This window comes from Muntiacus reevesi, chromosome 1, assembly GCF_963930625.1.
Source record: "Muntiacus reevesi chromosome 1, mMunRee1.1, whole genome shotgun sequence".
NCBI classification, from domain to species: domain Eukaryota; kingdom Metazoa; phylum Chordata; class Mammalia; order Artiodactyla; family Cervidae; genus Muntiacus; species Muntiacus reevesi.
Genome location: NC_089249.1, coordinates 185218159 through 185424252, shown reverse-complemented (window position 1 = coordinate 185424252; position 206094 = coordinate 185218159). Strand labels below are relative to the sequence as shown.

Below are 206094 nucleotides of genomic sequence, written 5' to 3'. Positions count from 1 at the left end.
AAGCTGATGCTCCAGTACTTTGGCCACCTGATGCAAAGACTCTGATGGAAAAGACCCTGATGCTGGGAAGACTGAAGGCAAAGAAGGAGAAGGGGGTGGCAGAGGATGGCATCACCGACTCAGTGGACATGAATTTGAGCAAATTCCAGGAGACAGTAGAGGGCAGGGAAGCCTGGGGTGCTGCAGTCCATGGGGTCAAAAAGAGTTGGACACGACTCAGCGATTGAACAACAACAAACAAATCCCCAGGAGGTACTGAAGCTGCTGGTCTCAGGCCACCCCCGTGCCCCCACCATTGTGAGAACCACAAGTCTAGAAGGGAAAAAAAAATCCAAAAGAAAAAAAAATCACATGAGGAAATAGATAAGTAGACACAGTGATAAGTGCTACAGAGTAGCCCAAGGGTGTGACCCTTGAAGACTGAGGGTACATTCAGTGATGGCGGGGGGCTTGGAACCACCACAAGCAAAAAGGAGCTGAAGAGCAAAGAAATATATTGAGACTGAGACGCTGGAGCTCAGAGAGCAAGACAGAGGGTCTTGAAAGTGAGAGCAAAAGTCGATTAGTTGTATCCGACTCTTTGCAACCCCATGGACTATACAGTCCATGGAATTCTCCAGGCCAAAATACTGGAGTGGGTAGCCTTTCCCTTCTCCAGGGGATCTTCCCAACCCGGGGATCAAACCCAGGTCTCCCGCATTGCAGGCAGATTCTTTATCAGCTGAGCCCAAGAAGGTCTTGAGACAAGGCCAGATCACATAATAGTCTGATGGGGCAGCACTGTGTGAAGAGCAGTGAAACAAGACCATGTGTGACTCAGCCTCGTTTTGAGACCATCTTGCTCTCCGAGCTCCAAGCTCTCGGTCTCACGTGCTCCTTCACCCCCTGTGCACAGAGAAAGGGGAGGCCACCAGACTGTTTTGCACATGATCAGCTCTGCATTCTAGAACAGTGGCTCTGGATAAGGCGGGCAAAGAGGATGGAGAGGGGATGGGTAGAAGCAAGTGGAACACCTGGAAAGATGCAGCAGTGGTCCAGGCGGGAGTGACAGAGGCTTTTAGCTGCCTTGGGTGCTTTATCAGTTCACGTTCCATAAGGAAAAGAGAAGTCGGCAGTATCTGTATTTCAAACAGAAGGCAATTTGATACAGGAGATTGAGTACAAAATTGGAAAAGCAGAGGGGAAGGCAAGGTTACCGAAGATTAGTAACAGGAGGAAACTGCTAGCCTCTTTAGGGAAAGGGTGTTATGCCAAAACCCACCACCACTGGACGCTGAGCAGGAACCCGGATGCTGGTCCTCACTAGCCACCGCTGTTTCTGCCATTATTGCTTTCTGCTGGTTTTGGCCATGCCACATTGTGGGATATTAGTTCCCATATCAGGGATCAAACCCATACCCCCTGCATGGGAAGCTCAGAATCTTAACCCTCGGACCACCAGGTAAGTCCCTCTGCTGTTGTTGCTAAAGTCATTGCTATTGTCTCCACTGACTAAGGGGCAGCCAGGAGCCTGGGAAAAAAATGGCTTCTCCTCTCCACCTGTCTTCTGATGTCCTTCTCACAGAACATGACGGGACACTAGTGGGCAGGGGTGTCTGGGAAACGTGTGCAGGCTTCCAGCCTCACTGTCAAGAGTCTACAGGGGCGACAACCACATAGAAACTCTCTGGCCTGGTCTTGACTGGAATCAGAGGCTCCAGGATAAGAGTTCCAGCAGGTCACTCCCTCCACTGCTGTGGCGGCCATCCTGGGCAGGGATCAACCATCCTGGGGTCTCTCTCACCAGAGTCCAGAGCTGTACCATCCAACACAGTGGCCACTCCACATATGGCGATGTGCGTGCATGCTCAGTTGTGTCCGACTCTTTGTGACCCCATGGACTATAGCAGTCCGGGCTTCTCTGTCCTCCACTATCTCCCGGAGTTTGTTCAAATTCATGTCCAGTGAGTTAGTGATGCTCTCTAACATCCCATCCTCTGCCTCCCCCTTCTCCTTTTGCCTTAAATCTTATCAGGGTCTTTTCCAATGAGTAGGCTCTTTGCATCAGATAGCCAAAGTACTGGAGCTTCAGTGTCAGTCCTTCCAATGAATGTTCAGGGTTGATTTCTTTTAGGATTGACAGGTTTGATCTTGCTGTCCAAGGGACTCTCAAGAGTCTTCTCTAGCACTGCAGTTTGAAGGCATCAGTTCTTCAGTGCTCAGTCTTCTTTATGGTCCAAATCTCACATCTGTACATGACTACTGGAAAAACGATAGCTCTGATTACACAGACCTTTGTCGACAAAGTGATATCTCTGCTTTTTAATGTGCTATCAGGGTTTGTCTTGGGGCTTCTCTGGTGGTTCAGACAGTAAGGAATCTGCCTGCAATGCAGGAGACCCAGGTTTGATCCCTGAGTCAAGAAGATCCCCTGGAGAAGGGAATGGCTACTCACTCCAGTAGTCTTGCCTGGAGAATTCCATGGACTGAGGAGCCTGGCGGGCTAGTCCATGGGGTCGAATGAGTCAGACATGACTGAGTGACTAACACTTTCAATTTCACTTCACTAGGTTTGTCATAGCTTTTGTTAACCATAATGATGTAATTTTAACTTGATTGCCTCTATAAAGACTTTATATTTTTAAAAAAATTTTATTTATGTATTTTTGGCCACAAAGTATATGGGATCTTGATTCCCCAACCAGGGACTGAACTATGTCCCCCCTGCATTGGAAGCTCAGAGTCTTAACCACTGGACAACCAGGGAAGTCCCAAGACTTTATTTCTCATTTTAAAATGTATAGAAATACTCAATCACTACATTATGGAATAGTAATTAACATAGTGTTGTAGGACAATTATACTTCAAAAATAAGCTCAGAGAAAAAGAGATCACATTTGTGGTTACCAGAAGGCAGGGGGCTGGGGGAAGGGAATTGGATGAAGGCAGTCAAAAGGTACAAACTTCCAGTTATAAGAAAAATAAGTACTAGGAATATAATGTACCACAGGATAAATATAATTAACACTGCTGTATGTTATATATAAAAGGTGTTGGGAGTAAATCTTGTGTTCTCAGCACAAAGAAAACATATATTCTTTCCTATTTCTTTAATTTTATATCTATATGAGATGATGGACATTCACTGAGTTTATTGCGGTCATCCTTTCATGATGTATGTAAATCAAATCATTATGCTATACACCTGAAATATACACAGTGCTGTATGTCAATTATGTATCAATAAAACTGGAAGAAAAAATTAATTACAATTAAGTGAGATTAAAAATTCACACCTCCTGAGAAGGTACAGCACCAAGTGCAAACCCTAATGCACAATACGAACTCTGGATGATAATGATGTATCCGTGTAGGTTCATCAATTGTCAGAAACGAACCACGGTGGTGTGGGATGTCATAGGTAGGGCAGGGTATACGAATGTGGGGACAGACAGTATGTGGAAACTCTCTCACTTCTGCTCAGTTTTGCTGTGGATTTAAAACTTCTCTAGAAAATGAAGTTTATTTATTTTTATTTTTTTGGTTGCACCTTGAGGCAACCAACCTTGAGGTGGGATCTTAGTTCCCTGAACAGGGATTGAACTCATGCCCCCTGCAGTGGAAGCATGTTTTCTTAAACCACTGAATCACCAGCAAAGACCCAATGAAGTTTATTAATTAAAAAAAATTCATTTCTCAGTCCCACCAGGCACATTTTAGGGGTTCACATGTGACTAGTGGCTACTGTATTAGCCACAAAGATGAAGAAAGTTCTCCAGGATTGTGCCGCTGCAGAAAATGAGTCCTGCCGGGTCTGAGCTGGTCTGACCCATCTTTGTTCAGCTGTTTCTGGCATTTTCCCTCGAGTTCTAGCACTGCTTCTTTCCTCATTAACTTTCTCCTTGTTTAGAGATTTAAAAGGTGGGTAGTGTTTGAATCCCACCCTGCGCTTCCAGGGAGTCAGTCTTTAGCTTTTGAGACTAGTTTGTTGTTGTTCAGTTGCCATTAAGTGCCCAACTCTTTGTAACCCCATGGACTGTAGCTCGCCAGACTCGTCTGTCCATGAGATTTCCCAGGCAAGAATACTGGAGTGGGTTGCCATTTCCTCCTCCAGGAGAACCTCCCAACCCACAGATTGAACCTGGGACTCCTACATTAGCAGGCAGACTCTTCACCACTGAGGCACCAGAGAAGACTTCTGAGACTGATAACCCCTGATTACCTGGGAAGACCAAAATGATCCGGCAGCCAAGAAAGTTCAAGGTCGCAAGTCTGCCAACTTCGACAAAAGCCAGAACAAAAACTTGCCCAACCTTCACTTCCTGGTCAGACTTTTCACACCAATCATTTATCCACATGCTCAGTATCATTTCCAATTTTATTTGGCTTCCTTGTAACATGATCGAATTCCAAATTCCAAAATTGGTGTCCTTGATTTGATTATTCCCAACACAAATTTCTGTGTGAAAACAGAGCTCTTCAAAACAGAAGCCTCAAAAAAAAAAAAAAAAAACCAGAAGCCTCTATGTGTGACTTTTTCAAAGCAAGTCATTTGATTTAAGGGGAAAAAAACTAAACTGCAGAGTAATCACTATTTTCCCTTGAGAGAATGGATTTCATTGCTCTGTTTTACAGAGCACCAAGGGCCATAGAAGTGGGCCACAGAGTTGGTGGGAAAGCATCACCTTCTTCATGGAATGGTAAACATCTGTGCATAAAGCCTGGGTTCTCTGGAATAACCAGGGTGCAAGGGAGGCATGCAAAACCTTTCCAGACCAAGGGTGCTGCATAAAGATTCCATACTGAAAAAGTTTCCCATATGTTATTAGGATTTTCCCAACCCAGGGATCAAACCCAGGTCTCCCGCATTGCAGGTAGATTCTTTACCAATTGAGCCACAGGAAGTCCAAGAATACTGGAGTGGATAGCCTACCCCTTCTCCAGGGGATCTTCCCAACCCAGGAATCAAACGGGGGTCTCCTGCACTGCAGGCAGGAGAGCAACTGATTTCTTTACCAACTGAGCTATCAGGGAAGCCCCAGTCATTTACAACCCAAAGCAATGAAGCATCGTTTCTCCTTTCTCAAAGTAAGTTTTACTACCTTTTTTCTATAAAACATTTGGTGGGGGGATTAAGAAGAGAGTGTGGTGTTTTTGGCCAGAGTCTCACTGGCCTCGGGCTTCCTCCAGCACTTGGGTTTGTCCAGAGGAAATGTTTCTGGGTATGAGGATGGGGGGAGGTTGGAACAAGGCGGACCTGGGAGGAGGGGAGGGGAGGGGAGGGGAGAGGAGATTCTCAGGGAGAACCATACCCACCCCACTGAAAAGAATAAGAACATTTTCAAAGAAAACTAGACAAATGACCACGCATGTGGACATTTGTGCTTTTAAAGGTAGAATAAAGTAAAGAAACAAGGTTTTACCAGTCATCTTTATCTGGGGTGGGGATGACTAAAACTCGTTCCTTCTGTGGAATGCTCTGAAGCTATTTTCTCGCCCAGTAAACCTGCCCATGAACATGTCGTCTTCATCTTCCTCTTGGGCCTTCTTCACTTCTTCCTTGGCCTGTATGGCATCCATCTCCTTTTCTGGGCCCTGGGGGAAAAAACAAAGAGCCCGGTGGCCAGGGATTATGCTTTCTGAGGGCTGACTGGGTATCAGCATACAGCCTGCTCCTGCCTCCATACCAGCTGGGGTCAACTGAAAAAGAACCCCCCTAGGATATTCAGGTCCCTATTCCTGAAACCTGGAAATGTAACCTTATATGGAGTAGGAGAGCACTTCCCAGGTGGCGCTAGTGGTAAAGAACCCACCTGCCAGTCCAGGGGATGAAAGAGATGTGGGTTTGATCCCTGAATGGGGAAGATCTCCTGGAGGAGGGCATGGCAACTCACTCCAGTATTCTTGCCTGGAGAATCCCATGGACAGAAGAGCCTGGTGGGCTACAGTTCACGGGGTTGCAAAGAGTTGGACACGATTGAAACGATTTAGCACGCACACACACAATGTAGGGGGAAAGAGCTATGCAGATGTGACTAAATTAAGCATGTTGAGATGAGGAAATTCTACTGGCTTACCAGGTGGGCCCTAAATTCTATCACAGTGTTCTCATAGGAGAGGGGCAGAGGGAGATTTGACACAAACAGAAGAGGAGATGGCCATGTGAAGACAGAAGCAAAAACTGGAAGGATGTGGCCACAAACCAAGGAGCACCAGGATCCTTCAGATGCTGCAAGAGGTGAAGTAAGGGTTCTCCTCTAGAACCTTTGGAGGGAGCAAAACCCTGCTGATGCCCTGATTTCAGCCCACTGATACTGATTTTGGACTTTTGGCCTCCAGAAATTAAGAGAATACATTTGCCATGGGCTTTTTTGTTTTTGACCAGCTTCATGGCATGAGGGATCTTAGTTCCTTGACCAGGGATCCAACCCACCTCCCTTACCGTGGAAGCTCAGAGTCTTAACCACTGGACTGCCAGGGAAGTTCCCATCTGTGATGTTTTAAGCCAGCAAGTTTGTGGTGATATTGCTATGGCAGCCCCAGGAAACAAATACCCTCTCCTTCTTTCATTCCCAGAGTACCTGGGCCTGTCTTTCAACCAGCTAACCAGTAAGGGAGAGATGAGAAGAGGCCTCAGAGCCTAAATGAGAAAATCCAAACTTGTGTAATTAAAAGAAAGGCCAGGACTGAGTGCAGACATGTCATGTCAAGGAGGTTCCCGAAGTCATTGCCGAAAGGAGTTTAGTAAGCCTTTGTGGCAGAAATCAGATTCAAGAAGAAGCGGCTCATAAGAAAAATCTCTTAGTGATAACCACCTTTCATCAGTGGAGGGGAACTTTCCCCCCGAAATGTGATGAAATGTTCAAAGTTTAAGCAGCTACTTTGCAGCTGGTCCAGGATGACGGACATGACATGCTTCTATTGCTCTGATGTGTGGGCCCTGCTGACCCAGGGATGGATGGCCCCTCCAAGGGGACTGAGTCTTAGAGACAGTCAATGACCGAAAGAACTCCTTTCATAAGCAAGCTACATCCAGAGCTCACATCCCTAACCACCTCCACTACTGGGCTTTTTATATTCAGGGCTGAGACCTCATCTGAATTATCCCATTGCCAGGTGCTACAGAACTAGTGCCCCAGGGCCCACTGAAATTCTTAAAACTAGCCAATCCTAAGCCTGTTTATCCTGCTTCATCTACTCCTTCCTGTGGAGACTAAACCACAGTTTTTTGATCATATTTTCCACCCTTTCCCTCTGCCTCCTGACCAACCCTGGTGCTTCCCCATGTGGCCCTGCATGGCATGGCCTGGCCTGGCCGCTCCTCTCAGGATCTGTTAGTAAAACAAATTATCTTTTTGATGGTGGCCACTTCCTGGTCTGAAAGTCTTGCCATACCTGATTAACAACAAAACTTACATCTTAACACACAAGTGTTACATCTTAACACACAGGTATTTTGGACTTCCCCGGTGGTGAAGACTCTGTGCTGCCAATGCAGGGGGGCTGGGTTTGATCCCTGGTTGGGGAAATAAGATTCCTCATGCCATGCAGTGGGGCCAAAAGATTTTTTTTTTTAATTTAAGAACACAGGTATTTCACAAATGAGGCTATCCAAATGGCCACAAAAGCCATGTAACAGTGCCCACCTCCATTCCTCATCAGAGAAATACACACAAAACTAGAGAGAGATACCACTACACACCTATAGAAACCCACAATCCCCAGTGCTGGGGAGACTGGAGGAAGTGCGGAACAGTGCGGCCCCTCGGGAAGCAGTCTGGCAATTTCTCATAGAGTTAAAGGCACACCATGCAACTCAGCAAACCCCACCCCGGGTTTTAACCAAAAGAAATAAAAGCGCTCATCCACACACACACAAAAAACTATATACGAAATTGTTTGCAGCTTTGATCATACGGTTAAAAGTTGGAAAGAACCCAAATGTCCATTAGTTGGTGAGCAGATAAACTACTCAGTAAGATGGAGGAACAAAGCTCTGATGAAACCCCAGTAACATGGAGAAAGCTTGCAGACTCCGCGCTTGGTGAGAGAAGCAGACTCAGAAAGACTCCATGCCTCCAGTGGTTAGGACCTCACGCTCCCAGTGCAGGGGGCACAGGTTCGATCCCTGGTCAGGGAACTAAGATTCCACGTGCCTCACAGTGAGGCCAAAAAAGAAAAAGACAAAAAAAGAAGACCCTACACTACATGATTCAATTTATATGACATTCTGGAAAAGGCAAAACTATAGGGGCATGAAAACAAGGGCCTACTGTACAGAACAGGGAACCACCATATTCAACATCTTGTAATAACCTATAAGGAAAAAAGAATCTGAAAAAAATACAGAAACACACACACATATAGAGAGAGCACTTTGCTGGATACCTGAAACTAATACAACATTGTCAATAAATTATACTTCAAAAAAAATCGAATAGGGACGATATCAGCCCATCAGTAGTTGCTGGAGTAGGGGAGGGCTTGGCTACAAGGAGACTTCTGGGGGTGGGGAAATTGTTCTGGGCTTGCCAGGTGGCACAGTGGTAAAGAATCCGCCTGCCAATCCAGAAGATCCAAGAAAATCAGGCTCGATCCCTGGGTTGAGAAGATCCCAGGAGAAGGAAATGGCAACCCACTCCAGTATTCTTGCCTGGGACATCCCATGGATGGAAGAGCCTGGCGGGCTACAGTCCATGGAGTTGTATAGAGTCAGACACGACTGAACACGCAAGCATGAAATTGTTCTACATCTTGATTTTTAGTGGTGTTTTCATAACTATAAGTGTTTGTCAGCATTCACAGAACTGTACATTTCACAGCACATAAGTCAGACTTCAATAAATCCTACTCATCAGCAATTGACAGTAATGCCTAGCATGGCCAAAGATTTACATTCCCTTCTGCATTGAAATTCTCATCCATGCAGAAGGGAATGTAAATAGGATGACACGCTGCAAACTGTTTGAGTATGAACTGGTAACTGTTCTGTCTACTCCTGGCCATGTGGCCACTGAAAGACAGGTACAGGAATGACAGGAACCAGCTTATCCCTGAGGCCACAGGTTGCAAGCATCCCAAAGCTGCATCCACGCAGAACAGACACATAGCTTCTAGAATATTCACAAAGGAAGGACAAGCTACTGCTCTATGGGAAAACACAAATGAGCCTCACAACACGGCCTGAATGAATAAATAATGGGTAGCTACATTGATATGAATTTCAAAAGGAGGTCAAATCCATCTGCAGTGATGCAATAGTGGAACTGCCATTCCTCTGAGGGTGAGTGCCGGCTGGGAGGGGACATGAGGAGGCTCCTAGAGCTTTGGTGATGTTTTATATCTTGATCTGGGTGGGGTGTTTATTATAGAAAAAGTAAAACACCTTTTTCTATATGTGAGACTCAAGTGTGGAAGTAAATGAATAACAGAAGCAAAGTTCATTGTGTTCATGGGCTTCCCTGGTGGTCCAGTGGTTAAGAATCCACCTCCCAATGCAGGGGACACAGGTTCAATCCCTGGTCCGGGAAGATCCCACGTGCCACGGGGCAAATAAGCCCGTGCACCACAGCTACTGAGCCTGCGCTCTGGAACCCGTGCTCTGCAACAAGAGAAGCCACTGCAATGAGAAGCCCTCGCACTGCAACAAAGAGCAGCCCCCACTAACCGAAAGTAGAGAAAACAAATGTACAACAGTGAAGACCCAGCACAGCCAAATAAATACATAAATAAATAAACGGCTGGCTTCTTAAAAATAAGAAAGAAAAAACAAAAAAAGGTTCATTGTGTTCATCGTACCTTGGTTTCACCCCAGGTGGCCTTGCCAAAATTCTCAGCATACTCTTCGTCATCTGTGATCAGGAAGTTATCAAAGATGGTTCCGGATCTCACCTGTGGATGAAAATAAGACCTTTGTTACTGGTGTGGAAAATGAAACTGTCCACAAAATAAAAACTGCTGCGATTTATTCAGTACTGTCACAGTGACTAGCTGTCGATATCAGCACATGCTGAAACCCTCTTCTAGAACGTCAGTTCCCTCCAGGGCACTGTCCTCAAACTTGGCTGTGTGTGGGGACCACTGAGAACACTGACAAGACTGCTGATGCCTGGCCTCACTCCCGGGGATGCTGGTTTAGCGGGTCTGGGGTATGACCTGACATAGAGGCTTTGAACATCTCCCCAGGGGCTCGAGCATCCAGTGATGTTGGAGAACTGCGGATTGAGAACCTCCCTGTGCAAAGTGTGAGCCAAGGATGTGCAGCATCAACATCGCGAGGGATTCAGACCTCAGGCTCCACCCTGGACCCACTACGTCAGAACCTGCAGTCTTATCCTAGAACTGACAGGCACCACAAGGCCAGCTCCAGGCAGAATTCCAGGCCGCGTGGAGGGCAGACAAGAAGTGACCAGAGGGCAGGAAGGATGTCTGTTTTATCTAGGGCTGTAAGTTTTGGGTCTGGGAAGGGGTACCAGGTGCACAATAGGAGCAGAAGTTCAGGCTGAAGTTCAGAGTTATTAAACTAGAGCAAGTTTAAAACCCGGTGACTTGCACGTCCCTCGCAGTCCAGTGATTAAGAAGCCACCTGCCAAGGCAGGGGACACGGGCCTGATCCCTGGTCCTGGAAGACTCCATATTCCTCAGGGCTACTAAGCCCATGTGCCACGACTACTGAGCCCTTGCTCTGGAGCCCGAAAGCCACAACAAGAGACGCCACCACCACAAGAAATCCACACTCCACAGCTAGAGAGTAGCCTCTACTCGCTGCAACCAGAGAGAGTCCACACACGGCAATAGAGACCCTGTGCAGAAACAAACAAGACAAAACAAGCGACCTGCCAAAGCTCCAGTCCAATGGCACCAATGTTCTCAAATTCTGAGAGATCATATTCGGTCAAATAGTTGTTTTTCATCTTCTGATGGAGCCACACATCTTTGTCTATGCCCTCAGGTTTCAGGCCATCCTGCAAGACAAACCATAAGCGGTGGTCCCCGGGGACATGGGAGGGAGGGGCTGGCAGGAAGACGATGCCACCCACACACCTGGTACGGAGGCTTCTGCAGCATGGCCGCCTGCCAGTCCCCATCCAGCTCGCTGTTCCAGTCACTCGGCTTGCTGGCGCTGGCGTCCAGAAAATGCTTCTCCCAGTCCTTCAAATGTGTGCAGGGGGAGAGAGTTAGATTTTCAGCTTTGAGAAAGGAGATCTGCCAAGAGGCAGAGGCAGGCCTGTGACCCCGGGTGCACTTTTCTCTTCCTCAACTTGATGGTGGAAGAGCTGAGTGCTGGGGTTCCTAACCTCACTAGGGGTTTCGATCACAGCCTGCAGTTTGCGGTCCTTTTGGTTAGACAGCATCACTGACTCAATGGAAATGAATCTGAGCAAACTCCGGAAGGTAATGAAGGACAGAGGAGCCTGGCATGTTGCAGTTCATGGGGTCGCAAAGAGGGGGACAAGACTTATTGACTGAACAACAATAGGAAACTAATACACAGCTGTTACAGTCATGGATGCTTGGTTGTCAGTCACAAGTATGATGCTCAAAATACTATGTTCAAATGCAGAATGAAAAGAAAATCATTTTAATAAAGGTTGCTGATGCATTTTCCTTTTTCAGAAAAAGACATTGGTTTGTGACTTCCCTGGTGGCCTAGTGGTTAAGACTCCATGCTCCCATTGCAGGGGTCATGGGTTTGATCCCTGGTCAGGGAACTAAGATCCCACATGCCACAACTAAGGCCTGGCACAGGTGCAAGCATGCTCAGTTGTGTCCAACTCTTTGCAACCCCATTGACTGTGGCCCACCAGGCTCTGCTGTCCATGGGATTTTCCCGGCAGCAATACTGGAGTGGGTTGCCATGCTCCCCTCCAGAGGATCTTCCCAACCCAGAGATTGAACTCAAGTCTCCTGCAGTGACCGGCAGATTATTCTTTACCACTTGAGCCACCTGGGAAGTCCAAGACCTGGTGCAGCCAAATAAATAAAAATAAATAAAGATTTAAAAAATATCGGTTAAGAAAACAAACGCTTCTTGCTTTCATCTCAAATACTCTTACCTCTTTCACAATACCCTGAAGCTGTGTGGCTGGTTTCAGCGCATATGCTCCAGAGAGGGCTCCTTGTTTTACTGTCGTCATCATCCCTACCAGGCGCGCAGCAGTTGTACGGCCCCTGGGTACTTACAAACTACGCTTCACACTTTCTAGCAGCTGTGCGGGGAGAATCCACACCTGGGATTTGTCCTTGGCAGCCTGGTCCCAACCCTCAGCCTCTGCTGATGCCTTCTCCATCTTCTTCAGCGATGTTAACTGCCAGTCATACTCGATGCTTCCGGATTCAATCGACTGACCATCAATTTTCACTTCATAAGTGAGGTCTGGTCTTAAAATCAGAGTGTAAAGGTGTGTAAAGCTATCAACCTGCGTGTTTTAGGGGGGGAGAAGAAGAAAAGAATGAGACTCTTGATGTTTCAAGGCAGGTCGAGGTAAGCAGTGCACGTTGTCACGGCTCAAAGCCTTACCGTAAACACAAGCAGAGGCACTCTAGAAAGGGGGCTGACCTGACCATGAACGGGTGTCCTACAGAAGAGTCACCCCTCCGTAGAGTACTTCCTCACTGCTGGCGGCCCACCCTGTGTGGCTGATCCCTTTTCTATGCAAAGGCAATTGCTCTCACCTCTAACCTCCCAGGCAATCATGATGGGGAAAGTCAGTGCGAACCAGGGGACCATTGCATTGTTTGACTTAGGAAAAGTTGTACGGAAAACAACTTCCTGTTCAGTATTCCAAAAGATACCAACACGGGCGAGAACTTCTTAACACTCTCCTGATGAGCTGTCCAATAATTGAAGCTTGGCTGGGGCAGGCCTGGTTTCTTTCTTGGGCATAGTTAAAAGCCCAGACTGGACATAAGGAAAGCATTTAACATTCAATAAAGGAGGTCTGGAGACTTCCCTGGTGGTCCAGTGGTTAAGAATCTGCCTTGCAATGCTGGGGATGAGGGTTGATCCCTGGTCGGGGAACTACATAAGGGGGAGTGACTAAGCCCGCGTGGGCCGCAGCTCCTGATCCCGGGTACAACTAGAGATCGTGTGCCGCAACGAAAGATCCCAAGGATGCAACTAAGACCTATGCAGTCAAATAAATATATTTAAAAAAAAGACTGCGCTTCCACTGCAGGGGGCATGGGTTCAATCCCTGCTTGGGGAACTAAGATCCCTCAAGCCACACAGTGCAGCCAAAAATAAAAAAAATAAAGGAAGATTGGAAGGCAGGTGGGAGGGTGCCTAGGGAAGCTGGGGGTTCCCAGGATGTGCCAGTCACCAGCAGAGGGGACCCAAGCACCATACCCCGGCAGCAACAGTGTCTGGGGGTACATGGGCACTGCTCGTTCCCAGGTCAGCCCTGATCTGCTGCATTGGAACTCAGCGGACCTCTGGTCACTTTCACAGGCCCTCCAGGGTCCCTGACACCACTCAGGTTTGAGAACCACCACCCCAGCATAAAGGCCCTGAGAGGAGGAGTCTGTCTCTGCTAAAGGCCAAATCAAAACACTTTCAGGGGCTTCCCTGGTGGCTCAGTGGTAAAGAATCCGCCTGCCAATGCTAGAGAAATGGGTTCAGTCCCTGGTCCGGGAAGATCCCACATGCTGTGGAACAACTAAGCCCGTGCACCACAATTATTGAGCCTGTACTCTAGAACCCAGGAGCCGCAACCACTGAAGCCCAAGGGCTCCAGAACCTGTGCTCTACAACAAGAGAAGCCACTGCAATGAGAAGCCCACGAACCCCAGTAAGAGAGTAGCCCTCCCTCGCTGCAACTAGAGAAAACTCTACACAGCAATGAAGACCCAGCACGGACAAAAGTAAATAAATAAAATTAAAAAAAAATTTTCAGTACCCCTTTGGTCTGCCATACTGTGTGGCCAATAACTCTATCCAGACTCAGCACTACAGTCTATTCCATGTCCCCTTCAGCCTTTGGAGTCCGCTCTGACAACTGAATGCACGACTCTTCCAATGCTCCCCCCTTGCTCTCTGCCTGCCTTTGTCTCCACTCACCTTTCTCAGCTTAGAGTTTGAACTTGCTAGCCCCATGGCTGGCACCCTCTGAGATTTGGCCACAGGCTCAGAGCCTCCTGAGGGATAACAGCTACACCCACACATATGCAAACAGCTTCAAACCAACATCCTTAATCCCATGTGTCAGCCAAGCTTCAGGTTCCAAGTTTCCAGCAATTTACTCTTCACCCATGTCACAGGAGACTCGGGTTCAATCCCTGGGTTGGGAAGACCTCCTGGAGGAGGAAATGGCAGCCCACTCCAGTAATCTTGCCTGGGAAACCCCATGGACAGCAGAGCCTGGCTGGCTCTGGGGTCGCAAAGAGTCAGACATGACTGAGCGACTGGGCACACACACACGCATGTTTCCTCAGCGTTAACCCAGGTTTCACAACCAGCTGCTCTACACATGACCCCTGAGTCGGCCCTGACCCCTTTCTTGGCCTTTATCTCCCCTCCTATTTAACAGCAATGCTGCTGAGGGTCATCATCCACCCTCAAAATCCACATTCCAAACATCACCAAGTCTTTCAGACCCACACAAGAATCATCTGTCAAAATGTTCCCAGGTTCCAGGCTTCCCTGGTGGCTCAGTGGTAAATAATCTGCCTGCTGATACAGGACACACAGGTTCCACACCCGGTCGGAGAAGATCCCACATGCCGCTGAGCAACTAAGCCGGTGCACAACTATTGAGCCTGTGCTCTAGAGCCTGCGAATTGTGACTGCTAAAGACTCTGACCCTAGACCTGTGCTTTGCAACAAGAGACGCTACCACAGTGAGAAGGCCACAGACCGCAACTGGAAAGCAGCCCTCGCTCGCTGCAACTAGAGAAAAGTCTGCACAGCAGTGGAGACCCAGCACAGTCAAAAGTGAAATGAAATAGAATGCTCCTGGTTCTGCACCCTGCTGAAGCCTTGATCTAACAGTCTCATCCATCTCTCTACCTGTTGTGTTCTCCTTCCCTCCCCAGAACATCCAAGGTATTTTTTCTAACAATGCAGACCAGACCTCCTCCATGAAAACCCCGGAGGGCTGACCAGTACATTTCTTTTACAGCATCTTTTACAGCATCACAAAGAAAATCGGAGCCCCGTGAAGACAACCGTACTCCTCACCCAGGAGGTCTTAATGCCGATTAGCTGTTACGATCCGAGGCTCCAAAGCTCCCTCAACAGACTCATCTTTTATTTTTCTAGCAGGCTGCAGAAATAGCAGCACCCATCTGAGGCGTCATCGGCCTGCCGGTGCCACCCAAGGCCCTGTAGGCTTGCTGTCTCCAGGTGACCCAGTTCTGGCCTCCCAGGCACCGTCCAGGCCAGAACTCACAGCCTCTGTCTGGTAGAGTCACCCCCTTTCATTCTCCCACACCTGAGCTGCCGTTGAACAGAGTCACAAAGACGTGCCCGCTGGTCCAACACTAAGGCAGAGGAGGAAAACGTGGAATTTGAGCTCCTCCTCACTCCCCCAAGGGAGGGTGTCAGGTCTTCATATACAGGGGTATCTGCTGACCCTTTCAAACCCCCAGGTCGGCAGGTGGGACCCCGAGAGAAACCACTCTGCAGACAGAGACTCACGGGCTTTGCGAGGAAGCCACACCCTGCTCAGGGCTGAGTAAGACACAAGTATGGATGCTCCCTGACTTCACGGGTGGCACAGTTGGTAAGGGATCCACCTGCAATGCAGGAGACCTGGGTTTGAACCCTGGGTCAGGAAGATCCCTTGGAGAAGGGGATGGCAACCCACTCCAGTACTGTTGCCTAGAGAATCCCAAGGACAGAGGAGCCTGGCGGGCTACAGGGCACAGGTTGCAGAGAGTTGGACGTGCAGGGAGCACGCACGCATGTATGCTTCCTCTCCTTGCTCTCAATAATCTTGCAACACACTGGCGTCCTGCCCAGATTCCCAGAGGCTATGGGTGCTGGGGATTCCTCAGGGGACAAGTTCCTACTTCCTGGTGCTTACCTTCAAAGTGGGGGCTGCACATTGGGGAGGGTACTTCTTCCCAGGCCCAGACACCAGGGACTTAATGCAAGTTGCCTCTTTGGAGAAGCCTGGGGCAGGGTTATTGAGTATAAACAGGCCCTAAGACCTAAAAGGTCATTTTCACAGGATCCTCTGGGTATAAAGGTAAAGGATATATGCGTTCATTTTAGAACTATTCCCATTTTAAAATGTTTTGGGGGGCTTCCCTGGTGGTCCAGTGGCTGAGACCCTTTGCTCCCAATGCAGGGGGCCTGGGTTCGATCCCTAGTCAGGGAACTAGATCCCACATGCTGCAACTAAGATCCCACATGCTGCAATTAAGACCCAGTTCAGTCAAACAAATAAATATTTAGAAAAAAAAAACTGTTTTGGTATTTGGAAGATTAATTCCTCCAGAGTGATTTTTCATCCTGAATGTTTCATTCCTTAATGACGATGGATGTGCATGCGTGCTAAGTTGCTCAGTCGTGTCCAACTCTTTGCGACCCCATGGACTGTAGCCCTCCAGGCTCCTCTGTCCATGGGATTCTCCAGGCAAGAATACTGGAGTGGGTTGCCATGCCCTCCTCCAGAGGATCTTCCCGACCCAGGGATCGAACCTGAGTCTCTTGCATCTCCTGCACTGGCAGGTGGGTTCTTTACCACTAGCGCCACCTAAGAAGCCCAACGATGATGGGGCCTGAAATGCCACCATTCTGCTATAACCCTTATGAAGCAAATTATAAATGGATGTCACAGCTCAGGATGAGAAGTAAGTGTGCCCTTCTGGTGGGAGGGGAGTTTGGGGGAGCATGGATACACGTCTATACACACACACACACACACACACACACACACACACACACACATATATGTCTGAATCTCTTTTCTGTCCACCAGAAACCATCACAACATTGTTAATCATTATCAAACTATATCCCAACATAAAATAAAAAGTTTAAAAAAACTGTAAATTTAAATTTAAAATACAATAATTTTTCATTCAAAAAAAAACCCAAAAGACTTCAGAACCCAATCCAATCCAAGTTGTGGATAATGGGCCTGCTAAACTGGAAAGTGGGGACAGGACAGACAAGGCTCACCCCCAAGGTTCCCTTAAATATTTTAAGGTAAAAACTATTTTCTACAAACTTCCATTATCATCTTTTCAAGAATTAACATGATCACCAATTTAACAGGAAAGCATTTACCTTACACCTGATTGATTTCTTGTTTGCATGATACTGATTCTTGAAATGTAAAATAACATGAACTGTCTTGATGTCAAATCCACAAATATCAGGTCCTACAAAACAAACAAACAAAAATTAACCGCTGTCAAATTCCTTCCGTAATACATCACCACAGCAATATCCCCACCATTCTCCTGAAACAGTAAATAAGACGCAGGGAGCGTACATGTCTGGGAATAATCAGATGCCCGCAGGGAGATTTTTTAAATGGACAGTGACACTCAGGTCAGGTCACAGTCACCACAGCCACTCTGAACTCAAGGCTAAGCCAGCAGGTGAGGAAGAAAAGGAAGGTCTAACAACAGTCTGGTAAGCGTCCCCGCCACATGCAGTCTGAACCTCAGACCCTCCCTCAGAAGCTCTGACCAGGGTCCTGCGCCCACAGGAGGGCTCCAGAGCTGGACTGACTGGCTCCGATCCCAACCACCTCTCATGTTGAGACATATTTGCAAATAACATATTTGCCTCTCCCTCCTCAGTGTCCCAGTCTATAAAATGGGGGTGTTAATCTTCACTCCACAAAGCTATTTTGCCAATTCAAGGGGCTAATGTATGTAAAGCTTTTAGTATGGCAATGCTCAATATTTATTGTTATTATTGTTATGCTCCAAGAAAAAATATACACATATATAGATATTCTTTCTTAACGATATCCCCACATCATAAGCAAAAGAGAGGTTACGATCAATATGTAGATTCTGATGCATGGTGAAGTCTGTAAGAAGTTCTGTTCAATGATTTTGGGGATTTCCCTGGTGGTCAAGTGGTTAAGACTTTGCAGGAGGTGCTGCATCAGGGAGATAAGATCACACACACCTCATGGCCAAAAAACAAAGAAACATAAAATGGAAGCAATATTGTAACAAATTCAATAAAGGTTTTAAAAGTGGTCCACAACAACAACAACAAAAAAGCCTTAAAAAAAAAAACACAACAAAGTTAATGATTTTTAAATTGGTATGAGATCAAGTTTCAGTCACTAAGGAAATGGAATTCTGTAGGATACTTTATTCCTTGCTCAGAGACTAAGAAGTTCTGAATATTCTAAGCAAGGTTTACTGGAGGAATCTAGAGAATCTGTCAAGCCTTCCGAGAATGTTTCGAATTACCACCCAGCTGTGCCTTCACTGACTTGGAGTATCTGCGTGTCTTTCTGTCTCAAATCAAGTCCACCATATCTGCTGACCCAAGCCTGTACCCACCCTCGTGAACAAACTCTGTAAACACAAGCAGGGGACTTCGATTTCTTCTAGAACCTGTAGTGATGAACCTCCAGATTAAATAAGAGAGAACTAGGCTGCACATAATTACTTAAAGAATATTAACAATTTATCAGAGTAGATGCGCCATTGAACTTAGAAATAGCATCCTATGGGAGGAGAAAAAACACCACATATATCTCCCAGTGGAGTTCCCTGAAGATGTGTCGTTTATGAATTTTTTTTTTGTTTTTTGGTTATTGCTGGAAAAGAGTTTAATTTTTTAAAAAAACCAAAAGCTATGTGAACTATTTGTATGAAAGTCTATTACCTTGGATGACCTCAAATATGCAGATGACACCATCCTTATGGCATAAAGTGAAGAAGAATTAAAGAGCCTCTTGAAGAAAGTGAAAGAGGAGAGTGAAAAAGTTGACTTAAAGCTCAACATTCAGAAAAATAAGATCATGGCATCTGGTCCCATCACTTCATGGCAAATAGATGGGAAAACAGTGGCAACAGTGACTGACTTTATTTTTTGGGGCGCCAAAATCGCTGCAGATGGTGATTGCAGCCATGAAATTAGAAGACATTTACTCCTTGAAAGGAAAGTTATGACCAACCTAGAGAGCATATTAAAAAGCAGAGACACTACTTTGTCAACAAAGGTCCATCTAGTCAAGGCTATGGTTTTTCCAGTGCTCATGTATGGATGTGACAGTTGGACTATAAAGAAAGCTGAGCACCGAAGAATTGATGCTTTTGAACTGTAGTGTTGGAGAAGACTCTTGAGAGTCCCTTGGACTGCAAAGAGATCCAACCAGTTCATCCTAAAGGACATCAGTCCTGGGTGTTCATTGGAAGGACTGATGTTGAAGCTGAAACTCCAATACTTTGGTCACCTCATGCGAAGAACTGACTCATTGGAAAAGACTCTGATGTTGGGAAAGACTGAAGGCAGGATGATAAGGGGATGACAGAGGATGAGATGGTTGGATGACATCACCAACTCAATGGACATGAGTTTGAGTAGGCTCGGGGAGTTGGTAATGGACAGGGAGGCCTGGTGTGTTGCGGTTCATGGGGTCACAAAGAGTAGGACATGACTGAGCAACTGAACTAAACAGAACTATTACCTTGGGATTGGAACATGAAATTTATTTTTCCCTTGAAATTGGTCAGAAATTTCTTCTCTATCTCTAAGCACCTACACGCTTTTACTATTAAACTCAGCTTCAGAATGTGCCCAGATCTGACCAGAAAAATCTGTTTTTCTGGTTTTTCCATTAACAGCATTCATAAAATAGCTATGCAGGAATGGATTTTTCTGAAGAATGGAAGCATATGGGCTCTGAAGTGGGGCTCACCCGACTTTTGGGCAAGTATTTTAATCTTGCTGAGCCTCAGTTTCCTTATTTGCAAAATGGGGGCCACGTTACCCGTTTCCAAGGTCTTAAACATAATCTAAGATCGCATAGTTAAGGTCCCTGGAAGGGCCCAATGAAACATATTCCTCTCTCTCTCTTCAATACCTGCAAACTGCTCTCAAACCAAAAACTGCAGCTAAGAAATCGCAGGAAGTGTTCTAAGAGTGACACAATGGGTTTGAGTGAAATGTAACTGATTGTGAGTTAAAAACAAAATAATACAGAAAACTTTAAATATCTTTTTTACTCCAAAATATGCTGCTTTGCAATTTACATGTAGCAGACATGTTGAATGTATTTAAAGGTAGTATTTAGGTGGGTATTTGCAGTTATTTTGTTTACCAAATCTAACTAAATCAAATATTTGTGAAATCATCTCTAATTTGACAAGTGGTAATGTTTTTTTTTTTTTTTTTTTTTTGCCAGATATCTCTGTCATCCTGTTTTGAGGGAATAATCACCATAACTCAAATTGAGCCACTTAAAATCCTTTTTTAATCTAAAGAAAGACCTTTTTCATTTCAGATTTTAAATTCAAGAGTAAATGTGAGACATGGCAGCATGCCAGGCCTCCCTGTCCATCGCCAACTCCCGAGTGTATTCAATTGAGAGAGTGATGCCATCCAACCATCTCATCCTACGTCGTCCCCTTCACCTGCCTTCAATCTTTCCCAGCATCAGGGTCTTTTCCAATGAGTCAGTTCTTCCCATCAGGTGACCAAAGTATTGGAGTTTCAGCTTCAACATCAGTCCTTCCAAAGAATATTCAGGACTGATGTCCTTTAGGATGAACTGGTTGGATCTCTTTGCAGTCCAAGGGACTCTCAAGAGTCTTCTCCAACACTACAGTTCAAAAGCATCAATTCTTCGGTGCTCAGCTTTCTTTATAGTCCAACTGTCACATCCATACATGAGCACTGGAAAAACCATAGCCTTGACTAGATGGACCTTTGTTGACAAAGTAGTGTCTCTGCTTTTTAATATGCTCTCTAGGTTGGTCATAACTTTCCTTTCAAGGAGTAAGCGTCTTTTAATTTCATGGCTGCAGTCACCATCTGCAGCCATTTTGGAACCCCAAAAAATAAAGTCAGTCACTGTTGCCACTGTTTTCCCATCTATTTGCCATGAAGTGATGGGACCAGATGCCATGATCTTATTTTTCTGAATGCTGAGCTTTAAGTCAACTTTTTCACTCTCCTCTTTCACTTTCATCAAGAGGCTCTTTAATTCTTTTTAGCTTTCTGCCGTAGGGGTGGTGTCATCTGCGTATCTGAAGTTATTGATATTTCTCCCAGCAATCTTGATTTCAGCTTGAGCTTCCTCCAGCCCAGCATTTCTCATGATGTACTCTGCATATAAGTTAAATAAGTAGGGTGATAATATACAGCCTTGACATATTCCTTTTCCTACTTGGAACCAGTCTGTTGTTCCATGTCCAGTTCTAACTGTTGCTTCCTGACCTGCATACAGATTTCTCAAGAGGCAGGTAAGGTGGTCCGGTATTCCCATCTCTTTAAGAATTTTCCATAGTCTGTGGTGATCCACCCAGTCGAAGGCTTTGGCATAATCAACAAAGCAGAAATAGATGTTTTTCTGGAACTCTCTTGCTTTTTTGATGATCCTACATGTTGGCAATTTGATCTCTGGTTCCTCTGCCTTTTCTAAATCCAGTATGAATGTCTGGAAGTTCTTGGTTCATGTACTGTTGAAGCCTGGCTTGGAGAATTTTGAGCATTACTTTAATAGCATGTGAGATGAGTGCAATTGTGCGGTAGTCTGAGCATTCTTTGGGATTGCCTTTCTTTGGGATTGGAATGAAAACTGACCTTTCAAGTCCTATGGCCACTGCTGAGTTTTCCAAATTTGCTGGCATACTGAATGCAGCACTTTCACAGCATCATCTTTTAGGATTTGAAATAGCTCAACTGGAATTCCATCACATACACTAGCTTTGTTTATAGTGATGTCTCCTAAGGCCCACTTGACTTCGCATTCCAGGATGTCTGGCTCTAGATGAGTGATCATACTATCGTGATTATCTGGGTTGTAAAGATCTTTTTTGTATAGTTCTTCTGTGTATTCTTGCCACCTCTTCTTAATATCTTCTGCTTCCATTAGGTCCATACCAATTCTGTCCTTTACTGTGCCTATCTTTGCATGAAATGTTCCCTTGGTATCTCTAATTTTCTTGAAGAGATCTCTAGTCTTTCCCATTCTATTGTTTTCCTCTATTTCTTTGCACTGATCACTGAGGAAGGCTTTCTTATCTCTCCTTGTTATTCTTTGGAACTCTGCATTCAAATAGGTGTATCTTTCCTTTCCTCCTTTGCTTTTCGCTTCTCTTCTTTTCACAGCTATCTGTAAGGCCATTGTTTTATTTTTTTCAAATATTCTCTCTGCTCCGTTTTCTCTCTCTTCTCCTACGCAGTCCCCACAGTGCATATGCTGGATTGTTTGATGGTGTCCTATAGGTCCTTAGGCTCTGCTTGCTTTCCTTCCGTCTTGTTTCTTTCTGCTTCTCAGCCTTGATCATTTCCACTAACCTATCTTCAAGTTCTTGGATCCTTTCTTCTCTCTGCTCAAATCTGCCTTTGACTCTTCTAGTGAACTTTTCATGTCAGTTGTACTTTCCAACTCCAGAATTTGATTTTGGGTTCTTGTTAAGTTTACTATATCCTTGGCTTTCTTTCTTTCTTTCTTTTTTTGCTCTTTTCCAATCTCCTTATTGTATTTCCATTTTCCCATATTTTTCTTGACTTTCACTACATCTTCATTTAGTTCTTTTAGAATCATTCAGACAGATATTTAAGTCTAATAGGGCTGTCATTAGGTCTTTTTACCAGGGACAGTTTATATTGATTTTTTTTTTCCATTTGAATGGGCCATACTTTCTGGCTTCTTTGTATACTTTGTGATTATTTGGTAGACACTGGACATTTGAGTCTAATGTTAACTCTGGAAATTGGATTCTCCTCCTTCTGTAGGCTTTGCTTTGTTGTTTTTGGTTTTTTGCTTCATTTGTTGAAGGTTCACTCTGTACCACGGGTCAGCCTGTGACATAAACAGGGTTTTCTCAGTTTTTTTCTGAGTGTTCTTCTGGGTATGTGCAGTCACTTTTTAGTTTCCCTTGCATATGCATTTGTTTTTTTAATGTCCTAGTCTTTAAAGCCTAGTTTCCTAAAGGGGGAAAGGTGAAAAATGAAGGGTGGGAGGGAGGGTTCCAGCCCTTTTAGTCTCCTGGGAACCATTTCAGCTGGAAGAGGAGAGGCTTACGACAATGTATGGAGGTGTAACAACAATGGCTAGCCATCTGTTTTTCCGTGCCTCTACCATCAGAAGCAGGAGTCAGCCGCCAGATCTCAGAGCTTTGATATCTGGAGGACAGGATGCTTTCTGCCTACCCTGGTTCCAGCAGAAGCTGCTCCTGAAACAGAAGCTGCTCCAGGACAGACAGGAACAGCTGTCTGTCAGTCACGTGGCTACAGGTGGGAGACGGGCAGGCACTGCCATGCAAAGAGCTGAAACTCACCGACAGTGACCTCCCCAGTCTTCTGCTGGAAGATGCGACACCTCCACTGACTCCAGAGTTCCACAATAGTTACATCAGAAAGATTCTGCCAGTGCAACTGGTGTCTAGGTGGGGAGACAGATTCCTGGTACTTCCCATTCCCCCATCTTCCCAGACTCCTCATTCCTAAAGGTTTTTGAATCCACACACTTCAGTTATGTCTAGTTCCTATAGCCAAATGTCGTCCCTTCCCAATTCCAGCACAGATGTTAATTACTCCTGGTGTTAAGAGACATTTAATGTATTCTAGCAGTCAACAAGCTTTTTCTGTAAGGACCAGACAGTAAATAGTTTTGGTATTGTGAACTGCATATTCTCTGTCATGACCACTCAATTCTGCCACTGCTGCTTGAAAGCCGCCATAGACAAGATGTGAATGAACAGAGTGAGGCTGCATTCCAATTAAGACTTCACTTGTGGACACTGAAATCTGAGTGTCTATTATTTTTATGGATCAAAAGTACTGTCCTTTTTTTAATCATTCAAAAATGTTGAAAACCTGAGAGTTCCTTGGTAACCTAGTGGTTAGGATTCTGGGCTTTCACTGCCATGGCCAAGGTTCAGTCCCTGGTTGGAGAACTGAGACCCCCACAAGCCATGTAGTGTAGCCAAAAAAAAAAAACAGTTAAAAATCCATCATTGGTTCACCAGCCAGAATACATAAGGCTTTGGGCTGACATGGCTCATGGTCAAGGTATACATTCCTGAGGTATTCAAAATACCTGGGCTATATAAATATTGGATAAATAACTTTCTCCCTCGAACAAGAGAACGGTACAGTTGCCTTTCTGCTATATTAATTAAAACTGTGTGCTGGCATGCTAAGGCGTTTCAGTCGTGTCCGACTCTTTGTGACCCCAAGACTCAGGCTCCTCTGTCCATGGAGTTCTCCAGGCAAGAATACTGGAGTGGGTTGCCATGCCCTCCTCCAAATTAATTAGGTTTAACAGTACTGAAAACTTTTAGTTAGATATTCTCAACACAACTTGAGCAAAGTCAATCTAAGGATCCTATAGGTGGAAGGGTTTTCAAAAATCATCAGAAATGGTTGTCAGCACTATCAAAACTCACCAAACATAATATAGTACTGGGACTTCCCATTCAGGTTCTTCTGATCCACGTCTTCAGGGAACAGCTTAATGTAGCCACCTCCACAGTCCATCTTCTGCTCGTGTTTCACTGTGTATTGAATGATCAGAGTCTTCCCCTTATTGCTAAATGGTTTGAACCGTGCAGAGATGGCGTAGAATCGGCTGTTTTGTGTGGTTTGCAGACCTTTAAATAAAAAGTACTCATGAAGGAATAGGAATGACACCACTCAGCAAGGCAGGAATTAAATGGCTATCCTCCCCTACCCCTGATAAACCTCCCAACCGTTTATGTTGGTCCTGCACCTAGGGCACATCTGTACGATAATATGCGATGCATGTGTCACTAACGGGCTCTCTGCTGCCACAGAACTTCCATCTCACATACCCATGTTTGTGTTTTTGTATTTAATATACCAGTTAAGTCTTAAGTTATAAAAACGCTTCAGTTCTAATGGACAGATACGTGGTCTAATTAAGGATAAAGGATTCATTTTGTTTCCCTTCATTTTCCAAGGGGTGGGAATATACAAGGAAGCTTTGTAGCAACTGGGTTTAAAAATGGAGCATTCTGGGACTTCTCTGGTGGTCTAGTGGTTAAGAATCTGCCTGCCAGTGCAGGGGAAATGGGTGTGACCCCGATCCAGGGAGAGTCCTCATGCCGTGGAGCAACCAAGCCTGTGCACCACGACTACTAAAGACCATGGGCTCACACTGCAGGAAGAGAAGCCGCAACGAGAAGCCTGCACACACACAAGTAAAGAGTAGCCCCCACTCGCCACAACTAGAGAAAGCCTGAGCACAGCAACGGAGACCCGGTGCGGTCAAAGCTAATTAACTACATAATTTTTAAAAAATGAAATATTGCTATCCACAGCAACAGGGATGGATCTAGAGACTGTCATACTGAGTGAATAAGTCTGACAGAGAAGGGGGGATATTCTATAACAGTTCTTATATGTGGAATCCATATTCAAAAAATGATACAAATGAACCAACAAAACAGAAGGAGACTCAGACTGAAGAGAATGAATTTATGGCTGCAGGGGAAAGGATGTGGGGAAGGGATGGTTAGGGAGTTTGGGATGGACATGTACACACTGCTACATTTAAAAGGATAACCAACAAGGGCCTATTGTAGAGAGCATGGAATTCTGCTCAGTGCTATATGCCAGCCTGGATGCCAGGGGAGTCTGGGGAGAAACAGATACTTGGGTATGTATGGCTGAGTCCCTTCGCTACATCATTTGTTAACTGGCTATATCCCAATACAAAATACAAAGTTGAATAAATAAATACATGGAGCAGTCTACTTCTTTAGCTTAATTCTCATCACAAAACAGCTACTTTAGAGACACAATGGTTAAAGGAGAACAGAATGCTGATCTGGAAAAAAAAAAAGGTGCTTCACTGCATGGGGTGAGTTGGTTCATAGGTGTCATCTATGTAGTGGCTATTTTTACGAAGAAAATCATCCTTTTGTCACGTGAGTCATCTTATACAAGCTTAGTCATTTACTTTAAGACCAAACTCCCTTTTTCAGCAGCCACACAGCTCTGAACCAATTCCTTACCTTACACTGGACCATAAGACAAACCTGACAACAAGGATCTACTGTAACAGCACAGGGAACTACACTCAGTATTTTGTAATAACCTATAAAGGAAAAGAACCTGGAAAAAAAATGTATACAACTGAATCACTGTGGTGTACACCTGAGACTAATATGCTATTATAAATCAACTATCAACTATGCTTAAATTAATAAAAGAAAGACGAACCTGAAAACAGCCAGTCTTCTTATAACTTACCCTTCTGTGCAACATACTCCTGTCCCCATAGCTGCCTATGCTGAGAACCATCATTAATGAACCTGGCATTCTATATCAGTATGTCTAAGCCTGAATTCACAGTTGACTTCCCACTCCCACACCTATCTCTCTCTTCTCCATTCTCCCCCAACACATCCCTCTCTCAGGTGATCTGCAGTCCCTCCCACTACCATCCAGGCAATTATAAGTCCATCTGGTCATTAGCAAACACCCTTTTCCAACAGCACAAGAGAAGACTCTACACATGGACATCACCAGATGGTCAATACCGGAATCAGATTGATTATATTCTTTGCAATTGAAAATGGAGAAGTTCTATACGGTCAGCAAAAACAAGACCGGGCGCTGACTGTGGCTCAGATCATGAACTCCTTATTGCCAAATTCAGACTTAAATTGAAGAAAGCAGGGAAAACCACTAGACCATTCAGGTATGACCGAAATCAAATCCCTTACAATCATACAATGGAAGTGACAAATGGAGTCAAAGGGTTAGATGTAACTGACAGAGTGCCTGAAGAACTATGGATGGAAGTTTGTGACATTGTACAGGAGGCAGTGATTAAGACCATCCCCAAGAAAAAGAAATGCAAAAAGGCAAAATGGTTGTATGAGGAGGCATTACAAATAGCTGAGAAAAGAAGGGAAGCGAAAGACAAAGGAGAAAAGGAAAGATATACCCATCTGAATGCAGTTTCAAAGAATAGCAAAGAGAGATAAGGAAGCCTTCCTCAGTGATCAATGCAAAGAAATAGAGGAAAACAATAGAATGGGAAAGACTAGAGATCTTCCCTGGTAGCTCAGTTGGTAAAGAATCCATCTGCAATGCAGAAGACCCCGGTTTGATTTCTGGGTTGGGAAGATCCGCTGGAGAAGGGATAGGCTGTCCATGGACTGTATAGTCAAGAGTTGGACACGATTCAGCGACTTTCACTTTCAGAGATCTCTTCAAGAAAATTAGAGATACCAAGGAACATTTCATGCAAAGATGGCCACAAAAAAAGGACAAAAATGGTATGGACCTAACAGAAGCAGAAGATATTAGGAAGAGGTGGCAAGAATACATAGAACTATACAAAAAAGATTTTCATGAACCAGATAATCACAATGATATGATCACTCACCTAGAGCCAGACATCCTGAAGTGTGAAGTCAAGGGGGCCTTAGAAAGCATCACTATGAACAAAGCTAGTGGAGGTGATGGAATTCCAGTTGGAGCTATTTCAAATCCTAAAAGATGATGCAGTTAAAGTGCTGCACTCAATATACCAGCAAATGTGGAAAACTCAGCAGTGGCCACAGGATTGGAAAAGGTCAGTTTTCATTCCAATTCCAAAGAAAGGCAGTGCCAAAGAATGTTCAAACTACCGCTCAATTGCACTCATCTCACATGCTAGCAAAGTAATGCTCAAAATTCTCCAAGTAAGACTTCAACAGTACATGAACCAAGAACTTCCAGATGTCCAAGTTGGATTTAGGAAAGGCAGAGGAACCAGAGATCAAATTGTCAACATCCATAGGATCATTGAAAAAGCAAGAGTTCCAAGAAAACATCTACTTCTGCTTCATTGACTAAGCCAAAGACTTTGACTGTGTGGATCATGATAAACTGTGGAAAATTCTTAAAGAGATGGGAATACCAGACAACCTCACCTGCCTTCTGAGAAATCTGTATGTAGGTCAAGAAGCAATAGTTAGAATCGGACATGGAATAACAGAGAGGTTCCAAATTGGGAAAGGAATATGTCAAGGCTATGTATTGTCACTCTGCTTATTTAACTTACATGCAGAGTACATCATGAGAAATGCTGGGCTGGAGGAAGCACAAGCTGGAATCAAGATTGCTGGGAGAAATATCAACAACCTCAGGTACACAGATGACACCACCCTTATGGCAGAAAGAGAAGAACTAAAGAGCCTCTTGATGAAAGTGAAAGAGGAGAGTGAAAAAGTTGGCTTAAAGCTCAACATTTAGAAAACTAAGATCATGGCACCTGATCCCATCACTTCATGGCAAATAGATGGGAAACAATGGAAACAGTGACAGACTTAATTTTCTTGGGCTCCAAAATCACTGCAGATGGTGACTGCATCCATGAAATTAAAAGACACTTGCTCCTTGGAAGAAAAGCCATGACCAACCTAGACAGAATATTAAAAAACGAGACACTACTTTGCCGAAAAAGGTCAGTATGCAGAGTACATCATGAAAAACCCTGGGCTGGATGAACAAGTTGGAATCAAGATTGCTGGGAGAAATATCAATAACCTCAGATATGCAGATGACACTACCCTTATGGCAGAAAGCTAAGAAGAACTAAAGAACCTCTTGATGAAAGTGAAAGAGGAGAGTGAAAAAGTTGACTTAAAGCTCAATATTCAGAAAACTAAGATCATGACATCTGGTCCCATCACTTCATGGCAAATAGATGGGGAAACCATGGAAACAGTGAGAGACTTCATTTTGGAGGGCTCCAAAATCACTGCAGATGGTGACTGCAGCCATGAAATTAAAAGACACTTACTCCTTAGGAGGAAAGTTATATTAAAAAGCAGAGACGTTATTTTACCAACAAAGGTCCATCTATCAAGCCTATGGTTTTTCCAGTAGTCATGTATGGATGTGAGAGTTGGACTACAAAGAAAGCTTAGCACCGAAGAATTGATGCTTTTGAACTGCGGTGTTAGAGAAGACTTTTGAAAGTCCCTTGGACTGCAAGGAGATGCAACAAATCTATCCCAAATGAGATCAGTCCTGAGTGTTCACTGCAAGGACTGATGTTGAAACTGAAACTCCAATACTTTGGCCAACTGATGCGAAAAACTGACTCATTCGAAAAGACCCTGATGCTGGGAAAGTCTGAAGGCAGGAGGAGAAGGGGACAACAGAGAATGAAATGGTTGGATGGCATCACCGACTCAATGGATATGAGTTTGAGCAAGCTTCAGAAGTTGGTGATGGACAGGGAAGCCTACAGTGCTGTAGTCCATGGGGTCACAAAGAGCTGGACACGACTGAACCACTGAACTGAACTGAAGGCCATCTGACTCTGACTCACCCCACTCTTCAGCTATCACCATCACCTCTCAGCACCTCCCTTCTCTGTCTAGTTAACTTCTATTGATCTTTCCATCCATGACTTCTATGTCCTGATCCTGGGAGACCACAGTGAGGGGTCGAATTAACCAGTATACTCAGCGCCTTGCCTGTATCTGCTCTCAGTAGACATGTGCTGGAGTGAATGAAATGTAGAGTCTAGAGTCTCAGCATTTCAGGTTGGAGGAAGGAAAACTATTGTGGGGGAGAAAACAAATGACAACCCCACTCCTTAGACAAGCTTCATAGAACTGATTATTTTCACTCCGTTTTTTCCATTACAGCCTGACAATTTGGAGCAATGTGTATGTATGAAAGAATGCAAATACATTCCAAAACCAGAGTTTGCCGGGTGTTAGGGCAAGATGGTGTAACACGGCCAAGATGGAAGATGAACGGAAAGTGAATGGAAGGTGGTGAAGAGGGGAACTTTTCATCTAAATCAAGGGTTGGTAAACTTTTTTTCTGTTAAAAGCCAGGGAATAAACATTTTACACTTTTGCACGTCTGAACTACACAATTCTACCTTGAGAATTGTAGCCTGAAAGCAGCCACAGACTGTATGCAAATAAGTGAGCATAGCTGTGTCCCACTAACCCTTTATTTATGGACTGTGAAATTTCAGACACTGCATGGAACGTTGTATAACTTTAATGCATCACAAAATACTATTTCCCTTCCTTTTTTTCCCCAACAACTAAACAATGAAGAGGGGACTCCCTGGTGGTCCAGTGGTTAAGAATTCGCCTTGCAATGGAGGAGATAGAGGTTCAAGCTCTGTTCTGGGAAATAAGACCCCACATACTGCAGAGCAACTAAGCCAGAGTGACAAAACTAGAGAGCTCATGTGTGGCAAGAAAAAGATCTTCTTGCCAGGGAACAGAAGCTCCCACATGCTGTGACTAAGCCCTGAGGTGGCTTAAAGAAAAAAACTTAGAAATCTAGCTGGGTGTATAAAAAAACAGGCAGTAGTTTGTCTACTTTTGATCATTAGGAATGAGAAGCCAGAATGGAGGTTATTCTTGGTACCAGAAGGCTACAGACTTGGGGCAGGGTGGGGGTGAGGGACTTGCCTCTGGGGGTGGAAGTGGGGCCTGAAAGTTCCTATCTTGATCTGGGTGTGCAGTCGTAAACTATATTCATTCTATTGGACCCCCTAAGATCCATCCACTTGACAGCATATAACCTTAATTTTCTTTTTTTAAACTTGAAAATAAAAATGAGAAGTATCTTCTAATCTTTTTCCTTCTGGAGCCTAAGGCCCTAGGGTCTCCAAACCCATCTGACTAGTGCTTGTAAAGAGACATCATCTTGGTCTCTTCTAAAGAGAGAAAAGACAAAAAGACCCTGCCCAGGCCTGTTTCCCGAATTGTGAAATGGGTGTTGGGGTGTGCCACACCTACCTTGAAAGGTTGCTATGAGGCGTTTAATATTCATTTAATTAATCTCACGATTCCTACACTAACCTTTGTCTTTCTCTTTATGACCATAAAAATTCCCGGAGGAGAGTCTAAAATGCCCAAATCGGGAGTCATTAGTGGAAGGCACCCATCGGTTCCGCCAGCGCTCTGTAGGGGGTAAATAACACAGGTTAGGGCTGAAAACTTAATTTGTGTCGTGGGCTTCAGGGTTTTGATACCACCGATCCTTCGTCTAAAGGCCGGTGCCAAATGGCAACTCAGGCCATCCGATGGGCAACGGGGTATGCGGGAGCTTACACCCCCGCCACCATCGGCGTCGCCCCTTCACCTCCATCGAGAAATTCCTCTTGGAAGTAGACGGTGGCCAGCGCCACCCGCAGCACACAGATTGCCCAGAGCGGAACTCGAGCCGCGGCCATGGACCGTGCAGCACCACTTCTCACAACAGCCTCTTGCGCGTCCAGCGGTCTCCGCGGCACATCGGGCCCGTCCCGGAACTACAGCTCCCGTCACGCCTCGCGATTATGACCCGAGACTCCATTGGGCTCTGACGCGCGGTGCACGCCAGGCCCGCCCCAAAACTACCACTCCCACGATGCCTTGCAATTGTAACCTGGAGTGCTATTGGTCTTCAGGGCGCGGGGTGACCCGGGAGATGTAGTCTCTTTTGCCCTGGCGCCGTTGCCGAGGGCAACGGTCCCCTCTTGGCACGAGTGTTCCACCGTGAGCGGCGGCAGCCTCCGCGGAAGGACTTCGCGGGAGGAGGTTGGCGGGGTTGACTGGGCGGTGGCCGGGCTTTGATGCCTGGGGTCGGGAGAGGATTTGAGGGAAACGGGCCGCGCTCCGGAGCTGAGTAGGTTGGGCAGCAGGAGGGCGGTTCAGGGGCCTCAAGCCTCAGTTTCGCCGTCTGAGGGGCACTGGAGAGATGGTCCAATGTGGGTCGCTCCAGGCCTTGGGGAACAACCCGCTGGTCTGAGGGGCGCCCTTATTTTCAAAAATTGGTTTATTTTTTAACAGCTTTATTGATAACTCATCTGCATACGGTACAATTCACCCCTTTTAGGCTTACAATTCCGTTATTTTACTAAAAATTTACCAAATGGTGCAAACATCACCGCCATCCAGCTTTCGAATTTGTGGGTCACCCCAAGTGTATCTCTCCATCCCTGCTACCACCCGCAGTCCCAGGCAACCACCGATGGGCTTTGTGAGTTTATGGACTTGCCTTTTCCGGGCAGTCCTTGTAACTGGAATAATAGGGTGTGTGGTTTTTTGCATCATATGGTATTTTCACTTAGTGTGGTGTGTTTGACACGTGTGCATGTTGTGTGTATCATTATTTGTTCTTTTTTATTACTGAATAGTTCTCATCCATTCACTAGTTAATGGCTGTTTGGGTTGTTGCCACTTTTTGTGTATTATGAATAAGAACTGTTACATTTCGGTTATCTTGGGCTGAACGGGATTGAAATTGCTGGGTCCTATGGTAACTATGTTTAACTTTTTGAGGACCTACCAGACTGTTTTCCAAGTTGGCAGTTGCATCGTTTTACAGTCTCCTCCAAGGGGTATGAAGGTTCTAATATCTTCACATCCTCACCAACCACGTGTTCTTTGCTGTACTTTTGTTTACAGGTCTCTCTAGTGGGTGTGAAGTGGGATCTCATAGTGGCTTTGATTTGAATTCCCCTCATGGATGATGTTGAGTATCTTATTACATGCTTATTGGCCATTTGTGTATTTTTTTTGTGAAATATCAGTTCATATATTTTGCCTATTGGTTTATTTTTAACTGTGAGTTTACAATGTGTTTTTACAAAAAAAATACATTTCTTTTTTTTTTTTTTTTTTTTTTTTTTTAAATATTATTTTATTAGTTGGAGGCCAATCACTTTACAAAAAAATACATTTCTGAAGCTAACACAATATTGTAAATCAACTATACTTCAATAAAAAAAATTTTAATTAAAAATACATATCTATTTTAGTTGTGGTAAAGTGTACATAACATGAAATTTTAACATTAATTTTTTTTTTAAATTCTTTTTTTTGGCTGATCTATGGGGCTTGCAGGATATCACTTCCCGGATCGGGGACTGAAACCCACCCCCTGGAATCCTAACCACTATGCCACCAGAGAAATTCCCCCCTCCTTAAAAAAACAGTTTTTTCTTAATAGTTTATTTATTTTAAACCTTTCAGAAGAACTAGATGCCAGAAAACCTGCCCTGGGGGTCAGGCTTGCCCTCTGACCAGCATGGAATGGCCTGGAGCCTTAACTACAAAAATATTCACAGAGATAGCTGTTGATGTTGTTCCAGTGCTTTCCACTTCCCCTTCACCATGTCCCTGCAGCTAAAAGTTAGCCCGTTATGCAGGTAGTCCAAATACTGTCATTGTTATTGTTTTGTTTAGTTACTAAATCGTGTCCGACTCTTTCCCGACCCCACGGACTGTAGCCTGTCAGGCTCCTTTGTCCGTAGGACTTCCCAGGCAGAATACTGGAGTGGGATGCCGTTTCCTTCTCCAAAGGATCTTCCCCACCCAGGGGTTGAAGTCGCATCTCCTGCATTGGTAGGCAGATTCTTACCACTGAGCCACTTGGGAAGCCCTCCCAATACCATCATGACAGCTATCTAAATTTTCTTGTGTGCTTATTCTGTGCCCCATACTGAACACGGGATTCCTATGAGGAACACAGAAATCCTGTTATTCCCTTTTTACAGATGAGCAAACTGAGGCACAGAGTGGTTAAGTAACCTGACCAGGGTCACTCCCACTAGGAATTCTGTGTGGTTTTCCATTCACTGACCCCTGTGGTCAGGCCTATGTTGGGTACTCTTAGTATATGAATTGTTAAAATGGGAATAAGAAAGCAAGCACACTCATCAGAGAAACAGACAGTGAGATAATAAAAATAATTCATTCTTGTCCAGAATCTTCGGGACTGGGTTAAATGCTTTGCCTTGCACAAAATATTTGAACTCAGCTTTAAAAGGTGTATAAGATGTAGAGTTGCCAAGTTTAACAACTCAGAATACTGGACACCCAGTTGAATTTCAATTGCAGATAAACATAATTTTTTAATATAAAGATATTTGGAACAATGCTTTTTAGTATAAAATGTTCAGAACATTTTACCTTAAAATATTTGGGTCATACTTAATTTTTAAAAATTATTTGCTGTTTATCTGAAATTCAAATAACTGACTGTCCTCTATTTATTCTGATAATCCTAATAAAGTAGTTTTCCAAGTGGATAGAGAGGGGGGAAAAGGCTTTTTTGGGTCTCACATTACTTTTTTGTTTTTTAATAAAAGTAACAGATACAGTCTTGATAGAACATTCAAACAGTATTTTTCTTTTTTTTTGGCTGCACTGTTCAGGATGTGGGATTTTAGTTCTCTAATCAGGGGTTGAACCTGTGCCCTCTGCGTTAGAAGCACAAAGTCTTAACCAGTGGACCACCAGGCAAGTCCCACCATTCAAACAATATGGAGCTGAGGCATGGTTCTACAGCTCGTCTTTTCTGCCTCACAGACCATTATGCTGGAGATGTTATGCACACAGATTTTTCTCCCTTCCTTTAATGGCTGCCTAATATTCCATTGTGTGCCTGTGGTTGTCTGGACCTCACTGGGCCTGTGTTTCTGATCAGTACAAATAATGCTGCCAAGACATTCCTTGGACATCTCTATGTGACTTTGAGAATATAATTGTAGGTAAATTCCCAGATGTGGAATTGTGGGGTCATGGTTCTGTGCATTTCACATTTTCATGGCCATTGCCACGTTCTTCACTAAAGGGCCTGCAGCAGACACCCACCCATGCCATTTTTTCCCCAAGTCTTTAAAATCTTTTGAAACCTTGGTAAATCTTTCAATGGATTGTTCATATTCTTTCAGGGGTACACAAGAACTCTGAGAATATGATGAAAACTCAGGCCCTTCTCCCCAGAAAAATGTACACTAGCACACACGCACAACACACGGCTGACATATTGTGCAGGATGGGAGGAGAGGGCGGCCTGTCTGTCCAAAGTCCCTAGTCCTGCTCCCAGGGCACTGGTTCTTATACTAAGTAAAATAAGACTTCTTGGGAGCTCATTAAACATATAGACTGAATTTCAAAAACAACTTAAAAAAATAGTACAGCCAATTTTTAAAACTATTTTTATTTACTTAGCCTCACTGTGTGGCATGCAGGATCTTAGTTCCTTGACCAGGGGTTGAACCCGGGCCTCCTGCATTGGGAGTGTCGAGTCTTAACCACTGGACTACCAGGGCAGGCTCTCAGCAGCTCTTTTTTCTTTTTTTGGTTGTCAAATAATCCTTTTTCTTTTTCCTTTGCCATTCTTAACTAGCTTGGCACTCCACCACACCACTGTTAATATCATTTATGATGTCATAAGGGTGGCGGCCATCAACATCGCAGCCCACAGACTGGGCTGTCCCCAGGATCACTTTAATGGTTCCAGAAAGTTCTCTAGCTAGAGACCGATGCCACATCTGCCGGGCAATGTCAACGATCTCATCAAAAGTGATGTTTCCACTGTGCTTAATGTTTTTCTGCTTCTTTCTGTCCTTCGGTGGTTCCTTGAGGGCTTTGATGATCAGGGCAAAAGCAGAAGGTGCCGCCTCAATCTGGGCTTGTCTGTTCTGAATGGTCAGTTTCACTATAGTCCTCAGACCCTTCCAATCACCAGTTGCCTTGGTGATGTCATCACTGACCTTTTTTGGAGACAGACCCAGGGGGCCGATCTTGGGGGCCAGGGCCGACGTGGCACCGACCTCCCCACTGGTGCACCTCAGGTACGCAATTTTGATCTCGTTGGGGTCGAACTTAGGCAGCATGGTGGAGGCGGCTGGTGTCGGATGAACCTGGATTCGGGATGACCGAAGAAAGTTGCAACTTGGCCTCCTCTGAGCTGAAAGCCAAAAGCTCAACAGCTCTTTTTTTTTGAGAGAACTGAGGACAATTGGATAAAGGAGGAGACTGGACTTGGGGTGCCACTGGGGAGTAGGACTGACTCGGAGTTGAAGTGGGGCAGCTGGAGAGACAGTAAAGAACTCTGGGGGTGAGTGAGATCTTTGGAATCAGCCTAAGCTCTGAATTTGGCTCTACTACTCACTGGCCATAGAGCCAAAGCTATGGTTTTTCCAGTAGTCACATACAGATGTGAGAGTTGGACCATAAAGAAGGCTGAGTGCCAAAGAGGTGATGCTTTTGAACTGTGGTGCTAGAGAAGACTCTTGAGAGTCCCTTGGACTGCAAGGAGATCAAATCAGTCAATCTTAAAGGAAATCAACCCTGAGTATTCATTGGAAGAACTGATGGTGAAACTCTAATACTTTTGCCACCTGATGCGAAGAGATGACTCACTGGAAAAGACCCTGATGCTGGGAAAGATTGAGGGCAGGAGAAGGGGGCGACAGAGGATGAGGTGGTTGGATGGCATCACTGACTCAGTGGACATGAGTTTGAGTAAACTGGGTAACAATGAAGAACAGGGAAGCCTGGCGTGCTGCAGTCCATGGGGTCTCAAAGAAACAGAAACGACTTAGCAACTGAACAACAATAACAACTCACTGATCAGGACCTAACCTGCTGGAGCCTTCATTTCCTTTCTCTCCTCTGTGAGAGAGGGATGACAATAACCCACTCACAGAGTTGAGTGAGGGTTCAATGAGATACTGCAGTTCTGAGTGGAGTACCGGGCATCCTGCTGGGGCCTGAGAATCGCCGGCTTTTGTCTTTAATATGTAACATGTGCCACTTAATACCTGGCCTGAAGGGTAATTCAGCGGTAACATACCAGGTGTCTTATTTATATATTTTTAATTTATTTTTTGGCTGCCCTGGATCTTAGTTGCTGCTCCAGGGCTTTCTCTAGTTGCGGCAAGCGGGGCCTACTCTTTGTTGCGGTGTATGGGCTTCTCACTGGGGTGGCTTCTCTTGTGGAGCACACACTCTAAGGCACACAGGCTTCAGAACTTGTGGTGCTCGGGCTTAGTTACTCTGTGGCATCTGGAATCTTCCTGGACCAGGGATCGAACCTGTGTCCCCTGCACTGGCAGGCGGATTCTTATCCACTGTACCACCAGGGAAGTCCCAGGTGTCTTATTTTCATGGTGGTCATCAGGCTTGGAGGGGCAGCTCTGGCCAGATGGTAAAAGGGGATGTAGTCTCTCCCAAGTGTCGGGAGGTGTTGAGAGATCTTAACTGGCAGTATGAACATCAGATGTTCTGATTCTTAAGTTTTCTGTCTTTACTCCCTAGAATGGCTTTGATAAGAAAACCCAGCCGTCCTGTGCATGACATCTTTGGCGACCTCAGTGATATTTCCTTAGAAGACTCAAAGATGGAGGACATGCGGAACTCTGGTATCAGTAGAAGTCTTACCAAAATAGCACCCGGTTCCAGCAGATTTTTAAAAAGAAACCAGACTCTGGGTGGAAAACACTTCCTGCCGAAAGACAACGCTGTCCTGGGAACTGAGCCCTGGCGCTCTTCAAGTAGACCGTCAACCACTGCCTCCAAGGTCAGGGCCAACGCGGCGCTCACGAAGCTGGCTCAGATAGAGAGCAAGATCAGGAATCGAAAGGTGCGGATGGGTCCGTCAGATGCGGAACCCGAGGACTGGCTCCCTAGCAGAGCAGAGGGAACTCGCCCCAGGAGGACGGCTGACCTTTCTTCACAGAACTCAGGACGACCCTCCCCGGAACAGGCCCTTGAAATTCCTGTCCCTGAGACAGGCATGCCAAGTGGGAAGGCCAGTAGGTTTCTAAAGAAGAGAGAAGCAGGGGTGGAAAAGATACCTGTGGAAGCCCAGGCTGGGAAGGAGAGGGATGCTGAAAGACCCAAGGAGAGACAACCCCCTAGAACACTGGATTCTCCAGACAGTGATGAAGAGGAAATGAAAGAGTTGCTAGGGAGCTTGATAGAATCTTCCAGGGAAAAAGAAACACCCACCAATCAGGGTTTCACCAGCACCAAAGCCAGTGGAAAAGAACAAACAAAACTAGCCTTGGTAAGGTTTGCCTGTACTTATCCATTTTAATTTTTTATTTATTTATTTGGCTGCATCAGGTCTTAGTTGTGGCATGTGGGATCTTCCCTTGTGGTGCGGGGACTCTAGTTCCAGCACACGGCTCCGTAGCTCTTGGGCTCAGTAGTTGGCAACACAAGTTACTCTGTGGCATGTGGGATCTTAATTCCCCAACCAGGAATCGAACCTGCATCCATACCCTGCATTGCAAGGTGGATTCTTAACCACTGGACCACCAGGGACATCCCTGCATTTTGCACTTATATATTTTGTGCTTGTGTTAAAACTTTGCATTTGTACCTTTATGTCATAGCACTAGAGTCTTTTGATGAGCGCCATCACCCATAAGCTACTTGAGAGAGTGTTGGATGAGGAAGGGTTGGGTTTCAGCCAATCACGGGGACCCACTCCTGGTCTGCTCTGTAAGGGACTGGATTTCGGACACGTCAGGTAGTTTTGCATTATGTGGAGCTGGTAACTGTCTACCCCACAGGATGGCACTTTGTATGACTGATCCAACCCCAGCCGTGATCACTGCCCGCTTGCTGGTTGTACCATATGGGAATCACTAACTTGGGAAGGCTCCATTTCCATTTTTTTTTTAACTTGAGGTGCAATTCCTATAACCTAAAATTAACCTATTATAAATGAACAATTCAGTGGCATTTAGTACATTCAACAATGTTGTATAACTGCCACCTGTTTCATTCCAAAACATTTCCATCCTCCCCAAAAGTAAACCGTTACTGATTACTATCAGTCTTCCCTGTTGGCTCAGTGGTAAAGAATCTGCCTACAATGCAGGAGTCACAGGAGATGCAGGTTTGATCCCTGGGTCGGGAAGATACCCTGGAGGAGGGCAGGGCAGCCCACTCCAGTATTCCTGCCTGGAGAATGTTGTGGACAGAGGAGCCTGGTGGGCTACAGTCCATAGGGTCACAAAGAGTTGACATGACTGAAGTGATTTAGCATGGACACGTGCACCAAGTAATCACTCCCTGTTTCCCTGTCTTCCAGACCCTAATAACCACTAATCTGCTTTCTGTCTCCGTGGGTTTGCCTGTTCTGGACATTTCTCTAGTGGAATCATACAACCTGTGACCTTTTGTGTCCAGTTTCTTTCCCTTAGCATGATGCTTTTGGGGTTCACTCACGTTGTAGCATGCGTCAATGCTTCATTCCTTTTTATGGCTGAGTAATATTCCATTGTGTGGATGGACCACATTGTGTTTATCCACTCATCCACTGATGGACATCTGGGATGTTTCTACCTTTTGGCAATTGTGAATAGTGTTACAAGTATCTGTTTGAGTCCAAGTTTTCTATTCTTTGGGTTTTTCCTAGGAGCAGAGCTGTTGTGTCCTATAGTAAGTCTGTGTGTACCTAATTGAGGAAGAGACAAACTGTCTCCCACAGTGGCTGCACTGTTTTACATACCCATCAGCAGTGTATGAGGGTCCCAATTTCTCCACATCTTCACCAACACTTGTTATTAAGGGAAATTACAAAAGAGGTACTTTGGCCAATTTTGCTTAGTTACTCTTGTGACTAAGTTTGTCTGACTCTTTGCAACCCCTGTGGACTGTCGCTCACCAAGCCACTCTGTCTATGGGATTTCCCAGGCAAGAATACTGGAGTGGGTCACCACTTCTTTCTCCAGTCAAGCAGGCATCGTGGGTTCAATCCCTGGGTCAGGAAGATCCCCTGGAGAAGGAAGTGGCAGCCCACTCCAGCATTCTTGCCTGGGAAATCCCATGAACTGAGGAGGCCGGTAGGCTACAGTCCCTGGGCTTGCAAAGAGTCAGACACGATTTGAAAGCCAAGCAACACTTCTGAGTATTTCTAATCCCAGGATTCTCTTGCCTAAATGTTGTCTATGGAAGCTGAGGGGAGAAGAGAGAAAGGGGCAGAGAGCAGTTAACGGTCATCCTGAGGTCTCACACTGTCCACCAACCCCAATGTCGCTTGATCAGGACTTAGCATATGTTTGGTTAATTTCCCTTCTTTTGTTTCCGCCCACGTAGGATGAAATCCCAACTCCACCCAGGGCCCTTTCACAGCCCATCAAGGATCTTCCCAGCTCAAAGCCCTTCCCCACTTCATGGCTGTCAACCTCACGGTCAGCAGATGGGACCCTTCGCGGTGCTGGCTTGAGAACTCGCTCCCCACAGATGCACACATCTGCCTCCCACACGGTGTCGCTTTCCATCCCTGGTGCCTTTCCGGAGTCAGCACCTTCGACTGCGGGGGACGACGAGCTCTCATCCTCCCTGAGAAGGAGCGAGCCTGGGCCCCAGGAGGAGCCTCCCTCAGAAGCCACCAATGACAGTCTGAACGGTAGCCCTCATCCCTGTGCAGAGTTGTCACCCTGGGCAGGGAGGGCGAGACCACCTTTAGGGTCCCCAGCGTGTTGGTCACAGGGTATTATCACGAGGGGTACAAGGCACTCTCAGCTTTTCCACACCCTCTTTCTTAGGTTGAGGGGCCAAGTCAGATTTCTTTCTCCCCTTGGGGCATGGGGGCTCTTAGTTCCTGACCCCCTGCATCCATGTGTCTGAAACGCAGTCTTAACCACTGGACCACCAGGGAAGTCCCCGTTCTATCTTTAAAGTCTTCATTTAGTGACCCTGCCCAGTGACAGAGCGAAAGCAAATCCTCCTAGAGCCTCATATGAGAGAAAGTTTTCCTTGTTGTAAAAGAGCAGTGTGCTTCCTTTCCTTTTTAAATGCAGAAAACGAAACCAACCTCTAAGCAGTCACAGACATTTTTGTTGTTTCACCATCATTCAACATGATTTTTTATGTACTTGTTTACTTTTTATTTTTGGCTGTGCTGGGTCATCGTAGCGGTGGCCAGGGTCTTCGTTCCCTGACCAGGGATCGAACCCGCATCCCCTGCACTGGAAGCCAGGGTGGATTCTTTTTTTTTTTTTTTTTCTTCTTCTCCTTAATGAACTCCCCAGATCTTTTCTTTTTAAAAAAGAAAAAATTTTTATGTTGTATTGGGGTATAGCCGAGAAGGCGGATTCTTAACCACTGGACCATCAGGGAAGTCCCCAACATGAGTTTTAATACTGTATGTTTTTAAGAAAAGAGCAGAAAGAAAAGATGGGCAGCCAACATGAATTTCTCCCCTCTGTGGTTTCCTTACCATCAAAACCCAGTTAAATAACTGGATTGAGTGCCTGCTGTTTGCCAGCAGGTGCCAGACGTGATGGTGTCAGGAGCATGATGACAAACATGCAAACTTGCCCGTCCCCTGCCCCCAGGTCCCAGGTGCTAGAATGATCTTTAGCCTGTGAATCAGTGGTAGGGGAGGAAAATTAGCTTTTCCCCTGTGTCCTTTTAAGTTCTTGGCTGGTGCTCTGTAACCAAAGACAGGTTAACAGGAGAAAAGCATTCTGAGATTCAGTAAGTATTTCATATAAGTTTTATGTGACCCAGGAGACTTCATAAGGAAATGAAAATGTAAAGAAATGGTGATGCCTCCTGCTAGGTGTGATAAGCAGTGGAGAGTCCTGGGAGAATGTGATAGAAGGATAGCAATAGATGAGGGAAGATGTAACAAAACCTGCTAGTGGGGGTGGTTCAGCTCCCCCCATCTAGGACATAAGCATGCTCCTATCCCCCAGGTAAAGGGAAGGTGAGTCTTACCTGAGGGTCTTACGACCTGCTTTGTAGGAGGTCAGGGAGTCCTTCTGCAGCCCCTTCTGTGTCTCAGATTCCTGCAACTGAAGATATTCAAGATGCGGGACTTCCTTGGGGTCCAGTCGTTAAGACTCTGCACTTTCACTGCAGGGTCACAGGTTCAGTCCCTGGTCAGGGAACTAAGATCCCACAGGCTGCATGGTGTGTCCCTGCGCCCCCCCCCCCAAAAAAAATCCGAGATGCTAAGGCACCATGATGTAGGGGCAGGGAGGAGAGGCACAGCCAGCCAAAGACCCCTCCCTGTGCAGGGGGATGGGCTTGAGGGTGCGAGAAAGCCCCCTTGGAGCCCCCTCGGGGGCCACCCTCTGCCGGATGCCATGTGGCACCTCACTGCGGTTGGCCCAGGTCTTCAGCCCCGAGGAGGTGGTGATGGGTGTCCTGGCTAGCCCTGTGGTGTGGGTGAGAAGGCGGGCGTACCTGCACAGGAAGCCTGTGAGAGTCAGGCTTGGCCGACGTGGCAGCCGACAGGAAGGCCAGGCCTGGGTTCTGGCCCTCCCTGACCCCCCTCCAGGCTGCCCCTCACCCCCGCTGCTGGCTGGGAGGGGCCCCCTCCGTGTCCAGACCCCACCTTCCCCTCCAGATGCAGCTTCGAGAGAGGGAGGCAGCAAGGAGTGGTGAGGACAAGTCTGAGTTTGGGGGTCCAGCCCACCTGGGGTGGGGGCTTCCCTGGTGTCTCAGACCATAAAGAACCTGCCTGTGATGTGGGAGACCCATGTTTGATCCCTGGGTCGGGAAGATCCCCTGGAGAAGGGAATGGCAACCTGCTCTAGTATTCTTGCCAGAATTCCATGGACAGAGGAGCCTGGCGGGCTGCAGTCCTTGGGGTCGCCAAGAGTCGGATAAGACTGAGTGACTAGCACACACTCTGTGGGGTGGCACCCCTGCTCTGCTGCCTTCTGGCCACACGACCTCAGGCTCTCGGTGTCTCAGTTTCCTCGTCTGTAATGTGGCGGAGCTACGACAGTGAGCTAGTGCACTGGAGTGCCTCCTGCGTGGGAAGAAGGGCCTCCCGCACAGGAAGCCTGTGAGAGGTGGGGTTGTCCGACATGACAGTGACGTTGCCAGTCCACGGTGTCCTGCGGTGCCTTGGCCCAAGCCGGCCACGATGGCTTAGTTCAGAGGCTTGTCTGTGAACACAGACATGCTGGCAACTGGCAGTGTTGGAGGAGCTCAAAGGCGGGCTGAGCCCTCAGCACTGATGTGATGAGCTGGGCTTTCATTTCGGTCTTACGTTGCTGGGGCGGCCTGGCGTTTGGGATTGCACTCAGCTGACCTTTCCAGAAAGAGTGAGCCGCTCAGTCTTCCATCTCCCGTTCACCCCCAGCTCTGTGCCTCCTGTGTGGTGGGCGCTGCTCCAGCTGCTTCCGCTGACTGTCCCCTGTCTGTTCCTGGAATTGCGGGTCACATCCTGCCTCCTCCGGGAGACTCATCCCTCCAGCCCAGCCAGGCTGCTCCATGGAAGCCCCTTCCATGGTGCTCTCCGTAGAAGCCCCTTCCTAAGACACCTTGGAGGCCCCACCAAGTGTCCACCCAACTCAGCCGGGGTTGGATCATGTACCTGCTTGGGTTTTGAGGCCCCACAGAGGGGACATCCCCGTCCCCCTTGCATCACACACACACAGCCTCTGTGCTTCAGTCATGAAATGAGCCATGTGGTGGAGTTGCTCCTGACCCTGACTGCCCATCAGCCTTCCTCCTCCCAGGGAAGAGCAGGCCCACTTGTTGATGGGGCACTGGAACTACGTGAAGCCTTCCTCTTCTAGTAACCTGCACCCATGGCTTTCAGGCGTTGGCAGCTGGCTAGCTGGCACCACAAAGGGGCAGTTCTCCTGAGCTTGAAACGAAAGTGAAAGTGTGAGTCACTCAGTCCTGTCCAATTCTTTGCGACCCCAATTCTTTTTTTTTTTTTTCCCATTTATTTTTATTAGTTGGAGGCTAATTACTTTACAATATTGTAGTGGGTTTTGTCATATATTGACATGAATCAGCCATGGATTTACATGTGTTCCCCATCCCGATCCCCCCTCCCACCTCCCTCTCTATCCGATCCCTCTGGGTCTTCCCAGTGCACCAGGCCCGAGCACTTGTCTCATTCATCCAACCTGGGCTGGTGATCTGTTTCACCCTAGATAATATACATGTTTCGATGCTGTTCTCTCGAAACATCCCACCCTCGCCTTCTCCCACAGAGTCCAAAAGTCTGTTCTGTACATCTGTGTCTCTTTCTGTTTTGCATATAGGGTTATTGTTACCATCTTTCTAAATTCCATATATATGTGTTAGTATGCTGTAATGTTCTTTATCTTTCTGGCTCACCTCACTCTGTATAATGGGCTCCAGTTTCATCCATCTCATTAGAACTGATTCAAATTAATTCTTTTTAATGGCTGAGTAGTATTCCATGGTGTATATGTACCATAGCTTCCTTATCCATTCGTCTGCTGATGGGCATCTAGGTTGCTTCCATGTCCTGGCTATTATAAACAGTGCTGCGATGAACATTGGGGTGCACGTGTCTCTTTCAGATCTGGTTTCCTCAGTGTGTATGCCCAGAAGTGGGATTGCTGGGTCATATGGCAGTTCTATTTCCAGTTTTTAAAGAAATCTCCACACTGTTCTCCATAGCGGCTGTACTAGTTTGCATTCCTACCAACAGTGTAAGAGGGTTCCCTTTTCTCCACACCCTCTCCAGCATTTATTGCTTGTAGACTTTTGGATAGCAGCCATCCTGACTGGCGTGTAATGGTACCTCATTGTGGTTTTGATTTGCATTTCTCTGATAATGAGTGATGTTGAGCATCTTTTCATGTGTTTGTTAGCCATCTGTATGTCTTCTTTGGAGAAATGTCTGTTTAGTTCTTTGGCCCATTTTTTGATTGGGTCATTTATTTTTCTGGAATTGAGCTGCAGGAGTTGCTTGTGTATTTTTGAGATTAATCCTTTGTCTGTTGCTTCATTTGCTATTATTTTCTCCCAATCTGAGGGCTGTCTTTTCATCTTATAGTTTCCTTTGTTTCCTTTGCAAAAGCTTTTAAGTTTAATTAGGTCCCATTTGTTTTATTTTTGCTTTTATTTCCAATATTCTGGGAGGTGGGCGACCCCAATCCTTTGTAGCCCGCCAGGCTCCTCTGTCCATGTAATTCTCTAGACAAGAATACCGGAGTGGGTTGCCATGCCCTCCTCCAGGGGATCTTCCCGACCCAGGGATTGAACCTGGGTCTCCTGCACTGCAGACAGATTGTTTATCATCTGAGCCCCCAGGAAAGACCCCCACCCCGTGCCCTTAACTTGCTTTAAATGAGAACCTAGGATGCGGTGCCACTCTCCCAGCAGAGGGCCCACCCCTCCTACCTCAAGCACACTTACCACGGTGCTTCCCTCTTTGCATTGTGAGCCGCTCTGTGTAGGCCAGGGGCTGGGAAGCTTCTGGCCTGTTTTTCTTTTTTTCCTTGCTTCTCTATTTTTCAGATCTTCCCGAAGAAGGAAGTGGCAACCCACTCCAGTATTCTTGCCTGGAGAATCCCATGGCTAGAGGAGCCTGATGGGCTATAGTCCTTGGGGGTCAAAAGAGTCAGACACAACTGGGCGACTAAACCACCACAACCATTACTTTTTGGATCTTAGCTCCCTGGCCAGGGATCGAACCTGCATCCCCTGCATTGCAAGGTGTATTCTTAACCACTGGACCACCAGGGAAGCTCTTCCTGTTTCTATAAGTAAAGTTTTATTGGGACCCAGCCACACTCACTTGTTTACACACGGTCCTTGGTGGCTTTCTCATCACAAGGGCAGAGCTGAACAATGGTGAGAGAGACAGACTAGCCTGAAAAAGCCCAGACTATTAATACTTACTACCTCGTCCTTTAAAGAAAAAGTGCTCAGATGCCCCGGCTAGCTTTCTGAGGGCAAGGACTGCATGCTTTTGCATCTTCCCATCCCTAGCTCTTAGCCCGGTTCCTTCAACAGGATGGTCAATACCTGTGGAGTGAATGAGTAAATATTGCCATGTTACATTTTTAATTACAGATTTTAGAATAAACATTTTATCCCTGGATGATCTGGCTCCAGCTGTCAGTGAGAAATCAGACTTGGAATGGAAAGTAAGTACAGTGAACCAATTTTTTGTTTCTTTAAAAAAAAAGATTTATTTATTTATCTTACTACTCTGGCAGGGCCGGGTCTTAGTAGCGGCATGCAGGATGTTCTGTCTTCACGGTGGGACTCTTTAGTTGTAGCATGTGGGATCTTAGTTTCCCAACCAGGGATTGAACCCGGGCCCCCTGAATTGGGAGCTTGGAGTCTTAGTCACTGGGCCACCAGGGGAGTCTCTCAGTTGATTTTTCACTTTAGATCTTTACGTGGAACGGTTTGCAACAGTGATGCTTCATTTAGGTCAGCAGTTCTCACCTGGGAACACTTGGCGATGTCTGGCGACACTGTGGTCATAACTGTGGTGCTGGGTGCTGCTGGCCTCAAGTAGGCGGTGGCCAGAGATGCTGCTCAGTGTCCCAGAGAGCACAGCGTGGCCCCCAGTGCAGAGAGTATTTGTGTTTTGAATGTCAGTGTCGATGTGCAGAGATCCCGATTTCAGGTGATAAGAGAGGAGTTATTTAACGTATCAGATGATTAGAGCAGGTCCCACTTCAGCCTCCCCACAGCACTTCCTGCACTGACCTGTATTTGTTCCAGCGCCCCATGGTGATTCTTGCTGTATTGGTAACCACTTCACCATCAGCGCCATGCAGCATTCAGGAGTGACATGCGGGATCCACCAGGGTTACCGCACCAGGGTTCCCCCACCAGGGTTCCCCAACCAGGGTTCGAATCAGTGCCCCTTCCAATGGAAATGCAGATTCTTAACCACTGGAACACCAGGGAAGTCCCAGCACAGGTTTTAATAAAACATAATTATGACACAACACATTTCACCCACCTGCTGCTAACACATGCTCACACTGTCAGTGTTAAGTGAAGCAGCTTCGTGCTGAAGGGTTTCAAGAATCCTGCTCGCAATACTTCTCCTGCCCAAATCTAGAAAGGACTGTGTAGATCCTCACCTGCTGGGTCCCCGGGGTGCCTTCACTTCTAATGCAGTGGTATTTTGATTGTGTTGCTCATTCGAAAATACTTTCCAGTGACCTCTGCCATCCTTCATTTTAGGAAGAAGGTCAGGGGGGCAAGGCAGCCAGTGGAAGGCCCTGGGCAGGAGATCCCCGCTCTGAGAGCGAGATCTCTGAGCACCTGAGTGAGCCGTCGGCCTCGTCCCCTGGGCCCCAGGGCATTTGTTGCCCGGGGCCGACGTCTCTGGAACCTGTGGCCAGCGCGGGGAGCTTGACTTACTCAGAAGATTTTGAAAAATCCCCCAGTCCCACAGCATCTGAGTCAATGGCCTGTTCAGAGGAGTCTCCCAACGGGACACTGGCCACTCAGTCTGAATTTTCTGCAAGTCTGAAGTCAGACCTCCCTCCCTCAAGTCCCAAGTCACGGAAGAAGCGGGCCAGGGGTGTCCCAAGAGTCGTGGTGAAGGAGACTGCCGTGCAGACACCCGACCCCGCCTTCACCTACCAGTGGGCTGAGGGTAAGGACGTGGCCTGAGGGTTGGAGGAGGGAGGGGCAGGCCCGAGGCAGTGATCGGCAGGAGCCCCCGGACCAGGAGGTCTGGGCTGTCATCAGCCAGCTGGTGGGACCTCAGCCCCCTGTTTCCTCTTCCACAGAAAAGGGGAGCTCCCTGGGTATTACCCACTGTCTCCCAAGCTTCAAAACACTGAAATGTTTCAAACCAAAGACTAAAGCAGTGGTTGTCAGTGGAGCCGATCCTGGCCCCAGGGGACATCGCAAGGGTGGGTGACTGACTGTCTCCGGGTGGAGGCTGGGCCGCTGCTCACACCCTGCAGTGGCCAGGAAGGCCCCACCAGAGAGCGTCCCCACCCGAAACATCAGGTGTGACAGGGACCGCCTTCCAGGACAGCACATCCTCAGATGCTCTGGGATCGCAACTTTGCATGCATACACGTGCTGCTCCTTTTTCTCGTCAAGACCAGGGGTCCCCAGCCTCCAGGCCACAGACCACTACAGGTCTGTGGTCTGTTAGGAACCTGGTTGTACAGCAGGAGGGGAGCGGGTGAGCGGTGGGTGAGCGAAGCATCTTCTGTATTTACAGCTGCTCCCCATCACTTGCATTACCGCCTGAGCTCTGCCTCCCGTTCGATCAGCGGCAGCATAACAAATGTAATGCGCCTGAGTCATCCCCAAACTGTCCCCTGCATCACCACCCCCACCCTAGTTGGTGGAAAAATTGTCTTCTACAAAACCAGTCCCTGATGCCAGAAAGGTTGGGGACCCCTGGTCTAGACAACACCCACGATGCAGACAGAGCTTCTTCCCGGACTGTGCACTGGGGTGCGATTCCTGCTTTTCAAAGTTTATTTATTTATTTTGGCTGTGCTGGGTCCTTGTTGCAGTGCATGGGCTCTTCATTGAGGCAGGTGGGTTCTTCTCTAGTTGTAGCACTCAGGCTTAGTTGCCCCATGGCACATGGGAACAGTTCCTGGACCAGGGACTGAACCTGCCTTGGAAGGTGGATTCTTAACCACTGGACCATCAGGGAAATCCCTGCATGTTCTTGCTTGATCTGCTCATTTGAATCTGGGGGCTTCATGATATTTCTGTCCAGACCTTGCACCTGGCCAAGGGGTGTGAGTGTTCTGTTTCTCAGGAAGGCAGGTCAGTCAGATGGGCCCAGTAGAATCACTGGAAGGTGTTCAAGAGGATTTTAAACCCTGGCTCTGTGACTCAGAAACCTCCGAGTCCCTCCCCATGTCGTCCTGCTGCCTTTCTGACAACAGAGCCTTTGGGCAGCAAATGGGCGCACGTCTGTTTCTTTCTTGGCAATTTAGACATGCTTTCGTGGTGCTGATTTCCTAGATTAGGCCTGACATCAAAAGGAAGGAGAAAAAAGGCAGCGTAAATAAATCAGCCTGTTAAGAGCCCAGGGAACATCTGAAGCTCACAAATGGCTGTCAGAGGAGGGCCCATCCAGGGAAGGGCAGCTGCCCTGAGCTGAGTGACTGCTTCAGCCAGCTCACCTGACCTGTGTATTGAACAAGGAGAACTTACCAGAAAGATGGAGGCAGGTTTGGGGAAACTTTAAGAAGCGGAATGATTAAAAAAAGCAAGGAGAGTGGCCATCACATTCAGAAAGAGAAGAAGACAGACTCACATAGCCTATTTCAGCATCTTACCTGTTTATGAGAAAGTCATTGCTCTGGACCCTGCCCACTCACCTCTCCTCCTGTGTCTGGAGCAGCGGCCGGCGTGGCAGCCATCGGACCAGCCTTAGGAGGTGCCTACGTGGACCCAGCACCCATCGCCAGCCATGTCATCAGCGCAGATGCCATAGAAGGTAACAGCCCAGCTCACCTTGTGGGTCCCTTTAGGTGAAGCGGACACATTTTACCTGCAGTTTCACGTCCACCCTTGGAGGTGTACGGCCACTCCTAGGGTGCTGGGTTTGGAGAATCTGTTGGTGGGGATGGTCACAGCCACAGGTAACTGCCACAGTTTCTGGGCTCCCAGACGACAGACTGAGTGTCCCAGAACCTTGTCTGTCTTGCAGTAGGACCCCCGTGTTGGAGAAAACAGGAGGGTTAGCAGGGACACTCGCGAGCCTTCCGCCCCGACAGGGCCATCTCTGTGTGTTCCCTCTGAGCCTTTCTCTCCAGATTCCATAGCTGGTTTCCTCCAGAAGGCACTCAGCCAGTACTGAGGGGCCCAGTCCCGTGGACACGGCCCCTGCCTCCTTGCTGAGTGTGGAGGAGTCACGGGGCCTTGGGGAGGCCCCCGCCAAGCCTGGGGTGAGAGGAAGGCGCCAGTGAAGAGGTGACAGTCACTGTAGGAGACCCAGTCTGTGCCAGTCCCCATGGGGCCACTGATGCTCACATGAGAGAGGCCAGGGGTCCTCTGGAGCCTGTTCTTTTTCTTACCATTTTTAGAAGATGAAGATGCTAAAATATATTCGTCATAAGTGAAATGTTTATATCTTTAAAAAAACCCTCATCCTTTTTTTAAACATAATATTGACCTCAGTGACTTTTCCATGAGTATAGTCTTAGTAATGATCATTTTTTAGTAATGATCATTTTTAACCATTGCAGTTATTTTTAATTGAACTTTTATTTTGTTAAAATTTTATATAAATATTAAAAAAAATTTTTTTGGCCATGCCATGTGGCATGTGGGATCTTAGTTTCCTCACCAGGGATCAAACCCGTGCCCTCTGCAGTGGAAGCTTGGAGCCCTAACCACTGGACCATTAGAGAAGTCCCTAGGAATTTTATTTTAATTGCATTTTAAATTATTTTAATTACGTGTCTAAACATGCATGGGTGCCTGCTCAGTTGCTTCACTCGTGTCTGACTCTGCAGCCCTGTGGACTGCAGCCCGCCAGGCTCCTCTGTCCATGGAGTTCTCCAGGCAAGAATACTGGAGTGGGTTGCTGTGCCTCCTTCAGGGGATCTTGGCAACCCAGGGATAGAACCCGTCTCCTGCATTGCAGGTGGATTCTTTACTGCTGGGCCACCAGGAAGCCCCACATGTTTAAACAGACGTAGTGTAAAATTTCCCCTCTTCCTTATTTTGAAGTGTACAATTCAGGAGAGTTAGAGCCACACCATGAGGCTGCACTGCCTGGAGAGCCACGTCCTGGCCTTCCTCCCTCGTGTTGGACACCGAGGTTGAGGCTTCCGGTGGTGCCTGGGGGCCGAGTGTGTGAGACGCACACACAGGTCAGAGACCGCAGTTCATCTACCACTGAGTAGAAAGGCACATAACGAGGCGAGGCCGCTGCTGCTTCTGGAGGGAGCAGTACCTGCAGAGGGCATCCTGCCACAGCCGAGGGGTGGGGGTACAGGGCTGCCCAGGGGGTGCGGTGAGGGCTGGGGGCTGGGGCCAACAACTGACCCGAAGCCGGGGTGGCAGCCCTGACTGCATATAGCCCAGCCGTGTTCGCACTCAACGATATGCTGAAGCAGCAGCTGAGCCTGACGCAGCAGTTCATCGAGGCCAGCCGGCACCTGCACGCGTCCCTCCTGCGCTCCCTGGATGGAGACTCATTCCACTACCACACCCTGGAGGAAACCAAAGAGGTGACCACGGCGCTGCTCCCACTTCCATGGCGAAGAGAGGGCAGGGGGCTTTCGGGGCTCCCACTTCCATGGGGGAGAGGGCAGGGGGCCTCCGGGGCTCAAACTGGGATGCTGGGAATGCTGGGGCCCCAGCCCCCTTCGGTCCTGGCCGAAGGAGCCCCTTTCTGTCCTTGGCCGTGACCAGGGCTGGGGCAGGGGTGCTGTGTGACATCAGACCAAGGTGCCCTTCTCCTGGGTGAGGGCCCTGCCCCTCCACAGACCCTTCCTGAGGGCCGCCAGTCTGGGGGCTGGTGCTCCGGGGATATCACACTCATCACGTTATTTTCTCCTCCAAAATTCATTTTTTGTCCGATGACAAAAACATTATTTTATAAAAATTCTGTTGGAGATCTGTTACTTACAAAGTTCTCCATAATTTCAGAGATAATTATTACCAACTTGATATATATTCTTTAGATTTCTCCTATGTAAAATATAAACTGTTAAGCATGTGTACAATATTATGTCACATATTCTATACAATATATAAAATATATAGAATAGGTGTAGTATTAAATATAATGTGATAGGTGTTTCTTTATAGAAATGGCATCGTACTATATGAATTGTTATGCGTGGTGATTTTTAGCATTTCAGTTACAAATATTTTAGTATGTATTTCTTAAGAAGGACTTAAAAATAATAATCACAATGCCACTGTAATATCAAAACCAAACTGACTTTCCAGTTATCATTATTAGATGTCCAGTGTTCAGATTTCCACTCATCTCATAAAAGGTGTATGTTTCCTATTTTTTTCACATGTATCCAGAGTCCTACATTAAGTTTGCTCAGTATTTTTTTAGACTCCTAACCTATATAGCAGGGGTTTGCAGCCCTGAGCAGTGTGAGTCCCCTGAAGGCCTGACCACCGGCTTTGCCTTGGTGCTAGGGTGGGCCTGGGAGTGGGTGTTCCTCCCATGGACCCACTGGGGACCCACTCTGAGAACCGCTGCTCACAGGCCAGCCCCCTTCCCCACCTCTTGTTCCTTAAAGTTTACCGGTTGGAAGAAAACAGGCTGTCGACACTTTCCCGTGTTCTGGACTTGGCTGATGGCATCCCCGAGGGGTCCTTGCACTTGTTCTGCTGTTGGACGTGTGCGAGCTGAATGCAAGCTGAAGCGATCTGATTCCTTCTGCCTGTCGCCCCCGAGTGGCTGGTGGCCTGCTGTGCTCCAGCCCCACACCCTGAGGAGGGGGTACCCCAGCCCTTCTCCCCGGCCTGTATCCTCTGAGGGCAGCCGGGTAGCCCTGCCCCTCTCCCCTTCCAGTCGGGGCTCGCCCCTTGCAGGGTGCCTGCCTGTGTTCAGCCCTCCTCTTGTTTCCACGACATTGCCCCCGGCATGCCATCACTCTTCCTCTTAGCCCCTGGAGACAGGTGCCATCCGCAGGACCCAGAGCCTCCGCGCACGGAGGCAGCAGTGGTGACGGCTTCCGTGTGTGTCCTCTGCCCCGCAGTACATCAGACGACACAGGCCCGCCCTGCTGACCATGGAGGAGGCCCTGGAGGAGGTGAAGAAGGAGCTATGAATGCCAGGAGGGGAGATGGACCCGAGGATCTCAGAAGCTGGTCCCATACGCCGGTCGTGACACTCACCCCTGAGACCCCGGGGGCATTCGGTGGGTGGGGGCGCTCCAGTCATTTCCAGCCGAGTAGCCCCCGTTTCGTCGGCATGCCTGTCGTTGGAGAGGACAGCACAGGCCAGTGAAGTGGAACCCAGGTGGAGCCTGTCACCACACGCGCAGGACGGGGAGATGCCAGCGTGCCATGTGATGCCACGTGGAGTGGCTCCACTGGGGCAGGTGCTGGCTTCTCAGGGGCTCAGTAGACGGTGGGGGTGAGGAGCCCCCCTGACTAACAAGGGAGCAGGGCCATGCATCCACGCTGGGGACCCCCGTGAAATACCCAGGCAGAGCTCCAACCCAACTCCACGATTCAGACAGTCTGCACTCAGGATGCGCCTCCCAGCCCTCTTCAGCCTGAGCACGCTTCTGATTTAAATGTGCAGAGAAAAAGTTCTTTAAAAAAAGGTCTTTATTTGAAGGCAAAACAGTGAAATCCACAATAAATTGTTAACAACACATGTTTACATTTTATCCTGAATCAGACAGGTTTGAACAATTCACAGCTACAGGAAATCTAGAACAAAAATCAAAGAGTTTATCCTATCAGGTTGAAAAGTTGGAGAGAATTTTGCATCTTATTGAAAAGAATTTTCCAAAAAAGTTTCTGTACAAATGAACGGCACCGCACCAAGCTGCCCGTGGATGCCGAGGAGGGCGGCTCCCTCTGGCCTTCCCACCTCTGGGGGCGGGCGGGGACCGGTGAAGGAGGTGGTGAGAGAGTAGGAGGCAGGGCCGGGCTCGCGCCCCACACTCTGGATGAGAACGGGCCGTCTCACACGTGCTGGTGTGGGGTTCCTCTCAGTGAAAAACACAAGTAGAGACGCTAAGAGTACAAGTTCTCCAAGGGCGTCATCGTTCGGTGACCTGAAGATGCCTCAGGTGAGTTTCCTCAGAACTTTTTGTTTCTGCAGGTAACAGCAAATGGCTAATGTTCAAAGAAAAGAAGAAAAAAAAAAATCCTCAACTTATGCAGCTAAAGTAACTGAATTAAGGGCTGGTATGTCTCAGAGGAAATAGGTTTCAAATTATCTCACTGGGGATCAGCCTAGATCAGTATTCTTTTTTTCTAAAACTAAACCGCTTGGAATAAAAATGAAAACCTCGTTTAACTGCAAATCAGGTTTTGCTTTTTTCCATTTTTAACGAGTGAGCAGTGCCAGCGCCTGGCCTGGTGTGCGTGCGCAGGGCCCCTGCACACACACCCCCTGGTTTCAGAGGCGCGGGCTGAGGGGAGAGTGAGACTGCCGTGCCTTCAGACGGTGCGAGTTTTTATCCAGGGATCTTGTGTCTCTTGCTTCACTGTCTGGGGAAATAAGCTTGTGGCCGTGTGGGCTGGGCACCTCCTCGTGATGCCTGCTGCTACGTTAGAGCTGGTTTGCGGCTGGGGCCTGGGCCTTCGGCACCATCCAGCGTGGCACTGGTCACAAGACCCGCGTCTGTCTTCCTCCTCTGTCGCTCCCCAAGGCAGAGCCGGGGCAGGAGCTGGGCTGCCCCTGCCATCCTCCCGCAGTGAGCCCAGCAGGGTGGCTCTGCGCGCCGCCTACTTGCACTCCTCCCGGGCCTTCATGCGGGCGATGAAGGAGTAGCTCTTGTTCCTGCGGTAGTTCTCGTAGGGGTCGTCCAGGGCCACGCCCACGCCCTTGTACTGGTCCCACTTGTCCCGCACGTCCCCACCCTTGATGGGGTCCTGGATCCCTTGCTCTTTCACGCCGAGGCCGCCGGATCCACTCCAGCCTGAAGGAGAGAGGGATGAGTGGTTACGACCCAGGGGAAGCCCGAAGCGTGGTGCCCTTACCCTGATGAGAAGCTCAGTGGAAATGCCTACAGGGAGTTCCAGGACATGCAGCTCACAAACCTAACACTACCGCTCTCAGAAAGCACCGCTGAAACCCCGCAGGCTCCCCTTCCTGTTTCTGCTTCCAGGTGGGAACGTCCTCTGCCTGCCTCAGCCCCCCACGCCCCAAGTGCCCGGAGCAGACTCTAGCCTCCCCGGAAGCTCACCCATTTTCACCAGCATCTGATGTCCTTTGTTCTCTTCCCCAAGCCTTGAGTCCGGAATAGGAGGTGCTGAATTAGAACCCAGACCAGCCGAGGAACTAAAATTAAGACAGGTAACGTCTTTTACAAAAGAGCGGACACATTTATTGGAATGAAAACTTAGAATATTACAGCATGTGGCTTCTATGGAGGGTCACCAGCGTGAAACGGACACACAGACACACGTTTCGGTCTCTAGCCGCCTTCTTTATCCTCTTCGCCGGCCAGTTAAGGGGTCCCCTAAGATGCCAGTCCCTGCCCCACACTTGGCGGCAACGGCCGGCCTCACTGAACCCGTCAAACGGTTAGAGAACAGAGCACAGTCCTGGCCTTGGGCTTTAGTGTGACCGCAGAGGTAAAAGCGAGAAGTGAGACGCGATGCCACCGTCACTGCGCTAGCGAGCGCCCGGGGCCCCCAGGTGCCGCCTTGGCGCGGGCCACCTAGGGTGGGTCTTCTAATGACACGTGTCAACATTCACAGCAAAGCATCAGAGGGTTCCAGCGCTACCAGAGGTCATTGGACAGTTAAGACAGAAATCTTACGGCGGGGTGGGGCTCCTGGACCGCGACCGGTGCCTCCTTCCTGGGGAGTAGGACTTTGACCTCGAGCGGGAGCGAGAGCGGGAGCGGCTTCGGGAGGAGCGGGAGCGGCTGCGGCTCCTGCGGGGCAGGGAGAGGGAAGGGTCAGCACGAGCAGCGAGGAGCCCGGGCATTGCACCCTGAGCAGCAGAGCCCTGCTCACCTGGATCTGGAGCGGGAGTAAGAGCGGGAGCAGGAGCGGGACCGTGACCTGGAGTAGGAGCCGGACGACTTGGAGGACCGTGAGTTGGAGCGCGAGGAGGAGCGCCCTCTGCTTTTGGATCTGCTCCGAGACCGTGAAGGTCCACTGCGGGGAGAGGCCTGGTGAGCCGCAGACACCCCCAGCCCGGCCCTAGAGGACCCAGAGGCGCCCAGTGCGGGGGCGGATGCACCCTCTCCCGTCAGGCTTACAGACAACAGCAGTGCTGGTGCGTCCCACGTTACCTTGGCCATGGGGGCAGTGGCTCCCGGCACCCTTACTGTAGGGTGATTCACCCAAGACCCAGGCAAAGACCAGAACTGACCCCCATCCCCGCCCCTCGCCTCGGGCGTGACACCACTGCGAGCCTGCAGGCCAAGGGGAGCTGGCTGCAGGCTGCCCCAGGACAAGACCGTGGATACCGGCTCCCCACGGGGTACGCGGCTCTCACCTGTTCCTCTTCTCCTGGCCTTTCCTCCGCCGGGCCCGCATCTTTGCTCGGAAGAACTCGTAGAGACCGTTCTGCTCCCAGCCTTCGCTGTAAGACACAGGTGTCCCAGGGCTGAGCCCGTCTCCCCACTCAGGGACCTTCTCCTGCCTGACAGGCCCGCCCCTCTCGCTCGTGATCCTGGGCGAGGGCCCAGCAGGGAAAGCCCTTGGGGGCTCGCCTCAACGGCTGCCCCTTGGAGAAGGAGCCAGGCCGAGGGCCCCAGGATGCTCCCCGAGCCCTGCCTGGCTTCCTTGCCTTTCCAGGCTGGGGTTTCTCTGAACAGCTGAGCAGGGCCTGCGGGTTACCGTAACGGGGGCTGAGGCACCCTGACGTCAGCAGCCAGGCCTGTGCCCTGCCACACGGCAGGGTTTCCGCCGAAGCGAGATCACCGGGGGGAGGTCCAGGGCGGCAGCTGGCTGTCTCTGAAACACCCTCCCCAGGGAAGGTCTTGTCTAGTGTGGTAAAAGCTTTTTATCAAGGGCACCACACGTGTGACACTCGAGCTGGGGGAGAAGTGGGCCCGCCTAGTCACGATTCCTCACACCACCCCAGGGAAGAAGGTGTGACTGCTATGAGTTTCTGGTGAAGTAAGACTCGGGAGGATAGGCCGGGAGGGGACAGCAGCCTTCCCTCCTGTGGCCAGCGCCCCGGCTGGACTCCGGGCGCACCATACCTGTTCCGGGGCCTGTCGTGGGAGGGCGGGCTGTAGAAGGCCTCCACGGCCGCCAGCAGCCTCTCACTGGGCGGCATGGGGGGTGGGAGGCGGATGTCCTTCGGATCCAGAGGCTTGTACTCGTGGTCTTCCAGCTGCAGCAAAAACACGCTGTCACTGCCCCCTGCCTCAGCCGCCCCAGGCCCATCCCACCCGGGGAGCCGTGGGGCAGCAGACAGCTGTCCTGGGCATCAGAGTGCCTCAGGCAGCCCTTCTTGGGAAACCCCATCCTCTTGTGGGGGCTCAGCCACACCAATGATTCAGTTCCTGAGTGGGGTGGTCAAGGGCTCCATGGGAGCCAGAAAAAGCTACAGGATTCTCTCTACCAAAAATGCGCAGGCCCTGTTTATCCAGACACTCCACGGGCCCAGATGCCCACCGCAGGGGCCCGGCTCTGTGCCCCTCTCCTGCTCCAGCTCCCACCCCAAGGGCAGCCCCGCTGGCCCTCAGCCTCTAGCTCTCCACGCTGCCCCTGTGTGCCCTGTCTCCACTCTCAGGGAGGGGCCGTGACCAGAGCGCCCTGAGCCCTGGCTCCCTTCGACACCCTCTGCTGCCTTGCTTGATTGGTGCCCGCTCCTTTTCGAGAAACCCCTGTCCTCAGTCCCTGGACAAGGCAGCTTCCAAGGCCGGGCCCAAGAGCACCGCCCCCACTACGCCCAGCCTTCTCTTATCAGTTACCAAATCTGCAGCCCTGGACAGACGCTCAGAGGAGCAGAGGGACACGGGCCTTGCCCACGGCCGCGTGTGAGGTGGGGTCAATAACTTAGGCACACCCTTAATGACAAACTGGTCAAGTTCACTGAAGTGCAGGAAACGAGGGGGAAAGGAGCCTGGGAAACAACGTCTTGTAGCCAAGGGGGAAATGGATCCTACCCACGAACTTCCCACCTGGAGACCAAGCATATGTGGCAAAGCCTGGGGCTCAGCTCGGCATCGTTACCTTCACGAGGGGGGCCATCAGTCCAGCAGGGAGGTCGAAGTACGGCACGTTGGGGACCAGGCTGGGGTCGTCATGGTTGATGTGCGGAGGGCCCTGTCGCCGCATGTGAGGGGGCTGCCCGTTGAATCCATGGGGCGGAGGGCCGAAGTCAGGGTGCTGGGGCCCACCCCAAGGCGGGTGCTCGTTGATCCCAGGGTGAGGCATGCGGTGGCCGGGGTGGTGGTGCGGGGGTCCCATTTCTGCAAAACAGAAACTGCACTCAGGCCTGCTGGCAAGTCAAGAGCTGGGCAGTGCCAGCAGACCTGCCCAGCACCTTCGCTCTAACTGCTTTCTTCTCAGCCCTGAGGAATAGCTGGGGCTGGCAGTGGCCTGTCCTACACACAGCCGCACCTAACAGACCTCAAAGGTGAAAGAAGGAACCACAGGAAAATCACATACCCTTCAGAGAGCCATGTTATGACCCAAACTGTGCAAATTCCCCTGCAAATTCACTCCTAATCCTGAGGAACCGAGGTCCTGTGAGTGGGCCCTGATCCAATACTGACTGGTATCTTTATGAGGAGAAGATTAACACACAAAGAAGACACAAGGAGAGGTCTGCCATCTATGGGCCACCAGGAGAGGTCTCAAGAGACACCAACCCAGCTGACACCCTGATCTCAGAGCTCCAGCCTCCAGAACTAACTGTGGATAATTCCTTGCTGTGGGAGGCACCCAGCCTGTGGCCCTGTTACAGCAGCCCTAGAACACTTCACATAAGCAATAAACCTACTGGTCTCTCAGCTCAATTTCCAGTCAAGAATGGATTTGAAAATCCAGGCAGAAGCAGAGTAGAAACGAAATTTCTTAGAAGACACAGAACCAGCCAGCCCACGTGTGGCAGGTGCCCTCACCTTCCCCCTTCCTCAGGGCCTGGGCTGGGCTTCTCTGTCACTCCACGACCCCTCTGCCTGCCACCCTGGCTGGGGGCACGCCAGGTCACAGGGCAGGCCGGCGAGTGAGCCGACCTCAGGGATCTCGGGACAGGTGAGGATGTGTTCACTGGCCCCAGGACGGACCTCGCTCCCCAAGGGTGATCTCACACTCACCAGCCTGAAAGTCCCCCTGGGGGTAGTCGAAGCGGTGAGGGTAGGGTGGCCGCTCGAAGGGGTGTCGTGGGGGGAAGTCGTCCTGCATGAAGCGGGGCGGGAAGCGGTTGAAGTTGTGGGGGTGTGGTGGCTGGTTGAACTGCGGGTGCTGCTGGTGGGGAGGGAAGGGCCCGCGGAAGTGCGGCGGCCGCTGCATGCGGAAGGGCGGCTCGCGCTGGCCCCCGCCCCAGGGCGGCTGCTCGTGCTGGCTGTTCCAGGGGCCCTCGAACTGGCTGTTCCAGTTGGGGTCAGGTTGGCTGTTCCAGGGGGCGTCGCGCTGGCCGTTCCAGCCAGGGTCGCCGCGCTGCTCGCCCCACATGCCCTCGTGGCTGTTGTTCCAGGGCGGGCAGTGGGGTGGCCCGCCCTGGTGGTGTGGGTAGGGCGGCTGCTCAGGAGGCTGCAAGGCAAAGAGCGGAGGTGAGTCCCGGCCCGTGCCGGGCGCCCAGGGTGCGCGGTAGCCACCTGCCGACACTGGTGTCCGGCTGCAAGGCGGGCGGCCGCAAGCCCAGCACCGGGAGCTGCAGGCCTCCAGCCCACTGGGCGCGGCCGCGCTGCCTGCACCCCGGGCCCAGAATCTCAAATGCTGCACCCACATCGGGGCCGGGGCGCACCCCCACCTCACACCTGACAGGAGCGGGGGAACGCCCGCCTGTCTGGGAGCCCCTCAGCAGCACGGGGCAGGGGTGCCTCCCCAGTGCTCCCTGGGTGCACAGGTTGAGCCACCGGGCCCAAGGCCAACCCCTGCCCTGACCACACCCCTGCCTGCCTGTTCCTCCTCCCGTCACTTCTCTCCCCAACATGGTTCTCTCATCCCGTCTCAGCGACTGGTCTGCCACCAGGACCTGTCTTACCGTGAGCTGAAGACAGTAAGTTCCAGAGCCTGCCCAGCTGCTGCTTTCAACACTCAATGAGCCGGGATTGCAACCCAGACTCAGGGCCAGTGTGAGGCTGCCCAGAGGGTCACCTCCAGGAGCAGAGCTGGGAGGCCGGCCCAGACCACCGCACCCTCAGCTCTTTTGAGAGAAGCCCAAGAGCCAGATTTTCAACATAACAACCATTTCAAAACGTGTAAGACGCCACGTGGGCAGGCCAGGCCATGGTGTCCCACCGTGGACGGCAGGCACACTGCTGGCCTCCAGTGAGGGAGCCCCACTGTTGTGAGCCTAACCTGCTGGTCCCCAGGAAGACTGGGCCAGGAGACCCGAGGCACATCCGTTTCCACAGCAACAGAATGGGCAGAAGCGCCCCACGTCAGAGGGTGCCCACGACCTGCCTGTCAGCACAGGCACCCATGGGTGGGAGCCGTTTTGTACGGATGCCTAATCCTCTGTGAAGCTGAGGTGGGCTGGGGGGAGGGGGGCAAATCACAGCCACGATCCCTTACTCGTCAGCCAGAGCCATCCCCTTATGCAACCCCCTCCATACAGGGTCACGAGGGAGGGCCACACCCAGCATGTCCAACCCACAGGCGAGTGGGCGCCCAGAGCTGGACCCGGATGCTCTGACCAGGCCCAGGCCTGGACAGCAAACTGCTTTCCAGTCACGCTCTGCTGAATGAGGTGTACCCGCCCTGGCCTATGAGTCTGACCCCAAGGAACCTGGAGGGAGGGATGGACCAGCGTCCCAGCCCCAGAAATCACTGCCGGCTGAACGCTCTTCACATCCCTTTCCGTTCTAAGCACCACGTGCTTTCTAAGGTGATGAGATGTGGACACTGCTGGTCGAACCAGTTAGAAAAGGAAGGAAACACGTCACTGTGCTACCCTCCACACTGTGAACCTCCTGAGCATTCGCGTGAACGTGCGGCAACCCAAGCGCCCAGGAAGGATCCAAAGGCCCAACGTTCCTCCCCAGCTCTGTCCCCACCCTCTGGCTGCCCCCACCACCCCGTGCCCTGCTGAGTCAGTTAGAGGCCCATGAACCTACACAGGGCCAGCACGCACCTGCCTGCCATCCACCTACCCCAGTGGCAAGTTCTAAGGGATACCTGCTGTTGGCCCCAAGGAGCAACAGGGTGAGGCTGGTCAAACCACGGGGGCTTGTTAGGTGGGATCTGGTCATGGGGCCCAGGGCCACGGGGGCCGCTGGCAGCTGGGTCCTGAACCCCTCCTGAGGCGTCGTACTCGGAAGACCCCGGCATCTGGATGGGAGGCTTGCTGTCATCTAGAACCAGACAAAAGAGCAGTCAGAGAAGGGGGCGGCAGGAAGCAGACCCTGAAATGATCTTCAGCAAGCACCCAGGGCCTAGCAAGGCTGGGCTTTACTGCCCAACAAACCCTTGGTTTCTGATCCCACGGAAAACTGCCACTGCCTCAGGGAAGGCAGCACGGATAGAAGACTTGTTCGGGATATATATCTCTCTTCTTTGAAAGCTTGACAGTAAGTTTCCTACTTACTGACTGCTATACCATGCTGGTTGTAGTCTGCTCAAAAATTCCTATCATTGTTTTATTAAATACACTTTCTGCATCTAGCTAAAAGGTCATTTCTTTCCAATTATTATTTTGTTAAGATTTTCTAGTATTTAAAAAAGATTTTGTATTTATTTGGGTGTGCCGGGTTTTAGTTGTGGCATGTGGGATCTAGTTCCCTGACCAGGGATGGAACCCAAGCCCCCACATTGGGAACGCATAGTCTTACTCACCGGACCATCAGGAACGTCTCAGATTTTCTAATATTAAATTGTCCTTACATATTCCTGAGACATACCCTATTTGATCATGATGTACCTTTTAAATCCTTTGCTAGATTTCACTTGCTAAAACTTTATTTACTATTTCTTCATCTCTGCTCAGAAGTGACAATGGATTAACATTTTTCAAAATTATCATCGTGACAGATCCAGATCTTCCTAGACTTAAATAATCTCACTTCATCGGCTCTCTTAAGTACTTGACATCTTTTTTAAAAACTTCTTTCCCTGCTCATGTGCATCTCATGTAAGTTACCCTGACCTAGAAAATGACTTGGAGAGCCTTCCTTTTCATTCTCTGGGATGGTTTGTATACAGCTGTCTCAGGTGTAAGGGCTGGGTTACATTTACCTGTGAAATCACCTGCCTGGTGCTTTTAAGTAGATTAGAACCTGATCCCAGGACTGGGCCTGAGATGACAGAACCCGAGCCCTTCCTGGGGGAGAAGACTGCTTTCTGGAGGCTGCCTCCTGGGGATGGGTGCTGAGGGAGCCACGTACCAGGCTGGGTGGTGGGCGGGATGGCTGGGGCGGGTGTGGGGGCTGGGGGTGGGGCGGGCGGCGGCGGTGTGGCCTTGACGTCAGCGTCCATTTGCGGCATCTGGATCTGCTGCTGCTGCTGCTGCTGCTGCTGCTGCTGCTGCTGCTGGGTCAGGCTGCTGACAAACTCCTCGTGCTGGGTCTTCAGGGTCTGGATCTGCTGCTGGAAGGCCAGCTGCACTGGCTGGACCACCGAGGAGTACTCAGTGATGAGGGTCGCCTGGGGGAGAGCATGGGAGCCAGCGCTCAGCACGTGGGATGCAAGGCCCGGGACCCTCTGGGGCAGCACAGGGACAGACGCCTGGGGAGCACCCAGAAGGCTGCGGCGATGTTGTGGGCAGCAAGGCCCAGGGACCCAAGGCTTGCGTGGGATCGTCGTGTAAAATAACCAACTCGGGCTTGACAACCACAGAGCATCTCAATCTAGCCAGACGTGGTAATGGTCAGTGCTGCAGTAGCTCAGAATCCCCTCACAAAGGGGATACACAAGGACATCCATGCCCTAGACTGACCCACACACATTAAAACCCCATCACTGACAACATCCTAGGACAGGCTCACAGGCCATACGGCTCTGAGCAAGTCACTACCTCCCTGGGGCCTCAATTTCTTCATCTGTAAAATGGGACAATAATGGCACCTACCTCTGAGGATTAGGAGACATAATACAGTGAACGGGACCAGGATGGCTCAGTAACCATGAGCTAATACCACCAACTCAAGAAAAGAAAAGCAGGGAGTATCACTGTGGTATGGTGATGTGAGCCCGTTCTTATTTAGCAACAAAAAAAGTGGGAATTTTAAAAAAGCCTGAGAGGCACTTTCCTCGTTTGCCTCTCTGAGCACGAAAGCTTCTCCCCTGTCGGGAGGGTGGTGGTCAGGAGCATTACAGGGGGAATGGTCAACATGTGGCTTCTGACACTTCTTGATGTGCAGGAAGATGACACCTCACAGCCTGACAAACAGGGGTGTGAACTGTGCCTTTTATCTGGACAGCTGTCGCTGGGGTACAGTGCCGGAGCCACGGCAGAGGGAACCAAGGAGATCCGGCCCTCCTCTCCCTGTCCTGCAACCCTGTCCTCTGAGCAGATGCCCCTCTGAGGGAAGCACTCAGGCACACAGGGGACCTTGTGCTCGACACAATGACCACGGCAGCCTAGATTACTCAAGGTTTTCCGCACGATCCTATCATGCCTGGAGGACCAGGGCAGACGGGCCGAAGACATCCCTGAGAGCAGGGCCTACACCAGGTAACCTGGTCATGGCACGCCAGGAGACACGCTGTCGTGGAGGGGGTGGGCCCCAATGCTGCTCCTCAGACCCTGCCTCCTGCTCACCACCACACCAGGGCAGCCCTGGGAACCTGGTCTGGAAGATGCCACCAGGGCCCTGAGGGCACCACCCAGCCCCCAGCCTCAGGGAGCGGGGCCCACCTGGTACTGGCCGAGCCCCAGCGCTGGGCTCTGTAGCTGCTGGATGATGGCGTCGTCGAAGTAGCCGTTCTTCTCCCAGAGCTGTAGGAGCTGGGCATGCAGAAGGGAGAGGCTTGTCAGGGGAAGACGAGTGCACACGCCCCCAGCCCCTGCCCTGCCCCGCCCCGCCCGGCTGCCCTGCGTACCCGGGCGATCTTCTGCTGCTTGTCCTCCTCCACGGCCAGGAAGCTGGTACAGTAGATGGGCACCACGACCTTCTGCAGGGCGGCCAGCAGCTCCCGGGCCTGCTTGCGCTGGCTGTGAGGGAGAGACCTTCCGCGCGTCAGGGCCCTGGGGCGGGACCCAGCCACGCGCCCGTTACCATCGCGGCTCCGGCCACAGCCCCCTCTGCCTTCTCGGGAAATGGGCCCCCAACCCGGCTGGGACAAGGGCTGGGCCCCCCACGAGAGCCGTGCTGGCAGTCGGGCCCGAGGGACAGACGGTGGTGGGAAAGAACACAGGCCAGGGGCTCGCAGAGCACGGCCTATTCCCCCCGCTCCCGCATCAGCACCGTGACCCTGCCCTCCCAGGGTGGCCTGAGGACTGCCAGGCGTGGGCTGGTGAGAGCCCCTGCCGCCCCCAAGGGCTGGCTGGCGCCGCCGTGGGCACGGGGCCTAGTCCCCGAAGCCTCGCTCAGCACAGCCACCCTCTCTGCATAAGGCAATCTGGGCAGGGACCCCGCCTTCCAGGAGGGAGCGCGTGGGCTGTCAGGGGCCTAGGAGTCGGGTCCGCAGGAGAAGGGCGCAGGCGGGGAGTGGCCGTCAGTGAGTGTGGGGACTCCCCAGGCTGCATGAGGTGTCAGAGCCTGGGAAAGAAGGGGCGAGCCCACCCGAAGGAGCTCAGAGAGAGCAGTAAGGGCCGGGAGGCTGGGCTGGGGCAGGGCAGTCCAGGCAGGACAGGGCTGGCGGCACTGGGCTTCCCGACAGCGGGGCTCGGGAAGGGCATGGCTGCAGAAGTGCCAGAAACAGGGCTGTCTCTGCCGAGCTGCCCTGAGTCCATGGAGCGGCTGGTGGAGCAGAAGGGCACACAAGGTTTCAAGCAGCTGCTAGTTTCCCAGTGGCAGAGAAATAAGGGCAGGCAAGGCAGGGAGCGTGGAGTGGAAGAGGAACTGCCCGCGTGGCCCAGGAAGCAGGGAGTGTCGGGCCAGACGCACGCAGGCAGAAGGGGGCAAGAGCCAGGTCTGAGCCTGCTGTCCTCATGGGAGCTGTCCTTTCAGCCACTCAAGTTCAAGGTCAAATGTGGCAGCCAGTCTTCACAGCGACAGGCTAGCCTCACTAGCCCCGTGAGCTTCCACCTGTCTTTGGCCCAGGCACTGGTTTCAGGACTTAATCTTTGTCGTAAGACACCAAAAAGACCATGAGATAGTACATACTGGCCTGGCCTTAGGATGGCTGGGTGGTGAGGGGAGGCAAGTCTCTGGGCTGGGGCACAGGGTTAGCCGGGAGGCCCCATGGGGACTCCTGAAGCAGAGTGCAGTCAGGGCAACGGAGTGTGTGTAGATCAGTGAAGAAAGAAAAGTGAGTGGCAGGTATGAACAAGGCAGCTAACAAACACTGAAAAACACGCAGAAGCCGCCCTGAAAGCAAGGCGCAAGGGGACAGTGGCCTCAAGAGGGGTGCGGGGTAGGGGGTGAGGGGTGTGTGTGAGGGGAAAGGGGGTGGCTGTCCTCCCCGTGGGGGGCTTGTGGCTCAGACCAACCCTCTTTAGAAGAGGGATCCCTGGCCCCAGGACAGGCCAGGCTCCTGCGGGCAGAGCTGCAGCCGGGAGGGGGCAGAGGAGCGGGGGACGGCGGGGCTGGCGGGCGCTCACCAGTGGTGCAGCACGTCGTTGATCAAGTAGATGAGGTGCAGCCGCAGCTCGAAGTGTGCCCCATCAGCCGTGATGCGGTTGCGGAGGTGGCCCGCCATCAGTTCGCAGTGCGGCGGGGACTTGGCATTGCTGAACATCCAGTTCTTCCCGGCCTGCAACAGCCAGGACAGTGGGTGAAGCGGGGCCAGCTTCCCCAGGTCTGAGGGTGTGCAGACGCCTGGGAGTGCCCAGGAATCTCCACCCACCCTCCCTCTCTCTCGGCAGGGGAGCCCACAGAACTGCTCAGGCAGAAAGCGGGGAGAGAAACGGGGTGCCCCAAGAGTAGCCCTGGCCCAGACAGGCTGTGGGAGCCCCTACCTCAGCAGGAGCACCAGATTCTGGGGAGTATGCCGGCGCCCCCACCCCATCCTCACCGAGATGGCATCCTTGGTACAGGTATCGATGATGGGCTGGAGCAGGTTGTCAAACTCGTTCATGTCCAGCTGCGTCTCCTCCAGGAGCTTCTGCATCTGCTGCTCCAGCGCGTGGGCCACAGCTGCTGTCACCTGCTCCTGGAAGGCCGTGTGACACCGAGACGGCATGAGAAAGCCCCTGGTGCAAGTACACCCAGGCTGGCCCCTCCGTGGCCCACCCCCAGAATCCACGCCGGAAGCCTGAGACACACATCGGAGTCACGCCACAGTACAAGAGCAGGCAGAGGGTGAAGCCAGGCAAGACACAGGGGAGACAATGTCCCCCCAGAGGGGACAGATGGAAAGGTTAAGACCCAGAGGAACAAGGAACCTCTGCACGTCAACTCACCGAAACCAGGAAGAAAAACGAGTGGCGGGTGTGAGCAAGGCATGGAGGGGATACACGTAAACACACCAGACAGGTAAGGGCAGAGCAGTCTCGCTAGCAGCCAGGCGTCCCAAATCAAAACGAGATGCCAGACTTCTGTCCGCCAGACCGGCAAACCGAGATGTGGCTGAGACCCAGTGTTGCTGGGGGACAAGCCGTCAGCCCAGGGCTGGCTGAGGCTGGGCTGCCCGGTGTGTAAAGGGCTCCATGTGCAAACTGAGAATGAACATTCTGGAGTGTTTTGTTTCCAATACATCAACTTGCATCTCAACTCCAGTAATAAAACTGGGGCTGGTGTTTCAAGTGTCCTTTTATTCATCTTGTGTTTCTGGCAGTTCATCCTACTGTATCTGGCCAAAGTACCAGACTGTGATGGACTGGGACAAAAGGGTCCACCTCGTAAGAGCCTCCTCCTGACGGGCAGGAGCTGGAGTCCATGGCCCCAGAGGCCAGCTGGCGTCCTCCATCACACCATTTCCTACGCGCAGGCTCACTTGTCAGAGTCCACGTCAGCATGACGGGGGCATGTGTGTGTCAGCCTATGCAGTGACCTTGCTGGGGGGAGACGCAACCCTAGGGTCCGCGCTAAACACAGCAAAGGCGGTGGCGGCGCTGGAGGAGTGACGGCTGTCTCGCACCAAGCCCTGGGCAATGGGACATCCCCATCCTCAGTGCTGACGCCTGTCATCAGCATCAGTGCACAGGGGCGAACCCGAGGCAGAGGTGAGTGCCGGGTATCCCTAGGGAGGAAGGATAGGGCGGGAGGAGCGGCCCGTACCTGTCTGAGGGCCAGCAGGTGCTGCTCCTGCTGCTGCAGGTTCCACTGGCTCTGCTGGATGAGCTCGTCCATGGACGGGGTGCCCTGGGCGGGTGTGACGGGTGCAGCAGGGGCCAGCGGGGGCTGGGGCAGGGGAGGCAGGGTCGCAGTCGGTTCCAGCTCCGGGGCCTGCTGCTTGCAGATGACTGGCAGGAGAGGAGGAGGGGCAGCCCCTGTGAGGGGGCGGCGGGGGTCCAGGTATCCCCTTGGCAGCCACTTGGGCAGCTCCCCTCCATACACTCACCCCTCAGAAGAGGACCCCTGCGACCTGTCCCAGCTACATTTGACCTGTCTCACAGGGCCTGGCCCTGGGCCCCTTCCACTCGCCCTCTCCTCGGAGACCTTTGGGATGGTCATCTCTCCACTCTCCAGCTAACACCATCTGGCCTTGCCTGCGGTTCTTTGGCCCAGAAGCCCAAAGCCACCCCCTTCCACCCTCGCCTGGGCCTGAATAGTCCCTCCACAAGGGGGTCCTCACTTGCTGTCCTCCAGTCTACTCTTCCCTTCCCAGATATCAAAGCTGCCAAGCCTCTGGAGGGCCAACCAGCAAGCCCACACACCTGCAGCCCCGTGGAAGGAGTGCGTCAGCGACCCAACACACGTGGTGGCCTCCCCACACTGGGCCCCTCGCCTGCCCTTCCACAGACTCTACTCTTCTGCGTTCAGGGGTCGATCCAGATTGAGGCAGTGTAGGCTGCCCCATCCTGCTGGCAGAAGACAGGATGGGCAAGTGCATGCCCCGAACCTTGCCAGATAAGACAGGAAGGGAGGACGTGGGGAAGCGTCCCTGGACAGATGGCTTCCCCCTCTGCCTTTGGGCCTCATCTGGTCTGAACACGATCATGCTCTGCTGGAGCCCTTCTGAGGCCCACCGCCAGGGGGCCCAGCCAAAGAAAGACAGTGTGGTGCAGAGTGCTGCCCAGGGCCCACCACAGGGCGCCTAGGTCTGCGGTGGGCCTTCTGGCCCTTGCACCCAAGGCCACCCCATGGGATCGCCCGGGCGTGCCGTCTGGGTCGCGCCCCACACTGCTTCAGCAAATGTGTCCCATTGCTCTCTTTCACTTTCTATCTTTACTGGCTCCGTCTATCAGCATGTAGTCACTGCGGAGTTTTCAATCTTTACAAACCCCCTTCAGCCTGTGGCTCTCCATCCAACAATGTGACAGCCAAGGTTCATCTTCAGTTCTTCTCCCCTTTATCTCAACCCACAGAGACCTGGGCTCTGCCTGCCCACCCCACCCCCAAAGCAACTGCAGCCATTCCCACTCAGCCAGATGGCCCCATCTTGGCTCCTTGTTGCACGTGGTCGGTGTGGCTGTCCCCTTCCCTCTTCTGTCTGACTCTTTACATGCTGGATGCCTGGACTGTGAACTAAACTCTCTTCTCTGAGCAAGCCTCCAGGGGAACATGATATATTCCTGTGGCTGCAGTGACAATCTGCACTCTATGACAGGGTGCCTCCAACCCTTGGTCGGTGAGGAACCCAGCCGCACGGCAGCAGGTGAGCAGTGAGCAAGCGAAGCTTCATCTGTATTTACAGCTGCTCCCCATCATTCCCATTATCTCCTGAGCTTCGCCTCCTGTCAGATCAGCGGCAGCATTAGATTCTTACAGGAGCATGAGCTCTACTGTGAACCACACATGTGAGGGATCCAAGTTGCGAGCTCCTTATGAGAATAATCTAATGCCTGATGATCTAATTATGGTGAGTTGTGCTAATTATTTCATTATATATCACAATGTAATAATAATACAAATAAAGTGCACAAGTATAAGGCACTTGAATCTTCCCAAACCAGTCCCCCCCTGCCCCTACCGTCTGTAGAAACACTGTCTTCCATGAATCTGGTCCCTGATGCCATAAAGTTTGGGGACCACTGCTCTATAAGCCCTAAATCTATCAGTGGCATCCTGGATTCCTCAGGCTTTAGGTCTAACCTTAGACCAAACAGCCACTATTTTCTGCAGATGCCTCAAACAGGTATGGTTTCCTCTCAGCCTAGGCCCCACCCCTTCCAAAGCCCCACTCCTGATCCATGGCTGGCACAGCCACGCCACTTACCCAAGCCAGAAGTGAAGTTCGTGCACCTTTCTCTCCCTTGCACCCCACGCTAACCAGCTGCCCCACGTAGTCAAGTCACCCTCCTAGACCACACACCCCTCTGTGTGCTGCCATCACTGCCACGACTCTGCCTTGACTCGCATCACCCCAGGAATTGGCTTCCCCACGCCCAGTCCTGACCCCTTTCCTCTTCTCTACCCCATGGCCGTAGTGCTGCTGATCTAAGTGGGGTCCAAGGGGCCAGCCCCAGGTGACACCGAGACAAGCAGAGAAATAGCAGCGGAGTGTTTGGGCACTTTCACAGCAGTCTGCTGTTTCATGGTTTACAATTTTTTTTGGCTGTGCCGTGCAACTTGCAGGATCTTAGCCCCCTGTCCAGGGACTGAACCTGGGCCCTGGCATTGAAAGCACCCAGGTCCTAACCACTAGACCACCAGGGAACTCTAATACAAGTTCACATTTTTATTGTACTTTGCAAAACTGTACTTTCTGCAACAGATTGGAAAAAAAAAACAAAACCAGTCCTTTACTGGAGTCTGTAGGGTGTAACTCCTGAGCAGGCCCGGGACTCAGTCTTCTCAAAACACCAGGCTGGCTACATAGAGGCTAGCCCTGCTCCAGAACACAGTACCAAAACCCTCCTAGAGTTTCCCCAGAGCTTCCAGAATTTCTTAAGTCCTTTTCAAGCCAGCCATCCCTGCTCTGCACCCTCACTTCTGGCCACTCCAAGAATCACTCGTTCTCTGGGCTTTGGGAACCCTGAGCTTCTGTTCCCACTACTCCTCAACCCCTCCTAAGGTTCCATCTTCTGTCTGAACGCTCTTGTCTCCTCAGTTTCTACTTGGTTAACTCTGTCACAGACTTTAATGTCAACAGAGATACTGTTACCTGCAGAAAGGATTCCCTGAGCCTCCATCTTCACCTGCTAGAAGCACCCCAAGCTCCCCACAATATGGCACCAAGTCCCAAGCCACCTCTGACTGCTGATGTTCCAGAGTGGGAGTGGGCTCCCCTTGAAGGAGAAGCATCTTTCGCCTCATGGTCACTCGAACCCAAACACAGTCCTCCCTTGCCCAGTTATATCACCCACATCAATAGCCAACTGGCATTTAAGTTCATGTATTCTACACCCTAACCCTAGCTGTCCCCAGGCCCACTTTCTCTACTCAACTCACTGACTTAATCCAGACCTTATCAACAGCTGCCGGCCTCACTGGTCCCAGTCTCCACTCATGCTCCCTCCAGCCTGTCCGCCACATAGGCCACACAAACCCAACCCACCTCTTCCTTGTTTCAGCCTCTCTCGTGGTTCCCTACTGCCTATACCAGGGGTTTCAAACCTGATGGGCTGAGAGTAAGGAATGATTTGCTCCAGAAACACATAGGTAAGTGGGTACATTTTGCCTACAATTTCAGGCAACAGATCTCCCCTAATCACATCTAAACAGCTAATCACACCTAATCACATCTAATCCAACCTAAACAGGCAAGACTTCCTTGGTGGTCCAGTGGCTAAGAATCAACCTTCCAATGCAGGGGATGTGGGTTCGATTCCCAGTCAAGAACTGATATCCCATATGACACAGGCAACTCAAGTTCTCACAACACAACTACTGAGTTCCTGAGCTCTGGAGCCCACGGACCACAGCTAAATAAACAATAAAACAAGCAAAAAACCTCAACAGGCACCAGGAGAACCCCTGAACAAAGGGAGAAAACCCAAACTTTCCCCCTGGAAACTTTCCCACTCCAGAACAAACGCTTCTCCTGTCTACACATGTCTAGGTGCCATGCTGGATCTCTTACACTTTGGTTTCTCTCTTGGCTCTCAAAACACACTGTGCCTGTTCAAGCCACTGTACTTTTGCCGTAAGAACACCTACTACACGCTACCTATTAGGCACAATAATGTCCCAAACAAGGTCTGGTTGGCCTCAAGGAGCTTGTAGTCCAGGGAGCATTCACCTTTCAACGACCAACTGCTTGGCAATCTAAAACATAACGGTATCTAGAAGCTAGGGATTTGCTATTGAACAAGACAGAAGTGAGCTCAGGGACTATATCTATCTGGTGTCTATATTTGTCATTCATAGGCTAGTTGTGATAACAAATTCCATCTTAAACTCTTTAAGGGCAAGGCCGGGTTCCTGAAGCACAAACCAGTGAACATAAACAGTGGCCAAGTAGTAAAGTCCACAGGAAAACTCGTTTTGATCTGGACTGCAACCACCAGAAATGCACAAAAACCTTGCTGGACGCCCCAGAGAGCCGGTGTTTGTCCGGAGGGTCCCACTCAGCCTGGCTTCTATCACTTCCTCTCTGTAAAACACTGAAGCACTCTGCTTGGTGATATCAGTCATGTTTGCAAAACAACAGGAATCCCTGATTCCGAGCACAGAAGGAAGATCAATAACCTCGTTCTCCACGACACTCGGGCTCTGCAGCCTCAGGGCTGCAAGACTCCAGGAACAGCGGAAAGGGTCGTACATGCCGAACTAATCCATTTTCACAAAGAAATAGCATGCGACCCCAAATAAGGCGTTTGGGGGCCCCAAATAGGGCTCTACCAGAGCCCGAGATGGAATCGGAGAAAGGAAGGGCTAGAGGGGGCGGCCTGAGAGCTGGAGAGGACTCACGCTGCTGCTGCTCCAGCGCCAACTTGCACTTGTAGTAACTGTAGAACTCGCCTCCGAACAGAAAAGAGAATTTCGGGTTGTCCTTCTGCTTCTCCATCGTCATCTTTTCAAACTCGGGCCCGTTCCGAGCCACGAACTGGGCCAGCTTGTCGATGACATTTCGGAGCTCCTGGTCTGGAGGACGCAGAAAAGGCCACACGGGGCGTCAGCGAGGACCGCCCAAATCCGAGGGCCCTGGTTTCCCAGCCCGCGTCCGCCGGTCGGGGTCCCTAGGGGTGGGCCCCAGAGAGGCCGCCCTTGTACGGGTCCCGATAGGGGCCAGAAGCGCGCAGGGAATGCGAGGACCCGCGGGAGAGGCCGCGGGCAAACCCCGGAGGCCGAGCCCCGCCCCTTCCTAGGCTCGGAGACCCCGGGAGGCGGGGAGGGTCAGCTGGGGATCCCGGGGAGAGATCAACGGGCCTCGAGTGCGGACTGGGCCTCACCGTCTGGCGGCAGCGGCATCTCCATGGCTCCGGCCGTGGGGAACGTCCTCCGGCGCCTCACGATCGCCCACCAGGGCCGTCTGCGGAAGCCGGCCGGAAGTGGCGCGAGGGAGTCTTTTACGGCTGGCCTCGCGCGCAGCTTCCTCCCTCCACTTACGGCCGTCGCCAGGAAACCCCGGAAGTGAGGGCACGGGGCGGGCGGGAAGAAACTGCGCGTGGCTGGGCTCGCGGGAGAGGCTAGCGTTGCGCTCTTGCGGTGGCTCTTCGGCGCATGTGCAGAGTGAGCTCCTGTTGCGCGACGCCGGGCAATGGCTGGAATGGCGCAGACGACCGTTAGCCCCTGGCGGGCTGTCCGCGTTGCAATCCTAGGGCTTGACTGGCCGCGTTCTCTGCGGGAATAGGGAGCCTGGGGGATTCCTGCCCATATCAGGGCCTCTTTTCTCCTCGCGGGGCGACGGTGAGGAAAATACGAGGTGAGGTACGTCCGGGAGGCTCCTGGACGCGGCTCCTGTCACATCCCCCCTGGGCCCTCCCGGAGGTAGAAGCCGAACCGAGAAGCTATGGGCTTCGCAGGGATGGAACTGGCTTGTTGAGGTTCAAGAGATCCTTCAATTCGGTTTCTTCTCCTCGACCCAGCGGTTTGATAAGATTTTAAGGCGAGGGAAACCCCTACCCTCACCTCCGCCAGCCTCCGAGTGCGCCCCTTTGGGGCTCCCCTGGCTTCTGTGCAGTCGTTTAAGCAGCGGTGATCGAGCAAGGGCCCAAGACCTGCGGGTGCTGGGCCCTCTACACCGCGCGTCCGGAGGCCGCGGTGCCATCCTGAAAGATGCAGTTACAGTGCTTCCAAAACTATGATGTTAATGTATGCCAATTGTGGGGAAAGGTAACAAGCAGCAGTATGCGTTAAGAGACATGTAAACTGGGGACTTGCCCGGTAACCTGACGCTCTTGAGATAGCTTTGTTCACATTAATACTTGCTTGATTATACGGTATCTTTTTTTGTGGAAATGGATGTCTCTGTGTTTTAGATACGTTTCTTTTTTGTTGTTTCGTAATTTCTCCCATCTGACGCTTATGATTTGTCTCCTGTACACGAGATATTACCTTAGACTAGAAGCCGGCAAGCTTTCTATAAAGGGCCAGATAGCAAGTATTTTATAGACTCTGATGGCCAAGAGCCAAAAACGAGGCTTTTATGTAGGTGCTTATATAACCAAAGATAAAAACGTCCAGAATACTTGTTGGTGGAATTTAAAACTTAATAATTGAGTACAGTTTTTAAAATATAGGTCTAATGAGAAGAATGCAGTGCTCGTTGAAGATTCAAGCCAGTCTTTGTTGTCCTCAGTTGATTGCAAATGTTCACCTGTAAAGACCATCCTTGGTTCACAGAAAGGCAGGTTGGATGTAACTTGTGGATGAAACAATGTATAAGTCCAACCTAATCTCTGCTCTCATGAGCCCACTGCTAAGATAGGCAGACCCCATAAATAAGTAAACAAATGTATCATGTCAAAGGTGTTACTGAGAAAACCAAAGGGTGTGAAGACTATGATAAGGGAGAAGGGCAGTGTCTACGTTGATACGGTTATCTGAGAGGGCCCCTGGGAGGTGAGGTTTGATTGAGATCCCCACCCCGGAACCAGCTATGTGAACACTCTGGGCAGAGGGACTATCACGGGGATGTTCTGTGTCGTATAATGCTCAGAAATCTGGATAGTGTGATTGCTCTGTATCAGTCAAGATCTGTGTCAAGTAGCTTTAACCCGGGGTTTCTCTAGTGGTCCAGTGGTTAAGAGTCCATCTTGCACTGCAGGGGACGCCGGTTAAATCCCTGATCTGGGAAGCTCCTCCGTGCTGTGGGGCGGCTGCGTCCCTGTGTCGCGACTACTGTGTCCACAGGCACTGGGACCTGTGCTCCACAAGAGAAGCCACCACCAGGAGAAATCTGTGCACAACAGTGAAGACCCAGTGTAGCCAAAAAGAAATTTAACCTGTGATCCACCACGATTGGACTAGAGAGATAGCCCTGTTGCACACGTGTATTTTCGTGAGATGAAAATACACAGCACTTAACCAGATTCTTAACAGGATCTCTGAACCAAACAAATTGTATCCTTTTTTCTTTTGTTGGCTGCACCATGGCATGTGGGATCTTAGTTCCCCTACCAGGGACTGAACCCATGCCCCTGGAGTGGAAGTGCAGTCATAACCACAGGACCACCAGGGAAGTTCCCATGTGGTCAGTCTTTAATGACTGCATAGGACAATGTGGTGTGGATTTACCATACCTTAGTGAAGCCAATCTCCGGAGTCTCTTGGGTTGGTTGTGCTTTTAAACCACTGTTAAAAATTTTAGCGTGTACACAGGTGTTGAGGTCAGAGGGTTTGCACTTTCAATGCTGATGTTGCTCAGCTACTCACCAAAAAGGTTGTATACCCTTGACCACTATATCATACATTCATCTCATAGTGTTTAAAATGCTGTTTGAGACTGAAAATTTAAGCATCACAAAGCCTTCCCCAGGCTTACTTCAGTGGGCCAAATCAGAATCCACTTGTCAGGAGAAAGCAGGAGAGAGACAGTTGCTAGAAGTCGAGGCTGCTGCACAGAGATGATCTTCAAGGACCCAGAAACAGAACTCTTGAAGTAAACAAGTAAAGCGCACACTCCTTGGTGAGATGAACTTGCTGAGGGGAGTCATGTAACAAAAAGGCAAGAATTTAAGACCCATATGCATGCCCATTTTGGTCCTGCAAATGTGCTGGGAGGAATTTATCCTAGATCAGAAGCATGTGCAACATTGTGCAATACAAACTTATCACATTAAAATAGTACTTAAGGTGCAGCAATAGGGCTTGGTTAATTGTAGCACATCCTCTAATACCATATAGAGTAGACACAGAACCAGGGAAATGTTACTAAAACGCAGCTTACAAAATATTATGGGCAATATGCCAGTTTTGAGGAAAGTACATATATCCTTCTTAGAGGCAACTGCTATGTCTAGCTTCATGTGTACCTTTTCAGAGATAAATTGTTCACAAGCACCTTTATATGTATATAAAACAAGTTGTTTTCTCTGTCCCCTTCTTTTTGACCTTTGTATAGTTAATCTTTTGGCTTTAATATTTTTTTTCCAAACTTAAAAAATTATATATAGACTATAAAAGTTGTTATTTAAAAAAGTAGTGGCTGACTGAGGAAATCTAGGCCCATGTAGATCCATGGTTTCAATAAAGCCAAAGCTTTGTGTGGCTATAGCCTCATCTTCTGCAATAACTGAACGCTATGTGGTCAACAAGCTGAAGCCACGGCAGGAGGAATGCCTTGTGGGAACTGAGATCCTTTTGTGTCCTAGACAATGAGCACTCCTTGGGCCTGATTGCCTGTCACCAAACGGACTTCTGGTCACAAAAGAGCTGCCCTGGGGTGACAAAGGAGGATTCCAGTGGCTGGGAGAGGACATCTCTGAAGAGGGGCTCCAGTTCTTGTGTCCGAGCAAGGAGGCCGTCCCTGAAGCTGGCTCTTTGCCCGACTCCCAGACTGTGACACCATGCGTGGCCCTGCAGCAGATAGCTGCAAAGCTGCTTGTGTCACCTGGACATCAGGGCTCCTCCAGGGTCTTCCTGTCGCGGGGGCCCAGGGGAGTGAAAGCAAAGGAGAGATCTTTGAGTGTGTGAGGCAAAGGTGACAAAACAAAGCCGCTCACTATACTGAGGCTGTTTCGCAGGGCAGAGGACCCTGGGCTTGGAGTCTGACACTCGGATTCCAGCCCTGTTCAGTGGGCCAAGCCTGACTTTCTCTGTTGCCATTTCCCTCTGTAAAATGGACTAATATCTGCCTCTTGGGTTCTGATAGTTAAATGAGACATAGGTATTAAAAAATGCGTGAATAAAATATTCTATGAATTGAAAGTGCATGTCAACACATGCCCATGTGCCCCTCAAATAACCCTGCACTTTAGCATTTTCTCCCCCACCTCTAACACAGCACCTGTGTGCTCCTTAGTCACACATCTAGGAATTGAGCTGAGTGCTTAGAGGGCAGGAGGCTTATGTATCTGTTTCCTGCTTTTGGCACCACCTAAGCACTCAGTAAATCACTGAACAGAAGGATGTAGGCAATTGTTTTAGAAGAAACCTACCTGTCTATTGCGATGAAAGGAAACTCTCTGTTGGCAGTGGTTTCTGAGTGATATGGGGGGAAGTGGGATTGGAGGCAGACTGCAGTAGCTGTGTGATCCTGGACAAGTTACTTACCCCCTCTGGGCCCGATTTTCACCTGAGGCAAGGCCAAGGGTAGCCCTTTGAGGGTTGTGTATGAAAAGCCCACGTGTATCAGGTACTCAGTGTGATCTGTTGTTCCTTCACACAGATGTGCATAAGCTCAGCTGTTGCAACATTCTTGGATTTTCCGTGTTACTCTGTTCAATAAAGGCATGTCATTAACTGTGATGCTGTGATTTCTGGTTTTATCCTACTGTCTCACAAATCTGTGAATCACACATCTAAATCTGGGCTCAGAAAAATAAAAAGGTTGCAATATACCTGGATGTGGGGACCAAGCTGGTGTGCTCTTTCGGCCTCTTACACGTTTTGTGGCTGGACACACTGATGACAGAGTGACTCAGAAGGGGCCCTTCATCGACAAACTGGGACCAATCTTAATTCCCTGGAGACCATCATTTATTTTTGGTAAATGCCATCCAAGAATATACACAGTATCATTCCCGCAGAACAGTCTACAGCATGAAAAGTCTTGAAAACACGGTGACATAGAGAGTTCACAATTTTCAGATTCTTCAATAATTTAATGTTCTCTGCCCTAAGGCTGTTAGACCTTAAGGGATCCAGGTCTTGTTATGTCCCAGTGATAACACAGGACCTGCTGTACGATGCGTGCTAAATACGCAGCAAAATTCAGAAACTCCAGGTGCTTCTTCATTTGAACCTGTTTGGCTTCTCTCCTTTGTAACGGGTTTGATTTTTCCCAAATAATTAATGACTTAAAATAAGGTGCTTAAAAATTCCACACTGAGTCTCAAGATAGTGAACAAACACTATTTAAAAATGCCCTCTGAGCCTCAGTTTCCCCCCTTCAGTAAAATGAAGGGATTGGGTTTGAGTTAGTTTTGCAGGCCACACCACGGATGGGTTAACTAAATTTGCTGTTACAGACCCCCGCAGGGAGGAGGGTGAAGGAACCCAACTGCAAATGTGGATGTGAGAGGAGGAGGAGTGGCTGAGCCAGGGCAGCAAGTGGCTGGAAAACCGACCTTCATGAGGTCAACGTCCACTCTGAACTTTCAAGTCTCAAAAGTATGTCTTTGTCGTCTGATCTGATCGAATATGATTGTCTCATTCCAGTGTATGTACTCACTGTAGATTTATGTACAGAACTAAATATCCGTTTATTCATTTATAAACCGTAATGAAACCAGTCAGGTATTTCCCCTCACCAGCAGATCTTGCTTTGGAAAAACAAATACACAAATTTCAGAAACCTCAGAAATTTCATTAAACCTGCAGAAAAGCATAATTCATTTTGGAGTTCAATTTTATGTTCAAGGAATCAGTTCCTATCATAAAGACAATTACTGTAATCTCTTTGCCATGCAAAATTATCCCCATTTATTGTGGACCAACTGCAGGTCCAACTACTGCCTCTGATGAAGGCACTCGGCAAGTTCACAAATAACATCCTTGAGGACGGCCCCTTCCTGTTGCGCACAGCGAAGTCTCAGAACTTGGGGCCAAAGTAAGTAAAAAGCAAGCCAACATCAAATGGTTCTCCTGAGGCCACTGGTACTAAACTCAAGCCAGAAGGTGACCTCATGACCTCTCCAGGAGCTGCCCATCCATGAGCGACAAAATGTAACCTCTATGTACAAAGTTCCAACTATCAAAAACAAACAGGACTTGAACATAAGCTACGGTTGGCACTTCCTCTCGGAGCAGAGAACCATCTCACATGTCAGAAGGTAAAAGGTAACCTGAGGTCCCATCTGCTGATCAAACCAAGTGCCTGTTCAAGAGGGTAGGCGCAGGGCAGAGGAAGAAGGCAGCCAGCAGTCAAGGGAGGGTCCCCTCTGAGGCCACAATCTCTTGTGATGCCAGTGTCCTGACCTGGACCTCAGCACACGGGTTACCCTTGGAGCTCACATAATCTTCCTGGTGATGTGATTCTGCTAAAACCCAAACTTCTTGACCAAAGACTGATTTGGCAAACCAAGTCCTAGCCTGGTGCTTGCCCCTTCCCTGGGACGTGATTCAGATCCTGACGGAAACACCGCTAGAGCAGCTAACGGAATCAGAGTGCCAAGCTCTGTGACACAAAAGTATGGAGATGACATTCTTGATTCATCTCACTTTCAGAGGTTGTGGTCACTAGAAAAGCACTTCAGAACACTTCATTCCTTCCTACTAGATGCAGACATATGTCGAGACAGGCATCGCCAGCAACCTTTCTTATTTTTAAACGTTTAAAAACCAAAGGGGCTTCCAACCATAAGCCAATCTGCATGCATCCTGCATCCCCTAAGAGGGGGATGAGGGGTGGGGGACCAAGGCGAAAAACAGACAACTGCAAAATATGCCCTAGAAAAATGCAAGATCCTCATAAAACCAACATCTCCTCACCAGATATCCTGTTAAGCACAGTGTTGAAGGCTCGTGAGAAAACAAAGTGAGTACTGTAGTTTAGCTTGGAATGCTGAACATGATTTCGAATGATTCTTCTTGCTGCTCCGAGAGGAGAGTCGTTCCATTCCAGCAAAGGAAGAGAGTCGGGAGTCAGCAGCCACCCTTCCCTTTCGGTCGGCACACCAACTCTGACTTGTGGGTGAGAGAATTAGGCTCTAAGGATTCAATGCTAATTGCAATTGCTCTGCACTGAGGAATGTTGGCCAGAATTGCAAACCGTCATGGGGCTGACCCAGAGCTGAGTCCACCTTTGTGGCTGGAGATGTTTTCATAACTCTTGCACTCCTCTGCTCCACACCTGCTTCGGTCCTGCGCCTGCCTGACAGTGGCCAGTCACAAAGCACCACCCTAGAGTCCTTTCCTCGCCACCCTCCCTGCAAAGCACATCTCGCCCGCTGAGGTCTGTGTCCTTTCCAGAGAGGGTCCTGGCTGGAAAGCAGAATAAGAACTCTGAAGAACAGACTTGGGGAAGTAAGTCTACACAGAAAGGTAAAAACCTAGCCAAGGTTTCCAGAGTGACGCTGCCCTCAGAAGACAAGGCTCCCGGAAGAAAGGGCGTGAAACACCGGAGCTCAGGGTGGTGGTCCCCACGGTCTTCTGCTGGTTCCGCACCATCCCCCCTTGGCTGGGTTGTACATTCACTGGTTGTCAGGAGTTTCTGATGCTGCTGGGGGCGGGGATGGAGGAGAGGACTGGCAGAACATCCTGCCCAGCTCGCGAGGCTCTACACGTCGTATCGGTTCAAAGTGTATGAGTTTGGGTAGGTGGGCCGGCCGTACTGGAAGTGATCTGTCAAGATGTTGTTGCGGCCGTACTGGTAGTCGCTGTGCGGGGGGAAGAGCGTGCCGTTGTGGGGCTTCTCCAAGGCGTTCCGGGGGTGCTCCTTACTGTTCAGGTCCCCCGTCGTGACGGGAAGGAGGTGCTTCCGGGCTTGCTGGTTCGCGTCATACTTGGTCTGCAAAGTCAAGAACAGTGACGCCATCAGCTGCATGCCTGGGGTGCACGCAGAGGACACAGCGGGGCTCGGGATTCATGGCCAAGAGGCCTTCAAGGTGACACAAGTCACCCCAAATGGAGCTGGAGCACGCCCAGTGCACAGTTAACGGAGCAGCCCTCCCTGCCAGCCATCCCACAGCTTCACAGGGGAATACACAGAACCTTCTCGAGGAAGGAGTGAAATTCCCAATAGAGCCTCAGTAGAACTGAGAGCCAAAACAGAGTGAGGCGTGAGCCTGGGGCATCTATGAGGGAAAGTGGAAGCCCAGGATGGAGGGAGTGGAGCCAAGACCATAAGCCAGACAGTGGCAAAGCTGGGAGCTGGAACCCCTGCCTCTTGGTTCCTGCTGAGGCCCCATCCTTTCCACCAACGCTCGGTGCCTCCTTGGGTGTCAAAAGACAGCCTTCCCCAGCCCAGACTCACTTTGTTGTACAGAAAGACTCCGAGGATGGCCGTCATCATGCCCAGGACGTTGGTGCTGGTGACGGGGTTCCGCAGCATGATGAGGGACACCGTGATGACCATGATCCTCTTGGTGGCATTGGCGACCGAGTAGCTCAGAGGGCTGATGAGGTTGAGGATGCTGAAGGCGATGACATTCTGGGCAAAGTTACAGAAGCCGCTGACAGCCAGGAGCAGAAGCGTCCAAGGCCACTGGGCCACAGAGGTCTGCAGTGATGGGGAAACGAGAACAGCACTGCGGTCAGAGCAGCTCGCCTGCCCTGGTGGGAGTGGTGACATACAGTGGCTTCTCGGGGGTCACACTCCCAGGAGGGGAACAGACCCAGGCAGCTCATCGTGTGATACCAGGTGCTTTATACGTACTGTCTGTCCTTCACAACTCTGCATGGCACCGCAATAGTAATCACCACCCATTCCTGCCAAGGCAGTGGAGGTTCGAGGGGGACATCAGGTACTTAAGGGGTGCAGAGTATGACACGGACCAGAGCTTTCCCCTGTCCCTGGGCAGAGAGGGTCAGGGCTCTGGGTTAGCAGAGCAGGGTCTACATACTGGACATCACCTGTCTGAGCTGCTGTGACAAAGTACCACAGGCTAGAGGGGTTACAAAAAACAGATGTTGATTTCTCACAGTTCCGTGGGCTAAAGTCTAAGATAAAGGCGCTAGCAGATTCCACATCTGGTGTGCGCCCTCCTGGTGCAGTGGCCCTCACTGGGTCCTCACAGGGCAGAAGTGGCAAGGGAACACTGGGGTTTCTCTCTTTAAAAGTAATTTTATTTATATGTTTATTGGCTGTGCTAGCTCTGCATTACTGCACGGGCTTTCCTCTACTTGCAGGGAGAAAGCGCTACTTTCTAGTTGCAGTACACGGGTCTCATTGTGGTGGCCCCTCGTGGTGGAGCGCAGGCTCTAGGGCTTGTGGGCTCTGGAGCACAGGCTCAACAGCTGTGGTGCCCAGTATTAGTCGCTCCATGGCATATGGTCCTCCTGGACCGGGGGTCAAACTCCCATCTCCTGCGCTGGTGGGCAGATTCTTTATGCTTAGCCACCAGGGAAGCTCTGGGGCCTCTTAGAAGGGCACAAATCCCATTCATCATGGGCCCACCCTCGTGACCTAATCACCTCCAAAAAGCCCTGTCTCCAAGCACCATCATGTTGTAAGGTTTAGGTTTCAACATATGAATTTTAGGAGGACACAGACATAGTAGACATTCTGCATTGTATCAAATGGGGAGGTCCTGGGGTGGCAGCCCCTGGGTGTGTGAAGACTCCCCCCACAAGGCTGGGAACCCAAGGCTCTGGTCTGCCCCATCACTGGGAGCCCCCAGGCAGGCTGCCCAACCTCTCTGGCTTCATCTCTGCAAGACTGATTTTGATGAGTCTGTATAACACTGCTGCTGTGAGGACCACATGCAATCATGGTTTTGAAAGTGCTTTAAAACAATCCCAAGCCAAACGAACAGAAAATGATGGTATCATCAAAACTTTAGTTGCCGATGTCCCTGGTTGTCCAGTGGTTAAGAATGCAAGTGCAGGGTACACAAGTTCAATCTCTGGTCCAGGGAGATTCCACATGCTGCAGAGCAACCGAAGCCCACATGCTCTAGAGCCAGTGCTCTGCAACAAGAGCACCCATCAGGGTGAGAAGCTCGGCATGCCGCAACTAGAGAAAGTCTGCATGCGGCAACAAAGACCCAGCACGGTCAAAAATAAAATAAATACAAATTTTAAAGAACAAAATTTTACCATCTGACCCTTGCCAGAATGAAGCGACCATAATAAAGTGGGCCTAGAAGTAAAAACTAAGATCATAGCACCCAGTCCCATAACTTCATGGCAAATAGATGGGGAAAGAATGGAAACAGTAACAGACTATTTTCTTGGGCTCCAAAATCACTGCAGAAGGTGACCAGAGCAATGAGGTTTCTTCCTTGGAAGAAAAGCTATGACAAACCTACACAGCATAGTAAAAAGCAGAGACAGCACTTTGCGAACACAGGTCCATATAGTCAAAGCTATGGTTTTTCCAGTAGTCATGTATGGATGTGAGAATTGGACCACAAAGAAAGCTGAGCACTGAAGAACTGATGCTTTCAAACTGTGGTGTTGGAGAAGACTCTTGAGAGTTCCATGAACTGCAAGGTGATCTAACCAGTCCATCCTAAAGGAGATCAATCCTGAATATTCATTAGAAGGACTGATGTTGAAGCTGAAGCTCCAATACTTTGGCCACCTGATGGGAAGACTCAATTCATCAGAAAACACTCTGATGCTGGGAAAGACTGAAGGCAGAAGGAGAAGAGGGCAACAGAGGATGAGATGGTTGGATGGCATCACCAACTCAATGGACATGAGTTTGAGCAGACTCCAGGAGATGAAGGACAGGGAAGCCTGGTGTGCTGCAGTCCATGGGGTCACAAAGAATCAGACAAAACTGACTGGCTGAACACCATAAACCCCAACTAGCAAACATTAGGACCACAAACTCCTCAAAGAGCCTGGGCTGATCTCAGGCCAGCTCCCAGGCTGCTCTGGCCTCCCATGGGAGGACACAGCTGGATCTCTCAGGACAGTGGTGTCTAGTGGCCTTGCCAGGAAGGGAGCTGCAGCAGTCCTTGGGCAGCGGTCTGATTCTATCTCCAGCACCCTCTGATAGGGAGGGATCACATAGTCCTCTTAAAAGTAAGGGAGATCCAAGTAGGGACCTGCTCAGAATTGCCTTCAGGGCGAGCTGGCCTGTTCTCCCAGGAATTCTTCCCTGAAGTGACCCACAGGGACTTACAAGCTATTTTTACAAGGCAGACTGCTTGCAAAGATATCTTCCAGAAAAGCAACCCATCCAACCCAGCTTTTTAAAAGAACTGACATACAAAAAAGTTGAGTGTTTCTTCCTTCTGGTGGATAGTTCCATGTGTTTTAACACACATATATTGATTTGTGTAGCCACCACCACCATCAGAGTTCAGAACAGCTCCGTCACCCCATGACACTCTCCAGGGCTTCTCTATGCGCCCTCCCTCCCCCAACCTAGGCAACCACCTAGGTGTTCTCCATGATAGGTTTGTCTTTTGGAGACGGTCCTCTAACTGGAAAGATGCAGCATGGAACCTTCTCAGACAGGTTTCTTTGATTCAGCATAATGCCTGTGACCCCCACCCAAGTTGTTGTAAGGGATGACAGTTGGTACCCTTGTCATTGCTGAGAAATGTTCTGCTGTACAAACACATCAGGTTCTTTCTCCATTCACCTGCTGAAGGACATCTGGGTTGTTTCCAATATTCTGTGATCATAAACAGAGTTGCTATCAATGTTGTGCACAGGCTTCTGCGTGAACCTGAGTTTCATTTCTCTAGAGCAGACACCCAGGAGACTGCTGGGACATATGGTCAGTGTATGTTTAACTTCAGAAGAAACTCCCAGATGTTTTCCAGAGTGGCTGCACCATTTTGCAGCTGCTCCAACAACAGGAAGGTTCCAGTTGCGCCCCATCCTTGACAAACATGGTACTGTCAGTACTTTTCATTGGAGCTATTCTATTAGATACAAAGCGGCATCTCCTCATGGTTTTAATCTGCTTTTCCCTAATGACTAATGATGTTGAACATATTTCACATGTGTACAATCTCAATGGTGAAATTCAAGTCTTTGGCCTATTTTTAAACTACTCAAGTTTTAAGAGTTCTTTATATATCCTGAACACAAGTTCTCTGTCAATATCTCACTGGCAAGTATTATTTTCCCCAGTCTGTAGCCTGTCTTTCTTTAGTAGTGTTTTGGAAAGCAAAAGCCTTTAACTTTGACGAAGCCCCCTTTAGCAAATTTTTTTTTTTTAATGGACTGTGCTTTTGGTGTAACGTCTATAAACTATTTCCAAGTCATGAAGATGTCTCCTCTGTTTTTTCTTCTAAAGGTTACCATTTTTGCTCTTGTATTCAGGTCTAGAATACCTTATGAGTTAAATTTTGTATGACGTGTGAGGCTGACGTCAAGGCTCAGATCTTGCATATGGATGTTCATGTGCTCCAACACCATTTGTTAAAAAACTATCCTTTCTCCACGGAGTTGCCTTTGAACCTTTGTGAAAAATCAGTCCACCCATATCTGTGAGTATAATTTCAAGCTGCCTATCTGCTCACTGATGGATGTCTTTCTCCACCAATATCCGTACCTTTATACTAAAGTCTTAAAATTATGTAATGTGATTCCTCCAACTCTGGTCTTCTTTCCCAAACTTATTTAGCTATTTCAGTTCTCTTGCCAGCCAATGTAAAATTTCCGATCAGCTTTTCTATATTAAAAAAAACTTTAATATATATATATATAGGTATCTATCTACCTCCAAATATATACACACAGGGGGATAATTTCTCAACTTTTTTCATTAATGCTTTTGCCCAGCAGAAAAATTAAAGTTAAAATTTAAGTAATGATTTACAGTTGAATATAAGAAGTATAAGATTTTGTTGAGTAGAAAGAATTTTATTTCATCCTTTCAAATCTATTTCTTTATCTTGTTTTATTGCTCTGGCTGTAGTGTTAAGTATCATGGGGAATGGGCCTGTTGAGAGTGAACATCTTTACCTTATTCCTGAATTTAGGGGAAAAAACTTTCAATTTCTCATCATTATGTTAGCTATATATGCCTTTGATCAAGCTGAGGTAGTTTCCTTCTATTTCTAGTGTGTTGACTTTTTAAAACTCATGACTGGATGCTGGATTTTGTCAAATGCCTTTTCTGCATGAGTTGGCATAACTATGTGTTTTTTATCAGGCTATTACAGTAGATTACATTGATTGATTTCAAAGTACTGAAATAGCCTTGCATTTTTTATTTAAATCTCACTTTTTCATAGTGTAGTATGTTAACATATCCCTGCATTTGATTTATTCTAATATTTTATTAAGGACTTTTGCCTCCATGCTCACAAGGGATATTGTTCCTTTTTGTGGTTTGTTAATATGAACCAAAAGTGTTCTTTTCCTCTTCTGTTTTCCACAGGAAATTGTGCAGAACTGGTGTTTATTTTTCCTTAAATGTTTGGTAGAAATTACCCATAAAACCATCTGGGCCTGATGACTTCTTTTTAGAAGGCTTTAAACTATGAATTCAATTTCTTTAACAGTTATAAGATTCAGGTTATCTTTTTCGTCTGGAGTGGGTACATTTTGACAGTGTGTGGTTTATGAGGAATGAGTCTATTTCAGTTGTCGTTGATTTTATGTATGTAGAGTTGTCAGTAGTATTTTTATGGTTTTAAGTTCTGTGAGTTCTGCAGTACTGTTACCTTTTTCATTCCTGATTATTTATACTGTCTTATCCCTCTATCTTTTTTGGAAGGGTCAGTTTTGCTTCACTTAAAATTTTTTTTCTTTTCCCTTGAGACTTCCTCTTTGGTTCATGGATTATTTAGAAATGTGCTGTTTGGTTTCCAAGTGTTCGGAGATTTTCCTGTTACCTCTTTGTTATTTACTTTTAATTTTATTACGATCAGAGCATATACTTTGTATATTTCCAACCCTTTTCTTAAGGTTTTTTTTTTTATGACATACAACATGATCTATTTTGGTGAATTTCCACATGTACACTTGAAAAGATGTCTATTCTGCTGCTGCTGCTGCTGGGTAACATACTCTATAAATGTCAATGAGATTTCCAGTTGGTTGATAGTGGTGTTCAGTTCTTTACTCCTGATCGTCTATAGATCCATTGATTTTGGAAATTCTGTATCTGCTGGATATACAATTACGTGTTAACGTTTCTTTAGTTTTAGTACTTTACGAATGTTATTCTACTTTATGGTTTCTGATGAGAAACCCACAGTTATCCAAATTGCTGTTCTCCTATAAATAATGCATCCTTTTTCTGTTTTCAAGCTTTTTTTGTCTTTGAATCTTTTTCTTTCTGTGGTTCAAACTAGATACCTTCTGCTGATATATCTTCAAGTTACGGACTTCCCTCTGTCATCTCCATTCTGCTACTGAGTTCATCCAATACCATCCAGTGAGTCTAAGTTGTTTCTTCCATCCTGAAATTTCCACTTGGTTCTATCTTCTATTCTTCCCATTTGTGTCAAGAACATTCTTGGAGCATGATTATAAATAATTGCTTTAAAGGCTTTGTCCAATAATTTCAACATCTGGGTCATCCCAGTACTGGCATCTGTTGACTGTCTTTTCTCATAAGACTTGAAATTTTTCTGTTTCTTTGTATCCCCAGTAATTCTGGATTATATCCTGGACATTTAGAATATTATAAGACTCTAGGTCCCATGGAGAATATTGATATTTGGTTTTAGCAGACTCAGCTAGGTTCAGGCTACAAGCTTGACCAGCCTCCACTGGGTAGCGGTTCCAACACCAGTTCTGTTTTCAAAGCCTTTTCAGTGGACACAGCTCTGTCCCAGGTGTGCTCTACCAGTAACCAGTCTTGGTCCTGGGTAGTAGACTATATACTGTCTTTGTATGCTGTTAGGATCAGATCCTCACATGTGCAGCTCAGGATTTTGTTGTTTTATTTTTAAAATGGTAATTTTGTCTTTCCAACTTTAACTGAATTTCAGATTTCTGCTTGCTTTTCCATTTTGGCCCCACCTTTTTTTCTTTTTGGTCGCACTGCACGGCATGCAGGATTTAGTTCTGTAACCAGGGATTGAACCCACGTCCGTGGAAGTGCAGTCTTAACCACTGGAACACCAGGGTAGTCTCTTTTATGGTATGTTATGAGATCATTTCCCCCAGGTTCCTTCTTTCCATGTCTCCTTGGTATTTTCTGGTTTCTGAGGTCTCCCTCTTTCAATCATTCAGTCAGAAAGCTGGACTTAATAACCCGACTCTGATTCCTTCCTACAAATGCACCTCCATCTGGGGCCAAGCAGTGGGAGGATGAAGAAAAGAAAAAAAAAAATGCAACAGGGGCTAATCCTATCCTGCGACTGAAGAGGGAGGTTGCCCACCTCAGCATCTTAGGTGCCTATGGGACCTTGCTGCCACCACCAAATGGGACTGCTGGGGGCCTGGGACGTGAGAGGACAAAGGAAAAGGAAACAGAAAACAGAGGATTCCCCCTATGCTCTCAGAGCATCATGAATCTCCTTCCCCCCCTCAGCAAGCTAGTAAAGAGGGCTTTTCACTCTCTTCCTCCCCCAGTGCCCACTTCTGTGTTTCCAGATGCTTTAAGTCCAGGCTGAAGATACAGGAGGCAAAAGAAAGCAAACCCACAGCTGGCTCAGTGGTACTTTGTAATCTGGTTTTCTCCACCAGCCTGCCTGTTCCATTTACTTTTTAGTTCTCAAATACTGGCTTCACCCATCCTGTTCAAGCTTTAAAACTGGGCCACCTGCTTCAGAGTCTGGAAATTCATACCTGGCTACAGTTGAGCTGTTGGCAGCAGGTCTGGAACTGTCTGGGAACATGTCTGGGAACTGCCTGCTGCTATAGCCTTTGATTCCTGGAAACATGGTGATTAGCAGGTCCAGATGATGCTCTCCAGCCTGAGCTTTCTCCCTTCCTTATGGAGCACAGCACCAGGACAAACCTAACTGACCTGGCTGCTGTGGGAAGACGCAGGGAAGGGTCAGGGAGCCCCGCTAGGAACCCCACTTTCAGGAGGCAGCACTGTGGAATACTGTGTGCTGTTAGGGCTACTGTGAAAATGTACAAGGGCCCCATCAAGGTAAAAAATATATGGCTTCAGGGCTTTCCTGATGGTCCAGTGGTTAAAAGTCCACCTGCCAATGCAAGGGACAGAGGTTCAGCCCCTGGTTCAGGAAGATGCCACGACTGTGGGGCAACTAAGTCCATACGCCACAACTACGGGGTGTGCATGCCAGGGCCCGTGCGCTGGCAACTACTAAAGCCTGCATACCTTAGAGCCATGCCCTGCAGCAAGAGAAGCCACTGCAGTGAGAAGCCTGCACACCACAAGTAGAGAGCAATCCCTGGTCACTGCAGCCAGAGAATGCCTGCATCTAGCGACGAAGACCCAGCCCAATCAAAACTTAAAAAACAAAAAAACGACCTTGACGAGAAAAAAGAGGTTACCAATAGCAAGACAAGTAAGTTTATCACTAAAAGAAAACCAAGAAACGTCCTAAATGCAAGAGAAAGCAAAGAGAGCAGCGAGAGAGCAGAGCAAAATCTACGTGTAGCTGTTTGTGAGTGCGCACAGAGACACCGATGAGTTAGCACGCTGTGACAGCACTGACGCCACACCTAGAGGCCACAGAGCAGCCAGCAAAAGGAAAAGGAAAGACCCGACAGGTCAGAGTGGGATGATCCCAGAATGCGTTACTGGTGAAAACCTTTTCTAAATATCTAAAATATCTAAAGAGTCACTATTTGTATAAGCAGGGTGGAGAAATGAACACACTTGGCTCTCAGTACCTGTGGGGGATTGGTTCCAGAAGTCCCCAGATCTGAGGATGCGCAAGTCTCTCATATAATAAGACGGCGTACTGCAGGGACTTCCCTGGTGGTCCAGTGGCTGAGACTCTGTGCTCCAAACGCAGGGGGCCCAGGTTCGATCCCTGGTTAGGGAACTAGATCCCATATACCACAGCTAATCATAAAAAAATCCCAAGTGCTGCTAAGACCTGGCGCAGCCAAATAAATTAATTAATTTAAAATTTTAGTTAAAATAAAATGGTATAGTACAATTTATACTCAGCCCTCTCTATCTACAGCTTTCACATTTACAGATTTAACCAACCCTGGATTGAAATTTTGATCCTTGGTTAAAAATCTGTGGATACTGAGGGCTGACTATATATAGAAATTTGCTTATGTTTATGGGAAAAAACACACACACACTAAGAGGGTAAACCAAGATCATAAAAATGGCTATTTACAGGGGTGGGGGGAGGAGGCAACAGAAACTGAAGCCAAGACTCCTTTGAATAAACCCTGCCATATCATTTGGAAACATAAAGGTGTGACATACACTATGTGGGGTAGGAGTGGGATTGCCTAAAAATTGAAAACAAATGAAGTAAAGGAACCCAAACGTACATGAAGTTGGTGACAGAGGCACATTGTGAAAACAACTATTTCAAGTACCCTTGGAACACAATATTCCAGTTCAAGTGCCCTTGGAACACAATATTCCAGTTGTCCATCTGTAATGAAGGCTGCTCTAAGGACAGTCTACCTGCAGCTGTCTCACAGGGACTCACTCTGAAGCAACTATCCGTGTGTGCAGTTCAATCATGTATGAATAGCTCCGGTGTGTGTGAATGAGAAATGCTGTGAGAAGTCAAGTGTACCAAAAAAAGATGCAAATAAAAAAGTCAAAGCAATAATAAATCCTGCAGTATTACACTGGAATGAGAATGAACTGGGATAAACTCTCCCCTATGCCACCAAATGCGTCTTAGTTTTCCACTACAAAGGCTTAAAGACGAGGACCCAACAGAAGGGAGGACACACAGCACTCAGCAGGTGTCTGAACACCACTCTCTCTGTGGAAAGCAACCTGGGTTCCTGAAGGAGCTCTGGGATGGGAGGTGCACAGATGAGGAAAGACCTCCTGGGGGACCAGAAGCTTCCAAAGGCTGATAGGTGCTCTCAGGAGGACAGGGAGCCAACAGGAAGGACTCTATCGGCCCAAGCAAAGATAATCTGAATATTAAAAAATTATGTGTACACCTGACAAGCATGAGTTCACAGGAATACAAAACAATAAAAGAACCCTCCTTCACCTGAAAAAAACAAAACCTTAACTCACTAGTTAACACTGAAGTAAGCTCTAACTCTTTACTCTGAAAACTCATAACTGAAAAGGCGAGAGAGGCAGTAAATTGCTTTTTGTGCACTGTACTTCCAGGTAATAAACTAGTTCTGGTTGATCTGATTGATGGCAAGTTCGTCACAGAAACATGACAGCTGATCAACAAGGAAGCGAAGTTAGAACATGGAGCCAGTTTCCTCACCCTGAAACCAGAGATAACCGCCACTGCACCCATAGATGGTGGTAAAGATTAAAGACCATTGTCAAGAATCCAGTCAGGGACTTCCCTGGTGGTCCAGTGGTTAAGAATCTGCCTGCCAATGCAGGGAACACAGGTTTGATCCCTGGTCCAGGAAAATTCCACATGCTGTGGAGCAACTAAGCCCGTGAGCTGCAACTACTGAGCCCACGCACGTAGAACTTGTGCTCTGCAACAAGAGAAGCCACTGCAATGAGAAGTCTGGGCTGCACTGAAGAGCAGCCCCGCTCGGTCCAACTAGACAAAGCCCAAGCAGCAACGAACACCCAGCGAAGCAAAAAATAAATTCTAAAAGTTAAAAAAAAAATTGATACACCGATCTTTAAAAAAAGAATCCAGTCAGACCTCATTAAGCCCTACTTTGACTCCATCCAACTCAGACCTGGAAGAGTCATGCCCAGCTCCTTATCACTGTTGCTTGCATTAGTTTCTAGTACATTCTCTGGAGGCTGGTCCTGTAGGTGGTGTGTGGGAAGATGCTCTTTCCTGGGCTCAGCTCAGAGAGCTCTGGGTACATCTGGAGTCAATGGAAGTCCGCACAGAGATGACGCCAAGAAGGGACTCGAGCAGTGCAAGCAGTTTCAAAAAGGCCAAGTGAGACCGGAATGAGACTGAGGGTGAGACAGCCGCCTGTGCTGCCGCTTCTTCTTCCTTGAATGCACTGGCACGGATGCAGTAGTTACCAGCAGCTGGGATCTAGCACGACTGAGAAGGAAATACACAAGAAGCCGACTTCCTTGACTGCATGCAATGTGAATCATTGAAGAGCTGAGAGCTAAAAGGGCTGGCGGTCAGAAGCCCGATGCCCCAGTCAACACAGAGGCGTAATTCCCTGACAAAGCACCTACTTCGGAACCAGCTAAGAAAAGGGCATGTTCTTGGCACAGGCCAACTCACCAGGTCGCTGCTAACCAGGAAAGCCGAGAGATCTACCAGGACCCACGTGGGGATCATAAAAAAGACGGCATGGCAGCCCAAGATGTTCAGCAGCCGGAGATGGTGGATCCTTGAATCTCTTAAAACCTAAAGAGAGAAAACCTCTTTAAAGGCTGGTTGTAACTATAAGTGGCAAGAGGGGCTCCGCTTACCCAGGCCCCAAACATGGTGACCGCACATTATTCCTGGTATCTGACCTTGACTGCCAAACCTACAAGCGCACCTATGACGAGACACACTGCCCATGACTAAAACAAGCACAGTGTTTCATATGCAAAGGACCGAGAAAAGAAAAACAGAAACAGCAGCACTCAACTGCTGGTGAAGCTACAGTGAAACAGGCACTCTGAGATGGTACTGGTTAATGTCTAAATTGGCACACGGTTCCAGAAAACAAGTAGGCAAAGTGTATCAAGAGCTGTAAATATCTCGTACCCTCTGACCCAAGAGTGGTAAACTCATCAAAAGGAAGTAACCTGAGAAACAGAAAAATGTTTAACACAAAGATGGTCATAAATTGTACTATTTGTAGGGAATAGTTGGAAATAATCTGCAGCTGCAAAAGGGAAACCAACTGTGTTAATTATGGTACCTGAAAAGAATGTGATTATTATGAGTTAGCGATAATTTTTAATGATATGGGAAAATGCGATGTTAAAATAATGAGCAAAGCAAAACTTCAAAAGTATGTATAATATTGCAACTCTAAAAACCATGCAGGAAAAAACCCCTAGCATTAACAGTAGTTCTCGTTAGGGAACAGTACTGTGACTTTCCTCAAGAAAGAGGAAACCCTGAGCCAGGGGGCAGGTCTCAGTTGAGTCTTGGTCCCCAGCACCTACTACGGCGTCTGTCACACAATAGGTACTCAATAAATTTTCTGATTTCTTTTCACTGTGCTTTTCTCTATTTTTTCACATTGAGTGTAAGTCAACTTCCTAATAATAATAATAATAATAATAATAATAAAGCTATTTAAAAAACAAAACAATAGAAACCAGTAGAAGGGTGACAGGATGTTTTTTGTTCCAACACTGAAGAAATCTTTACCTGGCTACTTTTTTAGATGCCACCCGCACACCCCAGAAACAGCAGGTGCATCCTGGGCAGCACCCCAATACCTTTTTGGAGAAAATATTCTGAAGCGAGAAGCACAGTGTGGCAGCAAGGGCGCTGACAAGCCCCCACATGTCGAAGGACAGCTCGGTGACGGTGGCCAGCAGGACGCCGCTAATGATGGGGATGAGTGACAGGTACACCTGTAAGAGGATGGCAGGAGTGGCTGACAGGCCAGGGTTGAGCTGGGCCGCCTAACACTGATGCCCGGGAGAAAGCCTTGACTGCTCTCTCTTCCCTCCCCAGGGGGACACCACCTACCACTTTGGATGCCAGTGTCAGCTGTGACAGTAATACTCTGGGGAGTGGGGGGGAGGCAGATGGTTCTCAGAGTACCTGAGGGCAGAGCTGTGTCACTGTGGGCCCCCCCGCACCCCCATTAAGAGCCACAAACCAAGGCTGGTCCTAATAGGATCTACCCAGCTGCCGCCACCAACACACCAGGATCTGAAACTTTAAGCCTCTGATGGGCTTCCCGGGTCCCTCTTATTTTGCACTCTTCCAACATGCAGTTATCCCTGGTGAGGACACTCCCCCTACACCTTCTCCAGCTGGAGACCTCCTTTCCCTTCAGGGGTCAGTTCACAAAGGCCAAGAACTCCCCCTGACCCATGCTCCCTAGACACAGTCAGGGTCCCCAGCTGTGTGTTTGGGAGCGGTGCTCTCCACCCACCAGAGCACCCTTTACATCGTCTGCGTCCCTGCACTCCTTGAGGGCAGCTCTTTGTTCACGGCGCTATGCTGGTGCCCGGCCCTTAGCAGGCACCCAGCAACTGCTGGCTACAAGAACGAGGAGTGAGTGCTGTGACCAGGGTCTTCCAGAAGGTTCAAGCATTTCCGGGCCTGGAAAGTCCCAGAGCTCTCACGGCTAAATAGGCTCCCAACTTCCAGAGAAATGGGGTCCATACCCAACATGTGGCTTTCCTTACTCCTGGCTCATCCTTCCCCTACAGAGGATCCTCATAAAGCACTTTGGGGACTTCCCTGGTTGAGACTCTGCCCCCAATGCAGGGGGCTAGGGTTTGATCTCCATTCAGGGAACTAAGAATGGAGAACAGCCAAAACAAATAAATAGATTAAAAAAAACAAAACACGAAAAACACTTCAGAGATTTTGGGAGGAGGTGCTGAGGCACCCCACCCCATCCCCACATACACAGGGTGAGTAAGAGCTCTGAATTCCAGAATTCCTGCTCCCTCACTACTGGCTGGCCCTCAGGTTCTTCCTTTTGAAGTATCATTGCTTTCCCTGAGATGAAATGATCACCAACCTGATCTGGAAAGGGTGGGGCCACACTTACTCTATCATCATCATTAGTCTCCTGCCTAAGCCATTCCCCCGTCTCTCCTCCCTGTGAAAGGTTCTGGCTCCCTGCCCAAGCCAGGAACAATGACCCTATCAGGAAGCCTGATAAACACAGTGTGATACTGAGAGAAGCAAGCCACACACCTCCTGGTCAACTCCGACCTGTGGAGACCAGTCACATCTGCCACCACCCTGGGGGTGGGCTGCAGGGCACACCAGATCTGGCAGGGGACAAGACTGACTGAAAGAAAACACCAGCCGGGGTGGCCCCATTTCTATAAGCTAATCCAGGGCCCCGCCATTCTAAGTTACATAAAATACAGGACGCCAGAAACCAACCACACAGAAAAGAGGCGCTCTGTCCAGCATGAAATGGATTCCAGCTGGGACAACAGGAATCCCACTTCCACTTAAGGACACAGGGCAAGGCTGTCTCTGGCTGAAGCCACAGCTTCTCTCACTCCAAGCCAGGAAATACCCTGGCTTGGCACCTCAAACAGACCCTGGATTGTGCCCAGAGCATCTTCCCCATGCAGCCCTGGGCTCTGTGGGCTGCTCTCGCTTCCATCTCCAGACATTCACAATTCCTGGCTGTTTTTATTTCTAAGACTTTGCTGGGCTTTGCCAACATCAGATTCCTCTGACTAGTTTCTCACTTCTGACCCCAGAAATCCGGAGCCTGACCGCTATCTTTTGCAAAGATGTAAAACTCTGTCAGAGTTCCGTTCCAGCAAGGAGTCAGATATTCCAACCCTCATTCCACTGGGGGGGGGGGGGGTGGTCTGGTCAAGGTGGGACCAAGTTATCCAAGTTGCCTACCAGCAACCCCAGGTTGGGAATTCAAACAGGGAGGACCGCTGGATCTGAGACGGGCGGCAGCATCCTGAGACCATACATCAGAAACAACTCAGGAACACACACCCCACATGCTCAGGAACACTGCCCTGGGGGTGATTCCGGAATGTTAGCAGCAAAAGAGCCACCAGAGGTCTAGAAGATGACTTCCTTATTTGACAGGAAGCCAGGCAGCCTGCAGACCAGGAACCTGGACCACGTCACCAGCTCAGCAACATCTGGGAAGCCTTTGGGGCCCCCACCGGCCCAGAACCCTCCTAGGTTACCTTGGTGCTCTGTTTCTCCTTCATGATGATCCGGGACAGGAGGACCACCCAGATGGGCATGGTGGCCTTGACTGCAAAGAGAGGGTAGGGGCATTCAGGGAGCTGCGCTAGTCCCAGAACCCACTCTGGGACCTGTCCCAACCCCACTGGGGTGGAGGGGTAGGAAGGCTTGGCTGCGACTCAAGTCACTTCAGCTCTTCTTTACCTGTGGGCCCTCCCTGAACCCAACAGTTTTGATCTGTTGGGGTTTTTTTGAGCAAAAGTGGGTTTTGCTCACTTCCCAGCTTTCTTCTCAGTCCCTTCCCTCCCGGAGAGCCCTGCGCGTGTCCCTCTCTTCCTAAAAGCTTTGGCGGCCTCCAGCGCCTTCTGGACTGAAACGGACTTCTCAGCCCGACATTCCAGGCCGTCGAGGGCACCCCAGCCGGCGCACTCCTACCCAAGCGTCAAAGCCCCAGGTGGCGTGCGCCAGCCGCCGCCCCCTAGGCCAGCCTCAGCACCCACCAGTGTGCGCGTAGGACACGGGCACCTTCCATATGCTGACGTGAGCGGACACTGATGCGAAGTACTTGCCGAAGGCGAGCGGCAGCACGTAGCGCGGGTAGAAGCGCGGCGGTAGCAGCGGGCCAGACGACTGATGCGGACCGGGCCCAGGGCCAGAGACGGGCGGCGCCGGGGGCACGCGCCAGGCGCGGAGCAGAGGCGGGAGTCCCGCGCACAGCGCCAGGATGTGGCACAGCGACACGGTCACGGGGAATGGGAAGGCGCTCAGGATCACCTTGTTGACCACATTGCCGCCCGCGCTCAGCGCGTACCACAGCAGGCACAACGCTGCCACCCGCGCGCCCTCGCGCGCCCCTCCGCCGCCGCCGCCGCCGGCTCCCGAGCCCCCGGCGCCCGCGCCCACTCCCACCGCCGCCGCCGCCGCCGCCATCCTACCCGAGCGGCCGCCCCTTCCCGCCCGTCCGACGGCCCGACGCCGGGCGGGGGCGGGGCCGGACGGGGGTGGGAGCGTCAGCCAACGCTGCTGCCTATTAGCCACCGTCGCTTCCGTCACCGCCACGCGCCGGCCGACGCGCCCGCCACCACGTAGCGAACGTAGGCCCCGCCTTCCTTTGGGTGGACTTCCGGAAGGGCGGGGTCTGTCCCGGAAGCGGAAGGAAAGGGGACCGTGAGCCCAGTAGGGCTCTGAGAGTAGTGGGCTGGCCTGAGCGAGCGTAGACTGGATCCCGGAGCACAGGCAGGAGGGGCGGGAGGGAGCGGTAGGACCCCGCTATGTCGGTGTCTGTGAGCGGGCGATCGAGCTCGCGGGTCAAACCTCGATATCCGGGCTACATTGGCGCCCTCCAGCCAGATTCCTGATGGTCGGCGGCGGAAGACAAAGAAAGGTAAAAGACCAGACCTTTCGGGGAGAGAAACCGAATGGTGAAAACCTCTTCATGGGCTAAATTCTTTCTGCAAACCGAGAGCGAACTCCCGTGGCTGCACTCCAACTGAGGGGCCAGCCCAGAGCGCCCTGGAGCACGTCTGAAAATGCGCTGTGGTATTACTGTCTTCATTTCACCGACTGATGGACCGAAGCCCAGAGAAGGGAAGCGACGTGGCATGGGTCTTGGCATGGGTCTTCTGGCCAGTTTGGGAGTCGCAGTAATGGCAGCCTCCTCGGGCACCTGTCTCTAGGGATCTGCAGGAGGGAGGGGCGTGGTGCTGGCCCCTACTGCCGATGCTCAAGGACCGGTTGGGATAAAGCAGCCCAAAGCCGCAACGGAGGAAAACAAAGCGGTGTTTTCAGCAAGATGATCTTACACTGCAGGACTTTGAAATATCATGTACTTCCAACTTTGGGGGTGATAGGGAGTGTTAAAATTTTTTTTCTACTGTATCTTTACTTGGCAAATTAAAAGTGGCAACCCAACTTGATCCGCAAAATGTTGGTGGGAAGTCACAGCCTAACCTTGTGTTCCCAAAGTCAGGCAGTATCTGTACCCTAGGGCTTACTAGATACTCAGACACAGGAGAGGTGGTGCCTGCAGGGGGTGAAGGAGCAGTGACCTCCCTCACAGCCCAGGTCTGAGAAAAGGAGATGCTCATGGGGTGCCAACCTGCACCTTAATAGCTTCCAGCTGTGCCTCTGACCCTTTGTTGGTCTCAGCTGGTCTCACCCACATGTCAGCTGGCCACATTAGAGGTAAGAAAACAAGCACAGTGGACTAAGGAAACTAGTTATTCCACAGCACACATGGTCCTGATGACAAGCTCTCACCACCCCACCCCACCCGCTAAATTTGGACAATTTAATCCTCACAGCTTTGGGGTATCACTTATATCTCCCAAATGGGGACAGGTGTATAGGAGGAAAGTGATTAGTCCAGGTCCATACAGGTGGTAGATGGCAGGGGCAGAGTTTAACCTTAGACTGCCCCTCCAAGCTACTTCACCCACTTCTCAGAGAGGGTATGCCCTGCACCAGGACTATGTCAGAATTCCCCAAGGCTCTGAAACTGTAGCTCTGCACTGATTGCATGTTTCTGGACCTCCTGATTTGCCTGGTGGGGCTGCTCCTCTAAAGAGGGAGTTGCTTCCTCACCTGTGAAATCAAGTAAATATGGTCAAGATGACCTATTCCAGAGTGAAAAAAACAGGAAGCCAAAGCTTATGGTTTCAGAGACGAGGGAGAAGAATTAAAAGATCATCACTTTATAGTCAAGGAAGAACTACAAATATTTCAGGGGGTAAGACAAGGTCACTTGAGACCTGGGTTGTAGAGCCTGCTTGGGAGGGTAAAGTTCTCTCTAGGGAAAGTGAGGTCTGGAATGGAGACAGATGTGGCCTCTCTGACTCTGTCACCCAGAGTTAGCAGGTGACTCTGGAGGTGGGAGAGGCACTGTGGCCCTGAATGAATGAAAGGCAAGGTGGAGGTCAGTCTCCATGCAGAAGGCTAATAGGCTGGACTTGGTTACTTTGCCCTGCCCACCTCCCCACAGCCTGGCTAGCGATGGGGCCTGAACCTTGGACATGGGGTCCAGGTTGTCTTGGCTAATCCAGAATCCAGAAAGGATGAATGAGGCTATAAAGGACCAAATTAAAAAACAATTCTCAGACTGGTTTGTGCAAATGTTTTTTTTTTTTTTTTTATTTCCACATTTATATCACAAGGTGTCCACTTACTGGACCAAATAGCAAAGTTGCTCCCTTCTGCGTCCTGAGAACACAGAAGTCTAGGTACTGTACATTCACTAAGGCTCCTTGTTTTTGCAAATCGCGTTTATGACAAATAACCATAAGGCAAACGAATCTAAAGGAATGGTTATGAGTGTTTCCAGCATACAGACAGGTCTCTTCTCGCCCAACAGTACAGCTTACACACCAGTAGCACCCGCGGTTACTTTTGTGTTTTGAGGGGAAGGGAACTCTAGAAAGGTGAACTTTTCTAGATATGTGTGGGAAGGGGAAACTGAAGAGGGAAGAACAAAAGGCAAGTTATTTGTCTGGTGGTCAGATGGAAGAGGGGGCAAAATAAACTTTAGAAAACAAATTTTTGCAGCATTTCTTTAAAAAGTGGGCTGTAACTGAAACCAGATACAAATGTGTGGACACCCAGGGAGCATGGGTCGAACTGGTTAGCCAGCTGGCCTGCCTGATGCCAGCAGCTCACTACAGCTGAGGCACCATGATGGGAAAGCTGGCCAGGTGGGGTGCAAACCGAGGCCGCAGTGTTGCCCACTGCCTCAAACACTTAGGGCCATGTTAAAAAACAGAAAATGCAAAGAGATGAGATGCGTGCTTCTGTCGCTGTGTTAAAGGTAACCTCTCCCACAGGTTTTCTGTGCCTGCCTGCAACTGAGGTCCCAGCTCACCAGGGCTGGGAAGCACCCACACCTCTTCTGGGGTGGGAGACTAACGCTTTTTATAGCTGGTTTGCTATAGAGTTCTGAACTCACTTTGCTGGCCTTCCTTCCACGCGGTCCTTCCTTTGCAATTTTGTTAGTAAACTGGTAGCAGCATTTCACAAAAGGAGAATTTAGAGGGATGAGTGCAGAGAGACCTAGAGACTCTCGCCCCCTCCCTCCCGCCCCGGGCCGGACCCCCGGATTCCCAACCACTGGAGGCGGCGGGCCCTGGCGCCCGTCCTCCATGGCTGACTGCAAGGTGGGAATGCACTTAGAGCCCGAGGGGCCGGTCAGTCCAAGCAGACATAAGGCAGAATGTTCAACCGCCCGTCGTCGCCGTGCGGGTCGAGCGATATGCACTGCGTCCAGTCATACCAGTTACCCTGTGTGTCCTGACACCCGTTCACCCCTGGCCACTGGTGGGCCTGGATTCTGTCCAGATCGTCCTGGGTGACCTCGCGGCTCAGCCCGGGGAAGTCCGTGGGCGGGCCATGAGGCACCAGCACGTGCGGCTTCCGGGCCCCGCGCCGAGTGCTCTCCTCCTGTTTCAGGTACTCAGACATGAAGTGGTGAGCGCCCGGGGTCTGTGCGCCTGACGACGAGAGCAGGCTGCTCTGCCGGCTCAGGTAGGACTGGATGATCTCATTGCGCGACAGTTCCTTCCAGTTCGTCTGCTCAAAAGGGCTCTGGAGGCTGGCCTTGGCCTCGGGCTTGTCCAGCTCTGTCCTGGGCTGCTCCGTGTGCACGGGGCTATCGGCCCGCACTGGCTCTTTCTGGGTCAGAGGTTTGATCTGTCTCGTCATGGGGTCAAAAGTGAGCTTCCGCTCTTTTAACCGGACAGGCTTGACACCGGCCTCAGCCACCTGCCCGTCCAAGTTAACCGTGTAGTCACGAGGCCGGTACCTCTTCTTCTTTTTGCTGTCCGACCCACCGGAGGAGGCAGCATCGCTGTCCGCCTTGGAGGAGTCTGGGGAGAAGCCTGCCCGGGGCAGGAGGGGCTCGGCGGGCGGCAGCCCCGCCTTGCAGCCTGACCCTGCGAGCCGCTGGTGGCCCTCTGGCTGCTCTAGCCAGCGCACAGGGCTCTCTGCGCTGGGCAGCAGCTCGAGTCGCCGCACGGGGGGCGTGGACGGCTGGGCCAACGGAAGCGGTGATGGCACCTGGGTGGCATCCAGCGACTGGGGCCGAGGTGATGGGCTGGGCAGGGAGCCCTTGTACGTGTATGGGCTCCGCTGCCGGGCAAAGGAGCCCTCGTGCCGTGAGTTCCGGGAACCGAGAGAGCAGCGAGGTGGCCCCTTGGGGTGGGGGGGCCCTGGAGTCTCGTCCACCCTGTCCAACTGCTGCAGCACCACAGCCTTCGTCTGCAAGCAGGGCCCAGGGGGCTTGCCCAGGCCCGGGGAGCTGGTGTGCGGCCTCACGGCATTGACGGGGATCTTGCCGCTGTGCTTGTCGTTCTCGCCGTGCTCCAGGCGGTTGCCCTCAGGGCCCACATGCCCACTGCTGTCCAGGGGGCTGGGGAAGCTCTCGGGGCTCCCGCTGATCCCATTGGTGGGGAGGGGGGATGAGTTGGGTACCAGGGAGTCGTGGCTCGCCTTGGAGACCTTGGGAGGTGGCCCCGGGTGACCGAGGTCACGCTGGTCTCCCCGGCGCTTGCGGCTGCCCAACCTGTCCAGCCGCTGCCCGCACAGCCTCGGCATGTCATTGCGGTACTTCAGGTCGTGGACGCTTTTGGGCGGGCCCGCCGCCCCTGCCTCTGGCCGGCAGTTATGGGCACCGCCGTTGGCCGAGCCGGTGGCAGCCGCCAGCCCCCGCAGCGCAGCCTCATTCTGGTGCACGGGCTCGATGAGCTTCTGCCAGCTCCGCAGCAGCTTCTTAGCCCGCTTGGCGAGCTCCTCGTTCTTCGTCTTCTTGCGGACGTCGTTGATGAGCTTCCCAAGGCGGGTTTCCTACAGCCAGAGAGACACAATGACATGCTTTTAGGACAGGGACACCGCATGAAAAGGGAGCTGGGACAGAAATGGAGCTTCCCATGGAGCTGGGGGAAGGGCTCCGTATCTTTGAAATGACCCCACAGGCCCCCTAAACCACCAGTCTCCCAGACACAAAACCTATGAAGTTGTTGGGTCCCTCATGACATTTAAATTCTCAGACCCAAGTCCTCAGATCTTATAGTCCATGGGACAGACAGGGCATTCTCAGAATCATCTCACGGGCTCCCAACTCCTGAAGGCTGCGGATCACTCAAGGCCACTGCAAGGACACTTTGCTAGGGGAGATTTCTAGGTGAGAGTACATTGTGGCAAAGGCAACAACATGCGGGACCTTAAGCCAGTATCACTCACTGGAGCCTCTGCTGCGCGCTGCGGAGTGTGCAGGGCCCCCTGCAGAGAGAGGGGCCTGACTCTGAACTAAAGCCTCTCGTATTTCCTGCAGTGCCCGTGGGAAGCATGTGCTGTGGGCTAGTACAGTGCAGGCCAGAAGGGCATGCCCCCTCACTCCTCCCTTTAAGACCTCGCTGGGCCAGTGAGCAAAGTCTCTGAGGCTCCAAGAAGTCGAGAAAGCCCAGGGCTGGGGCAGCCCAGGCCCCACCCTCACTGCCGCCCCAGGGCTCAGACTGGGACACTCACCTCCAGTGCCTCTTTGGTAATGGGGTATTTCTCCAGGCTGGAGATGACTTCCTGCACCGCCACCATGTTCCGGATCTGTAAAACAAGAGCCACTGTCAGACCCCAGGCACTTCTCCCTGTGCCGGCCTGCTCCAGGACTCTCCCTTTCCCAGGAGCCAGTGGAGCCAGCATCACCAGAGACCCACCTCCGGCCGCCTCCGACCTGCTCCCAGGGGCCAACATGGCACTGAGTGCGCACCCTCCCATCTGCCTGCTCTAGTGCATGGTGAACAGGTGACTATGAGTCTGTCTACGGACACACCCATCTGCCCAAGTGGCTGCCACACAATTGAAATTCACATTTATGAAACAAGATTCACTCTTGATGTGGGAAATGCACTCAAATCTGCCATCTGACGGGAGGTTGAAGGATTTATTGAATAAAATGAACCACATTTAAAACAGCCGTGCATAGTAATCTAATCAATTTAGTTGCATTAACAGGATCTTTACAGAGTTCATCTAAAGACATCACAAGGAGAGCAGAAGTCACAAGGTGGGATAAGACCAGTGCCGCGGGGCCCCACAGGTCTGTATGCCTACAGAGAACGCGGGCCAGGAGGCACAAATAGGGACGGTGCAGCAGTGCTCAGCTCTCCCGGTCATCAGGCGAGGCAGACTGAACCCACACGTGGCTCCACTGAACACGCATCAGACTGCTGGAAACGGCACCTGACAGCGCCAGTGGTTCCGGGGTGTGGCCACTCTGGGGAGCACTGGGCTGAGTCTGGTCAAATCAAGCACCGTGTGTCTCGTGACCACGCAGATCTATACCTCAGATGGCACGTGCTATGAGCCAGGCCCTGTTCCACCAAGGTCTGTTTCCATACAGCACTACTCCATTGAATTATCACAACCTCAAGGGGAAGGTACTATTATTACCATTCCATTTTACAAATATGATGTAAAAGAGTGGGTCATGTGGTCATATGTTATAACGACACCACTGTCGTTCAAAAGTTGAAGGAACACACTAAGAAATTCAAGAGCTCTAGAAATGAGCACACTGCAGCTTCAGTACATCAACAGGATGAACTTCAAACCACGGTGGACGAAAAGTCACGGGAGATACACACTGTTGATTCCAATTACACTAAGCATCACAGCATACTCAAAAGTTAATATGAAACCCAGATCTAAATGTGAAAGCAAAAACTCTTAAGGCTTCTAGGATAAACAGGAGACTATCTTTGCAACCTTGGGGTAGACAAAGATTTTTTTGGAGTCCCAAGGCAGTGATGTCTAAGAAAATACCCTGACAAACCAGGCAGTGAGGCTGGTCCCACAGGAACAAGGCCAGCCGCTCCCTGTCCCAGCCCTGGGGTTCTGGCCCTGACAAGGTCCTAGGCTTGCCACATGGCCTCTCTCCACCCCAGTGACCTCACCCTGGTATATTTAGAGCCCTGGGTCCCTAAGCACTCCTGAACCAGCAGTCCCCACAGAGTAAGCCCAGTGGCACAGAGTGTCCTTGTCCTTGGCAGACACTGTCCTGCTGCCAGATAGGAGGGGGGAGGCAGAACACCTGAGCAACCCTCGGGGTTGGAGTAAGCTGGCGCTGTAGACCCTCACACAGCCAGAGACCCTCCTGGAAGCTGCACAGGGTGGGGCTGGGATAAGGCCTGTGGACCCCACTGTCACAGGTGAGGATCCAAAGAGGCTTTTGGCTTTGAGGAGGTGCTCAGGCTCTCGGCCCTGTGGAAAGCACTGTGTCTGCTGCCTTCCTCAAGTTCAGGACCACCCTGAGGGCTCATCCTTCTGGCTCTGCTGCACTCTGCTCCAGCCATGCTAGCAAGGGCTCTGAGCATTGTGTGGGGAGCATTATCTGGGCATTCTGGAGGTAGTCAGGCCCTTGGCACCAGGAAGCAGAACAAGTTCTGCCCTCACCACAGCTAACAGACAGGAGTCCTGGGCTCTATGCAGTGCGAGTTTGGGCCTCCAGCCTCAGATCCAGCAGATAGTGATAGCCCAGCAGCCTGTGACCCTTGCCTCCACCCTCAACGAGAGGGCCCTATGCACAGCAGAGATGCCAAGGCTCAGATATAGCCAAGGGGAGGCTTCTAGCCAGGCTCCGGGCCTGTAAAAACCTAGTACAGGACCGCTGGGGCAGGGAGGGAGGTAGGTGTCAGGTAAAAGGCAGGCCGGGGTGCCGGTGGTGAGAGCAGTATCTAAGCTGGGCCTTGGAGGGCGGACGCAGAAGCCCCAACACCTCCAGAGACAGTGAGATGGCATCAAAGCCCTGGGGAGGGAAGAGAGGTCCAGAGCAGAGACCTTGGCGTGAGCCAGGATGCCAGCAGGAAGAACAGACCTGGGGAAAGTAGGCTGACTATACAACTGCCATCCATTAACTTCACCCACTACCCTAACAGACCACCCTGTTTTTAGGTCCTTCCTGGCACCTGTCTGTCCAAAAATATATTCACCCACAATCATAGAAGAGACAGCATGCCATTGTTGTGCAGGGAGGAAGCCTCTGAGCCACTCCCAGACGCTGCCCCCAAGGGGGGGCTTTGGCCAGACAGCCTAAAGGTCAATCACAGCCAGCCTCCTGCTCAGGAAGAGCCTGGCGCATGCAGGGCCTTTGGATCTCTCCCCTGCAATTCATTCCCAGCGAGTGAAACCAAAACAAAACTAGCAAACAAAAACCCACCTCTCAAAACTACTTGCCAAACAGCTTTCCCAAAAGGAGCAGAATTCACATGTGAGGGACATCTGAACACTTGCAGCCTCATCTTTTCATTAGGACTCCTTCAATAGCTACAGAATAATCTTTATTTCCTTAATAATGAGTGAAGCCAAGTGTCACCTCCCCTTTCTACTAATGTCGACTTCTCCTGTAAATTGTTCATTGTCCCAGTCCACATATTTTCATTATTTGATTGGCCTCGTTATTGCAAGTAAACACCCTTCCAGGTGATGGTGTCTGCCCCTGTGCACGCAGATCCCTAAATGTCCTCAAGGAGGCACCGAGGAGGCAGTGGCAGGAGCAGGGAGGGCTCCCCTGCTAAGGCAAGGAGCAGGCGAGCTGGGCCAGGCAGCAGCGCGGCACTCTGAGGAGCAGAGACAGGGCCGGAAATCCGTGGGAAGTCGGTAGGCAGCCCCGGACGAGGCCCAGGTGAACACAGTCACTTGGTGACCATGGGTGGAACTGACTCCACTATCGTGCCAAGGGCTTGCAGATTTTAGACTCATGATTCACAAGGGACAATTGGGTATCCACAGTCAGAGAGGAAAGTGAAACAATATCCATCCCAGGCAGAAAAGAGGGGAAGCAGACCCCTAAACTGGGCTCCTGCCAGCCAGGCTCAGGGAGGGGAGAGAAAGAACCCTTCTCAAACATGTCCCCATTTACACCTCAGGGACGCCCCGGGGCACATGCTGGCAAGCGAGGAGGGGACCCTCCTTACCACCAACCCAGACCCCAGGGTTCTTATGCAGACCTCCCATCAGGAGAGGACCAGGAACATGGGGGAAGCAGCAAGGCCTCACTCTGGAGAGCCACTCATCAAGTGCTAGGTCATAACTGCAGCGTGTCTAACCCACAACATTTGCTGCTCGACTCACAGTGAATAAGCAGGAGGAAGGGACACTGGATGCCCACAAGTGACAGGACCTGACTGACAGGACCGAGGGCGGGCGGCAGCCCTCCGAAGCAGTGGGGGTGAGAGTTCAGACCACCTAGTGCAGGATGTCACTATCCCCTCAGCACACGTCTGAGAGCTGTTCTGCGGCTGGGTCACTGCTCTGCGTCTGGATCCATGTGCAGAGGTGGGGCCAGCCCAAGGGGGCAGGTCCACCACTCATCAGCCTCCTCCTAGCAGTAATTCAGGGCACAGGCAGGTAAACCTCAGGCCCTGAGCAATTACCTCCCTGCGGGGGATTTCCAGCCCTGATGTGAAACAAGGAACTGAGACTTCTCTGGCGTCTATCCCCGCTCACTGCTCCCTTTCCTCCACGCATCAACGGTTCCCACTCCACTCGAAATCCCCAGTCTCTTGGCAGTGCAGCTAGACATGTGCAGCCCTGGTGGCCAAGGGGAAACCCTGTAGTCCCCAAGTTCAAGAACTGCTGAGACCCAAAGGCAGTAGTGAGCTAAGGCAGTAAGTCTTTTCAGCCTGACTCTCACAGGACCACTCCTTGTCGGCTTCCTGCAGGCACCAAAGTCTCTAGTTTCTCTTTCTTGAAACTCCACTTTACAGATAACCAGGAAGCTAACAGAGGTCCAGTGCTCACCACGCAGCTGGAAGATGGAGGAGATTGGCTTTACACTAGCCTGGTACAGCGCCTGCCCATCACACACAGCCCAGCTGGTGCTTTACTGGGGGGCCTCCCAGATACCACCAGGCTGGTGACAGCACCCCACCCACATACTCTCATCGACCTGCCACAGTGGGAAAATGGACAGGTTACAGAGTTCCTTGTAGCCACACAGGGTTGGCTTCATGCCCAGAGCACCAATGGATGGTCTCTGGGCTGCCTCTGTCTCCTCCTAGGGTGCTCTAGAGATGGAGAGATCTCCAACAGTAGGGCCTTCAGCCCATCCCCAATGCTTGCCCTGAGCTGCAGACCACTTGGTAAATAAATGACAATGGCACTGGAGTCTCCCCTCCAGGCCCTGGAAATGGCACACACAGAGGTGGGACCCACCCCGCCTGTCTAGCCAGCCTGTGACCACACTGTGGCCCTGCGTCTATGCAGCACAGCCCACACCAACTCCTTCAGGGGGCTTAAAGCCCACCAGGTCAGTGGTAAAAGCAAGTTCACTTTAAAACCAGCCATGTGGAAGTCACATTTTTGTTTTGTTTTTTTAAAGCAGAATAGTCTAGACTAGAATTTACAAAAACCAATTAGCTCAAAAGGCTTTGGAACTGTTCATCAGCAAGCAAGCTGTCCTTCCAAACCCAAACACGACACAGATGGCACCCAGAAGCACGCAAACCTCGAGCTTCTCGACGTGCTGCGCATTCTAAGGTCATCCAGGCTGAGTCACCATGCCCTGCCAGCCCCATGGCAGGTGTCAGTCGTGTCTGCTGAGGCTGTGCGCGCAGGTGAAAGGGGCTTTGCCAGCGAGTGTGTGTCTGTGATTTGGTCACAGCCTCACTCTTCAGCCACACCAAGTCTTCCTGCTTCTGATGAACTTTACACGTTCCCAAAACGTGACTCAAACTGCCTCTACAAGTCAGTGAAAGAGCTGAGCCTGGTGGTGAGCAGCGTGTGTCCCACCGCACCTCCACAAGTGAGGGAAAGTCGATGAGCCTTGAGTTTACCCCTCAGCTCTGCAAGGTGCAGCCTCCTGGCTCCGCTCTGCCTAGCTCTGTGCCACAGCCAGGCAGGCGCCAGGGGAACCTCCCTCAGGCACATGCCCTGTCAGCGCCCTGCCTGGCTTTCAAAGGCGCCTTCCTCTGCCAGGACCCCATGGGAACCTCACACCCACAGGAGCTAAGTCGCTCTCATTCACGGCTGCTGAGAGGAAGGACGACACCGGGGCGGGGGCCGCGTCTCAGCCGCAGTCACCAAGTTCACCGCTTGCAAAAGCACTTCCTCATCAGCGGGCCTGTCTGCTCCCCGGGGCGCCCGCCGCTGGAGGGTGGCCGCCGCCTGCGTGGCCCTGCCTGCTATGCGCTCACAGCCCGCAGAGCGCCCGGGGCCAGAGCAGCCGACTGCAGCTGCGACTTGGCGCAGGCAGCCAGCACCTCCTGAGCACCTCCTGAGCAGCCCAGGAAGAGGAAGCCCAGGGCCGCTACCATGAGCGGCAGTCAACCAGGGGACCTCTGTGAAAGGCTTGCGGAGGTGAGAGAGGCTTGCAGACAAAGTGGGGGGAAGAGGGGGAAGCCAGCACTTCTCTCCACAGTGCTGGCCCTCAAGCTGTCCCCTTCTCTCATCTGTCCCAGCAGCTCTTCCCAACAAAACCACAAGCTTCAAGTCTCCTGACCTCTGAATCAGATCAACGCACAATTCCTGTTATAATTTGGCCCTTTCAGACAGCATAAGAGCTCTCAATGTGTTGTATCTGGGAGTTGGTGCATTCCTACAGTTTGCAGTTGCAAAGTCAGAAAGCCAAGCAGAGTGTTTTCTATCTGCATCCATGCTCGAAGAAGGGTCCGGTTGTCAGTGCCTGTGACAACATACAGTACACCAGGTGGGTTCCTCCCTCCCAGCCGTGCTCTCGTGGAAACAGCCAGTAAGAATATCAGCTGTGTAAGACGAAACGTCCGAAGCCCGTGGGAGGGGCACACACAGTGCTCGGCCCACATACACCCAGAATACTGGCAATCCAAAATGAGAACGAGCCAGCTTTTTAGGAAGTGATGGGGCCAACCTCCAAGAGAATGCTGAGGGAAACAGTGAGGTGACAGCACTCCCGTGCTGCCAGTGAAAACCTCCTGGTGCTTGGGCTGGGCAGAGAAGCAGCCGGGCCGGACCTGGCTTTCAGTGCCGGCCCAACCAAGGCTTGAAGCAAGACCAGCCACTAACCTGAGCCCGGCCTCCTTCCAGGAGTCAGGAAGCCTGTGCGGAATGTTGGTAAATTCACAGATCACCTGGATGCTGAATGGCACGCTGACCACCCTCTAGGGAGACTGTGCCAACGGGTGGTCAGGCCAAGGCCGCCCTGTCCACTGCCCGCCAGGCTATTCTGTGGCTTCTAAGATCCCTTCAAGGCAGCACAGTGCCCCATGTGGCGTCAAGAGTCTGCCAGTCTGCTCACCTGAGCTGCTATGGGGGCTGAGAACAGGGGAGAGCCTAGAATGTCCCTCAACAAGGCACCAAACACAGGCCAGGGAGAGAAGAGGAAGGGCTGGTTGTGGCCCAGTGTGAGGCATGGGTAGAAACAGCCGAAGGCAAGGACAGAAGCAACAGGTGAGGCACTGCAACTGAGGCGGAACTGAGCAGCCAGGAACACCAAGGTGGCAACACCCAGCAGGCTCCTGCAGGACATCCAAAGGACTACGGAGGAGAAAGCCAAGGCCATACCCCTTCTCAGAGGGGCTCAAGCCCAAACCAGCCCGCGAACCTAAGGCTGACAAAGCTTGATGGGTAAAAGTGAGCACAGCGCTGATGAGCAGGCTGCCTGTGCTAAGCAGTGAAGGTGAGTCAGACATGCGACAGACATGCAGGGTCTGCTGGCCCTCACCTTCCTGGGTAACCCACATGGGGTCACCATGTCTGTTCTGAGCTGGGTGGGTGAGAAGAGTAAGAGGAACTGCCAGTGCCACAGTGGATACGTCACTTGGCAAGTCACAGGGTTAGGTATGGAGGAGCCCTCGTCTGCTTCCACAGAACAGGAATCTGAGATCTGCAAACTCACCAGGCCCTAAAGGCAACTGAGGGTTGGGTGCGCCTGTCCTACGTGACACAACAGCCATCAGGCAGGACGTGGCCTAATGGGCTGCACCACACATTCCAGGGCAGAAAGCAGGAGCCAACACTGCACATGGGCGGTGAGCAGAGAGCTCTGGGCCCACCCACCTACCCACTCAGTCATTCCCTCGGCCACGAAGTGGGAGGATGACAGAAGTGTCCTACAGGCTCCTGGGAGGGGAACAGGAGACACACACGAACACCCGGGACCTAGCCTGACTGGCTCACAGTAAGCGCTCAAGAAAGGGGATCACCACGGAGCCGTTATGGGACTACACTTGAGAGGGATCAGGTTCAAGGCCACCTTTCCCCCACCTGCTGCCCTGGGCTTTGTGTGGAGCCAGAAAACCAGCAGTGGGTGTGGGGACTTTCTCAGTGAGCATTCCTGCAACAGTCACTGTGGAGAAAACCAAGGACATCATCATGTGGAACAGGAAGGGAAGTCTGTGCATGGTATCAAACATCATGTAAGGATGAACATTCATACACCAGGACCCAACAAATCCTACTTTGGGGTAGGGGCCAACAGAAACCTGAGAATGGTCAGGGCAGCTGTATTTATTCAGAACAGTCCCATCTGAAAACCATCCACGTGGCCACCAACACTAAACAGATTACCAAGTCATGATCTAGCTGTTCAGTGTCAAATGAAGACAGTACTGCTATACATAACATCGAAGATAAAACCTCAAAACAAGTCGAATGAAAAAACCACACACAAAAGAATACGTCTGCTTTGGACTGGAAGCTCAAAAGCTGGCAAAATTTGTCCTTGGTGACAGAAGTCAGGGAAGTCAGGAGTGGGGAGACACTAGGAGAGGGAAGAATGGCTTCTGGGGAGAAGCTGTATTCCATGACCTGGGTGGGGGTTACTGGGGTATGTTCACTTCACAAACATGCACTGAGATATAAACTTAGAACTTATGTACTTTTCTGTGTATATGCTATACTTTTAGGAAAAACTGGTCTGAGAAGCCATCCCATCCTAGAAACAGATGCCAGAGCTACTGGGGTTGAAGAGGCTGGAGAGGTACTAGCAATCCAGCCCCTTGCCCCCCGATATGGTGGGCAAAGACCCTTTGAGGGTCCCATAGAACAAGGTCTGAGAACTTGGACCAGGAGCCCAGGCTACCTCTGAGATACCCAGCATGTGGTATGCTTCACAGCTCACAGAGAAAGGTGTCCACACCGCTCTTACTCTGGACAGAGGCCAGTCTGGGGAAAACAAGGGCAATCTGAAGGTTCTACAGAAGGAGCATTGAGCAGGTCAGTGTTCCCAGGAAGGAGCAAGCTCTTAAGTTACTGAAGAGAGGCGGGCAGGCAGCGACCACTGCCAGGGCATCACCAGCTAGCACCCTGGGTGGGTGGGTGGAACTCTGCCTCCTACCACTTAGGTTTTCTCTTAAGATCACAGACCTCCAGGGGAGGTGTTATGCCACTTTCCCAACAAGGAAGCCAGGGTGCCTGTTATACACCTGGCCACAGTTTCAATACTAACCTAACCTTCTAATCCCGTGCAGTTAGCCCATGTCTGCCTCCAAGCAATGGGCCACCAGCAAGTCGTATTGATGCCAAGGACAGGAAGAGACAGCTGGTTCAAGGGAGGACAGTGGAACGAATCAGATAAGGATAATCCTGCAAGCCTACACCAGGAATGAAGATAGCAAACAAAGACTAGAAATTAAAGTGGGGAAGGCAGATTAACATTCAAAAATCAATGTAATCTGCCATATTAAGAAGCCAAAAAGGAAAAGCCTTATGATCATTTCAACAGATGTAGAAAAAAAAAATTGACAAAATTGAACATCCATTCCTGATGAAAACTCTCATCAAGCTAGGAACAGAAGAGAACTTCCTCAGCCTAATAATACCCACAGCTAACATCATACTTGGTGGTGAAGAGCTGAATGTTTTCCCCCTAGGAACAGGTACAAAAACAAGGATGTGTGCTTACCACTTCTACTCATTTTTGTCAGGAGATTCCACCTAGTACAATTAAGGCAAGGGAAAGAAAAGGAAGAAAGAAAAAGAGGGAGGGAGGGAGGAAGAAAAATCCATCTAGACTGAAAAACAAGTCAAGCTGTCTTTATTCATAAATAACAGAACAGTCTACATGGAAAATCTTACAAATTCTACAAAATAAGTTGAGTTTAACAAGGTTGCAACATATAAGTTCCATGTAAAATTCTATTATATTTCTATACACAAGCAACAAACATTCAGAAATTGAAAAATTTTAAGCCAATTCCATTTACAACAGCAATTAAAAGTATGAAGAACTTACAGATAAATTTGACAAAAGACCTCAACATTGAAAAGTACAAAACAGGGCTGAGAGACATTAAGAGGGGCATCAGTTAATGGAAAGATGGCTGTTGTTTGGTTGCTAAGTCATGCCTGACTCTTGTGACCCCATGGACTGAAGCCTGCCAGGCTCTTCTGTCCATGGGATTTCCAAAGCAAGAATATTGGGGTGGGCTGCCATTTCCTACTCCAGGGGATCTTCCTGACCCAGGGATCCAACATGTGTCTCCAGCATCAGCAGGCAGATTATTTACCACTGAGCCACCAGTGAAGCCCAAAGGAAAGATATATCAAGATAACAGCTTGGAAGAGTTGATATTGTTAAGATGTCAGCTCTGCCCCCAAACTGATATATAGATTCAATGCAATTCCAAATGGAATTCCAGCAGGGTCTTTGGGAGAGATTGACAATTTGATTCTAAAATTTATACGGAAACACAAAGTTCCTAGAAAGGTAACAAACTTGGAAAAAAAAGACAATTGGAAGCCCATATTAGAAGAATGGTACTGGTGCAAAGACAAACTGAACATTATCAATGGAACAGAATAGCCCTTTAAAAACTCACACATGGGCAGCTAGCTGATTCTTAACAAAGGTGGTAAGGCAAGTCAGTAGTGAATGAATAATCTTTCAACAAACAATACTGGAATAACTGGGTAGCCACAGACAAAAAACAACACTGAAAGAAAACATCAAACTCTTGACCTCTATCTCACAAGATACATAAAAATTAACACAAAATAGATCATAAACCTAAGAGTTAAACTACAGAATGTCTTCTTCTTTTCTACAAAAGAAAACATAGGAGGAAAATCTTAGCAACCTTGTGTTTAAAACGCAAAGACTTTAGTAATAATACACAAAAAGCACAAACTACAGAGAAAACAAACTGAATTTCGTCAAAATTGAAAATATTTGCTCCTCAAAAGATGACACTGTTATGAAAATGAAAAGGTAAGCCACAGATTGGGAAAAAAGATACACAAATCATGTATCTAAGAAAGGACTTGTCTCTAGAATACATAAACACCTCTTTCAATTCAATAATTACACAAACAACCCAAGGGGGGGGGGAATGGGCAAATGATGTGAACAGATATTCAAATCTTTCACCAAAGAGATATGCGTGACAAACACAAATACTTCAAGAGATACTCAACCTTACTAGTCATAGTGAAAATCGCTCAGTTGTGTCCAATTCTTTGCAATCCCATGGACTATGCAGTTCATGGAATTCAGGCCAGAATACTGGAGTGGGTAGCCTTCCCCTTCTCCTGGGGATCTTCCCAACCCAGGGATTGAACCCAGGTCTCCTGCATTGCAGGTGGATTCTTTACCAGCTAGCCACAGGAGAAGCCCAAGAATAGCCTATCCCTTCTCCAGCAGATCTTCCTTACAAATTCAGATTAAAACCATCATAAGATATCACTATATACCTATTAAAATAGCCAAAGTTAAAAAGACTGACCATACTAAGTGATCACCAAAGTGTGGGACAACTGATACTCTCATACACTGCTGGTGGGGTGGCAGTATAAAATGATATAATCATTCAGAATACATTCTGACAGATTATTAAGCAACCCAAAAGTCCATCAACACATGTATGATAAACTGTAGGATACTCATAAAATAAAACATTACTTAGCAACAAGAAAAGAACTATTGATATACACAACATGCATGAATCTCAAAATAAGTAGGAAAGAACAAACAGCCCAGATCAAAAAAAAAAAAAAAAAAGAGTACACGATTTCACAGAATTCTAGAAAAGCCAGATTAACCTACAATGACAATAGATTAGCAGTTGCCTAGGGATGGGGGTGGGAGAAGGCAATGGCATCCCACTCCAGTACGCTTGCCTAGAAAATCCCATGGACGGAGGAGTCTGGTGGCTGCAGCCCATGGGGTCGCTAAGAGTCGGACACGACTGAGTGACTTTACTTTCACTTTTCACTTTCATGCACTGGAGAAGGAAATGGCAACCCACTCCAGAGTTCTTGCCTGGAGAATCCTAGGGACGGGGGAGCCTGGTGGGCTGCCGTCTATGGGGTCGCACAGAGTCGGACACAACTGAAGTGACTTAGCAGCAGCAGCAGGGATGAGGGTGGGCTGAAGGCAAGATTACAATGGGACAAGAAAAAACTTTTGGAAATATGTTTAGTACCATGATTGTGGTGATGAGTTCTCAAGTGTATTCACAGATCAAAATATATCCAATTGGGCACTTAAAGTGTGCACAGTTTATTATATGTCAACTATACCTCAATAAATTTGTAGAACGACTATGGAGGCAGATGACAGATGTTAACAGGTCCTAGAAGAAGGAGGAGGGGGCAGGAGGCAAGAGAAGGAAGGCTTCTTTGTTGGAGGTTAGGCATTAGATACCCCACTCGGCCTCAGCTCCCCCTGGGGTGCAGGGAGTGGCATAAAGTCCCTTCTCCCTTCAGGAAAATGAAGGCTGTCATGCCCAGGCCTCCCAGGGGTATCATAAGCACTGCGTGACAAAGGCTCAGGTGTATAACGCACTCCTCATAACAGACTGGGCTCCAGCAGGCCTCATCTCAATCTACTCGAGCTGTGCCCCCTCCCCCATCCCACACATTCTGCTTGCCCTGCAACACCTGTGCATCAACAGACTGCACAGCCTAACTGTGGGCCTGGAAAAGGTGATTCCTGGCTTTCCTGTAGGAAATGCACTGTGGCTGGGGCTGGGTGGCAGGGTCTTACAGGTTGTGACATGACAGGCTCACTAGCTCCCGAGGACTGAGCTTCAGGACATGTGCTCTCCTCAGCCTGCCTGTAGGGTTTTGTCATCCTTCAATTGGAGACCCTGGAGAGGGAGCCAACCTCCTATCCTCACATGGGAAAGGCCAGTGGCCACAAACATCTACAGAACGTCTTAGGTAAACAGCAGTCTCTTCTCTTTGCAAACAGTTGGTGTGAGCGATAACCTATTTCCATCCTCCTGACAAGAAAACAGCCTCCGAGCATCTGACAGCTTCTTTCTCCCCCTCACTCTTCAGTTTTCTCCAATGTATTAAGCTCCTGGGCCTGAAAATGTCTGAAATCCTGCCCTCCCCCAAGACAGCTGAGCTAGACACTTACTACTCTCAAGTGTGAGTGAATGAAGGACAGATGGATAAATGAAGTCCCATCTTACTGTCCAATTGCTGGGCACTGTGTTAAGCCAATATTATAAACATCTCAGGGGTCTCCCTCTGTAGCAAGCTGGGACCTGCAATCACCAAGTTAGCATCTGGAAAGCAAACAGGCCTTTCCTGTTGCCAGCTGTTACCTGCACCAGCCGCCCCACAAGGGTCATGGGGAGTAGGGAGGTGACTCTCAGTGCTGCTCACACACAGCCCCATGGAAGACAAGGGAAAAAACACTGTGTCTGGGTGGCCAGCAGAGGGAAGGCTGAGACAAGAGCAGCAGCAGGCTATGACCAGGGTGGCCATGTTTGGTCAGTAGGACCCAATGGCTTTGGGGAGAGTCTTCTATTTTCAACACAGTGGTCCTAGAAGTTACCACAATGACAAAGATTTTTTCCAAATTACTTTGGCCACCATGAAATGATTCCAAAGGATTACATAAGCAGGGGGAAGGAAAGCCAGGTGAGATTTTTTCAAAGGCAATATTAAAGCAATGGGGAAGTCAAACACCACAATCCGGCATGCTAATACAGTGACAGTATGATCTGCGAGGTGGTGGCATTGCCTGGCATGCAGATGAACGGAAGGTTGCTGGTAAAAGATTAGGGCACAGGGGAGGACCTCGACGGCTCCCAAGGCCATCTACTACCAAAAGTCAAATCAACTGCTTCCTCCCAACCTTGCCTGATGGAGACCCTCAGGAAAGCCTGACCACTCAACAGTCATCCCCACTGGGCTGGTGTGGACCCCATCAGCACCGTCTGCTTCACCCCAAGCCACCGGCATCCCACAGGGGAAAGGGGGCAAAACTGATCCCGAGGATGAGAGCCAGCCCCATGGCTGAATGTCAGAGAACAGCCCTGCAGCGAGACATGACATCCTGGTCACCAAGCATCCAAGGCAAGGTGGGAGCCAGTTCCAGGAGAAGTGCCACAACAGCTCTTCCTTGCTTTAAATGTACCAGGCGAAGAACACTGAGGAGAACTGGGAACACAGAAGACTTCGCTTTTTACTGTATTTCCCTCCGTATATCATTTTTCTATTAATATTTTCTATTTTAAACTAATTTTTAAAAACTTTTTTAAAAAGTTTATTTCTTCCCTTTTCTGTAGCCACCATTACAGGTGGATACCAAACATAACTGACCATGGCAACTAGTTGAGGAAACAGCACAAGTTTTCACTAAAATTTACATTAACACTGAAAAGGAAATTAAGAGAGAGCTCTACCTGGGCATTCCAGGTGGCACTAGTGGTAAAGAACCTGCTTGCCAATGCAGGAGACTGAAGAGATGCAGGTTCAATCCCCAGGTCAGGAAGATCCCCTGGAGGAGGCCAAGGCAACCCACTCCAGTATCCTTGCCTGGAGAATCCCATGGACAGAGGAGCTTGGCAGGCTCTAGTCCATTGGGTCGCAAAGAGTCGGACATGATTGAGCATGCAGGCTATCAATGCACCAAAAATGCTCTGCCCAGGCAAGTTTTCACCAAAGCCGAGGACCTTTCAGCCCTGCCTTGCCTCATCTCTTGGACCCTGGGCAGATCCTGACATCCCTCTACATTCAAGCCCTCTACATCCTCCTCTCGGAGCTCTTCAAGGCACAGTTTCAGACCCTTTCCTTCTCACCACACTTCTCCACTGCCTGAGCAGTCCCACCCCCAGGCAGCTCCACAGCTGCATCTGGGGCCCAGGCCTCACCTCTGGATGCACTTAGCGGCACTTCTGCATCTGACAGGTAATGAGGCTTTCTAAGGACCACTGGCTGACTCCACTGTTTGCCACCCTCAGAAGTGGGCGAGGACCCTTGGTGCAGGCAAACCTCCCTTTCTCTCACCTCCAAATAAACCCACTCACACTAGCCCCATTAGGCATGTCTTTTTAAAAAATGTATTTATTTTTAATTGAAGGATAACTGCTATACAATACTGTGTTGGTTTCTGCCATCCATCAACATGAATCAGCCACAGGTATACATATGTCCCCTCCCTCTCAAACCTCCCTCCCACCTTACACTCCATTCCACTCCTCTAGGTTGTCACAGACCACTGGGTTTAGCGCCCTGCGTCACACAGCAAATTCCCACTGGCTATCTGTTTTACATATGGTAGTGTGTGTGTTTCAATGCTACTCTCCCAATTCGCCCCACCCTCTCCTTCCTGCCATGTGTCCACAAGTCTGTTCTGCATCTCCACTGCTACCCTGCAAATAGGTTCATCAGCACCATATTTCTAGATTCCATATATATACATTAATAGACAATAGTACTTGTTTTTCTCTTTCTTACTTACTCCACTCTGTATAATAGGCTCCAGGTTCATCCACCTCATTAGAATTGACCCAAATGCGTTCCTTTTTATGGTCGAGTAATGTATGGGCCACAACTTCTTTATCCATTCATCTGTCAATAGACATCTTGGATTGCTTCCATGTCCTAGTTATTGTAAATAGTGCTGGGATAAATGCTGGGATAAATACTGGGGTACATGTGTCATTTTCAAATATGGTTTCCTTAGGATATATGCCCAGTAGTGGGATTGTTGGATCATATGGTAGTTTTATTCCTAGTTTTTTAAGGAATCTCAGTACTGGCTGTATCAATTTACATTCCCACCAACAAGGCAAGAAGGTATCCTTATCCTTTTCTCTACACCCTCTCCAGCATTTGTTTGATGATGGTCATTCTGACTAGTATGAGGCAATACCTCACTGTAGTTTTGATGTGCATTTCTCTAATAATGAGTGATACTGAGCATCTTTTCATGTGTTTATTAGCCATCTGTACATCTTCTTTGGAGAAATGGTCATTTAGGTTTTCTGCTCATTTTTTGACTGGGTTGTTCGTTTTTCTGGTATTGAGTTGTATGAGCTACTTGTGCATTTTGGAAATTAATCCTGTGTCAGTTGTTTCATCTGCTATTATTTCCCCCCATTCTCAGGGTTGTCTTTTCACCTTGTTTATAGTTTCCTTTGCTGTGCAAAAGCTTTTAAGTTTAATTAGGTCCCACTTGTTTATTTTTGTGTTTATTTCCATTATTATAGGAGGTGGGTTTTTGCTGTGATTTATGTCAAGTAGTGTATTGCCTATGTATTCCTCTAAGAGCTTTATAGTTTCTGGCCTTTCATTTAACTCTTTAATCCATTTTGAGTTTATTTTTGTGTATGGTGTAAGAAGATGTTCTAGTTACATTCTTTTACATGGAGCTGTCCAGTTTTCCTAGCACCACTTACTGAAGAGGCTATCTTTTCTCCACATCTAAGGCATGTCTTCTTTGGATCCTGATTTCAACCCTGGTACGGTGGACCTGAGCTCACCTCCTAGCCAACTTGTGACAGTTGCTTTGTCTGAGCATGCCTATATCCAGCCCCATAACTTTTTACCCAGACTGACTAGGCTCCATGATGAGGACCTGAGGCTTGATGTGCCCAAGCTCCTCACCCTCAGTTCTGGAGTTTTCCTCCACCCACTCTGGTCTTCCTTTCCTCTGAGAGCATCTTCTAGGCCACCACCTTCATCATTCTTGAACCCCAACAGTCCCAGGAGGCAGATAACAACATCATGGCTCAGGTCTGACCTCAGAGGCCAAGTTCTGCCTTAGCCCTCAAGCCCCAACCAGCCTGAGCCACGGCAATGTTTCTCTGGGTGACTTTCCTGCTCTTATCCAGTGTCTGCAACAATTATATAGTTGAAACCGCATCACAGATAGCTGGTTTTTCTTTTCTTCATTGAACACTTCTTCCTGTTGCTACTTACGCTTCATAATGATCCTAACAGCTAAACGTCCCATTAATGCATCATAATTTCCTTGACTTTTCTTCTCTGCTGGGCATCCCAACTCCTTCTGGGTTCTCCTACTGCAACCAATGTTGTAAAGATCATCTTCACAACTTCCTTATCTCATTTTTCCCTCAGAAATAAATTCAGGTGTTCAACTCTGCCCTAGGGGTCCACATACTTTTATGGCAACTGGTACTGCCTCAACTGGTTTTCACTCTCACCTTGGGCAATGCAATGACCCCACTACAAAGAGGAGGAAGAAAGCAGAGCCAAATCTGTTGTACCCTGCACGGGGTCCTGAAGAGGCAGGCCCAGCTGTCTGGCAGACTGGACTCAGATGTCAGGGCTGTTATCTTATCCTGCCTTTGTCATGTATTCCATGATTCCACCAGCAGGAAGGGAGAGAGCACCCAGTGCACACAACCCTCGAGGACCGGCACTAAGGCTGCTCTGCCCCACCCCCCAACTCCGAGGCTGCTGAGAAGACAGGTGAGGATCAACAGGACTGTCACTATACCTGGGGAGGTCGGCTGAGATAGAAGCAAACATGGCATTAATCTTGCTGAAACCTAGAGCAATTTTTACAGCTCAGTGGTGAGATTATCAAGAGTGACTGAGATCTGCCAGGAGAACATGGCCAGAAGACAGAGTTGCCACTTCCAAGGAGAAAGGTGCCCTGCACACAGAGAGGGAATGGCTGTCTCCAACATCAGGAAAACCTTGGACGTGGGCGCCAACACCATTCAGGCTGCACACTGAAAAATAGCTGCAGCTCACAGAGAGAAGACACCAGAATTCACTCAGTGGCTACGTGTTTACCAGGAAAGTCAAGATGGGTTTGTGCTGAGGAGGAACTCAGGGAGCAGGGAGAGCTGGAAGGACTTACATTCATGGCAGGGAAGAAAGAAGACTGACAAGGAAACAGGACAAAGTGACTGTATGCAAAGCTATGAAGAAAATCACCAACACGACATACCAGAGGAAGGCTTCCTCCCAAGCCCTGGGCCAGGAGAGATGGTCACCTCAGCCTGGAGTCCCAGAGAGAACCTGGGGCAGCAAAGGGTCTGTAGCAGAATGCTGGCCCCAAACCATCTTCAGAATAGCTGGCCTCCAAGACACTCCAACCAAGAGAACCATCCCAGGAGTCAGCTGCAAAGGCACCGATGCCTCTTGGACAAGGAGCCTGAAGCCTGCAGCCCAGATCCAAGCAGGACAAGGGGAGGGTCTCAACCCCAGTGTGTGCTGCATTCAGCTCACGCCAGCCAGCACTCAGGAACCTTGGGAGCCAGCTGTTACACACAGCCACTGTTAACACATGCAATGATCAATCACTTGGGGTACAGTGGATGAGACTCTGTCTGCCAACGCAGGGGACATGGGTTTCATCCCTGGTCCAGGAAGATTCCACATGCCTTAGAACAACTAAGCCCATGTGCCACAGCTACCGAAGCCTGTGCGTACAGAGCCCGAGCTCCTCAACAAGAGAAGCCACTGCAGGGAGAAGCCTGTGCACTACAATGAAGACCCAGCACAACCAAAAATAAAATAAGTAATTTTTTAAAGAAATGCTATGATAAGGGAGTGGTTTGGACTGCCGGCTGAAGGCTGCTGTGGGCAGGCAGTTATCTCCTGCCTGGCAGCATTCTAAATTTTCTAGAAAAGCCACATAGCTGGATTTTTGTAGGAAACCTCCATCTGTATTTTTTGTGGCTAATTAAAGTTTTAAAAATACTGTACTAGGAGATGTCACAACCCTTGGGCTCTACCCAGCTCACAAATCACCTCTACTTATGCTCAGTGTCAGGGAGACAGCAGACACTAACAGCGATAAAATTGCACAAGAAGCCCTGTGTGTCGGGTGGACACGACGTGTATCAACTCAGTGAATCCTCAAAACAACCCCGGGAGATAGGTATTACTACTACCTCTCATCTTCTGCATAAGCACAGTGAAACTCCAAGATGTTAGGTAACTCGCCCAAGGCCACACAGTCACAGAGCCAGATCAAGTCCAGGCAGTGTGGCTCAAGTTGGTGCTTGTAAGCTTTATGTTTCTAGTTCCTGAAAAACAAAGGCACCAACATGCATAAGAGAGACAGCGTCTAAGGGAGTAGGTAGGAATGAGTTCAGAGCTCCTCTGACAAACATTCTGGTGAAAACAGATATCAGCAAGGATGAATGCCACCTCTGTGTTACTTCTGTTGCCGTATTCCTGGGGTCTGGGGTGACTGCTATCCTAGATCACTTGAGTTCCTATCTGTTTTATAGCACATGTCCTGGATTTAACATTTTTTAAACAAAGTTTTAGAATTTTAATAAGACTAGCTTTTAAGTGGAATCTTTATTGCTTCTTAATAAACCATTTATGGTTAAAAAAATTTGTAATGTAATTTACTTTTAGCATTCCCTTTTACTTCTCAAGGGATATCTTCATTTGGATAGCTTTTTTTTAAAAAATTGATGTCTAGTTGATTTATAATGTGTTAGTTTCAGGTATTCAGCAAAGTGATTCAGCGTTAACATGGCTAAAAGAGACAAATATAATATGATATCCCTTATATGTGGAATCTAAAAAGTGATGCAAATGAATTTATTTACATAATAAAAACAATTCACAGACATAGAAAACAAACTTACGGTTACCAAAGGGGAAAAGAGGAGGGATAAATTAGAGTTTGGGATTCATATACACTATGACATAAAACAGGCAAGCAGCAAGAACCTACTGTATGGCATAGGGAACTATACTCAGTCTCCTGTAATAATCTATAGTAGAAAAGAATCTGAAAAGGGACGCATGTGTGTGTAAAATTGAATATATATATAACTAAATCACTTTGCTGTACACTTGAAACTAACAACACCATAAACTAACTATACCTCAATTTTTTTTAAGTGTAACAATTTTTTAAATTTGAAAACAAAGGTGATGTAATACTCTTTTCCCCACAGTTACTATTATTTGGGGCTTCCTAGGTGGCGCTAGTGGTAAGGAATCCACCTGCCAATGTAGGAGATGTGGGTTAGATCCTTGAGCTGGGAAGATCCCCTGGAGAAGGAAATGGCACCCCACTCCAGTATTCTTGCCTGGGGAATTCTACGGACAGAGGAGCCTGGCAGGCTATAGTCCATGGGGCAGCAAAGAGTTGGACACAACTGAGCACAGCCATTATTGTTTGGGTTTTCAAGCTTGTTCATGACTACCATATCTTGGCCATGTCTACTACTGCAGCATGTCTTCCCAACTTCACATTTGGTGACATCATGCTAGTAGCTTGAAATCAGACACAGTCAAAGTATTTATACCATGGAAACTGGCAAACACTACAAATCAGGGCCTGATTTATCCTCAGGTTGGTGGCCTCTGTAAAGTCCTGAGCCGTATCCAGACCAATTTCGTAAAGAGTTTTAAAAGTTTCATTTTATATATTTTTTATTGGGGTAAAATTCACATAACATAAAATCAACCATGTAAATAAAGTTTTACTGGAATACAGCCATATTTGTTTGTTTACAAATTATCTATGGCTGCTTCTGTGGTATGCATAAAGGCGGAGCTGTGACAGAGACAGTATGAGCTACAAAGCTGAACTGAAAATATTTACTATCTGGTCCAGAAAGAGCTCGCCAGCCCCTGGGATTTAGACTTAAGAAAATACTGATTATGCAGATTAAACTTCAAAGTGTGCCATGCCAATAGGAATAGCACAAACAACTGAGGAAATATTCTTCCAGTATTTGAAAACTATTATCTGATTTTGCAAAGATATTACTTCACTTACTAACGTAACAATTATCAGTCAATGTTCATGTCAAAATTAAACTCATAAGTTGACTATAGATACAAAACTTCAACAACAACAACAAAAAAGGAAAGCAGTCTGAAAGAAACAACTGGCTACAAAATAAAGTGTTGCTTCGTGATTACTTGTAAATTGTCTGCTACCTATCCTTTCCATCAGTATAATCATGTATGTACATATACGGCATTTTTCCTGGAAAGCCAGCTGTCAAACATGTATAAGCACACCACACAGAGTAAGTTAGAGTTCTCTATTACTTCAAAGTGCTTAAAATAAACCCTGAATGAAACTAAAATCCATTTGCATTACTATAATTCAGCATCACAGATAAATGAAAAGAGGAAAGAGCCTGCATTCTTTAGATGCTACCTCTTATAAATTATGGTGTACTTAAAAAATGGTTCTAAGTTTTATCATCTCTGCAAGCAAACTGAACTTCTCCATGGTGATTATCAGTGTCAAGGAAAAACAAAAAAATCCAGCTAACATATAAAAGTTGTGTTCAAGGACACAGTGCTCCCTTTCAGGAACATCAATAATGTTACCGGGAGAGTCAATAAAGTTCAATATTTAGCACATCCCCTAACACTTTACACTTTATTTTTCTCAAAACTATACTGAAGGAATGAACTGCTCGTCCCCCCATTCCCAGTTCCAGTTTCCCAGTGCCCTGCCTGGACACCCTATTTCCTATGTGTGCTGTGAAATGACAAGAGTCTGTAGGCAGGCAGTGTGACAGCAGGGAGGGGAGGGAGCTCTTTACAAAGGTTGGCCAAGAGAAGCCTGAAGGAATCTGAGGTAATATCTAGGGAGGGGACCTACACAGCCATGAATGAGGGAGAGGGAAGTATAAATGAGACGAGAAAGGAAAGAAGCACAAACAACCTGTCATGTTATTGTTCAGTCGCTAAGTCATGTCCAAGACTGTGCAACTCCCTGGACTGCAGCATACCAGGCTACCCTGTCCTTCACTATCTCCTCAAGTTTGCTTGAGTCGGTGATGCTATCTAACCATCTCACCCTCTGTCGCCCCCTTCTCCTCCAGCCTGCAATGTTTCCCAGAATCAGGGTCTTTTGCAAGGAGTCGGCTCTTTGCATCAAGTAGCCAGCCAAAGTATTGATGCTTCAGCATCAGTCCTTCCACTCAAATTCAGCGTTGACTGGTTTGATCTCCCTGCTGTCCAAGGGACTCTCAAGAGTCTTCTCCAGCACCACAACTTGAAAGCAACAATTCTTCATGACAATAAGGAGAGGGGATGCCTGTTCTAATCACAGAGGATCTTAAGCCAATGGTGAGATCTGATATCAGTTTGGAAGGGGCAAGACGGAGAAAAGATGATGAAAGGAGAATATACATTTTGGTAGTAGAGTCACCAAAGTCATGCGTAGGACTTACAGCTGGATTGGGTGCATTAAGGTAGAGAAAAGCAGGGAGCACAGATGACCCCAGGGCCTGAACAGAGCCACAGCTACAGCGGCGTTGACTACACTGAGAAAAACTTCATACACATCCTCTCTGTCCTGGTGGGCTGGACTCCTGTGCTTTGAGAGCATGAGAAGCATGACAGGTGGACTTCACTGGGGTAAGGAGTTGCACACTCCTGTGCCGAACCTCCCAAAAAAGCACGAGAGAAAACAACCCTCTTCTCTCCGCTGGTTGCAGTACACAGAGGCCCCACGATCCACTCCACATCTTGATTGCTCTCAATAGTTCGAGTGCTCTTCAGGCTAAATCAACCTTTTTCTTTTTTCTTTTTTTTTTTTTTACTGTTTAATTGAAAAAACAACAGAGCATAGGAAAAGCAAAAACAAAAACCATTCCTACTGCCCCAATACAAATGCCTCCCATTTTATCCTAAGGTCTAGTTTTTGTGACTTTCCTAGTTGTGTGATGCTGACCAAAAAAAAAAAAAAGCTCCTTTTCTTCATCATGGCAAAGCTTGTCCATTTTTCTGCAGTCTTCAGGATTAATCTTCACAGCTCTATGCTATCTGACCCAGTGGATCCACCATGTTTCCTAAGCCTCTCTCACGCCATTTAATTAATGATATGAACAATTAATATTGGATAAATATATTCACTAACATTGTTATTAAAAATGATCATGTATCTGTAAATAAATTTCCAAGAGTTAAAAAACGTCTATATCAAAGGACACGACCAAAGCTACACCTCCTGCCACGTAAGTATTTCTCAAAAGGGAAGAAGTATGAAGTACGAAGCTCTCCTGGGTCCTGCCAGCGAGGTTGGGTAGGATGAGGGGGAAAAGAGTAGGAGATATAAAATAGCAACAGGACAGTTTAACGCCCAGTCTCGATTACCTGCCAATGCTATTTCACCTACATATTTGCGTATAAGGTATACATTTTTCAATTATTCCTCACATCAATATTTCCCTATCTGGTGATGTTTCTGGGAGGTTGTGATTGTTAGCTCTGAGTAAGTTCTCCACATTGAAAGAATACTGCTTCGTAAAGGTGATTTTACACACACAGAAATCTGCATTTTGATCCCTTCCCTCCCGTGGTCTGCACTGCAATATAGGATTCAGAGAAGTTCAGGCAAGTGGTAAGTCCGGTTGGGAGTTCCATCCCAAGTACTTCTAAAGAAGTGTGTCTTTCAGTCTACAAACCTGAGATTTTGTTCTACAATCAATTTCTTCCTACTTCCCCCAAGGGAGCTTTCAGAAATGTGCAAAATTATGCAATGTTGTCTGGTAACTGCTCACACTAAAACGAAGACTATCTTTGGGAAAAAATACCATCTGTGAAAACCAAAGTTAAATATCTACAAACTCATCCAGGAGGAAAACTGGCCCCATCCCCACCCCTCAAGAAAAGCAGGGAGGGGGGTGTACTTGCATGTGTTCAGTGTCTCTGATGTACACAGCAACTTCCCTTTGGGCGTTATTTACCCTTTGGTAGGGTAGGGTCTGTCCTCACTTTATTATCAGAGGACAGAAAGTCTGACAGACTGTCCGCAATATCTGCTGCGATTTGTCTAAAGACAAGCATCTCAGAAACAGAGCTATACAGATTTGAACCCAGGTCTAACTCCAAAACCCCTGCATATGAAATACTTTTCTTTCCTTCTATCTGCCCATCCGTTCATCTTTTTCATTTGGGGGGAGGCTCAGACAATTTTGCACCCATCAATCTGTATTTAAGAAAAGGAAAGAAGGCTCTCTTCTCCAAAAGACAAGACCTCGGGAATGGCGCTAACAGGGCTCAGAGATACCAGAAAAACCAGTGGGTGTGACGGGGAGGAGTCAGGACTTGAGGGTTGCTAGGAGGGGAAGGGGGCTGTGCTCTGCACCCCCAATCTACCCCACGCCCCATGTGGACAAACACAACAAAGGCCTCAGTTCTTACCCAAAATACAAGAGATGAGGCCCAGAAGCACACTAATTGAGGTAGGCATTAAAATTAAACAAATTTTAAAGCGAGTTCCTTGGTGGTACCACCCATGTCAGGCAGGTGCTCCTGAGCCACACGTGGCTGGGGTTGCCACACGGGACTGGTGGGTAAAGACCATCTCCATCAGCACCAGTGCTCTGCCAGGAAAGAGCTCCGCAAGGATTCTCGCTGCCGCCTCCCCTCCTTGCAGTGGGTACAGTGGCCTCCGGGAAAAAGAAAGGCTCTGAGGTCAGTTGTGCGGTGGCCAGCTACTTACCCTGGCTAAGCCTGAGTCTCATCTGTTAAATGGGGATATTACCTATCACAGAGTGAGCATACAATGAGTTGCTACTGTCCTGCTTCTGTTACAGTCCAAAGATAAAGTCCTTACAAAGATATAACCCTTACAAAGATGACATCAAAAGACACTGAATACTTGGATTTGTTAAGTAGGGTTGCTTACTAGACTGAATGAGATTCCCGCCAGGCTGAACTCCACCTGCAGGTCTATTACCCACTAACAGTATTAAAAGTCCGCTCTCTGCTCCTTCCAGCTGCAAGGCCTCAGGTAAGGACAGGCTCCCTCGCTCTTTTCCTCATCTTTAAGAGAAACAGCAGCAGCTCCCGCCCTCCTCTAGGTGACTAAGCCCAAGTCAGACATTGCACCAGGCACCTAACACGCTCAACCCCTCAGGACAACACCACCAGGTGATGGCACCAACAGCCACATATCACAGGTAGAGAGACTGAGGACCAGAGGCTTTAGGTGATTCACCCTGAGGCCACTCAGGCAGAAGCAACTGAGGAGGACCTGGAGCCACTGCTCTCCCAGCACAGCAGGGGTTCAGTGTTCAGTGTTCCTCCCTCTTTCAGGGGGAGTCCAAAGGAGGGAGGAGGTATGTGCACTCCTGGCATGGCGGGAGTCTGGGACTGAGGGATCATCACACCACAGAGGAGGCTAGGCAAGTGCTGCAAAGCTGCCCACCTCCCTGCCTGTCCTGTTTCCAGCCTCCCTAAAACTGAGTGACACACACAAGACACGCTCAATGCCTGAGTACTGACCATGCCACTATGGCTCGAAGGGAACCGATGCACCACAGGAGGACCCCAAAGGGCTGAGGTCTGGAGAGGGCCAGTCATCACAGGATAGGGCCGTCCTTCGGGGAACCAGCCATCCCAACCCCAATGCTTGTGAGCCAAGCAGCTGCTCTGCCCAGTCCCCACCAAACCTGAACTCTCTCTACCCTGAACCCAGCTTGATGCTGCCAGATTAGGCAATGCACGTGCTCATCCACAGCCTGAAATCGGAGATGGACCCACAGTAAACTGGTCTTCAGCCCTAACAGAATGAACTATATGCAACAGCAAGAAAGGGACCAAAGCAGAAGGGGATACATGCACACCAGACAGGTTAAAGGTGGGGAAGATCAGACCAGGATGCCAGGAACAGAAGACAGTGCTCCTTGAAGAGCTGGCAAGGGCCTTGTGGGAAGAAAGTTGCACCTTGAGCCCAGAGAAACAGGTAGGAAGGAAAGAGAATGGAGGGCAGACTATCCAGGTGGGGGTGCAACAGCAGGTCAGGAGCGGATGAGCAGTTGAGAGAGGTTGGAGCAGGGCAGGAGAGAGGATGCCAGAGACTAGGACACACTGTGCTCAGCTGACTCTCTTGGTTGCAAGTGACAGAAAGATCAGGTCAAATAAATGGACTTTACCAAGAAAAGACACCACCAACTCACCTAGGGCCAACTGAGCCCCAGCAACTTATTCCTCCCCATCCCTCTGGGCCAGTCTTACTCCTGGGCAGGCTGTCCTCATGCAGCAGACCCTAGCAGCAACCTGTTGACATCCTTCTCATTTAAGTCTCCCCCAAGTACCCCAACAAAGTATTAAAATTTTCGAACGGTCATAGGTCCGCCCCTGAACCAATCACTGGCTGGGAAAAATGTAGCCCCATGACTGGCTAGACCTCAATCACTAAGCATCCTAAGGACACCCACCAAGGGATGGAACCTGGGTGAGCTGCCCACCAACAAGTCTGTGAACTGTCAGCTACCACCCACCCATCAAGACCCACCAGGATGCTTCAGGTCAGGGACCACACCCCACTGTCAGTAGAGGATGTCCCACTTGGACAGCCAAGGAAAACTAAGGCTGCAAACCTAACTTGATCCAAAACTACATGGCGAACAGCAGAGTCATGATCCCAATTCAGTTCTGCCCAACTCTAAAGCCCAAGTTTTCCACCTGGAGAAAGATTGCCTTCTTCACTATGTCACCTACAGAGCTCCCACGCTACCCAGTCAGCCACATGGCCCCAACAGAAAGAGTGAAACATCCCAGTCTGTTTTTGAACACTCACTCTGGGGTTGGCACAGAGACAAGATCTGAATGCAGGAGACTGGCTGGGAAGAGCCTACATCTCCCTAGAGATCCCATTCACAGGAATGGGGCGACTGAGGGAGGCAGCCAGCAGAGCAGTGGACTGTGGCACCACCAACAAACAGCACAGCCGAGGTCAGTAGTTGGCTGGCCTGCAAGCTCCCAGGGCTCACTGGAAACCATAGTGAGACATCTGGGGAAAGTCTTAAAGGCCAGACAGGGGTCCTCAAAGAAAAGTCAAATATTCAAAGGCAAGAAGGTACAGTGAGCAGGAGGTCTGGAGAGAGCAGCAAGGCCAGTGCAGTATGGTCCAGGGGGCCAACCACAGCAACCACTCAGCATTAGGCCTCAGGCTTCCTTCATTCCCAAGCAGCTGCATTCAGCACTGAGCCTGCGGTGTCACTAAGGACAGCATGATGACCCAGGGAGACGGCCTCAAGTGACAAGCATCAGTAATGCATCCTCATGCCCAAGGCCAGCTCATCTCACAAAGCAGATGATGCCACTTCCTATTTCCTGACTTGGAGGAGCCCACCACCAACAGGACAGAAAACCATGCCAATTATACTCCTGACAAACGAGCATCATCCGCAGGGCGAAAGGCAGACACTTACTCCCCTAACTCTGAGTGGGGCCGACAAGCAGGTTCACCAGTAACCCAAAGACAGTCCCTAGCTCCCGGCCCAGACCGGTGTCTCACTGTTTCTGCCCTGCCACATGGGAGGGCTACAGCAGTCAAGGGACACCTGCTGCTTCTGTCTGCACAGCAGACCCTGCTTCTTCTGCAAGCTCCTCCCCTACTTCCTCTGGAGACTACCATTTTCTCCCACCCCCAAGCCAAGTCAGAGTGATTCTTCAGGAGTTTTCAAACTGAAAGTGAATCCATCCTTGACCGAGCCTTCAAGAGTTCAAATCCCAGAGCTGCTACGTTTCTCACCACGTGGAACAAGTCTATCCACATAACACACATATGCATGTGGTGTCGAGGACAAAAAAACAGAACAGTTTCCTTCTCAGTTCTCCCACTCTAATTTTAATCCCTAATAGTATTTTGACTTGGTGGTGCAAGGAGAAAGGTTACAAACAAATGTAGGATGAGCTCACGTCACTCAGGAGGGTGATGGTGAGAAGTGAGGCTCCTGCATGCAGCAGCAGCTTTGGCTTGCTGACCAGCCTTCAAAGGGAGAACTTTAAATGCTTAAGAATAAGAAGCTTCTTTAAAATAGAAGTGAAAGTGAAATGTCCATTCACAAACCTCTCTGCCCCCAGACACGCCTCAATCGTAACATGTGGCCCACATTTGCCACTGCCCAGCTGCCAGCATCCAGACAAGGGGGAGTAGACATCACCAACTTTGGGTGCTTGTCAGAGCTCCCCAGACACATAGGAAAGGGAAAATAAAGGGCCATGAAAGACCACCTGACCCGATCTCAGCTAACCTAAGGGAAAGAAACCAAACTCTGAAAATCAAGTAGGTACCAGCTTCTGTTAAGCAAGGGAAGGGGACAGTTAAGAGGAAATGGGCACAACAATCAGTTCTGACCAGACCTCCCAGGAACCATCCATGCTCTAAGCCTGTTCTGTGAGGCTGGAGGGCTCGGCTCCTGCTTGGTCACAGGCACTGCCTCCTCCTCCCCAGCCTCACCCAGGCAGTTACTGCAGCACCAGGGGAGGTGACGGCGCGTGCAGAAACAGAGCATAAGCAGGGCCATGCTAAGGCTCTCCTGGACTCCCAAAGGGCTCCTGAGCCCAGGATGGGGTCAAAAGCTGCAACCAAGCACCTGTGCTAATACAAGGAACCCAAGTGTGACTACAGGCAAATCAGAGTCTGCAGTTCAGCCAGAACGAGGGGTACTTAAGAGCCCCATGCTGCCATCTGATGCCATGCAAACCACCCGTTGCTTACTCCAGAACTCACATTTCAGTTATGTCCATTCTGTCACCTAGACCCAATCCCAGGCCCAGCACAACACCCAACTACTTGAAGGTGTGATCATATCAAAATTTTAATGTTTAAAGAGGTGACTATCTCAGCACCTCAAAGGCATCACCCAGGGGTCACTACCAGGTAACTCCAAGCCTATTCTCCCATGAACAGTGCCCTAATGTTTCTTGGGGGCACCTCCTCTACTCTGGGTCAGTCTGGGTGGAATAACACCATGTCCTGATTTAGGGGTGAACCAATCAACACAGTCTGCTAATTCAATCAAAGTCCAGACAAATTCAATCAAAGCACCAGGAAACGTCTGCTCAGCTTTCTGGGGAAGAAGTACCTTCCTCTTCTGCCCTGGATGATGGTCCGTAACAGTGATTCCCAAAGCTACAGGGGCTGGGGAGACGATACCCACTGTGCAAAGGCAACACAACAGAAAGCAAAAGAGAGAGATGAAGTAAAGTCAGGGTGTCACCTGAGAAGAGATCCACTTCTGGGCCTCTGTGCAACACAAGCCAATGCAGAAGTAGTAAAGGTGCTTTGCCTGCAACTATCTAACTGAATGCTTGAAGGAAACAATGTGAAATAATTAGCAGAAAGGGTATAAAACCATTGTTCCTATTTTGCATACCTCCACATCAGTGTCACTCACCCCTCCCACCCCCGCAGCACTAAAAAGCTGGCTTGCCAACTATCTGCCTGGCACAGATGCCAAGGCACACCAAGGGGGTAAAAAAAAAAAACCAACAAAAGCTGGGACGTGTTCCCTGGAAATGGCTTTCAAGAAGGACTGGCCTTAAGGACACAGGTAGCTATGCTGGGGATCACCCTGTGGCCACCAGCCCACTACTCACCCCAAGCTGGACCAGGGACCTGATGGCAGAGGGGTCCAGAGAGCTAAGCTGGAATAGGGGAGGGGGAATATCCAAGTAAGGCATCATAGGGACAAGGGGAACATAGCCCACAGGTGTGTGCCAGGAGAGCCAAGGCCAGCTTAGCAAGTCAGGTGCTCTGCAGAGCCAAGTGTGACCGGGGTGTGGGTAGGGGGCGCAGATGAAGGTACAAGCAGGAGAGCAGGGCCACCAGCACCTGGAAGAGGACAGCCAGGTCACCAATGGCCTCTCGGTGTTAGCCATGGTCACGTGCAGTCGAACTCTCCATCAGTAACTCTCCCGACTCCACCACAGAACCCCCCAGACAGAACTAGGGCCAGCCACCTACAAAATCACTTTGCACACAGTGGACAAGTGACTAGAGTCTCCAATAGCAGCCACCAGGCTGATCTACTATGAGGTGTGGTCTGGAAAAAGCATCACCCACTTTCTGGCCCTGAAGAATGAAATTTGGGGGGGGGGGGGGTCCGAAAGGGTTTGGTTTGTCAATGATCAAACAAGGCCAAAGAGTCTCTAGGTGGCATCTGATCAGTGTCTCCAGGGATCACAGATAGACAGGGATCTAAGATCAAGAGCAACTTTCTCTGTCAGGGGTGAAAAATGCCAGCCAAGAAACGAAAAGTGAAAAACACCTTTTCCTCAGCCGATTCAAGAGAAAGCAGAGTATTCAGGTACAACATTCCTCCTGAACAAGCATAAAAATGCTGTACAGAAGAATCCAGCCTAAGGATCCAAATCTAGGCAGGAGAGCAGAGTGCCTGTCCTGTACCCACTACCCTCTCCCAAGTGACATGGGAGGCAGCAGCAGGTGGGTGAGGACTGGGTGGGCAGGTTCCAACCCCAGCGCCATCCCTTCTAGCAGCGTGTCCACTGAGTCCCAGTCTCCACACTGGTACCTGCCTCACCAGGTTGCTGTATTGCTGTATAGGTTAAATGTGCAAAGTGCTGGCATCCTGTACCTGCTCAGTAAGTGCTGACCGCTGGTTCTGAAGACCAGCCCTTTCACAGGAACATCATCAAGCATCTGGGCACCCACTCGCCAAAGAAGTTCTTTCTGGATACTTGGGGAATAACTCTTGCTCTGTTACCAAGGAACTTGCCATCCTACGGGAACGGATCTAGTCTCAGCAGGAATGTAGGATTTTTAAGTTCTGTTAGGTGCCTGAAGGAGACCCTCTTGGATTAAAGCAGGTTTCTAGAAAAGGGAGAGCAGTAGGGATGACAGGAGGCCCCAGCCAGAGGCAGCGCAAAGGTCCGATACAAGGTGCCACACACAAACAGGTAAAGTCGGCTTGCAAGTTTCCGTAGATGCTGTTTTGATGACAAGCTATACCTTTACTTCAAAACATTATTGGATTAGGAGTAGCTTCCGTCCTTGAATTTTTTCAAAACAAAACAGTACAACTGCCATCATGTAGAAGTTCCTGAATGTTTCTGATCATAAAAATCGAACTTGATACCCCAAAAGGTTAAGAGCCAGTAGGCAAGAAGATTTTTAGAGGGGAAAGGTTGCAGGAACTGGGAAGAAAATGGAAAGGCAAAGCTTAACGTTTAAAAACACTTCACATTTAAGGTAAACCTCAGAAGATGCACTGGACTTCAACTTTCATTCTGGGCACTGCTTATGTAACAGGTTGTTAGGCCCACTGGCTTCTGAGACAACCAGCACCGGGTTTGGGCACAGAGCTTTCCCACATCCACCTCTGTGACACTGGAAAGATCACTTAACCTCTGCTCTTCCCTAAAATGAAGACAGAGCATCCATGTGTAAGAGTGGTTCAGAGAACTACCCAGGATGCAAAGCACACTACACATCCCTGGCACACAGTAAGTGCTAGTAAATGGGAGCTCTTCGTTTTATAGTTGCCAATGGACGAATCCAGGAAACTCTGTTGCAGTCCCAGGAGCATTTGAAGGCTTTTAACCCCACCCACCTGGCTGGGGCACATCATCTGACATGACCCTTCGTTTTAACAGGCTCCATACATAATCACAGAACCTCCAGGAACTCACAGGTCAAGAGTCTGAGTCTTGACCAAGGGCCCAATCCTGTCTGACACCCTCCTGGCATGCTGGCCCTGGACTCTTGAGCCAGCTCTGATGATCATCAAGAGCTCCCCCAAGGAAGGGAGGTAGGGAGCACCTACCTCCCAGGAACTCCTGCCTTCTGAGTCCTAAGTTTGCCTCCAGAAGCCACAGAGAGCCAACCTAAACGTGTACTGTAAACCAGCCTCCAGGCCCTTCACCAGCCCTCTTCCTATCCCATTGCTGAGAGGGTAAACTGTTCGATGACTTGCCAGTAATTCCTCCAAACTCTCCATTCCCCTCAGGTCAGAGACAAACCAAGAAATGACTTCCTTTTCCTTCTGAAAACACAAATGATGGAGGAAAAAATGACTCTACAAAGTCATTTTATGTTCTTAAGAATTCTGAACCATCTCTGAATAAGACACATGAAGAATTGTTCCATTTGGATCTAAGAGCTGCAGCCCTGTGAGGCTGCCCAACCCCTGACCATCCATGCGCACACTATGCATGCTCCAGGTCCAGGCAGGGTAGTGGCTGGGTATCCCCAGTTCTGCATCCTCCACGGCCAACACCGTAAACACTCACTAGAAATATTTACTCAACAGTTGAGCCACCTTTTCCAGTTTTATCATGTATCTCCATAAATAGCGTGTGTCAAGTTGGTGATTGAAATGTAGGTGTATTGCCTCCCAAGAACTGGCATTCATTCAGAGTATACTTTTAAATCCAGCATGCGGAATACTGGTAGGCCCTCCTTATGCAGGAAATGCTCTCCAATTCGTGGAATCCCTGTGTCAATACCTGCTCAGTCTGGAGAATGAAAAGGAGCAGTGGAAGAAGGGGGCTCTAAGTGTGGACACTCACAAGGCCGGACTGAAAATGCTACTGACTACGCAGCCAGCCACTGAGTCACAAACTCAGGCACCCAACCTGACAACCAGCTAAGTGGGCCCCACAGGCACCAGGCAGACTCAGGACAGTCACCACCAGGAATAAATAGAAAAAGCACGACTTCTGCTGAGACAGAGCCCCCAGCTTCCAGAAAGCTGTTTACAGTGGAGGGGTGGCAGGAGACCACTGGATGCAGTCACTGAGAGGTTATGATGGGTTAAAATCAGTGCTGGATAAACCAGAACTCCATCTGAGAAGACAGACACATAGACAAATTGAGGCAAAGTGAGCAGAGAGCTCCTCCTTCACAGAATGCCAAGTTTGGCCCCTTGGAGGGCATGGCCCACCACTCGAAGCGGTGTTGTGAGTTCAAGTGACCACAGTGTCTGTTTATACCTGTTATCAGGACAAATGCCTCTCCCCTAAGCGGACCTGAACTGTTTTCCAAGCCTCTGTGACCTGCAGCTAGGACAACATCCCCTGATGAGAGCCACCTCTGAGGACCTCCGTGAAGACAGAAAGTAAAGTCCACCTTCTTCTGAGGAAGAGGGCGAGTCACAACAAGGACTTACACCTGCCTGACAACCAACACTGTCACCTGTCCACTGCCCAAAGTCATAAAATGCCACACTGCTGGCCTCACACATCCTGGCCACAATAGAAAGAGCAAAGACAGGAAGGCTACGGAATTTGGGCCACCGCTGTGATCAGGAAGAGTCCACATGTTTAGACTTTATATGTTCTAATATATTAATGAGAATTGGAACTAACAGCCTTCCATTTCAGAACTTACAAGATTCCTCTTTCCTGCAGGATCAATGGTGTTTTATAAAAACACCAGAAGTGCTGTAATCTTGAAGCAAAAAAGAAAGCTGGAACACCAGACTCATGACAAGCTCCACATCAGCTGGCAGTTACCACATCACAGTGTGGACTGGCCCAGGATTCTGTTCCCCTGACAGAAACCTTCAGATGTTTCCGGGACAGGTTGTCTAATGTCATCAACCTGTTGGATCTATCACAGGTAAATCGAACCCAAGTTGTAATCTCTTATAAACCTGTGTGGGAGAGAAGACACGCCCACATCTTTTCTTACCAGCTCAAGAACACTGCCCTCATGGCCTCTTCTGAAGTCATCTCTCCACATTTGAGATCACTACAGTACATTTAAAGTTGGAAGCATTATCGCTTAATAACTCTGGGTAAGTCCCTAACTTTAGGGCAGTCACCTCACATTAAGTGAGTAGGAAACAAAGGCATTTTGTCCTCTCCAGGCCAATGAAGACACTAAACAGCACCCACTGTCATGATGTCGGCTTCACCCACAGAAAGGGGAGACTGGCTATGCACCCCACGTCCCTTTACAGGCTGTTAGAAGAAAGCAGGAGACTGCTGAAGTGCTGCACAAAGTCAGGTAAAGCACACATCTCTGTGCAGAAGTGTGTTAGTATTTGTTATTCAGAAAATTCACACAATAGATCCTGCATTAAAAGACAAAACTTCTAGAACAACAATTCATGTTAGCCTCTGATGCCCAGGTCCAGAATCTGAACCTGGATCTAGTTTATGGGGCAAATACACCAGTCCCCAGATCCAGGTTGTAGATGAGGAACCCACAGCCCAAGAAGCTCACTGGTATCCTCACCTTCCAATTCCTAGGTGGGAAAACGATCTTTTCCATGTGTCCCTCTGCAGAGGCCCCTTGGTCGCCTCCCCTTGGCACCTGAAGTCTGCAGAATACTGAGGAAGAAATGCAGTTCTGAGATTTCCTGCTGGAGAACCCAAGAAGGAGTCTAGGGTTCAGTAGTTTAACCAGCACTTAGAAAGTATGCCTATCACTTCTGCTCTAGACAGAGCAGAGAGAGAAACAAACTCCTCCTGAAGGTTGTCCTCTGGTCTGGAAGACAAAGCCTGAACTCTGGCAAAATAAGGAGTGTCCAATACAAATGGAAATCTAATCACTTGCTGATGAGGAACCCAATCATTTGCTGATATTTTGAGTGGACTGACTCTAGATTTCTGGGCTGGAAGAAGACAGTCCTCCTTAACTTTATCCATAACAAAACAAGATTAACAAAGGCACACAGTGCACTTCGGAAAGGTTTTCAACACCTTGGGCTGCCATACAACGGTAACAGTAAGGCTTTCACTGTTACAAAAAACTTTTAGTTGCTTTCGGAAAAGGAGTGTACAGAATTTATTACTGAGATGGTAAAAATTATTAAATCAAAGTCTGATGCTATAGATATTCAAGTACTCCACAGTCTAGAATTTAGAGCAAAGAACTTTCCTCTTAAGAACCCCCTTTGTCAGGGAGATGATCAGAAAATGTTACTTTGTTACTTCCCTAACTTTTTAGATACTTGTGGATATTAGGTCAGCTGCCTGAGTTGACTTTTCAAGCAAAAGTTAAGTCTGTTATCAAAATTGCATGCCCATGAAGGTAAGCATTAATGACACAATTCTCTGTAGCTTCTCTCAGAAGAGGTTTAATTTTAGTGTTGGCTCTTCAACGCTGTCCCCATTTTTATTTTCCAGGAGCATCTTAAATATGTGTCAACTAACTATGCAGAAGTGGAGTTCCTGCTTGGGTAAGGCAGAGAAGAGCAGCTGTGCGCTGGCAATGCCTTGATGAAGCCACCTAGCTCTCACCTGAGCCCAGTTCAATCAAGAGAAACTGCAGAAATATGGTCACAGCATCTCTGCCAGCAACCTATTCCTCCATGGCTCTGAGTTTCTCTGTGGAGTTTGCTCCAAGCCACACTCCTGTCAAATGGCTTGTAACAATACTCAAGAACATCACTGACAACAGCAGCATTTAAAGGAGTCACTTTCTCATCACTCATATTCAGAGACAATACCCTGATTTCATTCACTACATCAGTAAGACTCTAAGTCATCCCAGATAAGCCACGTGAAATGTGCACTCCATAATACGTAACACAACCATGGGCTTGGCCCCTCTTCCTCCTGTTCTCCTAGGAACGCTTTAGAGTCTTACAAAACACTAGAACCCCTGAGGTCACCACCCCACCTAATCTACAACATGGTGATTGCCTGTTAAAGCGCCTCCAGATCCCAAAGCTCTCCTAGGTGGTATTAGGATCAGTGCTAATATCTCAGCAACCATTCAGAATCTCTGGAAGGCAAACAAGCACATGGAACTCAAGAAATTACACTCTGAGGTGAAAGTCACCAAGGCTACATTTTTCATTTCACTTGTTTTATCCTCTAATTTTTCAGTCCTGGGAACTGCTGCAGCACCAGTTACTGCAAAAATTCTGCAAGGTTTTATATAGCTTGTGCCTACTCCACCCCCAAAGTCATAACAAAAATGTATACAACATTTGTTAAAGACAAATACCACCAAGCCTATCTTCATGGGGCCTGAAGACCAGGAATGACAGAATTACTTATGATACAGAAATCAGTCTTACAAAGATCACAACTCCTCTCTTTCTATCAAATTTGTACAATCCAACCATGAATTATCCCCAGAGTGCTGGCTAAAACCTACTGCTAAAAGTAGTCAATAAAACTCACGTAAAGAAAAAGCAAAACTCCCCACAGTGACAGAAACCTAAGTTACCTGGCCAAGCCGAAGATGGTTTATTTCTTCCATCCCCAGCACATTAAAAAGTGGTTTCAATGGCCACTTCCTGGTCTCCCAGGAAATGCAGGGGCTCACTTCATACCTGGATGCTACAGCATCTTGCCATTGCTGAACCTGCTCTGGCCACAAGGGAAAATGACCCCTATCACGGACAACCACTCAAGAGAAAATATGAGAATAGGATGAGTCTTTCCCAACACACACGGTGGGGGGCAGGGGAGATCCCTCCACAAACAGCAGCCTCGGTGGAGCAGCACCTGAGAAAGCGACACCCTGGGGTTAACCCTGACTGTCTAGGTCACAAACCAGCAGGCTAGGGCCCCACGTAGGGGGCAGACGAAGGAGGGCTCTGGGTGGAATGGGAGAGCACACAATCACCTCTAATTCACTACCGAAAAGCGGGACTCTGCCTTGGTCTGAGACGCAAAGAGGACTTAGGCCCAGAAAGATAACAGGAAGAATCCCACTCTCCACAAGATCATCTTCCGTCAGCAGCGACCCCAAGAGAGACCCAACGAAGGCAAGTCCACTCTCAGAACCGAAAGGGACTCTCCACGCGCCTTGGGCACCCGGCTAGGTGTAAAGGAGGCCCGGGGGGCTCCCTCCGAAGCCAGGAAGGTGCTTCCAGCCGGGAGGTAAGGTAAAGACTTCCCTCATCACCCAGAAGGCCGAGACACCGGGGGCACGGGTTCCCCGAGTCCTACCCCGGACACCAGTTGATCACAGCCTTTCCCCCTCCCCTCCCCCCCGGCCGGGAGGGCTTCCCGGGGGTCGCGGGTCCTTCGGTAAGGGCGAGGCGGGCGAGCTCCGTCGGGAACAGCAAGGGTCGTAGAATTAGAGAGGATGAGGGGGAAAAACTCTAGTCTCAGCTCCCATCTGCTCCCTTCGCCCAGGCCGCACGAAAGCCTCGGCCTCACGTACCGAGCGCAGCCGGGCTGCCCGACCAGCCCCCGGCCCGGGCCCGGGGTAAGAGAGACCTGGATGGCAGCGGCCCTCAGGGGCAGCTGAGTGTCCGGGGGGTCCTTCGGAGCCCGGTGGACGAGGAGCACTAGGGAGGGGGAGGGTCCTGGGCCCACGCGGCCTCCACCTCGACCTGTGTGAGAAGCACTTACGTTGCTCTGGGGGTCGATGGCCTGCAGCAGCCGGTCCCTGATCTGCTGCGGAGACGGCGGAGCCGCTGTCATTGCCTGGGCGAGGCGGGGGGGGAGCGGCCGGGCCAGCGGGCGGGCAGGCTGAGGCGGGGGACCGGGGTCACTCACTCGCCGGCCTCCGGGAGCGGAGCCTCATGTTCCCCGCGGCGCCGGGGAAAGAGGGGGCGCGCGGGGTGACGGAGAGGTGAGCCGGGGCCGGGGCTCAGGCCCGGGGCGCCGCCACCACCAGAGGAGGAGGAGGAGCCGCCGGAGCCGTCGCCGCTGCTGCCGCCGCCTCGAGAACCAAACTCCAGTGAGCTACCCCCGCGCGAAGCACTCTGGGTAACCCGCGCCGCACGCAGCGTCGGCGCCACGCTGAGGAGGTTGGGAGATAGGGCGGGCAGAGACGCCGAGTCTGGGCGGGGCCACTTGCAGACCACGCCCCTAGGCTCCACGCATGCGCGCGCAGGCGCAGTCGCCCCACCTCTGTTCCGCCCCGCCGCTTGGCCAAGGGAGCCGTTGGGAGGCGGTTGGGCGGGGCAACGGCCGCCGCCTGGAGGCCCCGCCCCCACCCAAGCCGGGAGGTTGAGGTGGTGGCGGCCGGAGGTTTCCGACGGAAACGCTAAATGAGCGCCGAGTCCTTGAACCCTGGCGCTCTAGGCGGACGCCCTCAGGGCAGTGGGGCGGAGGGGGCAGATGAAGGGCCCCACTCCTAGGGCAGAAAAGCTTTCCCCATTCTGACGAAGAGGACGGGAGTCGCGGGCGGGAGAAGCTGCCAAGTTCGCTGAGCCCCAGGGTCCTTCCCAGCTCCTCTGCGTTCGGGGAGGCCAGGAGGCAGAACGTCAACGTTGTAATTCTGTGCGCTGAAGTGTCAACTGAGAAGCGCTGTGGAACAGCGCCGCCCTCGCCCCTCCAGAGGGGGTGGGTGCGAGTCCGGGGTCTGCAGCGCCTCGGGCTACGATCCCCAAAACATGAGACAGCAAAGTGTCTCACGGAGGAGCCGCTACCGCAGCTAGGAAAGCCCGGAGGCCAGCTGCATGAGTTGACACCAACGTTGCAAACCTGTGTCCACCCCGGCGTTTCTCAACCTGGGCACCAGTAACATTTGGGGCTGGATCTGTTGTAGGGCCTGTCCGTTGCGATGCAAGACGTTCGGCAGCATCCCTGGTCTCTACCCACGAGATGCCAGTAACACCCTTTTCCTGCAGGGGACCAAAAAGGTCCCCAGTCACTGCCAGAGGTCCCCTGGATGGTACCCCTGTTGAGAATCACTGTTTTAAAAGACCCTTCCACCCTGCTTTGCATGGTGGTGCGGGAAAACAAACACCCTTACAAAGGAGGAAACTGAGGCCCAAGATCACCCAGAGATATGGGTCAAACCCAAAACTGTTAAATGTCGAGTCTAAGGGCTTCTCCCCGCCCCTCGCCCCCTCACTGCCTTCTTTCATTGCCGGCTCTGTCCGTGGAAGCGCTTGTTAAATATACGATAATGCGAAGGAGTAAAAAAGGCAGGCTCAGTGGATCATTAGCCGCAGCCTCGAGAGAAATAACTTTTCTCCTTGTTACAGGAAGCCCTACATTTAAAACAGGAGCGAGGCAGCTGATGAGAACCACATGCGCGCCTCGTCTCTGTGCTACACCTGTTAGTCTTGCATTTGTCATACTTCTGGGAAGCATTTTTATTTGCAAAAAACGGCTGCTTCCCCACGTGGTTGTGGTTGCCTGCTCCTGCACGTGTGAAAAGTTTTACATCACACTTGTAGGAAAAAATACGGGCAAATTACCTCTCTTTAATTTATTCACTCTCCCTCCTAGAATGAGGTGCTTTGTGTACACGTGTCCAGGTTGGAAACCAGACCATTTGGAGATACTTTTTATCTCACTACAGATAAGCAAAAGAAACAAGCCCTCCCCCTAGTATATTCCAGTTCTGCCTCTATTTTTAACTTCAGACTTGTTTTTTAAATCAAGGGTCCCTTAGAAATAAGCTGCTTTACACCCCCCCCCCCCCCAGCATGATTCAGATTGTTTAAGAAAAAATCTGGAAAGCACTCCATCGACCTGCTCTTAGTAAGCTAAGAACATTAAGATGACTGTGAGCTCTGTTAAGGGTACTGATTCTGTGTCCCCAGTAGATAAAACTGCATGTGGATGTGCTAAATCACTTCAGTTGTGTCCAACTCTTTGCCACCCTATGGACGGTAGCCCACCAGGCTCCTCTGTCCAAGGGAGTTTCCAGGCAAGAATACTGGAGTGGGTTGCCATGCCAGTCCTCCTCCAGAGACTCTTCCCAACCCAGGGATTGAACTTGTGTCTCTTATATAAGTCTCCTGCATTGGCAGGCGGGTTCTTTTACCACTAGCGCCATCTGGCAAGGCCAGTACATAGAACTGAAAGTACATAGAAGTGAAAGTTGCTCAGTTGAGTCCAACTCTTTACAACCCCATGGACTGTACAGTCTATGGAATTCTCCAGGTCAGAATACTGGAGTGGGTAGCCTTTCCCTTCCCAACCCAGGGATCGAACCCAGGTCTCCCACATTGCAGGCAGATTCTTTACCAGCTGAGCCACAAAGGAAGCCCAAGAATACTGGAGTGGGTGGCCTATCCTTTTCTCCAGCAGATCTTCCCAACCCAGGAATCAAACCGGGGTCTCCTGCATTGCAGGCAGATTCTTTACCAATTGAGCTATCAGAAAAGCCCAGTAGATAAAAGAGTGCTTATTAAATACATGTGAAGTATAAGTGAATGAATGTCTCATCCAGATACATGGTCGTTGTATACACACACCCAGACATATTTATACAGATCTGTCACACAGTGGAGGATCAAATATTTAATAAATGAAGTATTGCATTAAATATAAATACACATGAGGATGAACATGGGCACACACAGATGTATGGAGAATATGTAGTTACCCATTTTAAACATTTATTTGGCTGCGACTGGTCTTAGTTGTGGTACTCAGGATCTTTTGTTACTGTGAGCGGGCTTCTTTTGTGGCGTGGGGGTGAGGGCTTAGGTGCTCTGCACATGTGGGATCTTAGTTTCCCGACCAGGAATCAAACCTGCATGCCCTGCATTGCAAGGCAGATTCTTAACCAATGGACCACCAGGGAAGTCCCCTGTGGAGCTAGTTTTGAAGCCAAGGCCTAAAAACGGGTAGGGGCTGATTAATACAATACCATAATCGCACCGTCCAGGCAAAGTGCAGAAGCAGAGAGAGGGGCATTCTGAAGTACCATGATTGACATGGACGCAGCGCTTCCATACATTCATACCCTCTGACTCAGGATTTTGCAACTTTTAGAAATGTATCCAGAGGAAGCAGTCAGATACAGATAAATGTGTCAGTACAAGGAAGATCAGTGCAGCATCGTTTATAAGGGCAAAAGATTGGAAGCCACCTATGTGTCCAGTAATAAGGTGGTATATAGATAAACTGGGAGTCATTTCATGAAAACAGGATGGTTATGGACTGGAAGAGATCAGAGGATCCTGTAATTCCATTTGGGTGGTGGTCTTGTCTTATGGATGTGTGCTACATGTAGAAATTCACCAAGTTGTGTGTCATTATGAACTTTCCAAATTACTAAGTAAAAGGACATAGAGTTAGCTAGATCATGTAGCCATTATAAACCAATACTGAATAATATGGAAAAATGCTTCTAATTTAATGTTAAATGATAAAATGCAACATATAAACTATATATCTTAAAATCTAGTTTTATTAAGATATGCAATATATGCTTACACACATAATTCATAGAAAAAACACTGGAAGGAAAGAAACCAAAGCACTTATCTCTCACAGGTGCTTTTTATGCTGACAATTTTGCCTGAAGTTCCACATTTTCTGTAATGAATATGGGATGCCTCCTGATGACCTTGTCCACGCTGGTGGTATTGTGACCTCTAGTAGCCTCTAGTTCTCACTTGCTGACTCAAATACTGCTAGTCTATAATCATAATCTCCAAAATCCTGAGGACAGATCTACTGTCAGGCTGACTGATGGGTGTCAACCTAAGTCCTAACAGTTTATTTTTTCCCTATGGCCCCAGTTTTGTATTATTCTTAGTAATCAAGAGAATGACAACAGGGAGTAATTAATATTTATTGAGTACTTCCTATGTGTCAGGTTCCACTCTGAGGGCTTGACATGAGGACCCTGATGAAGCCCTTTGGACAGTCAGACCCTTGTTAGACTCTTCTCTCCTTGACTCTGTGTGGAGGTCTGCAACTCACTTCGGTCTAGGGGACGCAGTGGAAGCCACACTGTCTGATCCAGAGTAAAGCTTTAAGAAGGCCTGAGTTACTACACAACTCAGCGATTCTACTCCTTCGACCACCACAGGAAAAATGAAAACGTAACGTTGGCACAGACTTGTACAGGTAAATGTCTATAATAGTTCTATCCTTAATAGGTGCAACACGCAAACACCAAATGCCCATCCACTGATGACTGGATAAATGAAGTAGATGGCTATATGCTGGAATATTATTCAATCATAAAAAGAAGTGGAAAGAGGGCAGTCTAGGGGTAGGGGAGCGGGCAGTACAAACCACTGGGTATAAGACAGGCTACAAGGAGGTGTTGTACAACACAGGGAATATAGCTAATAATTTTGTAAAAGGAAAGGAACCTTTAAAAATTGTCTAATTTTTTTAATCTTGTTAAAATAGTGTGTAATCTATTGAAATGCTCAAACAATCTAATCTTTTGATTGTGATGATCTAATCATCTGTTAGATTGGATTAGAGGCTATTCTTTTGTTTACTATAGTTTCCTGTTCTCTCAATTACTCTCAGGAGCAAAGAAACAAAATCAGTCACTCCACTAATTCTCCAGTGAATTGTTTTATTTTAGTGTCTACAAAAGTAAAATAAGAAGTTCAGTGAAGGAACTGCAGGATAAAGGATTTGTAGCTTCCATTCATGACTGGCCTTTCCTACTCCAGGCAGCTGTAACATAGGGTTTGAATCTTACTGTTCCGCTGCTCTAAAAATGCAGTGGTCTCATAGTTCATCTCGCCTAAGCCCTTGGCCTCCTGAGCTCCTCCTGCCACACACCACACATCACACGCTGACTCACGCCACACACGTGCATTTCCCACGTTCCTGGCCAGCCTTAGTTCTCGCCATCACTAAGTGGGTTTTCTCCACTCCTGTCTGTCATGCTGGTCAGCTAGTTCTCCAGTAGGGTGACTTGGCTCCTCAGAAGACCTGGTCAGAGTCATGTGGCTGAACTGGGAGTGAGAAATGGAGTTGTCCTGCCGTATCAGTAAACAAGGGGGTCACAGTCGTCAGTGACTTTCTGAACCCTAAGGGCAACCAGGAAAGAAAACAATACCTGTGACCCTGCAGCCATGAGGCAGCACTGGGGAACCTGGAATGTAAAGAAACACAGGACACTGGCCCCAGATAGCTGAGATACATATTCAGTTCAGTCACTCAGTCAGGTCTGACTCTTTGCAAACCCATGGACTGCAGCATGCCAGGCTTCCCTGAGATACTTATAGAAGGCATGGTTTCAGTGAGCCCAGACTCTTGCATCTTCCCCTACATAGAAAAGCACTAAATTCCTTCACTTGAGATGGCTGGTTTCCTTTACTTAACAATAATCTCTTTAAGTTCAGGCTATCTGCCCTTTGTTGTGCAACTTCATAACCTGGCTCCTCCCCTTGCTTCCCTGGAGCTGCTCTCTCAGGGTTACTTGAGATGCTATCTCCCAGGCTTTAAGCCCTAAAACCTCCCACTGAATAAAACATAACTGTCAACTTTCAGGTTGTGACTGTTTTTTAAGTTGAGAGGAGCAACATGATGACTGTGGTCCAGAGCTCAGGGTTCCCAGACTCATGGGGAAACACAGGAACCTAATCAGGTACAAGCCATTTCCCTAAAGAGCAGATGAAGGTCACGGGATTGATGTGGAAAATCAAATGAGGAGACTCACCTCAGGGGGTGAGGCGGGCAAATGGAAGCTGACGGAAGCCAGGAGGAAAGATCCCCAATGGAACTTCTCAGAAATATACACACAGAAACACACGCACAGGACCAGGTCATTTATCAAAATTTCTTCAGGCCTTTCCTGAACCTTCCATGCGTTTTTCAGGGTCGCTGAGGCACACAGACTCCCAAGTGAAAGTACAATTTTGATGCAAAGTGGTCAAACCTGGGATCACCCATCCCCCACCCCCACCCACCATCCAGGCAACTCTAGTCTACTTGCCTTAAAGCAGAACTGGATTATTGCATCAGATGGCCCCGACAAGAATCTCTTATCTCAATGCAACTTTCAGGGGGAAAGGTCAGCAGACAAGCGCAAGCAGGTTCCATTGGAAGGGTCTGACCTACCCAAGCCTATATGATTTGAGATCTTGCTTGCCCTGAGAACGTCCGGATCTCTGCCTACCACTCAGGCTCACGGGTGATGACTGCAGAAAAGGATGGAGGTTCTAATAAGCTCTGTTTGCATCTTTTCCTTTTTAACCTCAAAACGCAGTGCTGGTTTTCCTCATGTTTCCTGGATGCTCGGATGTTTACTTCTTTGTGGGTTTTCTTTTCTTTCCTGATTACACGAGTAATAGATATTTGCAGTACAGACAATTGGTCAAGTACAGCAAAATATGAGAAAGACTTAAAAATCATCTCCTGATGGGTACACGGAATCTCTGCACTGGTCTACTTCTGTGTGCATTTGAAATTTTCCATGAGTTTAAGACAAAAAAAGGGAAAAAAAGAAACCACTCACCTAGGCCCATGTGTTTGTGTGGTTTTGTGTGTGGCAAATGCAAGTTGCATAGTTAAGAGATGGTGGTGTCTGCAAAACCAAAAATTTTTACTGTTGGACAGAGTAACACCCCATGCCTCAGGTCCCTGTAGATTCAATGTGATATGTCCTGTCCGAATCTTTTACAAAACCCATGGACGGTAGCGCTTCTGTCCATGGAATTTCCCAGGCAAGAATATTGAAGTGAGTTGCTGTTTCCTCCTCCAGAGGAGCTTCCCGACCCAGGGACTGAACCTGCGTCTCTTGCATTGGCAGGCAGATTCTTTACCACTGAGCCACCTGGGAAGCCAGCCCCCAAGATAGGCCTGTCCTAATCCCTGGAACCTGTAAATAGTGTTTGATGTCCAGGGAGAATTAAGATTGCAGATGGAAGGAAGGGGGCTTCCCAGGTGGCGCTAGTGGTAAAGAATCCGCCTACAGATGCAGGAGACATGAGAGATGCAGGTTCAATCCCTGGGATTGGGAAGATGAGGAGGGAATGGAGGAGGAGGAGGGAATGGCAACCCACTCCAGTATTCTTGCCTGGAGACTCTCATGGACAGAGGAGCCTGGTGGGCTACAGTCCATGGGATTGCAAAGAACCGGACATGACTGAAGTGACTTTGTACACATGCCTGAAAGGAAGGTTGTTACTCTGCTGACCTTAAGATGGAAAGATGTTCCTGGTGTAGCCACAACAGTCTTAAATGGGGAAGAGGGGAGGAGGAGTCAGAATGAGAGAGAAGGCATCATGAGAAAGATCAGACCAGCCCCTGCTGGCTGGGATGACAGAGAAAGGGGCCATAAACAAGGATGCAGAGAGCCTCTAGAAGCTGGAAAAGGAAAGGAAACAGATTCTCCCCTACAGCCTCCAGAAAGAACCAGCTCTGCCAACACCTTGATTTTAGCCCAGCAAGACTCATTTTGGACTTCTAACAACATTCAGAAAACTAAGATCATGGCATCAGGTCCCATCACTTCATGGCAAATAGATGGGGAAACAGTGGCAGACTTTATTTTTTTGGGCTCCAAAATCACTGCAGATGGTGATTGCAGCCATGAAACTAAAAGATGACGCTTTCTCCTTGTAAGAAAAGTTATGACCAACCTAGACAGCATATTAAAGAACAGAGACATTTCTTTGCCAACAAAGGTCCGTCTAGTTAGGGCTATGGTTTTTCCAGTAGTCATGTATGGATGTCAGAGTTGGACCATAAAGAAAGCTAAGTGCCGAAGAATTGATGCTTTTGAACCGTGGTGTTGGAGAAGACTCTTGAGAGTCCCTTGGACTGCAAGGAGATCCAACCAGTCCATCCTAAAGGAAATCAGTCCTGAATGTTCACTGGAAGGACTGATGTTGAAGCTGAAACTCCAATACTCTGGCCACCTGATGTGAAAAGCTGACTCACTGGAAAAGACCCTGATGCTGGGAAAGATTGAAGGCAGGAGGAGAAGGGGACAACAGGATGAGATGTCTGGATGGCATCACCAACTCGATGGACATGGGTTTGAGTAAACTCCGGGAGTTGGCGATGGACAAGGAGGCCTGGTGTGCTGCAGTTCATGGGGATGCAAAGAGTCGGACATGACTGAGTGACTGAACTGAACCCCCAAAACTGTGAGATAATAAATGTGCTGCTTTAGGGCTTCCCTGGTGGTTCAGGGTAGAGTCTGTCTGCCAATGCAGGAGGCATGGGTTTGATCCCTGATCCAGGAGGATCCCACACACCGGAGAGCAGCTGAGCCTGTGCACCACAACTACTGAGGCCTGTGCTCAGTAAGTGCGAGGTGATAACCTCACTGTAGTTTTGATTTGCATTTCTCTAACAATAAGCAATATTGAGCATTTTTTTCCCATGTATTTATTAGCCATCTGGATATCTCCTTTGGAGAAAAGTCTGTTAAGTAAATCTTCTACCCATTTTTTGATTGGGTTGTTGGTCAACACACAGGAAAAAAAAACCCAATCAAAAATTTCTTAAAAAAAAAAATTTTTTTTAATGCCTCAAAGCATACTATTGGCCAAGTAGATGAACTAATAGCTGTTGAGTATCTCCTACAGCCCAGACCCTTGACCATCTATTATGGACTGAATTGTGCCCCTGTCCATATTCATGTTAAAGCTGTAAACGTGAATTGAACTGTATGTGGAGACAAACCCTTTAAAGAGGGAAGTAACATTAAAAGAGGTCATAAGGGTGGGCCCCTGATCTAATATGGCTGGTGCCCTTATAAGAAGCACACATAGAGGAAAGGCCATGTTAGGACACAGCAAGAACATGGCAATCTGCAAGCTGAGGAAAGAGGCCTCACTGGGAATAACACTACTGACATCTTGGTCTTGGACCTGCAGTCTCCAAAAGCTATGAGGAAAAGAAATGTCTGTTGTTGACGCCACTCAGTCTGTGACGTTTTGTTATGGCAGTGAGAGGAGACAAAGACCTCATTTCAATCAAGCCTCACAAAACCCTGTGGGGAATGTCTTTTAATAAATGTACTGGACTTCCCTGCTGGTTAAGAACCTGCCTGCTAGTTCTGGGGTCAATGGTTTGATCCCTGGTCTGGGAAGATTGTACATGCCATGGGGCAAGGCTTTGTGTCACAGCCACTGAAGGTCAAGTGTCTAGAGCCAGTAAGAGAAGTTCCCACAATGAGAAGCCCACTCCCCTCAGCTAGAGAAAAGACTGCGTGCAGTAACGAAAACCAAATACAGACAGGTATTAAAATGATTACTTAAAATGTACTGGCCCTAATGAAATGACCACGTCATTTCACTGAGCGCCTGCCCCACATCAGGCAGGTCACAGACACGTGTCAAAGCTCTTTCCGTGGCTGTCTCCGTATCACAGACAGGGACGTGGGGGCACAGGGGAGCGAAGACGCGGCCCCAAGTCGTGGTCTGTCACTGCCGGAGCCCGGGGCTCAGCCAGCTCTCCACCGCGCTTTCCACTGCAACCTTCCTTACCACCTTTTTTCTGACTCACATAATAAACTCCAACTACATGCAGCATGCTTTACTCCCCCTAAAATAACTTCTACAACCTTTCCAGCACAGTCGCTCTTGTGGCCCATGTGTACAAAGTCACTTCGGTCATGTCTGACTCTTTGTGGCCCCCATGGACTGTAGCCTGCCAGGCTCCTCTGTCCGTGGGGATTCTCCAGGCAAGAATACTGGAGTAGGTTGCCCTTTCCTCCTCCTCCTTCCAGACCCAGGGACTGAACCCATGTCTCTTACGCCTCCTGTAATGGCAGGTGGGTTCTTTACCTCTAGCGCCACCTGGAAGCCCATCTCTACCACTAACAGCCACTGACACTAATGCAAACTAGACACAAACGAGGAAGATCCATTCATAATACCTCCTTTTGGCTTTTAATTGTCCAGTCCAGGGACTAGCAACCTTTCTGTAAATGGTCAGCCAGTGAACATGTTCAGTTCTGTAGGTCAGATGGTCTCTGTCTCAAGGACTCAATTCTGTCCTTGCAGTCTGAAAGCATCCACTGATGATACACAAGCAAATGGGTGCGACAAAGTTCCCATAAAACTTAATGGATGAAAAACATGAATTTCCTTTCCATTTGCGTCTTGATTTGCTTTTCAACTACTTAAAAACATACCATTCCACCTCCTGGACCATGAAGAGACAGGTGGCGGGCAGCAAAAGGACAGGAGGGAAGCCAGATGTGGGAAGCAGCCTGCCAGGCCCTGGTCCAACCCCAAACCAACCAACTGATCAGAAAGAAAGCCATGGAGCCAGACACTGATGAACTCTTGCTGTTTTCTTACTGAAAAATGTAGATTTTGAATTTCCAGTTTGCTACAGATCCTTTCGCCCAATTTCTCATCCAGGAACACCTGCTATTAACCAGACTCTTTTCCAGGAACTCTCAAGTGCCAAAAACGGGCTTGAAGGGGATAAAGTGCCTTCCTCTGCATAATGAAAATCAAGGGAATGGTGAAAACAACTCCCAAAGTAGAATTTACATCTTTTCCTTAAAATATTTATGTTTTATTTTTATTATTTATTTGGCTATGCTGGGCTTTAGTTGAAGCATGTGGGATCTAGCTCCCTGACCGGGGATCAAACCCAGGCCCCCTGCGCTGGGAGCATGGAGTCTTAGCCACTGGACCACCAGGGAAGTCCCCCCCCACACACATTTTTTTTTTAATAGCATGACTTTTGCTTTATACACAAACAGCACATGTCTTGCATCAACATACAAAAACATCAGGTAGTTTGTCAAATCTTTCGTGAACTCAGATTTGGTTAAGAAGGAGCTAATGAAAATGCTTGACATGAACAGGAAATGTCTCCCTGGCTTTTCAAATCTAACCACTTCAGAGGAAAGCCAATCTCATTATCACATCTCCTGCAGCTGCTTAAGAGGAATCCCAGGGAGCCCGGCAACATCTTCTCCCCTAACTATCCAAGGAAGTAAAACTGGGTCTGCTCTGTGAACCACATCACTTGAAAATGGTCAGGTCCATTTTCCAGCAGGTTTGCAAGTATCTTTATTAACATATAGACCACAAGGCATGCAGATGACTTCACCAGAGTCACTTTGGGAGGAAGGGGCACCTTGAGACTCTCCATCACTCCTCAGCTCAGGTGTCAGCGAATCTGTCCTGTAAATGGGCAAGATTGGCAATATTTTCAGCTCTGTGGGTCAGTCTCTGTTGCAACTCTGCCATTGAAGCAGGAAAGCAGCCATTGACAGCGCATACCCAAAGGGGCGTGGCTGGATACCAATAAAACTTTATTAATAAAAACAAGCAGTGAGCCAGACTTGGCTGGTGGGCCAGTTTTCAAGTTCTGCTCTAGAGCATCTGGAACTGCAGTGCAATGAGAAATCCACAGAAAGGAGAGATGGAATTCACCCCTAAGATGGCAAGGGTGGACAAGCAAAATGGGATATCCAATATGAACCCCAAAGTTTGCAGCCAGAGCTGCTGTTGCAAATTTCTACCTTCTTTTCAATCTTCATATGTGTGGCTTCTCACTTTAGGCAGCAGCTCAATGTGACATACTCCAGGGCAAGCAATGGCATTTATTTATTACTTAGATGGTGGTTAAGATCCCAAAAAAAGGCAATCCCAAACAATGCTCAAACTACCGCACAACTGCATTCATCTCACATGCTAGCAAAGTAATGCTCAAAATTCTCCAAGCCAGGCTTTAAAAGTACATGAACCGTGAACTTCTAGATGTTCAAGCTGGATTTAGAAAAGGCAGAGGAACCAGAGATCAAATTGCCAACATTCGCTGGATCACTGAAAAAGCAAGAGAGTTCCAGAAAAATATCTACTTCTGCTTTATTGAATATGCCAAAGCCTTTGACTGTGTGGATCAAAACAAACTGTGGAAAATTCTGAAAGAGATGCGAATACCAGACCACCTGACCTGCCTCCTGAGAAATCTGTATGCAGGTCAAGAAGCAACAGTTAGAACTGGATATGGAACAACAGACTGGTTCCAAATAGGAAAAGGAGTACATCAAGGCTGTATATTGTCACCCTGCTTATTTAACTTATATGCAGAGTACATCATGAGAAATGCTGGGCCGGATGAAGCACAAGCTGGAATGAAGACTGCCAGGAGAAATACCAACAACCTCAGATATGCAGAGGACACCACCCTTAATGGCAGAAAGCAAAGAACTGAAGAGCCTTTTGATGAAAGTAAAAGAGGATAGTGAAAAAGTTGGGTTAAAACTCAACATTCAGAAAATTAGATCATGGCATCTGGTCCCATCATGGCAAATAAATGCAGAAACAGTAGCAGACTTTATTTTTTTGGGCTCCAAAATCACTGCAGATGGTGATTGGAGCCATGAAATTGAAAGATGTTTGCTCCTTGGAAGAAACGTTATGACCAACCTAGACAGCATATTAAAAAACAGAGACATTACTTTGCCAACAAAGGTCTGTCTAGTCAAGGCTATGGTTTTTCCAATAGTCATGAATGGATGTCAGAGTTGGACTATAAAGAAAGCTAAGTGCCAAAGAATTAATGTTTTTGAATCGTGGTGTTGGAGAAGACTCTTGAGAGTCCCTTGGACTGCAAGGAGAGCCAACCAGTCCATCCTTAAGCAAATCAGTCCTGAATATTCATTGGAAGGACTGACGTTGAAGCTGAAACTCCAATACTTTGGCCACCTGATGTGAGGAACTGACTCATTGGAAAAGTCCCTGATGCTGGGAAAGATTGAAGGCAGGAGAAGGAGACGACAGAGGATGAGATGGCTGGATGGCATCACCAACTAAATGGACGTGAGTCTGAGTAAACTCTGGGAGTTGGTGATAGGGAGGCCTGGCGTGCTGCGATCCATGGGGTTGCAAAAAGTCGGACATTACTGAGCGACTGAACCAAAGATCGTTAACTATCAAGGCTAAGGTGGAAAGCCAGCTGGTATGAAGTCAGCTGCTGTTGCCTGAGACAGTTATCTGGGTGGAGCTGAAAACCTCATCCTTGCTCCCAGCTTAAGCAAATTTAATCTGCTTAAGTGCCAGACACTGCTCCCAGTCACAAATGACAGGGACTTAGAACCAAGTTCTTTGGTATGTATGTTAAGCATTATGTATGTATGCATAAACAATACATACCATAGGAGCAAATGAACATTAACAAAAGACAAGAAGTAAGGTGTCTAAGATGCATTTCTAGGGGTGGGGGCGGTTCTTAGCCTAAAACTGTTAAAATGTTTGTGTTTTTTTTGTGTGTGTGTGTGTGTGTTTTTATATGAAAGTTTCTACAATAAATTTAGTCATTTTACCATCCTATCTTTTTTTGATATCAGGTTTTTTTTTAATTGAAGTATAGTGAATTTACAATGTTGTGTTAGTTTCAAGCGTACAGCAAAGTGATTTCATTATATATATGTGTGTGTTTGTGTGTGTATTCTTTTTTCAGACTCTTTTCCATTATAAGTTATTACAAGATATGGAGTGGAAACTCTTTTTTAAAGTGACTCCAGAAAACCACTAGGGATGATACACTGAGATGTCCACTGCTGTGTTATTTATAACAGTCAAAAACTAAAGACAACTCAAGTCTCCATCAGCTGGGAACCAGCTAAATTAATTATGGTATGTCCACACTTGGCTTACTTACAATTAATAAGAATGATATTATAGGGGGAAAAAAATGGAGAAATGTGGTCGTATCATTAGGTGAGGAAAGCAGGCCAGAAGATACACAGATCCCGTTTATGTAGAGAAAAGGTATCTACCACACCCAATGCACACGTGTGGAAAAGGAGTCAGAAGGATGTGTACCCAAAGTGATACTCTCTGGGCGAAAGTGATTATGGGTGATTTTTTCCCTTATAGCAAAGCTGTACTTCATAATTTTTCTACAATGAATGGGCATTGGTAGTAAGAAACTTTAAAGGAAAATAAAACGAACAAAAGCTCCAGCGGTGGCGCCTGGCAGCGGAACCTTCCCGGGTGCTCTGGGAACAACCAGTGAGGGAGCCAGCTGAGGTCGACAGTGGTGACCACAGGAGCATTTATAACCTCGGACACAGTACAGTTCAAAGTGCACGTGAGAGGGCAAGGTGAGAGAGAGGTTTATCGAAGCACCACGGGAATTAAAAACCAGAATGATGAGACCTCTCTGGCAGCCCAGAAAATATGAAGGAAGTGCTGAAATGAAAACAGCAGAGGCTCAGAGATACAGAAAACAAAATTATGGCCACCAAGGGGGAAAGGAATTAATGAGGAGTTTGGGATTAAAATACACGCTACTATAGACAAAAGAGATAAACAACAAGGCCCTGTTGTATAGCACAGAGAACTACATAATGGAAAAGAATCAGAAAAAAGAATATATAGATATGTATATAACTGAATCACGTTGCTATCTACCTGTAACATTAGAAATCAACTATATTTCAATTTAAAAAAAAGAAACCAGCAGAACCCAAACTGCCTTATCCACTGTAGAAACTACCAGTATGTATAAGGAAAATGCTAGAAAAGGAATGGGAAGACATGAAAAGGTTTCCCATGCTGGGCGTTGCTTCCAATTTTTTAAAATCACGTGAGTGCTCTTTTCACAGTCTGTGTGGGGACTGTATGAATGAATGAAGGCAAGAAGAGAGAAAATTCAGGCAGTGAGGACACACGAGTCCTGAGTGCTGACTGGGTGCCACCCAGTCAAGCATATGGGCCCACCTTCAGGTTGACCGAACCTTACAACAAACCTAGGAGGCTTGACTCTCAGCCCATTTTTTTTTTTGGTCACACCACTTGACTTGGGGGATCCTCGTTTCCCAACTAGGGATTGAACCTGGGAGCACAGTGGTGAACGTGCAAAATCTTAACCACTAGACCACCAAGAAACTTCTCCCCCTTTTTTCTTCCCCCAAGCCCATTTTAAAGATGTGAAAACTCTTTAAAATGGCTTAAGGGAAGGCTTACAGGGAAGAAGCAATCAGTCAAGGAAGAAGGCGCTTACAGGGAGGCTTTTATGGAAGAAGCAATCAGTCAAGGCCCCATTAGCAAGACACAGAGATTGGATTTGAACCCACATCTACCAGACTCAGAACACAAGCACTTGCATGCTGTAGGACCCTATGCACCCTAAACTCAAACTCAGGTAACCTTTAGTGCTAACGTGGTTTCTTGAAAAGCTTCCTAAAGATACACATCCACGAGTTGCCACTTTAAAAATGTACAAAAGCCTTTGATGTGCATCCCCCAAAGCTCCATTGCTTATAAGAACTGAACAATGAGATAATAGTTCTCCAGAGAAAAATACAACTATTGAAGCAAAATCTCAATGACCGCATTCTCTTCTCTGAGTTCGATTCATCTCCGCAATGCACAAATGCCTCGCTTCATTGAAACCTCAGCTCTGGGTCTGAATAAGGCAGAGAGGTTTCCTCGCACCATTCATATGGCTTGAGGACTGACCAGCCAAGATCTTGGCACGTCTGTTCCTGCTGACAAGGACACCAGTTTGGGTGAAGCTCAATTCAGCAGCCTCATTCCCCGCAACTTACAAACCATGGGATGATGCTCAACCTGGATTTGATCAGGAAATAAATTACAGAAGCAATGAAGTATTGGGATGGCCAAAAAGTTTGTTTAGGTTCTTCTGTAAGATGTTATGGAGAAACCCGAAAGAAATTTTGGCCAACCCAACAGAATGAATTAGCTAAGCAACAGGATAAGTGATTGCGAACCTGGCCTAGAAAAACCCCTCCATTATCTCTCACTCGTTCTATTCTTTCAGGTGCAGCCCATCAAAATCTTGATTGCCCAATTCTTGCCCAACATATACTGAACAAAATCTGAAAAGGAATATCTAACAATGCTTCTTCTCTAACTTTTTGAAAGCCTCCATAATAAGACAAACCCTAGGTGTTTCCCACAATGTAATATGCAATAACTCAAACTGAAAGTCAACTTCTATAGTAGAAATTAACACATTTTAAATCAACTCTACTTCAATAAAATAACTTTTAAACAGCCCAATAACAGTAACAAAAAAATGATGAGTAAAATAAGAAAGTCAACTTCTTGGTTAAAAAAATGTATAAACAAAAGGCCCTTTTTAGAAATGAGCTTTATTTTCAATTCTACTTAGTTCTAAAAGCCTGCATATTTATTTTTTCCTCCTACCAGGTTACCTACAAGCTTGGATTTCACACATCACAACAAATAAACCAAACACCTATAGGATCCGGGTGCTCACCACCAGACGGCCATGTTGGTGACTAAATTCAGACTCGGATTCAAAGAAGCTTCTGTGCAAAATGGTGTATTTCCTCAAACGAGGCTTATTGTTTGTCAATCTTGAAATCATCCACTTAAAAAGCAGACCCCAAAACCCAAGCTTTCAGAACTGGATCCCAGTACCACCACATAAATCACTCTCCTTCTAAAAACTCTACAATTAATGGTCCCCAAAAGTTACTTTAATAGAGGACTTCCAGGCAAGGCAAAGTTTCTCATAAAACCCCCATCCGCCCTGCCAACTGCTCTGCACCTCTCTTCCATGGGAACCCATAATACTTCACCCTCAAAGTCCTGGGGCAACCTTAGTGGCACGGGGTGGCCGAGCACAGCCCACTGTGATGGGGAAGGAATCTGGACACTGAACCAGCAACAATGGACTTGCTCAGTCATCACAAACACAGCCCAATAAGAGGCTGCATCAAACTGAAAAGCCAACCTTTCTGCCTCAGATCCCTGGATAAGAAAGATTTCTACGAATCTGTATAACTCGAACCAAAAAAGGATGGTTGTTAAAAATAAACCAAAAAAGACACAGAAACAGGTTTCCAGGGAAAGCCTGGTAGAAGAGAGATTCTGCTCTGATTAAATAGCTTCTTTTATCTTTGGGGAATGCAACATTGTCCCAGCCCTTTACAGACACTCTCCTCAGACTCTTTAAGTAGACAGCATGTCAAGGCAGCGATCAAAGCAAAAACATCTTTGAAAAGAAAACAGTGATGTGGCTGGGAAACCATGTGCATCTTGGCGAACATTTTTTCCACCCACCACAAGCTTGGACTTTCTGGGAAGGTCACTCGGTTTCTGGTCAGGAACATTCTTGAAGTTGTCAGGAACGGAGGAAGAGAGACTCTGAGAAGGTGTATTCTTGGTTCTGCATCTGGAGCTCAGGAACCAAACAGCCTGGAAAAATTAGAGGGCAAACCTCCATGAGGATGGGAAGCTGTAGCCTTGAAAACACTGTCAGGAAATACTTTCTGTTTACCATTACTAAGGGCTTCCCAGGTGGCACCAGCAGTAAAGAACCCACTTGCCAATGCAGGAGACTCAGAGAGGCAGGTTCAATCCCTGGGTTGGGAAGATGCCCTAGAGTAGGAAATACCAACCCACTTCAGTACTCTTGCCTGGAAAATTCCATGGACAGAGGAGCCTGATGGGCTACAGTCCATGGGACTGCAAAGAGTCAGATACATACTATTACTAAGATTATTTTACACCACTTTCTGATTTTACAAGTAACTTTATTACACAACAGTGTAAACACACTTAACACTCCTCAACTGTACACTTTAAAAAAAGTAACTCTTCTAAAAAGTATCTACATTTTATTTTAGCCCATGCTCTATCACTGCAAGTCAGTGGTGACTTTCATAAATGAAAAATACCTTTGAGTAAACAATTATTAGAGAACTGTTAACTGAAAAACTCTGGAACAGGAGAGGCCTAGAAACTGTGTAAATGTTCATGAAGTTCGGGAATGGGTATATAGGTTATGACACGACACAGGCCTACAGGGGAAAACTACGGAGTTGTTAAAAATAAACACAGTTGACTCTTGAACAACACAGGTTTGAACATGTACCAGACCACTTATACGTGGATTTTTTTTTCCCCAATAGTAAATACCGCAGTACTATAGGATCTAAGGTTTGGTTGACAGGACTGTTCAACAGTAAATACTGCACTACTACATGATCCAAAGTTGGTTGACTGGATTTTTTTCAACAGTAAACACTGCAGTACTACACGATCCAAGCTTGGCTGACTCTGGATTTTTTTCAGCTGTAAATATTGCAGTACTACACAATCCAAGGTTGGCTGAATCTGTGGATGCAGGACTACGGATATGGAGGGCCAACTGTAAACTTATACTTGGATTTTCAACTTCGAGGAGACTTGACTTCCCTAACCCTTGTGCTGTCAATTAATAGTATAAGGGAATTCTCTGTATTTTCTTTGCAACATTTCTATAAACCTAACTCTTTCCAAGATAAAAAGGTTATTTGAAAAACCAACAACAGATGGGGCAGGAACAACTGGGTCACACCACAGACAAATGCAAGAAGCTGGATCCCTACCTCACACCACACACAAAAGTCAACTCAAAATGGATCACAGACCTAATTATTAAAACTATAAAACATCTACGAGAAACTTTTAGGTGAAAGTCCTTGTGACCTTGGGTTCAAAAGTGAAGTGAAAGTTGTATCTGACTCTTGGTGACCCATGGACTGTAGGCTCCTCTGGCCTGCCTCTGTCCATGGAATTCTCCAGGCAAGAATACTGGAGTAGGCTGCCATTCCCTTCTCTAGGGGAACCTTCCTGACCCAGGGATCGAACCAGTCCCACCACTGCAGGTGGACTCTTTACCGTCTGAGCCACCAGGGAAGCCTTGGATGAGGCAATGACCTTGAGGTTATAACATAAAAAGTACCAGCGACAAAAGAAACAGACACACTGGACTTCATCAAATTTGTCGAATTTGCGCTTCAGATGACACATCAAGAAACAGAAAAGACGGTCCACCAAATGGGAGGAAATACTTTCAAATCATTTACCTGATAAGGAACTGGTATCCAGAATGCAAAAAGAGCCCCTACAATTACAACTTTAGTAATAATCCAACTAAAAACTGGCAAAAGATCTAAACAGACATTTCACCAAAGAAGATATACAAATGGCCAACAGTTCAATGTCATTAACTTGTAAATCATTACAAGTTAATTACAATTACATTAACTTGTAAATCAACCTTCACATCCATTAGGAAGGCTATAATCAAAAAGATTGACAATAACAGGCATTAGCAAGGTCATGCAGAAACTGGAACCATCAGACACTGCTAGTGGGAAGGTAAATTGCTGAGCCACTTTGAAAAAGAGTCTGGCGGTTCCTCAAAAGGATAAATATAGTTACCATATGATCCAGCAATTCCACTCCTGGATATAAATCAGAGATCTGAAAACTTAAGTCCGCATAAACACTTGTACACAAATGTTTGTATCAGCATTATTCAAAATAGCCAAAAAGTGGGAACATCTCAAATATCCGCCAACTGATGTGCAAATTGTGGCATATCAATACAATGGACTATTATTCAGTCAAAGAAATAGTGAAACACACTACAAGAAGGAAGAACGTAGAAGACACTATGCTAAATGAAGGCAGCCAGACACAAAAAAGCCATATATGACTCCATCAGTGTGAAATATGCATGACAGGCAAATCCATTAGAGACAGAAAGGAGATCAGTGGCTGCTTAAGGGTGGGAAAAGGCCGAATGGGAAGGAACTGCTTAATGGGTAGTGGGTGTCCCTTGGGGTGGATGAAAACATTCTAGAATTTAAAGGTGACCACTGCATAACCACATGAAAACACTACAAAATACTGAATTGTGAAGACTGACTTCCACGTTTTACTTAAAATCTCTTTCCATGGTTTGACACTTTCTGTTTCTCCCTATCTTCCCCTGCCCATAATTTTTTACAAATATTTCAACATAAAGAAGAGTTAAAAGGACAGTTCAGCAAATACCCACAAACACACGACCTACATTCTGCCATTAACACGTCACTTTACCATGTATCCATCCATTTATCTACCCAATTATCCATCTACATAATTGTGGATATGTTTCAGAGGTGCAGATATCAGTGTCTTTGGTCTCTAAACATTCAGACACCTTTCTCCGTGTGAAGTGAAGTGAAGTGAAGTCACTCAGTCATGTCTGACTCTCTGTGACCCCATGGACTGTAGCCCACCAGGCTCCTCCGTCCGTGGGGTTTTTCAGGTGAGAGTACTGGAGCAGTTGCCATTGCCTTTTCCATCTCTCCCTGTATTTCAAGCATTTTGTTGTTGTTGTTCAGTCACTAAGTCATGTCTGACTCTTTGTCACCCCATGGACTGCAGCACTTCAGGTTTCCCTGACCTTCACTATCTCCTGGAGTTAGCGCACTCATGTCCATTGAGTCGATGATGCCATCCAACCATCTCATACTCTGTTGCCCCCTTCTCCTGCTCTCAGTCTTTCCCAACATCAGGGTCTTTTCCAATGAGTCAGCTTTTCGCATCAGGCGGCCAAAGTATTGGAGCTTCAGCTTCAGCATCAGTCCTTCCAATGAAAATCAGTGTTGATTCAGGCTTTTTAGGACTTTTAAAAAATTTCTGAGCTCGGCTCCAACAATTACAAAAGTGAGTGTACAGAATGGTGAACCATCCCCTTGGACCCGCTGGCTTCCACAGCATGGTTACCTCAGTGGACAGGCTGGACTAGATCCTTCTGATTCCTCACTGGCAGTTACTTCCCTCACTCACTCATTCAGCATTTATTCAGTGTTACTGTGTGTAAGTCACAATGCCAGAGTGTGATACTAGCGTGTACCTACAGGAACCTATCTTCTTTATTTTCTAAACATTTTCCTGAGTGTGTGTGTGTGGCTGGGAATAGGGAGGCAGAATTCCCTGACAGTCCTGTGGTTAGGACTCTACACTCTCACTCCCAAAGGCCCAGGTTCTATCCTTGGTTGGGGAACTAAGATCCCACAAACCATGCAGCATGGCCAAAAAGAAGAAAAGAAAATTCTGTGTAGACATGTTATCAGTGATGGTGTCATCACCATTGGTCATATGAGTATCTTTTCAGCTACCTGACTCTTCTGTTCTTGGAGATTTAGGTGATTTCCACTTTTTAAAAACCTGAAAAAGCTAGTTGCTGCCTCTCTGACAGAGCCCTTTCAAGAGAGAAGCGTCCCTCACTCAGAGCACAGGCTGAAAGAGTTGGCCTAGGTCAGGGATCTATAAAGTCACAATCAAAATCAGGATCCGGGGCTACTGGCTAAGCTAGCCTTGGGCTGAGCTGAGAGGTTACGAAGCCTGAGGCTACCATCCTGATGGTCACAAGCCAGCAGACAAGTAGTGAAGAAAGCTGGTCAGATAAGAAAGGATGATGAAGCCAAGGACAGAGAAAATGATGAGAACACACCGAGTTCTCCTCTGCCCCAGAGCCTCTGCCCAGGCCACTTCTGGCACTACTATGCCTCTCTCCAGCTCTGCAAATGGCAGATTTCCTCTCGTTCTTTAGGTCTTGATTTCAATGGCATCTTCTTAGCCTCTCCTTGACCATCCTAAACTGGGAGCCTCCCCCTTCAATTCTATACCTTGCAATTGATTTTTTTCCTATTTTCTTGCTATGCCCCTGCTATTCTGTGCATTCACTGAGAGAAAGATGTTAGTCGCTCAGTTGTGTCTGACTCTTTAGGACCCCATGGGCTGTAGCCCGGCAGGCTCCTCCATCTGTGGGATTTTCCAGGCAAGAATACTGGAGTGGGTTGCCATTTCCTTCTCCAGTGTATCTTCCGGATCCACAGTTTGAACCTGGGTCTCCTGCATTGCAGGCAGATTCTTGACCGTTTGAGCAACCAGTGCGTTCACTGAAGATAGGGACTATGGCTGTTTCGGTCTCAAATGTAATCCTGGAGCACAGCCCTCGACAGCCAGTTGTGAATAAATACTAACAAATGAATGAAGGAGAAGCTTCCCAACACTTCTACTTTCTGTGAGGACTTAGTTATACTCCCTGCACTCCTGCAAATTCCTTGATCTCTTCATGAGCCCTCTTTGTACCTAGGTAGTCCTCATCCAAACTCCCCAAAGGGGCCTTTCTAGGCATATTTTTGGGCTTCTCTGGTGGCTCAGACACTAGAGAATACGCCTGCAATGCAGGAGATCCGGATTTGATCCCTGGGTCAGGAAGATCCCCTGGAAAAGGGTATTGCAACTCACTCCAGTGTTCTTATCTGGAGAATTCCATGGACAGAGGAACCTAGCAGGCTACAGTCCATGGGGTTGCAAAGAGTCAGACACAACTGAACGACTAATATTTGTCAGGCGCCCTTTACAGTCCTCTTTCTGGGCTCTAAAATACTTTCCAGTGGCACAGAAACCCCTGCTCGCCTGACCTCCTAAATCCAAGAATCATCCCCTTAAACAGCCACTTGGCTGACACAAGGACCACCCAGCAACCCCAAGTTCAGCGTCTCAATGACTCAAGACAGCCAACTTTTCATTCTCTTCCTCTTTAGAGAAAGGACACAGGGATGGGCCCAGCATGCCCTAGAACCCCTGATTCTCTTGCTTTTTTTCCCCCTGAGTCTGTTTACTATGCCTCTCATAATTCATTAACAGCAGTATTGGAATTATGGCCCTGACACTGAAAGGAAAACCAATCCAACTGGATATTTTTCATCTAATGAGAACATATAAATAGGCATAAAAAACAAATAAATTCTGAATACACTTCTGCTGGCTTCCAGCAGGGTGGGAGCAAAACCCAGCAGCAAACTGGTCTCTCAAGCTATATTTTCCACTTTGGCCAATGCCAAGCATAGGCTAAGCAAAACAGCTGGCAAGAGGTGATGGAGCCACAGGCTCCAGGGAAGTCATCTCTTGGCAGCTCCCGCCGAGGCACCGGGTGCAGCCAGGACTTAGAGAATACCATGCTCTAATCAAAGCTTCAGCCTGGACTGCAGGGACATAGTTAAACTCCTGTAGACCCCAGTTCCCTCTCAAGCATAGAGAGTTACTTTGAAAGCAGAAAGCATGACACAAAAGTGAAGACTGGGTGGACACAGAACGACCATCAGGAGGATCATTCTAGAGAACGACACTGGGAACAATGATGACGGAGGAGACAGGCGGGCTGGACTTACACGATCATGCAGAACATCATGAAGACATTCCACAGGGCAATGAAGATTCGAAAGTATCTGAGGCTCAGCAGGAACTCCCGGATGTTGTCACCTGGGAAGTCAGAAAGCATTTTCACAAGCAGTGCTCACACTTCTGTTTTCACCACTGCACTGTACTTCTGAGGTCCCTGCCCGCCCCACACCCACTGCCCCCGTATTCCAGCAGCAGCATGGCTTTTCCTTTGGGCCACCTCTGTTCCCCAACCCTGAATACTCAGGCTATAGCTGCCACTGACCAACCCAGAGAGGACCAAGCCCCCAGCCTCTGAGTGGCTCAGGGAAAAGCACGTGACCCAAATCCGTCCATGAGAGCTGGCCCTGGGACTTTGGCCCCAACTACTGGGAAAGAGGCACTTGCTTTCTCCCAGGGTTGCTGGGCTGTGACAATGGAAGCCCAGTTCTCTAAGGCAGGGGTTGGAAAACCATGGCTGGTCCACAGGCCAAAACTGGCCTCTGCTAGCCCAGGAGTGAAATTTTTTTTTTTTTAGATTAAAAAAAAAAAAAAGAATCAACCAAGCATTTAGTGAGACACAAGAAATTACATGAAATTCAAATTTTAATGCCTGTAAATAAAACTTTATTAAAATACAGCCATGTCTATTCATTTACATACTGTCCATGGAAGCTTCCAAATCACAGAGGTGAACTATTGCACCAGAGACTGATGGCCCACAAAGCCTAAACTATTTATGATCTGGCCCTCCACAGAAAAAATGTGGGTCAAGGGTCATCTTTGTCAACACAAGCCAGCCTGACAGTAAAACCAACCCAGGAGGAAGAAGAGCTGCGGAAGGTCACGTGATACAGGTCTGCTTTAAGCCTTGAACCCACATGTGTCTGAAGACCATTCTACCATTGGATGTTTCAATTCACTTTATACATTTTGAGTTCTGAGCTGGTTTCCAGTATTTACAACTGAAGTGATAGTGTTAGTTGCTCAGTCGTGTCCAACTGTTTGACTCCATGAACTGTAGCCTGCCAGGCTCCTCTGTCCATAGAATTCTCTAGGCAAGAATACTGGAGTGGGTAGCCAGTCCCTTCTCCAGGGGATCTTCCCGACCCAGGGATTGAAGCCTGGCCTCCTGCATTGTAGATGGATTCTTTACTATCTGAGCCACCAGGGAAGCCCCTTACAACTGAAAAAGCATAGCAATTCAGGCAAGTAAAATGAGAGTTCTGCTTTGGTGATGACTTACTCTAGTATACACTGATGCCAAGGAATAGAAACCACTCCAAGGAGAGGGAATTTGGTACATGAAGACTCCAGAGGAACTTTCCTAGTGGTCCAAGGATTAAGAATCTGCCTTCCAATACAGGAGATGCAGCTTAGATCCCTGGTTGGGGCAAGAAGATCCCACATGCCTCAGGGCAACTAAGGCCGTGTGCTGCAACTACTGAGCCCACACACCACAACTAGAGAGAAGCCTGCTCACCACAATGAAAGATCCCACATGCCACAATGAAGATCTTGTGTGCCACAGCTAAGACCTGACACAACCAAAAAACAAATATTAGGGAAAAAAAAAAAGATTCCAGAGATCTGGGTTCCAGAACCTTCCTCTGGGGTTTTGAGTTGATTGCCCAGCCTCTTAAGGCCTCCAGAATGAGATGAACGGATCCAGATGAGGTGCTCTACAAGGATGGCACCCCAAGTGCCATCCACAGACGAGGGCTGTCTAGGAAGAATGGAATACCCGTGGGAGCCCAGAAACTTCCAGAGCAACCCAACATGATGGCCACTTGGCGCTGCTGCACCATCCAAGCACAAAAGCAGCACAAGGTCTTGCTCAACATAGTTTAGACAAGTCCAGCACTGTCCAAAGGGGTTTCCCTGGTGGCTCAGCGGTAAAGAACCTACCCGCAATACAGGAGACGTAGGTTTGATCCCTGGGTGGGGAAGATGCCCTGGAGGAGGGCATGGCAACTCACTCTAGTATTCTTGTCTGGAAAATCCCATGAACAGAGGAGCCTGGTGGGTTGCAGTCCATGGGGTTGCAAAGAGTCGGACCCGACTGAGCAACTGAACAACAGTATTGTCCAAGTCACGTGGTTAGTGACATGTGACACAGCCTCTGTAGTGTTGGCCCAGCACGGACTGCAAATGTCAGAGACAGGTCCATCCCCAGGACGTCTGCAAGGCACTGCTTGGTGAGGTCCTTCTCTGAGCCCAGGATCATAAAACTGGCCTCTCTTCCTCTCAACAAAGGCTGACTAAAGACCACTAGTTCAGGGGGTACAGGGAGGAATGAGATGGGTATCCCCACCCCAAGGAGCTCACAGGGAGGACAAATACTAAACAAGTAACCACGTAACTGATTATTCACTGTGAGTGCTGTGGGAGCTATAATGGGGTACCCAACCTGGCATGTGTCAGGAGGGAAAGGGGTCAGAAGAAGTCTCAATGAGAAAGTGCATAAGCTTGGACGTTAAATAAGGGCTGACGTTTACTGCCCTTCCGCGCAGGCGACCTGGGCCTGGTGTGCCCCAGTTTCTTCCAGGATAAACGGGGACGACGTGGGACTGGGGAGGCCGCTGCACAGTGCCCGTTATAGAGGATGCTCTCGATAAACGCAGTCACTATGGTATCAGGGGTCAGCCAAGCAGACGATGGAGAGAGAGGAGCATCCTCTGCAGGGGCAACAGCACACAGAGTCCTAGCTTGAAGAAGCCTTGCAAGAAGTCCCCAGTCAGAGAAAAGTCACTGTTCTGACCATCCTTGTCATCAATGCTCCTGCTACCTCCAAGCTAGAATAGTGCCTTCCACATAGTGGGTAAGCAACGTACACAACTGCTGAATGAATGCATGCATATATGAACAAATGAACAGATGGATAGTCTAGTGATTTGAGAGGACAATCTCTGGAGACAGAAAAACCCAGGCTCAAATCCTCATGCTGTCACTGATTTGCTGGGTGGCCACAAAAAAGTTGAGCTATATTTCTGAGCCTCAGTTTCCTCATCTGTAACACAGGAAAATTCTCCTTACCTTTTAGAAACAGAGGTGGAATGAAATACCTGTAGGAAGAACCTAACAAGGCAACCACCACCAGGCAAGCCGCTGAGAAAGGAGAGCTGTCAGACTGTCTGTTCAGTCACAGCTCCTCAGGGTTCTTGTTGTCCCCATGCAATGCTCCATCATAGCACCCACGACCTTGGCTGCAATGCCACCTCCTCAGAGGGCCTTCCCTCCACACAAGTAAGCCGGAGCAGCAACCCCATTGCTGTCCTCCCCTGACATCTTCTCCTTCACTGTCTGCTCTTTGTTGAGGAACTATTTGTCCCACTCTGTGCAACTACAACCCGAAGGCAGGAATTACATGTCTTGTTCCCTCCTGTGTTCCCAGCATCCAGCACAGTAGCTAGTACATAACAAGAACTCAATAAATGCTAGGTGAATGAGCAGATGAATGGATACAATAGTCAGGTACAGGTCCCATTAGACTCAAATAGTTATATGAGTCAATTTAGCTGCAAGTATCGGAGAAGGCAATGGCACCCCACTCCAGTACTCTTGCCTGGAAAATTCCATGGACGGAGGAGCCTGGTAGGCTATAGTCCATGGGTTCGTGAAGAGTCAGACACAACTGAGCGGCTTCACTTTCACTTTTCATTGAAGAAGGAAATGGCAGCCCACTCTAGTATTCTTGCCTGGAGATCCCAGGGATGGGAGCCTGGTGGGCTGCCATCTATGGGGTCACACAGAGTTGGACATGACTGACGTAACTTAGCAGCAGCAGCTGCAAGTATACATTCAAGGGCCAACAGGGGCCAGGCGGGTAAAAGGCTATAAAGATAAGGGGGCGGAGGCTGGGATAAGCTAGAGTCCACAGGCCCCACTTCGATGGGGTCTTGGTTCTCAACTCCCATTCAACAGATGCCAAAAGGTCTCTTGAACTCCAAGTTGTAGAATGTTCTGATTTACATCTGAATTTTTACATGACATCTCCTGGTTCATTTGAAAGCTAATCTAATTGAACATTAAATTAATCTAATTGAAAATTAAACAGGTCTATAGCATTTTGAACCCACTCCAATATTCTTGCCTGGAGAATCCATGAACAGAGAACCTGTGGGGGCCCTGTGGGGGGGGGGGGGGCTCTGGTTCATGAGGCTGCAAAGAGCTGAACACAGCTGAACGACTAAACAATAACAACAGCATTCTGAAGATAATACCTATTTGTGAGTATATTCATTCATTCACACTGGAATACTGGAACTTCAAGCAGGCAAGGAAGCCAAAACAAGTTGGAGCCTCTTTTCTGGAGCTTAAGATCAAGTGTGAGAAGCAGATATTAGCCAGATGATAGCACACACTGAAGAAAAGTCTAACTGTAAAAAGTGATATGAGTGCTGACCTATGCAAGGAGGCCTGGTAAGAGAAACAAGTGGATGACAAAGGTGGGTAGAAGGAACAGCACAAACTCGGGGCACCCCCCCACCACACACACTTAAAACTGATGAGAAAAAATTGTCCTCTCCGAAATGTACCAATTTCAGAGTCCTGAAAGGAGGCCTTACCTGTGCTGGGCTCCCTCGACTCCTCCCCAAAGCCCTGCGTGTCCTTCTTTTTCCTACAAAGAGAAGCGGACAGCGTCTATTTTCAATAGGACAAACACATCACTTGGTCCCCAGGCCCTGATCCCCAGCTCAGAGGAGAGTTCTAGCCCTACCGCTGGTTTGCTGTGACTTCGAGCAGTTCAGTGATCCTCCCTGGACCACCACTTGCCCTGCCAATCACAGCTATGACTACAGCCATCGACGGGGTGGAGGCGGTGGTCCGAGGGTGCCAGATGCGGGGCTGAGGATACACGTTAGGGCTAAGAGATTCTCGGCGGACGGGCCTGAGGCTCTCATGGGTGCGAGCAGAGGGATACTGGGGGAACTGGAGAGTCTGGATTTCTAGTCGCGGTGGCACAGAGTCATAGAAGGACGGACCCGAATGGAGGCGGAACTAGAGGCCGGGACTTGGGGGCGGGGCCGGGGTCGTAGGGCAGGCTCACGCTCGCAGGGGCGGGGCTACAGTTCCCCCGGTGGGAGCCACGGTCCAACGCGGCCTACTCACAGCTTAAAGTTGAGCACCGCCCCAGCGTTCATCAATAGCGTCCTGCAGAGGAAGAATACGGTTACCTAGACCGCCCCCCACAGTACAGGGCCCTCACGTCCCATCCGCTGATCCTCCTAATTACCCAAACAGCAGGATGTCTCCGATCATCGTTACGGCCGGAGAGTCCGTCAGAACAGGAAGCGGAAACCTCGGGTAGGGAGGGGAGAGACACATGAGCCAACCAATCTGGAAGCAACTCTGGAGACGGCTGAGCCAATCAAAGGCCAAGGCGGGCAGAGTCCCGCCTTCTACAGGCCAAGCCCCTTAAAGGAAGAGCCAGCGCCGCTCCTTGCTTGGAAAGTGTTAGTGAAAGTGATAGTCGCTCAGTCGTGTCCAACTCTTTGCGACCCCATGGACTGTAGCCCCTCAGGCGCCTCTGTCCATGGACTTCTCCAGGCAAGAATACTGGAGTGGATTGCCATTCCCTTCTTCCGGGAATCTTTCCAACCCTGGGCTCGAACCCACACGTCGCGCATTGCAGGCAGATTCTTCACCGTCTGAGCCCCCAGGCTTTGAACGTAACCAAGAAAGGGCGGGGCGAGAACGTGACGTCACCCAACGGGGGAGGAGCCATATGAGGGCCGGATTGGGTCATGGATTGGAAGCCGCTCGCCTCTGAGTGAGTGACCAGCGCTCCAGACCACTAGCGCAGCAGAAGGAAAAGCTGCTGCGCTAGGCTTTCAAAGGATGCGGCCTCTGGAAAAATGGGATCTTTTGATCATTAAACTGCATAGAGGAATGGATGCCGATTCAGTGGGCTCTCCCTGACATATACATCCCGACTGTTGGGTTCCAAAAGGGCCTCCTCCTGGGCCGCACGGAAGGCAAGAGCCCCACTAGCCGGGGGCACTGCCGGGGGCGGGGGTTCCTACTGAACGGTTCCTTCGGAGGACGTGATTCCTCGCGGGGGACAGAAGTTATGACTTAGAGCTGGAATCATGACAGATCGATAGAGGACGAGGGATCTCGTCCCCAAAAAGACCCTATTGGGAACGGGAGTATGGGGTTCATAATTGATCCGGTTCCACGGGGGTTTGGAGGTTCGATCCAAGGGCTCCATAGAGGACGTGGGTTCTAACCGAGCCCCACAGGAGTGGGGTCCTGAATGATCCGTCCCGCCTGAGGGGGCTCCTTGAGGAACAGATATCGCCCCCCTCCGAGGATAGATTCCGTGTCCAACTCAAACTCCACAGCGACCCCACACCCGGCATCATCCACCCACCCCACTCTCCCGGGCTGGGCTGTATCGGGTCATGATGGCCCGAGGGACAGAGTGTGGGACGCTGGACCGACCGAGATCCATGGGACTGGACCCCGCCTGGAGGCCCAGCGGTCGCTCCTCCTCTCCCGCGGGGGCCGGGTTGGGGCGGCGCCTGGCTGGCGGGGGCGGGTCCAGCGGCGGGGGCGCAGTCACCAGCGACGGGACGCACCGGGCCGGGGGCTGGGGTGGGACCCGGTGGGCGCCATGGAGCTGCTCTCGGCGCTGAGCCTGGGCGAGCTTGCGCTCAGCTTCTCGCGGGTGCCCCTCTTCCCTGTTTTCGACCTTAGCTATTTCATCGTCTCCATCCTCTACCTCAAGTATGAGCCAGGTGAGCCAGGGCCGGGGTGCTGGAGAGGGCTGGCATTGCGGGGCGGGAGACGGGAGGAAACCCAGGGGTCTGGAGGAGGGGAAAGGCCTGGATCGTGGGGAAACAGTCCCAGGGGCCGGTTCGGGGAAGCCAGCAGGTTCTGGTATCGTGGGGGCAGGCAGAGGGGACAGATGTGAGCGAGGGCAAGGAGAGAAGCCCCGGGGATTGTGGGACTGGGGGAGGGGAAGCAGATGCAGGAGAGGAACGTGATTGTCCAGAGGAGTGGGGAACAGGTGCTGGGGAGGATGCGGGGAGAGAGGTCAGGAATCCTGTCAGGAGAGGGTCGCATGAACTTGGGCGAGGGGCTAGGTCGTGGTGAGGGTGCAGGCGGGGGTCGGCTCTGCTGGCCAGGTCACAAGTCCTGGCTGCCTGCAACCATGACCTCTCTCCTTGCCCTTGGCGCCGGGAGCCAAAGCCGCAGCTGAGTGTCTATATAAGGGCCGGCAGTGCTGGGGGCTGTGATCAGGTTCAGAGAAAGTGACACCGATGCCGCTTCCCTGCTGTGGCTCTGGGGCAACCTCTTCTCCCTTTGCCTGGTCCGAGGCTGTGCTGGATCTCGGAGCCCGGCGGGAATTCTTCCAGCTCTGGCCGGATCCTTTCCACTTATTGAGCAGGACCGGCCCTAGGGCAGGGTAATTTGGGGTCAGCCTCCTCCCACCAGCTCCAGACCCTCTTGGAGAATCGCTGCGGGAAAACCCAGAGTCTTGGATTTTTTTTTTTCAGTAAGGGTAAATGGCCTCCTTAGAATGCAGTCTATTTTTATACAAGGCTTAGGGAGTGTTTCTTATTCATCTCCTATTTTAATAACTCTAGCACAACAGCAAACTAAAGGGACAATAGAATTTTAGCTTTAGAAAAAAGACCTGAAACTTTGTGATCCTTTCTCCCACTTAGATGTAAATTACTCTTGTATCCTCTCAGAAATAGCTTGTTTTTTTTAAAGATGATAAAGATAGGTGCTAGTGTACATTAAAGAGAAAAATCAAATTGAAAAGCCTAAAGGAAAAAAGAGATAATTACAGTAGATGTTGTGGCCGCCTTCCAGACCTCCCTTCTCTGCATTTATACCCCTGTAGTTATGGATGTAAATGCAGTCTTATGCAAATAGGATCATCCTCTCCCTGCCTAGTGTTTAGCTCGTCCACATGCCAGAGCCTATTTCTTTGTAAGTGCTTTTGGAAAGCAGTTACTTTGCAAAGCAAAATAAGCTTTGTATTGTCTTAACCCGAACACAGGACTGTATTTCCTGTCTGCAGATGAATTCCTGGTGGCTCATACCAGGTCTCTTGGGCAAGTACAGAACCTAGCACACATTGGGAAATCTAGAATTGTGGAGGGCAGGAGCCTGGTAGTGATGTAGGACACAAGTGTCTGGAAGGAAAGTGGTCTCTGGGCTGACTGGGAGCACGCAGGAGGGGTTGAGACATTCCTGCTGGAGTCACAGAGTAAATCTCCTGGACTTGAAGTGCTGGAGCCTGAAGGTTCTTGAAGGTTGAGAGAGTGCCTTAGAGGCTCCTGGGGGCCCTCCTTCCCCTATCTCATCTCTACTCCAGGCCAGTTGAATCCTGGGATAGAGACCTGGCATGCTCAGGTTTCAAGCTCTCCTCCCCTAGGGATGCTGAGGAAATAGAGGCTAAGCTAATTTACATATACAATCAACCTGTGATCCCATAGCTGTTAGATGACAGCCTTGGGATTCCAACCCAGGGCTGCTTGACCCCAAGAATCACTACAGTTGTTCTGGAGGACTTGCCTACCCTTAGAAAAGGGAGGCATTGGGCTTAGCTGTTAGCCCCCCAGTTTGGTGTTTCTGCTAAGCCTCTGTAAAGGTTTCTTCTCAGAGTCTCTGTGCTGTTTGCAGGGCCAGCTAGAGAATGCATGGGCCCCTAGGAATTTTGTGAACCTGAAAGTCAATAGTCTTAAGGAATAATCTTCAAAGTGGAAGTCAGTTCTGCCTTTAAAAGCAATGAGTAAACACCAGGGAGGTTATTTTGCTTACATGAGCGTCAGTTTGCTCATCTGTAAAATGGACTCATTGGTACAATAATCTGGGTTCCCTTACCTGGCTCTTGTGAAGGTCTGTTGAGAACTTGGTCAGTAGCCAGGTCTAAGGCACTTGTGAGAGGTAGTAGAACGATTTGTAAGGCGTGGGGCAATGTGTTCCCTGGGGTGCAGGCATTTTCTGGGTCAGGCTTTCATGAGGATCCTGAATGAGGAAGAAGCACAACGTGTGGTCCTCAGGTGAACAGCATCTGTGACCCCTGGGTTAAGAAATGCAGGCTCCCCACTCAGACCTACTGAAACAAGACTCTGCATTTGAATAGGATCCCTGCAAGTGTACTAACATTTGAGAAATGATGGACTAAAAGAACCTGGAGCTCCTCAATAGGGCAGGGAGGGCCAAATCTGACTCACCTTTAAGATGCCTCCTCTACGCAAGAAGAGAAGAAGGTGTGGTTGCTGGCTGCATGATTGAAGGAATGAGTGGATGAATGATTGAATGATAATCAATGGCTACTTTAAGACCTGATCCATGCAAAGAGCCTCCCAGACTAGAGGTTCTCAAGTATGACTACATATTAGAGTCACCTGGAGAGCTTTGAAGATTCTTGTTGTCCAGGGAGTACCACTTCATCCTGAAAATCAGAACTGCAGGGGATGGTACCCCCATTAATATTTTTTAAAGTTCCCCAGATGAGATCCAGTTTTCTGCACCAGTGTTTCCTAACCTCAACACCAGTGACAGAGCCAGACCATCCTCTGTGGTGGGGGCCATCCTGTGAGTTTCAGGATGTTTCACAGCATCTCTAGCCTGACCCACTCTAGTGGCCTCTAGGCCAGGAGCACACCCCAATTGTGACAACCAAAAATGTCCCCAGATGTTGCCAGTGTCAGTTAACTGGCACATTAACAGTGCCAGTTAAGAATCATAAATCTAGACTGAGTCTTAAACTCCCGTGCTTTCAAGGGCCTGGCAGGTCACATATGGAAAGTAGTAAGACAGCCAGGTGAAGACAGTCCCCGGTGAGATCCAGCCAAGTGCATCGCCACCTGATTGGGGCTGGAACTAGCAGAACTAATTTTTCAAGGGAAGCTAGAAATGTGATTTGCAGCTTCCTACATTTATATGTACAATGTCACGAACCTCCATCCATAGTTCATCAGGCTCTCTGTCTATCAGATCTAGTCTCTTAAATCTATTTCTCACTTCCACTGTATAGTCATAAGGGATTTGATTTAGGTCATACCTGAGTGGTCTAGTGGTTTTCCCTACTTTCTTCAGTTTAAATCTGAATTTGGCAATAAGGAGTTCATGATCTGAGCCACAGTCAGCTCCTGGTCTTGTTTTGGCTGACTGTATAGAGCTTCTCCATCTTTGGCTGAAAAGGATATAATCAATCTGATTTTGGTGTTGACCATCTGGTGATGTCCTTGTGTAGAGTCTTCTCTTATGTTGTTGGAAGAGGGTGTTTGCTATGACCAGTGCGTTCTCTTGGCAAAACTCTATTAGCCTTTACCCTGCTTCATTCCGTACTCCAAGGCCAAATTTGCCTGTTGCTCCAGGTGTTTCTTGACTTCCTACTTTTGCATTCCAGTCCCCTATAATGAAAAGGACATCTTTTTTGGGTGTTAGTTCTAAAAGGTCTTGTAGGTCTTCATAGAACCGTTCAACTTCAGCTTCTTCAGCATTACTGCTTGGGGCATAGGCTTGGATTACCGTGATATTGAATGGTTTGCCTTGGAAACGAACAGAGATCATTCTGTCGTTTTTGAGATTGCATCCAAGTACTGCATTTCAGACTCTTCTGTTGACTATGATGGCTACTCCATTTCTTCTAAGGAATTCCTGCCCACAGTAGTAGATATAATGGTCATCTGAGTTAAATTCACCCATTCTAGTCCATTTTAGTTCGCTGATTCCTAGACTGTCGACATTCACTCTTGCCATCTCCTGTTTGACCACTTCCAATTTGCCTTGATTCATGGAGCTAACATTCCAGGTTCCATATATGCAATGTTGCTCTTTACAGCATCAGACCTTGCTTCTATCACCAGTCACATCCATAACTGGGTATTGTTTTTGCCTTGGCTCCATCCCTTCATTCTTTCTGGAGTTATTTCTCCATTGATCTTCATTAGCATATTGGGCACCTACCGACCTGGGGGAGTTCCTCTTTCAGTATCCTATCATTTTGCCTTCTCGTACTGTTCATGGGGTTCTCAAGGCAAGAATACTGAAGTGGTTTGCCATTCCCTTCTCCAGTGGACCACATTCTGTCAGACCTCTACACCATGTGGGTGACTCCACACGGCATGGCTTAGTTTCGTTGAGTTAGACAGGACCGTGGTCCTGTGATCTGATTGGCTAGTTTTCTGTGATTATGGTTTTAGTGTGTCTGCCCTCTGATGCCCTCTGGCAACACCTACCGTCTCACTTGGGTTTCTCTTACCTTGGACGTGGGGTATCTCTTCATGGCTGCCCCAGCAAAGCGCAGCCGCTGCTCCTTACCTTGATGGAGGGGTATCTTCTCACGGCCGCCCCTCCTGACCTTGAACGTGGAGTAGTTCCTCTCAGCCCTCCTGCGCCCGGCAGCAGCCGCTCCTTGGAACTGGGTTGCTCCTCTCCGCTGCCGCCCCCGTCCTCAGGCGTGTGGTAGCTCCTCTCGGCCGCCGCTCCTGAGCTGTCGCAGCCTGACGCTCTTGGTTGCTACCCCGACCCTGGGCGAGGGGTAACTCCTCACGGCCGCGCTTCTGCGCGGTCCGGTTTCACTTTCACTCTTGATGAAAGTGAGAGAGGAGAGTGAAAAAGTTGGCTTAAAGCTTAACATTCAGAAAACTAAGATCATGGCATCTGGTCCGATCACCTCATGGGAAATAGATGGGGAGATAGTGGAAACAGTGTCAGACTTTATTTTTGGGGGCTCCAAAATCACTGCAGATGGTGATTGCAGCCATGAAATTGAAAGACGCTTACTCCTTGGAAGGAAAGTTAAGACCAACCTAGACAGCATATTAAAAAGCAGAGACATTACTTTGCCAACAAAGGTCTGTCTAGTCAAGGCTATGGTTTTTTCCCGTGGTCATGTATGGATGTGAGAGTTGGACTGTGAAGAAAGCTGAGCGCCAAAGAATTGATGCTTTTGAAATGTGGTGTTGGAGAAGACTCTTGAGAGTCCCTTGGACTGCAATGAGGTCCAACCAGTCCATCCTAAAGGAGATCAGTCCTGGGTGTTCATTGGAAGGACTGATGCTGAAGCTGAAACTCCAGTACTTTGGCCACCTCAGGTGAAGAGTTGACTCATTGGGAAAGACCCTGATGCTGGGAGGGATTGGGGGCAGGAGGAGGAGGGGTCGACAGAGGATGAGATGGCTGGATGGCATCACCGACTCGATGGGCATGAGTTTTGAGTCAACTCCGGGAGTTGGTGATGGACAGGGAGGCCTGGCATGCTGCAATTCATGGGGTCGCAAAGAGTCAGACACGACTGAGCAACTGAGCTGAACTGATGTTTATATGTTGGCTGTTTGAACATCCATTCTTTTTTTTTTAATTAATAGACAATTTTTTAGAGCAGTTTTAGATCCACAGCAAAAAACTGAAAGTAGTTTTCCATATAGGCTGACTACCTCCTCCACACACAGCCACCCCTACCATTAATGTTCTGCACCAGAGGGGAGCATTTGTTATAGCCAATGAACAAACATTATTGTCAACATCATTATTGTCCTATTACCATTATTGTATTGCATTATCAACATCATTATCAACTGGTCTGTAGTTGACATAAGGGTTCCTTCGTGTTGTACATTTCATGGATTTTGACAAGCATATAGTGACATGTATCCATCATTAAGGGGCCTCGCTGCTGGCTCAGTGGTAAAGAATCTGCCTGCCAATGCAGAAGAAGTGGGTTCGATGCCTGGATCAGGAAGATCCCCGGAGAAGGAAATAGCCACCCACCCCAGTATTCTTGCCTGTAAAATTCCATGGACAGAGGAGCCTGGCAGGCCACAGTTTATGGAGTTTCAAAGTCAGACAATACTTTCTGTGACTAAAATAAAAACATCCATCATTGTAGTATTGTACAGAATAGTCTCACTAACCTAAAAATCCCACAAGCTCTGCCTATTCATCTCTCCTGCCTCTTCTCCCCAAATCCCTGACAGTGTCTGATCTTTTTACTGTCTCTATACTTCTGCCTTTCCCAGAATGTCACAGATTTGGAGTTATACACTATGTAGTCTTTTCAGACTGGCTTCTTTCACTTAGCAATATGCATTTAAAGCTCCTCTGTGTCTTTCTGTGGCTTGATAACCCATTACTTTTTAGTGTTGAATAATACTCCATGGTATGACTATTCCACGGTTTCATTATTCACCTATCGAAGGACATCTTCATTGCAGGTTGAGCATTTAAAAATTACTGGGAGAGCCCAAGAGAATCAAAAGTGAGGAAGAAAGCTGAGCTCCAGGCTTGGGAGAGGGAGACTTCCTTAGAGAAAGTCTGTGAGTGCACCTCCAATGTTTGGACCTCACACTAAATAGCACAGAGTGGTAGCGGTACTAAGAGTGCCCTGTGGGGACTCAGTGGTTGAGACTCCTTGCTACCAATGCAGGTGGCCTGGATTCAATCCCTGGTCCAGGGACTAGATCCTGCATGCTGCAACTAAGACCTGGTACAGCAAAAAAAAAAAAAAAAAAAAACACTGGGGAATCTTCTAGCACTTACCAGCCATCCACAGACAGGACACTAACCCCCAGAGAAGGAATGTGTGGAGCCCATCACAGGTCAGATCTAGGGTCAGAATCGGTGCTTCTTCCTTAGGCAGATCTGATTTGTAGTATAAGTCCATCCACTAAAATTTCCACCCACAGGTACTTTCCATTTCAGCTCAGTTCCAGAAATAACCCTCATGTAATTGCTAAGCACTAAGCTTAATTTCTTTTCATCTTTCACAGATGAAATAAGTAATAACCCTTTGAAGTGAGTAATAGCCCTGGGTGAGGGTGACCGCCTCACCCAGGTTTGCCCAAGACAGACATCCAAAGCCCCAGAACCCTCTCAGCCCATGGCAGCAGCGACAGTTGGTTGCTCTAGACAGCATCCCCATTCTACAGATGACTAACTTGAGGCCCAGATGGGGAGTGAGCAGCCAGAGCTCACATTGAGAGGGAGTGCTTTGGTGGCAAACCTGAAATTGAAACCCACATTCTCCTGCTTCCTGGTGCTGCTCTAAGACCCAGCAAAAGAAATCAGAATGAAGCATGGCAAAGGGAAAGAGCCAGGGGGATAGTTTATCCACCACTGCCTTGCTGTGGATCCTCAGGGCAGACTGTCCCCGCCAGCCCCAGGCTTCTCATGTGGTAATGGGGAGACTCATCCTGTCTTTCTAGGGTTGCTGGGAAAGTAATGATAATGATAAAAAGCTCACAGACATAGAAAACAAAATTGTGATTGCCCAAGCAGAAAGGGGAAGTATAAAATAGGGGTATGGGAGTAACAGGTACTTATAGTTGTTGTGGTTTAGTCGCTAAGTCATGTCTGACTCTTTTGCCACCCTGTGGACAGGCTCTGTCCATGAGATTTCCCAGGCAAGAATACTGGAGTGGGTTGCCATTTCCTTCTCGAGGTGATCTTCCCCACCCAGAGATCGAACTTGTGTCTCTTGCATCTCCTGCATTGGCAGGCAGATTCTTTACTGCTGAGCCACCAGGGAAACCACAGATACATATTACTATATATAAAATAAGCAGTAAGGATTTACTGTATAGCACAGGGAACTACATTCAATATTTGATGATAATCTATACTGGAACAGAATCTGAAGAAGTATGTGTGTGTGTGTGTGTATATATATATATATATATATATATATATATATATATGTATACTGAATCACTTTGCTATATATCTTTTTTTTTATCTTTATTTTTTTTCCATTTATTTTTATTAGTTGGAGGCTAATTACTTTACAATATTGTAGTGGTTTTTGCCATACATTGACATGAATCAGTCATGAATTTACATATGTTCCCCATCCTGATCCCCCCTCCCGCCTCCCTCCCCATCCCATCCCTCTGGGTCTTCCCAGTGCACCAGCCCTGAGCACTGGTCTCATGCATCCAACCTGGGCTGGTGATCTGTTTTACCTTTGATATTATACTTGTTTCAATGCTGAAATTAACATGATATTGTAAATCAACACACTATACTTCAATTTTATTTATTATATTTTTGGCCACACTACATGGCTTGTAAGATCTTAGTTCCCTGATCTAGGCCCTTGGTAGAGAAAGCACAGGCTCCTAACCACTGGACTGCCAAAGGAATGCCCTTTAACTTTTTATAAAAAGCATAATGATGATAATCAACATAGCACTGAATCATAGGCATAACTCGGTGAAGGGAATGCTCTCATTCTCCCTTCCACAAAAGAGGAAACAGGCTGGAGGTGAGAGGGGGTGGTGCTGGTCATTTGCCGGAAGCTACTGCCGAGTGAGCTGCAGAGGCAAACCCCAGATGTGTGACTTTTCTACCAGGCTTCTCCCATAGTGAGGAGCCTACGGAGTTCCTGCAAAACCCAAGCTTCCCACACCCCTACCCCACTCTCCCAGGCCTTATCGTCCCAGCAGGCAAAGGAAAGATCCTGGAAAGAATTCAACCCCTGGGGGTTATTTTTAGTTGCAGTGGCATCCATTTCTGCAAAACATGGGGGCCTCACCTGACCTGGCCCCTATAGGACCCACCAGCTGCTCCCAAGGATTAACTCTCAGCTGGCAGTGTTTTAAATAGATGCCCAGAGGAGGGAAGAGGGCACTGGGCTTCATAATGGAGGAGCTTAGTAGATGCAGAGAGGGTATACTTTGGGCTTGTGACTTCAGGGTGAGATGGAGGAGGGAAAATTTGATTCCAACCCCTGATAGGAGTTAGGCAAAGAAGGGATTAGGGTTCCCACCTGACAGAAGGAAAGAGGTGGGAAAAAAAGATAGTTTGTCCAAGAACATGTGGTTAGTCAGTGGAGGTGTAAAGAGAAAGGGAAGTGTGTTGCTGATTTAATCTGAAACGACTTTTATAAGGCAGGTTTCTGATTATGGTATGTATTAATATATGCCAGAAAATGGATAAATAACTGTGATCTGTTCCTATGATGGAATACAGTACAGCAGTGAAAATGAATATTCCCCTTGAAAATACTGAGCTCAGTTAAAGAAGCCAGATGCAAAGGGCCATATTATATGAGCCCATCTATATGGAATGTGGGGCTTCCCCAGTGGCTCAGTGGTAAAGAATCCACCTGCAGTGCAGGAGACTCAAGTTCGATACCTGGGTTGGGAAAATCCCCAGGAGAAGGGAATGGCAATCCACTCCAGTATCCTTGTCTGGAGAATCCCATGGACAAGGAGTCTGGCGGGCTACAGTCCATGGGGTTGCAAAGAGTTGGACACGACTGAAGCAACAGAGCAGGCACGCATATGGCATGTGTAAGTTCAAGAACCATCTTCATCACTTGAAAAGGAAACTCCGGTCCCCATTAGCAGTCGTTCCCCATCCCCTCCTCAGTCCCTGCCAACCACTAATCTGCTTTCTGTCTCTGTGGATTTTCCTTTTCTGGATATTCCATATCAGTGGGATCACACAATGTGTGTCGTGTTGTGGCTTCTTTCACTTAGCGTGTTTTCAGGATTCACCCCTGTTGGAGCACCTGTCAATGCTTCATTTCTTTTTAAGGCTGCATAGTATTCCGTTATGTGGACGGACCACATTTAGTTTGTTCGTTCATCTGTTGATGGACATTTGGGTGGTTTTCACCTTTTGGCAATTGTGAAGAATGCTTCTGTGAACATGACCTTTTAAGAGTCCTCTAGAACCTGCTGGTGGGTTACTGTGGATAAAAGAGCGTAGTGCTCCACCCTAGGCTGTGAGACCTCCTGTTCCTGGATCCCCATTCACAACCATTGGGGAGGGGGCAGGCAGTGAGGGCCCCCCCAGGGGGCTTGGTATGATAAGGCAGGAGAGCACCCCAAGTCCTTCTTGCTTATCAACTTTTAGGGGGACCCTTGTTTTTTTCTAGTTTTGATGATGAAATATTTCAAACATACAGAATATGTATGACACAGATACCTCTGTGTTCGCTACACTTACCAGATGTGAACATAGATTTGCTTCAGATCTTTTTTTTTTTTTTTTTAAGAAATAGTGACAGAGCCAGTCCCCTCCCTTCCCCCCTTTCCCTCTCTGGGTATGTTGTTATTGTTCAGTCGCTGAGTCGTGTCTGACTCATTGCGACCCCATGGACTGCAGCACGCCAGGCTTCCCTATCCTCCACCATCTCCCAGAGTTTGCTCAAACTCTTGTCCATTCAGTCAGTGATGCTATCCACCCATCTCATCCTCTGTTACCCACTTCTCCTCTTGCCTTCAGTCTTTCCCAGCACCAGGGTCTTTTCCAGTGAGTCCGCTGTTTGCATCAGGTGGCCAAAGTATTGGAGCTTCGACTTCAGCATCAGTCCTTCCAATGAATATTCAGGGTTGATGTCCTTTAGGATTCAGTGGTTTGATCTTGCTGTCCAAGGGACTCTCAAGAGTCTTCTAGATATGATCACTGCCCTAAAATCAGCCTATATTATTCCCATGCCTGTATGTATACCTTCACCAATGTACATATATCTATGAACTGCATGGAGCAGTTTGTGTTGTTTTACATATATATTATATGTAGAACATACAGAAACATATCATTTTGCAACCTAGCTTTTTCATTTAGCAGCAGCCTTACGGGATTTATCAGTGTTGATGCATCTAGAGCAGGGGTTCTCAGCCAGAAGATCTGTCCTCTGGGGATGTTTGGCAGTATCTGGAAACATTTTTGGTTGTCACAACCAGGGTGAGGTGGTGGTTTGGTACCCACCACACTAGAAGTGTCTGACTCTTTGCGACCCTATAGATGATAGCCCGCCAGGCTCCTCCGTCCATGGAATTTCCCAGGCAGGGATACTGGAGTGAGTTGCCATCTCCTTCTTCAGACTGGGGGTGAGCTATTAGTGTCCAATGAGACAAGGCCAGGGATGCTCCTTGACATCCGTGGTCCCCACCACAGCAGAGAGTGATCCAGCCTCACACGTCAGCACCGCTGAGGGTGAGGAGCTCAGATCTGGATCTGGTGTGTTGTTGGTGTTTGTTTTGGCCATGTCTCACGGCTTGCACGACCTTAGTTTCCCAGCTTGGGATTGGGGTCCTAACCACTGGACCAGCAGGGACTCCCCTAACTCTGGTTCATTTTTGTTTTTAAGGTTTATTCATTTATCTATTTTGGGCTGCACTGAATCTTTGTTGCTGCAGGCAAGCTTTCTCTAATTGCAGCGAGCAGGGAGGCTACTCTTCACTGAGGTGTTGGGCTTCTCACTGTGGGGGCTTCTCTTGTTGCAGAACCCAGGCTCTAGGCGTGCAGGACCCATAGCTGTGGCACACAGGCTTAGTTCCCCCGTGGCATGTGGAAGCTTCTCAGACCGGGAATCGAACCCTTGCCCCCTGCATTGGCAGGTGAATTCTTAACAATTGGACCACCAGGGAAGCTCCTAGTTCACTTAAAAATGACTACTCTGTCATTCCACTTTGTGTGACTCTGTGTTCACTCACTCAGTCGTGTCTGACTCTTTGCTGCCCCGTGGACTGTAGCCCGCCGGGCTCCTCTGTCCATGGGATCTCCAGGCAAGAATACTGGAGTGGGTTACCATTTCTTCCTCCAGGGAGAGGGGTGTCTTCCTGACCCAGGGATCAAACCCGTGTCTCTTGTGTCTCCTTCCTCAGCAGGTGGATTCTGTACCACTAGAACCACCCGGGCAGCCCCCTGTGTGACTCACCCCTCACCAAGAAACAGACTCTGCTTTTCTCCTCCTGCCTGCGTGGCAGTGAAATGCACCCCCCACCCCTACCCCACGTCTCTTTGTTCACATGCATGAGTTTCTCTCTTGGGCAAATAGTGAGGAATGGAATTGCTGGGGCCAAGTGACTCACAGGTGACTCATTTCCTCCGTGTTGCCAAACTGCTTCTCAGCTGGTTCCGCCTATTGATCCTCCCAACTGTGTATGTCCAAGGGAAACTTGGGCTTCTTTCCTCTCAAGGAGGGGCCGATGTTCCTCCTCCCCAACCTTCTCTCTGAGATTGACTGATCTGAAAAGAAGGCAGCTCCTTCTATAGAGTAGAGTGAACTTCATGTTTCTTTCCCCAACATGAGCTTAGAACACTGGACATAGGACCCAGGAAAGAGGCTTGGATGTTGACAGTGTGTTGTTCCACTTTTGTGTGTGTATGTGTGTGTTTTTAAGATATTTTTGATGTGGACCAATTTTTAAGTCTTTATTGAACTTGTTACAATATTGCTTCTGTTTTTTATGCTTTGGTTTCTTGGCTGAGAGGCATGTGGGATCTTAGATTGTGGACCAGGGATCGAACCCACACCCCCTGCATTGGAAGGAGAAGGCTTAACCACTGGGCCACCAGGGAAGTTCCCTGGACACTGTATCTTGTGCCGAGTGTCCCTTAGCTCTTAGCTTCCCTCTCTCCCCTTCCCACCTTCTCCCACGCGCTCCCTTTTCCTGGATCATCTTCTCTATTCCACCCTTCATCCTCTAGGAAATCCTTGCTCATTGTTCAGATCTCAGCTTAAGCACCACTACCTAAATGAAGTCTGACTTCCTCAGTTAAGACAGTTGCTGAATTAAACCCTTCAAAGTACCATGTGCCTCCCCCTTATGAGTTTTAACCTCCATTTGTGGGATTATTTAACCATTTTGCTTCCCTACCACACTATGGACCCCACACAGGTAACCCCTGAACCAACTCTTGCTTATGGCTACTTCTCTGGTGCCTAGCAAGAGCCTGGTACATGGTCAGAACTCATAAATCCTCACTGAAGCCGGGGTGATCTTGAGAAAGCCACTCAAGATCTGTTGCCTCATCTGTCAGGTTCTATGTTAGTTTTCTAGGGATGCCATGATGAATGACCACAAACTAGAGGGCTTGAAACAACAGACATTTGTTCTTTCCATATTCTGAAGGCTAGAGTCCAAAGTCAAAGTGTCTGGGTCCTTCTAGAAGCTTCAGGAGCGGAACCATTTGTGCTTCTCTCCTAGTTTCTGGTGTCTTCCAGCCATCCTTGGCATTCTTTGGCTTGTACACACATCACTCCAATCTTTGCCTCTGACCTCATATGGCTTTAAAAAAAATTATTTTATTATTCTTATTTTATTTATTTTTTGGTCATGTGGCATGTAGGATCTTGGTTTCCTGATCAAGGATCAAACCTGCATCCCGTGCATTGGAAGCATGGAGTTTTAACCACTAGACCTTCAAGGAATCCCCCCTCATCTGGCTTTTTGTATAAATTTCCTTTGGCTGCCATAATGAAGCACCATGAGCTGGGTGGCTTACAACAGAAATGTATTGTCTCGCAATTCTGGAAGCTAGAAATCCAAAATTAGGGTGTCAGCAGGGTCATGCTCTCTCTGATGGTTCTAGGAAGGAAGCTTAGGAGAAGCTTCTGGAGGTGGCTAGCGTCCTTGAAGTTCCATGAGTTGCAGCTGCATCACTGCAGTCTCTGCCTCCTTTATACAGCCTCCTCCTCTGTGATCCATCTCCTCTTATCAGGAACACCAGATGCTGTATTAAGGCCCACATAATGATTTCATCTTGAATTAATTACATCTGCAAAGACCATATTTCCAAATAAGGCCCCATTCACAGATACCAGGGGTTAGGACTTAAACATATCTGTTTGTGAGTTTAACTCCCAACACCTTCTTATCTGTGTCTATGCCTCCTTTTCTGCTTTTTACAAGAACACTCATTGGATTCAGGACAAACCCAGATGTTCCTGCTATGATCTCATCTTGAGATCCTTACCTTAATCACATCTGCAAAGACCCTGTTTCAAATGAGGTCACTTTCTGAGGTCCTGATGGACATGAACTTGAGGGGGGAGGGGCGTGCTGTTCCCTCCTGTAACTCTGTAGATAGGGGTATCGACCCCTAGGTTACCTGGGGTGGAAAGCTGGGCTCTGAGTCTGAAGCCTTGAGGATGCTATGAAGGTATGTAGCTGCCTAGGATACAACAGTAATTCAATTAAAACAAGGAACTCAGTAAGTGAAGAGAGCAGGGGAAGGTGTTGTTATAATGTAACCAAAAGTGCCCAACATAACTGCAATGCTTGAGTGTTCAGTCCACATTTGCTAGAATGTAAGCTCCAGGAGGTCAGGAGTTCCTTCACTCACAATTATTACTAGCTACCGTGTATCAGGCACGGTGCCCAGCATGGAGGAAGGGAGGAGGCTGGGATGGAGGGTTTGGAACCAGCAGCAGATAAGATGGATAAGGTCCTTGTACTCACCGAAGGATTAAGATCAAGTCAGCCTGTTGGGGTGCTTCCCAGGTGATGCTAGGGATAAAGAACCTGCCTGCCAATGCAGGAGATATAAGAGATATGAGTTCAATCCCTGGGTCAGGAAGAATCCCTGGAGGAGGGCACAGCAACCCACTCCAGTATTCTTGCCTGGAGAATTCTATGGAGAGAGGAGCCTGGTGGGCTATGGCCTGTAGAGTCGCACAAAGTTGGACGTGACTGAGTAACTTAGCATGCATGCATGCAACTTGTTGAGTGTATCAGTAGTATACAGTTATTTATATCAAGAGGCCAAGTTTCAGATTTGTCAGTTTTTAAATTTTTATTTATTTTTATTTCTCTGGCTGCAATGGGTCTTCGTTGCAGCCTGCAGGCTTCTCCAGTGGCAGCTCATGGGCTTCTCTCGAGTTGTAACCTGCAGGCTCAGTAGTCGCAACACACAGGCTTAGCTGCTTCCAGGCATGTGGGATCTTAGTTCCCTGACCAGGGATTGAACCCTCATCCCCTGCTTTGGAAGACAGATTCTTAAACACTGGACCACCAGGGAAGTCTTAGATTTGACAATTTAGAGACAAAAGTCATCCAATCTCTAGAAATAAAAAGAAACTTACCCTTCAAACTCCCCAGAGCTGGACTGATTATATCTTTTGATTAGTCTTTTGATTAACAGACCATGTATTGTAACCTTGTTATCTGACATCCACAATGAGTGGAGTTTTCATTGGATGTAAGTAAACTATTTAAAGAGAGCTACTGGGGAATACTCCTCAGCCATAAAAAAGAATGAAATAAATGCCATTTTCAGCAATATGGATGAACCTAGAGATTATCATACTAAGTGAAGTAAGGCAGAATGAGAAAGACAAATACCATATGATATCACTTATACATGGAATCTAAAATATGACACAGATAAATTTATCTACAAAACAGGAAAAGACACCCATAGAGAACAGACTTGTGGTTGCTGGGGTGGTGGGGGAGGGAAGGGATGAGAATTTGGGATAAACAGATGCAAACTGTAGTAGGATGGATATGTATATATATACACATACGTATATATATATATATAGGATGTATATATGTATACAGCAAATATGGAAAACTCAGCAGTGGCCACAGGACTGGAAAAGGTCAGTTTTCATTCCAATCCCAAAGAAAGGCAATGCCAAAGAATGTTCAATCTACCGCACAATTGCACTCTTCTCACACACTAGTAAAGTAATGCTTAAAATTCTCCAAGCCAGGCCTCAGCAATACGTGAACCATGAACTTCCAGATGTATAAAATGGTTTTAGAAAAGACAGAGGAACCGAAGATCAAATTGCCAACATCCACTGGATCATCAAAAAGGCAAGAGAGTTCCAGAAAAACATCTATTTCTGCTTTATTGACTATGCCAAAGCCTTTGACTGTGTGGACCACAATAAACTGTGGAAAATTCTGAAAGAGATGGGCATACCAGACCACCTGACCTGCCTCCTGAGAAACCTGTATGCAGGTCAGGAAGCAACAGTTAGAACTGGACATGGAACAACAGACTGGTTCCAAATAGGAAAAGGAATACGTCAAGGCTGTATATTGTCACCCTGCTTATTTAACTTATATGCAGAGTACATCATGAGAAATGCTGGGCTGGAAGAAGCACAAGCTGGAATCAAGATTGCTGGGAGAAATATCAATAACCTCAGATATGCAGATGACACCACCCTTATGGCAGAAAGTGAAGAACTAAAGAGCCTCTTGATGAAAGTGAATGATGAGAGTGAAAAAGTTGTCTTAAAGCCCAACATTCAGGAGACTAAGATCATGGCATCTGGTCCCATCACTTCATGGCAAATAGATGGGGAGACATTGGAAACAGCAGCTGACTTTATTTTTTTGGACTCCAAAATCACTGCAGATAGTGATTGCAGCCATGAAATTAAAAGACACTTACTCCTTGGAAGGAAAGTTATGACCAACCTAGACAGATATTAAAAAGCAGAGACTTCACTTGGCCAATAAAAGTCTGTCTAGTCCGTCTAGTCATAGTCTGTCCAGCTATAGTTTTTCCAGTGGTCATGTATGGATGTGAGAGTTGGACTATAAAGAAAGGAAAAGCGCCGAAGAATTGATGCTTTTGAACTATGGTGTTGGAGAAGACTCTTGAGAGTCCCTTGGACTGCACGGAGATCTAACCAGTCCATCCTAAAGGATATCAGTCCTGCATGTTCATTGGAAGGACTGATGTTGAAGCTGAAACTCCAGTACTTTGGCCACCTCAGGCGAAGAGCTGACTCATTGGAAAAGACCCTGATGCGGGGAAGGATTGAGGGTAGGAGGAGAAGGGGACGACGGAGGATGAGACGGTTGGATGGCATCATCGACTCGATGGACATGGATTTGGGTGTACTCGGGGAGTTGGTGATAGACAGGGAGGCCTGGTGTGCTGTGGTTCATGGGGTCACAAAGAGTCAGACACGACTAACCGACTGAACTGAAGCTGAACTGAATATAGGATGGATAAACAAGGTCCTACTATATAGCACAGGCAACTATATTCAGCATCTTATGTCAAACCACAATGGGAAAGGATATGAAAAGGAATGTATATGTATGCATAACTGAATCACTTTCCTGTACAGCAGAAATTAGCACAACCTTATAAATCAACTATACTTCAATAAATTTTAAAACAAAATTTACAAAATAAATAATATTGATAGTCATTGGTACCACCTCTGGCTGTGAGAACTAAGTAACTGTGTCTTACAACTTCATTCTAAATTCATCCTCTGGAAAATGAAGCTGCAGGGAGGGAAGGAATCAAGATGATGAACTAAGTTGTCACACCAGAAGACACCCGAGTTCCAAGTTGGCGGGGGGTGGGGGGTGACTAGAATATTATAACAATAACAGGATAAAGACAAAACTGAACTATTTCAAAAGATTTGCATGACTTTCAGTGGGTAGTACAAATTGTACAGTTTGACTAATAGACATCAATCTTGTACCTCTAGTGGTTTTGTAAATGTGTTTTTAAGGAACTAGACACCCCCCCCACCTTCATTTTAATTTGGGATCTTAAAATAGCTTTCATCTTGAAAAAGTTCAAGACTCATAAGTAATTGATTATTTGTTGTGCCTATGCCACACAGCTTGCAGGATCTTAGTTCCCCTACCTGGGATTGAACCCTCCAGTGAAAGCACGAAGTCCAACAGCTATGCTGTGCTAAGTCACTTCAGCTGTGTCTGACTCTACGACCCTACGGACCGTAGCCCAGACTCCTCTGTCCGTGGGACTCTCCAGGCAAGAATACTGGAGTGGGTTGCTGTGCCCTTCTCCAGGGGATCCCCCTGAGCCAAGCATCAAACCCAGGTCTTCTGCACCGGCAGGTGGCCTCTTTACCACTAGCGCCACCTGGGAAGCCCCTCTAACTGCTGTACCACCAGGGAATTTCCAGAAGTTGCAAAAATGAAGCAACGAGTTTCCAGCTTCATCCAATGACATCTTACCTAATGATAGCTCATTATGAAAAAAAACAAACAAACCAACCTGAAAGTTGGGACTTCCCTGGAGGTCCAGTGGTTAAGAATCTGTCTTCCTATGCAGAGCATGCAGGTTCAATCCCTGGTCAGGGAACTAAGGTCCTACATGCCACAGGGCAATTAAGCCTCTGCCCCACAGCTAACCCCACTGGCTAACCACAATGAAAGATCCTGTGTACAAAACTGTGATCAGACACAACCAAATAAATATTAAAAAATAAAAAAACTGGAGATTGACACCAGTAACACCTACTATAGACTTTATTCAGCTGTTTTTCCTTGCACTTTAAAAAAATACAGTCCTTTGAAATTTTATCACATGTGTAGATTTGAGTAACCACCACCACAGTCAGGATATAGAATGGTTCTGACACCCCAGGAAAACTTCCTTGTGAAAAGAAAGTGGAAGTCGCTCAGTTGTGTCTCCAGGCCAGAATACTGGAGTGGGTAGCCTTTCTTCCCAACCCAGGGATCGAACCCATGTCTGCCACATTGTATGCAGATTCTTTACCAGCTGAGCCACAGGGGAAGCCCAAGAATACTGCAGTGGATAGCCTATCCCTTCTTCAGCAGATCTTCCTGACCCAGGAATCAAACCAGGGTCTCCTGCATTGCAGGCAGATTCTTTACCTACTGAGCTATCAGGGAAGCCCTCTATAATTAGATCTTCCTTAGAAGCCTAACCCCTGGTAACCACTGATCTGCTCTCTGCCACTCATCACCATGGTTTTTATCCCATGGAGAATGTTACATAAATGGAATCAGACAGTTCATAACCAAGATTGGCAGTTTTCACTGGACATTATACTCTTGAGATCTGTTGAGATAGTTTTTGCATCCCTGGTTCATTTCATTCCTGTTTCATTATTGTATAGTATTCCATGGTACAGATATACCAGGGTTTGTTTATCCATTCACCCATTGAAGCCATTTAAGTTGTTTACAAATAAAAACTGCTATGAACATTTGTATGAATGACCTCGGAGAAGGCAATGGCACCCCACTCCAGTACTCTTGCCTGGAAAATCCCATGGACAGAGGAGCCTGGTGGGCTGCAGTCCATGGGATCGCAAAAAGTCAGACACAACTGAGGGACTTCACTTTCACTTTTCACTTTCATGCATTGGAGAAGGAAATGGTAACCCACTCCAGTGTTCTTGCCGGGAGAATCCCAGGGACAGGGGAGCCTGGTGGGCTGCCATCTATGGGGTCGCACCGAGTTGGACACCACTGAAGGGACTTAGCAGCAGCAGCAGCTATGTGAATACCAGATTCTCCTTTTTGAACAAAATCTTATGCCAAAGTCTGAGATGAAGCAGTAAATGAAATTGTGCTCCATTTCAACTCCAGCATACCCACTTGATTTCTCCTTGGCTCCTGCAAACCCTCATAGTTCCCAGGAACACAGTTTGAAAACCATTGCTCTTGGGAGCCCAACCTCTCAGCTGTGGATGGAAGGTTTGGGGTTATCAGGGCTGTAGGATGTTAGGACATGGACCAGCTCATTCCCCTATCTCTGTGGTGCTCGACTATGCTGCACAGAGGAATCACTCAAGAGCATTAAAAAATCCACAAGCCTAGCCACACCCCAGACCCACCAACTGAGACATGGCTGGGGCAGAGGGATCAGGTGTTTGTAAAGTCCCCAGGTAATCCTGATGTGCATCAAGGTGGAAACTAATGCACTGAGCCATCTTCCTTAGGGGTGGGGTCCCTATTTCTATTTGCTAAGTAAGTCCATTGTTTCACATGTTCTTTCTTGGGTTGAATAAGAAGACTCAGTTAGTATCATTTGTGTATGTGTGTATCTTCAGCTATGGGCTTCCCTGGTGGCTCAGTGGTAAAGAATCCACCTGCAATGAAGGAGACATGGATTCTATCCCTAAGTCAGGAAGATCCCTTGGAGAAGGAAATGGCAACTCACTCCAGTATTCTTGCCTGGGAAATCCCACGGACAGAGGAGTCTGGTGGGCTTACGGTCCATGGGATCACAAAAAGACCTGGAGGCGACTGAGTGACCAAACAACAAAGCAACAATCTTCAGTTGCAGAAACTGTGAAATATAGTACATCTTTTCTTTGCTGGCCTTTTATTTTTTTTAACAGCTTTATGGAGATATAATTCTTGTACCACCCAATACACCCATTTAAACCATCCCATTCACTGGTTTTGAGTATATTCACAGAATTGTGCAACCATCACCTCTCAAAGAAACCCAGATCCTTGAGCTCTTACCTTCCCATCTCCCCTATCCCCTCTATCTCTAAGCAACCACTAGCTACTTTCTCATATTCAATGTGAAAAAATTGTGTGAAGTACCAATAGAGTGGAGTCCACAGGGTAGTGGAAGTCCTCAGGAGTGACTGGCTTAGTAGAGCAAGGAAGCCTTCCTGGAGGAAGTGGCATGTGTGCTTGGATGGTTTTGCTTATGTCTTTGTTCCTTCTATGCTGCTAATAGGGTTGGCTCTCTCTCCCTCCCCACTCTGTCAGTATAATTCTATATTCAAGGACTCCCTTATCTGGCTTTGCTCATTGCTTTTTCTGCACCCTTCCAAACACATGGGCATGCCTGCACTGTCCGTCTTGGTACCAGTATCTTGTGACTTCCCTCTGCCCTGATGTCACTCTCCCAATAAGACAAGACTTAGAAGCAGGACATCAGATTGTCCTTTCAAATTTCTTCTGTACCTTCCTATCTGGGGCCAGTCAAAGCAAATAAACTTTCTCCATAAGAGCACAACTCAACAAAAGAAGAACAACCCAGTTTTTAAAAAAATGCACAAAGGACTTGAATAGACATTTCTGCAAAGAAGATATTGGAATGACCAATAAGGACCTTCCCTGGTGGTCCAGTGGCTAAGACTCTGTGCTCCCAATGCAGGGGGTCTGGATTCAATCCCTGGTAAGGGAGCTAGATCCACAGGCTGCAACTAAGACCCAGTACAGCCAAATAAATAAGTTAAAATATTTAAAACAATGGTGGTGCAAAGAAAAAAAGAAGACGAATAAGCATTTGAAAAAAGTGCTCAGTATCACCAGCCATTCAGTTCAGTTCAGTTCAGTCACTCAGTCATGTCCGACTCTTTGCAACCCCATGAATCGTAGCACGCCAGGCCTCCCTGTTCATCACCAACTCCAGGAGTTCACCCAAACTCATGCCCATTGAGTTGGTGATGCCATTCAGCCATCTCATCCTCTGTTGTCCCTTTCTCCTCCTGCCCCCAATCCCTCCCAGCATCACGGTCTTTTCCAATGAGTCAACTCTTCACATGAGGTGGCCAAAGTATTGGAGTTTCAGCTTCAGCATCAGTCCTTCCAATGAACACCCAGAACCGATCTCCTTTAGGATGGACTGGTTGGATCTCCTTGCAGTCCAAGGGACTCTCAAGAGTCTTCTCCAACACCACAGATCAAAAGCATCAATTTTTCAGCGCTCAGCTTTCTTCACAGTCCAACACTCACATCCGTACATGACCACTGGAAAAACCATAGCTTTGACCAGACGGACCTTTGTTGGCAAAGTAATGTCTCTGCTTTTTAATATGTTATCTAGGTTGGGCATAACTTTCCTTCCAAGGAGTAAGTGTCTTTTAATTGCATGGCTGGAATCACCATCTGCAGTGATTTTGGAGCCCCCAAAAATAAAGTCTGGCACTCTTTCCACTGTCTCCCCATCTATTTCCCATGAAGTGATGGAACCAGATGCCATGATCTTAGTTTTCAGAATGTTGAGCTTTAAGCCAACTTTTTCACTCTCCTCTTTCACTTTCATCAAGAGGCTTTTTAGTTCCTCTTCACTTTCTGCCATAAGGGTGGTGTCATCTGCATATCTGAGGTTATTGATATTTCTCCCGGCAATCTTGATTCCGGCTTGTGCTTCTTCCAGTTCAGCGTTTCTCATGATGTACTCTGCATATAAGTTAAATAAGCAGGGTGACAATATACAGCCTTGATGTATTTCTTTTCCTATTTGGAAGCAGTCTGTTGTTTCATGTCCAGTTCTAACTGTTGCTTCCTGACCTGCATATACAAATAGCTGAGAAAGGAAGAGAAGCGAAAAGCAAAGGAGAAAGGAAAGCTATTCCCATTTGAATGCAGAGTTCCAAAGAATAGCAAGGCAAGATAAGAAAGCCTTCCTCAGCGATCAATGCAAAGAAATAGAGGAAAACAACAGAATGGGAAAGACTAGAGATCTCTTCAAGAAAATTAGAGATACCAAGGGAACATTTCATGCAAAGATGGGTTCAATAAAGGACAGAAATGGTATGGACCTAACAGAAACAGAAGATATTAAGAAGAGGTGGCAAGAATACACAGAAGAACTGTACAAAAAAGGTCTTCATGACCCAGATAATCACGATGGTGTGATCACTCACCAGGTATCCTGGAATGTGAGGTCAAGTGGGCCTTAGGAAGCATCACTACGAGCAAAGCTAGTGGAGGTGATGGAATTCCAGTTGAGCTATTTCAAATCCTGAAAGAGGATGCTGTGAAAGTGCTGCACTCAACATGCCAGCAAATTTAGAAAACTCAGCAGTGGCCACAGGACTGGAAAAGATCAGTTTTCATTCCAATCCTAAAGAAAGGCAATCCCAAAGAATGCTCAAACTACCACACAATTGCACTCATCTCACACACTAGTAAAGTAATGCTGAAAATTCTTCAAGCCAGGCTTCAGCAATACGTGAACCGTGAGCTTCCAGATGTTCAAGCTGGTTTTGGAAAAGGCAGAGGAACCAGAGATCAAATTGCCAACATCCGCTGGATCATCAAAAAAGCAAGAGTCCCAGAAAAACATCTATTTCTACTTTATTGACTATGCCAAAGCCTTTGACTGTGTAGATCACAATAAACTGTGGAAAATTCTGAAAGAGATGGGCATACCAGACCACCAGTCATTAGGGAAATGCAAATCAAAACCACAATGAGATACCACCTCACACCCATCAGGATAGCCAGTCCTAAAAAACAAAACAGTAAGTGTTACCGAGGAGGTGGAGAAGTTAAAACCCTTGTGCATTGTTGGTGGGAATGTAAAATGGCATGGTTGCTGTGGAGAACAGTGGGAAAAGTTTCTCAAAAAGCTAAAAATGAAATTAACCTTTGATCTGGCAAATCCACATCTGGAATTATACCTCAAAGAATTGAAAGCAGGAACTCACAGATATTTGTATGCTCTTGTTCTTAGCTGCCATATTCATAATAGCTAAAGGTTGTAAGCAACCCAAATGTCCACTGAAAGATGAATGGATATGCAGAATGTGGTAGACACATTCAATGAAATATTATTCATCCTTAAAAAGGAAGAAAAATCTGACACATCCCATGACATGGATGACCCTTGAGGATTTTATGCAAAATGAAAGGATCCAGTCACAAAAATGGCAGATGCTGTATGATTCCACTTACTTGAGATCTCTAGAATAGTCAAGTTCAGAGAGATGGAAAGAAGAGTGGTGGGCGTCAGGGCCTGGGATGAAGGGAGAATGGGGAGTTAATGTTTGATGGGCCAGAGTTTCAGTTTTGTGAGGTGAAAAAGCTATAAATATGAATGATGGGGATGGTTGTGCAATAACATAGGTGTGCTTAATGGTACCGACCCGTACCCTTAAAATGGTTAAAATGGCACATTTTATGTATATTTTACTGCACCCACTTTTTTTTTCTTTTAAATAAGGAAAGACCAAAGGTACAGGTGTAGGCTTATGGGGATCTTGGCATCCGCCCAAGGCAGGAGGAGCTGCGTCAGACGTTCTCAGATGCATGTTGCCCTCTTCAAGCTTTAGTCTCCTCATAATTCCCTGGTGGTCCAATGGTTAAGACTGCATGCTTCCACTGCAGGGGGCATAGATTCAATCCCTGGTCAGGGAATTAAGATCTCATGAGCCAAGAGGCATGGCCAAGCAAAACAAAACAAGTTTCAGTCTCCTTGGCCAGGATAATAAGACCTTGGCTGCAGTCATCAATGAGGATTTAATGAGTCCTTCCTATAAGTACTAAAACCCAGTGTCTGAGAGGGCTTTCTTGATAGTTCAGCGGTAAAGAATCTGCCTGAGATGCCAGAGGCCTGGGTTTGGTCCCTGGGTCAGAAAGATCCCTTGTTGAAGAAAATGGCAGCCCACTGCAGTATTCTTGACTGGAAAATCCCATGGACAGAGGAGCCTGATGGGCTACAGTCTGTGGGATCACAAGAGTCAGACACAACATCACCACCTCTGACCCAGGAATGCTTGCTAAATATGAAAGTGAAAGTGAAGGTCGCTCAGTCGTGTCCGACTCTTTGCAAGCCTATGGACTTTAGAGTCTATGGAATTCTCCAGGCCAGAACACTGGAGTGGGTAGCCTTTCCCTTCTCCAGGGGGTCTTCCCAACCCAGGGATCAAACCCAGGTCTCCCGCATTGTAGGTGGATTCTTTACCAACTGAGCTATAAGGGAAGACCTGCTAAATATGATTTGTTTTAATTATCATCCTCTCTGAGCTCAGAGGAAAGAGCCCCAACCTGGTTCTGCCTTCTCTCTGTGTGATCTCGGACACATGTACAGTCTCTCTGAGCCTTGGTTCTTCCTCTGTAAATGGATGAACTGCAGGGCTTTGGGCGGACAGTCTGGGAAGGCGGCTGAATTAGGATGGGCTGGTCAGAGGGCATGATGGTGAAGCATGCCCTCAGCGCCTTGGTGATGGTGGGGACACCCCGTGCCCGTCAGGAGCAGTTGAGCTGTCCCGGCACCACCCCATGGCATCCTGGCTGTGTGCCATGCTGCACTGCTTTGGGAGTTACATCCTGGCTGATCTGCTCCTTGGGGAGCCCGTGATCGACTACTTCAGCAACAACTCCAGCATCCTGCTGGCCTCAGCGGTCTGGTGAGCATCACGGGTCTGGCGGGATGTGGGGGAGCAGAGCCGACGGGCAGGGCGATCCCACCACCCGGGAGGTGGGAGGAACTAGGACCCATCAGCCAAACCTCCACACTTAGCCCTGACTCACCACCCTCTCCGCCCAGCTGTCCTGAGTCTGGACACAAGCCGGGACCCCCAGGGTCTGTCTCCCCGCTGATGCTTGGCATTCTCTCCCCAAAGGTACTTGATTTTCTTCTGCCCACTGGACCTCTTTTACAAGTGTGTATGCTTCCTGCCAGTGAAGCTCGTCTTTGTGGCCATGAAGGAGGTGGTGAGAGTTCGCAAGATCGCCGTGGGCATCCATCACGCCCATCACCACTACCACCACGGGTGGTTCATCATGATCGCCACCGGGTGGGTCAAAGGTAAGCAGGACCGTGACCAGGACAAAGGGAGGTCACCCCACCTGAGAGCCGCTTCTCAGTGGCCGTTATCAACCATCTGAGCCAATCGCATATGGGAGCGAGGATTCCATATGCCTTGGGGCCAAAAAACCAGAACTTAAACAATAGAAGCAATATTGTGACAAATTCAGAAGAGATTTTTTTTAAAAAGTAAATAGGACAATGAAACAAGGATAGCTAATGCCTCTGGAGAAAGATTTCTCAACTGCGGCCCTACTCACTTGCAGGGCTGGACCTTTCTCTGTGTGGAGGATGTCCTGTGCATTGTAGGGTGTTGAGCACATCCCTGGCCTCCACCTACGAGGATGCCTGTAGCACCTAGCACCAGAGCAACAACCAGAAATGTCCCCAGGCGTTGTCAAGGGCCTCACAGAGAGGAAATCATACCCCTGTTATGGCCCTTTCGTCAGCCCAGTAAAGCCTACAGACCTTTTTATGTTTTCTTAAGTGCATGACATAAAATATATAGGAGAATAAAGGAAACCTATTATTTTAAAGTAGTTATAAAGTGTGTAAAATTAGGCTTTAATAGTTTTATTTCTGTTTGTTATTGCTGTTCGTTGTTTAGTCACTCAGTCGTGTCTGACCCTTTTCTGATCCCATGGACCATAACCCACCAGGCTCCTCTGTCCATGGGATTCCCCAGGCAAGACTACTGGAGTGGTTTGCCATTTCATTCTCCAGGGGACCTTCCCAATCTAGGGATCAAACTTGTATGTCCTGCATTGACTGGTGGATTCTTTACCACTGAGCCACATGGGAAGCCTTTATGCATATTTACTAGTGATTAAATAGCAGACCTTCCACTGACTTCTAATAAGTCTCATGCTCTTGAAGCAGTGTTGAGCACAAATGGTATTTGAAACCATCTACAACAATGAGAATGTGAAAAGAAAAAAAATCCATGAGTTTTGTTGATGACAGTCATAGACTTGCAAATCCTGCCAAGGTAATTGCCTCCCTTCATGATAAATGGAAAGGCTGTGTTTCAGTGAAGGATGTGAAAATGAAAATGTAATTCTGTTTCCTCTCTGGGTTCATAGACTCTAGGTTAAGATCCCCAGTCCAGGGTAAGTTTTGAGTTGAGCTCATTGTGCATCTTACTTGACTCTTCTTTAGCAGAAAGTTAGGGAAGGGGGATCGGGATGGTGAATACATGTAACTCCATGGCTGATTCATGTCAATGTATGACAAAACCCACTGAAATGTTGTGAAGTAATTAGCCTCCAACTAATAAAAAAAAAAAAAAGTTAGCATCGTCCCTTTCTACTGAGGAAGGAAATGAAATTACTTGCCCAAGGTCATGTGGCTACAGGGGCACAGATGGGGTTTGACACCAGGTCCTCTGAATTCAACATTCACATTCGTAACTATTTTGAAGCCCTCCTTTTCCCCCTCCTCTATCTATGCTAACAGGTAGACCAAGATAAACATTAAGACTAAAAAGAAAAGTTACTAAAATTACATAGGGACAGTTTTTAATGGTGGATCAATCCACTAAGACAATATAACCATTTTAAACATCAGTTCAGCTCAGTTCAGTCACTCAGTCATGTCTGACTCCTTGCGACCCCCATGAATCACAGCACGCCAGGCCTCCCTGTCCATCACCAGCTCCTGGAGTCTACTCAAACTCATGCCCATCGAGTCGGTGATGCCATCCAGCCATCTCATCCTCTGTCGTCCCCTTCTCCTCCTGCCCCCAATCCCTCCCAGTATCAGGGTCTTTTCCAATGAGTCAACTCTTCACATGAGGTGGCCAAAGTATTGGAGTTTCAGTTTCAGCATCAGTCCCATATGCGCCTAAAAACAGAGCACCAAAATCCATAAAGCAAAAATTGAGGAAAGTTGAAGGAGAAATAGACAGTTCAATAGTAACAGTTGCAGAGGTGGGCCAGGGAGTGACAAGAAGGCAGGGAAAGAAGGCTTGAGCAGGTGCTAAATACCACTAAGCTCTGTATTCCTGTTTCCTGCCCACCAACGTGGGTACTCCCAAATGCCCAGGAGTACCCTCCAGCGAGCCAGGGTCCTAAGGCACACCTGACGCTGAGGGCTGGGTCACGCTCTGGCGGGGGCTGTCCTGTGTGTTACAGGATGCTGAGCAGCACCCCTGGCTTCAACTGACAAGTTGCCAGTAGCAGCTCCCTCCCCGGTGGCGAAATAAAAAATGTCTACAAATATTGCCAAATGCCTCTCTGGGGCAAAGACACCCCAGAAGCAAACTCAGTGGGCACAACCACACCTTCAATGAGTGTCTAAGCCTCTTTAGCCAATACATTTGCAGTCAGTGGGAAGATTCTTCTAGAAATTCAACCAAAAATCTTGATATGGGTCTCCTTATTGTCTCTCTAGGAAGCCTGTACTAAAGAGAAAATTCCCCAGGGGTAAAACATGCCTTCCAGAGGGCAAGTGGCTCAAGAAAGGTTGAAAGCTCAGAACCCAAGGGGAGGAGAGAGAGGCTGGGGGTGGGAAGCCCTCTGGAAGCCTCTTGTACAGTTCAAGGTCCTGGATTGAAAACATGAGGGCAGACAGTCCAGATTTGATCAAGACATATCTTGCAGGTGGGATGTGACCCCCACTACTTCATGCTGGTTTTGCTCTGAATATGCCTTGTGACCCTTGGGAAGACTGTCCGTTCTTGGCCTCAGTTTCCCCACCTGCAACACCTTAGACTCAACATTCCTCTGGAGAAGACTCCAGCAACTTCTTGCTTGGGAATTCAGCCAAGAAGAATGGGAAGCTGGGGGTGGCAGGCTTGTTCAGAAGTACCCTGTCCCATAGGCTCTGGTGTCACTCTCATGTCCAACCTTGAGCAGCTGCTCCGAGGGGTCTGGAAGCCAGAAACCAACGAGATTCTGCACATGTCCTTGTGAGTATCCCATCCTCCCCACCCCCTGGGCCTGACCCTGGGTTGGATACTCTGGTAACTGAGAAGCCTTGGTCCCCTGATTCTCCTTCCAGAAGCTTCCAGAGGCCAAGGCTGGGGGACCTCAGAGGCGGAGCCTTGACACTACTGAGGGGTTAGGCAGGGCTTCAGGGAGATAAGACACTCCTTCATCACCCATGAAATGGGTTTTGAAGATTGAGTAGGAGTTTTCTGGCAAAGGAGACTCTGGACAGAGGCCAGTGCATCTGCCAACTATCAAGTCAGAAAAGATTCTGCCTGGTTCTTCAGGGCCAGGGTATAGATTTTGGGTGGGAAGTGAGGGTGTGGTGGGGAGTGTGGCTGGGGTTAGGTGGAAAACAAAGGGACCAGATGGTCATATACAGGACTCAACCCAGGACCCCATGAGGCATTTAGTCTAATAAATTTTTTTTTAATATCCCAGAAATTTATTTAATGTTTGCTTGATACATTTTATATAGAAAGGTTGGAACTATTCACTTTGGGTGCCTCTGGTAAGTCTCATGGAGGCACTAAACTACAAAGGGGTGCCAATCTGGAGATATCAGAAATGGAAACCATAAGCCCAATTTATGTCTCGTCTTGAAGATCTGTCTCTAGTGAAATCAGGCCACTCCCTTAAAAAATGCTCAAGGTGTTGGAGCTACTGTGTTTAAACAGCTAACATTTAGGAAGGCACTTCATGTTTTGGTCTGTTGGAACATTTAAATACTTAGAAATAAAAAATATTCGGCTTTGAAGTTTTCAATACTGGAAAACTTTTACATCTAGGGTTTACAGCCAGGAAGGCTGCTTTGTGTTCCTTAAACTGGACTCTGTTTCCCACAAAGTTAACCTTCAGCTTTGGCTCCCATTTCTTCCGCATCGTCATCTCCATCCACTTCTGCGTTTTCTCTCGCAAGCCTCTCCAGCTGCCTTGGAAGTTCAGTCTCATCGGTATCTGTGACCACTTTGGGCTCCATCTGAACACTGAAGACTCCCCTCTTTTCCGCAGTTTTTTCTCTTGTAACAGCCATAGCTTGATTGAGGACAGAGAAGCCTTCTGTTCTCTCCAGGGTGGTTGTAGTCATTACCTACCGAGGAGGAGGAGGAGCTATCAGATTAATCCTGATGGGCATGGTTTCTGTAGAACAGTTCAAACCTGCTCTCAGAGCTTCTTTTACGGCATCGATGCCTTCATAGCCATAACAAGCCACTTCAATATCTGCTCAAATTTTGACAGCCTGTGGGGTCAAACACCTATTAATCTTGTTAATGAGTACTTCCCGTTCATCTTCATTCAAATCTAAGCTATCCAAAATAGATGGATCTGAGATTTCGTGCTTATTAAATGCATCATAGGCACCATATCCAGGTCTCTTGTACTTGTCATCGAAGATCCAGGCTGTCCTCTGGAACAGGCTTTCCAGTTTCTCATCCTTGGTGTATTCTAAGACTTCAGCAACATGACGAAGAATGCTGTAAACAGTTTTGGATTTGGTAAATTTATCTTCACATGTGATTGCTTCCTCTGGTGAAACTCTTCTTTTTGACAAATCAGTATATCCTTTTTCTTTGTCCACTCTAATAACAACCACACATTCATTCCTGCCAATTCGGATGAGTTTGTCTATAGAACGGATACGCCTTCTCGACAACTCACTCAGAAGAATCATGTCTTCGATGTTGTTGTATTCCAGCAAGCTGACATAAGCGCCCATTTCAGCAATGGACCTTACATTCACCATCACTACATCTTCCACCTCAGGAAATTTGTGTTGATAAAATCTACAACTTAGACCCGGCATTCTGAGGTATGTGTGTGAAGCCCACACCAGGGTCCCACGCCACGCTCTTCAGTCAATCAGCCCTCAGCAGCCACCAACTCTCCGCAGCATCAGTCTAATACATTTTTAAAAGACCTGAAAGGATCAGGCTAGTTGAATTTTCTTCCATAAAGCTATTGCCATTAAAATATGACAACATTAAAAGACTCACCTATATGCCAATGATATTTTTGAACTGTGGTGGTGGAGAACACTCTTGAGAATCCCTTGGACTTCAGGGAGATCAAACCAGTCCTAAATCAGAAAGGAAATCAACCCTGAATATTCACTGGAAGGACTGATGTTGACGCTGAAGCACCAATACTTTGGCCACCTGATGTGAAGAGCTGACTCACTGGAAAGACCCTGATGCTGGGAAAGATTGAAGGCAGGAGGAGAAGGGGATGACACAGGATGAGATGGTTGGATGGCATCACTGACTCAATGGACATGAGTTTGAGCAAACTCCGGGAGATAGTGAAGCGCAGAGGAGCCGGGCATGCTGCAGCAGTCCATGGGATTGCAAAGGGTCGGACACAATTTAGCAACTGAACATCAATAACATGTGCCAGTGAAAACAACCTCCCATGTCATATGTTGCAAAACATGGCATTGTCTCATTTTATCCTCATGAGAGGTGTGTTCACACACTTAACTCATGGGCAACTCAGAATACTGGAAGCCTATTCTTCAAAGAAGAAAAGGAAAATCAATAATAATTGTGTGTCATAATCCCACATTCCAGGGGAGTGCATTGTTCAGGAGTCCCCAAGACCACTCTCAGGTGCAATGATTTGCTAGGAAGAGGCATAGAACTTGGCCAAGCTGTTATACTTAGGGTTATGGTTTATTAGAGTAAAAGGGAACAGATTAAAACTGGCACAGGCAAAAGGCACAAGTGATAGCATCCAGGAAGAGACCAGGTGCAAGCTTCCAATCATCCCCTCTCCAAGGAGCTGTGTGAACAGCACCTATTGCTCCCAGTATCCATGTGTGACTGTATGTATTTAAGATTGGCACCCAGTAGTGTTCCCCCAAGCCCTGGTCTTCAGGGGTTTTCCTGGAGCTTGGTCACATGGACCTAACTGACATCCTGGATGGCCAACCTCAGTCTCCAGTCCCTCCAGAGGTTCAGCTGATACCATGCGGCCCTAGACCCCACCCGAAATCACATCGTTATCATCTGGTGTGACCCAGAGTCCCCAGGTGAACAAAGACATTCCTATCAGGCAGAACTTTGTGGTTACCTCTCAGGAGCAGGCCAGAGGAGAGAGCTCTCTTTGCACCAAGTTAACTCTTTACTGCACAGGGAGGTACTGTCTCGTCCTTGTCACATGGGCATCTTCCCACCGTGCACCCCGGAGAAGCTGGGGTGGGAGCTGGGCACAGCAGGGGTGGGTGGAGAAGGGACTCTGGGCCAGAGGAACAAAGCCCTGGGCCATCTAGACCCTCCGGATAACCAGAGCCACCCCATCCAGCCCCACCAAGGCCAGCCTGTACGGAGCCATCCTCTTCACCCTCCAGCAGACCCGCTGGCTCCCAGTGTCCAAAGCCAGCCTCATCTTCATCTTCACCATGTTCATGGTATCGTGTAAGGTAAGTCCTCCCATCCTGGCTAATGCTGACCCATGCTTCCTGGGCTGAGGATGGGAAACTTGGGCTGATAGCCTTGGGGTGTCTGGGGAAAGGACAGCCCTAAAGTCGAGGTGGTTGGGGGTGGGGAGGAGCTTGTCAGTAGCTTCATGCCTGAGAGGAAGGTGTGAGAAGATCAATGTCCAGCAGGAGGGGGTGAGAGTGAGCAGAATAAGGTCTTCCAGGCAGAAGACCCCATAAGGCCAAGATGGAAGCAGGAGAGTATGGAGTCTGTTTGGAGTATGGGGGCTCTGTGCCTTGGACATGGAGAGTGGGCTGGATTAGGAATGGTGCTGGTCTAACCCTCAGGCCTTGAGTTGGAGTCACTTCCTACCTAGGAAAGATCTTTTGGGGCCACACACCATTCCCTGCCCCGTGGAGCTGGGGAACTTCATTGCTGGCTCCCTGGGAGGGGACCACACTGAATAGAGGAAGGGAGTGAGTGACCCCAGACCAAGCATAGCTCCTCTCTGAGCCCAGGTGTGCATGTGGTGGGTGGGAATATTCCTGGGGAAAAGGCAACCAACTGTTCCGGTGTGGCTGGGATTTTAAGCACCAAAATCTTTGCATCCTGGAAAAGGCAGGATAGTCGATCACCTTCCTGGGGTTGCATGCCACCAGAAATCTGAGTCTAGGCTCCCTCTGCCCTTGACCTGCTGATCTCTCTCTATCTCCCCACCCCAATCTGCTTCTGCCTCTTCCTCCTGCTGGCTCTCTCGCTGTCTCCTGTCCCTCTGTCATCCCACCTCAGGTGTTCCTGACGGCCACCCACTCCCACAGTTCCCCCTTTGATGTCCTGGAAGCCTACGTCTGCCCCGTGCTGTTTGGGTCGGCCTCAGGGGGCAACCATCACCATAACAACCACGGTGGATCCCAGGGTGGCAGCGGGCCAGGCTCCCCACACTCACCCCTGCCCACCAAGTCCAAGGAGGAGCTGAGTGAGGGCTCCAGGAAGAAGAAGACCAAGAAGGCGGATTAGGGGGCAACCCAGGGGGTCTTCAGGGCACCAGGGAGAAGACCCAGACCCAGGACCTGGGCTCAGTTCTCCCCTCTTCAGGCCTTTGCTTCCCTGTCTGCAAACTGGGGCCATCAGCCCACCCTCCGGGCCTGGTGTGGGGGGTTAAATGAGTTATGGGGGGTGAAGGGCATTTGTAAGAATGGGAGTCCCTTTCTCCTTCTGCCAGGTCCGCACAGAGTTACAGCTTTGGGGGAGCGGTCCACAGAATCCCAGCAATAGCTCCAACCGGTAACCCTGGCAGTTATGTTCTTGGTCCTGTTATTCCCTCTCTAAAATGACACCTTGACTCTGAAAGAATTTCAAGCCATGTTGAGGCTCATCCATTTGATGGGTGTTTACTCTCTGCTGTAAGGTAGCTGCTGTGATTTCCACGTCTCTTCCTGTCAACTTCTCCTGGGCATCCCTGGGCAAGCTGCCACCTGCTCTGAGCCCTGCGTGTCCATCAGTATAGGGGCCCCTCACCCCATTCTGTATACAAGGGCTGATGTGAGTCTGGACCTGACAAACCAGCTTTGTAAGCTCAGAAGCACAATGCAGTCAGGAGGTGAGGCCTTGATGGAGGAGGTTCATCGTGCTTAAAAAACAGTTTTGTGTTTTAGATATTTTGTGTTTGTGGTTTGGAGAACCCCACAAGTTACCTGGAACAAAGGAGGCCTTCAGTAGCTGTGTCTAGGCCAGACTTGAGAGCGTGGAGGTGTAGGGGAGGCTTGTTCTGATCCTTGGCTTCAGGTTTCCCCCTAAACCAAAGAAATGCAGTTGGCCAGGCGGGAGTTCCAAGATCTGGCTCTAGTCCAGGGACTTTAAGCACTCACTGTTGGACTCCAGAAGCTCCATGAGACCTCCCTCAGTGCTGGCATCCTCATTGCCGCTCGCTCAGTCATTCAACAAACACTTGCCTACTATGTGCCAAACCTTTTGCTGCTACTGAACAGGCTGGGAACTTGATTCAGGGTGAGCAAGGGGGATGGGAGCTGAGCGCCCCTCCTGGCCACCTTCACCTCAGCCTAGGTCACCAGGGTATTCGAGAGGGGTAGGTGGGTTGGGTATGGCCAGTCTCAGGTGGGATTTGGGCCCAGAATTGGCCAGCTTGGGACTGTTCTTTGTATGTGGGTGCTCAGCGCATGCTCAGGGCATCAGCCTGTGGCTGTGTCACATAGGCCTTGGGTTGTTGGGGTCCCAGGTTTTGCCCAATTACTGGGAAAGTGCCTTGATCTGGTGATGCCCGGGAGCTTGGTGGGTCCTGAGGCTGTAGGGCCCCCAAATTCCTCCTCTTGCATGTCTGTCGAGGCTCAGCGTGAAGGATCAGCAAATAAATTTGTTGTTAAAGAATCCTGATGGCTTGTTTGATTCATTCTTGCTCTTTGGGCCTCAGGGCACAATGGGAGTCTGTAAACTTAGAGACACATGGAATTTCTAGGAGAATGAAGCTCATGCTGGCCCTTAGTCACCAGGGGGAGATGGAGGCAGTGGGTGAAGTCTGTGGGATTTTGGATTAGGTAGACTTGGGTTTAATCCTCACTGTGCCATTTGTAGGTCATCGGGCTTCCCCTTCTCTAAGCCTGTTTGCTGCTTGGGAAAAAGAGGATGATGACTATCACTACCCTTCAAAATAGGTTGGACGATTAATGGGATTAATGGTTGGGATTTGAGGCTAAGACTCTGTGCAAAACCCAGTTAATGAAAGTCAAGCCACAGACTAGGAAAAAATCTTTGAAAATCACACACCTGATAACAGGAGTGGATCCTGGATATATGAAGAATTCTTAAGCCTCACTAACAAGGAAACCACTCAATTTTAAAAGGAGCAAAGGATTTGGGTGGACATTTTGCCATAAAGAATACACAGGATGGCATAGAGATAAACACATGAAAGATGCTCAACATCCTTGGCCATCAGGTAAACGGGTGGAAAGATACCACTTCACAACCCCTAGAGGACTAAAATTAGGGAGATGGGCCACAGTAAGTGTTAGCAAGAATATGGAGCAACTGGAACTCTCATACATGGCAGGTGGGAATATAAAATGGTGCAACCACTTTGGAAGACACTTTGGCAGTTTCTTAAAAAGTAAAGTTAAGAAAGTTTGGCAGTTTCTTTAAAAATTACTGTTTAACCCAGACATTCCACTCTTAGGTATTTGTCCAACAGAAATTAAAATATGGGTCCACACAAAGACATGGACATGAATATTCATAGCAGCTTTTGAGTAATAACCTCAAACTGGAAACAACAAACAAAGTTCCATCAAAAGGTGAATGGGGACTTCCCTGGTGGTGCAGCGGTTAAGACTCCATGCTTCTGATGCAGGGGGCTTGGGTGTGCTCCCTGATAGGGGGACTAAGAACTCACATGCCACGCAATGTGGCCAAAAAGAAAAAGAAACAAACTGAATGAATAGTGTCCAGTAATAAAAAGGAACAAACAATAACGTGAATGAACCTCAAATGCATTGTGATGGGGGAAAAAGCTGTACCAGAAAGTATGCTTATGGGATGATTCCCTTCATAAAAAATTATAGAAAAGGCAAATTCATCTATAATAACATCTAGTCGGTGGGTGCTTGGGGAGAGAGAGAGAGATGGGGGTGGGGGTGGGAGGGATGGCAATGAAGTAGAAGAAAACTCCAGGTGATGGAGGTCTTAACTTTCCTGATTATGGTGATGGTTTCACGGAGCTATATACCAGGCCTGTGTGTGTGCGTGCGAAGTTGCTTCAGTCGTGTCTGACTCTTTGTGACCCCATGGACTGTAGCCTGTCAGGCTCCTCTGTCCATGGGATTCTCTAGGCAAGAATACTGGAGTGGGTGACCATGCTCTTCTCCAGGGGATCTTCCCAACCCAGGGAACGAATCCCTGGGTCTCTTGAGTCTCCTTGCATGAGCAGTCGAATTCTTTACCGCTGAGCCACCTGGGAAGACCTACTGTGCAGTTAGCTATACATCAATTGCATTTCAATAAAGCTGGAAAACAAACTTAAATAAGAAAAAAAACTTGATAACAAATGGACAAAAGATTTGAACAGTTCACCAAAGAGAATAGATGTGTGACATTAGTGTCCTTAGAAAAGAGGACGTTAGAACTCAGACATGCTCAGAGAAAAGACCATGTGAGGCCATAGGAGAAGATGGCCACCTACAGGGAATGGAGAGGGGTCTCAGAAGAAACCGAATGTGCTGCTGACACCTTGATGTCTAGCTGCCAGAACTGTCAGAAAATAAATTTATGTTAAGTCACCGTATCTATAGGACTGATGCTGAAGCTCCAATACTTTGGTCACCTAATGCTAAGAGCCAACTCACTGAAAAAGACCCTGAAGCTGGGAAAGATTGAAGGCAGGAGGAGAAGGGGACAATAGAGGATAAGATGGTTGGATGGCATCACTAACTCGCTGGACATGAGTTTGAGCAAGTTCTGGGAGTTGGTGATGGACAGGGAAGACTGGAGTGCTGCCGTCCATGGGGTCGCAAAGAGTTGGACATGACTGAGCAACTGAACTATGTTCAGTGTTCAGAACTGTGAATAGCGTTCTGTTATGTCAGCCCTAGCAAACGAATACAACACTGTTTAGAGTGAGTAAAATAAAAATAACTCAAAATGCCAGATGCTGGTAAGGATTTGGAGTCACTGGAATGCTCATGCACTGCTAGTGGAAGACAGTTAGAAGACAGTAGTTTCATATAAAAGTTAACATATGACACAGCAATCCCATTTCCAAGTAAAGCAAAAACTCAAATTCACACAAGAAATATTTATAGTGGCTGGTTTTGGTAATAACCAAAACCTGGAAATATCCCAAATGCCCTTCAGATGGTGAGTGGGTGAACAGCATACAATGACTCCATCGTACAATGGAAAACTACTCAGCCAAGAAAAGGAATGGATTTTTGACACATGCAGCAATGTGGATGAATCACATATGCATTTGTTCACTGAAAGAAGTCAGACTCAGGCTACATCCTGTGTGCTCACTTTGTAGGATGTTATGTTGTTATTGTTCAGTCGCTAAGTTGTGTCTGAGTCTCTGTGACTCCATAGACTGTAACCTGTCAGGCTCTCCTGTGCTTGGGATTTGCCAAGCAAGAATACTGGAGTGGGTAGCCATTTCCTTCTCCAGGGGGACTTCCCGACCCAGGGATCGAACCTGCAACTCTTGTGTCTCCTGAATCGGCAGGCAGATTCTTTACCACTGAGTCCCCTGGGAAGCCCCCTGGGATGCTATAGGAAAGGCAAAAACATAGAGACAGAAAACAGATCGGTGAGTACCAGGGTCTAGGAGTGGGAGGAGAGATTGTCATCAAAGGGACCAGGGGAGTTTCAGGGGGAGAGGGGGGCAGAACTGTTCTGATTCTTGATCATGGTCAAAACTCACAGGACCTATGCTGAGAATTCTACTTAATCAAAAAGAAAAGGAAAGCCAGAATAGGCTCTGAAGCTTCTCAGACCTGTTCTTATCCCGTCTTTCCACCTTCAAGGATGTGTGGCTTTGGGCATGTGAACCCCCTTCTCAGACCCTCAGTTTCTTCCTAGGACTACCAGCAGGAGCCACCAAAGTTGGATCACAAAGCCAGCTCTGTAGAGTCCCCAGAGAGAGTCTGCTCTGGCTCATCTAGCACCTGCCGGCTGCTGGTAGAAAGCCAGCTCCCTGCAGTCCAGCTCGAATGTTCTGGGATCTCATTTTATGAGAGAACAGATTGTACCAAAATAGCCTCTAGGCCTATTTTGGGAAGGGGATGGGCAAGCCACCGGCTGGCTGGGGGTTGATTGACTGGGCAAGCTGACTCTGCCATCTGGGGTAGTGCGGGAACTCCGATGGCCGGCTCTCAAGTCCAGAGTAATTTTAGCAGCAGGAGTCAGGCTCCATGGTTTCTTTGGTCTTGAGAGAAAAGTTCTTTTATTGCTATTACTATTATTCTGTGTGTGCTCAGTTGCTCAGTCAAGTCCAACTTTTTGCAACCCTTTGGACTGTAGCCCACCAGGCTCCTCTGTCCATGGGATTCTCCAGGCAAGAATACTGGAGTGGGTTGCCATTTCCTGCTCCAGGGGATCTTCCCAACCCAAGCATCAAACCCACGGCTCCTGTGGCTCCTGCATTGGCAGGCAGGTTCTTTACCACTAGCGCCACCTGGGAAGCCTCCATCACTATTACCATTATTATCATATTATCAAATTAATATAAAATCCACAACATGGTATTATTATTATTGTAAAATGCACAACATGGTATTATTATTGTAAATACACAACATGGTTTTATTATTATTGTAAAATACACAACATGTTTTTTTTAATTATTGCTGTAAAATACACAGCATGGTACTGTTATTATTATTGTAAAATGCACAACATGGTATTATCATTATTGTAAAATACACAACATGAAATTTGTTATCTTAACCTTTTTTTTTTTTTTTTTTGCTGCACTGGGCAGTTTTGGGGATCTTATACCCTCAGCATGAAAGCCCGGATCACAAGGGAATTCCCACCATCTTAATCATTTTTAAGTACACAGCTCAGTGGCATTAAGTACATCCACATTGCCATGCAACCATCACCATTGTCCATCTCCAGAAATTGCTCACCTTCTCACGCTGAAACTCTATACTCATTAAGCACAAACATCCCATTTCCCACGCCCAGCCCTGGCACCCACCGTTCTACTTTCTTTCTCTAAGACACTGGGTGTTCTAGGGACCTCACAGAAGTGGGCTCATACAGTATTTGTCCTTTGGTGACTGGTTTATTTTACTTAGTATGATGTCTTCGAGGTTCATCCATGTTGTAGCATGGGTCAGACTTT

At 48.4% G+C, this 206094-nt stretch overlaps 8 protein-coding genes, 1 non-coding gene and 1 pseudogene across 12 annotated transcripts; 3 read left to right on the top strand and 7 right to left on the bottom strand.

Annotated features, from left to right (window-relative positions):
* Positions 1-2824: 2824 nt before the first annotated feature.
* Positions 2825-31369, bottom strand: CALR3 (calreticulin 3). 2 transcript variants are annotated; one of them, XM_065931918.1, is made up of 10 exons: positions 31218-31369; positions 30935-31036; positions 24524-24727; positions 17217-17311; positions 12211-12399; positions 11024-11131; positions 10816-10944; positions 9779-9871; positions 5404-5575; positions 2825-4472 (listed from the first exon to the last, which is right to left on the bottom strand). In XM_065931918.1, the coding sequence occupies exons 1-9, from the start codon at positions 31306-31308 to the stop codon at positions 5432-5434; spliced, it is 1155 nt and encodes a 384-aa protein (XP_065787990.1). In that variant the 5' UTR covers positions 31309-31369; the 3' UTR covers positions 2825-4472; positions 5404-5431. The 2 variants fall into 2 exon arrangements, with proteins under 2 accessions (XP_065787990.1, XP_065787999.1); XM_065931927.1 differs by lacking the exon at positions 2825-4472 and adding an exon at positions 5053-5237.
* A 182-nt stretch (positions 31370-31551) lies between these two features.
* Positions 31552-52875, top strand: C1H19orf44 (chromosome 1 C19orf44 homolog). Of its 2 annotated transcripts, XM_065917502.1 has the most exons (8): positions 31552-31654; positions 37169-37919; positions 39962-40274; positions 45671-45744; positions 46805-47222; positions 48951-49046; positions 50621-50787; positions 52285-52491. In XM_065917502.1, exons 2-8 carry the CDS (start codon positions 37170-37172, stop codon positions 52354-52356), a joined length of 1890 nt encoding a protein of 629 aa, XP_065773574.1. In that variant the 5' UTR covers positions 31552-31654; position 37169; the 3' UTR covers positions 52357-52491. The 2 variants fall into 2 exon arrangements, with proteins under 2 accessions (XP_065773574.1, XP_065773573.1); XM_065917501.1 differs by lacking the exon at positions 50621-50787 and having other exon boundaries at positions 52285-52875.
* Positions 35245-35757, bottom strand: LOC136165455 (large ribosomal subunit protein uL11-like). The gene has a single exon (XM_065931906.1). The coding sequence runs from the start codon at positions 35740-35742 to the stop codon at positions 35245-35247; it is 498 nt and encodes a 165-aa protein (XP_065787978.1). The 5' UTR covers positions 35743-35757.
* Positions 52845-71973, bottom strand: CHERP (calcium homeostasis endoplasmic reticulum protein). 2 transcript variants are annotated; one of them, XM_065917499.1, is made up of 17 exons: positions 71886-71973; positions 71404-71577; positions 66667-66851; positions 65462-65599; positions 65049-65200; positions 63386-63530; positions 63201-63290; positions 61729-61987; positions 60524-60699; positions 58498-58933; positions 57410-57648; positions 56431-56564; positions 55719-55805; positions 55232-55375; positions 55033-55149; positions 54454-54548; positions 52845-54186 (listed from the first exon to the last, which is right to left on the bottom strand). In XM_065917499.1, exons 1-17 carry the CDS (start codon positions 71908-71910, stop codon positions 53993-53995), a joined length of 2790 nt encoding a protein of 929 aa, XP_065773571.1. In that variant the 5' UTR covers positions 71911-71973; the 3' UTR covers positions 52845-53992. The 2 variants fall into 2 exon arrangements, with proteins under 2 accessions (XP_065773571.1, XP_065773572.1); XM_065917500.1 differs by having other exon boundaries at positions 63386-63497.
* A 5302-nt stretch (positions 71974-77275) lies between these two features.
* Positions 77276-95492, bottom strand: SLC35E1 (solute carrier family 35 member E1). Its single transcript, XM_065917503.1, has 6 exons — positions 95012-95492; positions 94511-94581; positions 92090-92227; positions 90930-91055; positions 80012-80257; positions 77276-79546 (listed from the first exon to the last, which is right to left on the bottom strand). The coding sequence occupies exons 1-6, from the start codon at positions 95439-95441 to the stop codon at positions 79316-79318; spliced, it is 1242 nt and encodes a 413-aa protein (XP_065773575.1). The 5' UTR covers positions 95442-95492; the 3' UTR covers positions 77276-79315.
* Positions 88514-88586, top strand: TRNAW-CCA (transfer RNA tryptophan (anticodon CCA)). Its single transcript has one exon. It is a non-coding gene; the product is annotated as a tRNA-Trp (tRNA).
* Positions 95493-96351: 859 nt separating the features above from the next.
* Positions 96352-138012, bottom strand: MED26 (mediator complex subunit 26). The gene is made up of 3 exons (XM_065917498.1): positions 137697-138012; positions 101022-101096; positions 96352-100340 (listed from the first exon to the last, which is right to left on the bottom strand). Exons 1-3 carry the CDS (start codon positions 137766-137768, stop codon positions 98688-98690), a joined length of 1800 nt encoding a protein of 599 aa, XP_065773570.1. The 5' UTR covers positions 137769-138012; the 3' UTR covers positions 96352-98687.
* Positions 138013-154037: 16025 nt separating this feature from the next.
* Positions 154038-166223, bottom strand: SMIM7 (small integral membrane protein 7). The gene is made up of 5 exons (XM_065917497.1): positions 166158-166223; positions 166034-166075; positions 165490-165542; positions 160933-161023; positions 154038-155128 (listed from the first exon to the last, which is right to left on the bottom strand). Exons 1-5 carry the CDS (start codon positions 166181-166183, stop codon positions 155113-155115), a joined length of 228 nt encoding a protein of 75 aa, XP_065773569.1. The 5' UTR covers positions 166184-166223; the 3' UTR covers positions 154038-155112.
* A 1242-nt stretch (positions 166224-167465) lies between these two features.
* On the top strand, positions 167466-201632 carry TMEM38A (transmembrane protein 38A). Its single transcript, XM_065917496.1, has 6 exons — positions 167466-167664; positions 192341-192497; positions 192714-192898; positions 195719-195806; positions 199126-199243; positions 200031-201632. Exons 1-6 carry the CDS (start codon positions 167541-167543, stop codon positions 200256-200258), a joined length of 900 nt encoding a protein of 299 aa, XP_065773568.1. The 5' UTR covers positions 167466-167540; the 3' UTR covers positions 200259-201632.
* On the bottom strand, positions 196673-197640 carry LOC136155728 (eukaryotic translation initiation factor 2 subunit 1-like; annotated as a pseudogene).
* Positions 201633-206094: the final 4462 nt, after the last annotated feature.

Bases quoted from the DNA above. Each gene is read 5' to 3' on its own strand.
- CALR3 (XM_065931918.1), bottom strand. From the start codon at position 31,308: ATGGCCGCGGCTCGAGTTCCGCTCTGGGCAATCTGTGTGCTGCGGGTG. The intron at 17,312-24,523 runs GTGAGTTTTGAT...TTTGTTTTGTAG, and splicing joins CCAGTACTATATTATGTTTG to GACCTGATATTTGTGGATTT. The intron at 12,400-17,216 runs GTAAATGCTTTC...TAAAACACGCAG, and splicing joins AGAAATCAATCAGGTGTAAG to GTTGATAGCTTTACACACCT.
- LOC136165455 (XM_065931906.1), bottom strand. From the start codon at position 35,742: ATGCTGCCTAAGTTCGACCCCAACGAGATCAAAATTGCGTACCTGAGG.
- C1H19orf44 (XM_065917501.1), top strand. From the start codon at position 37,170: ATGGCTTTGATAAGAAAACCCAGCCGTCCTGTGCATGACATCTTTGGC. The intron at 45,745-46,804 runs GTAAGTACAGTG...CCTTCATTTTAG, and splicing joins AATCAGACTTGGAATGGAAA to GAAGAAGGTCAGGGGGGCAA. The intron at 49,047-52,284 runs GTAACAGCCCAG...TCTGCCCCGCAG, and splicing joins CAGCGCAGATGCCATAGAAG to TACATCAGACGACACAGGCC.
- CHERP (XM_065917499.1), bottom strand. From the start codon at position 71,910: ATGGAGATGCCGCTGCCGCCAGACG. The intron at 71,578-71,885 runs GTGAGGCCCAGT...TGCGTCCTCCAG, and splicing joins GATGCCGCTGCCGCCAGACG to ACCAGGAGCTCCGAAATGTC. The intron at 63,291-63,385 runs GTACGCAGGGCA...CTGCATGCCCAG, and splicing joins AGCAGCAGAAGATCGCCCGG to CTCCTACAGCTCTGGGAGAA.
- SLC35E1 (XM_065917503.1), bottom strand. From the start codon at position 95,441: ATGGCGGCGGCGGCGGCGGCGGTGGGAGTGGGCGCGGGCGCCGGGGGC. The intron at 94,582-95,011 runs GTGGGTGCTGAG...CTCTCTTTGCAG, and splicing joins CGTGTCCTACGCGCACACTG to TCAAGGCCACCATGCCCATC. The intron at 91,056-92,089 runs GTATTGGGGTGC...TTCTCTCTTTAG, and splicing joins AGAATATTTTCTCCAAAAAG to GTTTTAAGAGATTCAAGGAT.
- MED26 (XM_065917498.1), bottom strand. From the start codon at position 137,768: ATGACAGCGGCTCCGCCGTCTCCGCAGCAGATCAGGGACCGGCTGCTG. The intron at 101,097-137,696 runs GTAAGTGCTTCT...CTTGTTTTACAG, and splicing joins CCATCGACCCCCAGAGCAAC to ATCCGGAACATGGTGGCGGT. The intron at 100,341-101,021 runs GTGAGTGTCCCA...CTCTGGCTGTAG, and splicing joins TTACCAAAGAGGCACTGGAG to GAAACCCGCCTTGGGAAGCT.
- SMIM7 (XM_065917497.1), bottom strand. From the start codon at position 166,183: ATGATCGGAGACATCCTGCTGTTTGG. The intron at 166,076-166,157 runs GTAATTAGGAGG...CTTCCTCTGCAG, and splicing joins GGAGACATCCTGCTGTTTGG to GACGCTATTGATGAACGCTG. The intron at 161,024-165,489 runs GTAAGGCCTCCT...CTGACTTCCCAG, and splicing joins GTCGAGGGAGCCCAGCACAG to GTGACAACATCCGGGAGTTC.
- TMEM38A (XM_065917496.1), top strand. From the start codon at position 167,541: ATGGAGCTGCTCTCGGCGCTGAGCCTGGGCGAGCTTGCGCTCAGCTTC. The intron at 192,498-192,713 runs GTGAGCATCACG...CTCTCCCCAAAG, and splicing joins CTGCTGGCCTCAGCGGTCTG to GTACTTGATTTTCTTCTGCC. The intron at 199,244-200,030 runs GTAAGTCCTCCC...ATCCCACCTCAG, and splicing joins TGTTCATGGTATCGTGTAAG to GTGTTCCTGACGGCCACCCA.